This window comes from Lagenorhynchus albirostris, chromosome 1, assembly GCF_949774975.1.
Source record: "Lagenorhynchus albirostris chromosome 1, mLagAlb1.1, whole genome shotgun sequence".
Lineage (NCBI taxonomy): Eukaryota > Metazoa > Chordata > Mammalia > Artiodactyla > Delphinidae > Lagenorhynchus > Lagenorhynchus albirostris.
In genome coordinates, this window is record NC_083095.1 from 136,094,564 (window position 1) to 136,382,921 (window position 288,358).

The 288,358-nt window shown below is 40.3% G+C and overlaps 2 protein-coding genes and 1 non-coding gene across 3 annotated transcripts; 2 read left to right on the plus strand and 1 right to left on the minus strand.

The window, feature by feature from the left end:
• Window positions 1-13,169: 13,169 nt before the first annotated feature.
• On the plus strand, window positions 13,170-137,854 carry CHRNA7 (cholinergic receptor nicotinic alpha 7 subunit). Its single transcript, XM_060170318.1, has 10 exons — window positions 13,170-13,215; window positions 13,489-13,628; window positions 56,980-57,024; window positions 71,639-71,748; window positions 120,895-120,974; window positions 125,161-125,328; window positions 126,295-126,489; window positions 128,010-128,096; window positions 131,595-131,704; window positions 137,336-137,854. Exons 1-10 carry the CDS (start codon window positions 13,170-13,172, stop codon window positions 137,852-137,854), a joined length of 1,500 nt encoding a protein of 499 aa, XP_060026301.1.
• LOC132523715 (tyrosine-protein kinase Yes-like) lies at window positions 88,669-91,078 on the plus strand. Its single transcript, XM_060155216.1, has one exon. It carries the CDS (start codon window positions 88,694-88,696, stop codon window positions 90,317-90,319), a length of 1,626 nt encoding a protein of 541 aa, XP_060011199.1. The 5' UTR covers window positions 88,669-88,693; the 3' UTR covers window positions 90,320-91,078.
• Window positions 102,871-102,977, minus strand: LOC132504491 (U6 spliceosomal RNA). Its single transcript, XR_009534914.1, has one exon. It is a non-coding gene; the product is annotated as a U6 spliceosomal RNA (small nuclear RNA).
• Window positions 137,855-288,358: the final 150,504 nt, after the last annotated feature.

The window sequence follows — 288,358 nt, forward strand, 5'->3', positions numbered from 1 at the left end:
AATGGAGCTCCAATAAAGTATATTTAGAGAACAAGAGATGGAATGATTTTTAAATGATCTGATCTTAAGTGTGGTAACATCACAGAAAGGTTTCTAAAAAAGTGAAATAATCCTAGAGGATAGCCTGAGATGCAAAAAGAAATGGCATGTTTAAAAAAAAAAGTAAACGTGGGAGAAACATAAACAAACATTTATGGATTATAACTATAACAATAAAATAATATCTAAACAATAATAACGATGCCTAAATTCAGGGGTAAAATGGCAAGAAAGAAACAAAATTTCCAATGATAATAACATATAATACTCATTGGGTTCAAAACATTTAAAGTGTCAAAAGCTCCTTGTATATGTTGAAGGAAGGCACATATAATGCTTAAAGTATGAACTATATCCAGAGAAAACGATAATTCAAAAAGATACATGCACCCCAATGTTCATTGTAGCACTCTTTACAATAGCCAGGACATGGAAGCCACCAAAGTGTCCATCGACAGATGAATGGATAAAGAATATGTATACATATGTACAATGGAATATTGCTCAGACATAAAAAGAATGAAATAATGCCATTTGCAGCAACATAGATGGACCTAGAGATTATCATACTAAGTGAAGTAAGCCAGATGGAGAAAGATAAACATCATATGATATCACTTATATGTGGAATCTACAAGAAAATGATGCAAGTGAATTTATATAAAAAACAGAAATAGACCTACAGACATAGAAAACAAACTTATGGTTACCAAATGGGAAAGGAGAGGGATAAACTAGGAGTTTGGGATTAGCAGATATATAAAATAGATAAACAACGAGGACCTACTGTATATCACAGGGAACTATACTTAATATTTTATAATAACCTATAAGGGAAAAGAATCTGAAAAAAATAGATATATATGCATGTATAACTGAATCACTTTGCTGTACCACTGAAACTAACACAACATTGTAAATCAACTATACTTCAATAAAAAAGAAAAAAAAGGATAGAAAAAAAAGTACAGAATATTAAATACTTTTAAATGTTATAGGTAGGGAAGTTATCTGCTTCACACCATGAAAGAGTACCTTCCACCGTAAACAACTATAAAACTGGGTGACATATATCAGGCAACTCTTTTTAGATGTTTGACAACAGGTAGTATAGGACTGTGATCCCACAATAAAGAGGAAAAAAGGGAGCCCTGCCCTCCCCTTTGCTTTCTGCCTGAGGGAAATTTTGGGACCTTGGGTGGAGAGATGGCACCCAAGCAGAGCAAACTGGTGTTGCTGAGCTGAGGAGGCAAAGGTAGGATTTCTAGGCTGAATAAAGTGGCTGGAATTTGCGTTAGGATACCCAAGAGGAGGGTGTAATGTAAAGGGTGGTGGTTTAGAAAGTTATGAATTAACCATGAGCTTTTGGCCAAGAACTGGGCTGCACATGCATAAAAAAAGCAAAAGCAAAAGCCACACCCCCGCAACAAGGCCTAAGAGAGATTGCCTGTTATGGGGATAAAACCTGAATAGAGATGCCAAATATTGTGCTAAGTGATGTTGGTGTTTTAGACCAACCAGAGTGGAGATACCTTGCTGAGCACCATGGTTATTCATTCAAGATCCCAGAAAAGCCAAGGCCTAGGATTAAAGATCATGCCCTAGAGTGAGGGCTAGGCCCTGGACTAAGTTTATAACCAAAATAATACACCCAAAAAAGTGTAAAGCCAAGTTGGGCAGGACTAGAACAGTACCTATTAATAACTGCCTACCAGAACATGACTCAGTACTTTTTAAAGCATTCCCTACTATGTACCATCTGTGATGTTCAGCATACATTAAAAAATGACTAGACACATGACGAAGCAGAAAAAAATGAGGCCCATAGTTAAGGAAAAAAAAAAAAAAAGACAGTCAATAGAAACAGAATCCACAATGACCCAGATGTAGGAATTAACAGACATAGACATTAAAGCAACTATTTTGAGTTTTTTAAAAACATAATAAAAATATGTTCACAAGGAATGATCAAACTGGGAACATCAGGAGTGAAATTAAAACCACAAAAACTAATAAATATAAAATCTAGAAGTAAAAGTATATGAAAAATTTCACCAGATAGGCTTAATCACCAGATTGGAGTCTTCAGAGGAAAGGATTATGGAATTTAAGGACAGATGAATAGAAGTAATCCCACCTCAAGAACAGAGAGAAAACAGATTGTAAACAAAATAAGCATAGCCTCAGTGGTACGTAGAATGATGGCAAGGAAACTAACATATATAAGCACATTTGTTGCCAGCAGATCTGTTCTATAAGAAGAAGTTCTAAAAGGAAGTTCTACAGGGTGCAGGATATGAGATGGAAACTTGGATATGAAAATATAATGAGCTCCACAAATAGTAAATGTTAATTCTAAAAAATTACCCTTTTCCTAATCTTATTTTTTTAATTGAAGTATAGTTGATTTACAATATTATATTAGTTTCAGGTGTACAGCATAGTGATTCAGTACTTTTATAGATACTAATCTTATTTTTTTAAAAAATTCAACTCTCTGTTTAAATACAAAATTAATAACATTATGAGGTGGGGTTTATTACCCATGTAGTTGTAAAATATATGATAATAATTATACAAAGAATAGGAGAGGTTAAATAGAATTTTACTGTTAAAAGATTTTACATTTTACAGAGGTAGTACAATTACCACAGTAGACAGTCATAAGTTAATGAAGCATATTGTAATTCCTAGAACAAACACTTAATAAATGCAAAATAGTATAATTAATAAGGCAATAGAGAAATTAAAAGAAAAAATCAATCAATGCAGAAAAAGGGTTTCATGAAATTAGATACCCATTCATACTCAAATCAAGTGAATGTATAAAAAACCTACAACTAATATCATATTTAATGGTGAGAACTAAACTCTTTTCCTTCTTTCCAGGAAGAAGACAAGGATGTCTGCTTTCATCACTTCTATTTATTATCATCCTGGAATACAAAAAGAAGAAATAAATGGTATACAGATTGGAAAGGATAAAATAAAACTATCTTTATTCTCAGATAATATGATTGTTTATGTAGAACACACCAAAGAATCCATACACACAAAAAACACCCCCACAAAACTTGTTAACTAATTAAATGAGTATAGCAAGAGTGCAGGATGTAAAGTCTATATACCAAAGTAAACTGCTTCCCTATATATAGCAATTGGAATGTAAATTTCAAAAAGCAAAACCATTTATAACAGCACCAAAAGAAATGATGTGCTTTGGTATACATCTAACAAAATATGTTATGCAGAAAACTATAGAACATGAATGAGAGAAATCAAAGAAGGTCTAAATAAATGGAGAAATATTCCATGTTCATGAATTGGAAGGATCAATATTTTTAAGGTACCCATTCTTCCCAAATTGATCCATAGATTCAATGTAATCCCAAATAAAACCTCAGCAAGCTATAGGAGAAAACTATAAAATTATAGGAAAAAAATCTATGTGACCTTAGGTTTGGTCTCTTTTAGATACACACCACAAGCTCAATCCATGGAAAAAAAACATTAATAATCTGGATCTTATTAAAATTAAACCTTTTGCTCTGCAATGAACATTGTTAAGTGTATGAAAAGACAATCCACCAATAGGGAGAAAACATTTACAAATCACATGTCTGATAAAGGACATCTAGGCAAAATATACAAAGACTATTGATATTTAAAGCTTAACATTAAGAAAACAAAAAACTGAATTTAAAAATGGGCAAAAGATCTAAACGGACACCTCACCAAACAAGATATATAGATGGTAAACAGGCATATAAAAAGAGACTTAACATCATTTGTCATTAGAAAAAGACAAATTAAAACAACAATGAAGTACCACTCTTAGAATGGCAAATTTACAAAAAATGGTTAATACCGATTGCTGGCAAGGATATAATGCAACAGGGACTCTTCTAATTTCTGGATGAGAATGCAAAATGGTACAGCCAGTTGGGAAGATAATTTGGCAAATTCTTAAAAAACTAAAATGTTTTTTAAAACATTTAAAAAAACTAAAAAACTAAATGTCATGGGTTGAATTCCCCCAGTTGCCATCTCATGCTGAAGTCCTAAACTCCAGTACCTCAGAATATGACATTATTTGGAAATAGGGTCATTGCAGATATATAGTTATACTGGAGTTGTATACTGGAGCTATAATACTCCAGTATTAGTTATACTGGAGTATGATGGGCCCCTAATCCAATATGATTAGTGTTCTTGAGAAAAGGAAATTCAGAGACATGTACACAGAGACAGGCCACCATGCAGGCATGAAGGCAGAGATCAGGATCATGCTCCCACATGCCAGGGAATGCCAAAGATTGCCAGCAAACCACCAGAAGATAGGAGAGAAATAGAATAGATTCTCCCTCACAGCTCTCAGAAGGAACCAACTCTTGCCAACACTTTGATAATCAGGCTGTTAGTCTCCAGAATTGTGAGACAGTAAATGTTTATTGTTTAAGCAATTCTGTTTGTGGTTTTTGTTATGTCAGCCCTAGGAAACTAACACACTAAACATAGTCTGATCTTATGATAGTCAATCATCCTATGATAGTCAATCACATTTCTAGGTATTTATCCAATGATTTGAAACTTTATGTACACTCACACACACACACAAATCTGCACTTGAATGTTAATTACAGCTTTATTAATAATTACCCTAAGGGACTTCCCTGGCAGTCCAGTGCTAAAGAATCTGCCTTCCAATGCAGGGTATGTGGCTTCAATACCTGGTCGGGGAACTAAGATCCCACATGCCCGGGCAACTAAGCCTGCGCACCACAGCTACCGAGCTTGGATGCCTCAACGAGAGAGCCCATGTGCCGCAAACTACAGAGCCCATGCGCCCTGGACCCCGTGCACCATAACTACAGAGCCCACGCACCCTGGAGACCGTGCACCACTAGAGAGAGAAAACCCGCATACCACAAATAGAGAGAAGCCTGCGTGCCCCAACGAAGAGCCCACGCCCCGCAACTAAGAACCAGCACAGCCAAAACAAAAACAAAAACAGAAACAAAACCCAAAAAGTTAAAAAAAAATTACCCCAAACTGGAAGTAATCAAAATGCCCTTCAATAGATGAATGGGTAAATAAACTATGTTACATATTTGGAATGGAATAGTATTCAGCAATGAAAAGAAATAAGTTATCAAGCCATGCAAAAACATGGATGAATCTTAAAAGTATATTGCTACATGAAAGAAACCAGTCTTAAAAGGCTACATACTACATGATTCCATTTATATGACATTGTGGAAAAGACAAAACTATAATGATGATAAATGTATCCGTGGTTTCCAGGGATTTGGGAAGAGAGAGATAAATAGGTGAAGCACAGGGGAGTTTATAGGACAGAGAAACTATCCTGTATAATATTTTAATGGTAGAGATATTGAGGCAGGAGATAGATGGGCTCCAGGCTAGACAGTTACAACTGGCCTCTTGTTCACACTTCCTGGGGTGAGAAGAAGATGGGCTCCAGGCTGGACATTCATTATCAGCCCCCTGTTTACATTTCCTGAAGCAAGAGACAAACAGAGTCCGGACTACATATTTATGACCGGAATCCTGTCTGTATTTCGAGATCTGCACTTCCATTAAGAAACAACAACAGGAATAGTGTAGATAACTGGACATTTGACACTTTATGGCTGGGACAGAGAGGAGCTAAACTCTGTTAAAAGATCAAGAGGTCATACATTTCCCAACCTTGGGGCAAGAGAGACAATACACATGCACAAAAGTTTTCACGGGGTCAAAAAGGCAGGGGATGCCAGACCATAATAAGTCTTGCCATTGTCCCTCCCAGAGGCCTTTGCGATGAAATCCATCTTGACTGAGGGTTGCATGACCACCCAGGGGAGAGTCCAGAGACAAATTAGCCATAGGGTCAAAATAATACGGTTGGCCAAGAAGAAGAAAAAGACCCAGAAGGCTGCCCCCTTATAAAGGATTTAAACTTCCCAAAGGTGCGGCTCTCTCTCTGAGTTTGCCCATGCGTCTTTCCACATGTACTTTGCTTTTCCAATAAATGTTTACTTTTCTCTTTACCTTCTGCCTCCTCACCTGAATTCATTCTTGACAAGGCAGGCAAGAACTGGGGGTTTAGGCCCTAGCAGCTGGCCTCTGTGGTCTAGCAGTTAGGACTCCCGGTCCGGGAAATAAGATCTTGCTTCCAGCTGCCGCTTACTGCTGCGTGCTTCCAAAATCAATATGACATTATGCTTTTTAAAAATCCACAGAACTTTATAGCAAGAAGAATGAGCTTCACTTGATGCAAATTTTTAAAAAATCACTTTGGGATTCAGGGGAATCCCATGATGGAATGTTGACTGTGACAAAAATATCTAACAGTATCAGAAATATCTAAATTAACCTCAGTGAAAGAGTTGAGTGAAAATGTACTGACCTAAGTAACTTTGGAAATGAATGGAGACTTAAAGGCAAAAAAGACTACATAAGCACTGTACTCCATTCAGCAAAGCACATGTACATCCCCCAAGGGTACAGGTTAAGAACAGGGAGATCAGCTCCGTGCTTTGTGACCACCTAGAGGGGTGGGATAGGGAGGGTGGGAGGGAGGGAGATGCAAGAGGGAAGAGATATGGGAACATATGTATATATATAACTGATTCACTTTGTTATAAAGCAGGAACTAACACACCATTGTAAAGCAATTATACTCCAATAAAGAGGTTAAAAAAAAAAGAATTCTGAAACCTTTATAGATGCATACTGAAGTTCAACCAGTAAGTAAATAGATGTAATGGTATGAGACAGGTTTCTCACTGTAGGAGATGGGGGTTACCCACAAGCAAGGGGGAGGGGGCTAAGATGATCCACGTTGCATTATAGTTGGAGAATTCAGTGTGGACTTATATGGAGTTTAGTATGGATATAGATGGGTTTGTGCATATATACATGGGTTATATAAACATATATCTCCTTCCTCTGAAAACTCCGGAGGTCCTAGAAGCAACCTCTCCCAGTAGCAACAAGCACACCCAGGATTCAGATGTTCACTTCTAATACCATTTTCAAACAAAAGGAACTAGGGATGCTTGGAGAAATGGCTGATTCTAGGACTGGGGCCAGAAATATTACAAGTCTGGAGAATCTCGTAGCGCTAGAAAGAATGCAGGTGCTCAAAGACAACCCACAAGGGAGGGTATCAAAGAAACACAGGAGCCAACTGAAAGAGCTCCCAATGACCAAAGCTGGAAGAATATGGGCAATAAAATAAAGTCAGGGGTTTAGAACCCAAAGTAGAAAGTAAATGTCCATGAATCTACACTGACATAAATGACTGAATACATAAATAAATGTGGGAAGAGACATGAATCTCCCAAGAAGAATAATTTGAGATAATTTATGTAAATACTTTAAGGAGTATTTAAAATGTATGTAAATATTTTAGTAGATAGAGTATAACTCCCCACTCCTTAAATGTGAGCTGCACATTTTGCCATCCTTCCAAAGACCACAGGACAGTGAGGGAGGTACAAAAGAGGAACTTCAGGGTACTTCCCTGGTGGTCCAGTGGTTAAGACTCCACACTTCCACTGCAGGGGGCATGGGTTTGATCCCTGGTCAGGGAACTAAGATGCTGCATGCTGCGTGGCATGGCCCAAAATTAATATAAAATAAAATTAAAGGATACCTATACTATCTCTGACATATATCAGTTCACAATTTAAAAAAAAGAGGAACTTCACAAAGGAGAAATCTGACAAACACTACATCAACACAATTGATCAAGGTCAACATGAGCAGTGATAAGTCATGTTAACAGTATGTACCCTTGAGATGATGTGATGAGAATGGCACTTTACCTCTGTGGTCTTCCTCCCCAAAACCCACAACCTCAGTCTAATACTGAGTAAACATCTGATAAACCCAAACTGAAGGACTTTCTACAAAATACCTGACAGGTACTCCTGAAAACTATCAAGATTATCAATAAACTGGCATGGCTGAGAATCTATCACAGCCAAGAGGAGCCCAAGGAGACATAATATCTAATGTGATGTGGTGTCCTGGATGGGATCCTGGAACAGAAAGATAGTGGGCAAAAACTAAGAAAATCTGAATAAAGTGGGGTCTTTAGTTAATAATAATGTATTCATATTCTTTCTCTAGTTGGAAAAATATAACATACTGATGTTAGATGTTAACAATAGTGGGTCCTGGGTATTGAGTATATAAGAATTCTCTGTACATCTCCACAGCTTTTTTTGTAAAGCTAAAATTATTCTAAAAATAAAAATTTATTCAGAACAAAAACATGACACTTGCTGTAGGCTTTTTATAAGGCACACTTGATAAGGTTAAGATAGTTTTCTTCAAACCTAGGTTTGTTGTTTATCTTTTAGTCCTGAATGAGCATTGGATTTTACACAACACATTGAATTTTATTATGTCACTATATTTTGTTGACATGATATTTTTTATTAGCCTGTTAATGTGGTGATGAGTATTTTGCCTTCGTGGGATAAATTCTCTGTAGCATGCCATGCTGTTTAATAGCATTTTACCCACATTAGAACTTCTTTCAAAATTGGAGTCAATCCTCTCCAACCCTGCCACTGCTTTATCAACTAAGTTTATGCAACATTCTAAATCCTTTGTTGTCATTTCAACAATCTTCACAGCATCTTCACCAGGAGTAGCTTCCATCTCAAGAAACCACTTTCTTTGCTCATTCATAAGAAGCAACTCCTCATCCATTAAAGTTTTATCATGATATTGCAGCAATTCAGTCACATCTTCAGGCTCAACTTCTAAGTCTAGTTCTCTTTCTAAGTAATCTGCAGTTACTTCCCCCACTGAAGACTTGAACCCCTCAAAGTCATTCATCAGAGATGGAATCAACTTCTGCCAAATTTTTGTTAATGTTGTTATTTAGACCTATTCCCATGAATCACAAATGTTCTTAATAGCATCTAGAATGGTGAATCCTTTCTAGAAGGTTTCAATTTACTTTGTCCAGATCCATCAGAGGAATCACTATCTATGGTAGCTGCAGCCTTGCAAAATGTATTTCTTCAATAATGACATTAAAGTTGAAAGTACTCTTTGATTCATGGGCCACAGAATGAATGTTGTGTTAGCAGGCATGAAAACAACATTAATCTCACTGTCCAGCTCCATCAGAGCTCTTGGGTGATTAGGTGCCTTGTCAATGAGCAGTAACATTTTGAAAGGGATTTTTTTTTTTTTCTGATCAGTATGTCTCAACGGAGGGCTTAAAATATTCAGTAAACCATGTTGTAAACAGATGTGTTGTCATCCAGGCTTTGTTGTTTTATTGAGAGCATAGGAAGAGCAGATTTAGCATAATTCTTAGGGCCCTAGGATTTTCAGAATGGCAAATGGCATTGGCTTCAACTTCAAGTTACCAGCTGCATTAGCCCCTAACAAGACAGTCAGCCTGTCCTTTGAAGCTTGGAAGCCAGGCATTGAGTTCTCCTCTCTAGCTATGAAAGTCCTGGATGGCATCTTCTTCCAACAGAATGCTGTTTCATCTACATTGAAAATCTTCTGTATAGTGTAGCCACCTTCATTGATTGTCTTAGCAAGATCTTCTGGATAACTTGCTGCAGCTTCTACATCAGCACTTGCTGCTTCACCTTGCACCTCTGTTATGGAGATGGCTTCTTTCCTTAAACCTCATGAACCAACTTCTGCTAGCTTCAGACATTTCTTCTGCAGCTTCCTCATTTCTCTCAGCCTTCACAAAATTGAAGAGAGTTAGGGTCTTCCTCTGGGTTAGACTTTGGCTTAATGGAATGTTGTGGCTCATTTTATATTCTATACAGACCACTAAAACTTTCTCCATATCAGTAAGAAGGCTGTTTCACGTTCTTATCATCCATGTGTTGACTGGAGTAGCACTTTCAATTTCCTTCAAGAACTTTTCTTTTGAATTCACAACTTGGCTAACTGTTTGGTGCAAGAGTTCTAGTTATCGGCCTATCTTGGTTTTCAACATGTCTTCCTCACTATGCTTAATCATTTTTAGCGTTTGATTAAAATGAGATACGTACAATTCTTCCTTTCACTTGAGCACTTAGAGGCCACTGGAGGGTATTAATTGGCCTAATTTCAATACTGTTGTGTCTCGGTGAGTAGGGAGGCCCTAGGAGAGGGAGAGAGACAGGGGAACAGCCAGTCAGTGGAGCAGTCAGAACACACAACCTTTACTGATTAAGTCTGCCATCTTATATGGGTGTGGTCTGTGGTGTCCCAGAACAACTACAATAGTAACGTCAAAGATCAGCCATTGATCACCATAAAGAACATAATTTTAATGGAAAAGTTTGAAATATGAGAACTACCAAAATGTGACCCAGAGGCATGAAGTGAGCAAATTGGAAAAATGACGTCAATAAACTTGCTCACTACAGAGTTGCTGCAAACCTTCACTTTGTAAAAAAACATCATATCTGTGAAGTGCAATAAAACGAGGTCTGCTTGTATAGCCAACCTCACAGACCTACTTATCGGCACAGCACAGACTGGAATTTATTTTCCACACTTACATTGGCTCTAAATTGTCAACTGAGTGAGTGGATTATTCTTGTTGCTGCTCCAGGCACCTAGCAGAGAACAGGGCATAAACCAATACAGACGGTCCCCAATTTAAGATGGTTCAACCTATGATTTTTTGACATCATGATGCTGTGAAAACAATATGCATTCAGAAGAAACTGTACTTCAGAGTTGGCATTTTTATCTTTTCCCAAGCTAGCAATATGTGGTACCATACTCTCGTGATGCTGGGCAGCAACTGTGAGCACAGCCCCCAGTCAGCCACATGATCACGACAAGGATAAACAACTGATACCACCATTCTGTTTTTTACTTTCAGTACAGTGTCACAATAAGTTACATGAGATATTCAACACTTCATTATAAAGTGCTTTGTCTTAGATGATTTTGCCCAACTGTAGGCTGATGCACAGCTTCTGAGCACATTCAAGGTAGGCAAGGTTAAGCTTTGATGTTTGGTAGGTTAGGTTGTATTCAGTGCATTTTCGACTTAAAATATTTTCAACTTATGATGGGTTTATCAAGATGTAACCCTGTTGTAAGTCAAGGTAGATCTGTACTTACTGACCTGTTGTCCCACTGGAAAATGCTTTAATTTGAGGTTTCTGATATTATGGGGTACAAGGGAGGCAAGGAAGTAGTTATACTTTCAGAAACGTGATCCCCATGACCATATGCACATATATGAAGTCCCTTGGCCCCTCTGGGCTCATATACCTCTAGGATGGAAGGCACGGCTTGAAGGTACCTTCAGGAAATGTGTAGAAGAGTGGGTGCTGCATTCACAGGACCAGTGGAGGTGGTGTGCCAGTGGGAATCTTCCGACTGATGCTTCTTACGTCTCCTCTATTCTGTTGTTGGGTTTTATTTTCCTTGTCTGACTCTCTTTTTGCCAGTGGCCAATACTGTGTAGTTCATTCCTTCACCATATGCCAGCTCTGTGTGTATCCAGACGGCCCCAGATGGTGTGGAACTCAGGAGCCAGATGAAGTGATGAGCATGCCTGTCTGCTCACCAGGAATCCCTACTCTGGTGTTCCCGTCTCCCGGCAAACCCCTCCTTTGAGGCAAGCCCAGGTCAGCAGTCACCTCTTCTATGAACCCTTCTCCAGAAAGAATGAATCCTTCCTTCTTCTAGGATCCTGTTGCAGTTATCAAAGCCTATACTGATTATTTATTTATATGTGCATCAGTTAACAGGTGTGAATTTGCTACAGGACACTTCATTGCAAGGCTGACATAATTCTTTGTTTTTCCATATCAAATAACTGCCTTGGTTGCCCTTTACTGCTGCTGGGGTAAATTCAAGGGCAGTCACATTTTGGTAAGTCTTTCCCTAGTTTTTGGCGCCATCCAGGAATCCTGGGCCTTATGCAGTTCAGAGATGTGGGCATTGCCTCTGCTGGTCCACAGCGATCTCAGATCCTGGTGGAGCTCAGATTCTCTGGGGCCTGACGAAAGTGAGCTGCAGAACCCCCTAAGTGGGCACAGGGAACCCCTCTGCACTCAGCCTTCTGCAACATGCTTGCTGAGAGCAAAGGGGATAGTGTCTACACATCACTTTTGAAGGCCCTCGTCAGCATTCTCTCTCCCATCCTCTTCCAGAACCATGACCCCTCCTCAATATCTAGGATGTAACTAAGCCCCTGACCCCTTTGACTGGTGTCTGCTCTGAGTTTCCTCTTGGCAATTAATTCTCTCGGCCTCAGAAACAAAAAAAACAATGCCTAGATCACACCACCAAGTTTTGACTGTCCTTCTGGCAAGCCGTGGGGAGTTAACTTTTCAACATTTTCAATCGCCTTTAAAAGAGAACGAGATATAAAGAGGATATACACTGGGAATTCCATCACACACTTTTGCAGAGTCTCGTCCCTGTAGAACGCCTCCCTGGCGGACTTCGCCTCTCCTCTTGGCATCTCCAGAACTGGCTGAGAAGCAGGCTGGTGATGCCCAGCAAATGGATGCTGAAAGAACATCCACGACCGGCGGGAGGTAGGAGGGGCCTGTCTCAGGTCTGTCTCGTCTCCTTGGAGGGAGTCGCGAACCTGTGGGAGCCCGGTTCCCGGGCGCTGCACCCCGCCCCGGTGGGGGGTAGGAAGGGCCCTGGAGAACCGGACCCTTGAGGGTCCCGGCGTTCTCCCACCGACCCGGCGCAGCTTCTGAGAGCATCAGCGAGCGGAGTGGGGACAAAGGACAGAAGGGACCGGCAGAGTCCGGCCTTGGACAGCCTCTGGAGCGCGGGGACCGCTTGGTGGAGACAGAGGCGGGGCGCGGGCGCACCTCCCCGGGAGCGCTCGGGCTACTGTCCCCCACTGCGGCCGCCTAGGCGCCCGAGGGCCGGCGGGCGGGGGGGTGGACCCGAAGGGACGGGTGGGAGGGGCGCGGGGGGGCGGGGGCGGGGGCGCGGGGGGGGCGGGGGCGGGGCTCGTCACGTGGAGAGGCGCGCGGGGGTGGCCGGGGCGGGGGCGCGCGCTCGGCTCTTTAAAGGCGCGCGAGCCGAACCGCGAGAGGCGGCTCTGCGGCCGCAGGCGCAGGCCCGGGCCGACTTCCGAGACGCGCAGCTCCAGCCCCAAAATGCGCCGCTTACTGTGCCTGGTGCTGGCCGCGTCGCTCCTGCACGGTAAAGCTGCTGGTCTCCCCGCCCTCCACTCTTCGTCCGCGGAATCCCGGGCGCATCCCGGGTGGCTTGGGGCGCCCCGCGCCGGGCCCGGGTTTGGGGGTTCGCTCCCGCCGGGGACGGCGGGGGTCGCTGTCGGCGGTGACGGGGGAAGGCGAGCCTTGCGCGTCTGGGCTGCGCTGCTTGGGCGGCCGGGGGTGCGGGCAGGGTGCGTGGGGCGCATCCCCTCTGGCCTTCCTTGAGCAGCCCGCCCGGCTCTTCTCTCCTCTCCTGAAGTGTCCCTGCAAGGCGAGTTCCAGAGGAAGCTCTACAAGGACCTGGTCAAGAACTACAATCCTTTGGAGAGGCCCGTGGCCAACGACTCGCAGCCGCTCACCGTCTACTTTTCTCTGAGCCTTCTGCAGATCATGGACGTGGTGAGTCCCGGCCCGGCCCTGCCCGCCGCCGCGTGCCTCGGTTTCCCCGGTCGCCTGGGAGGAGCCTGGCGCGCGCCCCGGCCACCTGTGCGCGGGTACTTCAGACCCGCCTTGCCCTCGGTTTAGAAACTCAGGACGAAAGTATCTCCGTCCCGAGCCGGGAATCCTCAAGAACAGGTCTGAATGATCACGTATTAGTACCCCTTATGGTATAAGTATTGGCATGCAGTCCGACATTTGGAGTCAATTTAGACACTTCTAGGCTTTTCTGCTGCCCGTGGTATGCACCTTCTCTGGGTAGAGGCCTGGCCCTGGGCTTTGCAGCTGGTTCATCTGTCCAGGCAAAGGGCCAACTCTGAGCATTTAGACCCCCTCCCCAATTCCAGTAATGGGCATTCTTTGCCTTCCTGGTGAGGGTAGTGCGGGTCGTCTTGCTTTGAGGATGAGCAAAGCTCCGCCGCCGGGATACACTCGTCTGCTCCTTCAGGCAGCTGCTTTCAGCCCCACGGGCTTGCGCACTTCAATTGGCAGATCTGTGTAATATCTGGGTAAGTTTGTTCTTTCGCTCTTCTAGACTGCTTTGGATATTCGGTTGTCACATATTAAATATGGATATTGGATAGTCAGTTGGCACATCCTCATATGATATAAATATTTTACAAAAGTGTTTAGGTCATTATAAATGGATTTCAGTGTCTAGCTTGTACAAGGCATTCATTGGACTGTGCTCTGGAGAAGTGTACAGGTGTGACGCTGTTTCAGGGAGGGAAGAATGTGGTAGGAAGGGAGTGTGAGAATAGCTACAATAGGTAGAAAGTGCTAAGAGCCTCCAGAGGTGTGCAGATTAGAGGTGTAAAAAGACAGGTAAGATTTCATAGTCCTGAAAATAAAGAGTGCCCGTTCTCTTACACTGATGTATGTTGCATCACGTAACCTAGTTAAATTGCTGTGATGAATGGCTTGCTTTCCCACATGACACCTGTGTTAAATATGTACTTCCTTCTACAGAGAGACCCTATGCTTCAAAATATTGAACGTGCGTGCGATGACGTGGGCAGGTTATCACAGAGGAGAGCTGTAAAGGCAGACAAGTGCTGTCTCGTGGGTTACCAGGGCAAAAATTCCTGTTTACAGAGCTTGGGCTTCAGGAAAGGGGAAAGGATGGAGATATGGGGTTAGGGGAAGAGGGGCTGGGAAAGCTGCCCCGGTGTTAAGCGGAGCCGTGGTGGAGAAATGGAGTTACAGGGGCTTTGGAGCAGCACAGGCCTGCGGCATTTGGGGAGGCAAGTGCTTTATGGAGCAGCTTCTCTGTTACTTCAGAGAGCTCAGGATTTGTGCTTGGGACCTTTGGTAGGTTCTGGCTCTGCTCGTTTCTGGCAGGTTGTTCTGAGGAAAGTTTCTTAAACATCCTGAGTCTGTATTTTCCAGTTAATACATTGTTATCACTGTGGATCTAGCCGGGAATGCATTTGACTTCCCAGCCCAGCAATCCTGTGAGCTCATGGAGTGGCCTTGAGCAAATTACTTTACCTTTCTAAGCCCTGTTTCCTCATGTGTAAAATGAGAATAATAATACTCACTTCACAGGGTTTTGAGAGGATTAAATAAGAGAAAGTGCTTGCCACACACTGGTGATTCACCGAAGGTTTGCTTGATCTTCATTATGTAGCTACTCAACTCAAGGGTTGGGATGTCAGTGCCTAGAAAGGTCTTGCCCAAGGTTGGTCTCTTGCCCAAGGTTGCTCATTGGTTAGAGGCAGGGCTGTGTGGAACATCCACATTTGCCTTGCAAGCCCTTTGCATCTCCTGCCTCCTTTAGAATCTGTAACTTTTTTTGCAGAAAGAAGTCAGCTTAATTTATTTAAACTGCCTGAGTGTAACTGACTGAATGTAACTATCCTGAGATCCTGGGTGAAAAGGAAGTCTCTCTATTAGAAATAATGAAATATGCAAACATTTGTATTCCAGCAGGACTCGGCTCTGTCTGGTTTTGAAGCAGAGCCAGGGCTTTCCAGCCAGACTCTTGAGACCCTGGACAGAGATACAGTGACTCATAAGTGATTCATGTGGCAGAGCCCTAACTGTTGTCAGGTTCTGTTTACAAATTTTGTTCCAGGGGTCCTTTGCCCATTCTGACTGGGCTGTTCTAGAGAACATTTTTTCTCCCAAATCTTGTTATTGTTGCCCTTTCTGCCAGCAGAGATTTCCTGGTGGGAGTAATAGGGAGATAATGTGTGATTCTACATATCTTATTTTCATGGAAGATCATTTACCTGTTTATCAACTTATTCCACACACACTTATTGAAGGACTTGTGGACGTTGCTAGGTTCTGGGAACTTATACCTGGTTAAGGGATTATTTCTACTTCTAGAATTCACAGTCTATCTAGGGAGACTGACGTGTAAATCCAAGATTACATCACGTGTAATTGAACACAAATGTCTGTAAAGTGGTACAGACACACATAGTAGGAAATATTTACTTCCAGCCAGGATGGCTAGGAATTAGATTTCTGAAGGTGAGTAGAAGTTTGCCAGTTGGAGAAAATAAGAAAGGCTTTCCAGGTGAGACGAACAGGGTGAGGAAAGATGAGAGTGGGGTGAGGACAGCACACCCTCAACAAGGGTTGTTCTGTGGAACACTGGCTCCCAGTTGATCTTCGCTGCGGGTTTTGCTGAAAAACTTTTCAGAAACTTGAATGTGCTATGTGTATTGAGAATGTTTTAAAGGAGGGATATCATACTAACAAAACTACTAACTTTCTCTTAGGTACCCTTTTGTAAGAATGATGTTCTAGAAACACACCTTGCAAGGATGGGGCTATCTTTTGGTGGGAGGCCTGAGGTGAGTTCATACTGTAGACAGAAGAGGTGTTGAATGTGAGGTGTGTCAAGTGGCTCTGCAGAGTTTACATTTTGCCCTGGACTCTCGCCTGGGTATCTCCCAGGACATGAGGCGGAGGTGGTGGTGTGCTAGAGGATTTGTGAAGCTGCAAGACCAGCTTGCCATTGCATATTTTCCTAGAAATGGAAACAGTCCAAACCATTATATTTGTATTCAATCCAACAAGTATGAATTATAGACTAGAATGAAAAAAATGTGCATAAATTTCTAAAGACAAAGCCTGTGTTTTTAGAGGGATAGTTTTACCAGGCCCCCTTGGTGAGGCACGAGGTGAAGCATGGGAAGGGGTGGTGGATTTTTAATCAAGAGAAGGGATGTTACTAGATCTGTGTTTAGATTGAGGATGCTAAGGGCAGTGTATGTGTGGGACAGATTAAAGAGAAGAGAAAGTGTAGGCAAAGGATGAAGAGGTCGAAACTAGAACGGTCACTGTGGGAATGTGGAGACGTGGACAGATTCCAGAGGCATTTTGGGTATACTATCTATGATATATAACTGTGTATGTGAACTTCATGTAGGTATATAGATAAATTTATTGAGTAAAAGTACCTAAATGCATACTCTGACTTATGGTGATTATTAATTTACCTCATGGGCTTGTATCTGGGCTGGGAATGAGATAATACCTAAGAAATCATTTTGAAGTGATGCAAGTGTAAGGTTCTTAAACTACCAACAGTTTCCATAATATTTCTCCTTTGTGCATGCCATTTAGTCATTCACCTGTACACATATATCTGAAGGCCATTCCGAGTGTTGATTTGCATAAAATAAATGTGTACAGTTATGAAAGCATGGCCAGAGGCCAGGTATTTAAAATGAATAATAGGAATCAACACAATATTATACGGAAATGTATAACATATAATGATGCATGGATGATTTTTGTTCTTTTGTACATTTGGGATTGCAGAGTCAACTTTTTAGAAGCTTTAGTCACAAGACAGCAGAACAAAGTGGTTGTGCATTTGGGGTTTGCTACTGCAGAGGGCAGGCATGGGTGTGGAGCCCAGTGTCTGAGGGCTTGTGTGTTATCTGAAATCCCTTGGCCTCTGCTCTGGTTTGTCAGACTTATGATTTTATATTTACTGTTCACTATGTAAAATGCTACAACTCTAACTTAATATTACCAAATATTTGCTGTAAAAATTGCACACCTTGAAGACAGTTTATGAAGAAAACCCAAGGTGCAGTTATGTAATTATCCTAATAATGTTTTTATAAATGATATTTCTTACAGCTACAGATATGTGTTTTGTGCAAGAAATCAAATTAAACAAAAAAAGGACTGCAGGGGGGAAAATCACCCAAATCACCATCACTCAAGGCCTTCTGGTGCAGTTCAGGCTGTCTTTTCTCTCTGTTTTGGGATGTTTAGAGAAATATTTAAAAATTGAAATAGCATAACACCATTATGGTGCCTTAAACAATATTAGCAGGCATTACTTTTAAAGTGACGTAAATAGGCCAAGTAATAAACTGAGTTTTAAAACAAAATTGTGTTCTTTCCCCACTATTACATAACTCTCACTATCACTGCATATTCAATCCCTGTTCCTATTTTTATTTTAGAAATCTCTCACAAAGTATTTATTGAAATGATTCATGATGTTACTTCTAAACCTGGATGCTTTTAAATTTTATCCCAGATTTTATATGTGAAAAATCACAGAGATAATTTGAAGATCTTGACACTACCTCCCTCTAGTTTTATGTTTGCTTCTGACCAACACACAGGCTGTAGCTACCAGCAAGCACAAATCACCTTAATCCAGTTAGTGACTGAGTAGAGGAGGACCTGGGCTTCCCTTCCTGGGAGGGCTGGTTAGTTTCTGAATTTTGCATATATGTTTTAGGGTGTGCAAATAGAGAATTTAGCAGGGTCTTTCTTCTTTTCTGTGGACCCTGCACCCCTATTTGTCCTGCTAGCTGTTGAGTCTGCCAAGATCTGTTTAAACTTTTGGCATTGTAGGCGTTGCTTTAGAAATCATCACATGGCTCTGGAAAAATGGCCCCAGATCCTGTTATTTTCCTAAACTTCCCTTTTCTGGACCTTGGCCCTGCTGTTCATCATTGCCCTGCTAGTTATCTGGTGCCTTCATGCACATGATCATTGCATTTTTCTAATTATTCCCACCGGAGGGCTGGTGAGAACTACCTTGTTCATCATTGCTGGTAGCAGAACTGAAATTCTAAATTAAAACTTGTTTACCATGCACCTTTGTAATTGATCCAGATTTATTAAGGTAGAAATTGTATCCCTCTTAAACCTCTTTATGGCTCTGGAACATAAACGTACAAAATTCTTTTAGCTTTATAGGCTGGGGATTATGGGCACTTTTAATAAAGGAAGCTCTCTTGTAAATGTTGCCTTTCAAGTCTACCCCTGAAGATATTCCCCAGAGGCTCAGTTCTCTCAGAGCTCCTGATTCATCCTTGACATGCTGTTAAAGGAAGAGAAGTGGTCTTGTCATGGAGAGATGCCAGTGAAAATCTCTGCTCCCTTGTTGATTTATCAGGATTAGGTAGTGTTTTACTTCTTAGAGAAGACGAAAGTAATTTGGAACTTTCTGATTCCCATGCTCTTTATTTCAGTGATTTCCTTATTCCCACTCTACATTAGCTATAAACTGTTTTAGCAAGAAGAGCCCTCAAAGTAAAAACCAAAACCATTGTAAAAAAGTTTGCATGTGCACATTTATTTGTATATAAACACACACACACACACACACACACACACACACACCCCTATTACTCTTATCTCTCCTTTTTGAATATGTTTTTGGATATCATAAGACATCACATAATATGCTTAAGTTTCCAAGAGAAAAAGCTAGAAGTTACAGCAAAAGCCATGGAGTCATAGCTCCCAGAGAGCCAAATAATTGGCTGAAACTAACATGAAATTAAGTAAGGAATTGTTTAAAATCCTGCAGGGGAGGAGGCTGTGGGAGAGGCCTGGACACAGGGCTGACTCCATGCTCTGAGTCAGGTAGTCAGGTAGTAGAAGGAGGAGCTGACCCATCCCCCCTTGTGTGTGTGTGTCTGAGCAAGAATAAATGTGTTTGTTTTATTTTGTGGAGAGAAGGCAAGTGGTCAGGTTGAGTTCCAGGTGTTTTGAAACGTCAGAATCGTAAAATGGTTTTCTACTCTACTGCAGCCGTCTTTAGAAGCTCACACATACAGTGTGTCATATGGAGGGGCTCAGATTAAGCAAATTAATCCGAGGCTGCTCACTGATTGATTAAACTCAAATTGATAACATTTACAATTGAAATCACTGTTCTGGAAACATTCTTTTATTCACTGTTTTTTCTTAAGATGTTTTATTGACATTTGCAGTAACCTTTAATATGCTGGCTAGCTCTTAGGCAGATTTCATTTTTGAAGTCATCTTCAACTTTGAATTGCAGTGTAATATGTATCCACCGTGTAGCACAATATCAAAACCAACTTGGTGAATTATCACAGTGAACCCACGCAGGTAACCACCACCCAGGACGTCTCTTCCCCCCTTTTTTCCCACTGGAAAACCATTAACATGAAATCAAGTGCAAGGGTTTAGTTTTGCCCTTCTCCAGAACTTTATACAAGTGGAATCACACAGCACACAATATGTATTCTTTTGTTTTCTTTTACTCACTTTTATTTTTGTGAGAGTCACCCAAGTTCTTGCCTATTGCTGCAGTTTATTCATTTTTATCAAGTGGATATAACATGATTTGTTATTCTGTTGATGGAGATTTAAGTTGTTTCTAGCTTTTGTCTTATGAAGGACACTGCCATGAATATTCTAATTGCTCATGTCTTTTGATGCACATGTATTTGTATTTCTATCACGTATGTATATATATAGGAGGGCACTAGCCAGGCCATAGGATGCCATATCTTTAACTTTTCCAGATGAAGCCAAACCCTTTTCAAAATGATTATACCAATTAACATTCTCACCAGCAGCGTCTGAAAAATTCTTCTTGTTCTACATAATCACCCACACTTTGGATTTTAGTCTTTTAAATTTACCATTCTGGTGGGTGGGGAGTGATACTTCCTTGTGATTTTAATTAGCAGTTTCCTGATTACCAATAAAGTCGAGGACATTTTCATTTGTTAATTTTCCACTTGGATATCATCTTCTCTTACAAAGTGTTACAAAGTGTTTATTCATATCTCTTGCCTATTTTTATCTTTGTGTGTGTTGTGTGTGTGTGTGTGTGTGTGTGGTTTTGTTTTTTCCTTATTGGTATTTGTATGAGTTTTTCTGTATTATGGACATGAGCCCTTTGTAAAATATTTTTGCAAGTATTTTCTTTGACTCTTTGGCTGGTCTTTTCACTCTTCATGTTCTTTCCCTCTTTTGTAAACTTTTAATTGAAGTAGAATATGCTTACAAATAAATGGTATCTTTTGATGAACAGGAATTCCTAATTGCCTAATTTTGTAATTCGTTTCTTCTATGTTTAGGGCTTATGTTATCTTTAGAAAGTCCTACCCTTCCTCAAGCTCATGAAGATACTTTCCTATATATTTGCTTTTACAGGCTTTTTGTTGTTGTTTTACCTTCACGTGGAAATCTCGACTGATGATTATTTTGTTTTTCAAGGATAATTTAAGGGTTGTTAGTGTAATGACTGCACAATTGGTGAACTTCCTCACATTTAGACATTGTATTATCCACTGTGTCTGCCCCCAAACGGACATTTCAGTTATTTAGCGTGTGCATAATACGGAGAAAATGTAGGGGCTATGCCATTTTTAATATGACACAAATGAACCTATCTACAAAACAGAAAGAGACTCACAGACATAGAAAACAGACTTGTGGTTGCCAAGGAGGGGGTAAGGGAGGGATGGATTGGGAGTTTGGGGTTAGCAGATGCAAAGTAGTAAAAATGAATAAAGCAGGGATTACAAACTATAGCCCACAGATTAAAAATCTGCCCACTGCCTGTTTTTGTAAATAAAGTCTTACTGGAACACACACACACAAATAAATGTCAGCAGGGCACACACAGCATTTACAGAGCCAACAGTAAAGGATTTCTGAAAAGTCCTGGGCCCTCTCCACATTTCCCATTGCTGACCATTTCCCAAAGACCTTCAGCTGCCTCTGTTTCTGATTATGACTCCTATTTTAATACTCTGTTTATAGTCCTCTTCCTGGATTGATCAACTTTACCCATTTTCTGTGAATTCCTGTTATGACGGATATGAACTTGACTCATTCACAGCTCTCCCCACCTCCTCTCTTAACCTCTGTTCTCACTTCTTCCACTGCTCACTTTCGCATCTTCAGAAGGGCAAGATGGGTTAAGGGCATCAACAGGATGGTGACAGATGGAAATTAGCCTTCTGGTGGTGAGCATGCTGCAGTGTGTACAGAAGTTGAAATGTAATGTATAGGTCAAACTTATATGATGTTATAAACCAATATTGTGATATCAATTATATGTGAAATCTAAAATATGACACAAACATATCTAGAACGAGAAACAGACTCGCAGACATAGGTTGCTAAGGGGAAGAGGGGTTGGCAGAGGGATAGATTGGGAATTTGGGATTAGCAGATGCAAACTATTACATATAGAATGGATAAATAACAAGGTCCTACTGTATAGCACAGGGAGCTATATTCAATATCCTGTGATAAACCATATGGAAAAGAATATGAAAAAGAATGTATATGTATAACTGAATCACTTTGTTGTATAGCAGAAACTAATACAACATTGTAAATCAACTCTACTTCAATAAAATAAATTTTAAAAAGTTACCTCAATAAAAAATTACGAGTAATCTTAACTATATCTACAAACTAACTTGGTGAAAAATAAAAAAAGACAGTCTTAAAGCTTCTTGTTATTTCTGTCACCCGGAATTCAGTTTTCCTTTTCTGTAATCACTCCCGTTCTGTCCCTACTTCTCTCGAAGTCCTTCCATCTCCATGTTGGTAACATGTACATTCCATTCTTTAGCCATATTTAATTTCTTTGTAATTTAAAGTTGGCTTGATTCAACTTAAAAAGAAAAAAAAAAGCAGCCCTCACGATTCTGTGACAGTGTAAGCACTGTTCTCTGCAAAACCATTTTTCTAAGCCCCTGTTTCCTTCTGTGTGGGTTTAGTGCTGTGGCTTCCATGCCATTCAGTTGAGTGTTCCTGTTGTCAGCTGATCTGGGGTCAAGCTGAGACGCTCTCCCTTTTTATCTTCTTCACCAAACCTTATTGTACCTTCCTTTCCCGATGTCTTTGGTCACGCTGTCCGTCCTCTGTGTCTTCCTTTTGCTGTTCCCTCTGTCCTTTGTACATTTGCCCCTCTTTCTCTGAGGATACCGCTTGGAGGGTTGTCCTTTCCTTCTTTATTTTTGTAGTTCATTTGTTTTAAACCAAACAATGTTATTTCTTCTAGGGTAGGGTTACTTTTCTTCCTTTCTTTTAATTTTGCTTATTTGTCTTTCTGTTTATTTTTACTATTTGTTTGGCAAGACTTCCTAAAGTGCCTTCTGATTCTTAGTATTCTCTTCCTGTTTTTAAATTGGGAACAGAAACATTGATAGAAGTGCTATATCAGATGGGGGCTGTTACATTTTTGAGGACCCTAAATGCTCAAGGACTGAATGCTTTGCTTCAAGGCACCTCTTTTTTTTAATAGATCTTTATTGGCATATAATTGCTTCACATTACTGTGTTAGTTTCTCCTCTTTGTTAGCTTCTTTGTTCCCTAATTCAGGGCTGTCCAATAGAAATGTAATATCAGCTCCAGATGTGATCTTAGATTTTCTGGTGGTCACATTTAAAAAGGAAAATGGTGCAGGGAACATTAATTTTAATAAGTATCTTACTTAGCCTAGTATTCCTAAATTATTAAAGTTGCAATGGGTAGCAAACATAAAAAATATTAATGAGATGGTTAATGCTTTTAGGGGAGGGCAGAGCTAAGCTGTGGAAATCCTGTGTGTTAGGCTCACAGCACTGGCCACACATCCACGACTCGAGCCACGTTTTGGAGTGGCTACCATATTGTACTGTACAGCGCTCACTGATCAGATCAGTTTGTTTGAGTTTTCACTCCGTGGAGTGAGGAGAAACCTGGTTGCTCATTATTGTCAGAAGGGAGTTGACAAAGCTTTCTCTGAATTCACCTGTGACAGCTCCACTCCATACTCCCTGCCCTCCTCCAGACTCAGGGCACTTCTGAACTCTATGGGTTTCTACCTGGCAGACCTGCTACCTCCATCCTGAAGCCCCCTCCCCAGTGTTCAGCACAGGGCTTCCTTCATCTGCTTTTGCAGTTACCAAACCTCCGTCTGTGTGTGTGTTCTCTTCTTGTAGTGTATTGTAATACCTTGTCTTTTTATGGCCCCATTCCCATTCTCTTTGTTTTGGGAAGTTTATACCTGTCGACTGAAAAAAATGCACAAGCTAAAAGTTGAGAATTATGTTTTATTTGGTGGACAGGACTGAGGACTTAGGCCTGGGAGGCAGCCTCTCAGGTAGCTCTGAGCGACGTCTCGTCTCTGAAGAGGGAAGGGAGGAGCCAGGGTATATGGGAGTTTTTGCAACAAAGACCAAGTGGTCAGAACATCAGAAGATTACTGTTAATTAAAGAAAACCAGACATCTCAAGTTAAGGAATTCAGTGCTTTTCTATGTATGGGAAGATGCGAGAGTCTGGGCTCACTGAAATCATTCCTTTGATATGCACCTCAGCTCTCTGGGGCCAGTATCCTGTGCTTTCTCATCCTGAGTCTCCTCAGGGTGCATGTTTGGGGGTGGCTGCAGTGACCGACTGCTTGATGGCGGGCATCCTGTTTCCATCCCACGTTCCCTCAGGGCTCACCACCCAGGGAGGCTGTAATATGATGGCTTGATGGCTGCAACATCCTCTGTTTCCTGATCTGGCAGGCAACATGTTTTCATTGACATACTGTTTCCCTTCTTTATTTTAATTTGAGTGGTCTTGGGGGGGAAAGGGGAAATAGATCAGTATAAGCTGACATCTTAAGCTAGAAACTTAAAGGATACTCTTATCAGCAAATAAGCAAATGGGCAAAATATATGTTATTTTCTCTTTTTGATTAATTATTTGATTCACAAATCCATGTCAGTATTTCTGCAATATCATTTTGATATATTTTTTTAAATTTCTGAGATATACATTTTAAAGTAATAACTAGAATTATGACTTATAACATTATACCAAAACATATAAGATTTTTAGAGAATTCATGTGATGTCTGAAACATTTATATTAACATATTTCCATACAAATTACCCAAGGAAAGTTTAGTATTAGTTTTTTTATTTGTTTGCTTTTTTATACTGCAGGTTCTTATTAGTCATCAGTTTTATACACATCAGTGTATACATGTCAATCCCAATTGCCCAATTCAGCACACCACCATTCCCACCCCACCGCGGTTTTCCCCCCTTGGTGTCCATATGTTTGTTCTCTACATCTGCGTCTCAACTTCTGCCCTGCAAACCGGTTCATCTGTATCATTTTTCTAGGTTCCACACACATGCGTTAATATACAATATTTGTTTTTTCTCTTTCTCACTTACTTCACTTTGTATGACAGTCTCTAGATCCACCCACGTCTCAACAAATGACTCAATTTCGTTCCTTTTTATGGCTGAGTAATATTCCATTGTATATATGTACCACATCTTCTTTATCCATTCATCTGTTGATGGGCATTTAGGTTGCTTCCATGACCTCGCTATTGTAAATAGTGCTGCAGTGAAGATCCGGGTGCATGTATGTTTTTGAATTACGGTTTTCTATGGGTATATGCCCAGTAGTGGAATTGCTGGATCGTATGGTAATTCTATTTTTAGTTTTTTAAGGAACCTCCATACTGTTCTTCATAGTGGCTGTATCAATTTACATTCCCACCAACAGTGCAAGAGGGTTCCCTTTTCTCCACACCCTCTCCAGCATTTGTTGTTTGTAGATTTTCTGATGATGCGCATTCTAACTGGTGTGAGGTGATACCTCATTATAATTTTGATTTCCATTTCTCTAATAATTAGTGATGTTGAGCAGCTTTTCATGTGCTTCTTGGCCATCTGTATGTCTTCTTTGGAGAAATGTCTATTTAGGTCTTCTGCCCATTTTTGGATTGGGTTGTTTCTTTAATATTGAGCTGCATGAGCTGTTTATATATTTTGGAGATTAAACCTTTGTCCGTTGATTCGTTTGCAAATATTTTCTCCCATTCTGAGGGCTGTCTTTTCATCTTGTTTATGGTTTCCTTTGCTGAGTAAAAGCTTTGAAGTTTCATTAGGTCCCATTTGTTTATTTTTATTTCCATTATTCTAGGAGTTGGATCAAAAAAGATCTTGCTGTGATTTATATCAAAGAGTGTTCTTCCTATGTTTTCCTCTAAGAGTTTTATAGTGTCCAGTCTTACATTTAGGTCTCAAATCCATTTTGAGTTTATTTTTGTGTATGGTGTTAGGGAGTGTTCTAATTTCAATCTTCTACATGTAGCTGTCCAGTTTTCCCTGCACCACTTATTGAAGAGACTGTCTTTTCTCCATTGTATATCTTTGCTTCCTTTGTCATAGATTAGTTGACCATAGGTGTGTGGGTTTATCTCTGGGCTTTCTATCTTGTTCCATTGATCTATGTTTCTGTTTTTGTGCCAGTACCATATTGTCTTGATTACTGTAGCTTTGCAGTATAGTCTGCAGTTGGGGAGTCTGATTCCTCCAGCTCCGTTTTTTTCCCTCAAGACTGCTTTGGCTATTCCTGGTCTTTTGTGTCTCCATACAAATTTTAAGGTGATTTGTGGTAGTTCTGTAAAAAATGCCATTGGTAATTTGATAGGGATTGTATTGAATCTACAGATTGCTTTGGGTAGTATAGTCATTTTCACAATATTGATTCTTCCAATCCAAGAACATGGTATATCTCTCCATCTGTTTGCATCATCTTTAGTTGCTTTCATCAGCGTCTTATAGTTTCCTGCATACAGGTCTTTTGTCGCCCTAGGTAGGTTTATTCCTAGGTATTTTATTCTTTTTGTTGCAATGGTAAATGGGAGTGTTCCCTTAATTTCCCTTTCATTTTTCATCATTAGTGTATAGGAATGTAAGAGATTTCAGTGCATTAATTTTGTATCCTGCAACTTTACCAAATTCATTGATTAGCTCTAGTAGTTTTCTGGTGGCATTTTTAGGATTCTCTATGTATAGTATCGTGTCATCTGCAAACAGTGACAGTTTTACTTCTCCTTTTCCGATTTGTATTCCTTTTATTTCTTTATCTTCTCTGATTGCCGTGGCTAGGACTTCCAAAACTATGTTGAATAATAGTGGTGAGAGTGGACATCCTTATCTTGTTCCTCATCTTAGAGGAAATGCTTTTAGTTTTTCACCTTTGAGAATGATGTTTGCTGTGGGTTTGTCATATATGGCCTTTATTATGTTGAGGTAGGTTCCCTCTATGCCCACCTTCTGGAGAGTTTTTATCATAAATGGGTGTTGAATTTTGTCAAAAGCTTTTTCTGCATCTATTGAGATGATCATATGGTTTTTATTCTTCAATTTGTTAATATGGTGTATCACATTGATTGATTTGCGTATATTGAAGAATCCTTGCATCCCTGGGATAAATCCCACTTGATCATGGTGTATGATCCTTTTAATGTGTTGTTGGATTCTGTTTGCTAGTATTTTGTTGAGGAGTTTTGCATCTATATTCATCAGTGATATTGGTCTGTAATTTTCTTTTTTTGTAGTATCTTTGTCTGGTTTTGGTATCAGGGTGATGCTGGCCTCGTAAAATGAGTTTGGGGGTATTCCTTCCTCTGCAATTTTTTGGAGGAGTTTGAGAAGGGTGGGTGTTAGCTCTTCTCTAAATGTTTGATGGAATTCACCTGTGAAGCCATCTAGTCTTGGACTTTTGTTTGTTGGAAGATTTTTAAACCCAGTTTCAATTTCATTACTTGTGATTGTTCTGTTCATATTTCTGTTTCTTCCTGGTTCAGTCTTGGGAGGTTATACCTTTCTAAGAATTTGTCCATTTCTTCCAGGTTGTCCATTTTATTGGCATAGAGTTGCTTGTAGTAGTCTCTTAGGATGCTTTGTATTTCTGCAGTGTCTGTTGTAACTTCTCCTTTTTCATTTCTAATTTTATTGATTTGAGTCCTTTCCCTCTTTTTTCTTGAGGATAAACAATTTTGTTTATCTTCTCAAAGAACCGGCTTTTAGTTTTATTGATCTTTGCTATTGTGTTCTTTGTTTCTATCATTTATTTCTGCTCTGATCTTTATGATTTCTTTCCTTCTGCTAACTTTCGGTTTTGTTTGTTCTTCTTTCTGTAGGTCCTTTAGGTGTAAGGTTAGATTGTTTACTTGAATTTTTTCTTGTTTCTTGAGGTAGGCTTGTATAGCCGTAAACTTGCTTCTTAGAACTGCCCTTGCTGCATCCCATAGGTTTTCGATAGTCATGTTTTCATTGTTATTTGTCTCTAGGTATTTTTTGATTTCCTCTTTGATTTCTTCAGTGATCTTTTGGTTATTTAGTAACGTATTGTTTAGCCTCTATGTGTTTGTGTTTTTTACGTTTTTTTCCCTGTAATTCATTTCTAATCTCATAGCATTGTGGTCAGAAAAGATGCTTGATATGATTTCAATTTTCTTAAATTTACTGAGGCTGGATTTGTGACCCAAGATGTGATCTATCCTGGAGAATGTTCCATGCGCACTTGAGAAGAAAGAATCCTCTGCTGGTTTTGGATGGAATGTCCTATAAATATCAATTAAATCTATCTGGTCTATTGTGTCATTTAAAGCTTCTGTTTCCTTATTTATTTTCATTTTGGATGATCTGTCCATTGGTGTAAGTGAGGTGTTAAAGTCCCCCAATATTATTGTGTTACTGTTTGTTTCCTCTTTTATAGGTGTTAGCAGTTGCCTTATGTATTGAGGTGTTCCTATGTTGGGTGCATATATATTTATAATAGTTATATCTTTTTCTTGGATTGATCCCTTGATCATTATGTAGTGTCCTTCTTGTGTCTTGTAACATTCTTTATTTTTATGTCTATTTTATCTGATATGAGTATAGCTAGTCCATCTTTCTTTTGATTTCCACTTGCATGGAATTTCTTTTTCCATCCCCTGACTTTCAGTCTGTATGTGTTCCTAGGTCTGAAGTGGGTCTCTTGTAGACAGCATATATATGGGTCTTGTTTTTGTATCCATTCAGTAAGCCTGTGTCTTTTGGTTGGATCATTTAATCCATTCACGTTTAAGCTGATTATGGATATGTATGTTTCTATTACCATTTTCTTAATTGTTTTGGGTTTATTTTTGTAGGTCCTTTTCTTCTCTTGTGTTTCCCACTTAGAGAAGTTCCTTTAGCATTTGTTGTAGAGCTGGTTTGGTGGTGCTGAATTCTCTTAGCTTTTGCTTGTCTGTAAAGCTTTTGATTTCTCTATCCAATCTGATGAGATCCTTTCTGGGTAGAGTAATCTTGGTTGTAGGTTCTTCCCTTTCATCACTTTAAGTAGATCATGCCACTCCCTTCTGGCTTGTAGTTTCTGCTGAGAAATCTGTTGTTAACCTTACGGGAGTTACCTTGTATGTTATTTGTCATTTTTCCCTTGCTGCTTTCAATATTTTTTCTTTGCCTTTAATTTTTGCCAGTTTGATTACTATGTGTCTCGGCATGTTTCTCCTTTGGTTTATCCTGTATGGGACTCACTGCGCTTTCTGGACTTGGGTGGCTATTTCCTTTCCCATGTTAGGGAGGTTTTGGACTATAATCTCTTCAAATATTTCCTCTGGTCCTTTCTCTCTCTATTCTCCTTCTGGGACCCCTGTAATGCGAATGTTCTTAAGTTTAGTGTTGTCCCAGAGGTCTCTTAGGCTGTTCTCATTTCTTTTCATTCTTTTTTCTTTATTCTGTTCCGCAGCAGTGAATTCCACCATATTGTCTTCCAGGTCACTTATCCATTCTTCTGCCTCAGTTATTCTGCTATTGATTCCTTCTAGTGTATTTTTCATTTCAGTTATTGTATTTTTCCTCTCTGTTTGTTTGTTCTTTAATTCTTCTAGGTCTTTGTTAAACATTTCTTGCATCTTCTCGGTCTTCGCTTCCATTCTTTTTCCGAGGTCCTGGAATATATTCATTATCATTATTCTGAATTCTTTTTCTGGAAGGTTGCCTATCTCCACCTTTTTTAGTTGTTTTCCTGGGGTTTTATCTTGTTCCTTCATCGGGTACATAGCCTGCTGCCTTTTCATCTTGTCTGTCTTTCTGTGGATGGGGTTTTTTTTCCACAGGCTGCAGGATTGTAGTTCTTCTTGCTTCTGCTGTTTGCCCTCTGGTGGATGAGGCTATCTAAGAGGCTTGTGTAAGTTTTCTGATGGGAGGGACTGGTGGTGGGTAGAGCTGACTGTTGCTCTGGTGGGCAGAGCTCAGTAAAACTTTAATCCACTTGACTGTTGATGGGTGGGGCTGGGTTCCCTCCCTGTTGGTTTTTTGGACTGAGGCAACCCAACACTGGAGCCTACCTGGCCGCTTTTGTGGGGCTAATGACAGACTCTGGAACGGCTCACGCCAAGGAGTACTTCCCAGAACTTCTGCTGCCCCCACTTGTCCCCACGGTGAGCCATGACCCCCCTCCCGCCTCTGCAGGAGACCCTCCAACACTAGCAGGTAGGTCTGGTTCAGTCTCCCCTGGGGTCGCTGTTCCTTCCCCTGGGTCCCGACGCACAGACTACTTTGTGTGTGCTCTCCAAGAGTGGAGTCTCTGTTTCCCCCAGTCCTGTCGAAGTCCTGCAATCAATTCCCAGTAGGCCTCAAAGTCTGATTCTCTAGGAATTCCTCCTCCCGTTGCTGGTCCCCCAGATTGGGAAGCCTGACGTGTGACTCTGAACCTTCACTTCAGTGGGTGGACTTCTGTGGTATGAATGTTCTCCAGTGTGTGAGTCACCCACCCAGCAGTTATGGGATTTGATTTTGCTGTGATTGCACCCCTCCTACCATCTCATTGTGCCTGCTCCTTTGTCTTTGGATGTGGGGTATCTTTTTTGGTGAGTTCCAGTGTCTTCCTGTCGATGATTGTCCAGCAGCTAGTTGTGATTCTGGTGTTCTCGCAAGAGGGAGTGAGAGCACGTCCTTCTACTCCGCCATCTTGGTTCCTCCCCCTCTCATTTTGATATTTAATGGGTTCCTTCAAACTGATAGTTTGGAGAAGACTTGGGCAAAATTGTGCCTGTCATTTTCTTAAATCAGTGCAGTTCCTTGGAAAGGTGTATGAGCGTGTCCTTCAAATGGTTTTTAGTGAATTGAATATATGCCTACAAGGTATTATCTAAAAAAAAATACAATTAGAAGTTGTAGTGTCCTATTCCATGGCTACACCTTTGACTTAATCAAGAATGAGCATTTTACATACTTCTTACATTTATGATTTATTTAAATGTAAATAAATGTTTCCTTCAATGTAGCCCCTGTAGAAGGAGATGCAGTTATTCTAAGAAAGCTATTAAAATATCAAATAGTTTCGGACTCCTGTTAGGATTAAAGCCCGATTATTTGAAAATTTTTGGTAGAGATATTCTTCTTTTCAGAATGAGTTTATTTATTAGGACTGGCAGGTGTACCTCAAAGCAGGGTCTCATGATGGATGTTGATGGCTCACAAATGAGATGCAGTTGGATTTTCTGTTTTTATTTTTGTTTTGGATGCATATAATCTGACACTGGAGAAAAATAAAAATTCCCGTGTCCTAAGCAACTTAAAACAGTTCTGTACTGACTATTTTCAAAGACAGCCTTAATGAGGTAATGAACTTTTTGGTATGTTAGTTTGAAAAATTTATAGCTTATATATTAGTAAATGAAACATTTTATGGGTCTTAAAAATCAGTTGGTCCAAAACTTTAAAACTTGAGAAAACATTAAAAAACTATTTTACAAGGTTTTTTTTTTTAATCCAAAAACATTACTCTTAGATTTTTTTCATAAATGTTGTAGCTATTCAGCAAATTATGACTGAATCATTTAGGACAATATTTTATATTTGCCTAAAATATCTGGAGATTGAGGATCAACAGAATTCCTTGATGGCAACTAAAGAATAACAGGCATGTTGATAAAAAAACAGACAAAGCCCAGAGAATCCCGATATTTGCAGACATTCAAGTGCTTCTGGCTAGTCTTCAGGGGCACATTCTATAGACAAAATTGCATGCAGCATAGATATTTAGAAATAGGAGAATATCTCCGAATCAGGCTTATCCTCTGTATTAGTGGTCTTGTGCTTTTAAGTTCCAGAGTGAATGGAAACTGCACCAGAGGCTTTTCTCTGGAAGTCTTTATACCCGGGAGCAGTCTGTACTGACATCTGGTCTCAGGAATGAGAGGCATTGAAGGCAGCTCTCTGTCCAGGAGTTGGACTGATACCCAGCTGCAGGAAGGTCCCCCTTACCTCCTTTCTTTCCCTTGGAGGGCGTCAGGCCAGTTGGACCCCTCCTCCTGTTCCATGTATGGAACAATTAATGTGATGGCCACTGCCCAGGACGCTTCTTTGTCAATAACAATTGGGCATGCATTAGAGCAACAGTGTCCAGATGGCACCTTCATTGTTGATGACAGGAAAAATTATAGGCAGTGGATTAAATTAAAAACTGAAAGGGAATGAATACTCATGACAGGAAATGTGTTTCCTTTCCAGTGGTGGTTTGCATCTGCAGGGAGCAGCTGGTCATTGATGTGTCATCACAAACCAGCTTTCCACCGGCTCCCTCCATTTTTTTTCAGAGGTCACTTTAAAAGCAGACAGGGGCTTCCCTGGTGGCGCAGTGGTTGAGAGTCCGCGTGCCGATGCAGGGGACACGAGTTCGTGCCCGGGTCTGGGAGGATCCCACATGCGGCAGAGCGACTGGGCCCATGAGCCATGGCTGCTGGGCCTGTGCGTCCGGAGCCTGTGCTCCGCAACGGGAGAGGCCACAGCAGTGAGAGGCCCACGTACCACACACACAAAAAAAAGCACACAGAATTAGACAGAAATACTTTTAAAGAGCTTGAAACTTAATCTCAAATAGAGGAGGGGAATAGTACGATGGGATATGTGATGTGGCTTTCTCTGGATTGGAAAGATTGCACCTATTTCAGAAAGGCTGCTCTTTTGGAGGAAAATGTGACTCTTTCTGAGTTTATCTTCATCGTTGTAGGAAATCTGGAAAGGGTGATGGGTGTCGACCTCATCTCGGAGAGGCAGCATTGAGCGGTGGTGTGAAGTGAGATCTTAGTTCCCTGCCCAGGAATTGAACCTGTGTAGCCTGGATGAAAACCAGGAATCCTAGCCACCAGACCAGCAAGGGCTAGAGGTTAGAAGCTATTTTTTTCCCCTGGCTCTTGCCCCCAGTGAAAAATGCATTTCTCAGGGAGGCAAAAACTGTAAAAACAGCTACAAAGTTTATTAGTAGAGACACAGCATGATGGGAGAGCACACAGAGAAACAGTTTGTTTAGTGAAGATAGGAGCAAGGCAGAGAGAGAGAAAGGGTGTGGGTGCCCTCCTTAATGAGGAGGAGCTGAGGAGGAGCACAGTGAAGAGGTGGTTAAATCATTCATATAGGGCAGTTCTTCAGGTCCTTGTTTACCTTTGGCCAATTATCTGGTTTCTTTTTCCACACTTGACCTGCCCTAGGGCCCTCCCCAACATGCGTGGGAAACTTTTTTCCCAGATGGATTCCAGCCCAGAGGCCTGTGATGCTGCTGCCTTAGCATCACATATTATGGGGTGATGCCTCCTTCCTGTTTGACCCCAAGGAGCCTTTCTGCCCATGTATAGTGTCTCCTTTGCTCCAAGGAAGGGAAATATATGACCTATTGATCCTTTACTCAAACAAGATTTAGCCCCTGTCTGTTCCTGCCATGACTGTTATCTTAAGGTGTCTGCAGGAGATAAAGCCTGGCTAGCTACCCTGTTTCTGTTGTTACTTTCATTTCGGAGAGCAAACAGGAGGCTGGTTGTAAATATCTAACCTGGAGCCCACCTATCTGCTGTCTCAGGAAATGCAAACAGGAGGCTAATTGTAAGTATCTGGCCTGAAGCCCACTTTTTTTCTGGCCGGAAGAAATGTAAATAGGAGGCCAGTTGTAAATGCCTAGCCTGGAGCCCATCCATCTCCTGCCTCAGACCTGGGCTGGGGGGTATTCAGGGCCTGTTTCCCCTGCTAATAGGTAGATTTTTAGGTGTATATCAGTGTCTGTATTCGAAAAGCGCCCTAAAATGGCATCATTTCTATGCGTGTAAATTTAAAGTTTTCAGACACTTTCACACACCTAATTTTTGTCTCTTCTTTGATCCTATGAATGAGGTGTTATATTATTAGGACCATTCTTGTATAGGCAGAGAAGATTTTGGGACTTGAACCCAGGCATTCTTCATATTTTTTATTTGGGGATATTTTTGTTTGTTTTTTAATTTTTAAATATGTTATACAGTATTCAAGATAGCCAAATAGATGACCAATGAGATTTTATTATTATTTTGAATAATTTTGGGGGGTATTTGATGTGTCTTATTTCCTTCCAGTTATTTTTGTTTCTGATGCTCAGATTATCAAGGTGACTTCTTTGCTTTTGGTAGGGTCATTATGATCCTTGATAGCTGCTCTGCTTTCTAGAACAAAATAAAATGAGGTGTCCCAAGGCTGTCTTGTACCTCCCACTCCAGACCTGAATCTGCTTTTATCAAGAAGCCTGTCAATGGGAAACTATTTGGAAACTACGGATTGACAGCAGGCATTGGAATAAATTCTGACCTGAGCATAGTAAGTATCTCAGAAAGAGATAACTGAGCAAATGGGAAGTAAAAATATAAATAAATGATCTTTTTAAAGAAGCTTCTAGAGTTCAAGGAAGACATGAAAACTTGGATGTAAAAGACCCACTGAGCACTTCAATTTCAGCGCACCAAGGATAAGAAAAAGAAATCTTAAATTCATCCAGAACAGAGGGAAATCATTCGCCAAAGAATAATTGCCAAACTGGGTTTTGAGAAGACAGTAGGCTAGAATGTCAGAAATTGATAATTATCCCCAAATTTCTACAAAGCCAAGTAGAAAAATAAGCAAAATTTTCAAATATGCAAGGATCCATCCACATTTTACCACCCACAGATTATCTGAAAGCATTGCTAGATAATGTATTCCAGTTATGCAAAAACCAAAACAAACCCTAACCAAAGTAAGTGGGGTGTAAGAAAAACTAGTCAGAGGTCAGAAAAAAATTTCCATCAAGCTTAATTGTGTCAAACAACAACCATCCCTGAAATGTTAATAGCAATCTGTAACCCAAATAGGTGTATTTCTCTCTCTCTCTCTCTGTATATATATAAATGAAAATACATGTTTTCAAAAATTTTAAATAACCACTATATGAGCAGAAAGATGTTCTAACATTTTGAAATCTTGAGGGGAAACTGGAACAAAGAAACTTGAACATTCCAGTAATATTTAGAAATGGTTTTAAGAAGTACAACGAAATACTGTGGGAAAACAGTAGCACATGATGACAGAACAAGCCCAGTCTCATTCATAATCACTCTATTGTGAAATGGGTAGACACACTTATTTAAAACCAGCAGCCCCAGGTTCACTTTTAAAAAGTTCCAGATGTGTGCCACTTTCAAGAGAAGGACTTAAAAGTACTCAGAAAGGCAAAAATACGTAGACAGACAGACATACACACAGACAGTGAGTTTGGTAACACTGCAGTGAGCCCTGTCAAATGTACTGTTATTCACCTTATTCTGTTGATTGCACACCCACATTGGTGCAGTTTATGGGAGCTGTAATAGTGGGGCCACCAGGTGCTGAGAAATTGTAGATGGTTTACAGACTGTTGAGAGCTCACCAGACCCCCACATCAGGATCATGCGGTGGGTGGACTGCAGGAGCTCCATCCTTCCCCCACCCCAGACAGGAAGTCAGGTAGTGGCAGGAGAAGAGGGAGGAATATGGTCCAGGCACTTTCCCTGCCGGCAGGGAGCAGCCTGAGATGGCTCAAAGACTAGTTTAAAGGGTACTTTCTATAAAGAGATTTCCCAATCCCTGCCAATCAGAATTAATCTTTTTTACTCCTGTGATGTCAAAACACTTTACTTATTGACAGGTTGCTACTAGGAAGATTGAGAGAGAAACACAAGATTTGGAATCATAAGAACAGAGTTTCAAACTGGATCCAACCCTCCGTAATTGTGTGAGCTCAGGAACCCCGCCACATCTCTTGGGTTCTGCCCCTTAAATTATACTGCCTCCTGTGATAACATCACAGTGCTGTTGTGGGTAGTGATACTTTTTTAAAAAGTTGTATTTTGTTAATATGATTCTTGCACATAGGTTAAACACTGAAATAGTTATACAAGACCTATTTATACCTCTCTTTCTGTTTACATTTTCCAGAAGCATCTGATTCCAGTTCTGGGTGTTTCTTTGAGATTTGCATCTGTGTCTCTAAACAAAATGCTTATAACAACTACTGCTTTTTGGTTTAGAGTTGTGGTCAATATCTAAGGACTTCCCAATACTAAAGGTGAGGATTTAGTTGTCCTTTCACCCCCCCCCCCGCCACCACCAGATAAGTAATATACTTCCTTTTTTCATTCCTTATCCTCCCAATGAAGTTATATTATCATTTTTGGTTAAATTAATTTACAGTGTATATATTAAAATTGTTATGAAATCACTGTTCACACGAGCCAAGTAGTGGGCTATGATTGCATTTATCTTGTCGTATTACTTTTTATTTTTCTTCAGGGTTAATGCTATTGTCTTTTCCTAGTTATTGAATTTTTCATATAACAATCATTGTTTCATCCCTAAACTTTCAAGTAGAAGTGTAAGTTGCTCTCCTTGGTTCAGACACATGTGGTTCTGTATCATCCACATTTTTAGTGACCTTATCTTTAGAAGCATTTGTCTTCGTGCTTGTAACTAAATTGGCAAACGTTGAACTGGTATTTTCCTTCACTATCGGGTTCTGTCAACAAATCTCGGACACCAACTGGTGTCTTACAGTTCAGTCCAATTCTGACCGTGACTACTCTGTGTTGGCATCAAACCCCACAAAGTAAAGGGCATGATTCCCAACGAGGTGCTCTTGCTTCAGACACCAGCTGCAAGTGGGGTCTGCACGTCTGTCTGGCTGACTGCAAATTTGGGACTTCCCTAAATCCCAGGTTTTGATAATTCACTAGACTGACTCACACAACTCAGGAAAATGCTGTGCTTACAATGATCATTTTATTATGAAGGATGCAAATGAGCAGCCAGGTGAAGAGTATGTAGGGCAAGGTTGAGGAGGTCTCGGAGAACAGGAGCTGGTTTGTGCCACCCTCCTGGTATATGGTGCCACCCTTCCAGCCAGGAAGCTCTCCCAAGAGCTAATATAAACAAACAGAGTCAAAAATATAAGCAAGGAATAAAAGGGCTTTGAAGAAACAGACAGTACAGGGAGCTGATGAAAACTTCCAAAACTTAAAAAAAATAACTTCAGAAATGTAAGAGAAGCAGTTGCATCAATGTGAAAAGAACAAGGTGTATCAGGACGCAGATACTACCAAAAAGGAGCAGTCAGAGTGCAAAACAGAGTTCTTGGAAATTGGAACATTGGAAGGTAGAAGACAAAGAAACAACAAAATTCAAGGAAAGAATTCTTTAGCTTATCCCCAACCAAACTAATCATCAAGTAGAAGGGACGAAGATAAAGCCACATAAAACCTGGAAAACATATTCTTCTATGCTCCCTTTCTCAGACTGCTCCTGATGGACACCATCCACCAGAATGAGGACATACATCTTGAAAGGAAATCACATGGGTCCCTGAAAAGGATATACCTGGAGAAAAGCAACAGGAGTTCTCTGCTTGAGTTGTGGTATAATAAAATATAAAAAAAACTGTAAAATATTATATATATATATTTTTTCCTTTGTCCCAAGTTCCTGACATAACACAAAGCTTCAGAAATGCTTGGAATTTCCTGATAGGAATGTCTTCATTATGCTAATAAGGTAACTTATGATGGGTTATCCTGATAGCGTCAGGATGGATGCTTTCATCAAAAAAACCCTAGAGGAGGTTGGAGGGCTGGAACTTTCAGCTCAGCCTTCAGTGAGAGGAGGCAGTGCTGGAAATGGAGCCCAATAATGTGGCCAATAATCTAATCAACTGTGTTTACAAAAGGGAATTTCAATAAAAACTGTAGCTGGCAAAATTTCAGAAATAACTTCTGAAGTTATGTATTTTCTTTAAGTTTTGGAAGTTTTCATTTGCTCCCTGTTGTCTGTTTCTTGTTTTTTATGTTAGGGTTTCTCATAATGCTAGGTGATCCCTTGATTGGAGCTGTGTGTGTGTGTGTGTCCATGTCCATGAGGGTCTCAGAGACAGTGGTAGTGTGGGCTTCACTATAGCATGATCTGTCTGGGAAGGTATCAGTATTATTTTGGAGACCTTAGTATGATTAGATCTTTTCTTTTAGGCTGATCAGTTTGCCCAGAGAAAATTTTTCTAGTTTGCCACTGGGGCAACCTGAGCCTGGCAATTGGAGTTCTGAGAGCCAAGAGGAGACAGGGGCTGGAGGAGTTGGGTATTCTTAACCCCACCTCTATTTGTAGTGTGTTACTTCCGTTGTAGCTCTGCCTGTGTCTGGTGTACAGAATCCCCTGGTCTGTCTTCTCCAGAGAGTAAGATTCTAATATCCTGCCAGGCAGGGAGGAGCAGCTGCCACTCATGCGTATGAGTATATTGGGGTATTTGAATGATTCTTATAAAGACTTGATGTCAGCCCTCCTGTTTTAACCTCATCTGCACTTCTGCTTTCATGGTTACCTGCTCCCTCCAACTTGTGAGCTGTTCTGGGCTTCATCTCAGTCTCCTCCACGTGGACTTAGATCTGTACTTGGAAGACTCCGTCAGTCATCATTTCTTGTCCATTTACTTTTCAGATTCCAAGTTGTTTATGTTGTCTCCTTTCACGTTTGTTTTGGTAAGTTTGAAATTATTCCTTAACGCATTTCTTTGTCACGCATGTTTTTTTGAATTTTGGGAAGAAGAGGATGTATGCTTATGCCCAAATCACATTTTTAATAGGAATCCTCTGAATAGTGATTCTTAACCAGGACTCTGTACCAGAACCCCATGAAAAGCTTTGTCAAATATGACTGCTTGAGGGATGGAAGTGAAAATGGTGGGGTAAGGACCCCTGGAAATTCTCTCCTTCACAAAATCAAGGAGAAAACTTCTGTCAAAAATTTCCCAAACTTTTCCAAAACTTTGGAAATTAACCAAACGTATGCAGAAATCCAGGGGAACATTAATTCAAGAAAATTAGCTGACCTTTGGTAAGAACAGTGAGCTTTGTAACTTGCCCTCTATTCCATCCAGGGTACCAGCCACCACAGGGAAAAGAACTCATTGCCAGAGAAGAGTTTTCTTTGATCTGTATGATGCATCATTAGAAAACCCCACTTGCAAGGCTGTCTTTAACAGACCTAATCCAGTCCATAAAGCTTTTTCTAGTCCATAAAGCTTTTCCTGGGAGCATCTGTTGAATTTTTTCCCCACTCTGTCTCCCATTTCCATATTTCTTCTGTGTGACCATAATTTTTCTGTTTTCTCTTTTTTCTCTTTAACTTTTGACCCCCTTCACCCATTTCTTCCACCTCCCACCCTCCCTATCAGGTTTTTGTTTTGTTTTTTTAGATTCCACAGGTAAGAGAGATCATACACAGTATTTGTCTTTCTGTATCTGACTTATTTCACTTAGCATAATGCCGTTGAGGTTTATCCACATTGTCACAAATGGCAAGATTTCATTCTTTTTTATGACTGATATATGTATATATATAGTGAAATATACATATCACAATTTCTTTACTCATTCATCCATCAATGGATAGTTCAATTGCTTCCATATCTTGGCTGTTATAAACAATGCTACAGTGAACATGGGGATGCATATATCTTTGAGTTAGTGTTTTTGTTTTCTTTGGGTAAATACCCAGAAGTGGAATTTCAAATGGTAGTTCTATTTTTAGTTTTTTGAATAATCTCCATGCTGTTTTCCATAGTGGCTGTACCAATTTACATTCCTACCAACTGTGTACAAGAGCTCCCTTCTGTTCATCCTTGCCAGTACTTGCTATTTCTTGCTTTTTTGATGATAGCCATTCTAACAGGTATGACGTGATATCTTATTGTGGTTTTGATTTGCATTTCCCTGATGATTAGTGATGGCACCTTTTCATGTACCTGTTGGCCATCTCTATGTCTTCTTTGGAAAAATGTGCATTTAGACCTCTGCCCACTTTTTAATTGGTGATGTATATATATTTGCTATTGTGTTGTATGTTTTTCGTGTTGAAAATTTACTTTTCCATTTTGAAAAGTAATTGCTTAAGCTTGGAGCTGCCTGAGGCAATGGATGACACTTGGGGAAAAAAGATTAAAAGGAAAAGTTGGGGAATTAGATGCCCATAGCGACTTTGAAAAAGTCTCCAGAAAGCATGTGTAGGCTATGCACATGTTCAGGAAAAGACCTGAGAAGACCCTCACTTCTCACCTCTGATTGACCTTGAGGCCGCACACAAGCAGGAAGTAAATGCTAAAGCAATGTAGTCAACTGCCTGGCTGAGTGCTGAGGATGTGCCCCAGCACACACAGAAGATCCCATTGACAAAGACTGGGAGCCTTGTTGGTTCCAGGCATTTAAGGAAATTTCTGCTCATTCCATCATTATCTGAAAACTAAGCTAATCAAACAGAGACTTCAGTGGCCACACACAACAAAGAATACTCTTTACAGAATTAATTCAGAAAAATGACTACATAAATAAACAACAACAAGATCAAACCTGGGTGGAGAGAGAATATGATTTCCAGAGTTGTCATGTTATATAATTATAAATGTCCATTGTCAGCAAAAGTATATAACATGTGCAGTGAAAGAAGAGTTTGATCCATACACAGAAATAAACAATAGAAACTATCCTGAGGAAGCCCACACATAGGATTTATTAGACAAAGACTTTAAATCAGCTATTTTATATCTTTTCAATGAATTAAAGGAGATCATCTATAAAGAACCAAAGGAAAGTTCAAGAATGATGTCTCATCAAATACAGAATATCAATAATGAGATATAAATTATAAAAAAGATATATATTCTGGCATAGAAAATTCCAAAAACTGAAAGGAAAACTCACTAGAGTGTTTCAACAGCAGATTTGAGTAGGTGGAAGAATGAAACTGGGAACTTGATCAATCAATGGGATTATCCAGTCTGAAGAACTTAAAAAAAAAGAATGAAGAAAAAGAAATCTCAGAGACCTGTTAGACACCAACAAATGCAAAATGGGAGTTCTAGATGGAGCGGAAAGAAAGGTGAAGAAAGAATATTTGAAGATATAATGGTTGGAAACTACCAAATTTGATGAAAAACATTAACCTACACGTCCAAAGTGCTCAGTGAACTACAAGTAGGATAAACTCGAAGAGATCCACATACAGATGCTCATAATTAAACTGTTGGAAGACAAATACAGAGAGAATCTTGAAAATAGTAGGGGAGAACTGACTCATCCCATTCAAAGAATCCTCAATCAGATTAACAGCTGATCTGTGAACAGAAGCAATGAAGGATAGAAGGCAGTGGGATGACATATTCAAAATGCTGAAAGAAAAGACTTTCAACCAAGAATTCTATATCTAGCAAAACTACCTTTTAAAAATGAAGGATGAATTAATACACAATCAACCCTCTGTATCTGTGGGTTTCACATCTGCAGATTCAACCATCCTCAGATTGAAAATCTCAGATTGAAAACCTCAGGTTGAAAATGAGATTGAAAATCTGAAATAAAATTTCAGAGAGTTCCAAAAAGCAAAACTTGAATTTTCTACATGCTGGCAACTATTTATATAGCATTTACATTGTATTTACAACCATATGTATAGCATTTATGTTATATTAGATATTATAAGTAATCTAGCGATGAATTAAAGTATCTGGGAAGATGTATGTAGGTTATATGCAAATACTACACCATTTTTTATAAGAGACTTGAGCATCCTTGGATTTTGGTATCTGAGGGTGGTCCTAGAACCAGTTCCCCTGGATATCAAAGGACAACTGCATTCTCAAATTTTAAAACTCTGAGAGAATTCACGTCATATGTCATCAGGTAAATGCAAATTAAAGCAACAGTGAGATACCAATAACACCTATGAAAATGGCCAAAATCCAGAACACCTACAACACCAAATACTGGCAAGGATGCGCCAACAGGAACTCTTATTCATTGCTGGTGGGAATGCAGAATGCTACAACCACTCTGGAAGACAGTTTGGTGATTTCTTATGGAACTAAACATACTCTTACCATAACATCCAGCAATCCCACTCCTTGGCATTAACTCAAAAGAATTGAAAACTTAGGTTCATACAAAAACTTGCACACAGGTGTTTAAAGCAGCCTCATTTAGTATTACTGCCAAAATTTGGAAACAACCAAAATGTCCTTCAGTCAATGAATAGATAAACTGTGGTACATCCAGTCACTGGAATGTTATTCGTCACCAAACAGAAATGAGCCATTAAGCCATGAAAAGGCATAGGAACCTTACATACATATTACTAAGTGAAACGTCAATCTGAAAAGTCTTCATACTGAATGATTCCAACCATATGACTTTCTGGAAAAGGCAAAACTGTAGAGATAATAATATCAGTGGTTTCCAAGAGTCAGGGGAGGGAGTGATGAATAGGCAGAGCACAGAGACTTTTTAGGGCAGTGAAACTACTCTGAATGATACTTAAATGATAGATATGTGTCATTATACATTTGTCCAAACTCATAGAATATACAACGCCAAGAGTGAACCATAATGTAAACTATGGACTTTGGTTGGTAATGATGTGTCTATGTAGGTTCATCGGTTGTAATGATTCTAGCACTTAGGTGGGGGGGGCGGTGTTGATAATGAGGGAGTCTATGTGTGTGGGGGCAGGTAAATCGCTGTACCTTCCCTTCAGTTTTGCCGTGAATCTAAAACTGCTCTAAAAAATAAAGTAAAAAAAAGCTAAGATAACTCTTGCTAGTAAACTTACTGTACAAGAAATACTAAAGGGAATTCTTTAGGTGAAATGAAAGGTCAGTAGACAGTAACTTGTATCCGCATGAATAATAAAGAGCACCAGTAAGGCAACTACTTAGGTAAATATAAAAAACAGTATAAATCTTTGTTTTGTTTATCACTTTTTTTCTTCCTATTTGACTTGAAAGGCAACCCAGTAAAGCAATAACTATAAATACGTGTTGATGTGCATACCATATATAAAGTTTGTGTGGTATAAAGAAAGAGGGGAGAGAAAGCAGAACTATAGAGGAGCAGAGTTTTTGTGTAATATTTATTTAAGTTAATGTCAATCCAAACAGGATTGTAATAAATTGTTAATTGTAATCCCCAGGAAAAATAGCTCAAAAAATATATGGTAAATGAAATGACAAGGAGATTAAAACGGTAGTCTAGAAGGTTTTTTTTTTTTTTTTTTTTTTTTGCAGTACACGGGCCTCTCACGTTGCGGAGCACAGGCTCCGGATGCGCAGGCTCAGCGGCCATGGCTCATGGGCCCAGCTGCTCCGTGGCATGTGGGATCTTCCCGGACCAGGGCACGAACCCGTGTCCCCTGCATCGTCAGGCGGACTCTCAACCACTGCGCCACCAGGGAAGACCTGGAAGGTTTTGATTTAACACATCAGAAGGCAATAAGAGAGGGATTCAGGTAGAGGGAGCCACATAAGACATTGAAACAAATAGCAAAATGTGAACATAAATCCTCCTTTTATCAGAAATTACATTAAATAGTTAAACATTCCAATTGAAAGACAGAGATTGACAGAATGGGTTAAAAAAAAAGATCTGACTATATGTCTCTACAGGAGTTACTCTTTAGATTCCAAGATGTAAATACACTACCATTTGAATTGCTTTTGCCCTATAGATAAGGTATTGTCTTTCTCTTGCTGTTTCAAAGGTGTTTTCATTGTTTTTAGCTTCTGGAAGTTTGACTCTGATGTATCTTGGTAGGGATTTCTTTTTTTTTTTTTTTTTTTTGGTAGGGATTTCTTTAGATTTATCTTCTTTGGGGTTTGCTCACTTCTTGAATCTATAGATTGTGTCTCTTATCAAATTTGGGAAGTGTCAGCCTTCATGTACTTTTTTAGTTTCACCTTCTTTTTCATCTAAGACTCCAATTATACAATTATTAGATATTTTAGTCCCATAGGTCCCTGAAGCTATGTTCATTTTTTAGTTTTTTTCTCTGTTTTTCAAATTGGGTAATTTCTATTGTTCTATCTCCCAGTTCACTCATTCTTTGACCATTCTGCTCTTGAGTCCCTCCATTCAGTTATTTAGGTTATTTTGTTTTTCAGTTCTAAAATTTCCATTTGATTCTCCTGTATATCTTCTATTTCTCTGCTGAGACTTCCTATTTTTTCATTTATTTCTATTATGTTTGCAGTTGCTATTTGGAGCATTTTTTGATGTCTGCTTTCAAATCTCTATTGATAATTCTAATGTCTCTTGGTCGTCATCTTGTTGACATCCATTGATTGTCTTTTTTTTTTTAAATTCAGTTTTAGATCTTCCTGGCTCTTTTTCTAAGTGATTTTCAGTAGGAACCTAAACACCATACTTATTTTGTTATGAGACTCTGCGTCTTATTTAAAATCTCTGTTTAAATAGGTGGGACCTTGGAAACTCCTCCTGAGGGCAGAGGGGTAGGTGAGACTTATGGCATGAGGTTAGTCAGGGAAGGTTAGGGAAGGTAAGGTAAGGGCAGGTAAGAAGAGGTTAGAGAATGACTCATTCTGGTACTCATGAAATTTCTTGAACTAGATTATAAGATGTCAAGAGGGTACTTCCTTCCCCAGGAATCTCTCCTTATTTCATAACCTAAGCCTCTCTAATAACCTATATCTATGGAATCCAGGTTAGGGCAAATGCATTACTTCATTAAATTGAACAGAAACTGGTGGTTGTTCTAGATGATAATGAATATAAAAGTAGGTGCAGATTAATTTTGATCTACAAGTGAGACTGTGATCGTCTGTAGTCTGGGGTGAGGAGGTGGGGGGTTGTGGGATAGAAATTCAGCTGTAGCTGTTGTGTAGATATAAGCGCAGGCATCCCCTACATTGCATACTTTCTTCCTGTCTCCCAGCCCCCCCAGAGTTTATAATGAAATATTGTCCCTGACATGTTAAGTGGCTCACACTTAACCAAAGGAATGACTTGAGAACTTTATGGAAACTATTTAATCACCTGAATTATGAAAAAGTTCCCGAAGTAATTCCCTTCCTGATTTGGTGATAGGAACATTTTTCTTGGTAATTGTTGTCATGTGCTTTATGGCCTGAGTCACTTCATTGTACTTCTCAGAAGCAAAGAGGTCTGTGAATAGTCTGAATTTGGGTTATTTAGCTCCTCATTGTTCCCTGTAAAATAGGAATCCGAATATGCTCTGGATTAGATGGGAAATGGACTTTGGGGCTGGGGAAGGTAGAGGTGTTGAATTTTCCTTTCTGAGTGTTAGAACTCTATGGTGATTAATTGTTGGTGAATTGCCAAATTATCTGGGCACCAGTAATTTATTAGCTTCCTACAAGTCTCTAAAAGATAGAGTCTAAAGATCCATAGGGGACTCATTATTTATAGATTTTACAGAAAAAAAGGATTCTATAAACCCGTTTGGGAAGCACAGGCTTAGTCAGATTCTCCAGGACCTCTTAGAGCCCTTGTGATAAATGGTGTGAGCTAGGAATCTGAGAGAGGCCATGGTAGGTGCTTTCTCTTTGTTGATGTGTATTGTTTGGGCAGTACTCTTAGCCCAACAGGTTTCCAAGGTGACCCTGTCCTGATTTGACAAGGGGAGGACTTTATTTTTTTTAATTTTATTTTATTGAAGTATAGTTGATTTACAGGGTTGTGTTGTGTTAATTTCTCCTGTACAGCAAAGTGATTGTTATAAATATATGTTCTTTTTCATATTCCTTTCCATTATGGCATATTACAGGATATTGAATCAGTTCCCTGTGCTATATGGTAGGTCCTTGTTATCTATTTTATATATAGTAGTTTGTATCTGTTAACCCCAATTTCCCAATTTATCCCCCATCCCTGCTATCCCCTTTGATAACCATAAGTTTGTTTTCTGTCTGTGAGTCTGTTTCTGCTTTGTAAATAAGTTCATTTGTATCCTATTTTAGATTCCAGATATAAGTGATATCATATGGTATTTGTCTTTCTCTTTCTGACTTCACTTCGTAGATTTGGTTTTTTAAATACATATTTTATTTTAGGACAGTTTTAGATTTAGGGAAAATTTGCAAAAATTTACTCATTTACCCCACACCCAGTTTCCCTGGTTATTATCATCGTACATTTGTATGCTACCTTTTATTATAATTAATGAACATATATTGATAGATTATTTTAACTCAAGTCCATGCTTTATTAGGATTTTCTTGATTTTTTACTTATTGTCATTTTTCTGTCCTAGGATCCCATCCAGGTACCACATTCCATTTAGTCATCTCTTTAGGCTCCTCTTGGTTGTGACAGTTTCTCAGACTTTCCTTGTTTTTGATGACTTTGACAGTTTTGAAGAGCGCTGGTCAGGCATTTTGTAGAATGTCCCTCCGTTGGGATTTGTTGGATGTTTTCCTCATAGTTAGACTGAGGTAATATGTTTTGGGGAGGAGGACCACAGAGCTAAAAGTACCATCCTCATCCTGTCATATCAAGGGCATATATCATCAATATGATTTGTCATTGTTGATGTTGACCTTCATCTTATGACTTTAGGTAGGTCAGGCCTCTCCACTGTACAGTTACTTTTTCCCCCGCGCCCGTCTATACTGTAGTTTTTGCAAGGAAGTCACTCTGTGCAGCCCACATTTAAGTAGTGGGGAGGTAAGCTCCATCTCCTTAAAAAGTGGAGTATCTACATAAATTATTTGGAGTTCCTCTGCATGAGAGATTTGTCTGTTCTCTCCCTTTTATTTATTCAGTTATTTATTTATGGCAGTGTGGACTCATGGATATTTATCTTATACTCTGGTTATACTTCAATACTACTTTATGGATTTTGTTTCTCAAATTGTTCCAGCTTTGGCCACCTGGGTACTTGTTCTGTTTGTTCCTGTGACCCTTCGATGTACCCTCATCATTGTGAATTTATGTATTTATTTTTTGACCACTTTCTTACTTCCTGGCACTCAAAGATGCTCCAGGTCATCTTGTTTATTTCCTGCCCAACACCTGGAGTCAGCTGTTTCTGAAGGACACCTGATTCTTTTTACTGGAGAATGATTAGGAAACAAAATCTCGGTGCTTGGTGTGTGTGTTCATTGCTCCTGGGGCATGTTTCTAGGCCCTCTAAATTGACGGAGTAAGGGACAGGTGTATGTATACAGTATGTATACTAATGCATGTATATGCACATATCTATGGTATTTCTATATATAACACTGGAATCTATATTAAGCTAAATGTGAATTTTGCCTTAGGTCTCCAACTCGAATCCATTACCATATAGGTAATTCTAACCTCCTCCCACCCCAGTGGTGAGAAATCTGACTCCCACGATCTTCCACCCACTTACGTAATTGTTCAATTCCAGTATACATGCAGTGGTTTTAGAATTGTTAGGCCAGACCTCTGTGGAGAACAGCTTCATCATCTAGAGTGCAGTGCTAGTGTACGGTGCCTTACAGACTCCCTTATTTTGGAATTTACTTAGGTCAGCACCCTTTTCCTCCAGCTCCGTCAGGGAGGTTCATACTTTTGTGATATATTTAGATCCATTTCTCACATTTTGCATTCCATCCTGGATCCTCTGACTTCCTAAATGATCTTCTTTTAAATTTGCATACATTAAGGCTTACTCTTTGTGCTCTACAGTTATATGGGTTTTGACAAATGCTTTATGTCTTGTGCTCACTATTGCAATATCATACAAAATTGTTTCCCTGCTCTAAAAATCCCCCGTGCTCCATCTATTCATCCTTATAACCTCACACACAGCACAACTGATCCATCTGTTTACCATCCCTAGTTTTGCAGTGTCTTATAATTGAAATCATACGGTATGTTGCCTTTTCAGCCTGGCTTCTTTCACTTAGCAGTATATGTTTAAGGTTTATCTATATGTTTCGTGGTTTGATAGCTTATTTCATTTTATCCCTGAATAGTAGTAGTTCATTATAGGGAATGTAACGCAGTTTATCCATTCATCTACCGTAGGACATCTTGGTTGCTTCCAGGTTTTGCCAGTTATGAATAAACTGGCCATAAACATTAACATGAAGGCTTTTGTGTGGATAAAAATTTTCAAACCATTGCGTAAATATCTAGGAGTGCGTTTATCGGATAGTCTGGTGATACTATGTTTAGTTTTATGAGAAACTGCCAAACCGTCTTCCAGACTGGCACACCATTTTGCATTCCCTCCAGCAGTAAATGAGAGTTCTTACTGCTCCACATCCTCTCAGCAATTGGTATTGTCAGTTTTTTAGATATTAATCATTCTAATGGGTGTGTGGCAGTATCTCGCTGTTTTAATTTGTAATTCCTTAATGACATGTTGAGCATCTTTTTGTATGCTTTTTTACCATCTGTGTATCTTTGTTGTTCAGGTGTCTGTTCACATCTTTTGCCTATTTTTTAGTTAGGTTGTTTGTTTTCTTCATGTTGACTTTTCTTCCAATATTTCAGATCCAAGTCCTTTATCAGAGATGTTATTTTGAGAAACCATCTCCCAGTCTGTGGTTTGTTTTTTCATTCTGGTAACTGTCTTTCACAGAGCAGTTTTTAAGTTTAATAAAATCCAACCTAGCAATTTTCATGACTTTATTTTTTGCGTGGATCATCGTCCCTTTGGCATTGTATCCAAAAGCTCATCACCAAGCCTCAGATCACACATACGTTATCCTATGTTTTCTTCTAGTTTTACATTTAGTCTTATGATCCATTTTGATTTTATTTCTGTGATAGGTATTAGGTCCATGTCTATTTTTCTAGCTATTTATCCTGCTTGGTGTTCCCTCACTTTCCGGGATATGTGATTTGTGTCTGTCATTAATTTTGGAAAGTTCTCAGCCATTATTACTTCAATTATTCATCTGCTCTGCTCCTTTTTATTTTGGTAACACAACTATATAGAGTTATACATTTTGAAATCATCCCAGAGTTATTAGATGGTCTATTTTTTTCATTCTTTTTCCTTTTTTGCATTTCAGTTTCTATGACATATTTTCAAGCATATTTTCTGCCAGTGAAGGGGCTTCCTAGTGTGTGGAAACTTTTCCTCCTTCACAGCTACCTCTTAGAGGTGCAGGTCCTGTCCATATTCTTTTGTCTCTGTTTTTCCTTTTTTCTTTTGCCCTACCAAGGTACACAGGGAGTTTCTTGCCTTTTGGGAAGTCTGAGGTCTTCTGCCAGCATTCAGTAGGTGTTCTGTAGGAGTTGTTCCACATGTAGATGTATTTTTGATATATTTGTGGGGAAGAAGATGATCTCCACTTCTTACTCCTCCGCCATCTTGAAGGTTCCCCCTACCCATCTGTTCTTGCATGTTGTTTATTTCTCCTTTAGAGTCCTTTAACATATTGATCATATTATCTTAACTTTAGTGTTTGATAATTTCAACATCTGTGTCATATTACAGTCTTTTTCTGATGCTTGCTTTGTCTCTTCATACTTTTTTTCTTGTCTTTTAGTTGCCTTGTAGTGTTCTGTTATAAATCAGAAATATCCTATAAGGTAGTAGAAATTGAAATAAATACACCTTTAATGTGAGAATTTATGTTATTTTGGCTAGTAGTTGGGCTGTAATGTTTGCTGTAGCTTTCTGTGCCAGAGGTTTCAGATTCTTCTAGTGTCTGTTTTTGTCTCCCCTCTTGATTTTGGTCTTCGCTCAGTACCCCTCCTCAGAGAGAGTCTGCAGTTTTTTCAGTGGTTCCCACTGCCCTTATTCTGGAGTGTTAGTGTGGTGGGATGATGTGGGGGAGGGGAAGTGTTCTATAGGTTCTGTAGTGTTAGGGTTAAACCTCAGCCTTTCAGTGGGCCTGTCTGTGCTCCTGGGCTGTGGCCTTTACAAGTGTTTCCCTCCTATGATGGCTTTCGTCCCCTCCTTCGCATGGGATAGAAAGGCTCCAGGGCACTGGTGTGGGAGGAATGGTGGAGATCAAGCTCTGGAAAGGTTGGAGAGTACCCTTTGCTATGGAGAAGGCTTTGGGTGGCCTGTTTCCTAAGTGTTACTCCTTCCATTCCTGTGCCAGAGTTACAAGGGGATCTTTCTTGCATATTTACCTTGAGAACTTGGTGGGGCTCCTGGAGATGAAATCCATGAGAGTGTAGGGTGTCCCCAAGGTTGTGGCTCCCTGGAGGTTTCTTATTCTCACTCAAGTTTATCCTCGGCAAACAGAGACTCATCAAAATGACCATGTGGGTGTTACTGCAAGTTTATGGCTCTAGTAGCCTCTGCCCCAGGTAAGCAGATCTTGTCTATGACTCTGTGAATTCGCCTGTTTTCAGATTTCAGTGTGGCACTTTACACTGCAACATCAAGCTCTCATGGGTCCAACCAAAGTCACTGATTTTCAGTATGTTCAGGTTTTTTTTTTCTTGCTATAAGAGCTTAATTGTAAGCTCTTTACATATAGGAGCTGAAAAAAATGATTAAACTTTGATTTGTTTTTGAGTCATACTTCTTGAGTAACTTGTTGAGCTTCCTTAAACTGAGGGTTAGTTCAGTAATTCTGGAAATTTCAGTCATTATTTCTTTAAATTTTCTCCTTCTGAAGCTTTTTTATTTTATTTTTTTAAAGGTTATTTATTTATTTTTGGCTGTGTTGGGTCTTCTTTGCTGCCCGTGGGCTTTCTCTAGTTGCGGCGGGTGGGGGCTACTCTTCACTGTGGTGAGCGGGCTGCTTATTGCAGTGCCTTCTCTTGTTGTGGAGCATGGGCTCTAGGCACGTGGGCTTCAGTAGTTGTGGCACGTGGGCTCAGTAGTTGTAGCTTGCAGGCTCTAGAGCACAGGCTCAGTAGTTGTAGCTCATAGGCTTAGTTGCTCTGTGGCATGTGGGATCTTCCTGGACCAGGGATCGAACCCGTGTCCCCTGCACTGGCAGGCAGATTCTTATTCACTGCACCACCAGTGCCTCTGACAGTGTTCTTTTCGGTTTCTTTGTTTTTGAAGATTTTGTTATTGAAGATTTCTCTTCCATTTTTGTGAGCTTCCATTTGCATTTAAGAAGATATTTCTGTGATTTTCTCCAGCATTTCTAGGTGTTTGGTAGCAGGACAGTGTTCAGGTCATGGATTTTACTGTTTTGCTAGAACCAGAAGTGTGTCTCCTATGCATGGTCCCAGGACACTTTCTGTTTCCCACGTGCATGTTCTCCATTTCAGCTCAAGTTGTGCCCTCCTTGTGGCACTTCTGTGTCCACGTCCCTAATTGACTTAATCTCTTTGTGTTTTTCCTCTACATACTGTGGTTATCTCATGCCTTGCCTTCATGCCAGTAACTCAGTTTTCAGCTGGGTCTGTTTTGTTCCTTTCTGGCTCTAAGTTATTAGCCATGTAACCGTATTGTTTTGGTTCTCAGTTCATTTGTTTAGCTCTGCAGTCTCCCTTTTATTTCATTCGGTATTTTATAATCTCATATTTGAAATCATGTTTAATTTGATCCAAGGCTTTATTGAGTTATATAGTAGAAAGAATTCATGGGAAGCATGCTTGTCTTAATTGGGCTTTTTTCCAGATTATATTTTGTATTTTAGTTGTGTTTATCTGCTTGCCTTCCTTTCTTCCTTGCATTTTAAATTATTTATGTATTCATTCATTCATTCATTGCCAAACTATGTTTGTGAATCTGTCATTCCAATTTTTTCATCTTGCCCATGCCTTATGAGGGTGTGTCTACTCATAGTTTTTAATTTTCTGTGCTATAATTTTTTTCATATATATTCTTTCCTTTTATGTGATCTTTATTTTTGCTTAATTTATTAAACCAATTAATCTACATTGCTTGTAGAAATATTATAAATGTCAAATAACAAAAAAAGAAAACATTACTGCTTTCACTTCCAGCTCCTGCCTTCTTTCATGTATCTCATCCCTTTCCCTTCCCTTCGACCTTTTGAACCCACCTTGGCACCAGTTCCACACCGAGGGTTGTGTTGAGATCCCCTATCGCTAGCTCCTGTCTTCAGAGGACCTCGTTTTGATGGGACTTCCCACAGCCAGGTTCCCAAGAGAGTTTGTTGGAGAAGCCTGGTGCTGAAGCTCCAGCACTGGTTTCCATGACCCAGGCATTTGTAGAGTCCAGCTCTTGCGTGCAGTTGCTTACCTTGAGTCCTGCCAGAGATAACTTGTTATGTGTGCTGTGTTTGTGAAGGGGATGCTTAGACACTGATTCAGTCAGGATGATGGCTTCAGAATAAAGGGAAATTTATTGTTTCTGTCCAGAGAGAGTTCAGATGAAGCTTGAGTGTTGGTTTACCAGTGTGACTGGAGTCCACCTCTTTCCCCCTCTCTCCTACATCCATAATCCCCCAGCCCCTCCACCCTTCCTCCACTTTCCAGCGCTGCTGACTCAAGATAGAGTCTCTTCTCTGGTTCTGCTCTCATGATCCATGCCCCAGGCTTCGTTCTTCCAGATTTGGGTCCTCTTGGGGGAGACAGGGAGGCTCTTCCTCTAACAGAAGTGGAAAGAAGCCCTTTCAGTCCTAGTAAAAAGTGCACTCTCGAACCCCTTGCCCCTCCCTGGGGAGGCTGGGGCAGATTTTCACACTGTACTTCCAAAACACAGACTCTGAGCAACCCCCGAATGAGAACAGAGATGGGGCTGGGCCCCTGGGTCCAAGAACCAGGAACGCCTTGTCTTAGGAACACCAAGCCTGCACCAGTGGCTCTCAAACTTCTAAGCTTCCGGACCCCTCTACTCTCATAACAGTTATTGCAGATCCCTGTCCCCCCCCCAGTTTTTTTTACATGGGTTACATCTATCAATATTTATTACCATGTTTGAAATAAAAACTAAGAAAACATTTTCAAGTCCATGAATTCATTCGAAATAATAACCCCGTGCCTTGTTACCATAACTAATACTTTAAGAAAAACAACTATATTTTCCCAGGAAAAACACATTTAGTGAGAAAAGTAGCACTGTTTTATATATTTGCAAATCTCCTTAATGCCCAGCTTCATAGAAGACAGCTGGATTCTCTGATCCACTTCTGCGGTCAGTCTGCTGCATCGTATGTCACGTGGTCTCTGCAAAGCTCTACCAACCGTTCATGAGTAAATGAGGGTGAAATAGGCTAATAACTTCTCATGATTGTGAAAAAGGTGTGGCTTCACTGATCCTCTGGAAGCATCTCAGAAACTCAGAGGTTCCCAGCCTGTAGTTTGAGAATGTCTGTGCTGTACAGATGCCAAAGGGAATCATTTTCTGTGACCATCACCAAAGTGTTTCCTTAGGACATTGGGAGCAGAGTCACCTGGCAGCTGAAACACTGGTGTTGAGCTATGAGATGAGAATAATAATAGTACTGACTTCGCTGTGTGGTTGTCACAAGACTGTAATGAATTTGAAAAAAAAGTGTGTGTGTGTGTGTGTGTGTGTGTGTGTGTGTATCACATTCAGAAGACTGCAAACTCTATTTAAGGTTTAGCTGTGTTATTTTCAAATATCATGTACTGTTATCCTCTGTAGTGAAAATCATGGGTTGGTTCACCTTTTGCCCATTTTTCTGTTGGATTGTCTGCCTTTTTCTTATTGACTTTTAGGCATTTATTTCTTATGCTGGATATGAGTCTTCTCTCAACCCTAATATCTCGCTGACTCAGGGAAAATCACAGCCTCTCAATTTATTTTTCTGCCACCATGGGTGGCAGGGTGGCGGGGACGAGGCTGGGGAGCTGTGGCAGGGGCACTGGGTGCGTGGGATCTGGCTCTGCAGACCTTGCAGGCCCTGGTCACCTGGCTTTGCCCTCAGGGGGCCAGCCCAGGGGTGGGCCAGAAGGGTGGCCATCCTCTGTGCTTACAACTCAGGAACTGGTCGCTAGGTCCCCTCTTTTTTTAAATGGAAAATAGATTTATTAAGCATTAAATAATGTTCAGCTAACTTGTTATCCTTGTGGATACATGTTAGGTCCCTTCTAAAGCAGCTGGACAATTGGCAGGAAGCTTCCTCCTTAGGTTGAATTGCACTCTCCTGTCCGAGGCCACAGGTCTGCCCAGGTTGCCGGCTCCCTCCCGGAGCCCCTGCGCTTGTGCAGGAGGAAGGAGGAGGGCATGGGGCAGGGCAGGCACTTGGGGGTTGAGTGGGGAGCAAGATCTAGAAGGGTAGGGGTGCACACAGTGGGCGTGAGGGGTCGTGGCTTTGGTGTTGCAGGGTCATAGGAAGTAAAGGTGATGTCTTTTCCTCAGGATCCCATCCCCATCACTCTGGTAAAGTCCTTCTTCCTGTCATCCTCTGAAGGGGCTCTGTTCCTGTCCTCTGTGACTTGTCACCATTTGTAATTATAGGTGTGTCATTGTCGAATTATGTTATCCCACCCTCCACCCATATTTTATATTCCATGAGCTCAGGGACCGTGTCTGTTCAGTTCCCACTGTGCATGTCAGGCTGGCATAATGCCCCAAACAGGAAGTGCTCCAGAAATATTTGTCAAATGAGTGAATGAATGAATAAGCAAATGAACACTTGGCTGGACTGTGGGTTGTAGAAAGGGCTGTGTGCTGCCCTAAGGACTTGAGACTGGATTATTTGAACAGTACAGCTGGAGGAGGGCAGAGAGCCTGTCTGGAACTGAGCAGAGTTCAGACCCTGTGAGGGCCCTGCCTTCCATCAGCTCAGCTGCTGTAACCAAAGTACCATAGACTGAGTGGCTTAATGACACGCATTTATTTCTCACAATTCTGGAGGCTGGGGAGTATAGGATCAAGGTACCTGCAGCTTTGATGTCTGGTGAAAGCCTGCTTCCTGGTTCATAGATGGCTGTTTTCTGACTGGGTCTTCACATTGCAGAAGGGGTGAGGGAGCCCTCTGGGGTCCCTTTATTAAGGACAATAATCCTGGTCATGAGGGTGAACCCACCCTCATGACCTAAACACCTTCCAAAGGCCCCATCTCCTAATACCATCCCCATGCAGGGTAGGTTTCAACATAGGACATTTGGGCAACACAGACATTCAGTCTTTGGGGGGAAGGACATACTTCACAGGGGGGTGGGAAGGAGGTGGGACGCCTTGTCACCATGCAGACTGAGAGCTGAGACTCAGCCAGTGGGTGGCCCTGGGATGGGGGTGGTGTGAGGGGCCCACCTTGGGAACACAGACAGTAGCCTCTCTGCTCTGCTGGTCCTGCAGGGTTTTCCCGCATCTCCGTGTAGGCTCCCCCACCCGCATTGCTGCTCCTTCTGTTGGAGGCTGGCTGCTGCTTTGCGTTGATTACAGTTTGAAATGCCTGCTCAGTCCCATGCTGCCACACACCACAGAAATCTCATTTCCCTCTAATGAGGTTTCAGCTAACATGTTGGAAAGAAGAAAGCCTTTTAATTAGATTGGTCGTAATTGAGCTCCCAAACCACAGAAGCCTTTCTCTCAGAAGATAAAGACATGGATGCAATTAAAAGAAAGCCACGTGAATGGAACACTGGCTAATTTTAAGTTGATTAAAAACAACTCCTTAATAAGTTGAGGCAAGGGACATATGTCCTATAAGAGTTTATCAGTGCTTTCAAATAGTACTGGAGATTGGACTGGAACTAGAGCCCTCTTGCAATTCAGATGCATGGCTCTGTCAGCAACTGTTATCTCTGCACAGAGGATGGACAGAGGTTAGCTCCATAGCTTTTTCTACCAAAACTCCTGGCATGTGTTATTTTGAAAAAGGGGATGTATTTTTCTTGTACAGAATTGGCAGCTTCTTCTGGACACAGCCCCTGGCCTTGGACCCTTGGGACTTGGTCCCCTGTCTTTCCCTAGGCAGCCTGATCCTCTCCGTGAGATTTACACCCACCTTCCTGCCTCCAACTCTCACCTCTCAGAGGCACCCAGGGTGAGCTACTGGGACAGGGGCATTGATGCATCAGAGAATCTCTGCCAGCTTCTTACGCATTCAACACATGTGTATTGGAAGGAGAAGCAGCATCCATTTCTCACTTGTGTCCCTGCCCTGAGACCATGCCCCAGTAGATGGTGTTCTTTCTGCCACTGGGTCTGTTTTTGTGACTGCCATCAGGGAGCCAGGCCAGGTAGTTCCTGCTGGAGGGGCTTATGGCCTCAGCCTCTGGGTATCTCAGCATTAATAAGTACTTTCTCCTGGAGAGGGTGAAAATTGCTAATTTACAGAGTCTTTTAGGTGGGAATTGAACACGAAATAGTGAACAGCATTCTCAGCAGAACTGTTGCATGAAATGGGCTTGTTTGTCTCCGTGTGCACCGTGGCTTTTGCTAGGCCCTTTTGGGCTTTTCCAGCCATGCTAAAAAACCGGTTGCATCCCAGGTGGAAAGGCCCCATGTTGACTAGCATCTTCTTTGGGTGTCCAGTGCAGGGGCAAAGCCGCGGTCAATCTGCTCTCTGGAGCTTCCTGAAAAAAATGCAGACTTTGGCGCCCAGCTTGGAACCCACTCTCAGTTTGGAAATGTGGAAAGAGGGGCTGTTGACTCAGATCCAAGTGTGAATGGTTCCTTCATAAAGGAACCACCTTTCTGACCCTTAGTTTACTCACCTAGACAGGATGTACCCTGCAGGTGTGTGTCGAGGGCCTGGGTGCTGCCAGGCTGATGGAGGATGGGAGGAAAGGCAGGCAGACCCTTGGGGCTCAGGGAGAAATGGGGCCCACGCAGCACTGTTAGCACAGGTGCCGCAGCTGTCACGGGGCAGGGCGGGGACTCCCTTCCCCGGGGGAGGGAAGCCTATTTCAATTTGCTTAAAACTCTATCCATTCTGCTAATAAACTTGACTTTAAAAGATTGGAATCTGCATCCAGTCTTATTTTTTAAGTATACAAATGATAAATATAACTAATGTGTAAGGAAAAATAAGATAAACGATTAGCAGGTACCATCTCAGGATGGTGGGGTTGCAGGGTTTTAATTTTCTTTTCTATACTTTTCCATCTTTTGTAAGAGCTCTGTAATGAATGTGTATTACTTCAGCATAAATATAAAAGCTGTGTTCTGGGGAAATGCTGGAGTATATTTGGAAGTGCTCCATGAATTCTATTTTCCACACACGCCAACCGTCCCAACCATCAGATTGGTATATGAATAAGGGTATCATTTCTTCTTATGTAAATCATATAAACCATATTTTTGACTTTTTTTTTTTTCCTTTAAAGGATGAGAAGAACCAAGTGTTGACCACCAACATTTGGCTGCAAATGGTAAGTTGCGACCATGGCTTCCTGCTCTTGCTTCCACGATGCCTGTGCTGGAATCACAGTGAAGGTCCCGTAGGACAAGCCAGGACTGTCCTCCCACCTTCATGTATGCAAACAGTGAACCAGACCACCCCGCCTTTGCATGTCCTGCACTACACCCTGCAAGGCAGAAATATGCACAAATTATAAGATGCAGGTCTGCATGTGCATGTCCACAGTCTGCACCCTAACTGGTCCCTAGGGCTAGGGAGTGTGTGCCCTGCTCCCCCTGGCTCCAGCCATGCACGTCGGAATGCGACAGAGTGACACCTAAGCCAGAGGCCTTCACACTTCCTGCTCCAGTGACACCCGCAAGAATTTTGAGAAGCTGTATTTTTTCATTCATGTATTTTAACCTTGACATCTAAAGTTCTAACCTCAGATTAATTAACTACAAATTATGTTACTTCCATCCAATTGTAAAATGGACGTTTAAAAATAAAACTGTCAGTCTCTATTTTAAATTGAATCTATTTAAATGCCATATAATCTGACGCCCATATCATTAATTAAAAAAAATATACAAACAAGCCCTTCTTTAACTGGTTGATATTTTACATACTCCCATTTTCTCTCTGCACTTATATTTCTATTCCACTTTCCACACAGAATTTTATCCAAATGTGATATAACTTTATGTTTGAAACTCTTTTATTAATCATTCTGCCTTGGTTTTCTCAAACGTAAATATTTACATAAAAATTATTCCTTCAGAAAATAAGTGTTAAGAATTTTTCTCTGGATCGATTTAGGATTATAGTGATTAATGCTACATAATTCCTCAAGGTGACACTTAATTACAAATATTAATAAATAATTATTAAACATAAAAAATTGGAAATCTACCTCTCTACAAAAGATGGGGCTTTGGAAGAGATTGGTTCAAGGTGGCGGAGTAGAAGGATGTGCTCTCACTCCTTCTTGTGAGAACACCAGAAGCACAACTAACTGCTGAACAGTCATCGACAGGAAGACACTGGAACTCACAAAAAAAGATACCCCACATCCAAAGACAAAGGAGAAGCCACAATGAGATGGTAGGAGGGGCGCAATCACAATAAAATCAAATCCCATAACTGCTGGTTGGGTGACTCACAAACTGGAGAACACTTATACCACAGAAGTCCACCCACTGGAGTGAAGGTTCTGAGCCTCACTTCAGGCTTCCAAACCTGGGCGTCTGGCAAGGGAGGAGGAATTCCTAGAGAATCAGACTTTGAAGGCTAGCGGGATTTGATTGCAGGACTTCAACAGGACTGGGGGAAACAGAGACTCCACCCTTGGGGGGCACACACAAAGTAGTGTGTGCATTGGGACCCATGGAAAGGAGCAGTTACCCCGTAGGAGACTGAACCAGACCTACCTGCTGGTGTTGGAGGGTCTCCTGCAGAGGCAGGGGGGTGGCTCTGTCTCACCATTAGGACAAGGACACTGGCAGCAGAAGTTCTGGGAAGTACTCCTTGGTGTGCACCCTCCCAGAGTCTGCCATTAGCCCCACCAAAGAGCCCGGGTAGGCTCCAATGTTGGGTCACCTCAGGCCAAACAGCCAGCAAGGAGGGAACCCAGCCCCACCCATCAGAAGACAAGTAGATTAAAGTTCTACTGAGCTCTTCCCACCAGAGAAACAGCCAGCTCTACCTGCCACCAGTTCTTCCCATCAGGAAACTTGCACAGGCCTCTTAGATAGCCTCATCCACCAGAGGGCAGACAGCAGAAGCAAGAAGAACTACAGTCCTGCAATCTGTGGAATAAAAACCACATTCACAGAAAGACAGACAAGATAAAAAGGCAGAGGGCTATGTACCCGATGAAGGAACAAGATAAAACCCCAGGAAAACAACTAAATGAAGTGGAGGTAGGCAACCTTCCAGAAAAAGAATACAGAATAATGATAGTGAATATGATCCAGGACCTCGGAAAAAGAATGGAGGCAAAGATCGAGAAGATGCAAAAAATATTTAACAAAGATCTAGAAGAATTAAAGAACAAACAGACAGAGATGAACAATAAAATAACTGAAATGAAAAATACACTAGAAGGAATCAATAGCAAAATAACTGAGGCAGAAGAACGGATAGTGACCTGGAAGACAAAATGGTGGAATTCACTGCTACAGAACAGTATAAAGAAAAAAGAATGAAAAGAAATAAAGACGGCCTAAGAGACATCTGGGACAACATTAAACGCAACAACATTCACATTATAGCGGTCGCAGAAGGAGGAGAGAGAGAGAAAGGACCCAAGAAAATATTTGAAGAGATTATAGTCCAAAACTTCCCTAACATGGGAAAGGAAATAGCCACCCAAGTCCAGGAAGCTCAGCGAGTCCCATACAGGATAAACTGAAGGAGAAACACAGCGAGACACATAGTAATCAGATTGGCAAAAATAAAAGGCAAAGAAAAATTATTGAAAGCAGCAAGGGAAAAACAACAAATAACATACATGTGAACTCCCATAAGGTTAACAGCTGATTTCTCAGCAGAAACTCTACAAGCCAGAAGGGAGTGGCATGATCTACTTAAAGTGATGAAAGAGAAGAACCTACAACCAAGATTACTCTACCAGGCAAGGATCTCATTCAGATTCTATGGAGAAATCAAAAGCTTTACAGACAAGCAAAAGCTAAGAGAATTCACCACCAAACCAGCTCTACAACAAATGCTAAAGGAACTTCTCTAAGTGGGAAACACAAGAGAAGAAAAGGGCCTAAGAAGCCAAACCCAACACAATTAAGAAAATGGTAACAGGAACATACATATTGATAATTACCTTAAACGTGAATGGATTAAATGCTCCAACCAAAAGACACAGGCTTGCTAAATAGATACAAAAACAAGACCCATATATATGCTGTTTACAAGAGACCCACTTCAGACCTAGGAACACATACAGACGGAAAGTCAGGGGTTGGAAAAAGATATTCCATGCACGTGGAAATCAAAAGAAAGATGGACTAGCTATACTCTTATCATAAAATAGACTTAAAAATAAAGAATGTTACAAGAGACAAGGAAGGGCATTACATAATGATCAAGGGATCAATCCAAGAAGAAGATAGAACTTATAAATTTATATGCACCCAACATAAGAGCACCTCAATACATAAGACAACTGCTAACAGCTCTAAAAGAGGGAACCGACAGTAACACACTAATAGTGGGAGACTTTAAAACCTCACTTACACCAATGGACAGATCATCCAAACAGAAAATTAATAAGGAAACAGAAGCTTTAAATGACACAATAGACCAGATAGATTTAATTGATATTTATAGGACATTCCATCCAAAAACAGCAGACTACACTTTCTTCTCAAGTGTGCATGGAACATTCTCCAGGATAGATCACATCTTGGGTCACAAATCCAGCCTCAGTAAATTTAAGAAAATTGAAATCATGTCAAGCATCTTTTCTGACCACTATGCTATGAGATTAGAAATAAATTACAGGGAAAAAAACGTAAAAAACACAAACACATAGAGGCTAAATAATACATTACTAAATAACCAAGAGATCACTGAAGAAATCAAAGAGGAAATCAAAAAATACCTAGAGACAAATGACAATGAAAACATGACGATCCAAAACCTATGGGATGCAGCAAAAGCAGTTCAAAGAGGGAAGTTTATAACTATACAAGCCTACCTTAGGAAACAAGAAAATTTTCAAATAATCTAACTTTACATCTAAAGGAACTAGAGAAGGAAGAACAAACAAAACTCAAAGTTAGCAGAAGGAAAGAAATCATAAAGATCAGAGCAGAAATAAATGAAGTAGAAACAAAGAAAATAGCAAAGATCAATAAAAGTAAAAGCTGGTTCTTTGAGAAGATAAACAAAATTGATAAACCATTAGCCAGACTCATTAAGAAAAAGAGGGAGAGGACTCAAATCAATAAACTTAGAAATGAAAAAGGAGAAGTTACAGCAGACACTGCAGAAATACAAAGCGTCCTAAGAGACTACTACAAGCAACCCTATGCCAATAAAATGGACAACCTGGAAGAAATGGATAAATTCTTAGAGAAGTATAACCTTCCACGACTGAACGAGGAAGAAATAGAAAATATGAACAGACCAAACACAAGTAATGAAGTTGAAACTGTGGTTAAAAATCTTCCAACAAACAAAAGTCCAGGACCAGATGGCTTCACAGGTGAATTCTATGAAACATTTAGAGAAGAGCTAACACCCATCCTTCTCAAACTCTTCCAAAAAATTGCAGAAGAAGGAGCACTCCCAAACTCATTCTATGAGGCCAGCATCACCCTGATACCAAAACTAGGCAAAGATACTACAAAAAAAGAAAATTACAGACCAATATCACTGATGAATATAGATGCAAAAATCCTCAACAAAATACTAACAGACAGAATCCAACAACACATTAAAAGGATCATACACCATGGTCAAGTGGGATTTATCCCAGGGATGCAAGGATTTTTCAATATACTCAAGTCAATCAATGTGATACACCATATTAACAAATTGAAGAATAAAAACCATATGATCATCTCAATAGATGCAGAAAAAGCTTTTGACAAAATTCAACACCCGTTTATGATAAAAACTGTGCAGAATGTGGGCACAGACGGAACCTACTTCAACATAATAAAGGCCATATATGACAGACCCATAGCAAACATCATTATCAATGGTGAAAAACTGAAAGGATTTCCTCTAAGATCAAGAACAAGACAAGGGTGTCCACTCTCACCACTATTATTCAACATAGTTTCTGGAAGTCGTAGCCATGGCAATCAGAGAAGAAAAAGAAATAAAAGGAATACAAATTGGAAAAGAAGTAAAACTGTCACTGTTTTCAGATGACATGGTACTATACATAGAGAATCCTAAAGATGCCACCAGAAAACTACTAGAGCTAATCAATGAATTTGGTAAAGTAGCAGGGTACAAAATTAATGCACAGAAGTCTCTTGTATTCCTATACACTAATGATGAAAAATCTGAAAGAGAAATTAAGGGAACACTCCCATTTACCACTGCAACAAAAAAAATAAAATACCTAGGAATAAGCCTACCTAGGGTGACAAAAGACCTGTACGCAGAAAACTATAAGATGCTGATGAAAGAAATTAAAGATGATACAAACAGCTGGAGAGATATACCATGTTCTTGGATTGGAAGAATCAATATTGTGATAATGACTATACTACCCAAAGCAATCTGCAGATTCAGTACAATCCCTATCAAATTACCAATGGCATTCTTTTACTGAACTAGAACAAAAAATGTTTAAATTTGTATGGAGACACAAAAGACCCCGAATAGCCAAAGCACTCTTGAGGGAAAAAAACGGATCTGGAGGAATCAGAGTCCCTGACTTCAGACTATACCACAAAGCTACAGTAATCAAGACAATATGGTACTGGCACAGAAACAGAAATATAGATCAATGGAACAAGATAGAAAGCCCAGAGTTAAACCCAGGCACCTATGGTCAACTAATCTATGACAAAGGAGGCAAGGATATACAATGGAGAAAAGACAGTCTCTTCAATAAGTGGTGCAGGGAAAACTGGACAGCTACATGTAAAAGACTGAAATTAGAACACTCCCTAACACCATACACCAAAATAAACTCAAAATGGATTTGAGACCTAAATGTAAGACTGGACACTATAAAACTCTTAGAGGAAAACATAGGAAGAACACTCTTTGATATAAATCACAGCAAGATCTTTTTTGATCCACCTCCTAGAGTAATGGAAATAAAAACAAAAATAAACAAATGGGATCTAATGAAACTTAAAAGCTTTTGCACAGCAAAGGAAACCATAAACAAGATGAAAAGACAACCCTCAGAATGGGAGAAAATATTTGCAAACAAATCAATGGAGATAGGATTTATCTCCAAAATATATAAACAACTCATACAGCTCAATGTTAAAGAAATAAACAACCCAATCCAAAAATGGGCAGAAAACCTAAATAGACTTTTCTTCAAAGAATACAAACTGTTGGCCAAAAAGCACATGAAAAACTGCTCAGCATCACTAATTATTAGAGAAATGCAAATCAAAACTACAATGAGGTATCACCTCACAGCAGTTAGAATGGGCATCATCAGAAAATCTACAGACAAGAAATGCTGGAGAGGGTGTGGAGAAAAGGGAACCCTTTTGTACTGTTTGTGGGAATGTAAATTGATATAGCCACTATGCAGAATAGTATTGAGGTTCCTTAAAAACTAAAAATAGAATTACCGTATTACCCAGCAATCCCACTACTGGGCATATACCCAGAGAAAACCATAATTCAAAGAGACACATGCCCCCCAATGTTTATTGCAGCTCTATTTACAATAGCCAGGATGTGGAAGCAACCTCAATGCCCATCGACAGATGAATGGATAAAGGAGAAGTGGTACATATATACAATGGAGTATTGCTCAGCCATAAAAGAACGAAATTGGGTCATTTGTAGAGACGTGGATGGATCTAGAGACTGTCATACAGAGTGAAGTAAGTCAGAAAGAGAAAAACAAATATCGTATATTAATGCATATATGTGGAACCTAGAAAAATGATACAGATGAACTGGTTTGCAGGGCAGAAACTGAGACACAGATGTAGAGAACAAACGTATGGACACCAAGGGGGGAAAGTGGTGTGGTGGTGGTGGTGGTGATGTGATGAATTGGGAGATTGGGATTGACGTGTATACACTGATGCGTATAAAATGGTTGACTAATAAGAGCCTGCTGTATAAAAAAAGAAAAAAAAAGAAAAAAGATGGGGCTTTATTTTAAATTCATTAATGTATTCATAGATGACATTTTTATTGCTAAAACTGAGACATCGATACAGATTTCACTATCAATTCTATAACTTTTAAAAATAGATGTAGTAACGTATAGTTCAGAATGAAAGGTACTTTGTAACAACAGGTTTACTCAGTTCCTTGAACTTCTTACAGATTACATGCCAAAAATAATGAGTTTTCATCAACGTGTATCAGTGGACAACTTGATTAGTTTCTCCTTCAATTTTGCTGAAAACAAAGAATTTAAAGAATTAAAATGCATCTGACCTTTGAAAGTATTTGTCACCCAAATTTTTAACAAAATTGACATAGACACTGGTATTTTGAATGGAGTTTTTCTTGCTTCTTGGGTCAGTGTCCCTAGGTAAGAGTTGAGAAAAGGGAAATAGGTCTTTATTTGTGAAGTGGGAGGGGGATACTTCAACATGGAGGCAAAGGATGCTCCCAGGCAATTCTTGGGCAGGTGAGTTTTAGTTGGCTACACGTGGACATTGAGGGATAGAAAACAGAAAATGGATTTACTTCACACTGTCTGCTGTTTGTCCCAGGGGTACCCTTAGCTACGTTTCAGACCCCTTGCAGAACTTTCCTGTAGTGAATAAAGTAGGAACCTTTGAGAGCCTCCCTTGCAGGATTTAAAGCAACGTTCTTCAGTGTGTGGATCCCACCTGCACACCTGTGCCCGCCGACTCCAGCTTCCCTCCTTTTGCCAGGGGTACAGAGTCTGTGTTCCCCTGGAAGCCAGCCCTTCCTCAGTGGGCTTGGCTCTGTCTCCTGGCACCTGCTGAGAGCTGGGCTTTCACAACTGCCCCTATCACCTGGAGCATCATAATAGTGTCTGTGAGCCACTCATTAGCATACAGACATGATGCAGTCTGTCCCCATAAATCCGCCTGGTGACTTCCTGGTTCCTCTTAACCTTTATGGCAAGGCTCCCCTGAGCAGTGACCCCTGCCCTACTGTCCTCAGTCTCTCCACTTGCATTCTCACTTAAACTCACCTTCATCTGGCTGTAAGCAAAGCACTAACCCCCAGGTTACTACATATTATGAGTAATGTTTTTACCCAGTTTATTTTGATGAGAATTTTCAACTATACCAAGAAGTTGAATTTATAGCACGCACCCATATACCTGCCTCCTGGATTCTATAATTAGCATTTTACTATACTTGCTTTATCCCATATCTGGGAATCTATTCATCTAGTTTATTTTTAAATGCAGCTCAAAGTAGAATAGTGGACAGTGGTGCCCTTTCACCCACATATTTCATGGCGATCTCGAGTTCAGAGGGTTTTTTTTTCTTTCTTTCAAGGTAAAGTATTTGCATACAATGCAATGCACAGATTCTGAGAGTGTATCTGTCAATAAATTGCCAGTAATGCCTTCAGGTCTGCAGCCCCCAACCCCATCCCCTGCATTCAGGACTGTCATGTAAGGTATAGCTCTGGGAATCCTGGGGCATAATGCAAATGTTTCCTTTTTTACATAAAACTGCTTGTTTCCCAAGCCCTCTAAAGTGCAGAGCTGCTGTGGACATTTTTCTCCTGGAGAGAGAGAGACACTGAATTTGCCCCTGGCATGTCAGGTCATGTTTCCCCGAGTCTGTGTTTCTTAGCCCTCAGTAAGTGATTGATCTTCAGCAATGTATATTATTTGGTGATTTTTACAAGGGTGTTGGTTTCCAGGAAAAATATAACTGGATTATTACTTACTGCATTGAGTTCAGGTTCTCCGTAAATAAACATCCTTGCTTTGGAGGATGTCACCAGAGGCCTCTAAATTTCTTTCAAGCACAGTGTATTTCTAATTAAGACTTGCATTTGCAGAGGCACCTGCAGCTTCATTTGTTTTAAAACTCACTGTTTAATCTCATGTACCTATTCAACTAATCTTTTCAAGCACCTGCTTTGTGGAAAGCATTGAACTAGGCCATGTAAGGGGGGCCCAGAAAAGGATGAGACCCAGTTTCTACTTGCAAACCATTTCCAATCCGGCTGCGTAATTTACACTCTAAAGAAGATTCAAATATCAAGACCAAGTACCTCCCTAGAGAATTGGCAGGAGGCAGGCTAGCTGTGTAGACGGCAGGTGGGAGAAATCTCTGCTTTACAGAAACGGGAGGGAGAGGAGGAAAGGCACAAACTCTTCTGAATGTGATGATCAGGGAGCCCGAGTGTCTCTAGGTGTGACCTTGCTAATTAGTGCTTCTTTCCAGGTGGAAAACAAGTTGGGTGCCTTCGTAGCGCATGTCCTTATAAAGCTGGGTGGCACATTTATCTGGCACCTATAGCTCATGGAGCAGTTGTAACAGTAATTCCCAGCTGAATTTTAAGGAATCACAAGTATCTTGGATTTAGAGCAGACCTTAAAAGTTATCTAACCTCTGCCCTACCCAGTGTTTCCATCTGCAAAGCCATGGCATTCCTACTGTGGCCATAGCATGACCAATGGGGAACTCAGATGTCACCCCGACAAGGCTTGGGAGCTGCCCCAGAGCCATGTGTAAGACGACCACCTTGATTCCTGCTCTTTGTGTTCTCCCAACTGGTGACCAGCCTCGCCTGCCCCAGCTATGGGGACAGACAAGAAGTGAGGCTCCATGCTGAAGACGGTCAAGGCCAGAGTCCCCAGGGAGGGAGGGCAGAAATGTGGACAGGAGGGGACAGAGGACCCAGGAAATTGCTCTCAGCAACTGGTTTTTCTCTCCTCTCATTTCATGTTGCTGAATTCCTGTTCTGAAAACCTGAATCCACATAATCTTTTCTCTAGGTATTTAAACTCTGAGGTCAATATTATACAAATGATGGATTTTCTATACATTCAAAAAGAGAAGCAGAGAAAGCATTCTCTTTGACCTACAGTTTGTTGATTGTGTTTTCCTTTCTCTTACCTGCCCTTGATTTGTAGGACTTTCCAGTTACTTAGATAACCTGAAGGAAGAGAACGTGTCTGATCTTTCTGTTTACCTCTATCTTCACAGGAGGAGGAAGCAGTTAGTGTATTTTCTCGGCAGATTAGTTTTATCATTTGGGGAGGCCTGTCAGACATAATCTGATTTAATCTACGAGAAGCCATTTCAGTTTCTAAAGAGACATTTGAGCCATCCAGAGACTTGTAGTTGCTTTAAAAAAAAATCTGTTGTCTTTAATTTTGGAATTTTGACCATTCTTCTGGTTTCAGGTTTCCCATCCTTCTTATGCTTATTTTTTACCTCCTAATTCTAATGATGGATTAGATTCTAAACCATATTTATTTCTAAAATGCTTACCTTCTTCATTTCTGCATTCTTTATCACTTTTCTCTGACAAATAGAAATGCCATACGTTATGCTCATAGATGAGATGTCGGTGGCTTGCTTAGGGCCATAAGAGTAACCCACGGTTAAGGGTGGTGTTTCAATCACTGTGTCCTACTGAAAGAAGAAAGTTTTAGGGCAGAAGGAAGGAGGAGGCCCACTCTCTTCCTCTGAGATCAAAACAGTTGATGGAAAGAATGTTCAGAGCATGTGTGTGTGAGGTGTTTCCTGACACCAGGCACTTGGCGTCTGCCCATCCAATAGCTGGTTCTGTGATTCTCGGGACTCGACCTTGGTGTCCAGCAGTTCAGTTTTATTCTGAGTTAGCGTGCAGTCCCTCGAGGTAAGGGCTTAGTCCCACAAACCACCCCCACTTGAGACAGAAACTGCAGATGGGGGAGCCAGGCAACCCACACTTTTGTCCAGCTGAGTTCAAATTGGACGTTCCCACCACACCCGGCTTGGGTACAGTATTTTCCTAGAACAGCTCCTGGAACTCAAGAGAAACCTTCATCTATGTTTCCAATTTATTATAAAGGATGCAGCTCATGCACAGCTGAAGGAGGAGATGCCAGGGCAGGTATGAGGCGAGAAGTGGAACTTCTGTCTCCCCACCCCAGCCACTGTGTCCCTGCACCATGATGTGGTCACCAGCCTTGTTTTTTGTTTTTTTTTTTTTCCTGCTCCAACAGCATCATTTGTTTATTTTTTTATTATTAATTTTTATTGGAGTATAGTTGCTTTACAATGTCAGCCTTATTGTTCAGAGTTTCATAACCCAGTCTCCAGCCTCTCTTCTCTTCCCAGAGATAGGGGTGGGGTGGGGATAAGGGTTCCCACCGTCTAATGCAGGGTTGATCTTTCCGGTGACCAGAGGCATTCTGCTGGCCTGAGGCTGACTAGGGGCCCCACCCTAAGCCAACTCATTAGTATAAAAAATATGCTTAAAAGACATATGATCACTCAGGAAGTTCCCAGGGTTTTAGGAGCTCTGTGCCAGGAACCAAGGAAAAAGACCAAATATATTTCTTATTATACCATACTGTATTTTTTTTAAATGAAGTAAACTTTCCCTTTCTTCTCTTTCATTCACTTGCTCTCACTCTCTGCTTGCTTGCTTGCTTGCATTAAATATTTCCATGCAAGTGTGCACACACACATTTAAAAAAAGTTTCCTGTGGGCCCAAGGCAGGTTGTAATAGGGCCAGTTCTCAGACCCCTGAAAGAGTGGGATTCTTACTGTGCATTTTAGATCAAGGGCCCCTTCCTCCCCTGCGTTTCCCCTTAAGCATCCCATGTAATCGTATCTTGATGACTTAATGAGAAGGAATCACACAGAAATAGGGAGAGAATGCAAAGTGCAGCCTCTTCTGACGGGAAGCTCTGGGAGGGTTGGTGTTTCTAGGTTCATGCCTGTTTCCAGGTGCCCACGTGTGGAAGCCATGCCAGCTGCTGTCTGTGCACAGATTTTGCTTAGTGCCTCTGCCTTCCCGGGCCTTGCAATCTGAGTGGGTAGTCAGTACTTTGGAGGATAGAAACTCCCCCCTCCTCCGCTTGTTTATGGGCCCCTTTCCACATCCATTCTTTTTTTTTTTTTTGCGGTACGCGGACCTCTCACTGTTGTGGCCTCTCCCGTTGCGGAGCACAGGCTCCAGACACACAGGCCCAGCGGCCATGGCTCACAGGCCCAGCCGCTCCGCGGCACGTGGGATCTTCCCGGACTGGGGCACGAGCCCGTGTTCCCTGCATCGGCAGGCGGACTCTCAACCACTGCACCACCAGGGAAGCCCCTCCACATCCATTCTTAAGAAATCTTCATGCAAATCCAGGACAACGCAGCACCAAGGTTCCTGCTCCATCCACCCCCTGACACTGAGCTGGCCCTTGCTCTCTCCACCTTTGGCTGCAGCTCAGTTATTACAGTTCTCATGTCCTCTGAGATTTTGTGAAAGGGAGGGTTCCCTCTTCCTTTTAAAGCCATCATGTATCACGTGCCTCCCAGGGCCATGTGACTTACCTGCTGTGACACTATCTCATTGCATCCTTACAGCGCCTGTTGAGGTGTGACACATACGAGCAAACTGCAGCACAGAGAGGGTGGTTTACCTGCTAGAGCTCAGTTCTTCTCTGCCGGAGCCTTGGTACAAACCCGCCTGTCTGATTCCAAAGCTCCCGGTAGCCCCCCTTTCTGCCGTGAGGGTGGGAGAGACCCAGCTTGGCTTTGGACTAAGGAAGAGCCCCAGAAGGGCAGTGCCTTCAGGGATGATGAGCAGCCCACCTTGTTGGGGTGCAGAATCTGCCTGTGCAGACAGATTGGATGGGAAGAACCAACCACGGTAGAGCCCAGGAGTCACCCAGCTTGAAGTCAAATAATGCCGTTCTGAATCCTGATCCAGTGACCAACAAAAAATATATCACTTCTCTGGGCCTCAGATTTCTCTTGTAAATAGGAATAGTAATGCTGGCATCCTGGCGTCCTGGTGAGCATGGTACACATAGCAGACACTGAGTGAGCAGGATGGCCGGGATACATGCCCTGGGGCACAGGGAGCTGGGGAGACGGGAGGGGTGAGGAATTGCCAGAGAGGCTTCCTGCAGCTCAGATCAGGTACCCTTAGGAGAGGTTTGAGTTTGACCAACAGAGTGCTCCCTCTTCCCTGCTTCCCCTTGCCCTGTGGCCATCATTTCAGCAGGCAGAGGAGATGGGTGTCTGCCTGCCACACCTAGCTTCCTGGGCAGTTCTTGGGGCCCTGGGGCCCTGCACAGCATGGTGGGGAAGGTGACAGTGTAAGGCTCTGTGATAGTCAGCTGCCAGAGAAGCATCCCAGGGCTGAATATGAGGACTTGGTCAGGAAAGCACAGATGTTGGGCACATAAAGGCTTATGCCCATAGCAAGGGAGAGGAAAGAAGGGATCGCTGGGCAAATGGGGCAGAGTTGGAGCTGCTGGAGCGGACACAGCATGGCTGGTACCCAGGCCTTCCTGCAAAACCGCTCGAACAGGTCTGGCTCTTTCTGGGTGCTGTGCTGTCCTGTCACAGCAGGGTGAGGGTGGGAGAGACCCTCCCCAGCTGCACATGTCTAATTAGAAACATCGGCCTGGTGGGTCTCTATCCTAAATGCCCCAGATGATACTTCAGCACGTTAGGTAGCAATACACCCTCCTGTCCATGGTCCATGGCTGTGAAATGCTGTTACTTGCCTGCATATTCCTTCTTGCCTGACTTCAGGTAGGCCCAGAACTGGGATGCTTGCCTGCCCTTTCCAGAGGATGGTGGGATCTCTGGGACATGCCCTTTGACCCCTGCTGCAAGTTTCAGTAGCTCTAGACCCACAGCCCCTTGGCTGCAATTCTCAAATCTCAGCAACTCTGAACATGACAGGATTTTTGGTTTGTTTGTTTGTTTTTATAACTTTACATCAAACTGATATTGATATGCATTTATTTTCTCAGTAAAAATATGCATGTTTTGCTGCAGAAATAATGATTGATTATAGGGAGTTGTCCCTGGACCAGCTTGGGGTGTTGCATCACATACCTTTTTAATCTGAGAAAGTTTGAGCTCCAGAGCAGGTGGCCCCAGGGGGACTGAATACAGGATGGGGGCCTTTACTGGGTCTGCTCTGATTATGCACACCTGTAGGAGCTGATGAGTCCAAACCCAGCAGCCCTGCGGTCCTGGCTGGGTGGTGCTGGTTGTCCAGCAGTGCAGGTGGGGTCCTACCTGGGCAGTCTTTACAGAGCTAGTGGACCCCAGGTAGCTCTGGGGTGCATAGTCCTGGCGCGGAGGACCCCAGACATGGGCCTTCATCTCACAAAGATCCCTCAAGAGCCAATTTCAGGCCTAGCCCCAAAGAGATGCACCTGTGTTCACGTGTTTATAAATATTTCCTGTACCCTCATGTGCTGATTCATTGTTTTACTGCCAACACCCATGTTTGCATTTTTGAGTTGTGGTGTCAGAAGCACTATTCCTACATGAAAATAATAATTCAAATCCAAAAACAGTGCCTTAGAAATTTCTGAGAGGTACCCCCGCAGCTGCACGAAGTTGTTTCATGGAAATAAATAGTCTTCATTTTTCCAGCTTGGTTCTTGTTCTAATTGAAATAATGAATTTATTTGTCCAAAGTGTCTTTACAATGGAAAACTTTGAAGGCAAAACAGTTCTTCATTTGGCTAGGAAAAAACCCATCTGCTGTGGGAGGGGAAGGCTTGGGGGCATTCAGTGAACTGGAATTAACTTTAATGCTACCCTCTGACTGTGGTCATGGTGACAGCAGGATCTTAAATGTGATTTTTTTGCTATTCATGGTCATTTTGTAAGGGGTTATTTAATTCCCAGTTTCCATATATCTTACAGATAGCAACTCAATTATGTAAATAAGTGTCTGGAACTCTTTTTGGTTTTGAACTTATCTAATAATCTCTTATAAGATATATTAGCAGGCAAGGAAGCAAAGTGCTGCTAATGCCGCCCTCTGTGTTTGTCAGTCTTGGATGGATCACTATTTACAGTGGAATATGTCAGAGTATCCAGGCGTGAAGACGGTTCGTTTCCCAGATGGCCAGATTTGGAAGCCAGACATTCTCCTCTACAACAGGTAAGCACAGTGGACAAAGGAGAAAAATGAGTTTATTTTTGGACGTGTTTAACAATCAAACATATTTGAGTATTTTATAGCAATGCCAGTACATTATCTGTAACTTGGGACTGTGGATCCCCACGAGGCTTTGTAGGAAGCAGCTCTGTCCCATGTCCAGTGTTCTCTGTCCTGGCACGCAGGCCTGCAGCACCCAGTGCACTGCCCCCGACGGCCATGTCCACAGGGCTGTGCATTACAGGTGTGTAGGTACTTGTGTGCATGTTGGCACTGAGACATTTTTGCTTGTGGCCATACCTTTGCCCCTGAATGACAGCAGTTACAGTCACAGCATGAGAAGTTGCTGGTCAACGGGACGCATGGCTGGAGTCCACTTTCTGGGACCCAGGTCCTCATTTGACGCAGTGTCCTTTGGGCATTGGGAGAGCCCTGTGGGGCAGCTGAGCACAGGAGACTGTCATCTCTAGCCACACTCAGAAGCTTGTACCTGACAGAAGACAGACAGATAGCAGTCATGTTCTAATAAATGTAGTCCTTCTCCTGAGGTCAGGAAAGGAAGGATTCATTAGTCATCCAAAGCTGTCTGATTTGTAGAGTGGAAGCCCAGAAGGCAGATATCCAGGTAGGGTAAATTTCTAGAAGCATTAAATTATTTGCTAAACTACATAGTCACAAAAGGGAACCCAGCGCCTTTCTTTCTAATAAGGCTTAGGATGGGATAACCAGCTTAATATACAAGAAAGATACTTCCTAGTGATGGCTGCTGCCTCTGGTCCCACCTGGACAAGAAGGAAGCCGAGTACCTTCCTGACTCAGGAAACAGTGCCGCCATCGGCCACTGCCCACGGTCATCCCCCCGGGACCAGCTGATGTGTTTGTCCTGCACTGGCTCCTTCCAGAAGGCTGGGTATTCCAAGTCTTGTTTTCCCTTTTAATTGTTTTTCTCTCTTACTGACATCACATTTCATTTGAATCCTTGGGCCTGTCTCTAGAAGACTACACCTCTTCTGATTTGCTGCCACTCTTCAGTTTCTTAAATTAGTTCAGGCAGCTGAGCTTTGAAAGATGTCTCAGGTCAGAGTAAGTGATCCCAACTGAGTAGAAGCACAGGAGTCCCCATGCCTTCTCCTTGGCTCATCTGTTTCCTGGGGGTGGCTATGTTAGTTGCCCAGGGCTGCTAGAACAAAATACCGCAGACTGGGTGACTTAAACAACAGAAATTTATTTTCTCAGAGAAATTTATTTTCTCTTGGAGGCTGGAAGTCCCAGATCCAGGTGTCTGCAGGGTTGGTTTCTCCTGAGGCCTCTCTCCTTGGCTTGCAGATGGCCACCTTCTCCCTATGTCCTCACAAGGTCTTCCCTCTGTGTGTGTCTGTGTCCTCATCTCTTCTTATAAAGACATTAGTCATGTTGGATTAGGGCCTATTCTAGTGACTTCATTTTAACTTAGTTACCTCTTTAAAGACTATTTCCAAATACAGTTTCACTCAGAGATACTTGGGCATGTGGATTAGGACTTCAACCGATGACTTTTGGGGGAACACAATTCAGCCTATTACAGGGGCATTGCCGTTGACTGCTTAAGGACGAAGGGTTAGGATTGAACAAGTCTGGGTGTAAATCTTAACCGTAATGTTTACTATGTCTGTAAGTCTCAGATTCCTCCTTTGCCCGGTGGGGGAAATGCCAGCCTCGCAGAGTTTGGAAGGATGACTGCAGATGTACGTGGCATGCTTGGGTGGTACTTGGCAAAGAGTAAACATTCACTAATGGCAGTCGTGTGCTCATAGGCCTGATGATGAGGATTTCTGCTTCAAGTAAGACGGGTTTGACAATTTAAAAAAGAAATACTAATAATGTTTTCCATTATTCTCAATTCAGTTTTTTTATCTGAAATCAAGAAAAAATACTATAATATGGTAGAATCTTAAGAATGAGGCTTTAAGAGATGGGTCTTATGGCTTATCTGTAAGATCTTAAACCCCAATAAATAAAATGTTTGGAGTTCTGGGGCTTCCCTGGTGGCGCAGTGGTTGAGAGTCCACCTGCCGATGCAGGGGACACGGGTTCATGCCCCGGTCCGGGAAGACCCCACATGCCGCAGAGCGGCTGGGCCCGTGAGCCATGGCCGCTGATCCTGCGTGTCCAGAGCCTGTGCTCCGCAACGGGAGAGGCCACAGCAGTGAGAGGCCCGCGTACCAAAAAAAAAAAATGTTTGGAGTTCCTAATATTTTGGCTAATGAAGAGTTACCAAGTATTCTATACATACCTGAATTTCAAGGAGCAAAGATACAGCAGTCTCCGTCTGATGGATGACACCTGGGACCCGGCCCCCAGGAGTAATGCTTCCCCTTCTTCCTCTCCTGTATGCCCTGAAGCTCCAAATAGCCATCTTCCTCCTGCCTCTCAGTCCCGTATCCCTATTGAATGAGTCTGCCAGCCTCTGCCACGGGATCTGTAGAGGCTGCCTCCTCTTCTGCGTTAGTTTTCTTCCGAGAAATGAGATAACAGGATTTTTTACCTGAAGTAACTGCTAACTATATGGCTGCGCGTCCATGTGAGCACAGCGAGGGCTAAGCAGGTTACGGAAGATATTGAAGCCAGTCGTAGACACGGCGCCCGTTATCTTTTGCTGCTTAACAAATTAACAACTGACCCTGAGCTTAGTGGCTTAAGGAAAAAACACAGCGCAGATAATTTCTCGCCATGCTGTGGGCTGGCTGGGCCCGCGTGGCTGCTCGTCTGCTCTGTGAGATGCTGGCGGAAGGCAACGGGCCGGGGCTCAGATGAGCTGGGATGTGGGGATGCACCGCCAGGGCTGGCAGTGGTGGTGATGGTGCCGTGGGTGGGGGCTCAGCCGGGGCTGCACCTGTGCCAGCTCGGCTGTCTCCTCCCTCCCCGAAGGTCTTCCATGTGGCCTGGCAACACAGGAGAGGCAGGAAGTGGGGGCTCCGGGGCCCTTAGGGACTGAGCGTGAGAAACCAGTCAGCCCTTTACCTGGTGGTCCTGTTGGGCAGAGTAGATCTGGACGCAGCCTGGAGGAGGGAGGAGAAATCAGCTGTCCCCTTATCCAGGGCACCAGGGAGGGAGGCGGGGAGGCTACCCTGGGGAGACCAGCTGTCCAGGCTGAGAGGGGACAGTGATGACACAGGAAGGTCAGAGTAAAGACTGGGAGGAGTGGAAGGACCAAAACAGATGCGCATAATGAAGGAGCACTCAGCTCAGGGCGCCCTGTGGGGCTAGGAGGAGGGGGAGACGCAGGGTGACACCGTTATCCCTGCCTCCATGGGCTAGCCTCCCTCCGCTGCCACTCCTCCTGCCGCACTTGTGTGTGGGCCCCCCGCCACCCCCCACCCCGCAGCCTCCTCTTCCACCTGCTGTCCGTCAGCTCAGGGATGTGCCCCGACTCCCACTGTTTACACATGCCCCCTCTCGGCATGGGACAGTCACCCTTCTCTCTGCCCCCAGACCTCAACTCGACACCCCTTTGGCTCCAGACCCCTCTCTCTGTCACCTGATCTCCTAGAAGGGCGTTCCTGTGCCCAGTAGCACGCAGGTTCTGCCCCCTCTCCTGGGCACCTGGAAAGCACCTGACTAATATTTGTGCACAGATGAGATGGAAGCACGGAGGGAGGGCCCAGGTGTGAGGAGGAGCAAAGGGGATGATCTTTGTGATGCAAGTGCCGCTAAGGACAGCAAAGGGAAGAAAGGAAGGAGAGAAGTCATATTGGCAGCCTGGAAAATGTGAGACTGGGTGACTGAGTCCAGAAACTGACACAGGAAGTAGCAAAAACAGGCCTGAATTCAGTAAGATCCTAACCTTCCGATACTATTCTGTTATGGAGGATTTTGAGAGATGTTGAACTTGATGCTTTCCACCAGCCAGAGGGTCTCAGAATAGTACGTTTCCTCAGTGGGTGCATGTGATAGTTCATTATGTGTGTGTGATGGGGCTGGGCGTGCTTCCTTGAGGAGGGGACGTGCCGTCCTTCTGTGTGAGCCGTGGTTTGGAAGGGAGCATTGATTCAGGTCAGGGGGAAACATCACCAACATGTATGTTACATTTCTGCTTCTCTTCCAGCTCAATTTTGTAGTCCAAGTGCGAGCCCCACGTGGTTTTTGAGATAGAATACATTTCCTGTGCTTTGAAGAGGCTGGGTCACTGCAAAACAGCCATCTCTGCATCATTTCTGGGATGCACTGCTTTAGTTCCCTGAGGGATGGTGAACAAGTTACCACTGCTGGCCAGCTGGCTGGGTGGCTCTGAGAAGAGGACGGGCACTGATAAAACCATCCCTGCTAGATGCTGAGCCCAGTGGTTTCTTGGTTACTTTGTTCTGCTTTACTTTCAAGGATCCTTGCAGTTCAAGGATTTGTCTGAACACAGTCTTGTTCAAAGTGAGTAGCAACTGTGAATGGCTTGTTACAATTTCCTCCTCTTTTTTGGTTTTTATCTTCTGTATGATTACGCTTATTGATGTTCTAGAATAGGGGATACAAATCAATAAAATGGTTGCCTCTGGGAGGGACATTTGACTGGAAAGGGGCATGAGGGAACTTTCTGAGATAATGGGAGTGTCTGTATCTTGACTTCATGGCGATTATGGTCACATGAATGTAATCTGCATCAAAATTCAATGAACCAGGACCTCCCTGGCGGCGCAGTGGTTAAGAATCCGCCTGCCAGTGCAGGGGACATTGATTCGATCCCTGGGCCAGGAAAGTCCCACATGCCGCAGAACACCTAAGCCTGTGTGCCACAACTACTGAGCCTGCACTCTAGAGCCTGCGAGCCACAACTGCTGAAGCCTGCGTGCCTAGAGCCCATGCTCTGCAACAAGAGAAACCACCGCAATGAGAAGCCCGTGCACTGCAACGAAGAGTAGCCCCCACTCGCCATAACTAGGGAAAGCCCACGCACAGCAATGAAGACCCAACACAGCCAAAAAAAAAAAAAAAAAAAAATTCAGTGAACCACACACCAAAAATCTGTGCTTTCTTCTTGTAAATTATAGATCAATTTGAAACGTGTAATAGGTTGACTAGCAGATGGTTCACAAATAAAGAGAAGATCAGTGAACTGGAAGGCACATTTAAGTCATTTACACAGAATGTAGCAAAGGGATGCAAAAAGATGAAAAATAAGAGAAATGTCGCGACTTGGAGAATAGAGTGAGGTGTCCTTAAAGTGTTTAATTGGAGTCCAAGATAGAACTAATAGAGAAAATGAGGGAAAAGCAGTGTTTAAAGAAATAATGGCTGGGAATTTTCCAGAAATTATAAAAAATACGAACCATCAGGTAAAGGAACCCCAACCAATCCTAACTGGGACAAATGGTGTTTATTGCAGTCCCTGTCTTTGCAGAACAAATCATTCCAAAATTTAAAATAAGAATCCTTGTGACTTCCCCCCGTCACTGTGGGTCAGGGATTTGGGGAGGGGTCCAGCCCGGTGCTCTGACTCCAGGTCTCGTGAAGTTTCAGCCCAGTGCTGGCTGGGGCAGCAGTCAGCGAGGAGCCTGACTGGGGCATCCCAACAACCCAGATGGCTGGCAAATTGATTTTGGCCCTCAGTTGGGAGCCTTAATTCTTATGCACATGGGTTTCTTAATGGACTGCATGTCCTCCTGGTGTGGTGGCTGGCTTCCCTCAGAATGAGTCATGCAAGAGACTGACCAGGGAAAAGCTACAATGCCTGTGGACGGAATGAAAGGCCTGGCTGGTATCAGCATCGCTTTTCAGAGGAAAGCCTGAGCTCCAGCAACGTCTTGGCCACCCCTGCACTGTGCAACCATGGGCGGCTGCCTCAGCCTCTCCAGGCTTCTCAGTTCTTGAGCTGTTTCTTCAGAAAATCCCATGACAATAATGGAATCTTTGTTGATGAAGGTAATTTGCTGATGTTTTTGTTGGCTCTGTATTTTTAGGACAGCGAGGGGTGTCAACCATCTCTTTCTCACAGGCTGTGCAAAACCACATTTGCACGTCTGCAGGCACCTGTCTGGCTCTGAGGCTGCAGGCTTCTGGCTCCAGCCCTCTTTCTGTCACATGTTCCCTGACCCTGTGGCTGATGGCAGACCCTGGGGAGAGGGCAGTGCATGCAGTGTGATCCAGCCCAAGAGGGCTTGTAATTGTGCTGATCAGTGAGTCACCAGTGAAATAGAATTTATTCTCTTCCCAAGTGTCTTAAATTCCCTTAGAAATCAAGACAAGGATTCAAGTGCACATCGTCTGAGAGAGGACGTGAGACCAGGGAGGGAGGGAAACCAATATAGGATGCGTCAAAAAGCTACTGCTGTGGGCAACAGGGCCCATTCCCACCGGGGACGTCCGGGATGTTTATCTGCCCACTGCCTTCTGTCCTAGATTGACAGCTGCTTCCAGGGGTATCATTCTGTTTGCCTGTCCCATGCACAAACCAGAGCCTCTGTCAGGGCTGCCGATTCTTGGCATGGGCAGCTGTCAGGGCCTCAGGCACGGGCAGGACAGCTGTCAGCATCGTCAGCTCAGTGCAGGTGAGTGGCCCACTGAAGTTCTAGTCGTCTTCACCTTGGCCTGATTGGAGGTCCAATCCCAGCTCCTGGGGGAAGGGCAGCAGTGATGTGAGTGATGGGAAAGCATCTTGGGACTCAGGCAAAGTGGAGGAGGCAGGCAGGTGGCAAAGGTAACAGAGACCCGCTGGGACCTGCATCCTTGTGAGTGGTAGTTGCTCCCCTGGGCAGCATGCGTTGTCATGGTATCACAGTGGTCCACGTGTGGGATGGGATCTTAGGTAGTGAATCCCTTAGACTCAGTGCTGTCGCTGCTATTGGCTTCACAAGGAGGTTCCCAGGTTGATGCTCCCAGGCCCATCACACAGCCGTGGCTGGTCTGGGGGTGGGGGTCAGGGCAGGAGGCATCACTGAAAGGACGTCAGTGGCAGCTCTTGTTACGGCAGGAAACTCCAGTTGAGCAAAGGTAATTTTCAGCTTTGGATCTTAGAGAAGGAGGCTTTAGGGTGTGCTGTGATAGCATCTGCGTTATCAAATCTTCTGACCTAACCTGGAGGGAGGCTGTTTGTAGATAAGGTGAGGTGAGAAGAGGGCGGAGCAGTTTTTAGGAAGTGAGTGGAACCTGCCAACTTTGTCCATCCAAACCTCCCCCTTCTCACCCCTGCCACTGTTGATGTTTGGTTTTCGTTCGTCTCTTCACTCAACCAATATTTAATGAAGGCTTACATGCTGTTATCACCCAGTGTTCTAGGATCTGAGGACATCGCAGCGATCAAGATGGACAGCCCTCTAGGGGAAGGGAGAGAGGGAGGGGAGAGCATGCATCATGCTCTCATGATCAGCCCCAGGTTTTGGGGCCTTTGATAATTGGGGAGAGAGCCTCACATGTGCTGGAGCCAGAGGTGGGGTGTGAGACCAGCAGAATGGCTAGAGGGAGGCTGTGGAAGAAGTCAGAGCATCAGGGAGGCAAATGCTCTTGGCAGAAAGAACAGGTGCACAGGCCTGTCAGGAAAGGTTGTGAAAGGCTTTGAAACGCAAAACATCATCATCATAAAATAAATAAAATGGTGAAGGAGAGAAAGATGAATAGGAGTCTATGACATCTCCGTGTGAGGTCACCTGCACCCTCTAGGTTATCAGATGCTCTAGTAGACTCAGTAGGTCATGGTCTTTGAGTTACCTTTCACCTTTGTAAGTTCTAGAACCAGTAGTGGTGGAGATAATTCCAGTCCATAGAGAAGCAAATGGATTCTGTCTGGTGGACTCTTCTGTCAATAGACGGAATCAGCATTCCTGGTCACCAGTGTCCATGTCTGCTCTTTGGTTGCTCCTTAGAATTGGTCTTTGATGCCTTGCTGTTGCCCTCATTACCTAATGACTGAAAAAAAAAATCTTTGACACATGTTCATTTTATATTTGTGTAAGTATCATGATTTTATCTTTTTAAAATGTATCTTTTTTTGATCAACCTGAGGCGGGAACGTGTCATCTAGATCTGTCCTCGGAGCAGAAGGGGCCAGGGTGGCAGGAGTGGCAGGGGAGAGGCTCAGAGACACTGGAGGTGCCGCCCAAGTCTCCCAGGTCTTGGCTTTTGCTTTGAATGAGGCAGGAGAGCCTCTGAGCCTCTTGGTAGAATTGCATTTCCTTTTTTGCTCTGAATAACTGTCAAAATCCTAATTCATATTCTCCTTTTGACTTGCTAGCAGCTGATTCCCATCCCATGGCTATTTGTCTGGAAGTTATTATCTGTTCTTCTCTGCTTGCACACTCCTCCCAGCTTACGGCAGTGGACGTGTTTGACCTCTGTTATTTCCTCCAGCATCTTGGTAAAATCAGGGGACGGAGGGCACGTGGACGTGTGTCCTCATTCAGCTGCTGGGATCCCAGAGACCCGGCTGCCTCATACTGACTTGGAGCCCAGCCTTTCTGCACAGCATGGACTGTCACTAGCCGACCTTTAGTGCCCCTGCTTTGCTCCACTCTTTCTGCAAAGGGCTGGGTGGCTTCAAAGTCTGTGTTAGCATCCACGTTTCTCAGGGCAGGAAACTGGTGCCTGGAGAGGTTCAGCCACTTGCCCGAGGTTACCCAGCAGAGCATGCTTGACTCTGGAGTGTGATGTACTTGCCTCTAGCTGTGCTTTTAGAGCTCTTGTGTTTTATTTTTCTACAAGTTAGACAAAGTGGAATCACTCCTCTCGCTTCCTGAGAATTAACTCCACTTTCAGACCTTCTCTGGCCACTCTGTCTCAGTCTTTTTTTCTTGCACTCTGGAAGGCGTGAGCCTGTCTCGTCCCAGTTTCAGAGCCGCTGGGGGATTTTCATACATCGCTTCTTGCTGATCTTTCGTCAGCATCCGACAACCGAATTTTCCTGGACCAAATCCCTTGCCAGCCAGCGTGGAATGACAAAATGCAAACTGCTGGGTGAGAGTTAGAGTAGAATTTCAAACAGAGAGCCGGGCGCTGCAGCCAGCTGGGTTTTCTAGGGATAGCTTTGTATCCAGGGCTGCCCCGGCAAGACTCTCTTCCTACCTGTGGCGCCAGGCCAGCCCATGGAGTCCCCCACCCCCTGCACCCTGAGGGCTGCAAGACCCAGCCAGCCCAAGAGCCTGGCTTTGGGAGTTGAGCTTATTGATCTTCGTGATATCAGACATGGAGCCAACTCAGCTGTAAGGGTCTGTGTAGTAAATATGTGAGACAGGAATTCAATGGGGAGTTCAGTCATCCTCAGGAGCCTCCTGAGGGAAGGGAGAGGCCAAGGTCAGCCCTCACGCTGCCCCCCTCTCAGCCTGCTGTGGGGTCCCTGTGGGATCTCCACTGCCTACCCAGGCTGTGGGCCATCTGTACAGAGGAAGGAGAGCATAGGAAGTGGTGACTGACAGGGACAAGACATGGGGGCGGGGTGCTGGTCCTCCCCCGAAGCCCGGGACTTCAGCTGTGCAGGGGCTGGGTCAAGCTGAGTGTGCCTATGGCATGTGTCAAAATCTGGAGGAACTGGGCTGTGGGGCAGGGTCTCTGGGCCGGTGTGTAGCCGATGCTGTCTGTGCAGCTCAGGGGAATCTTTTGAGGACACACCTTCACTGCCCTTGAGTCGTTTGTAATCAGTTACACATTACTTCATCCTGGTGGGCTGATCTGATCTGATTCCTGATTGCAGTGAAGCCATGTGGAATTACTCGCCCTCACTCGCAATTAAGGAAACTGTTTCTGAGACACAGGACCAAGGCCTTGACTCCCAAACCTTTGACTTTTCCCAGCACTTGACAGTCTTGTCATGGGTGTAAGACAGGGGCTCAGAAGATCATCTTACAGAACAGATGATGTGAGTCAGGGGTCGGGCAAGATCTGGAGGAGAGAGACCCTCATCCAGTGGCGGGGGAAGAAGTTGTTCCTGGGAAGGGGGCCAGACTGGACCTGTCTGCCAGGGGCAGTCCTGGCGCAGCTGTTAACTGTGCCTCTTTCACTTCTAAGAGTGGCCCAGCTTAGATAATAATGTATGTGGTTCTCTCACTTAGGACAAATGGCTACAGGGAGACAACAGTTAAATGAAGACCTGGAAGCCAACAGGATAGGGCACCTCAGGGGGAAACACTAGGTGAGGCCATGGCACGGAGCTCTTAGCGGGGGACCGTGGGTGACAGTCTTGGAAGGGAACAAATGTTGCAGGACCCCCAAAACATTGCTTTTATTTAATTCAAGGGAGGGGGTAAAGAACAGGATAATAGGCCAGGATGAAGTACAGTAAGGCATTCAGACCAGTCCAGCTGGGCTTCTCCTCCAGGACTCTGCCCTTGATGTCCACTGCAGTTGTTGCCTCTGGGATGCTGTGGGCCTCAGAGGACTTGGTGTTTCTCAGCATTACATCACGTGCAAATCCAGTTTAACACTCAGGTTCCTCCCCTCTGGCCAGCGAGCTCTGTCAAAAGAACCACGTACTATTCACATCTTTGATTCCTAAAAGTAAATGTGGCAAACAGCACATGGAAGGCATCAAATTAGAGCGAGTGGATGCAGTGTTGGGGGCTGTGACCCTGGTACAGTAGGGAATCGCTGGAGGCCTTAGTGTTTGGCACTCACAGCTCTGGATTAAGAGATCCATTCCCAACAGCAATAAACAAAAAATAAGTGAACTCTGGTTGTTTGGGGCAGGGGTGAGGGGTATGGGTCATAAAATGCAAATATCTAGAGTTTATCATTCTCTTTTCTCCTTCACTTTCCCTATCAGTCTATCATGAAGGATTATCCAATTTAAACTACTCAAGTTATCTTTTAGCATGATTTATGGTGTTTTATTGAAGATAGACTATACCTTCTTAATCAGATCTTTTTGTTACTCTCATTATGTATCACTGTGGCTTTGGGTTCCATACTGGAAGATTACACATGCATTCTATTCTAGTTTTTTCTCATGCTTTTTGCTTTTCTAATGCTTTTTGCTTTTCATTTTGTGGGGTTTTTTTTTTACTTAAATTTTTTTAATGGTGCAAGGTAAGGGTCTAACTTTACTTTTCTTTAAAGGGTAGAAAATGGTTCTAACACGATGGCCTAAACATTCTGTCTTTTTCCTCCTGAATTGAAATGGGATACTTGTATTCCTCTATTCAGTATCAGTAGCCTACTTAGTGCTAAGGAGAGAAACAAAAAGAGACATATATTTTGAATATCATGCTGAAATATTAAAATATCCAAAATACAGGGAAAACCTTTAGAATCCCTCAAAGTGAAAAATTACAGTAACAAGAAACAAATTTGGGCTAAGTTAGTAAGGTCTTCCTCAAATATTAGAGGGAAATTATTATTATTTTTTAACATCTTTATTGGAGTATAATTGTTTTACCTTGTTGTGTTAGTTGCTGCTGTATAACAAAGTGAATCAACTATACGTATACATATATCCTCATATCCCCTGCCTCTTGCGTCTCCCTCCCACCCTCCCTATCCCAGCCTTCTAGGTGGAAACAAAGCACCCAGCTGATCTCCTTGTACTGTGCGGCTGCTTCCCACTAGCTGTCTGTTTTACATTTGATAGTGTATATATGTCAATGCTACTCTCTCACTTCGTCCCAGCTTCCCCTACCCCCTCCCCATGTCCTCAAGTCCATTCTCTTCCTCTGAGTCTTTATTCCTGTCCTGCCCCTAGGTTCTTCATAACCATTTTTTTTTTTAGATTCCATATATATGTGTTAGCATACGGTATTTGTCTTTCTCTTTTTGACTTCCTTCACTCGTATGACAGACTCTAGATCCATCCACCTCACTACAAAATAACTCAATTTTGTTTCTTTTTATGGCTGAATAATATTCTATTGTATATATGTGCCACACCTTCTTTATCCATTCATCTGTCAATGGACACTTAGGTTGCTTCCATGTCCCGGCTATTGTAAATAGTGCTACAATGAACATTGTGGTATATGTCTCTTTATGAGTTTTGTTTTTTTCAGGGTATATGCCCAGTAGTGGGATTTCTGGGTCATATGGTAGTTATGTATTTAGTTTTTTAAGGAAATTCCATACTGTTCTCCATAGTGGCTGTATCAATTTACATTCCCACCAACAATGCAAGAGGGTTCCCTCTTCTCCACACCCTTTCCAGCATTTATTGTTTCTAGATTTTTTGATGATGGCCATTCTGACCAGTGTGAGGTGATACCTCATTGTAGTTTTGATTTGCATTTCTCTAATGGTTAGTGATGTTGAGCATCCTTTCATGTGTTTGTTGGCAATCTGTATATCTTCTTTGAAAAAATGTCCATTTAGGTCTTCTGACCATTTTTGGATTGGGTTGTTTGTTTTTTGGATATTGAGCTGCATGAGCTGTTTGTATATTTTGGAGATTAATCCTTTGTCAGTTGCTTCCTTTGCAAATGTTTTCTCCCATCCTGAGGGTTGTCCTTTCGTCTTGTTTATGGTTTCCTTTGCTGTGCAAAAGCTTTTAAGTTTCCTTAGGTCCCATTAGTTTTATTTTTGTTTTTATTTCCATTTCTTTAGGAGGTGGGTCAAAAAGGATCTTGCTGTGATTTATATCATAGAGTGTTCTGCCTATGTTTTCCTCTAAGAGTTTTGATAGTGTCTGGCCTTACATTTAGGTCTTTAATCCATTTTGAGTTTATTTTTGTGTATGGTGTTAGGGAGTGTTCTAATTTCATTCTTTTACATGTAGCTGTCCAGCTTTCCCAGCACCACTTATTGAAGAGGCTGTCTTTTCTCCATTGTATATTCTTGTCTCCTTTATCAAAGATAAGGTGAGCATATGTGCGTGGGTTTATCTCTGGGCTTTCTATCCTGTTCCATTGATCTATATTTCTGTTCTTGTGCCAGTACCATACTGTCTTTTTTTTTTTTTTTTAAATTTATTTTTGGTTGTGTTGAGTCTTTGTTTCTGTGCGAGGGCTTTCTCTAGTTGCGGCAAGTGGGGACCACTCTTCATTGCGGTGCGCAGGCCTCTCACTATAGCGACCTCTCTTGTTGCAGAGCACAAGCTCCAGACGCGCAGACTCAGTAGTTGTGGTGCACGGACCCAGTAGCTCCGCGGCCTGTGGGATCTTCCCAGACCAGGGCTCGAACCCGTGTCCCCTGCATTGGCAGACAGATTCTCAACCACTGCGCCACCAGGGAAACCCCATACTGTCTTGATTACTTTAGCTTTGCAGTATAGTATGAAGTCTGGGAGCCAGATTCCTCCAGCTCCATTTTTCTTTCTCAAGATTGCTTTGGCTATTCAGGTCCTTTCGTGTTTCCATACAAATTGTGAAATTTTTTGATCTAGTTCTGTGAAAAATGCCATTGGTAGTTTGATAGGGATGGCATTGAATCTGTAGATTGCTTTGGTTAGTATAGTCATTTTCACGATGTTCATTCTTCCAATCCAAGAACATGGTATATCTCTCCATCTGTTTCTATCATCTTTAATTTCTTTCATCAGTGTCTTATAGTTTTCTGCATACAGGTCTTTTGTCTCCTTAGGTAGGTTTATTCCTAGGTATTTTATTCCTTTTGCTGCAGTGGTAAATGGGAGTGTTTCCTTAATTTCTCTTTCAGAGTTTTCATCATCATTAGTGTACAGAAATGCAAGAAATTTCTGTGCATTAATTTTGTATCCTGCTACTTTACCAAATTCATTGATTAGCTCTAGTAGTTTTCTGGTGGCATCTTTAGGATTCTCTATGTATAGTATCATGTCATCTGCAAACAGTGACAGCTTTACTTCTTTTCCGATTTGGATTCCTTGTATTTCTTTTTCACGTCTGATTGCCGTGGCTAAAACTTCCAAAACTATGTTGAATAATAGTGGTGAGAGTGGGCAACATTGTCTTGTTCCTGACCTTAGTGGAAATGTTTGCAGTTTTTCAGCATTGAGAACGATGTTGGCTGTGGGTTTGTCATATATGGCCTTTATTATGTTAAGTTCCCTCTATGCCTACTTTCTGGAGAGTTTTTATCATAAATGGGTGTTGAACTTTGTTAAAAGCTTTTTCTGCATCTATTGAGATTATCATATGGTTTTTCTCCTTCAGTTTGTTAATATGGTATATCACATTGATTGTTTTGCATATATTGAAGAATCCTTGCATTCCTGGGATAAACCCCAGTTGGTCATGGTGTATGATCCTTTCAATGTGCTGCTGGAATCTGTTTGCTAGTATTTTGTTGAGGATTTTTGCATCTATGTTTATCAGTGATATTGGCCTGTAGTTTTCTTTTTTGGTGACATTTCTGTCTGGTTTTGGTATCAGGGTGATGGTGGCCTCATAGAATGAGTTTGGGAATATTCCTCCCTCTGCTATATTTTGGAAGAGTTTGATAAGGATAGGTGTTAGCTCTTCTCTAAATGTTTGATAGAATTCGCCTGTGATGCCATCTGGTCCTGGGCTTTTGTTTGTTGGAAGATTTTTAATCACAGTTTCAATTTCAGTGCTTGTGATCGGTCTGTTCATATTTTCTATTTCTTCCTAGTTCAGTCTTGGCAGGTTGTGCATTTCTAAGAATTTGTCCATTTCTTCCAGATTGTCCATTTTATTGGCATAGAGTTGCTTGTATAATCTCTCATGATCCTTTGTATTTCTGCAGTGTCAGTTGTTACTTCTCCTTTTTCATTTCTAATTCTATTGATTTCAGTCTTCTCCCTTTCTTTCTTGATGAGTCTGGCTAATGGTTTATCAGTTTTGTTTATCTTCTCAAAGAACCAGCTTTTAGTTTTATTGATCTTTGCTATCGTTTCCTTCATTTCTTTTTCATTTATTTCTGATCTGATCTTTATGATTTCTTTCCTTCTGCTAACTTTGGGTTTTTTGTTCTTCTCTCTCTTAAGTGCTTTAGGTGTAAGGTTTGGTTGTTTATTTGAGATATTTCTTGTTTCTTGAGGTAGGATTGTATTGCTGTAAACTCCTCTCTTAGAACTGCTTGTGCTGCATCACATAGGTTTTGGGCCGTCGTGTTTTTATTGTCATTTGTTTCCAGGTATTATTTGATTTCCTCTTTGATTTCTTCAGTGATTGCTTGCTTATTAAGTAGCGAATTGTTTAGCCTCCATGTGTTTGTATTTTTTACAGTTTTTTTCCTGTAATTGATATCTAGTTTCATAGTGTTGTGGTTGGAAAAGATACTTGATACGATTTCAATTTTTTTTAATTTACTGAGGCTTGTTTTGTGACCCTAGGTATGATCTATTCTGGAGAATGTTCCATGAACACTTGAGAAGAAAGTGTATTCTGTTGTTTTTGGATGGAATGTCCTATAAATATCAATTAAGTTCATCTTGTTCAATGTATCATTTAAATCTTGTGTTTCCTTATTTATCTTCATTTTAGTTGATCTGTCCGTTGGGGAAAGTGGGGTGTTAAAGTCCCCTACTATGAATGTGTTACTGTCGATTTCCCCTTTTATGGCTGTTAGCATTTGCCTTATGTATTGAGGTGCTCTTATGTTGGGTGCATGTATATTTACAATTGTTATATCTTCTTCTTGGATTGATCCCTTGATCATTATGTAGTGTCCTTCTTTGTCTCTTGTAATAGTCTTTATTTTAAAGTTTATTTTGTCTGATATGAGAATTGCTACTCCAGCTTTCTTTTGATTTCCGTTTGCATGGAATATGGTTTTCCATCCCCTCACTTTCAGTCTGTATGTGTCCCTGGGTCTGAAGTGGGTCCCTTGTAGACAGCATATATACGGTTCCTGTTTTTGTATCCATTCAGACAGTCTATGTCTTTTGGTTGGAGCATTTAGTCCATTTACATTTAAGGTAATTATCGATATGTATGTTCCTATTAGCATTTTCTTAATTGTTTTGGGTTTGTTATTGTAGGTCTTCTCCTTCTCTTGTGTTTCCTGCCTAGAGAAGTTCCTTTAACATTTGTCATAAAGCTGCTTTGGTGGTGATGTATTCTCTTAAACAGTTATGCACCCAGCACAGGAGCACCTCAATACATAAGGCAAATAATAATATCTAGTGTATTCCAAAATGTAGATATCACATGGCTTCTGTTCTTTCATCACAAAGCTCTAAAAGTGGAATTTATCAACAAAGCAATAGTAATACATTAATATGTATATATGTATGTATAATGTCCACTTAATTTTTTTAAGAAAACACTCTTAAATTAATCTTGGCTATAGGAACTTTTAAGAAGTGTCTTTTAAAGAATGAATAACAATGAGTATGAACATGTCAAGACCAGAGACAGATGCCAAAGTCGTGTCTAAAGATAAAAAAACAAGGAAGTTTGAAATTTGATTAATTAATCCTGTACCTCAAAAAGTTAGCAAATGCATATCAGAAGAAACTGGAAGAAACTAGGATGAATTAGTAAAGACATACCAGAAATGATTTTTAAAAGGCATAAAACAAACACACATTTAAAAAAAAGAAAATTCAAAACTAAAATCTAGTTCTTTGAAAACGTCAAAAAAGTGAATGAATGAAAGAACATATGTATAAATTGAACATCTGGTTGAAATGGGTGCTTTTTGAGGGAAATAAAAATTACTAAATATACCTAAAAAGTAGAAAATCAGAATAGACTTAAAAATACATAAAAATGGAAAAGGTAGGCAAATATATACATTTAAAAGTTACATTTTTACATTTGAATTTTACATCTTCAAAGAATAGATAAATATACATTATATAAATTGTTCTAGAACATGATAAAAGATAGAAGATTTATAAAGCTAACAGATATTAAACATGACAAAGGGGGCCGGGAGTGAGGGCGGGCACCGCGCGGGGAGGAGGTGGAGCGTGAGGCCGCGGTGTTGGGGAGCCCGGGAATTCCCTCCTGAAGTAGCGAGTCCCCGGCTGGCTGTGCCGTCGTCGCTGCCCCTTGGCGCCCGGGACGAGGAGGTGGAGGATGGAGAGGGCCCCACGGGCCTCCCCTCCGCCCGCCGCCCCCTCCCCACCACCCTTCCCCGCTGCTGCGGCGACTCATGCAAGCGCCGCTGGAGCGCAGATTTGATAATGGGCTGCATTAAAAGTAAAGAGAACAAAAGTCCAGCCGTTAAATACAGACCAGAAAACACTCCAGAACCGGTCAGTACAAGTGTCAGCCATTATGGAGCAGAGCACACTGCAGTGGCACCAACATCCTCCACGAAGAGCACATCTGTTAATTTCAGCAACCTTTCCATGACACCATTTGGAGGATCCTCAGGGGTGACACCTTTTGGAGGAGCATCTTCGTCATTTTCAGTGGTGCCAAGTTCATATCCTGCTGGTTTAACAGGTGGTGTTACTGTATTTGTGGCCTTATATGATTATGAAGCTAGAACTACAGAAGACCTTTCATTTAAAAAGGGTGAAAGATTTCAAATAATTAACAATACGGAAGGAGACTGGTGGGAAGCAAGATCAATTGCTACAGGAAAGAATGGCTATATCCCTAGCAATTATGTAGCCCCTGCAGATTCCATTCAGGCAGAAGAATGGTATTTTGGCAAAATGGGGAGAAAAGATGCTGAAAGATTACTTCTGAATCCTGGGAATCAGCGAGGTATTTTCTTAGTAAGAGAGAGTGAAACTACTAAAGGTGCTTATTCCCTCTCTATTCGTGATTGGGATGAGGTAAGGGGTGACAATGTGAAACACTACAAAATTAGGAAACTTGACAATGGTGGATACTATATCACAACCAGAGCACAATTTGATACTCTGCAGAAATTGGTAAAACACTATACAGAACATGCTGATGGTTTATGCCATAAGTTAACAACTGTGTGTCCAACTGTGAAACCCCAGACTCAAGGTCTAGCAAAAGATGCTTGGGAAATCCCTCGAGAATCTTTGCGACTGGAGGTTAAACTAGGACAAGGATGTTTTGGTGAAGTATGGATGGGAACATGGAATGGAACCACAAAAGTTGCAATCAAAACACTAAAACCAGGTACAATGATGCCAGAAGCTTTTCTTCAAGAGGCTCAGATAATGAAAAAGTTAAGACATGATAAACTTGTTCCACTATATGCTGTTGTTTCTGAAGAGCCAATTTACATTGTCACTGAATTTATGTCAAAAGGGAGCTTATTAGATTTCCTGAAGGAGGGAGATGGAAAGTACTTGAAGCTCCCACAACTGGTTGACATGGCTGCTCAGATTGCTGATGGTATGGCATATATTGAAAGAATGAACTATATTCATCGAGATCTTCGGGCTGCTAACATTCTTGTAGGAGAAAACCTTGTGTGCAAAATAGCAGATTTTGGCTTAGCAAGGTTAATTGAAGACAATGAGTATACAGCTAGACAAAGTGCAAAATTTCCAATCAAATGGACAGCTCCTGAGGCTGCACTATATGGTCGATTTACAATAAAGTCTGATGTATGGTCATTTGGAATTCTGCAGACGGAACTGGTAACAAAGGGCAGAGTGCCATATCCAGGTATGGTAAACCGCGAGGTGCTGGAACAGGTGGAACGAGGGTACAGGATGCTGTGCCCGCAGGGCTGTCCAGAGTCCCTACATGAATTGATGAATCTTTGTTGGAAGAAGGACCCTGATGAAAGACCAACGTTTGAATATATCCAGTCCTTCTTGGAAGACTACTTCACTGCTACAGAGCCACAGTACCAGCCAGGAGAAAATTTATAATCCGAGAAGCCAATTTTATATGCACAAATCTGCCAAAATGTAAAGAACTTGTGTAGACTTCCTCACGTACAGGAATTAAAAGAAGAAAATCTTCACCCTGCATGTTTTTGATGGTAAACTGGAATTACAGATGTGGTTGCACAAAACCACTTTTTTTTTTTCCTAAGTGTTAAACTCTAAAGTACCAATGATGAATTTTTCAGCTTATTTCAGGGTCCAAAGAAAGTATAGTTAAGATATTGATGACTGTGTGAGTGATAGCATGACAATGAAGAGCAACAAGGCTACTGTTTATGAATCACTACCTTTCTTTTATTCCCCAAACTCATAATTAAGAGAAATTTATCAATCAGTATAGACAAAACTTGGGAGATTAAAAAGTTATACCATAATAAAATCTAGAATTACAGAACTTCATGGGACCAAACAATTCCATTCCAATTTTTAAAAATTTCTTGCATTTATTATTCTTAAAAGTTTTTTCTAAGTTGAACAGTTAATATGCAACCTTAATATATGCCTTTGTTTGCATGGAAGTGGGCCAGGTCTTTAGAAGCAAAAAGGAATATAAACAGCATCTAAAACTTGATTAAATGTTAGACAACAGCAGTGGAATTTGAAAGTATAATGCACTATGTTAATACTCAGTATACTCATGGAACTGGAAAGTAGAAGAAATTTTTCACTTTAATCATTTCTGAATAGCTCAGTTTAAAATAATGAAGGTAACTAGAATATGGGTTAATCTTTTATAAGGTTGCACTGATTTTTTTAAAGGCAATATATAATTGAAATCATACTATCCAACCCAAGGGGAAATCTTTTAATCTTTAGATAGCATGGAAAAAAATAAACCCAGCATTTAAATAGTTCTTTTTGAAAAACAGACTGGTACTGTGAGATTGCTAATATGTACTTATGATGATGGGTGCCACAAATATAAAATATCACTAGATCAGGGACTTGAATGCACTTTTGCTCTTATTGAATATAGACTAACAGAGAGGAAAATGTATTTAAAGAAATATGAGAAAAGAAAATGTGAAAGTTTTACAGATAGAGAGATGGAATGTAATGTTTAATGTTGACGTTACAGAGTGACAAAATGGCTTTGCTGGCACTCAAAGCTCCTCACTTATTTTCTGAGATTTTAAGAGTTATAAGGTATGACTATAAAACTAATCTTTCTTAACATAAATACTAAATGAGTGCTATAAGCCTCAAAATAGCTAAGTTAAGGCTTCCCACTAATTCCAGTGATACAGCTTTTATGCAAAACATTTTTAGAACTCCAGGTTTCAAATCCATGTTTGAATCTACATTCACTTTTTAAATATGCTTAATGATGATCATTTTTTCCCTTCTAGAATTTAGTTGATTTGAGGAGGAAAACATATTCGGAATAATAGCAGTGGTGAAAAGAGGGGGACAGATTTTGCCTATTTAAAGTACAGAAGTGAAACGTACAGAATAATACTGATTTTCATGACTAACTCAAAAAGAAAATTCCAAAATACGAATTTGAATAGTAGCATCACTGGTTTAAGTGATGCAAAGGGACTGAATCTGACAAATGAAAGTCTGGTATTTACGTTTTAAAATACTCTCTTTTCTAGTCACACTTTAAATAAAGCAACACATCAGGTCCCAGTATTTTAGGAATATTATTACTGACCACCATCACATACCTGATTTGATCGTTAAATTTAAAATTCTGTGCTGTGGTCTCTCTGTTGGGATTCAAACCATTTTAAAATGTGACAGATGAACTTCATGCAGGTTGGCAACAGTTCTGGTACTAAAAATTGTGGTGGCTTCTTATGTTTACGTAACCTGCTTAGTATTGAATCCCTCTTCCAAGAGGGTTTTCCCAAGAATTCTGCTGTCATCACTTACCTTTAACGTCTACAACCTGTGACATCAGAGTTTTAAAGGGCTTTGTGTGAACTATGATATTACAATTTTTCTAAGCATTTTAAAAAGGATAAAATTATATGTTTATGTACTAATTCTCTTCAGAAAAATAGGCCAGAAAAAGTTGATGGTATTCATTAGGTTTTAACTGAATGGAGCAGTTCTTTATAATATCGATTGTATAGTTAGGAAATAAAACACTAACTTAATGTGTATTCAGTTTAAATGGTTATGTATTTTTAAATTGTTGAGAAAAATAAACAACTTTGTACATTTGAAGATTTTTTCCAACAGCTTTTCTTCTTCAACCTCTTAATGTGTTTTCCTTACCAAAAGAGGAAGTTGGCAAAAACAGCCTTCTAGCACACTTTTTTAAATGAATAATGGTAGCCTAAAACTTAATATTTTTATAAAGTGTTATTATATTGTTTTGTGGATAATTGAAATAAAAATTTTCATTGGAAAAAAAAAACATGACAAAGACATCTGAATAGAACTATTGACAAATCTTATGTGTAAATATGAATGCAGATACCCTAAAAGAATACCGACAGATGAATTCCAGCAGTGCACTAAGTGAAAAATACCAAATAATTTTTATCCCAGGTAGGCAAGGATGGATTAACTTGGTAGAATTACTAATGCAAGTCACGTTAATTTGTATCCGTGTTAAAGAAGGAAACAAATTAACGGACAGAAAAAATATTAAATTCAGCTCTAATTCTTGATTTAACACCTTATAAACCAAGACTAGGAGAAAACTTTCATAATTGGATAAATACAATCCACAAGAAAACTGCAGTAAACATAAACTAATAGTTGAGAAGTTAGATCCACATCCAACTCAGACATAAGGCAAAGATGCCAGATATCCCTCCTGTCAGCAGTCTGCTGGAGGGTGTAGCCAGAGCACGACAAGAAAAAATTGAAAATAAGAGATCTAAATATAGCAGGAAGACACAACACTGCTGTAACTTCTAGTTGATTATTGACTTAAAAATAGAATCTCCTGACAAACTTGGAGCTAAATAGAGTTGAGCAAGGAAGACGAGATAATAGCTGAGCTACACATCAGTGACTAACAGAGAAGCAAAATGGAAAACAGGATCTCTTTTACAATAGTGAGCATAACCGTGAAATACTAAGGGACAAATCTGGGACAAATGCACCAGCCCGTGCGAGCTGAATTTAACAATTATTCTGTCTCTGTTAAGATTATGTCTTTGCTTCCTTGTCTAACATGGATATGTAGTGAATTGCATTAGTAAGTCTACCGGTTTCATCCACCTTTGCCTATCCAGGATAAAAACTCACCAAAGCATCTGAAAGAGTGTGCAACCAGAAGTACCATTGCTGTGGGGGACCAGGTTTCGGGACCAGGGTCTAGATCCGCTCTGCCCCCATGTAAGCCATGTCTGCAGTCCTTCTGCACCAGGTCAGAGTGTTCATGAGGAGACATTCAATGGGCTTTAAAAACTCCCAGGCTGCTCAGAGGTTTCTTTGGTATGGTCCTCTGAGTCCTTGCAAACCATGTGGGTACTCTCAATCTTCCGGCTCATTTTGACTTTTCTGATTTGATTTTCTGGCTTCTGCTCTGCTTAAGAAACTCCCAAGTACTTGTTAGCAATGGGGGCTTCATCTCTACCTCCCTCAGGGTGCGATACAGCAGGTTTGGAGTACAGCTGAGGAATCTGCTACAAGTGGTCTATGGACCAAACTTTGAAAGACTCTGACCTGCTGGGCACAAATACCAACTTACATATCTTTAATTAGGTGGAAACTAGGAGGAATTTGGGGGGGGGGTTGATGTCATGAATTTCAGCCCATACAATAACCTTAATTAAATTCTTGTCTCCCTCTTGCTGTCCAGAGAGAGAGACCAACTGAATGATGAAGGATGCTCACGACATTGGTGGCCTATGGCAAATGAACAAATGGGAACTTGATTCTAACCATCTGAGTGCTTCTCCCTGGTACTTACCTAGGTATTCTCATTTTCCCAGGGTGCATTAATGCTTTAGGGAATTATTACAGGATTCCTTATGCATTTTGTAATCAACAGGCAGGATATGTTATGGCTATAACATAGGTCCTTTGATGTTCTCAGTAAGCAGAACATAGGATGGGTTCCATTTTATAGACTTCCAGTGGGTGCCTCTAAAGGCTTGTGGCAGGTGGCATCTGGGTTTGAAGGTGATAGTTCTTCCTGACCTTCCAGTGGACATTGTCACATTCTTTTTATCTTGGCTTTGTTGACCGTTTTACCTCATTTATTGTGAAAGCCAACTTCAGATTGAGAGCAAAAAAAAAAAAGTCTTCATGGTTCAAAAGAGCAGTATCGTTGGCCATTACAAAGTCAAATTGCTTCATTTCTATCCTCCCTTCCCTAAACAGCTAAATGTCATTTTATATATCTGTCAGTCCATCCGTTTAATACATTTTGATGTGGTTATAATGACTGCATTTTTCAGTAATTATAAACATTTTCTATGTTTCTATGGGCACTTCCTAATTATAATTTTCATGGTAACATAAGATTCCATTGAGATGATATATTTTAATTGACCATTATTGGATATTTGGTGTCTTAATTTTTTTTAAAAAATTCTAAAATGGATGACTAATAACCTGCTGTATAAAAAAGTAAATAAAGTAAAATTCAAAAATTCAAAAAAATAAAGTGCTTATTAAGAATATTAAAAAACAAAAAAAATAATTCTACTTTTTATTTTGAACTAATTATAGATTCACAAAAAAACAGAGAAAAATGTACAGGGAGGTACATCTTCCTATCCTTCCCAGTCTTCCCCAGTGATAACATTTTAAATAAGTCCAGTAAAATGTCATAACTGAGAAATTGACATTGGTACAATCCACAGAGTTTATTCAGGTTTCACCCATTTTACATATGTGCATTTGTGTGTGTGCATAATTCTAAGCAATTTCATCACATGTGTAGATTTGTGTAACTCCTCCTACAGTTAAGCTCTGGCACATACTCATAGGATATCCATCTCTAGAATTATGGCATTTCAGTAATATTATATAAATGGATCCATACAGTATGTAACCTCTTGAGAGTGGCTGAATAACATTCCATGGTATAGATGTACAACATTTGTTTAAATATTTATCGATTGAAGGACATTTGGGGAGTTTACAGTTTTTAGGTATTATAAATCTACCATGAAGATACATGTAAAGGTTTTTAGGTGAACATACGTTTTTATTTTTCTGGTATAAATTACACAAGAGTATAATTGCTGGGTTGTATAATACATAGATGTTTAGTTTTCTAAAAACACTGTCATACCCTTTTTCAGAGCACCTGTACCATTTACATTCTCCTCAGAAATACGTGACTCAAGTTACACTGCCTCTTCACAAGGATTTGATGTTTCCATTATTTATTACTTTGGTCATTCTGTTAGGTATGTAGTAATATCGCATTGTGGTTTTGCATTTCCACAAGGGCTAATGATATTGAACATTTTCCATGTATTTATTAGTTATGCATATCCTCTTTAATCAAGTATCTGATCATTTCTTTTGCCTTTTTTCTAATTTGATTGTTGCTGGGTTTTGTTATTATTTATTTTTTACTATTAGTTTTGAGAGTTCTTTATATATTCTGTGAGTCTTTCTTCAGATATGTGTTGAAAATATTTTTTATCCTTCTATAGCTTGTCTTTCCATATTCTTTTTGTTTTTGAATTTTATTTTATTTATTTTTTATATGGCATCTTTTCATATTCTTAACTGGATTTTTCACAAAGCAAATTTTTAAAAAAATTATATACATGAAATCTACTTGATGGATTGTGTTTAGGTGTCAAGTCTAAGAAATCTTAGCCTACACCTATGTCCTGAAGATTTTCTCCTGTTTTCTTCTGAGTTTTATAGTTTTAAGAGTTACATTTAAGTCTGTGATTCATTCTGAGTTAATTTTTGTGAATTCTTGTATAATATGTGAGGCTTAGGTCAAAGTTCTTTTCCCCTATGGTTTTCCAATTGCTCCAACTCCATTCTTTGAAAAGGCTATATTTCTCCTTTGAATTGCCTCAAATCCTTGATAAAGTCAGTTGCGCAGATCTGTGTGGGTTTACTCTTGGGTTCTCTGTTCTGTTCTATTGATCTGTGTCTGTCCCACTACCAATGCAATACTGCCCTGTTTGCTTTAGCTTTAAGTAAGGCTTAACATTAGAGTTTTTCCTCTTACTTTATTCTTCTTTTACAAAATTGTTTTAGATCGTTTAGTTTCTTTGCCTGTCTCTATAAATTGAGAATGACCTTGTCCATGTCTACAAAAATCTTACTGGAATTTTGATAGGAACTTTGTTAAACCTACAGATTATTTTGGGGAGAATTGACATACTATGTTGACTCTCCCGACGTGTGATTGTGTTTATCTCTTGTTTAAATCTTCTATGATTTCTTTCATGGGTATTTTGTAATTTTGTATTTTGTAATTTTCAGTATACAGGTCCTGTTCATGTTTTGTTAGATTTATATTTAAGAGTTTCATTTTTTTAGCAATTATAAATGGTATTGAACATTCAGTTTCCATAGTTCCATTTAGTTTCTATAGTTACTAGTATATAGACATACTATATACTATATGTGTTTATTATATAAATTTTGGGTGTACATTATAATCTGACATCTGTATACACTGCAAAGTGATCACCACTGCAAGTCTAGTTACCATCCATCGCCATACAGTTGACCCACTTCACTCATTTTGCCCATTCCCCAAGCCTCCTTTCCCTCTGGTAACCGCTAATCTGATCTCTATACCTTTGAATTTGTTTTTGCTTTATTTTGTTTGTTTATTTATTTACTTTTTAGATTCCACACATGAGTGTAATCATACAGTATTTGTCTTTCTTTGTCTGACTTATTTCACTTAGCATAATACCTTCAAGGTCCATCCATGTTGTTGCAAATGGCAGGATTTCATTCTTTTTTAATGGCTGAGTAGTATTCCATTGTGTGTGTGTGTGTGTCTTCTTTATCCATTCATCCAGTGATGGACACTTAGGTTGTTAGGATATCTTGGCTATTGTAAATTATGCTGCAATGAACGTAGAAGTGCATGTATCTAATCAGATTAGTGTTCTTGTGTTATTTGACTAAATAACCAGAAGTGGAATAGCTGGACCATATGATGGTTCTAGTCTTAAGTTTTTAAAGAGTCTCCTTACTGTTTTCCATAGTGGTTGTACCAATTTACAGTCCCACCAACAGTGTACAAAGATTGCCTTTCATCCACATCCTCTCCAATGTTAGTTATTTCTTGTCTTTTCAATGATGGCCATTCTGACAGGTGTGAGATGATATGTCACTGTGGTTTTGATTTGCATTTCCCTAATAATTAGTGATGTTGAACATTTTTTCCATGTGCCTGTTGGCCATCCCTATGTTTTCCTTGGAAAAATGTCCATTCAGATCCACTGCCTATTTTTAATTGGGCTGTTTTGTCGTTGTTGATTTGTGTGAGTTCTTCATATATTTTTTGATATTAACCCCTTATCAGATATATGATTTGCAAATATCTTTTCCCATTCAGGAGGTTGCTTTTTTTATTTTGATGATGCTTTTCTTTGCTCTTCAGAAGCTTATTAGTTTGATGTAGTCCCATTTGTTTATTTTCACTTTTGTTCCTCTGGTCTTTGGAGTTAGATCCACAGAAACATCACTAAGGCCAATGTTAATGAGGTTACCACCTATGTTTTTTGTTTGTTTTTAGGAATTTTATGGTTTCAGGTCCTACATTGAAGTCCTTAATCCATTTGAGTTAATTTTTGTTATGATGTAAGATAGTGGTCTAGTTTTATTGTTTTGCATGTGGCTGCTCAGGTTTTCCACCATTTATTGAAGAGACTATCATTTCTCCATTATATGTTGTTTGCTCCTCTGTTGTAAATCAGTGGTCCATATATGTGTGAGTTTATTTTGGGGCTCTCAATTCAAGTTCCATTGACTTGTATGTCTGTTTATGTACCAGTACCATACTGTTTTGATTACTATAGCTTTGTAGTATAGTTTGAAATCACGGCTCATGATATCTCCAGCTTTCTTCTTCTTTCTCAAGATTGTTTTGGTTATTCATGATCTTTTGTGGTTCCATACACATTTTAGAATTCTTTTTTCTAGTTCTGTGAAATATATTAGAATTTTGATAAAGATTGCATTGAATCTGTACATTGCTTTAGGTAATATGGACATTTAAACAATATTAATTTCTCCAATCCATGAACATGGAATAACTTTCCATTTATTTGTGTCTTCTTCAGTTTCTTTCATCAGTGTCTTATAGTTTTCAGTGTACAGGTTTTCATCTGCTTAGTTAAATTTATTCCTAGGTATATTATTCTTTTTGATGCAGTTGTAAATGGGGTTGTTCTTAATTTCTCTTTCTGGTAGTTTGTTATTAGTGTATAGAAATATCATGGATTTCTGTATATTGATTTTGTATCCTGTGACTTTACTAAATTCATTTATTAGTTCTAACAGTATTTTGGTGGGAACTTTAGAATTCTCTCTATATAGTATCATGTCATCTTCAAACAGTGACATTCTGATTTGGATGCCATCCATTCTGATTTGGATGCCTTTTATTTCTTTTTCTTGCCTAATTGCTCTAGGCTAGGACATCTGATACTATGTTGAATAAAAGTGGCAAGAGTGGGCATTCTTGTCTTATTACTGATCTTAGGGGAAAAGCTTTCAGCTTTTCACCATTGAGTATGATGTTACCTGTGGGTTTGTCATATGTGGCCTTTATTAGGTTGAGGTACACTCTCTCTATAGGCACTTTTTTGAGAATTTTTATCATAAATGGATGTTGAATTATATCAGATGCTTTTTTCTGCATCTATTGAGGTGATCATATGATTTTTATTCTTCATTTTGTTAATATGATGTATCACATTGATTGATACATGGATTTGAACCATCCTTGCATCCCTGGAATAAATCCTGCTTTATCATGATATATGATCTTTTTAATGTATTGTTGGATTAAATTTGCTAATATTTTGTTGAGGATATTTACATCTATCTTCATCAAGTATATCGACCTGTATTTTTCTTTCTTTTTCTTTTTTAAAATTTTTTTCTCTGTCATGCCCTTATCTGGTTTTGGTATCAGGGTAATGCTGACTTTGTAAAATATATTTGGAAAGTTTCCCTTCTCTTCAGTTTTTGGAAGAGTTTGAGAAAGATGGGTATTAAATTTTCTTTAAATATTATATGCAATTCACCAGTGAAGCCATCTGGTCCTGGGATTTTGTTAGATTTTTGATTACTGTTTTAGTCTCTTTACTATTGATTGGTCTATTCAGATGTTCTATTTCTTCATGATTCAGTCTTAGAAGTTTGTATGTTTCTAGGAATTTATCCATTTCTTCTAGGTTATCCAATTTATTGTGCATAATTGTTTGTAATAATCTCTTATGAGCCTTTGTATTTCTGTGGTATTAGTGTAACTTTTCCTCTTTTATTTCTGATTTTATTTATTTGAGTCCTCTCTTTTTTTTCTGGTTAGTCTAGCTAAAGGTTTGTTAATTTTGTCTTTTCAATGAACCATCTCTTAGATTTGTTGCTCTTTTCTATAGCTTTTTGTCTCTATTTCATTTATTTCTGCCCTAAGTTTTATTATTTCCTTTCTTCTACTAATTTTGGGCTTTGTTTATTCTTCTTTTTCTAGTTCTTTTAGGTGCAAAGTTACATTTTTTGGGGGGGAATTTTCATGTTTTATGAGGTAGGCCTGTATTGATAAGAACTTTTCTCTTAAAGCCACTTTACTGTATCCCATAGATTTTGGTATGTCATATTTCTGTTTCATTTCTCTCTAGGTAATTTTTGATTTCTCCTTTGATTTCATTGATGACCCATTGGTTTTCAGTAGCATGTTATTTAATATCCACATGTTGTGGGGTTTTCCCCCCATTTTTTTCTTGTGATTAATTTCTAATGACCCCATTATTATATAATACCTGTCTTTGTTTTTTATTTCACTGTTAGATTTAAATTCTATTTTGTCTCATACGAGTATGGCTACTTCAGCTTTCATTTCATTTCCCTTTGCATGGAATATCTTTTTCCATCTCTTCACTTTTAGTCTGTGCCTGTCCTTTCTTCTGAAGTGAGTCTCTTGTAGGCAACCTACTTACGGGTCTTGGGTTTTTTGTCCATGCATCTACTCTGTGTATTCTGATTGGCAAATTTAGTCCATTTACATTTAAAGTAAGTATTGATAGGTATGTATTGCCATTTTATTAATTGTTTTCTAGCTATTTTTGTAGTTCCTCTCTCTTTTATTCCTCTTCTCTTTTTCTCTTCCCTTGTGTTTTGTGGTTTTCTTTAGTGTTATGTTTAGATTCCTTTCTTATTTTCTTCTGTGTATTTACTATAATTTTTTTTCCTTTTGGCTACTGTGAGGTTCACATATCACATCCTGTGTAAGTAGTAGCCTGTTTTAAGTTAGTAGCAATTTAGGTTTGAACACATTCCAAAACTTTATCTTTTTAATACCACCCATGTTTTATACTTTTGATGACACATTTTATCTCTTTATTTCATGCATCCCTTAAGTAATTATTATAATTTTAGTTAATTTTATTGCTTTTATCTTTTAACCTTCATGCTTGTTTTGTGTGATTAATTTACTATATTTATTATTCACCTTTCCAGTGAGATTTTTACTTTTGTATGTTTTCTTATTATTAGTTAGTGCCATTTCTTTTCAGCTTAAAGAAGTCCCTTTAACATTTCTTATTGGGTCAGTTTAGTGGTGATGAACTCCTTTAGCTTTTACTTATCTTGGAATATCTTGATCTCTTCTTCAATTCTGAATGATAACCTTGCTGGGTAGAGAATTATTGGCTGGAAATTTTTTGGTTTTTTTTTCCTTTCAGCACTTTGAATATGTCATGCCACTGCCTCTGGGCTGTACAGTTTCTGCTGAGAAATCTACTGATAGCCTTAGGGGTTTACCTTGTACATAACAAGTTGTTTTTCTCTTTCTGCTTTTAGGATTCTCTCTTTATCCTTAACTTTTATTATTTTAATTATAATATGTCTTGGTGTGTGACTCTATAGGTTCCTCTTATTTGGAACTTGCTGCACTTTCTGGACCTGGAAGTCTGTTTCCTTCCCCAGACTAGGGAAGTTTTCAGCCACTGTTTCTTCAAATAATTTTTCTGACCCTTTTTCTTTCTCCTCTTCTTCTGGAACCCCTATAATGCAAATGTAATGTTGTCCCAAAGGTCCCTTTAGGTATCTTTGCTTTTTAAGTTCTTTTTCATTTTACTGCCCTGTCTGGATGAGTTCCATTTTGTCTTCCAGCTTGTTGATTTGTTCTTCTATCTCATCCAGTCTGATGTTCAGCTTTTCTAGTGTATTTTTCAGCTTAGTTGTAACTTCTGTTTGGTACTTTCTTATATTTTCTGTCTTTGTTGAAGTTCTCACTGTGTCCATCCATTCTTCTCCTGAGCTTGGTGAGCATCTATATAACGATTACTTTTAACTCTGTGTCAGGTAGATTGCTTATCTCCATTTCATTTAGTTATTTTTCTGAGGTTTTGACTTGTTCTTCCAATTGGAGCATATTCCTCTGTCTCCTCATTTTTCTTAATTCTTTGATTCTATGTATTAGGTGAATCAGCTATCCTTCCCAGTCTTGAAGGAGTGGCCTTATTTAGGAAATGTCTTGTGGGGCTCAGAGGTGCAATTCTGCCTGGACACTAGAGCCAGGCATTCAAGGGTTGTCCCCTATTGGGGCTGCATGCACCCTCCTCTATGGTGGGGCCACAGCTGCTTCTGTAGCATGCTGGTGGGCTGGGCTTCCCTCCAGGATGGCTGAGGGGCCTAGCTACAGCTTCTGTGGTGTGCTGATGAGTGAGGCAACCCCCCAGACTGGCTTGGAGGTCTACCTGTGATGGCTGCACTGACTGGTAGGTGGGGCTGATGTGGCAGGAGTGGGTGGGGCTCTCAGTGGGGCACACTGGTGCTAACAAGTTAGAGCAAGAATTTCAAAGTGGTGCCCACCAGCACCAGTATTAGCAAGGTAGTCTGAAATGGCAAAAGATGGTTCTTGGCACTGTCTTGCGTTCCCCAGGGAGCATCTGAAATAGTTCTTGCCTCTCTGGTGATGCTTCAAGGTTAGTAAGTGGGTCCCCTTGACCTACAGTCTATATGCTTTTCAATCTGGTGTTTTTATGCTGGCTTTTGGGTTGAGTGAGTCTGCATGTGGGCCCTTTAAGAATGAATTTTCTCTTCTCTCAGTTCTGTGGTTGCCCTGGATGTATTCCCTTTTGGTTTTTCTTTTTTTTTTATTATTGAAGTATAGTTGATTTACAATGTTGTGTTAATTTCAGGTGTATAGCAAAGTGATACAGTTATATAAAATATATATATATTTTATTTTTCAGATTCTTTTCCATTATAGGTTATTACAAGATATTCAGTATAGTTCCCTGTGCTATACAGTAGGTTCTTGTTTATCTGTTTTATATATAATAGTGCGTATATGTTAATCCCAAACTCCTAATTTATCCCCTCCCTCCCCTTTTGGTAGCCATAAAACTGTTTTCTATGTCTGTGAGTATATTTCTGTTTTGTAAATAAGTGCAAAAACTATGGAATGCTTCACAAGTTTGTGCATCATCCTCATGCAGGGGCCCTGCTAATCTTCTCTGTATTGCTCCAATTTTAGTATATGTGCTGCCAAAGTGAGCACTCTCTTTTGGCTTTTAAAATCAGGTGTTTTGGGGGCTTGTCTCTCCTGTGCAGGATCTAGGGGTCAGGGTGCCTGGTGTGGAGCTTGAATCCCTCACTCCTCAGAGAAGAGATCTGGGCCTTTGTGATCCCTCCCGATTGTGGATCACCACAGCCAGGGTGTGGTTTCCTCCTTGGTGACACATCTCTCTGCCTCTCCTCACCGTCTCAGTGTTGTCCTTTTACTCTTTGTTGTAGAGATTCTGTTCCTCCAGCTTTCGGGTCCTTTATGAGGGGATTATCCCATATGTAGTTGTGGATCTGCTGTGTCTGTGGAAGGAGGTGAGTTCAGGATCATCCTATGCCACCATCTTGAACCCTCCTTCACAATTTTTCTAAAATGTTAACCTTGTATCCTCTGACCTTGCTCCACTCATGTATTAGTTTTAGGAGTTGTTGTGGGGTTTTGTTGTTGTTGTTGTTAGAGATTTCTTGGGGTTTTCTACATAGTCATGCAAATGATTTCTATCATCACGTCAACTGCAAATAAGACAGTTTTTTTTCCTTCTGATCTCTATGCCTTTATTTCTTCTGCTTTCCTGGTGAGGACTCCAGTATTATGTTGAATAAGGGTGTTGAAAGATCAGGAATAAGATCTGCCTTGTTCCTGATCTTAGAGGGAAGGCATTCAGTCTTTTTACCATTATGTATGATACTAGCTGTGGTTTCTTTGGTAGATGTTCTTTATCAGGCTGAGGAAGTTCCCCTCTATTCCAGTGTTCTGAAAGTTTTTATTCTGCATGAGTGTTGAATATTATCAGTGTCTTTTTCTGCACCAATTGGTATAAGCATCTGCTTTTTATTCTTCAGCCTCTTAATATGGTTGATTCATTGATCAGTTTTGAAATACTCCAACCAATGTTGTACTCATGGAATAAACCCCACTTGGTTATGTGTATAATTCTTTATATATGCTGCCAAATTGTATTTGCTAATTTTTTATTAAGGATTTTTGTGTCTGTGAGGGAATGTACTCTATACGTTTCTATTTTTTTTCTTATTCTTTTTTTTTTCAGTACTGTCCTTGTGGTTTTGGTTTCAGAATAATATTAGCTTCTTAAAATGAGTTGATAGATATTCTCTCATCCTCTATTTTCTGGGAGAGAGTTATAGAATTGGTATTAATTCTTCTTAATTGTTGGTAGAATTTTCTAGTGAAACCATCAGGACCTAGAGGGTTCTTTTCAGGAATTTTAAAATTAGTAATTCAATTTGTTTAATAATTCTGTGACTATTCAGCTTATTTATATCCTCTTGTTTAAGTTTTAGTAGGTTGTGCTTTCCAAGGAACCAAGGAATTGGTGTATTTCATCTAAACTGTCAAATTTATATGTGAAGAGTTGTTTGTGACATCCTTTTGTCATTCTTTTGATGTGTGCAGGGCTTGTAGTGATATATTCAAATTCATTCCTGATATTGGCTTGTCAATTTTTTTTTCCCCTCTTTTTTTTGTGGTATGTGGGCCTCTCACTGTTGTGGCCTCTCTCGTTGCGGAGCACAGGCTCTGGACGCGCAGGCTCAGCAGCCATGGCTCACGGACCCAGCCGCTCCGCGGCATGTGGGATTTTCCCAGACCGGGGCACGAACCCATGTCCCCTGCATCGGCAGGCGGACTCTCAACCACTGTGCCACCAGGGAAGCCACGGCTTGTCAATTTAATTGATCTTTTCAAAGAAGTAGATTTTTGTTTCATTGATTTTCCCTATTTTTCTTTTCTCACTTTCATTGATTTTTCTTCCTATATTTATTATTTCCCTCTCTCTACCTGTTATGAGTTTATTTTTCTCTTCATTTTTTTTTGTTACATGAGGAGTCAGCATAGAGTTACAGACTTGAGACTTTTTTCTAATATAAGCATTTACTACTATACATCTCTTTCTCAGCACTCTACCTGTACCTCACAAATTTTGATAAGCTGTATTTTTAGTTTTTTCAGTTCACTTTATCTTTTGAGTTTCCAACCATAGACTTTCTCTTTGACTCATAGATTATTTAGAAATTTAGTGTTTAGATTCCAAGTGTTTGGAAATTCTCATGTTGTCTCCTTTTTACTTGTTTTTAATTTGATTCCATTGTGGAAAATCACACTCCATATGGTTTAAATTCTTTTAATATTGTTGAGGTTTTTATGGCACAGTTTGTGGTCTGTCTTAGTATATGCTCCATGGGGACTTGAAAACAATGTGTTTTTGCTGTGTTGGGGAAAAGGTTTTATGTCAGTTAGGCCATATTGGTTGATGGTGTGTGAAGTTCTGTGACTTTCCTGATTTTCTGTCTAGTTGTCCTCTCATCAAGTGTTGAGAGAGGAGTGTTGAAGAATGTAGATTTGTATATTTCTTTCTTTCTTTTTCTTTTTTTTTTTTTACTTCCTTCTGATTTTATTCACATACTTTTCAGCTTTTCAGCTCGTTTGGGAAAGAATGTATGATTGTTGTGTCTTCTTGGTATGTGGAGTCTTTATCAGTATGTAAATTTATATCTGCCCTTTGTAATTTTCTCTCCTCTAAAGTCTAGTTTATCTGGTAATAATATAGTTGATCTTGCTTGTTTTGATAATATTTTCTTGGAATATGTAATTTGGTTGGTAGCCTACAGGCCTCACCTCTCTGCTGATGGTTCCTTTGATGTTTAGCTGAGGTAGGACTATTACTTAAAAGTTTTCTGTCTCCCTGGCTGCCCTTTCCTGGTCATTTTGCTTTTCTCAGGACATTTTTGTTGTTGTTGTTTTTCTCTGCACCTGTTGATGCTTCTCCAGTACTCAGTTTGGAATATAAGAGACAAATGGAAAACCCAGGGACTGTGTCAGTCCTTCTGCCTTCTCTTCATTTTCACAGTGGTCCTATGTTTATTTATATTTTATGTTAAGAGTTTTAGGCATAGTTAATGGAAGTAATAGTGCTGCAAAACACTAATAACAAAATACCATACTCTGGGCATTTTTTTTCACTAAAGTAAATATTTATTTGGGGAAGAATCCCCAGGCCATTACATTTTATTTCTTATTTATTTATATACTGTGTTATTCCCAAGAAACTCTTAAAGTGACTGTAATGGATACATAAAAATGGAGACGTTTATTTCTGCCAGCCAATTGGGTTCCTGGTGAACGATCCCATCCTGACCTGTAGATGCCTGCCTTCACACTGTGTCCTCTATGGAAAAGAGAGAGAGAGAATATGAATATTAATTTCTTCCTATTCTTATGAGGCTACCAGTCCTATTGGATTACGGACCCATCCTTATGGCTGCATGTAACCTTAATTACCTCCTTAAAGGTTCTGTTTCCAAATATATTCACATTGGGGGTTAGGACTTCAACATATGAATTGGAGGAGGTGCAGTTCAGTCCATGCAAATAGGTAAAAGTGTCTATTCTCTCCCTAACTGAAAGTCTGAGCTCTAATTTTTGTTTTATTGAAATTGGTAATAAACATATTTGTGACTATAATTATTTTAATCTTATTTTCCAAGACGAAACATGGAATTTTTAAGCTTCTTAAATCCTCTTATTACATTTTGTGAAATTTCTTTCCAAACACGTTATACCAGCTTGGTTCACTTGAAGCACTTCTTGCTTCAGTGTTTTGGTGGAAATACTTAATATAATTTTAGGCAGGAAATATTTAGATTAACTTCTTGAAGATAAAAACAATATTTCTGTTTTGTCATTTTTAGATTTTATTTATACTGTCATAGCAAGTACATATGCTTAGTTTACTTAGATTTCATATTTATTCAGATGAATGTTGATCAATTTCTTTACTATCTTCAATCTAAAGGGAAAAGCTCCCCTTAAGAAGATTAGTCTGGTCACTTTTCAGCCAGTTACTGGGGAACTTCAGGCATGGATTTGGTGGCCCCACTTATGTGGGAAGTTCCCATGGTGGCATACATGCCAGGTCAGAGGTCACTGAAACACAGGTGGGCAGAGTGCAAAGTCAGCACCTTTCCCTCTGTGTTTTCTACTTACCTTCACTCACGTTTGAATTTCCACACCTGATTCACAGTCCTTGTGTGAAAAGTAACCAAGGGTACCAGTGGCAGAAATTCTCCCCTCCCCAGCAGGGGTGGCTAGCTTTATTTTGTCCTCTTTGTTTCATGGCTCTGGAGAGAAAGGACATCACAGGTTACACAGCTCAGAAATGGAAAACTCACTTTTACTTCATGGACTCATTCACATCCATGAAGTGGGCTGCCTGACCTCTGTGTTGGAGGGACTGCAGGGGCTCTGAGCAGCCCGGGAGGATGGAGGCCCGTGCTTTCCCCACATGGAGCCCTGGGAGCTCAGGCAGTTATCCTGGGTCCTGGGTCACCAAACAACTCTCCTAGGGAGGCAAGGGTGACACCTGGGCCCTACCCACTTGCCCAGACCAGGTGGGCTGGAACCGACTGCTGTGGAAACACTGCCCTATCTGAGAAGGGGGCTGGAGGAGTATCTCCTTCTCAGTGCAGGAAGGTGAACAGGAAGCTTGCCTGTTTCTGGCTGTGTGGGGGAAGCTCCATGTCACAATCAGGGGGCTTGGAGGCTGAAGATTCATCCCAGTTTTGGCGTCTGGAAGCTGAGGTGTGCCCTGTCCAAGCTCCATAGTGGTGCATCAGTGTTTGAACCCTGAGTTTTCTGCCACCTGACAAACAGCACAAACTACAGTGGTTGGTGTCCAGGAGTGGGGGCTGGAAAGCTGTGAGGCGACAGCCATAGGGCTCTGCTCTTCTACCCCCCTCCCCCTTGTCATTTCGCTTCCACCAACACCGTGGCTGCATCTGTGTCCCCTGAGCTCTTGCTCTATATCACCCTTCATTAGATTTTACAGCAAACGTTGCAAAGACTGTTTGTTAAAGGCAAACAAACATATGCAAATAGGTGAGTTGAAAATTAAACTTACAAAAGATACATAAATAAATAGCACCTCCCTTGGAGCAAATATTATCAGACATAACAAACTGCAGATCTGGATCTAAACTTTATATAATAGGAACTAATAAATAATGTTTAAATAATTAAATACAATTAAGAATTGAAAATGCAAGAAAAACGCAAAGCACTCTTTAAAAAACAGCTTTGAAAAAAATGACATAAAATTAATAGAGATGAGAAATGTAGGCATCAAAATTAAAAACTCACCTTATCTACAAAACAGAAATAAATCCACAGACATAAAAAACAAACTTATGGTTACCAAAGGGGAAGGGTGAGGGAGGGATAAATTAGGAGTTTGGGATTAACATATACACACTACAGTAGATAAAATAGATAAACAACAAGGACCCACTGTATAGCACAGGGAACTATACTCAATATTTTGTGATAACCTAAAAGGGAAAAGAATCTGAAAAAGAATATATATATATATATATATATATATATGTATGTATGTATAACTGAATCAGTGTGCTGTACACCTGAAGCTAACACAACATTGTAAATCTAACAACATTGTAAAACTAACACAACATTGTAAAACTAATGCAACATTTCAATGAAATAAAAAATTAAAAACTCAGTAGAAGCATTGGGTGTCAGGTGAGACATGGTCAAAGGAGTAGAGGTAATTTCCTAGATGAATCATAGCCAGCTAAATAGGTGGAAAATATGAAAGAATGGTGAATGGATGCATTGGTGAATGGTGCTTCTATGTACCAGGTCCTGGTCCAAATGTTTTACATATATTTACAACCTTTTTGAGAAGGGTACTGTTATTATTTTGCAAATAAGTCAAAAATAGGAAGAGTCATCAAAATAATAGCACAGTGTGTCTGAGGTCATGCAGAAAACAGATGTGGATGCATGAACCCCATCCTGGATCGACCCCACATGTAACCTTGTGAGACAGGGCATATGAGTTCCTCTCTTGCGTAGGTGCTCCCACACGTGGTGGCTGGTATTGTAGAAGGAAATAATAGAAAGAACGTGGGAGAAGTGTTAGGAGATGATTTTTCAGAGGAAAGGTAAAATTGTGACCCATATACAGATATAAAAAACGAACACATGCTAAAGAATTTATTTTACTCACAAGACATGAGGGAACAAGGCAGATGTTAGATCCAATTAAAGGAAAAGTCAAACCGGGACAAATGTATATGAAGTAAAGGGATGTTGAGATGCATTGTAAGTGGACATAAAATGTGTTTATTTACAGGGCGCAGGAAGTCAAATCACCACCAGTGAAATCACTCCCAGACAACACATAATTTATGCATCTATCCTCTGCTTGCAGCTTCCAAAGAGCTTCCAAAGAGCTCAGACGTAGTCCCATGCCTTGCTCAGAGCTGTATGCTTTTAGAGGATGCAGTTTTCCGGTGAAATACGACTTTTTCCTCCAGAAGCCATGTTCCAAAAGAATGGCTGAGAATTTAATAATATTGATGAAAAACATAAATCCTCAGTTTCAAGAGATACAAGAAGTCTGAGAAAAGGTAGATGATAAGAAACGGGCACCTAGACAACTTTGCTAAAAGCAGCAGAACGCCCAAAGCTAAGGAGATACTGGAAAAAATGAAAGAAAAAAAGATAGTTTGCTACAAAGGGATGACGATTAGACTGACTGCAGGCCTTTTAGAGGCAACAGTAGAAGACAGAAAAAAATAAGAGTAACTTTAAATTTTGAGAGAAAATAATCATCAATGTAGAATTCTGTCCTGGCTAAACCCTTCTTTACACGAGGGGCAAAATCAGGACATTTTCAGGAAAACAAAGACTAAAGAGGTTACCATGAAGAGGTAAACTGCCATGATGAAATACCAGAAATACACGTATTAAAGAAACTACCAGAATATACATTTAGGAACAGGGTATGAGAAGGAACGCAATTGTTAAAAATTCAGGTAAATATAAATAGTTGTGAACGTATATAATAATAATGATGAACTTGAGGGTGAAAAACAAAGAGAGATTAAAATGATGGAAAATAGTAACATGAAAGGCAGTATTTGGATGGTACTTGTAGGTAAAGCACTTAGTTGGACTTAAGTTGCTCTGGCAGAACATAGAGCTGTCAACTCTGAGTAAAGTATACACGTTAAAAATGTAAAAATTGAAACTGTCTATGATACATTGCTAAAGTGGGGAAAAGAAGCAAATTCTAAAGAGTATTGTATGTAAGATCTAAAATTTTGTTTAAAATATCTGTATGTATGCATGTGCATTATATACAACCGATGTATCCACATGCATAGAAAAAGGTCAGAAAAAATGTTGAAGAGGTTACCTCTGAGTTACAGAATTGTGGGTAATTTTAATTTTTGTTCCTTCAGTCACCTCATAATTATTGCGTCCCTACCAAGTGTTTTCTGTATTTCCCTTTTTGTGAATATGTTTTATTTCTGTAATTAGAAAAGAACAATACATGTTTGTTTTAAAGGGATTAAAAAAATGTAAGAATAACCATCAGAAGCATAAGAATAATTTTTTAAACTTCCAGACAGGTAAGAAGTGAGTAGGGAAAGAATAAAGAAAATGTGAGAAGCCTATAGAAATGAGGGAAATGCAATCAAAGGACGGTGAAATAAAAAGCACAAAATTAAATAGTAGGAATAAAACCAAACATTGTAACAGACAAGATAAAGGATTAGGCAGCTAGTTAAAAAGACAGAGATCCCCCAACTATATATTTTTAAAAAATCCAACTGTACACCATTTGTGTGTGTATATATATATACACACACACATATATATGTGTGTGTGTGTGTATATATACACACACACACACACCATTTGGATATATATTTGAACTAAAGCATAAGTACACAAGAGACAAAAAAAAAGGAAAAAGATATACTGGGCCAACAAGAATAAGATAAAATTAGAATGGCTATGTTTATAACAGGAAAATGTACACACACACGCACTCTCATGTGCACGCACACACGCTATAAGAAAAAAGGTGCAATTAAGGTTAAAGATCAAGTCATAATGATAAAAAAGAAACAATTTCTGAGAATATTTAACAAATTTCACATGTATGCACCTAATAAAATAGCTTTGAAACAAATGAAGAAAAATTGGCAGATAAATCCATAATTGTGGTAGAAGATTTTAATGTACTGTTTTTTTTAGTAATTGATAGTTCAAGAAGGAAAAAATGTGTCAGGATATAGAACTTCATAATTAACAAGCCTCATCTAATGTAGAGAAATAGATACAGATAGACACATATAGAAAAACAGATGTGTCCTTGTTCTACTAAAAATACATATCTGGAGAACTAAGTACCCAAATGTGAATTAAAAAAAAAAACTTTAGTGTGTGTGAATGTGTGTGTGCATGTGTGTATATATGTAGGGAGAAATCCATAGCCTTAAATGCTTACATTAGGCAAGATTTTAAAACTAAAATTTGTGAATTAATTACCAATCCCAAGAAGTTAGGAAAAAAATAATATTAAGTAAAGAGAAGGAAGAATAAAGAAAAGAGTAGAAATTTATTAAATGAGAAAAATAAGATAGAAATCAAGAAAGAATAAGTTGCTTTTAAAAAGAACTAATAAAATGAACACAACTTAGGGAATAATTATCAAGAAAGTAAAGAAGAGAGAATGTTATGGACAACTTTATGCCACTGAATATGGAAACTTAGCCAGAAATTATTTTTTCTAGAAAAATATAAGCTGATTCTAGACAAAATAGAAAAATAGACAAGATAATTGGATCTCTCTACCTATCTACCTATCTATCATCTATCTATCTTTAAAATATGCTTTATTTTTTAGAGCAGTTTTAGGTCCCCAGCATAGTTGAGAAGGTTCAGAGATTTCCCACATAGCCCTGCCCCCACAATGCACTGCCTCCCCGATTATGAACACCCTCACCAGAGTGGTATGTTTGTTACAATCGATGAGCCAACATTGACAAATAACGATCGCCCAAAGTCCATAGTTTACACTAAGGGTTTGCTTTTTATGTTGTACATTCTATGGATGTGGACAAATGTATAATGACATGTATCCACCATTATAGTACATACTAGCTTCACTGCCCTAAAAATCCTCTGTGCTCCTCCCATTTATCCCTCTCTCCCCCTAACTCCTGGAAACCACTGAACTTTACTGTCTCCATAGTTTTGCCTGGTCCAGAATGTCATATAGTTGGAATCATACAGTATGTAGCCCTCGGACTGGCTTCTTTCACTTAGTAGTATGCATTTAAGCTTCCTCCAGGTCTTTCATGGCTTAATAGCTCATTTCATTTTAAGACTAAATAACATTTCATTGTCTGGATATACCACAGTTTATTTATTTATTCATTCACCTACTCAAGAACATCTTGATTGCTTCAAAGTTTTGGCAATTATGAATAAAGCTGCTTTAAGCATCCATGTGCAGATTTCTGTCTGGACATAAGTTTTCAACTCCTTTTAGTAAACACCAAGGAGTGTGATTGGTGGATTGTATGGTAAGAGGATGTTTAGTTTTGTAAGAAGCTGCCAAAGTGTCTTTCAAAGTGGCTGTTCCATTTTGCGTACCCATCAGTAATGAATGAAAGCTCCTGTTGCTCTACATCCTTGCCAGATGTGGTGTTCTCATTGTTCTGCATTTTGACCATTTACTAGGTGTGTGGTGGTATCTGGTTGTTTAAATTTGCAATTCCCTGATAACTTCTTTGTTGAGGTGTCTGTTCAAGGTTTTTTTGATTGGGTTGTTTTCTTACTGTTAAGTGTCATTTGTATATTTTGGATAGCAGTCTTTATCATGTATATCTTTTTTCAAATATTTTCTACCAGTCTGAAGCTTGCCTTTTCATTCTCTTGATTGATATGTTTTTAAAAAGAAATTCGAAAAAGTGGGTTTTGCAGGCAAGTTCCATCTAGCATACAGTATCACTTATGAGCATGTATGTATGCATCTTAACTAGAGTATTAACTCACTAAATCTAGCAATAATTTTTAAAAAATCATAACAAATTTAGTTTTCTAATGAAAAATAAGTTTTGTTTAACTTTAGAAAAATTCATTTATATAATTCATTCTATCAATATTAACAGAATGAAGGAGAAAAATCACACGATCATCTTGGTAGCTGGGGAAAAATCAGTTGATGGTATTTAATACCTATTTGTGAAATAGAAGAAAACTTGTGTAACCTGATGTAAGGTGTTTACCAAAAGTTCATTTAATGCTGAAACATTACAAGTTTCTGTATGTGGAACAAAATAAAGATACCTATTGTCATCACTTAAAACATATCTTAAGAATGATAAGAATCTTAAATAACAAGAAAAGTAAAAGAATGAAATATTAAAGATTAGAAAGGAATAAACTAAATTACCATCATTCATCAACTATATGACTTTTTTCCAGTATTTGCAGGTGTTAAAAAGTATCAATAAATAAATCTAAGACCAAAATAAATGGTGAGTTATATATTTATTTCTGGGAAAACTCAGTATCATAAAGATGTCAGAATTTCCCAAACTAGTCTGTAAATTTAATGTGATTCCAACTAAAGTCTCAGCTGGGTCTTCATGGGACTGGACAAGTAGATCCTAGAACTTAATGATGAGTAAAGGGCCAGGGGTAGGTAAGATAATTTTTAAACAAAAGAACAAAGTTGTCGGAGACTTGCCCTGCCAAATACATTTCCACTAAGTTGTAGTGATTAAGATGATGTTGTACTGGATCAGGAACAGTCCTATTGATCAAGGAACAATATTGGGAGCCCAGAAACTTGACACAGGCTTTGATAACATTATCCCATATTATTTATAACATGGTTATAATTCATCCAATGTTACATCCAATTGTTATAATCCATGTTATATGCCATTTAACATATAAATTGGTGGGTAAAGAAAGGATCTTGAATAGATTCTTCTGGAAGCCTCCTGCTGATACCTGGATGTCTGCCTCCTGGGATCTCTGAAAGGTAGAAACGACCATGAAATTTCAGTTCTGCTCAAGACTTTTTGGTCATGGTCTGTGACAAGCCACCTTGCTATCATTTTAACATGTCCTTAACACTTTAGAATAAAATACATAACAAAATCAAAATATCCAGAGAAAGGACTTACTACTCTCTTTTGAAATAAAATTAATCTATCCTCTACAGACTTTTTTCCTCTGAAATCTGGGCATCAGCGGTATCTTAACATGTAATTGGCAGCTTTTTTTTTTTTTTGCTGTTACCAATGTATTGTTTTTATTTTTATTTTTTTAACACCTTTATTGGAGTATAATTGCTTTACAATGGTGTGTTAGTTTCTGCTTTATAACAAAGTGAACCAACTATACATATACATATATCCCCATATCCCCTCCCTCTTGCGTCTCCCTCCCACACTCCCTATCCCACCCCTCTAGGTGGTCACAAAGCACCGAGCTGATCTCCCTGTGCTATGCGGCTGCTTCCCACTAACTATCTATTTTACATGTGGTAGTATATATAAGTCCATGCTTTTGTCTCCTTAGGTAGGTTTGTTCCTAGGTATTTTATTCTTTTTGTTGCAATGGTAAATTTTTGTCTGGTTTTGGTATCGGGGTGATGGTGGCCTTGTAGAATGAGTTTGGGAGTGTTCTTCCCTCTGCTATATTTTGGAAGAGTTTGAGAAGGATAGGTGTTAGCCCTTCTGTAAATGTTTGATAAAATTCGCCTATGAAGCCATCTGGTCCTGGGCTTTTGTTTGTTGGAAGATTTTTTTTTTTTTTTTTTTTCTGTACGCGGGCCTCTCACCGATGCGGCCTCTCCCGTTGCAGAGCACAGGCTCCGGACGCGCAGGCCCAGCGGCCATGGCTCACGGGTCCAGCCGCCCCGTGACATGTGAGATCCTCCCCGACCGGGGCACGAACCCACGTCCCCTGCATTGGCAGGCGGACTCTCAACCACTGCGCTACCAGGGAAGCCCTGTTGGAAGATTTTTAATCACAGTCTCAACTTCAGTGCTTTTGATTAGTCTGTTTACATTTTCTATTTCTTCCTGGTTCAGTCTTGGAAGGTTGTGCTTTTCTAAGAATTTGTCCATTTCTTCCAGGTTGTCCATTTTATTGGCATATAGTTGCTTGTAGTAATCTCTCGTGGTCCTTTTTATCTCTGCAGTGTCAGTTGTTACTTCTCCTTTTTCATTTCTAATTCTATTGATTTGAGTCTTCTCCCTTTTCTTCTTGATGAGTCTGGCTAATGGTTTATCAATTTTGTTTATCTTCACCAAGAACCAGCTTTTAGTTTTATTGATCTTATCTTTGATCCATGGCAGCTTTTATTCCTTAAAAGATTTAAGATAAATGGCACCTTAGATTGACAGTCTTTTGAGATAGATGGGTTTCCTCTTTCTTATTCATTTACTTTTTTTCTTACAATATTTTAAATTTTATTTTATTATTTTTATTGAGATACAATTGAGATATATATATACAACATTTTATGTTTACCGTGTACATTGTGTTGATTTGAAATACATATATATTGCAATATGATTACCATTGTAGCATTAGCTGACACCCCTATCCTCATCACATAATCATTATTTCTTTTTTGTGGTAGAGCAGTTAAGATCATTTTCGCCTTTTCTGCTCTTCCCTCTCTCTCTTTTGAGGACCATGTGAGCTCAGAGGGAATGGGTCTGATGGCGCCTGAGACCCTATTCATTACAGTCCTCACCTCATGAGCCCACAGTGTGCTCTCGACAGCAGTGCAGTGTACCTGGGGTTTTTTGCTCAGAGATGGGGGTCAGTGTTGCGGGGCAAGATGAGCAGGGGCTGCACCAAGCTGGGATCAGAGGGCTCTGCTTCCAGGGCCAGGAGCCCTTTGCAGGGCTGGGATCAGGCACTGTGTCAGACCCTGTGGATGGGGAGCAGGAAATAGTCTTAACCCAGACCACCAGGGTTCACCTGTGTCCCTTGGGCTCTGCCTGCCTGTGCTGCCATTGACGTCTGGAAGCACAGTTTGTAATCCTCCCCTAAGGATGGGCCCTTGGGTCCTGTAGGCATAGCCACCAGTGGTTAGCCCTCAAGCCCCTGTATTAGCCTTGCTGCTTGGGACAACATCTCATTCACTCCTGCTCCAGGCAAACCTCACCTTCATGAAGCTTCCCTCAGTCCAGCCTACCTCCAGGTGTGTGATCAGACTACGCTGTCTTCTGGGGACACGCCCACCTTTCCTGGTAGGCTTACAGAACCTGTGAGCCTTCTGCCCATCCTTAGAGCCTGTCCAGATGTCCTCTGCTCCTGACTACTTGACAGATGACGTAGGACCTGCACCTTCAATATTGGGGTTAAATATCCCTCCTCTCCATGGGCACTTCTCAGTGGGAGTGCCCAGAGCTCCCCTCACACCAAGTGCAGGCTCATCTGTCCATTACTACCTGGACGAGGACCAAGGCTGCTGGAGGGAAGAGGTTTTGAGGGGAGTGAAGGGCCACGTGCCAGGGTCATCAAAAGTTCTGAGGGTGTATCCTGTCCTCTAGTAGTCAAGAAAAAATATGTATGTTTGACTGTTTTCTAACAGTTTAATACAGAAAGTTTCAGGTGCACACCAGCACAGAGGGAAGAGTGAGCTGAGTTCTGTGAACCCACCCAGCCTCCAGGGTGACCAGAATCTGCTGGCTGCAAGGCTGTGATACCATGTGGCCTCAAGGTCACTGTCAGCTGGCACCCAATGGACATCACTGATATTGTCGCCTGGCAGGTCCTTGCAGTGGTTTTGGTCACTCATGTTTCACAGGGACTTCATCCCCTCCGTGTTTTCAGACTCAGATTTTAGCAACAGAACCCTTTTTCAAACAAACCTTATCTCCAGCCCTAATGGTCAAAACAGATGAAGTGGTATTAGCACATAATTATGACCAGAGTTTACTTTTATATCATTTACGTATAAAATCAATTTGCCCCTGGGGAAGAACCCTAAAACTTCCACAGTGAGTATTAAGATTTTGATAATGATGACAGTGGTACATTTATCTCAATATTCTATTTTGGTTGAACGGTATTCAGAAATCACTGAGTCACACAGCCATTAGCAACAGATTTTTATCTTGTTTTTACCCATTTGCCTTGTGATCTCAAGAGTCTTTTCAATTAAACTGCTCCAAATCCATGGAGAAAGAGCTGTATGAATTTTATTTTCTTTCAGAATTGAATCATTAACAGATGCCCACAGCCTTTATTATAAATATAAAAATCAGCCAGGATGACACCCAAGCTTAAAATAAGCAAAGCTATGGAAGCATCACACAGTGCTTTCTGCTGTTGCTGCTGCGGAGTGGGGGGTGGGGGAAGGGGTGCCAAGGCAGATGCAGGTTCTGTGCTGGAATTGTAGATTCAAATGTGAATTTTTTTTTAAAGAGCAATCATGCAAAACTGAAATCTTACTGGGTGACTCATTTTCAAGAGTTTCAAATACATGCAGTATTCATGGCAATAGGAGTTTTAGTTTCACGTCCACCAGAAAAGAAGTTAAACGGGCCACATGAATTAATACATTGGTAGTGTCTGAAGAGTTAAAATTTTGCAAACAATTATTTGAGTGTTTTTGGACTTTTATTAGCAGTTTTTTACATCTTTATTGGAGTATAATTGCTTTACAATGGTGTGTTAGTTTCTGCTTTATAACAAAGTGAATCAGTTATACATATACATATGTCGCCATATCTCTTCCCTCTTGCGTCTCCCTTCCTCCCACCCTCCCTATCCCACCACTCCAGGCGGTCACAAAGCACCAAGCTGATCTCCCTGTGCTATGCAGCTGCTTCCCACTAGCTAGCTACCTTACGTTTGGTAGTGTATACATGTCCATGCCTCTCTCTCGCTTTGTCACAGCTTACCCTTCCCCCTCCCCATATCCTCAAGTCCATTCTCTAGTAGGTCTGTGTCTTTATTCCTGTCTTACCCCTAGGTTCTTCATGATATTTTTTTCTTAAATTCCATATATATGTGTTAGCCTATGGTATTTGTCTTTCTCTTTCTGACTTACTTCACTCTGTATGACAGACTCTAGGTCTATCCACCTCACTACAAATAGTTCAATTTTGTTTCTTTTTATGGCTGAGTAATATTCCATTGTATATGTGTGCCACATCTTCTTTATCCATTCATCTGATGATGCATTTTGAAACACAAGGAAAAGAAAATACTGGAATCAAACATTTGCAGAAATCTGAAGCACCTCCACAGAATCTTGGGGTTCCAGAGAACCTAATTTAAAAAGCAGGGTAAAATCCAGGGTGAGTTTGTGAAGGTCCACATCCTCAGATATTTGGTTCCCAGTCACTGTTTGTGTGTCATTAAGACAGTCAGGTACAGACTGCAGTGAAGCAAAGAATATTTACATCTTGAGCCTTCCTCCTTCTCTCTCTCCCTGAGTGTGTTTGGAAGTCAGGGGGTGGATGTGTCCTTTTTCATCTCAGAGGATTATCTTTTTATTGTAGCTTAGTCTTCCTCCCTTCCTTCTTTCTTTAAGCTTCATCACATTTTTGTTTCATATTCAAACCTTGGCTTTCTTGTACAGTTTTTTCCTGAAGTTTCTGGTGGCTTTTTTTAATTAAAGATTTTTGAAAACAATGTGCCCTTAGTCAAATCCACGGTGTTTTCCACCTTGTAGTTTCTTCTCTTCATTACTCTGAATCCACTTTACTCTCTTCAGAGACCCCTTATATCTTGCTGTAATTTGGACCCCGCCCCTTTTTCTAGACCCACTACACAGCTCATCATGAAAATTCCTTTTCCAGATCTTTAGGTTTGGTCTGAAAGTTTATTTCTTCTTCCTTAGTATTCACCCTCATTTTTCTGGAGCTGATGCTCAAGTCCATGACCAAGAAAATATACATAAGAAACAAGCTCTCTGGCACCTTAATGTTCTTAAAAACACCTTTCTTCGCCTTCATGTTGGAGGGGTTTCTTTCAGCTCTACAATTTCTCTGTGTGATTTCTCTCCCTCCCACTACCCACCCCCGCCCCCATGTCTCTTCCGCTTCCTTGGCCTTTACTCTGAGGCCCTCATCCTTTCGGTCTTACATTTCATCTCAGTGATTCTTATCAGCCAAACCTCCCACCTATTTATAAAGGTGTATTTCATAGATCATGTTTTAACTTCCATATTGCCATTTGTTTTTCTAAATGCAATATCCTCTTGAATTTTTGTGAGAATATTACTTTTATAAGAGGTAATTTTTCATTCCTTTCATTGACTGTTTCTTCTTGGATCTTTCTTGTTTCTGTCCTTGTCTCTCACAGTGAAGGCTGTCCTCAGATATCTCATGACGGTGAGTTTCCCCTTTAGAGGATTTTGGGAACAGAAAAGGCTACAGAGGCTCTGTAGACGTGGGCAGCCCTTAGCAGAGGTTCTCCAGTTGCTAAAATGAGGGAAACTTAACTCGAGGTGCTGGCATCTTGACTGGCTGCCTACGTTTTCTTGAGGCTATTTACTTTTTTATTCACCTGTAGGGCGACATTTTTTTTTTAACATCTTTATTGGAGTATAATTGCTTTACAATGGTGTGTTAGTTTCTGTTTTATAACAAAGTGAGTCAGTTATACATATGTTCCCATATCTCTTCCCTCTTGCGTCTCCCTCCCTCCCACCCTCCTTATCCCACCCCTCTAGGTGGTCACAAAGCACCGAGCTGATCTCCCTGTGCTATGTGGCCGCTTCCCACTAGCTAGCTATTTTACATTTGGTAGAGTATATATGTCCATGCCACCTTCTCATGTCATCCCAGCTTACCCTTCCCACTCCCCGTGTCCTCAAGTCCATTCACTACATCTGACATTTTAAGGATATGTTTTAATCAGGCATGGTAAAATGCAGACACAGAAATGACTGTCAGGAAGGAAGGAAGTTTATCTTACAGTTCCCTGGAAACAGGAGGCATGCTCGCCATACAGGGCCACACAGGGAAGCACTAGGGACAGTCAGGAGGCAGAGGGCGTGAGGGGAAAATGTGGTCAAAAGCCTTTATTGTGGTTTCCATGGAATGGAACTGGTGAGGCAGGGTAAGCAGGGCTAGGACCCGGAATGCCTTCAGCAGCCTTGGGTACATATGGCCTGTCCCTGTTTGTCTGGTACCTGGTCCTGGGGTGATTAGGGCAGGTGGATGGTGGCCAGGAGGGTGAGAGCTCCATAAAAGAGATGGTGGGGGTGTGGGCTCTGGATTGGTTCCTTTCCATTTGAGCGAGTTGTTTGCTATCTCTAGGAATTGGCTGACCTGGGACGAGGGTGGGGGTGGAGTAGTCCCTCCAGGATCAGCAAGGCCCCAGATGTCAAAGTGTCAGAACACAGAAAATGAAAGACCTGGATAATAAGGGCTGTTGGTCTTAATTGTTTTTCCTTTCCGTTTTGTGTGCCCCCTTTAACCAGGTTGGTAACTCCTGGCTGTAGGAGGTTCTGACCATGGGCAGGGGGTGGGGCTGGAGTGCATTCTTCTACACTTGAACCTAATTCTTCTGTCTCCACCTGTGCTCCTTCCTGTCATCACTAATCCTGGAGCCCCGTACTCCTTGGGGCTGCCCAGCTCCCCCATGCACCTGCAGCCTCAGTCACTCAAGATGGATTTCTCAAGCACCAACCGAGCTTTGGATCCATTCAAGGGGCTGGAACTAGGGCCTTGAACACAGTGGGTCCAAATCCCACCCTTAAGGGCTGATAGAGGGGCGCTGTGCTTCCCCCCACTCTTTATCTCCTGCAGATGGATTGAAATGTCTAATCTGCCAATGTCCTCCTAAGTTGTCTTCAGGTTTCATTTTTGCTAAGAGCTTTGTTTTATATGCATATGGAAAAAATAGGCATCCCTATGAAATGGAGGTGGGCACTGGTCTCTTCCCCCTGTGCTCTGGGAAGACCTTCCAGGTCAGCCACAGGTGGGGCTCTCAGACCGCTCGGACTGCAGGAACAACTGCCCTAAGGGCATGGGGAACCCACTGCCCCGCCGGGCTGGCTCACGGATCCTTCTCCTGTTTCCAGTGCTGATGAGCGGTTTGACGCCACGTTCCACACCAACGTGTTAGTGAATTCTTCTGGGCACTGCCAGTACCTCCCTCCAGGTAAGTGCTGCTCCCTTTGTCCCCTGCAGTTAGACAGCATGAAGGAGGTTGGGGTGCCCGACGGTGCCCGCAGGGGCAGCGGCTGGCTCTGAGCTCTGAGCATCCTTAGCCTCCACGCACGCCCAGCCCTCCTGACTTCTCCTCTGTGCTTGCATGTATTCCCTGAGCGTGGCAATGCTGTCTTCCTCTTGGGATCGTGGCTTAAGCTGTCTTTGCCAACACATGTCCTCTGTCCTTATTGTCTGTCCTGTGTTCTTTAAAGTTCATCCACAACTAAAACAAGTCTCCGTTGTCAGGTCATTTCTGTTCTCCTTATAGCCTGCAACCAACATCCAGGTCATTTCCTCCTCACAGCCTGCGTTTTCCTTCCCACTGCACTGGGTACCTGGGTATGTGCTGCCCTCCAGTGTCGGGGTGAGATGGTGACCTTGCTGGGCTGGCTTCTTGAGTGCGTGCATTAAAGCCCACCTGCTTGTTAGAGGTGAGAACAGGTGGTTTCCAAGGGACTCATCAGTGATTTCTTCCTGAAAGAGCGTCTCTCCTTCTCAGGCAGCTGATGGGTAACTGCTGGGGTTGAATCTCCTCCCATCATTCCTGTCAGTTCACAGGGCCTTGGGCTGCTTGTGAGTGATCCATGCCATGGGAAACCCAGGCTTCGTGCCCTCAAGATATTAACAGATTTCTTTAAATCTAGATGATTTTTCACATGTTATTTTCCAGGGTTATTTCCCCCACTGCAACTGTTTGTTTAACTTTCTGTTCCCAGGCAGCCTGCAGCCACCTCCCCCCTCACCACCAACACCTACACCACACACACACACACACACACACACACACACACACACACACACGTGCACACGTCACCCACTAACGCCATACATACACACCACACGTATAGACACATCACACAAAAAACATACCACACACTATGCTCACACACACCACACACCCTCACAGACACACACACACACACACACACCTCCAGCAGTCAGCCCCATCTTGTGCCCTTGGATCCATCTCACAGCTCACAGCAAAGCTGGCTTTGCCTCCTGAGTTGTTGTTTACATTCTCTTTCTCATTAGCAGAGGATAAGAGTCCCAAGGGCAGGATCTGTGTTTATTCCCGTTAGAACCACCCTCATCAACCAGCGGCCTAGCCCACATGTAGGTAAACGAACGCATCAGGGATTGAACCTGTCACAGGCAGATACCATCCATTATTGTCTGAGGAGATGGAAGGACTCCAGACTTTCAGGTTTTGTGTCTTAAACCTTGTGCTTCCTTGCTTCTTCCTCAGCCCCTCCTCTCCTCCCCCAGGCCACGCAAGCCTTCCTCCTAACAAAGACCTTGGGGATGGGTCTTCTATCACTGGTACACTCTTTTACACCAGGCCTAGAAGTTGCAGCTTCTAGCATGAGAACTATTTTGGAAAATGACCTCCAGCAGTCATCAGCATAGAAGAATACTGGGCTGCGGGTTGTTCTGAAGGCTGAGGCTATTTTCAGCCACGGGAGCAGTCCTCCTGACCCCCAAGCCCTCTGTGCAGCAGCCCCTTTGGGGCCAGTTCCTACATCCCAGCCTGCATGGCCCCCGGAGTCTGTCAGGAGGGCACATGGAGCTTTGATTGTGGGAGTGTCCCCTACTCTGGTCTAGAGAGTGTGGGGTTGTCTGGTTCAGGCAGCAAGACTGTGCCTGGGGTCGTGTAGACCTGAACTGGGAAGCTGCTCTGCTCCAGCAACTAAACAGGCAAAAAGTGCTTCAGATGCAAGCTTTGAAATAGACTTGGTTATTAGGAAATGACTTCTTTCCCATGTCATATTTTTATTTTTTAACAGCATTATTGAAGTGTAAGTTACGTATTATACAATTGACCCATCTTAAGTGCACAATTCAATGATTTTTAGTAAATTCACAGAGTGTACGACCACGACTGCAATCTAGTTCTAGAACATTTTCCATCACCCCCCCAAAGATCCCTTTTGCCTGTTTGCAGTTAGTCCCCACCCTCACTGCCGGCCCGAGGCAACCACTGACCTCCTTTCTGCCTCTAGAGAGTCTCTTTTTCTGGTCATTTGATAGAAATGGAATACTACAGTTACAGTTTTATTTTCTACCAGCAGTGAGAGTTTTGGGGGATTCAGCCCATTAATGGGAGGGCAGTGTCTGTAATGATTTCCAGATTCCTGTGGACATTGGATGTAATGCTGCAAATCCTGTTTAAAGGGACTTGAGGAGACAGGAAGTTTATTATCCTTTCCCAGTTTGACTGTGGGTGGGTGGGGGGTCCCTGTTAGCAAGTTGAGTCCCTCCATTCATTTTTTTTTAATTTGGAAGCAGAAATTTACAGAGCATCTGCCTTGTCCCTGTGAGCACTGGGACCCTTAGCTATTTGTGCCATCACTGCCTTCTGGTCTTTCTCTGGGCAGCAAGGAGCACATGGGCATAAATGGCCGGTGTGGAATTATCTCAGTGACCTGTTGGCAAATTTACTCCCAACTTGTCCTGTCCCTCTTTTCAGTGGAAACTCTAGCTTTTGTCCAAACACTACCTCTTCAGCTAAAACCTATTAGGTTTTGTTCTGTTTATAATCTAGAATTCAGGCTAGTTAAAATTATCTTCCATATATATTTCTAGATAACCAAGTATGTTCTCAATTTTTAATCTAAAGAAAATGTTTTTCCTGCTCCTCACCGAACACAGTCACACAGACGCACACAGACCTTTCAGATTCTGTTTCTAAGCTCTTCATCATTTTTATCAGCTTCTATAGGATTTTTTTTTACATTCTTTACATCTCTCTTACTGTTTAGAATTTGGAGATGCACATGCATGGCAAGAGCAAGTTTACAGAATGTTGAATTCTTTGCTCAGAACAGAAAATGTCGGTGTAGCCTTTGAAATGTAAAAGACAGTAAAGCTTCAACTGAACTCTTTTCTAGAAATTTTTCCAGAAAGACTCAGCTTGTCCTGGACAGGTCTAGTTTGGATGGGCAGGATGGGCTGAAGCCTCTCTGGTCACACCCAGGTGAGAGGCCCTGGTACTCACACTGCTTCCTCCTGAAGGGATCTCAAATGGTCCAGGGGATGTGTGCACAGCATTGATCATGAGACATGCAGAGCATCAGAAATGATGCATCGTTTAACCGGCTGATGCTTGATCAGGATAGCAAGCTTTTTACTCCATGAAGAGTAGGCTTTGTGTGTTACGAATAGTGTATGGGATGGAGACCAAGGGATTGCTGTGCATTTATTTTTATTTTTAATATTTTTTCCAGCATTATTGAGGTGTAGTTGACAAATGAAATTGTAATATATATATACACATACACATATATATGTATACTATATGTATGTATATACGTGATATATATGCATATGCATGTGTATACACACACACACACACACACACATGCATATGCATATATATTGTGAAATCATTTATTTCCACAATCAGGTTAATTAACACACCCATCACCTCACATAGTAAATTTCAAATATAAAATATTATTAACTGTAGTCACGATGCTGTACGTTAGATCCTCAAAATGAATCCACCTTATAACTGAAAGTTTGTTCCCTTTTTGATCAACCTCTCTCCCATTTCCCCCACCCTCCAGCCCTTGGCAACCGCCATTCTACTCTGTTTCTATGAGTTAAACTTTTTTTTTAAAAATTCTTCATGTAAGTGATATTATACAGGATCTGTCTTTCTGTGTGTGGCTTATTTCACTTAGCATAAAGCCCTCCAGTTTCATCCATGTTGTTGCAAATGGCAGGATTTTCATCTTTTTAAAGGCTGAATAATATTCCATATAATCCACATAAATTTGATTTTATGTATACACACACACACACACACACACACACACACACATATATATATAATATTTTATCTGTTTATCCATCAACAGAAACTTAGGTTGTTTCCATGTCTTGGCTATTGTGAGTAATGCTGCAGTGGGGTACAAATATCTTTGTGAGATACTGATTTTGTTTCCTTTCCATGTATACCCAGGAGTGGGATCGCTGGATCATTTTTAGTTCTTTTTGTAATTTTTTGAGGAGCCCCCGTACTGTTCCCATAGTGGCTGCACCAATTTACATTCCTACCAACTGTGTGAGACTGCTGTGTGTTTAAAGCAGGTCTCAGCCAGCTTTCATCTTGGTTTGTCTCATTGCCCATGTAGGCATCTTCAAGAGCTCCTGCTACATTGATGTGCGATGGTTCCCCTTTGATGTGCAGCAGTGCAAACTGAAGTTTGGGTCCTGGTCTTATGGAGGGTGGTCCTTGGATCTGCAAATGCAGGAGGCAGACATCAGCGGCTATATCCCAAATGGAGAATGGGACCTTGTGGGTAAGCCCAGCAAAGACGTGATACTGGCAACATAGAAGGAAGCTGCTTTATTACTGTGCTGGCTTAAAAAGTTTGGGATTTTCCACTCTGCTTTTCAGCATGAGCAGTTATTGAACCCTGCAGCATTCTCCATGATTTACTGAGAGCTCTAGGATGAGAAACAAAAAACAATGAGAAAATTCAGTGCTTTCCATAAGGAACTTGCAGTTATGGTAAGGTCAGTGCTAGTATGGGCATCTCTACATTATTCAAATCTGCTTTATCCCTAAAATCAGGTGGAACAGCAAATTGCAGTTGATGGGAACCTATATTTGATGATTTTAAATAGAAAACAATAATTACATTTATAATGGTGTCGAGTTTACAGTGTATTATTTATAATCATGGTGTCTTAGTCCGTTCAGGCTGCTATAACAGAATGCCATAGACTGGGTAGCTTATAAACAACAGACAGTTATTTCTCATAGTTTGGAGGCTGGGAGTCCAAGATCAAGGTGCTGGCAGACTCAGCGTCTGGTGAGGACCTGCTTCCTGGTTCACAGACAGCTGTCTTCAGGCCGTGTCCTCACATGGCAGCAGGAATAGGGGAGCTCTCTGGGGTCCCTTTTATAAGGGCACTAATTCCATTCCCAAGGGCTCCCCCTCATGACCTAATCACCTCCCAAAGGCCTCACCTCCAAATAACCATCACTGTGGAGGTTAGGATTTCAACATATGAACCTTGCAGGGGACACATTCAGCCTAGAGCACATGTAATTTGAATACATAAAAAACCTGTCAATTTGTTCAAATATCACTAAGATACCCTTAAATAAATCTATAATAAACCTAAAGCATTTTTTCAGACAACAATTAGCCAGTGTTTTGCACTTAACAAATTCCATGGCTCTGTGTGTGTTATAACCCCTTAAAATAAACTGCATCCTTTTATTCAACGGTGGTTCCTTTCTTCCCCTGGAACCGAAGGGATCCCTGGCAAGCGGAGTGAGAAGTTCTATGAGTGCTGCAAAGAGCCGTACCCGGATGTGACCTTCACTGTCACCATCCGCCGCAGGACCCTCTACTATGGCCTCAACCTTCTCATTCCCTGTGTGCTCATCTCTGCCCTGGCCCTCCTCGTGTTCTTGCTCCCTGCAGACTCTGGGGAGAAAATCTCCCTGGGTGAGTACCGGGTCTGAGCTGGGATGGGAGGGCCCTGCCTTGAGGATGGCAGTCTGGGCTCTAGGTGCAGAGATGTCCAGGGCCCACTCCATGCATCCCAGCCCAGGGTGGCTCCCTGATACCACAGCCCGCTGTGCAGGATGGCCAGGCCCTCTTGAGATTCCACAGGCTCCTCTGATCCTGAAGAGAGGATGGGGATGCCCAGGGAAGAACCAATTCTTCCCTGAGGGGCCTGTACCTTCTCCGCTTCTGCCACCCCACCCCACCCCTTGGTGGCAACCAGCTGGAATTCATTGTGGACAGGACACAGTTTAGTTTAATATAGTATCAGCTTGCATCTATATATGGCCACACACAGTGTAATTCCTGATTATCCTCCAATAGGAAGATAAGAAAACTATGATTTAGATTGGTGAAATGAGCTCCTCAGCATCTCAGAGAGTTACTAAAGATCCTATTTGGTACACATAGAAATCATTCTCAAACCTAGAACTTCTGACTGTGAGTGTCAACTGAAAAAAAATGTTCAACCGAAAAGTTAAGAATTATGTTTTATTTGGTGGACTTTCTGAGGACTTCAAGCCTGAGACATAGCATCTCAGATAGTTCTAGGGACGGCTCTGAAGAGGGAAGGGAGGAGCCAGGGTATATGGGAGTTTCTGCCACAAAGACCAGGTGGTCAAAACATCAAAAGATTACTGTTGATTAAAGAAAACCAAAGGGCTTCCCTGGTGGCGCAGTGATTGAGAGTCCGCCTGCCGATGCAGGGGACGTGGGTTCGTGCCCTGGTCTGGGAGGATCCCACGTGCCATGGAGCGGCTGGGCCAGTGGGCCACGGCTGCTGAGCCTGCACGTCTGGAGCCTGTGCTCCGGGATGGTGCTTTTCTGTGTATGGGAAGATGCAAGAGTCTGGGCTCACTGAAATCACTCCTTTGATATGCACCTCAGCTCTCTGGGGCCAGTATCCTGTGTTTTCTCATCCTGAGTCCCCTCAGGGTGCCCCACTGGGGAGGCTGTAATGTGATGGCTTGATGGCTGCAACATCCTTTGTTTACTGATATGGCAGGTGATATTTTTCATTCATACAAGAGCCTCAGGCACATTAAATGACCTATCCAAGGTCACACAGCTAGTAAGTAGAAAAGTCAAGAACAAAAGCCAGGTCTTCAAACTGTATGTTTTCTTTTTCCTGCTACATGAAACTACCTCTCGATACTAATGTAATAAAGAAAATGAGAGATACATGTGCTGAGGTCAATGATTTATTTTGAGTTGTTTTTCTAAAGTTCTGGCTCCTAAGTTTGTTTTCCCAGGGACTCCTCTGGGACTCCAGTAAATGGCACAGACTGTCCCCAGAAAGATGCCCATTCCCATCAATATAGAAAACCGTGCATTTGGTTTCAGGAATGTCATGGCCACCACCATCCCTCCCTCCACACCTCCTTTGACTCTTGGGCTGGATGGAGTTCAGGCCTTACCATCTGTTCTGTCTCAGGGACCACTGTATGTCTCTGTTCCAGGGATCACAGTTTTACTCTCTCTTACCGTCTTCATGCTGCTGGTGGCTGAGATCATGCCTGCGACCTCTGACTCAGTGCCCTTGATAGGTAAGCAAGCATCCAGCTCCTCTAAAGACATGGGCTTAGAGAGTGCCTGGGATTTTGCAGCACAGGCAGGGAGCAGAAACGTGTCCCGCAGGAGACTGGAGAGCTGCATGGCCCCCCTTTTCTGCTGTGAGGAGATGACTTGCTGTAACTGACCCATGGCCTCTGCTTACGTGGCACATAGAAGGGGAGGGGGAGTCTGGCTTGGTGGTTTGGCCTTGAGATGCAGAAATGCCCCCTTTTCTCCCACAATGCCCCCCTCACACTTGTTATGGAGCCAGAGATTTTTACCATTAAAGATGCATTATTTTAGCTTGAGTCACTGTTTTTCCACAAATTATTTGTTACACGTTAACTCTCAGCCATTGTTTCTTGAGATAACGCGATGTCTCTGTAGAAAGTTAATGATTGTGAGGGAAGGTGAACAGGACAAATATGTTTTGGCCACATGTTGGGCTGCAACTCGCAGGCCTGCAAGCCCTATACTTGCCCAGACTCAAGACTGAAGAAAGAGTCCAGAGACAGGACATCAGTTGTTTGGTAGATGGGAGATCTTACGCATCTGAAGCAAAAGGGTCCTGGAGTGACACCCCACCAGTTATCTAGGGGAATTGAAGTCAGATTGGCCCATCGGTTACCAGGGAAACCAGCAGAGGGGCACAGCCCTCTTAGCCCCTTGGGCTAAGTACCTTCAAGGGGCGGAGGTCTTCCCTTTGTTAAACTATCAAAGGGGAGCCATTCTGAACTAAAGATTAAACAATCACTAGCTTCGGGGCAGCGGGACAAGGATGTAGGTATTTACTCTTTAGGCTCTGCAATTAGCAGGGAAAGTCAGTCATGTGAGTAGGGTGTAGGTGAAGCAGGGACTGGTCCAGCAGGGGACGCACAAACCACACACAAAGGCAGGTGTAAGGATGACCTTTTGCCCAAGGAAGGATGACAGAGACAGGAGGCAGCATCACCTGTTGCTGTGAACCTCCCTGGACTGGACTGGAATTAGCAGGAGTGTGCCGAGGGGTGCTCAGTGGCCCAGAGGTTAGGACCCAGTACCCTGGCCACTGCAGCCAGGGTTCTATTCCTGGTCAGGGAACCAGACCTCCAAGCCAGTTGTGAGGACAGGAAGCAAACATTCTGCCAATAGATATTAGTTTTAATGAGAGTCCCCACTCCCATTTGGCGGTGGAGGTCAGAAACAGGAAAGCAGTATACGGGTGGCAATCCTGTGTGGTTAACCAGGGGTAAGTAGGAGTGGGGTGCCTTACACGATATCGCCAGGCTTCACGAATTAAGAAGCCAAGGCCCTTCTTATTGGAGGTTTCTGGATGTGTAATATTTTGACCAGACAGACTGTTGGTATAAAAAGCCTCTGAGGGTGTCGTATTTCTCTCCGTACCATCCTGGAAGCAAGGAACCTTCTTTCAACCTGACATTCTGACCCCATCCTTTCTACCTTCTAGCACAATGCTTTCAATAGAGACCTGCAGCAGAAACCACCCTTAAAGGGGCAGTCGGCAGACCCTGTTGTGTCTGATGAACCCACAGACTTGGTTGGTGCATAGCCCACATCTAGAAGGATGGGATGCTGTTGGCCTTTGACCTCTGTTGTCGAGATTTCAGCTGTGGGATCCAGTCAGCCTGGATCCCTCCATAGGTCATTGTATTAGTCTGCTAAGGCTACCACAATAAAATTCCACAGACTGGGTGCCTTACACAGGAAAAATTTATGTGCTCACAGTTTTGGAGGCTGGAACCTCCAACCGGCAGGGTTGGTTTCTCCTGAGGTCTCTTTCTTTTTCTTGCAGATGGGCACCCTCTGCTGTGTCCCCACATGGTCTTTCCTTTGTATCTTCACATCCCTGTGCCTCCTTGTGTGTCCAAATTTCCCCTTCTTATAATAAGGACACCAGTCAGATTGGACCAGGTGCCACACTAACAATCTCATTTTAACTTAATTCCCTCTTTAAATGCCCTCTCTTCAAACACAGTCACATTCTAAGGTACTTGGGGTTTACAGCTTCAACATATAAATTTTAGGGGGACAGAGTATGCAGCCCATAACAGTCACAGTTTGGTTCCCCCTCCCTTCCCTCCCCAGAGGTCCCTGATGCTGATGATAAGTCTGGTAGCTCCTTGTAGGTTCCTCTTGGTCTCCCTGGGAGAGCAATGAGTTCCTGCCTGCCTGGAGGGCAGGAGGTGTTTTTAACCAAGTGTGTGGCTGGACACTTAGCCTCGTACCAGGATGCTTTCTTTAAGGGCCCAGCCCCTTGGTGGTTGGCCACACTGAGGCTTTGTTTGTTTGTTTGCATTTATGTTAGGATAATTTATTCTGTTGCTTAGAGAGGCATTGTGTGTATATATATTTTGTTTTGTTATTTTTTAATACTCTTTTTATACTTGAATCCATCTTTGCTTCTAATCCCTTTTTATTTTATTTATTTATTTTATTGATTTACAATGTTGTGTTGGTTTCAGGTGTACAGCCTGATTCTTTTCCCTTATAGGTTTTTACAAATAACCTACAATTATTACAAAATATTGAGTATTGTTCCCTGTATAATACAGTAGGTCCTTGTTAGTTATCTATTTTATATATAGTCGTGTGTATGTTAATCCCAACCTCCTAATTTATGCCTCCCCCACACTGAAGGTTTATTAATCAGAGTTGGAAATTAAGGAATGCCCACCCATGCCAGCTTTCTCCTATACCCTTGGCCCATAAAATTGCTAATCCTTGTGCAAACCCTGCAGAGAAGGCATTTCCATCCCTGTTATACTGGTGAAGAAGCTGAGGCCCAGAGAGGTTGAGTGGTCTGTCCAGGCTCACAGACGGCCGCCAGTGGACCGGGGGGGAAACTCCATGCTGCTTCTCACCTGGTCCAAGGTGGAGAAATGCATCCTTGCCCATCAGAGCTGAAGCTGATGTTCTCAGCCTGAAAAGACACTGCAGCTGACCTCTTCTTCCGGCTGCACAGCTGGCACTCCCCACCCGTGTGGCTCTCAGTAAGTAGATGGGGGCAGACTCTATCATTAGTAGAGTCATTTTCCAGGTCTGATAAGTCAGCCAGTGGCACCCAGGTCTGCCCTTGCTAGATCCCCGAAGCCTGTCCGTGGCCTGCCGTCATCACAGTGGTGATCACACCCTCTGTGCCAGGTGGTTTCAGTTCTGACAATGGTGCTTTCTCATCGGACAACCTTATCACCATCCTGTGAGGTGCAGTTAGCTTTCACTGAAGGGTGAGGCAGGCAGGGTTCCCAGCAGTGCAGTCAGCTGGTGAGGCCGCTCAGCAGGGTGGGAGGAGGAGGTCTGTGCGCTCTGGATTGGCATCTGCCCACCAGGAATGTGCGTGGTGGGCTACAGGCCTGGAGGAGGTCCTGCTCTGCTCTTGGGCATTGCTCCCCAGCCCCTGGTGGTCAAGACACAGTCTGGGTCCCCTGCACTGTGCCATGGTGACACGCTATGACCTAGGCCCCAGGTCTCCCCTGCATCTGCTCTCTCTGCAGCCCAGTACTTCGCTAGTACCATGATCATCGTGGGCCTCTCCGTGGTCGTCACAGTGATCGTGCTACAGTACCACCACCACGACCCCGACGGTGGCAAGATGCCCAAGTGGGTGAGTTCCTCCCCAGCTCCTCCACCAGAGGGGGGGTCAGGGCCCCTCCCCAGAGGAGGCTCTGAGGATGACTTATCTTTTTAAAAATCCCACAAACAGCTAGCATTCCTAAACAAAAAGCTGCAATTTCTTACCTGTCTGCATATCTCTGCTTCCAGGGCAGTATGGTGAATGCTCTTAGGGTCCCATGGGGCTGTCCTTACAATCTGATATCCCAGAGCAGGGCTCAGGTCGAACACTCTGCACCTTTCACTGGACAGTGTTTCTAAACCTCCTTTTTGCACGTACACTGTTAGAAGCAACACACAAGCTGAGCACACAGCTGCTGGTTGGATCTTCAAAACAGAATGGGGAGGGAAAAGAGTAAGAAATAGAGTGAACAGTGTACAAATATATACAATCAGTTGTCAATGAAAATAATCAATAAACTATCAATAAGAAGAATAGAAAAGAGTTTTATTTGAGTCAAACTGAGGACTAGCCTAGAAGCCGGCTTCCCAGATTAATCTGAGAAGCTGCTCTGGAGAAGCAGGGTTTTCAGCACAGTTTTATATCCTGTCAGAACAAAGAACATGAAATGAGTCGGGGTTACATTTCTTCAAGGTAAACAAAACAAAACAAAACAAAAACACAGATTAGCACGTACATGGCAAGTCGGCATGGCCTTGGCGCCTGAGAAGGGAGTCTTATCATTGGAGGACCAGCATTGGTGTTCCAGGAAGAGAGGCATTTAATCTTTATTTTTATTATGGACATTCTTTACTTCTGGTCAATGTGCCCTTTTCTCTAATAATTAAAGCAGATGTCTGTTTGATAGGCCACAAACAGGCTCTTTTAGTTAGCATCAAATTCAAGTTAACTCATGTATAAGCCAGAATGACTTCCCTATATCTCAGTATGTGAAACTTTCTTTTATCACAATACACATAGGAAAGTGATTTAGCCAAAAGCCTATAAAATAAAGGTATAAGTAGTTAACAGTGGGGAAGGAGGATGCGATAAAAGGAAATGGATGGATGGGACTTCCCTGGTGGTCCAATGGATAAGACTCTGTGCTCCCAGTGCAGGGGCCCGGGTTTGATCCCTGGTCAGGGAACTAGATCCCACATGCCGCAACTAAGAGTTCGCATGCCACAACTCAAGATCCTGCACACGGCAAAGAATATCCTGAGTTCTGCAACTATGACCTGGCGCAGCTAAATAAATAAATAAATATTAAAAAATAAAAAGGAAATGGATGGTAAATAAATGTTTGTCATCTGAGCCCAGGTCAGGCCACATGGTCCCAGTGCCTCCCAGCACTGATGTGTTGTGACGTGTGCTGATGCTTCCCCAGCCATGGGCCGTGCTCCATTGGAGTCCAATGTCCAAAGCTCTACACCACCCTCGCCGGGCTCTTGGGAAACCTTGCCTGGGGGACAAGCAGGGCCTGGACTTTCCCCGCCTCACTTGGTGTGACCAAACCCCCGGCAGGGCAGAGCTGCCCCCCCACCCCTCACCCCACTTCTTACTTGGGCCCCACAAACCCTCCAGTCTTCCCATTGAGAGAGCATGGCTTAGGGACAGTTGGGAGCTAAAGAAGCCCTCTCATGCCAAAACAAGCCTGTCTTTGCAGACTCATAAATCTTGCCTCCAAGTTCCGAGTCAATTTAGGACTCACCAGTGCACTAAATGTAACTGCAAGATGTAAGATGCATTCCCTTAATATCCAGGAGCAGGGAGTTCCTGGCCCTTCTAAAAATATCCATTGTGCAATAATTTACAGTTACCCAAAAATTAACTTAGGCAAGACCACTTTTTTTTTTAAGAAATTGGCTTTACAGAGTGACTGCCCTTGAATTCTTTTCCACAGCAAATCCTTACACTTAATAATTCTCTTGTGTTAGCATACAGTATTGGTCTTTCTCTTTCTGATTTACTTCACTCTGTATATATGGAATTTAAGAAAAAAAAATGTCATGAAGAACCTAGGGGTAAGACAGGAATAAAGACACAGACCTACTAGAGAATGGACTTGAGGATATGGGGAGGGGGAAGGGTAAGCTGTGACAAAGCGAGAGAGAGGCATGGACTTATATACACTACCAAGCGTAAAGTGGATAGGTAGTTGGGAAGCAGCCGCGTAGCACAGGGAGATCAGCTAGGTGGTTTGTGACCACCTAGAGGGGTGGGATGGGGAGGGTGGGAGGGAGACGCAAGAGGGAAGAGATATGGGAACATATGTATATGTATAACTGATTCACTTTGTTATAAAGCAGAAACTAACACACCATTGTAAAGCAATTTTACTCTAATAAAGATATAAAAAAATAATAGTAATAATAATTCTCTCGTGGCATCAGCAGTGGGCTCCCCAAAATGGTGCCACCTCCCACATGGGTCACATCACCACAGTCTGTGGGCTTGTTTTGAGAAGTCCCTCCCCCCTCAAAAAAAGAAGCTGAGACACATTTGCACACATTCACCTACATTCTCATCTGACTTCTTTATAACTCTGATACACTTTCTTGTCTATCCACCCATTTGTTTGAAATAACATTTACATGTTTCAGAAGTCAAAATCAAAGAATTATACATGGGCTTCCCTGGTGGTGCAGTGGTTGAGAGTCCGCCTGCCGATGCAGGGGACACGGGTTCGTGCCCCGGTCCGGGAGGATCCCACATGCTCCGGAGCGGCTAGGCCCGTGAGCCATGGCCGCTGAGCCTGCGTGTCCGGAGCCTGTGCTCCGCAACAGGAGAGGCCCGCGTACTGCAAAAAAAAAAAAAAAGAATTATACATAAGGAACTCCTGCTCCCATTCCTGCCCCTCCCCCTACTTCCACCACCAATTGATAACCATTTCAATTAATTTCTTTTTCCTTCCAGTGTTTATGCAGATGCCAAAATATAAACACATATTCTTATTTCTTCTGTTTTGACTGATGTAAAGACAAGGGGATTAAGGCAGTAAGATACAAAACCATTTTTAATGACCTGGTAGCACTTTACTGTTCCAGAAAAATCTGAATTAAGAGCATATGCTGATTATTCACCTTTCAGTGCAAGAGCATGTTAAAGCCAATGGTGCAAAGCAGATATGAAACTTGTATTTCTCTTTCAGTTTATATAACACACTGCATTTCTTTTTCTTTCCAAGTGTATATGAAACATAAGCAGCCTCCGAGGGGCTTTCATTGTGATCTGTTGCCATGAAGAAGACCCTGCCGGTGCGGTGGCATTATGCGACATTCACACAGCCAGAAACCAAACCATAACCTAACAGCAGAGGTCACAAGCACAGTCTGAGACATGCCAAGAGGATAATCTCATCTTCTGAGATGCTTTAGCCTTGAAAGCTAATGATTTAGGCCAAGAAATTCAAAATAGATTTAGCTTGAGCTATGCCCCAGGGAATGTGCAGACCCCCACTTGGCAGGCACAGCCCTAGATCTGAGGCTCAGCTCTCCCTTCCAGGCTGCCTCTGGGTTTGGACACACTCACTGCCCCATGTGCTCCCTTGAGCTCTGGCCCCAACTTTCTGGTGCCTTCTGAGTGGGGGTTTGGCTAAAGTCACAGGGGGCTTGCAGAGAACCTAGCAGACCCTTTTATAGATGAGGCTATGGAAGTCTGAACACATTTGGTGACTCAAACTCACTGTGTGACCTTGACCCAATTTATTTGCCTCTTTGAGCCTCAGATTCTTTTTTTTTTTATTTATTTTATTCAAGTATAGTTGATTTACAATGTTGTGTTAGTTTCTAGTGTACAGCAAAGTGATTCAGTTATACATATATATATATATTCTTTTTCAGATTCTTTTCCATTATGGTTTATTATAGGATATTCAATACAGTTCCTTGTGCTATACAGTAGGACCTTGTTGTTTAACCATTCTATGTATAATGGTTTGCATCTGCTCACCCCAAACTCCCCACCGCCTCCCCCTGAGCCTCAGCTTCTTTATCTGTAAAATGGGGGAATTATACTCACTTCACTGAACCCTGAGATGCCCAGGTGAGATGGCTTGTCTTGAGACTCGTGTCCACGTGGGGCTGTGTTTCTGCTCCTTACTAATCCCGGAAAACAGGGTCTGCAGGCTGGCTCTTCCAGGCTCTGGAAGTATGTCCATAGGGTGTGGGCAGGATAAAAATTGCCGCCTATGATGGACAGAGGGTAATCTTTACAGCTGCTGCAAAACTGCTCTTACGCCTTCTTGTTCTTTTCATTGCTGTCTCCAGACCAGATAACTACAGTTATCTTTGATAAGTGTCATAAAAATGGTTACCAAAAGAAGGGTGGCAGACACGAATTTCACAACTTGCTGCCTGCACTTACAGATGGGAAGCATACCTGCTACACTGCTGATGGAATTTGCCTACAATCATAAACCAAAATTCAAATCAGTATCTGGATCATTTCAGGGAAAGGGCTCACTTTTCTTGCACTTGTCTAAATAGGCTTGCAAGAATTTTTTAAAAGCTGGATTGAGGTTTCACAAGGCTCCCTTCTTTCTATTAGAAGGGAGAAACAAATCTCTCCAGCATCTTCTATGCATGCAGGTAATGTATGTTTATAAAACACTTTAGGCCAGAGGTCGGCAAACTATGGCCCTGGTGGCCAAATCCAACCTGCCAACTGCTTTTGCAAATAAAATTTTATTAGGAAAAAAGCCTCTTTGCTCTTTTGCATGTATGGCTGATTTTGCACTATATCAGCAAAGCTAAAATATTTACTGTCTGGCCCTTTAAAGAAAGTCTGCCAACCCCAGCTTCAGACTTTTCACAGCATTTTGTCTCATATCATCTCCTTCAGTCTTCACTGCAGCCTAATGAGTTAGGTTAGAGGTTCCTAAACTCCCATGGTTCACAGCACCTTTCATGTCTCAGGGTTTTGGTTTTTTTTTTTCCCCACAGAGCACCTAGGACAAGAGGAATACCTAACGGTTCTATTATTTAAACAGGTCAAAACAACTTACTAAGTACTTATACCCCGACAGCTTAGCACCTATTGGCACAGCAAACTTCTGTCACCTTGGGAGCTGCTACCCTCCTTGTCTGTTCCACGATGACTTTCTTGGCACTTGTCTTTTATCAGGACAAGTTCCAAAATCTACTTTGCAAGGATAGGACATCATGCAAGGAATGCAGTGATCTAATGTGACAGTCTGAACTGCTTCAGGCTAGGGGTGTCTGACACATGCCACAGGGTTGCCCTTGAAACTTTAACATCTCCAGGGGTGCCCTTGTGAGTTTGTCACTGCACACTGGCGTACCTCACAGGGAGTTAGAGTTGGTGGTCCCTAGTTCCAGATGAGGAAGGACCGGAGAGGGTGACTTGCTCTGTTCCCCAGCTCAGGGCTCTCTTTAGAAGACAGCCCTCTCCTCCCACACAGGCTGTCCTCCTTGAGATGGCAGTGTGCGCATAGTTCCTTCCCAGGGTGATTTTCTGTATTGCTTTGTCATTGCCTCACATTCGATTCAACCATTGTACCGCGTTGGCACTGCTTGCCTGTGTAAACTCGCCTGGGAAGGCCTGGGGACCTGTCACCCCTAGGGTCCACCCCCACGAAGTCTAGCTGGTATCACAGCATCCCCTTGGATGGATCAGCCGTGCGCCCTTCCCGGCCACCCTAACGGTGTGCTGTCTCTGCAGACGAGAGTCATCCTCCTGAACTGGTGTGCCTGGTTCCTGCGCATGAAGAGACCGGGGGAGGACAAGGTGCGGCCGGCCTGCCAGCACAAGCAGCGCCGCTGCAGCCTGGCCAGCGTGGAGATGAGCACCGTGGCGGGGCCGCCGGCTACCAACGGCAACCTGCTGTACATCGGCTTCCGTGGCCTGGACAGCGTGCACTGCGCGCCCACCCCTGACTCGGGGGTCGTGTGCGGCCGCGTGGCCTGCTCGCCCACGCACGACGAGCACCTGCTGCACTGCGGCCAGCCCTCGGAGGGGGACCCGGACCTGGCCAAGATTCTGGAGGAGGTACGCTACATCGCCCACCGCTTCCGCTGCCAGGACGAGAGCGAGGCCGTGTGCAGCGAGTGGAAGTTCGCGGCCTGTGTGGTGGACCGCCTGTGCCTCATGGCCTTCTCGGTCTTCACCATCCTCTGCACCATCGGCATCCTGATGTCGGCGCCCAACTTCGTCGAGGCTGTGTCCAAAGACTTCGCTTGACTCCGTCCTGGCTCCCAGCACGTAGGAAACGCAGAGATGGGCGATGACGTTGGCTTAGGGAGAACTTTGGGGTGCTGATTCCACAGCACCGTTAAACCCGAGGACGCAGATGTACCCTATCGCTGTCATGTCGGTTTCAGTTTACTTGTTACTTTCAGTAATAGGATCTCAGCACGTTTCTGTTTAACCCTAGTTGATGGGCTGCTCGATATCCTCCAAGCATCCTTATAGTCAGCAGGACCCTGGAGAGGTCGTTTTGCCCATTCTCCACTGCCTGGTGTGCCCTTCAAAGAGGTTCGGGTGGCTCAGGGCTGACTGCCAGGTGAGGCCTGGGTAGCTGGTCTGCATGCCTGCATGTCACTTGCTGTGAGGGCTTACATGAAAATTCATATCTGCTTTGCCTGTGTACAAATCTAGATTGAAGCTAATCATCATAATAAACCACACTCAGTAAATCCATCAGATAATTGATGAAACAAAACTAAACTAAAACTTAAAACCCAACTGCTTGGTTTTTCTTCAATTCAGACTTTAATTTTCTCTACCAAAGACAGTAGGTAGAGAGAAACAGTTTTATGCTGTGTCTACATTTAAAAAAAGAGACAGTAATAGTTCGTCTTGTAAATTACACTTTTTGCCAGCCTACCCTGTGAGGGGAACCAGGAGGGACACAGGTGTGTGTTGATTCTGAACCAGGACCAGACCCAGTCAAGTTAAGGGGATTTCTGTAGATCCCAGGCACTCCCAAGCTTTCTGTGCTGCCCCCAGACACTGGCAGGTTGAGTCGGTCTGTTCTAGTTGACAAAGCCCAAAGGACAAGTAGAATTCTATTAGAATGACCACCCAGTGTAATAATAGCTGAAGCTGATTTAAACCATCTATGTGTTTGTTTGTTTTTTTTTAATGTAAGTAATAGCTGAAGCTAAATTAAACCATATGTGTTTTTTTTTTTAAATAATGCATCAGACACTTCACATGTATTGGAGTTGATTAGCCTTACAAATTTGTGGATCCATACAGATGCACAACATGAAGTCACCAAAGTGTTCTATGCCTTTTCTCCATGTGTCAGGGCCAAGGGGCAGGGGTTTGGGCCTCTTCTGGCTCCCTCTGTGGCGGGAACTGGGGAGGGGGTGGCATGGCTGATGGCTTTCCTGAATGGCAGGCCAGTGGTGGTTAGCAGGAGGGGCTTACAGACTAACAGTGGCTGCACACCCAGTAATTCCAGTTTCTGGTTTGGGGGGATCTGCTTTCCCACAGTTCATACACACAGCTTCAGCCCAGAGAGCTGGCTGAATGGGTGGATTCACTGGAGATGTGTGCTTTGAAAGCTTGGGAAAGTTTTAGTTTAAATCCAGGTGGTGATGCAGTTCTCCACTTAGATTGTCTAGCTGACAATCATCCCTTTGCTTCTCCCATCCTTACTGTTTAATGTGATCAGAGGAAGACATAAGACAATCTCTCCTGTTCTGTTGTTTCATCTAGTAACTCTCAAAGCTCAAAACTGCAGAAGGTGTCTGAGCTCCTGGGGATCTTTAATTTGCTTCTAACCCCTGAAATGGATACATCATGAGGGAAGATTTGATTTTCAGAGCAAAAGAAATGGCATGCACTTCTTCAGCCATTTATTTCACTCATTTCTGGGTGGATCTGTGTGCACTGAAGAAGATGGAGGCTTGTGTATGGTGTGTGTGTATGTGTGAGAACACGTGTGTGTGAGCACCTTCAGAAAAGGCCCCTGGTTTACAGCAAGAAGGCTGATAAATAAGGGCATTCCAGCAACATACCATCTGGAGCAGGGTCGTCCTCAGAGTACACTCATTCTATGTGGAGTGGACAAAAAATGCACAATCTTTTTTTTTTTTTTTGGTCTATTAAAGTGTCTTTAGAAACAACTAGAAGTGTTTTGGTATATAAAGAGAGTGCTTCATTTCTTATTGCTATTCGAAGTTGATCCCTACTACATTTTCCTTTAATAAAAATCCTTTTTGGTTTTGTATTTTATACAGAAAAACGTAAAAGGGCAAACAAAAGGGGTTTGTATTTTGACTGCCCAAATAACTACTCTGCGATTTAAAAAGTAGTAATAAGGAAAAGATGCACACATAGGAAGACAAGTGTGAAAGGCTGAAAATAAGCCCCCACCCACCCCAGCCCCTGCCGTCTCTCCTCACAGGGGACCTTCAGTGAGCTTCTGGGGAGGGATGGGCATTTCCAGAAAAAAAGGAAGGGAGAGAGGCTGAGCAGGGACGAAGAGGATATGGAGAGACACCTTCCTTTTTTGTCTGTTTCTAGCGTCCTGCACTTTGCTTTTTTCACTTGGTGTTAAGAGATCTTTCCATAACAACATATAAAGATCTACCTCATTCTTAATAGCTGCTTAGTGTTCCATTGTCCCCATGCACTATAATTTCTTTGATTAGTCTTTTATTAGTGAACCTATAGAGTATTTCCTGCCTTTATTTTTATACACAGATCTAAAATTAGCATCCTTGTACTTATATCATGGCATACTTTTGTGACTGTATCTTGATATCAATTCCAACTTGAAAATGGAGTCGCTGGATTTAAGGTTAAGTGCATTTAACACTTTTGTCAATATTGCCGGATTATTCTTCAAAAATTGACCCGTGGCTACACTTAAGAGTATAATGAAAAGGTCGATTTCTCAGTTTTCTGGAACAACTTTTTTTTTCCAGTCTGGTGAAAAATGATATTACAGTATCATTCTGATTTAGTTCACTTTATTAGGAGTGAAGTTGAACATCTTTTCAAATGTTTCCTGGTAATTTTTTGGTAAATTTATGTCCTTTACACAATTTTGGCTTTTTCTTAATTAATTTGGCTGTGTATTTTGAAACCTTTCTGTCTTATGTCTTGAAATATTTTTGTCTTTTGACGTTCTCTATTGATTTGCTTATTAATGGTCATATATATATGTATATATATATATATATATAAAGTTTAAAGTTTTATGTTGTCAACTTACCCATATTTTCCTTGTTAGATGCCAGAATTTGTTTCCAGTTCTAAAAGACCTTTCTCATTCTGAGATTATAAATAAATTTACTCATATTTTCTTCTAAATTCTTATGGTTTCATCTGTTTATCTTTACATCTTCTAACTCCCAGGAATTCATTTATTGCAGGAAATGGAGGTAAAGATGTGTTTTTATTCCCTCGAAATGGTTGGTCAGTTGTGCCAGCAAAATACATGACCGTGCATTCTGGTATGTAATTGTTTTTTCCCCATTTGTTCAAAATGACACCTTATCTGTAAACTAAATTCCTCCAGGTGTTTGGATCTACTTCTGTTTTATTGATTTGTCTCCCTATGAATTCCTTGAATTTCTGAGGCTTCATTCCAATTAATATAAAATATTCATTATTTCATAATTCATAAAATTACATATTAATGTAAACGTTTCAATCAAGGCTCTTCTCTACACTCTCTCCCTCTCTTCCTCTCTCTCTTTTTTTCTGTAACTCTTTCTTTCTCATAAACACACACACAACGTTTTAAAGAATTGGGATCACAATGAATTTCTAGATTGTCCTCCTATCGAAGAATACTGCAATCCAGGCTTGTATTCAAATCTAATTTTATATCACTTGTAGAGTTTTATGGTTTCAGATAGGTCCTACGAATTTGTTATTGTCTATTTCTAGATGTCATTTGGCTACCATTTTTAATGCAATGAGTTTTTACATTTTGTATTCTCACTGAATATATAGGAAAGTAGTCGATTTTGCATATCAGTGTTATAATCAAACACCCTAACTATGATTTCTTACTGTTTCTAAGATTTTCTTTTGCCTCCCCCTTTCCACTAATTTCCCTTATTTCTTTCTCTTAGCCAACTGCATTTGAGAACAGTGTTAAATAATAGTGACTCAGGTGGCATACCTGTCTTGTTCCTGACATCAATGGGATGGTTTAATGTCTCACTGTTTAACTTGTATGAAGACATGTATTTTCCTTGTCATAATAAAAAGTATCTGTGTATTCTCAAACTCTTAAGGCTTTCTGGGGAAATGTAGATGTTAGTTTTTTGTCACAGCCTTCTCAGTATCCATGGAGATAATCAGAAGGGTTTCCGCTTTGCTCTAGTAGTATGTTGTATATTAATAGATTGCTTCAGACCAAACTACTATTATGTTCCTGAGATGATCTCTACTTACGATTTTTGCTATCAATTTCATATATGAGATGAATCATTCTGCAGCTTGCTTTGTGTGCAAAACCAAAAGAAACCAAAGAACGCTCTATATTCTGCAGCCATTTACTTGGTTTTAGAATCATCTTCTACTTAAGTATCAAATGTCTCACCAGGGCTGGGGGCTGTCTGGGAATACACTGGGGTGCTTCTGAATTTCTCCCACTGGGCACGGTAGGTCCTAGGGCACTTCTGGAGTCAATTTTAGTTACATATTTTTTAAGAAAATTAATTTTAATCCAATTTTCAGTATATTTATGTAGTTTTGCAATATGGGAACTTAGGATTTTAAAATTTCCTCTATATTCATAATTATGTCTCCGTTTTTCATTTCTAATTGTGTGCATTTCTCCATTTGTCTCTATTGATTTGACTCACCAAGGATTTTATTTTTCTATATTTTCAGACACTGAAACCTTAGACTTATTCATCAGTTCGGGGACATGGCTGCAGACCCTGTTGCCCCTGGGCTGATGCAACCCTTCCTGGGATAGCAGGCAAGCAGTACAGGGGGAGCCACAGCAGGGCTCCGGCACCAGGACTGCAGCTTCCCTTGGCAATGAGAGCCAGAGGGTCAAACCAGGCCAGGCAGTGGGGATGTGTCCGACGAGGCTGGTCATGTCACCCCTGTGATCACAGTTAGTTGGAGAACAGACCCACCGAAGCTTTAACCAGAAGCTGTCTTGAGGCTCTGGACTCCCGGAAGCAATCCTTTCTCACATAATAATTTCTGTTCCCTGGTTACTTTGTTCTTTCTGGCCCAAACCTTCCTTTCCAGCCCAATCCTTCTTAGACCTGACCTTACTGCTCCCGGCTCCTTTTCAAATTATCACTTACTTCATTTGCATGTGGGTTTGTCTTTTTAATATCAGAGCTTATCATGCGATGGGGACTGTCTGCAGTTTCAGGCTTTCTGAACTCTTGTGGTCAAATCTTGCTGAGTCCGCAGTACACCCCACTTGGGGAATCACAGGAATGCAAAACATTCTAGCATTCTGCCCTGTTCTTTGCCCTTTCTAGTCTGTCTCTCCAATGTCTCATTTAAAAATTTACATTCTTTCCTAATTTTTTTCTTGCTAGAGCCTTATTGCCAGTCTCTCCTCTGCTGTGTTAGACTTCTGTAATTCTACCTTCTGACAAATACTGCCCATCAACAAATTCTGCTGTTGTATTTTGTAATTCTTAAATTTCTGCCTTGATTTTTAATATTTCAGTCGTCCTCTATTCTTATTTTTGTATTTTTTATTTTTAAGGCTTTATTTTTTAGAGCAGTTATAGATCCACAGCAAAATTGAGGAAGGTATGGAGATTTCCCAGGTGCTCCCTGCCCCCCGCATGCCTAACCTCCCTCATGATGGACATTTGTTACAAGTGATGAACCTACACATAGTTATCAACCAAAATCCATAGTTTACACAAGGGTTCACTCTCGATGTTGTGCATTCCGTGAGTTTGGACAAATGTATAAAGATGTGTACCCAGCGTTATAGTATCATACAGAGTAGTTTCACTGCCCTAAAAATCATCTGTGCTCCCATCTATTCATTCCCCACTCCCAGCCCCTGGCAATGATTGATCTTGTCACTGTCTCCATAGTTTTGCCTTGTCTGGAAAGTCATATAGTTGGAATCACAAAGTATATGGCCTTTTCAGATTGACTTCTTTCACTTAATAATATGCATTTAAGGTTCCCCAGTGTCTTTTCATGGCTTGATAGCTCATTTTTTTTTTTTTTTAGCACTGAGTAACAGTTCATTATCTGTATCATTTACTTCATGATACGGATCCTTGCTCCTTTTCTAATTATTATTTACTATATTTACATGTGGGTTTGACTTTTTAATATCAGAGCTTATCATAAACATCTGCTATAAACATCTGCATGCAGATTTTTGTCTGGATATAAGTTTTCAACCCCTTTTAGTAAATACCAAGGGGTGTGATTACTAGATTATATGGTAAAACTATGTTTAGTTTTTAAAGTAACTGTCTTCCAAAGTGGCTGTACCATTTTGCATTCCCACTGGTAATAAAAGACAGTTCCTGTTTCTTCCCTTCCTTGCCAGTATTTGGGGTTGTCCATCTTCCAGATTTTGGCCATCTAATAGGTATGTACTAGTATCTCGTTGTTTTAATTTTAATTTCCCTGATGGCATATGATGTAGAGCATCTTTTCATATGCTTATTTGCCATCTATATATCTTCTTTGACAGGGTGTTTGTTAAGGTCTTTGGCCCATCTTTTAAATCAGGTTGTTTGTTTTCTTATTGTTGGGTTTTAAGAGTTCTTTGTATATATTGGATAACAATCCTTTATCAGATGTGTCTTTTTCAAATATTTTCTCCTAATCTGTGACTTGTCTTTTCATTTTCTTGGTATTGTCTTTCAAAGAGCAGAAGTTTTGCATTTAAATAAAGTCTAGTCTATTATTTCTTTCTTTCATGGACATGCCTTTGCTGTTGTATCTAAAAAGTCATCTCCATACCCAAGGTCGTCTAGACTTTCTCTTGTTATCTCCCAGGAGTTACATAATTCTGTGTTTTAGAGTTAGGTCTGTGATCCACTTTGAGTTAGTTTTTTGGACAGTATATACTCTGTGTCTAGATTTATTTATTTATTTTTGCATGTGGATGTTTAGTTGCTCCAGCATTATTTGTTAAATAAATTATCCTTTCTCCATTGAACTGACTTTGCTTCTTTTCAAGAATCAGTTGACTATATTTATGTGAGTCTATTTCCGGGCTCTTTATTGTCTCCCATTGGGTACCATCTGGGTTCTCTATTCTGCTCTATTTGTCTATTCTTTTGTTAATACTACATTGTCATGATTACTATAGATCTATAGTAAGTCTTGAAGTCAAACCCCTATTTAAAAAAAATGTTATATATGTTTTTGAATTCTGGTAAAATATACAGAACATAAAATTTACCATCTTTAAGTGTACAGTTTGGTGGCATTAATTGCATTCACATCTTTGTACAACCATCACCACATCCATCACCAGAACTCTTTTCATCTTGCAAAATTGAACTCTGTATGCATTAAACACTAATTCCCCATTTCCCATCCCCCAGACCCTGGCAACCACAATTCTACTCTGTCTCTTTGAATTTGATTACTCTAGGTACCTCACATCAGTGGAATCATGCAGGATTTGTCATTCTGTGATTGGCTTATTTCACTTTGCATAAGGCCCTCAAGCTTCATCCAAGTGGGTGCTCCTCTTCTGCTTTTACTGTTTACTTTATTGTTGTTGTGGTTCTAACTTATGCAGTTGATACCTAGTTCATTTATCTCCATTTATTCTGATTTAATCATATAAGTACTTTTGACTCTGAATTTTCTTCTCATTAGAGCTTTAACAGCAACCTATATGTTTTGATATGTAGCGTTTTTATCTTTACTTTCTAAATATTCTATAAATTCAGTTTTGAAATATTCTTTGAACTGATATTTTTTGAATATTTGAAAATTTCCAAAATTTTTAAAAGTTAAAAATTAATTTCCTATTGTATTACGTTGTGCTTTGAGCACCATGTATTCTGTACTACTTCTAATATTTATAATTTATTGATGTATATTTTGAGGTTTTTAATATAATCATTTTGTGCAAATGAGCACTTCCCAGAGTATGGCCTGGAGTTCTGGCCTTTGAGACTGACCAGTGGGAGCCAGGCAGGAGGGACTACACTCCTTACTAGCAGTATTTCTCCTTTAGTTTTCCTTCCTTTTACTATATGACATTTAACAATTGATATCATTTGTTGATTCTATATTTTCCTTGAATTCACACTTTAAAATCAGGGCCCCAGATTTTTTTTCTGAGCTTATGCCTAGTATATCCTTAACCATAATTTTATTTTTAACCTTTTTTGAGTCACTTTGTTATAAGTTTGTCTTGAATATGCATTTACATTTTAATATAACTGCTATGTTTGGTTCTAATATCATTTTTCCTTAAATAATTTCTGTGTATGAAGTTCATATTTCTTTTGCATCTTATGTTTTCGGTTTTCTTTCTTTTTCCTCCTTTGGTGTATATGTATTCCTTTTGTTAAAATGGAAGACATTATAGGTATGTGTTTCAAGTGGTCACCTATATACTTTTACGTAATATAATCAAACCTTTATTTCATGATTAATCAACGTGAACTTGTTCTCAGTGTTTCCACATGTTCTGAAATGGTGAGTTTTTGGTCCACTGTTTGTTTCCAAAGCTCTGCAACTTACCACTTATTTTATTTGTCCATCCTGTCTTTTAGCACTTATTTTATATAAATCCAGTTCTCGTTCTCATACAACATTTTGGAGAATTTTCTTCTGTTTGTTTGGTTCTTCCTTTGCAGAAAAGGAACTTCCCATCTCTGCCACATGCCAGGGTCCACACTTTCTCTTCTGTTCTCCCGTGGTGTGTTTGAGTGAATGCCTTCCCATTTATGTTCATCTTACTTCTGCTTATTGGGCAGCTCTGTGCGGACCTTCTTTTTCCTCTAAGAGAAGGTCTCTGAACCTCTTCCCAAATTCTCTATCCTCCCATTCAAGCTGGAGATGAAGGCTCAGACCTCCCTCTTCTTTCTGCTCTTTTGCCCTGAGGTTCTGGAAGGAAGGTTGGAGGATTTGGGTTTGTATGTTTTTACTCTTTTGCTGCAGTTGTTGGTCTGTTAAGTGCCCCTAACACTCAGGTAGAGGAGACCTGCATTGGCATTTATTTCTCTAATTTAGCATGCAACCCTGGGGCCTCCCATCAGCTGGTTATTTTAGCTTCATCTCCCCAGCAGCATTGCCAACCCCTATCCTTAACCCACCTCCAGTCAGGACAGAAAGAAGGTAACCATGGATTGGGCACTGTGCTGGCAGTTCGTAGGATGGGGGAGCGTTATCTTTTGCTCTGATTGTGCCTTGGAAGTGGTTACAGTCATATCCCCATTTCTTTCTGCCCATCTGGGAAAGAAAGCACGAAGACCTTGGGTGGGTTTCCTGCTTCTGTGGAGACCCTTCAGGGCTCCGTAGGGGATTCTGCACTCGTGAGATTTTTATAAACTTTCCCCTCCAGATTACAGCTTCCCTTCCCAGTCACCTCACTCCACATTGGCGGGGATGGGGTGGGGACAACGCAACCAGGTCCTTCAGTAGAATGTGTATGTAGGGGTGCCTCCCTGAGGCAGGGTTTTCCCCACCACGATTGACTCTCTTTTCTTGGCTGCAGCATTTTGAAGAGTGTGGCATGTGGCTCTGTCAAGTCACTTATTTCGCTGCTGCTGGTTAGTAGTTTTGTTGTTCGGGGCTGGAGCATCTCTGGCCCTGATTTCCTCCACCCATGATTTTTAAGGCCCTTGACCTATGTTAAAAAGGATGGGTATCAGTGGACAGTGATATACTCAAGCACCAAGGCTAGTGGTAAATTATATTATCAATAATTTGAGAGTATCATGGCAGATGTTTTCAACTTTATGTTGAAGCTGTTGATCTTTATGTTGAAGGAGCCTCTGTAGTTGTGAGCTTAGGATTTCTCCACCTATATTTGTCCATTTTTGTCTCTATGGTAGGTGAAAGTAACCAAGCATCAGCCATTTCTTTGTAGTACATATTTTTATGAATACTATCTGCATAGCTGTTTTCTAAAGCATGTTGCTTTGAACTATCACTTAAGATAAGGATAGTCTGGCAGAAATAAATACTTTAGAGTTAAAATGAGTGTTATGTTTCTGCCTGTGCATTTTGGTAGTTACTATACATTAGGAACTGCTGTTACATTTTTCAAACATGATAAGGCTCAGAAAATCGCCACCCACTTGAAATGACAATCTGAGCTAGTCCCATCCATACTGCAGTGTGCTCCCTATATACTGTCATCCTCAGGCTCTGGCTCCTATGTAACAGTATTATATTCCCTTTAGCACCCTTATTTACAGAGCCCTGCATACTGAGACAGGCTGGGACCTGGGACCCTTTGCTGCAGTGCTTGCACCTGGACAAAGGTCTCCTCGAGCAACAGAATACAAAGAAACTATAATGGACTAAAAATTACTGCACACATGCGCAATTAGGGAAAATTATGAACAAGGTACAAAAAGACCAAAAATCCAACTGTCACTTCTGAAGAGCCAGGAACAAAAACAGGGGGTCGGGAGCAACAGCAGGGTGCTGCGCATGCCCCCTGCACACACCACCACCAAGGGGGTGGGCAGATCACCTAAGCCACCCCTCTGGCCCGACCCCTGGACACACCCCCACCCTCACCCCATATAAGGAATCAGCTCACCCCTCCCCTCAGGGAGCAAACAGGGGAATCTCTTACTTGTTTTAGCTCCCCCCTGCTGCAGCAGTAGTCCCAATAAAGCCTTGCCTGAATTTCTTGTCTGGTCTCTTATCAATTTCTATTGATTAAGGAGACCAAGGATCCTGGTCAGTAACAATGCTGTTTACAGAGGGAGGCCTGGTGACTCATTTGAGGAGGCAGTGCCTCAAACCCTTCATGGATAGGGGCAAGTTCACTATATTCAATTAGATTCATAATTTCCAAAATAGACAAAAGCTTAGAGCTCATCTCTGCCATCCATTTCCAAACTTAAAAAAAAGAAGAGGGAAAGGGCTATTTCTTCAAACTGAAGAGAACAGACTCTCAGTTCCAGAGTGGGAGTCTGGGGGGCCTGGTTTGCCCCTAAAGAGAAGCTGTGAAGGAAACATTTTGAAAAGGGTCTTAGTAAACATTGGGGCATCAGCCAAAGCAATGTGGGCTCAGGAGGCGGTGGACCAGTGAGGGGTCACGGGGTCACTTCCAACTGCATCTGTGTTTGGGGGAGGTGGGGACCCCACTCTCAGGATGGAGCAGTGGTGGTAGCCAACATTTGGTGCTTTGCTTCAAGGAGGCTTCCTGAACTCTCCTGAGGGTCCTCCAGACTCCTAGAAATAAACGGGCAGAGGAGAGCCAAAGCCACTGGCTGAGACTAACCTACCACTTAAATTCAGATTTCGTGACCCCACGGGAACCGTAGGCTGAGATTTAATACATTCACTTAAAGTACGTTGGGCCGTGTTACAGGCTGAATTGTGTCCCTCCACCCCACCAAATCCATATGTCGACGTCCTAACCACCCCAGTACCTCAGAACGTGACTGTATTTGAAGATGAGGCCTTTAAAGAAGTGATTAAGTTAAATGAGGTCATATGGGTGGGGCCTAATCCAATATGACTGGTGTCCTTACAAGAAGAGATTAGGACACAGATGTGCACAGAAGGAAGACCTCGTGAGGACACAGGGAGAAGATGGCTATTTGCAAACCAAGGAAAGCGGCCCCGGTCAAAAACTAACCCTGCTGACATCTTGATCTCAGATTTCCAGCCTCCAGAACTGTGAGCAAATAAACGTGTGTTTTTTAAATCACCCAGCCTGTGGGACTTTATCGGCTGCCCTCGCAGACTAATGCACCGCCTACAACAGGGCATCCCCTCCACCAGGCACTGGGTGGGGTGCAGATACAGTCCCGTGAAAAAGAATGACTCCTCAGCTGCAATGAACTCTTTCTCAGTAAGAGGCTTAGATATGTAAATAGACAAGGGCCACCCAGTGAGGAATCCCAGCCTTGAGAAATCCTGGCCAGCCTCCCAGAGATGGTGGTGCTTCAGCTAGAACCAGACAGCAGGATTGAGGCCCACACCAGCAGCTTGCTCCGTCTCTCACACATGGCTGTTTTTGAATGAGGATGAGAAAATGTCCCGACAGTGCTCTCATTTACTTCCAACATGTCTGCCCTCCAAACCCCTGTGGCAGTGGCAGGGAACTGCACGTGGAATCCTTAAATGATCAGGAATGAAAGGGAAACTGGAGAGGCTGCCTTGTTCACCCCAGCTTTGCTTTCATGCAAAATATTGTTTTTGTCACTGGTATGTGCTGTCTTCATTAGCTGTGAATGAAATTTTTGGCCAAAACAATTTTTCTTTGAAAGTTAATATTTCAATCCCATGATGGTGGAAGACACTTATGGTCCCTAAAACTGCCTTTAGCTGGGGCCTGGGGGGGGTGGGGGTGGGGGGGGCAGGTGAGAATGAATGTCCTGAGGACCAGGCAGTGAGAACTTCCTGAGCGTTTCAGGGCCCTGTGAACACATCACAAAGGAATAAGCTTGGAAAGGATGTATATATATGTATAACTGAGTCACTTTGCTGTACAGCAGAAATTAACATTATAAATTAACATTATAAATTATATAACATAATTTATAAATGTTATAAATTAACATTATAAATGTTAATTTCTGTACAGCAGAAATTAACATTATAAATCAATGACACTTCAATAAAATAAATTTAAAAAGAAAAGAATAAGCTTGGGTGGGCAGTGATTAAGAAAACCTCTCCAAGATTTTCTTTAAGGTTGGCAAGTCTGTTCCCTCCACACACCTTCCCTCCTTTCTCTAGGGCAGAGATGAAAACTGGCCGCCCCAGGTTGGCTGCCACACCTGCAAACCCATTTCTGCCCCTACTGACCTCCAGCATGCTCCTCACCTTATCCAAACCTCAGTTTCCCCATCTTTTAAGAGCAAACAACTAATACTAGTACCCACTGAGGAAGGAGCCTGGAACAGCCCGGAACACGGGAAACACTCAGAAAATGTCGTTAAGTTAATTTCCATCAGGATCAAACCTCAGCCTTCCCACACAGGGAACACACTATTCTTGTCTTAAAAGGCTTTATGACAAACAGGCTGCCTGGTCCTGTCACAAGTGTCCCTTTCAAGTTTAGCAAACTCTTCCTACCACTGTTGGCAATGACATCAAGCAGCAAGTTCTCTGGTGAGAAAAAGGAAAGCTTAGAGAGACACTGTCAACTGTATCTTTCTAGGGATATTTTCTGGGACCCCAAACTGAAAAGCACAAGTCAAAAATGAAGAAAGGGGCTTTGGCAGTGAGTCCTGGGAGAATCTGGTGGAGTCCTTAGGGAGGGGCCATTACACTTGGAAACCAGCAGAGACCCTTCACAGAATGGCTGTCTATTGAATGCCTTCTACATGCCTGGCATGTTCCCAAGATAAATGGGGAGAGACGCTTATCCACATGGAGCTGGAGTCTGGTAGAGAGGGTGGTAAATTAATAAACAGACATGGACACGAATGTGACAGCATGAGTGATGGGGTGAAGACCTGGGAGCAGGGGAATGGGTTCAGGCCAGCTTCCCCTGCAGGCAATGTGTGCAGCAGACAGTGAGAACTGATTAGAAGTTACCCAGCAGGAAGATTTGGAAGGGCAAGGGCAGCAGCCAGTTTCCCTGCCACTGTTCCTTCCTCCCTAGGGTCTCAAGCCAGCCCTCTGTCCTCCAGCCAGCTTTCAGAGTCCTCTGATTGCTGCTGGTGTTATTCGAGGTGTCCAGCTGTGTTTAGAGCAGCAGGCAGGGGTTCCCCTATCTTGCTGGGATGGACCAATGGTGAGATGGAGGCAGCTTTCATCTTTGTCATAGACTGTCCTTGAGGTGGGAGGATGCACTGCCAGGGGCAGCTGAGAAACACTCCAGAGTAAAGGAGGGTTACGTGGTGCACAGATATGTGTGGGGCTGTGGACAGAGAGACAGCAGAAGTGAGGGGGCTGCCTGCTGTGAGGAAAATGAGGGAGGTGCCTGGTCCGATGCGGACAGACTCGGCCTCCGTTGTCTCCTGGGGTTTGGTTTAGTGGCTGCCACAAGACCATTGCATCTTTGTATATGGCAATTCGGCTGTCTTTAGCCCAAGGCCTTTCTGTTACTTTTCCTTTCTGCATCCCATGATTTGAAATAGCATATCTACCCCATTAATGACTCTATTCCAGTGTTTCTAAAGAAAGGAATATGACGAAACATTATTCCATTATAACCCTGCAGTAAACAACGACAAAGCGAGAGCTAAACTTGGTCTTATTTTGCAGTGGTTATTATTGCTTCATAATGAGAAAGGGGAGAGCTGCCCCGACCGACCGGCCGAGCTGGCCTGGCGCTCACAGCTTGGTGTCTCCTGATGAACCTAAACAACTTCACAGAACATCATCAGGCAAGGCCACCCAGTGAAGGTGAGAGGTCAGAATGAGAGCAAGGTCACAATGTCATCACGTCTGAACACAGACGAAGCAGGAAGCCACACAAAGGGCCGAACATCCACCTTGCCGCAGGTAAAGGGAGAGGGGCTGCTTCTATACAGTGAAGACTGCCGCCTCGCTTTCATCTGCACGTCTTCTAGACATGATTTATTAAGATGTCCAAGCATAGGATTCCTCTCTTCCTGACAGCATCACAGCATCCAATCCAGAGCAAAGCCCAGCTTCCTGGACCCCTCTCCCCAAATCACCCAACACAAGCCTATAATGAGTCCCTTCTGGCTCCCTTTTACTGGGATGCCCCTGGCTCCCCCTCGGGTGACTTGTGTGTAGTCTCTCTTGCTCTGGCAAATAATAAGCCCAACTCGCTCAACTGCAGGGCTGTTCCTAGGGGTCTTCAGTTGGAGAACATTTCACATAGAATGGCATTCACGGGCTAATTTCCATGAGAGCTTTTGAAACACATAAAACATCTTACATATTCCACCCGCAACTGGCCACCAACTCCATGATAGTATAATTTTTACTAAACCCTAGGATTCTGGAACACAGGATATTAAGTCTGAACTGAGCACATCCTTGCATTTTTTTGTGGTGTCTAAATGACACCAGGAGTAACTTCATGAAAGTGGAGATCATATTTTCTACATTCATTCATCTAATGAGTCTACTAGTGAATAATGGGAACCACCCAGGCCTTTAAACTCTTCTTCCCAGCTCCCCTGCTGTCTGTTCCTTAGGCGCACACTCTATTTGTTTTCAATGACTGTGTATCTGCTTTCAAAGAACATCTTTCAGAAAACCAAAAGAGACATTATAATGGATGTTTAGCACCAGTGTAGTTCATTGAATGGCATGAAAATTAACTTCTCACACAGTAACGTAAAGACATAAAAAATAAATAACTACAATCTACTTAAAGATTCTGGTTACAGACTTTTAGCAAAATGGCACTCAAAGTATATTCAAAGTCAGGGAGGCTTTGCATATAATATGGACCCTTTGACCATACATCTGAGCGGCTTACGCGTCTCTTTGTCTGGAGTTGACGATGGAGTTTGGGAAGCTTCAAGGAGACATCTTGCTGAGATCTGCATAGCAATTCTTTTCACCCCTTTCAGGAGTATAAGACATGGCAGAGACGTATGATCTGAACCCATGCAATTCACACCATTGGATGACCCTGCCTTCATGGAATTCATGGTGTGGCCTGGCCCCCTAAATAGTTGCCACATTATTCCACTTTCCACGTCAATTTCAACAAATGAAAATCTTTTAATCAGGTTTTACTTATACTATACAATCTTGATAGGATTTTGGACAGTAGCTCCTTGGGTTCTGGGGAAAGGGAGTGGGGGAAGGTAGGGCTAGTATATTTATGAAATAAAAATAGAGAATGAAATAAATATTACATGAGACCTACTTCTGCTCCCCAAAAGTTGTTTATCTGAAATTCAAATTTAACTGGGCATCCTGTGTTTTATCTCACCACCCCAGGGGGAAGGAGAGTGGGAAGGACATCACAAAAATTAAAGACTGGGTAGGTTGAAGCGGAGTTCTAAATTAAGAGAGGCTTGGTCTGGGATGGGATTCAAGGCATGCTCTGCCAATGACCTAGGGGCTTTGGGCATCTGTCTTAGGGACTGGGAACTTAGTGGATGGCCAAAAGAGGACTTGGGGACTGTGTGGGTAGCAGAGGATTGATGCTGTTGGGTTGTGGAGAAGTGCTGACTACAGAAGGTCTAGTTACAGACCAGAGCCTAGACCAGCCCCAGGAGGCTGGGCTACATGCTGGTCTCAACTGAGTCAAGTTCCCTGCCTGGGAAAGGAGCTGGCTCTTGTCCAAGTGATGTTCTAGGAGGAAGGGAATGAGGAAACCCATGTCCTGTTTCTCTACCCATCACTTCCCCAAGAGGGCTCTCTGCTCAGCCCTCAGGGCTTCTGGAAGGCTCTCCTGGAAACCCAAGACAGCCACAGGCTTGCATACTCCATGTGAACAAGAGAAGATGCGGGCCCCTACCTGCCCTTACTCTCCCTGCCTGACTGTGGTCCCACTCTGGGTGACAGTGCCACTGTCTGGTTGGAACTTGCCTGTTCCAACAGATACCCAGTCTCAAGTCAGCAATGCTGCTTTGAATGCAGGAGTGTCCTGCTGTGGCTGATAAATTATATGATCATCCTATTCTTAGCCCAGGGGCCTCTGTGCATTGAACTGGCTTCATCTGCTTTGTTTTAACCACAGAACCCAGCTTTACAATCGGTTGGCAATAGGATTTTGGCAGACAGAGTGAGGATGAGGAAAAATGGAACAAAAAGGACACAGATTGAGAGAGCTAGCAGAGAAAATGATAGGGGTGGGGAGGAAAAAACCCTACCCTTCCTGCTGGGCCTTCTGACCTGGGCAGACCCCCTAAGGAACAGGAATGGACCCGAGAAAAGGATTACAGGAAGCTGTATCTGAAGACACTGCGACCCACCTCTGGGGGAGACTGAGCCTGCCTGGCTCTATCCTAGATCTGCATTTGGGATTCTTCCCAGAGATGCTTCGGGGTGAGGGGTGAAGGAAATGGGGACACACACGACCTTAGATTGTGTCAGACTGATATTGAGCTGCTCTGTGCCAGGCCCTTAGCGTGTGCCCTGTCAGTGCTGGTGGAGTAATGGATACGAGTCCAAACCACCTTATTAGAGTTTCAGATACTTCTCTATAAATTACTAAAGGATTTCCCTTACTTTCTTAGAAATATTTTTATTTAAAAACCCACCTGTATTAGTTTTCTATGGCTGATATAACAAAATACCATCAACGTGGGGACTTAAAACAATATGCATTATTCCCTTATAGTTCTAGTGGTCAGAAGTCTGCAATGAGTCTCATGGAGACAACACCAAGGTGTAGGTAGGACCCCAATGTTCATAGCAGCACTATTCACAATAGCCAAGACATGGAAGCAACCTAAATGTCCATCGACAGGTGAATGGATAAAGAAGCTGTGGTATATATATATAACTGAATATTATTCAGCCATAAAAAGAATGATATAATGTCATTTACAACAACAAGGGTGGACCTAGAGGTGATCATACTAAGTGGAGTAAGTCAGAAGAGAAAGACAAATGCCATATGATATCACTTATATGTGGAATCTAAAATATGACACAAATGGACTTATTTATGAAACAGAAATAGACTCACAGACATAGAACACAAACTTATGGTTACCAAAGGGAAAAGGGTAGCGATGAATTAGGAGTTTGGGATTAGCAGCTACAAACTACTATACATAAAATAGATAAACAACAAGGTCCTACTGTATAGCACAGGGATATATACTCAATATTTTGTAATAATCTATAAAGGAAAAGAATCTGAAAAAAATATATATATATCACTTGGCCATACACCTGAAACTAACAAAACATTGTAAATCAACTATACTTTAAAAAAAATAAAAAGGTATAAGCAGGATTTGTTCCTTCTGGAGGCTCTAAGAGAGGAGCTGTTTCCTTGCCTTTTCTGGCTTCTGGAAGCTGCCTACATTGTTTGGATCTGATCCCTTCCTTGCACACATGGCTTTTTCGTCCCCTACTTCCTTGTCATATTGCCTCTGTCCTTTCATAGTCAAATCTCCTCTGCATCTCTCTTACAAGGACATTTATGATTACATTTAGGGCCCACCTGGATAATCCAAGATAACCTCCCCATCTCAAAATTTTTAATCCCATCTGCAAAGTCCCTTTTGCTGTGTGAGGTAACATACTTACAGGTTCCAGGGATTAGGACATGGACATCCTAGGGGCCCATTATTTGTCCAGTCGCACAACTCTTCTCTCAGACTGAACTGGTGGCCTTGTCTGTTCCTCTTTCAAGGCAGGGAAAGGAATTCAGGGCCCCCGCTCTTCACAATGCTATCTGTAGAGAGTATCTTTAACGTGCATCTAACGTGATCTTCAAAACAACCCACAAGCCAGGGAGTGCTGTCATCATCTTGCAGGTAGGAAATTGGGAAGGGAGCTAACATGTACTGACTTAAATCCAATATCAATGGAGCATCACCGTATACAAGATCCTGTACTTTCATCACTTCATTTAATCCTCTTGCAATCTGGGAAGCAATTTTTTTTTTCTGTGTTTACTCTCATTTTACAGGTAGAGAACTTGAAATTAGAGTGGTTAAGTGGTTAAGTGGTTAAGTAACTAAGACTGCAAAATCAGAAATGGAGGCACTGAACTTGAACCCAGATCCGTGATTTCCAGCCCTCACATCTTCCCCAGCCCTATTGCACCCTGTGTGTTCTCCTGACCACAGTCCTGTGATGGTCTGAGGATGGGGTGGCTGATGGCTGCAGGGGACCCTATGGGTGCTCCTTTGTGGTGTACACTGACATCTTTAGATGTTTCCAAAGCCACAGAACATTAGGGCAGAGATGAGTCTCAGTGCAAACCTACCCCAAATGATTCTCAAAGTATAATACAGTGTGTACAGAACTATCTGGAATTTTATTAAAACGTAAAATTTCCTGATCCTCATTCTGGGAGATTTTAATTAGCAGGTCCGGGGTGAAGACCAGGAATCCAGCTTTTAATGTACACAGAAGCTGATTCTGATGCAATTGGGCAGAAAAGAAAGATACCTGGATGAGCAGGGTAATACATTTTCTCTGGATTGTAGGATTAGCCTTTCTTTCGGTGGGGCAGGGGGGTGGGGGTAGGTTTGTGCGTTAGGAAGCCAATCACGGTGGCCACACCATTAGAAAATGCCAAAGGATTCTTAACAGATTTCTGGTTCTTTCAGTAGATTTGGTCAGGTGAAGAATTTTGGTTCACTCTGGGCTCTGATTTGAGTGAGAGAAACAGTGAAAGGTGGATTCCATGCTGTGAAATGTAACATTTGGAGATGCCTACAGTCTCAGCTTGTGCATTTGCCAGAAAGAAATCCAGAGTGGTCCCTGTTATGTCTGTGTTACAATCTGTCTAACTGGATTTTCCAGAATATGGGATCTACTAACTACTAAGAAATATTCCAAATCCGGAAGTAGATGGGCAGCATGCATTCACCAGAGACGTTAACGCAGACTTAACTGAGGTTTGTTATTGCTTAGAATATTGAGAAATGGAGCATCAGAACGTATCATCAGCTGGGGGAGAGCATATTCAGACCAGGTGCCTGGACATCTGGTGGTCTCGGGCACATTTACCCCATAGGCCCCTGCTTTCTTCAGATTTATAAACTTAGCAAGTTGCCTGTTACGCTGTGTTACATTTCCCAAGCCAAATTACCAGGGACAGACGCACGGTGAATTTGCTTGTCTGGCATATTTGTCACATTACAAACAAAATGCTGCCTGAGTGATGATTCACAGCTTATCACAGATAATATAAGTGTTATCACACTGGGGTCTGGACTTTGCAGTTCACTTGGGCTTATTACCAGCTGATTTCCTAAAAGAGCTCAGATTCCTGGCTCAGCATGCCTTTGCTAGAAGAGTGTGCTCTGAATGGAAGAGAAGCAATAATTACACATTTCTCTCAGTGGGTCACTTCTATAAAGTGAAGTCAGAGTTTTAACCAGGGTTCAGTGTCTCCCTTTAAAATCCCCCACTCTCCATTTTTCAGTGTGAAAGGATCCAGGCCCTGTTTTCTGCAGACAGTATTTTTTGATGGCATGGTCAGCAAATTGTGCTAAGTGTGTGTCCTGTGATCTCCATAAAAGGGAATCATTGAATTTTCTGTCCACTTAGTGGTATCTTTTGTTAATCATAGGCAGGGGACTTGCATTATTTATGGGGCATTCGGACAACTCAGCAGTTTATGGAGTATAGTATATGAAGAAAGGGAGCTCTTTACCATCTAATAAAATGCTGCATTAGAACCTCAGTATTGAACTTCTCTAAATTAATTAATTAATTAATTAATTATTATTAATATCTTTATTGGAGTATAATTGCTTTACAATGTGTGTTAGTTTCTGCTTTATAACAAAGTGAATCAGTTATACATATACATATGTTCCCATATCTCTTCCCTCTTGCGTCTCCCTCCCTCCCACCCTCCCTATCCCACCCCTCTAGGTGGTCACAAAGCACCGAGCTGATCTCCCTGTGCTATGCGGCTGCTTCCCACTAGCTGTCTATTTTACGTTTGGTAGTGTATACATGTCCATGCCTCTCTCTCACTTTGTCACAGGAATCCTGGATTATTGTGTGCACAAGTTACAAAGGACATACTTTGGTCTCACATTCAAGCTAACCTACAACCTTTGTGACTCTCTGTGTCTGCTGGCACAAGTGAGGTATTACTTCACAGATAAGGAGATTTATTATAGATTCTTCCCAAAGCAAAGAGCCATCTTATTAAAATGTTGTAAGTTCATCCATGCGGGATTTGGGTGAAGGCAATTTTGAACAAGCCACTGTGTACCAGTAACGAAAACAGAAATGAATTCAACCTTCTAATGGGAAAGTGAAAAATAAATAAATTAGTCTCCAGGTTTTCCAACTTTAGAAAATTATCTAAGGTAAAATATGACCAAAAATTGAAATAGCAAGTTAAAATTGTTTCCAGGTTTCTGATGGATAATTTGTAATTTAAAATGATTGGGGCAGGGGTGCCCAGGGCAAATCTGAATATCAAGATTTGCCCCCAGCCTCTCTGATTGCTGCTTCTTACACTTTTACTGAACCTCTTCCTTTTCTACTTCCTCTTAAGTGTGGGAAGAATTCACATGTATCTTTTACCAGCATAAAGTAACATACTGTGCTTGCTGTCTGACACTGGCCAGAGAATACCTTTGTTTTGTCTTTTACACCTCTGCTTAACCACAGGAAAAATAGATATTGTGTGTTTAGTCCAGGAAATGTGACTAGCATTAAGTTATATCTTAAGGAAAGGGATGGGGAACAGCCAGTCCTGGGCACAGTTAAGAACTCTCTTTTGCCTTTAGAATGGAGTTTCCTTGAAGAACTAAAAAAAATGGAGCTACCATATGATCCTGCAGTCCTACTCCTGGGCATATGGTTTCTGGAGAAAACTATAATTTGAAAAGATACATGCACCCCAATGTTCATAATAGCACTATTTACAGTAGCCAAGACATGGAAGTAACATAAATGTCCATTGACAGATGAATAGATAAAGAAGATGTGGTACATATATACAATAGAATATTCCTCAGCCAGAAAAAAATGAAATAATGCCATTTGCAGCAACACAGATGGACCTGGAGATTATCATACTAAGTGAAGTAAGTCAGACAGAGAAAGACAAATATTATATGATATCACTTATATGTGGAATCTAAAAAATAATACAAATGAATCTATTTACATAGTAGAAACAGACTCATAGGCATTGAAAACAAACTTATGGTTACTGAAAGGGAAGCAAGGGGAAGGATAAATTAGGAGTATGGGGTTAATAGAAACACATACTCTATATAAAATAGCTAAACAACAAGGATGTACTGTATAACACAGGGAACAATATTCAATATCTTGTAATAACCTATAATGGAAAATAATCTGAAATATATATATGTGTATATATGTAATATAACTGAATCATTTTGCTGTACACCTGAAACTAATACAATATTGTAAAGCAACTATACTTCAATAAAAAAAAAGAACTCTCTTTTGCCTTGGTGCTCTCATACCTTTCTCTCTCCCATTATGTGTTGTTCTCCTGCCCTAAGATTCTGAGACACTCATGGTATCTTCTAGCTCTAAAAAGTCCTTCCCCAAGTCTCTCTTTCCTCAATGTGCAGCATGCCCCAGAATTGGAGCTTGACCCTCCTGCCCCGTACTTAGTCCTACTTCCTCATATAAGGCAGGCTTGTCAGAATGCCAGCCTCTCTGCACACCCTGGAGTGCTGGCTTCTACAAGTAGCATTATTGCTCTGGCCTTCATGACAACATGAAGACAAGCACATAGAAAGGAGGCGGATGTGGGGCTCCTGTAGGTCCCCAGCTCTTGCTCCAGAGCTGTGGCCCAATAAGCCATGTGAGGTCCTAGTTCTTAACTCAGGGGCTCAGCCCAGAATTTGTGTCTGGAGCTGGGCAGCTGAGACAAGGGTGAGCCAGGACTGAGCTTCATTTTAAGATCCTTAAATCTCCTTCTTCCTGGCAATCTACAGCTTCAATGCAATCCTTATTAAAATACCAGTGGCATTTATTGAAGAGGCTTTCTTTTTCCCATTGTATATTCTCGCCTCCTTTATCGTAGATTAATTGACCATACAACTGTGGGTTCATTTCTGGGCTGTCTATCCTGTTCCATGAGCTATGTGTCTGTTTTTGTGCCAGTACCATACTGTTTGCAGTACCATAGCTTGGTGATGTAGTTTGAAATAAGGGAGCTTGATAACTCCAACTTTGTCCTTTGTTTTCAAGATTGTTTTGGCTATTCAGGGTGTTTTGTGTTCCCATAAAAATTTTAGAATTATTTGTTGTAGTTCTGTGAAAAAATGTCAAATGCTATATATGTATATGTCTATCATCTATCTATCTATCTAGAGATGGGGGAGGGGAAGAGAGAAGATATTTAAAATATAAGAAGATAGTGTATAAAATTATACCAACACATTTAAATGTCTAGGGAAAATAGACATTTTTTGAAGATGCGATCTATGAATTATCAGTTCTAAGTCACAAAGAGACAAAATCCAAACAAACAAAGTATCAAAACCAAAACTGAAAGGGTAATAAAAAGAAAGAAAAATCTATCCATAAGAATGACACCAGGTTCAGATAGTTTCTTGAGTGAATTTTACTAAACCTTATTTGATAGATGATCATTGTATTATGGACACACTTGCATAGCATAGAGTGTGCGAGAAGCCTAATGCATATCAAATGGCATCTGTGTTACATTGCGCAGTTTTGATTGTACACAACCATATTTATACCAAACCATTTGATTACCCTCAGAAACCAACAATGCAGCTTCTGAGTCCTGCAGGAGTGATAAGATAGTTACCTCTACAGAAGGTTGTGGCTTACTGTCACCAGGTTCTGAACGTGACTGAACATGGCCAACCAACCCAGGGGAACTGCTGGCCAGCATCCCTGTGCCAGGGTTTTGGGATGACATACAACCCATTGCCCTCACCCCCAGCAGCACCCCTGGGCCCAGCACCCTGGGCACTACAGGTGGACATGGCCCATGGTCCTTAGGCTCAGCCCCTCCTCAAGAGGCACCACTGACAATGTCACAGATGTTGTAGCTGCCCTTCCAACCAAATGTGTGTTTACTGTGGGCTATATAACTTCTGGTTCCTTTAGTCAAGATGCTTAATCCAACTTTTGTTTCTTCAATTAATCCAATGTATAAATCCAACATTGCATGGCTCGTGCATAACTATTCTAAAGAATCTTATTTTATGTACTATATGTATCAGAATAGTGTTCATTGCCATGTAATGTGAAAAGAAAAGTCTACATAAATAATGTGGCCAACTATCCAAGTGTCCTATCAGATAAAATACCAACTAAACCTTGAACAGTGAAAAAACAAAACCAAACAAGAAAACCCCATTGTTTAACCACTTTGGACTGCCCTCCAGGGGCCACGCACAGGCAATGAAACCACCGGGGCCCAGGTCCCCCAGAGTGCTACACGCACATGCTGTTGGTCATAGAGGAGAAGGGCAAAGACATCCGGCCCCCTTGTGCCGACAGTAAGGGTGCCAGGGAGCCCCTGAAGGGAGGCATCATCACCACTCAGACTCTGGTTGGAGTGGAGAGTGCCTGGCAGACACGGTGCAGACGCCCTCCCCACCCCTGCAACAGGATGCACCTAGGCCTCAGCCACTGCAGAGCCCTTGCTTCCCCTGGCCACCACCCCAAGTTACACTTCCCATCCTGGGCTTCCTGGCCTGTGTCCCTCCAGGAACCAGGGGGCGACTCTCACTCCAGTCTGCAGCACTAACTGACACCCCCACCCCCCGAAGCAATAATTAGCAGTGAGATGACTGTGAGTCCCACCCATGACCTGACATCAGTGTGGATCCATCTGGCCCTTTCTCCTCTCTGTGCGCCCCCCCCCACTCTGCTCTTACTTGGTACTGCTTCTCACTTTGTGCCAGCCCTCTCCTCCCCTAGCAGGGCCTCCAAACACTTGTCACCTCCCTGCCTTGTCTCCTGGACCATAGTGACTCTTATTTCAGTGTGCCTTTTGCTAAATATGCCCTTTTTTCTATAAATAAAAGAGAATTCCATGAGGCTAATATAATACTAACTCCCACACTATACAAGTCTGACGACAGAAATCTAAAAACTATCAACCAATCACACTAATACACAGATATGGACAAATTAAATACAAACTATCTCAGCAGATTTTACTCAGTAATGAATTTTGTGATTCACATATCAGGTCAAAACAATACTTAGAGTGCAAATGTGATTCAGCAGTTTCAAAATCTATTACTTCTCTGTATCTACAAATTAAAGTAGGAAAAGAAGATAATCTCAATAAATATTAAGAAAACATTTCCAAAATTCAACATCTATTTGTAATAAAAATATAAATAAAATAACACAGTAAAGTTAGAAATAAAGGTTTAACTTGATATAAAAAGTATCTCCTAGAAAACTGAAGCAAACATAATAGCTAATGGTGAAATATCAGAAGTACTCATATTAAAATCATAAACAAGAAAAAGACACCGACTATTGTCATTTTTACTTACATTATTACATTATTCAATGTTTTGAATAGAAAATTTTAGTAATAAAAGAAAAAAGAAGTATAAGAAACGAAACTGAGTTATTTGTAGTGAGGTGGATGGACCTACAGTCTGTCATAAGAGTGAAGTAAGTCAGAAAGAGAAAAACAAATACGGCATGCTAACACACATATATGGAATTAAAAAAAAAAAAAGTTCTGAAGAGCCTAGGGGCAAGACGGGAATAAAGACACAGACCTACTAGAGAATGGACTTGAGGATACGGGGAGGGAGAAGGGTAACCTGGGATGAAGTGAGAGAGTGGCATAGACATATATACACTACCAAACATAAAATAGCTAGTGGGAAGCAGCTGCATAGCACAGGAAGATCAGCTCGGTGCTTTGTGACCACCTAGAGGGGTGGGATAGGGAGGGTGGGAGGCAGGGAGACGCAAGAGGGAAGAGATATGGGGACATATGTATATGTATAACTGATTCACTTTGTTATAAAGCAGAAACTAACACACCATTGTAAAGCAATTATACTCCAATAAAGATGTTAAAAAAATAAAATAATGGAATAAAAGAGACAAACCTGCCATTTAAAAAACTTTTATCTGATAATCTACCCCCAAACTCCAGATAATTAATTGATAAAAAATATTAACTAAAAAGATGGTCTTAAAATGAAGCAGGACCCTATGGTCCTTCCCCACCATGTCCTCTGCCTGCCTTTTGTCTGTGGAAAAACTTTAGCCAAAGAATAAGTTTAATCAGAGAAGTGAGAAAATGCAGAAACAAAAAAAAAAAAACAAAAAACAAAAAGCAGTCAAATAGGACAAAATAATAATAGGTTAGTCAGTAAGCAAAGTCAAGGACTTTTAGTTCCTCCTCAGGGGCTATAGATAATATTCTGAGCCATGTCCTGTGAGCTGTCTTATAGATACTGAAACCCCCACCAGGTAGAAGAAGTTAACTACATGATGACCAGACTGTAGCCGCGACATAAGCTGCCACAATTCCAACAACTGGCCTCAAGAAAATGGGAACAAACTGACTCTGGAACTGAAGACTAACTGTACCTAAAACAATCAAGATGATGCTGGTCAGACCACTGCATGACCGATTTCAAGATGACTGTCAGAGCTGACTGTGTTGTTTCTGCATGTAGCTCCCTCCCTCTGCCTATAAAAACTCTTGCCCCCTGATTGTTAGAGAGGAGTCAGCCTTTGGACAGGCATCTGCCCTCTCCGCTGGTTGCTGGCAGCCAAAATAAAGCAAACTTTCCATTCCACCAACCTGGCCTCTTTATTGGCTTTTGAGCGGCGAGCAGCCAGATCCCACTTTCGGTTAGAGTCTGATGTACAGTAAACATTTAAAACATACTTACCAATAATAACCAATCAGAAAATGCAATGGAAAAAAATGGATTCCATTATCAGTTGTTGAAGTTAACACAAAACACCATGAAATAAACTACATTTTCTGGGCGGGCCACAGGGCAGCCTTAACTAGGCCCAGATACCTGAAGTCTCACTTGAAAACGTGAGGTGGTTCCAGGGAAGTGCGGAGGTTCTGCTGCACCAGACATCCTGGTGCACAGGTAACTCTGACTCTGCTGTCTTCCACACCTGGCTTCCAAGCTGGCCGGAAGAGGAGAGGAGCACAGAAGAGTGTGCACTGAAGTGCTTTATGAGCTGGACTGAAAGTGGCATTCACTCTCCAGCAGCCAGTGCTCAACCACACAGCCACGTGTGAGTGCAAGGCAGCCTGGGTAAGGAAGAGGAGGCACAGATTTTTAGGAACCTCTGCATTAATCTTGTCGTGAAAATCTGTCTGCACCTTTCTTCCCACATACAGAACTCATTCAAGCCCTTCCCCAGGGGACCAACCCCAAGTTTCATCCAGCTCAGTCTGGGATCTGGGTGAAGTCTTCTCTTCTCCATCCATCTGGATGTGGCTCGCCATCATCCAGCTGCCTGTAAACTAAATGCTGTGGTGGAGCAGGCAGAGGGTAACCCCAATGCAACTGCCCTTAAAAGGGAGATGTACAGGGGGAAATACCAGGAGACGTACAGCAATCACCATCCCCAGCAAGAGTGGACTCCTACCGGGCCAGCATCTTGGAAGAAGGGCCTTGATTAGACGTTGGATTTGGGCTCCAGGAGAATCTCCTTTGCCCCTGGCTCTACCCTTTGGCAAGGTTTATTTTTTCCTTCCATTTTCTTTCATGACTATATTTGAAGTAGGCATTGGAAAATATGCCACCCTTGGGGTAGGGGTGTGTGTACAGTTTTTGTAGCAGTTTTCTTGCTGGTGCTGATTTGGGGGCCCAAATTTATTTTACATTTCCAAGTTTGATTTTTTTTTTAAGCTCATGGTTTCTTTGGTAATATAACTTCCTCAGAAATTTTGTAGACTTCTAATCTTCTGTCAGTCAATTTCACATGCCAGTAACCACACCCATACTTCCATGAAGTCTTATTCATTGTTTACCTGAAATTTAAATCTAACAGGGTGTCCTGTATTTTTATTTGGTAAATCTGGCAAACCTAAAGTTAGCAGAAAGAGTTGGACCAAATGCCCACCACTGCTGGCTGGGGCCTCTCTCTTTCCGGATCTTCCTGTGCCCAACACCCAAGCACTAAGTTAGGCCATGAATTTCAATCCTTGTCTATGGCACTGACCCTCTTCAAGGTGGAGATTTCTATACTGATTATACAAGATTTAGCTGTGGTAACAGACTTAAACATCTAACAGTTCTACCCAAGAGAAGTTCATTTCTCACACATTTAACAGCCCCAGGCAGCAACACACATGCTCCATTCCATCACTCCGGGCCCCAGGGATCCCCTGACAGGGTTTTGCCATCCTCATCAATTTCTTCTAAGGACCCTCTGGGGATTACTATTCCAGGCAGGCAGGAGAGGGAAAGAGCTTAGGGGAAAGTGGGGGTGTGCTTTAGGGGTCTGGCTTGGAAGCAACACCCATTACTTCTGTTCACCTTCCAGTGGCTAAGACCTGAGTTATATGACCCAACCTAACTGCAAAGATTGCTGTAAGTTTAGCTGCTTGCCCAAGAAGAAAAGTCAACTAGATTTTGAAGAACTGCTAGCAAATTCTGCCCCAGACCTAACAAAGAATGTACAAGCCTTATGTGAATAAAACTTCAAACTTTGTTAAAGGACATTAAAAAAAAAAACTAAATAAAAGGAGAGACATATTATGTCCTGATATGGGAAGATATAGGCATGTAAAAATGTTAATTCTCCCCCACATTAATCTAAAAATTGCATAAAATCTTAGTCAAAATCGGAATGTTTCATGGAAGCTGATAAAATGATTTTAAATTTCAAGTGGTAGAGAATATCTAATTTTTTAAAGAGAACAGTATAGTGTGATTATCACTGCAGATCAATTATAATTAAAACATGGTGGTATTGGTACAAAAGTAGATCAATAGAAGAGATAAACAAACTAGAGAATTCAGGAAATATTCTTCATAGTATTCAACCTTAAGAAAAAAAGGAAATCCTGTCACATGCTACAGCATGGATGAATCTTGAGGACATTAAATGAAATTAGCTAGTCACACACACAAATACCATATGACACTGTTTGTATGAGGTACCTAGAGGAGTCAAATTTATAGAGACAGAAAGTAGATGGTGGTTGCCAGGGGCTTTGGGAGGAGGATGGGGAGTTGTTTAAGGAGGTACAGAGTTTCAGTTTTTTAAGATGAAGAAGTTTTGGAAATCTTTCCCACAACAATGTGAATATACTTAACACTACTGGACTCTACACTTAAAATGGTTTATGTTATTTTTTAACCACAATTGAAAATTTATTAAGTTAAAAAATATTTATATTATTGTATTAATAGGATAGTAGCTTATTAAAATTAAAAAATATCAAGTTTCAAGTGTTTCAAGTCAGTGGTAAAGGATAGCGCATTCAAGAAATAATTTCCTTCTGGAAAAAAATAAGTTTCCTTACATTATAAAAACAACAAAATTTTGATAAAAAGCAGGACTGTGAACTTAGAAAAAATGTTAGATTGTTTTCCTAATATTGAGGTGTTGCAAAGGCCAAATAAAAATCAAAATTGTACACTTAGAAAATATAGAGTTGCCTCATTATATTGGAATGGTGTAAAAGTATTTCTAAGCAAAGTGTAAAACTCAGAATCCATAAATAAATCTAATGAAATGTTTGCCTTCATATAATCTGAAATCACCTTTAGAAAAAGAAAGTCACCATAAAGTTAAAAGGCAAGTAAGTGACTAGTAGAAGATATTGCAACATATTTAATCAATGAAGAGTTAATAACTAGAATATGTAAAGAGATCTAAAAATTAATAAGAAAGGAAAACATTTTAATAGAAAAATTTAAACTATGAACATGACCCTCACAGAAGAATGGAACATAGCCAATAAACATATGAAACAAGGTTAATTCTTACTCAAAATCAAGAAGTAGCAAAATAAAACCATACTGAAATTATTTTTCCTCATTTATTAGTTTGGGATTAATTTAAACGCTGCAGAATAGTGGATGTTCTCATTCATCACTCTTGGGAATTGCATGTTCTTTCTAGTTTTTCAGAAAAACTGGATGCATTTGTCAAAATTGTAAATGTGTATGTATTTTTACTCATGAACTCTCCACTAGGAATCTATCTTAAATATTCCCATATGTGAAAAGGGATGTATATATAAAAATATTCACTGCAGCATTGTTGATTTGAGGAAAGAGTGGAAGTTAAATATTCATCAACAGGGTTTGGCTAAATAAATTGTATTACATCCATACCATGGAATACTATGTAGCCCTTACAAAGAATACTGTTGGCTTATAGGTACTGACACTGGAGGAACCCTAAGACATATCATTAAAAAACAAAAACAAAAACAATGCATCCCACGTAATCAATTCTGTAGGTGCCTGATAAAATCATGGGAAAGATGCATACTGCCTTGGTTAGATATTGCCACAATTCTGTTGTGTCACAAACTCAGTGAACCTGAACAACCATCTCTTATTGTGATGACTCTCTGGGTCATGGAGCAGCTCTGCCTCAACATGTAAGCCGTGTTCTAGTCTCTTCTGCATGCTTCTCACCCTCCTTGGATCAGCAGGCTGGCCAGGACATGCAGTTCTCATGCTGGGGGCAGACCCTCAAGAGCCTAAACAGAAACATGTAAGACTTCTTAATGCCTGTCTTGGGACTGGAACACAATTGCTTCTGCTCTCTGCCCTTGGCCAAGGCAGGTCCCACAGCCCAGCCCAAAGTCAAGACACTCCGGCCAAAAGTCTGTGCACAAAGGAGTGGACGGCTGAATAGTTATTCCTCAGGAGAAGATTTTGCATGATCATTTTATGCATTTGTTTGTTAAATATTGACTAACCTTTACTAATTACGAAGCTCTGTTCTTGGCACTGGACCATGAGCAGTAAACAAAAGACACCACCCCAACAAACACCATTCCTGCATGGACCTTACATTCTAGTAGAGGAGACACCTTAAAGGAGGTAAATAAGGAAAACATGTAGTGTGTTAGATAGTGAAAAATGCTAAAGAGGAAAATAAAACAGAGAAAGGAGACATACATTTGGTCTGTAGGGAGAGGGAATATAAATATTCAGATCACGTGTCAGGGAAATCCACCAACTGAGAAGATGACTTTTAAGTGAAACTCTGAAGGAAGTGAGGAAATGAGCCATCTGGTTATCGGGGAAGGGCCTTCCAAGGGATGGAGAAACAGCAAGTGCAAAGCCCTGAGACAGGAGCATGACCAGCAAGTTCAAAACAGAAGGGACCATAGTGGTTGGGGCAGAATGAACAAGGGAAGGAGGAGAAGGTTTTCTCCAGAGAGGCCACAGAACCCAGTCATGTCCCTGACAGGTGCCTCCCTAGGGACTGCAGACACCAGCCCAAGACCCACACCAAGTGAGTACTTGCCTGCTTTCCTGCTTTGGATTTTCAGAAACTCACTTCCTGTTCCTATGCTCTGGCACTTTTTCATGCCTGCTGAGCTGGAACTTCTTCCAATGACAGGAGACCCCTCAGAACCATCTCCTGGGTTCTGTGGGTCTCTTGTCCCAGTTCCTGGCCCCATCCAACAGCCTCTTCTCCCGTTAACCAAAGTATGACAGACAGATCAAGAGCTCTGTGGAATATGCAATGACTGGCAAGGGGATGGGTCAAGGATCAGGAAAATTATGATCAAGATGATGCCTGAAAGGCCCAGTTAATTATAAAATGGATAGACAGTTTAAGTACCCCGGCCATGGCTCCCAATTCTAGACCTTGGAAGCCCCTTTCAGAGGACACAGAGGGATTGAACCCAAATAAGAAGAGCCATTAAATCTATTGGGCACAGAATGGTACCTGTTATTTTCGATATCACAGAAATAGCCAGAAAACCAAAACCACTGGTGAAGTACATATCATGGAAAAAAATGAAGCTCTCTTGCTATAGAATTCAAACAAATTAAATTATATAGAAAATTACACACACACACACACACACACACACACACACACACACACACACACACACACACATACACACACCCCACATGGTCCAATGTAAAACATTTTTTCTCACTCTCTTAAGTATCAAAGAATTGAGAGTCAGTGGGGACAAGTTCCCTAAAAGACAAAATGTTTTCCCATTGCATTAATGATAGTGCATTTCAGCTAATTCCTGTAGTTACTATTGATGCAATAAATGGAGAAATCTATTAAGTCCTTGAATTTTAATAACCTTGATGTTACAAGTCACAGTAACAAATTAAGATTGCTTCTCTGAGCTAACACATTAATCAGGTTTGCCATTTTGGACCTCACACAGACCACAGGCTGCATCCAGCCAATATCATTAGGTAAGGACCCTGAAGATTAGACGTAGACAGGTTCCCAATACACAGCCACGAGCCCACAGGTGATGTGGTTGTGGTGTAGCCAGCCCTCTGGGTTACTTCCAGGATGTATGCTTCAAAGACGAGATGGGGATGAAGTCAAAAGAGCACTAATAAGTATTAATGATGAGTTTGTATGGCTGTGTACTTAGTAGTTATTGTCAGGAAATCTACAATGACCAAAACATACCCCTACCTGTATCCAGGAAGTAGTATTTAAATACCTATTTTTTGAAGTTTAAAAATAAGCATGGACCCCATTAGCAATGGGGCTCCTCCCCCAGAGATGTCCCCCAGCCACCTGACTTTTTTAGGAGTGAAAAATATGTATAAAATACAGCCTGTTACTAATGTCTGATGTGGGATTTCAGGACTGATTTGATGATGTCCTTCGCCTTGAATGCAATGCTGAGTAGAAAATGGGATTCCAATAATCCACAGCGTGCAGTGGCATTAGGATTCAATTACCACCTGGGGCTGCTAAGGAAGCAATGCCTATTGATGCGAGTGCCTTGGGTGCTGTACTTGACATTCACAGTGGTGACAACAATGACAAGGCCGGCAGGGAGGCATGGGAAAGCCACATGTGACTGCACAGGAGGGCAGTCACAAGCCAGCATGACTGACTGACATGCTTTCAGTACTTTAACCCCTTGGCTCCTGTCAGATAATCAGACAGCTTCTGCAGTGACACTCAAGACAAAATAGGATAAAACATTTTCTTTTCTTAAAGCAACAGGGCAGATATGGCTGTAACAGACTCAGAATGTAACTGAGTAGGTGGTATCACTACAATGTAACTTGCCAATGCCCTTGTATACAAGTGAGGCTGGATTGTGGTGCAGGGGCACCCTGAGATTTGGAATTGGGACATGTGTGGATTCTGGAAAAGCTGGGAATTTTGAATTCTCCAAAATGAGAGAATTCTCCAAAATGAGAGAATTCAACCCTTGCTGGAAGAAGTGGCCCATGCACCCTGTGTGAAGAAACTTCCCTTATCTGAAGATCCGTTAATAACTTTTATGGGAGAGTCCCCTCACAAGGTGATGTTTATGATCCTCCAACCCACCCCTCAACTGATACTGCCTTGAGACTCATAATTAGGGTCGCAACTATCAAGTAGGGTTCACAGGGACAAATGCAAAATCTGATCCATGAAGAGATTTTTACACTTAGTGAGGGTGAGGGAGAGACGAATAGGGAGTAGGGTGGGAGAGAGAGAGAGAGAGAGAGAGAGAGGGAGGGAGGGAGGGAGGGAGGGAGGGAGGGAGGGAGAGAGAGAGAGAGAGAGAAAGGGGAAGGGAAAAGATAAAAAGGGAAAGATTTGCTAATTCAAACCATCAGACACAGGTAAAATGGGCATGGATTTTAAGAAGGTTAAACCATGAAGTGCAGAATTCTGTACTAGATAAGGCTGAATTTACCCAGGCGAGGGCCCTTCCAGAGTGATAAAAGAAATGTTCACAATTGAGATATAGGGAAGTCATTCTGGCTTATACGTGAGTTAACTTGAATTTGATGCTAGCTAAAATAGACTCTTTGTAGCCTATCAAACATACATTGTACACCTGCTTTAATTATTAAAGAAAAGGGCACATTGGCCAGAAGTGAAGAATATCCATGTTAAAAATAAAAAGATTAAATGTCTCTCTTCCTGGGATATCAATGTTGGTCCTCCTTTGATGATAAGACTCCCTTCCCAGGTGCCAAGGCCATGCTGACTCACTGTTTACATGCTCGGCTGTTCTTTTTTTTTTTTTGAAACCTTGAAGAAATGTAATCCTGACTTGTTTAATGTTCTTTGTTCTGACAAGATATAAAACTGTGCTGAAAACCCTGCTTCTCAGGAGCAGTTTCTCAGAGTCATCTGGGAAGTGGGTTTCTGGGCTAGTCCTCAGTTTGACTCAAATAAAACTCTTTTCTGTTTTTCTTATTGATTGTTTAGTGATTATTTTCATTGACAAGAGATTCAGGCCGAGTGGCTTAATGGAGCTCCTTAGGGGAGCTCTCAGCTTGCTTGGTTGCTGGGGTGAAATCCAAACTGGACGTTGGCCCATATCTGATAAGGCTGTCTCTGCTCTCTGTGATGGGCTGTTTGCAGAAATCTTTGCATTCTACAGAAGACCATGCTCATCCACTACACCCATGATATCAAGATGATTGAACCTGGTGAGCAGGAACAGCAAGAGCTTTAAATGTCGTATTGAGACACGTGTGTGGCAGAGGGTGAGCAAGAAACCCCATGAAACTACAGGGCCCAGACCGTGGGGAGGTTTCCAAGGCCATGTGGTCTGAAGCATGTTGGAACATTCCTTCCAAAGTGAAAGAAAAGTTGCTATTTCTTCGATTGCCTACTGCTCAAAAATAGACAGTTTGGGGTGGGTCTCTTTGGAGGCAATGTATGCCATATTTGAAAGGGCTGCCCCAATCCATTTACTGAAAATCTTCAAAGCTCCAGATTTTGAGTGGGGCCTGGATGAGGTGTCTTGGGCCTTGTGCATCACGGTAATTGAAATGTCTGTTTCCCACAGGGATACTGTATATAACAATGAAAATATCTAGGTTTGGGGTGCAAAGTTATTATTATTATTTATTATTATTATTTTTTTGCGGTACGTGGGCCTCTCACTGCTGTGGCCTCTCCCGTTGCGGAGCACAGACTCCGGACACGCAGGTTCAGCGGCCATGGCTCACGGGTCCAGCCACTCTGCTGCATGTGGGATCTTCCTGGACCGGAGCACGAACCCATGTCCCCTGCATTGGCAGGCTGACTCTCAACCACTGCGCCACCAGGGAAGCCCCAAAGTTATTATTTTAAGAATCAGCTCTTGCTATGCAACTGAACTTTGTAGCAGAATGGGGATTCAGTGACCCTGTGACTGAAGCTGATCACCATGAATTGGCTATGCTCTGACACACGGAGCCACAGTGCAGAAGTTGTTTGTAAGAGAACAGGTTTGCAAGTCTGGGAAGCACAAGTATATTTCATGAGCAGGTGGCTCAGCCTCCTATCACATCTTCTGCTTCTCCATCTTCTTTCCCCACGATTTACATGTATGACCTCATGGGGAATTCCTTATGACAGGCTGGTTCACAGATGGTTCTGCCTGAGATGCTGGCACCAACTAACTCTAAGTGGACTGCTGGACCACAACAGCCTCACTCAAGGGAGTCCCTAAAGAACAGGGCAAGGGATATCCTCCAAGTGGGTAAAACCTTGAGCAGGACATTTAGTTTTCCACTTTGTCTGGAATGCCACATTTGCCATGGTGTTATTTCATACAATACTGCTTCTGATCAAGGCATTCACTTCACAATCAAAGGAACAGGGTAATAAGCTCATGAAATTAACACATCCTACTCTATTCTCTGTTACCCAGAAGCGGTGGTCATTATATGTTTGTAGGATGGCCTGAGAAGACTCCATTATGGTACCCATTGGGAAGCAGCACCCTATATGTGGTATATGCTTTGAACCAGCAAGCAATCATCAGAATACATGAGTCTAGAAATCAAAGAAGCATAATTGGAAATGTTTTTTCTCACTAGTATGCCTAATATCTCTTCTGCAGAATTGTTGCTTCCCATCCCTAGAACTGTGTGCTTTGCTGGTTTGGAGGTCCTAGTTCTAAGGGGAGGGATACTTCTGCCAGAGAACTCAACGATGTGTCCATTGGATTGGAAGCCAAGGCTGTATCCTGTCACATGGGACTCTTTATTACACTGTAAAGAGGAGAGTTACTGTACTGGCTGGGGTAAATGATTCTGATTACTACAGAGAAACTGGGTTTCTGCTACACAAAGGAGGTAGGGAGGACATACCTGGAAGAGGCACTGGAGTGCCTCTCACATGCCTCTCCTATGTCCAATAGGAAATGTTAGTGGACAATCTTGTGGGTTAAATTGTGTCCCCCCAAAAGATCTGTTTAAGTCCTAAACTCTGGTACTTGTGAATGTGATCTTATTTGGAAATAGGGTCCTTGCAGTTGTAATCAAGTTAAGATTAGGTCACATTGGATTAGGGTGGGGGATCAATATGACCTCCAATATGACAGGTGCCCTTATAAGAAGTAGAGAAGAGACACAAACACACAGAGGAAGAATGCCACCTGACGACAGAGGCAGAGATTGGAGTTATGTAGGAACAAAGCAAGTAATGACAAGGTTTACAGCCACCACCAGAAGATAGTGTTACCGAATTAATACCTATGGATCCTAGCTTGGCTGAGGTCCTCTACCTTGGTGGGGGAGGGCTCTTTTCCCATTTGGGTTTGAATAGGTGAATAACAAAACTGAAGCTAATTTTAAACAGTAGAGACAAACGGAGGAGGAGTGAGGCTAATGATGGAAAAGCATATGCATTAGTCTACTGGGAAAGGAACATTTGAGGGAGTGGGAGGGTCACTCCCTTTTCATCCTCTTTTTGTCCTAAATGTTCAGTCATAGCCATTGGTTGGTGTGTCATTTAATATACTCATATGGTAAAATCAATGTATAATGAGACTCAGGGTCTGTTGGAGGTCCAATCCGTTGCCATCTTAGACCAGGATGGTGCCATCTGGGTTTTTGTTTGTTTGTTTGTAGCTTCCTTTTTTATCTCTGGATGCTCTTTTTAGTTTTCTCAGAAATGGGATTTATTTTAGATAGAGAAGTTCTATTGTCTTTTTATTTTTTAACATTTTTATTGGAGTATAATTGCTTTACAATGGTGCATTACTTTCGGCTTTATAACAAAATGAATCAGTTATACATGCACGTATATCCCCATATCTCTTGCCTCTTGCACCTCCCTCCCTCCCAGCTTCCCTATCACACCCTTCTAGCTGGTCACATGGCACTGGGCTGATCTCTCTGTGCTATACGACTGCTTCTCACTAGCTATTTTACATTTGGTACTGTATATATGTCCACTACCACTCTCTCACTTTGTCCCAGCTTACCCTTCCCCCTCCCAATATCCTCAAGTCCATTCTCTAGTAGGTCTGCATCTTTTTTCCCATCTTGCCCCTAGGTTCTTCATGACCTTTTTTTTTTTAGATTCCATATATATGTGTTAACATATGGTATTTGTTTTTCTCTTTCTGACTTACTTCACTCTGTGTGACAGACTTAGGTCCATCCATCTTACCACAAATAACTCAATTTTGTTTCTTTTTATGGCTGAGTAATATTCCATTGTATATATGTGCCACATCTTCTTTATCCATTCATCTGTTGATGGACACTTAGGTTGCTTCCATGTCCTGGCTATTGGAAATAGAGCTGCAATGAACATTGTGGTACATGACTCTTTTTGAATTATGGTTTTCTCAGGGTATATGCCCAGTAGTGGGATTGCTGGGTCGTATGGTAGTTCTATTTTACATTTTTTAAGGAAGCTCCATACTGTTCTCCATGGCGGATGTATCAATTTACATTCCCACCAACAGTGTATGAGGGTTCCCTTTTCTCCACACCCTCTCCAGCATTTATTGTTTGTAGATTTTTTGATGATGGCCGTTCTGACCGGTGTGAGCTGATATCCCATTGTAGTTTTGATTTGCATTTCTCTAATGATTAATGATGTTGAACATTCTTTCATGTGTTTGTTGGCAATCTGTATATCTTCTTTGGAGAAATGTCTATTTAGGTCTTCTGCCCATTTTTGGATTGGGTTGTTTGTTTTTTGGATATTGAGCTGCATGAGCTGCTGGTAAATTTTGGAGATTAATCCTTTGTCAGTTGCTTCATTTGCAAATTTTCTCTCCCATTCTGAGGGTTGTCTTTTCGTCGTGTTTATGGTTTCCTTTTTTGTGCAAAAGCTTTTAAGTTTCATTACGTTCCATTAGTTTATTTTTGTTTCCATTTCCATTTCTCTAGGAGTTGGGTCAAAAAGAATCTTACTGTGATTTATGTCATAGAGTGTTCTGGCTATGCTTTCCTTTAAGAGTTTAATAGTGCCTGGCCTTACATTTAGATCTTTAATCCATTATGAGTTTATTTTTGTGTATGGTGTTAGGGAGTATTCTAATTTCATTCTTTTACATGTAGCTGTCCAATTTTCCCAGCAGCATTTATTGAAGAGGCTGTCTTTTCTCCATTGTATATTCTTGCATTCTTTGTTAAAGATAAGGTGACCATAAGTGCATGGGTTTATCTCTGGGCTTTCTATCCAGTTCCATTGATCTATATTTCTGTTCTTGTGCCAGTGCCATACTGTCTTGATTACTGTAGCTTTGTAGTATAGTGTGAAGTCCAGGAACCTGATTCCTCCAGTTCCCATTTTCTTTCTCAAGATTGCTTTGGCTATTCAGGGTCTTTTGTGTTTCCATACAAATTGTGAATTTTTTTGTTCTAGTTCTGTGAAAAATGCCAGTGGTAGTTTGATAGGGATGGCATTCAATCTGTAGATTGCTTTGGGTAGTAGAGTCATTTTCACAATGTTGATTCTTCCAATCCAAGAACATGGTATATCTCTCCATCTATTTGTATCATCTTTAATTTCTTTCATCAGTGTCTTATAATTTTCTGCATACAGGTCTTTTGTCTCCTTAGGTAGGTTTATACCTGGATATTTTATTCTTTTTTTGCAATGGTAAATGGAAGTGTTTTCTTAATTTCTCTTTCAGATTTTTCATCATTAGTGTATAAGAATTCAAGAGATTTCTGTGCATTAATTTTGTATCCTGCTACATTTCCAAATTCATTGATTAACTCTAGTAGTTTTCTGGTAGCATTTTAGGATTCTCTATGTATAGTATCATGTCATCTGCAAACAATGACAGCTTTGCTTCTTCTCTTCTGATTTGGATTCCTTTTATTTCTTTTTCTTCTCTGATTGCTGTGGCTAAAACTTCCTAAACTATGTTGAATAAGAGTTGTGAGAGTGGGCAACCTTGTCTTGTTCCTGATCTTAGTGGAAATGCTTTCAGTTTTTCACCATTGAGGACAATGTTGGCTGAGGGTTTGTCATATATGGCTTTTATTATGTTGAGGAAAGTTCCCACTATGCCTACTTTCTGCAGGCTTTTTATCATAAATAGGTGTTGAATTTTGTCAAAAGCTTTCTCTGCATCTATTGAGATGATCATATGGTTATTCTCCTTCAATTTGTTAATATGGTGTATCACATTGATTTGCATATATTGAAGAATCCTTGCATTCCTGGAATAAACCCCACTTGATCATGGTGTATGATCCTTTTAATGTGCTGTTGGATTCTTTTTGCTAGTATTTTGTTGAGGATTTTTGCATCTATGTTTATCAGTGATATTGGCCTGTAGTTTTCTTTTTCTGTGACATCTTTGTCTGGTTTTGGTATCAGGGTAATGGTGGCCTCGTAGAATGAATTTGGGAGTGTTCCTCCCTCTGCTATATTTTGGAAGAGTGAGAAGGATAGGTGTTAGCTCTTCTCTAAATGTTTTATAGAATTTGCCTGGGAAACCATCTGGTCCTGGGCTTTTGTTTTCTGGAAGATTTTTAATCACAGTTTCAATTTCAGTGCTTGTGATTGGTCTGTTCATATTTTCTATTTCTTCCTGGTTCAGTCTCAGAAGGTTGTGTTTTTCTAAGAATTTGTCCGTTTCTTCCAGGTTGTCCATTTTATTGGCATATAGTTGCTTGTATAATCTCTCATGATCTTTTGTATTTCTGCAGTGTCAGTTGTTACTTCTCCTTTTTCATTTCTAATTCTATTGATTTCAGTCTTCTTCCTTTTTTTCTTGTTGAGTCTGGCTAATGGTTTATCAATTTTGTTTATCTTCTCAAAGAACCAGCTTTTCGTTTTATTGATCTTTGCTATCGTTTCCTTCATTTCTCTTTCATCTATTTCTGATCTGATCTTTATGATTTCTTTCCTTCTGCTAACTTTGGGGTTTTTTTTTTCTTTCTCTAGTTGCTTTAGGTGTAAGGTTAGCTTGTTTATTTAAGATGTTTCTTGTTTCTTAAGGTAGGATTGTATTGCTATAAACTTCCATCTTAGAACTGTTTTGCTGCACTCCATAGGTTTTGGGTCATAGCGTTTTCATCATCATATTTTTCTAAGTATTATTTGATGTCCTTTTTGATTTCTTCACTGATCTCTTGGTTATTAAGTAGTGTATTGTTTAGGCTCCATGTGTTTATATTTTTTACAGACTTTTTTCCTGTAATTGATATCTAGTCTCATAGCGTTGTGTTCAGAAAAGATGCTTGATATGATTTCAATTTTCTTAAATTTACGAAGGCTTGATTTGTGACCCAAGCTATGATCTCTCCTGGAGAATGTTCCATGAGCACTTGAGAAGAAAGTGTATTCTGTTGTTTTTGGATGGAATGTCCTATAAATATCAATTAACTTCATCTTGCTTAATGTATCATTTAATGCTCGTGTTTCCTTATTTATTTTTCATTTTGGATGATCTGTCCTTTGGTTAATGTGGGGTGTTAAAGTCCACTACTATGATTGTGTTACTGTTGATTTTCCCTTTTATGGCTGTTAGTATTTGCCTTATGTATTGAGGTGCTCCTATGTTGGGTGCATAAATATTTATAATTCTTATATCTTCTTCTTGGAATGATCCCTTGATCATTATGTAGTGTCCTTCTTTATCTCTTTTAAAAGTCTTTGTTTTCAAGTCTATTTTGTCTGATTTGAGAATTGCTACTCCAGCTTTCCTTTGTGTTCCATTTGCATGGAATATCTTTTTCTATCACCTCACTTTCAGTGTGTATGTGTCCCTAGGTCTGAAGTGGGTCTCTTGTAGACAGCATATATATGGGTCTTGTTTTTGTATCCATTCAGCCACTCTGTGTCTTTTGGTGGGAGCATTTAATCCATTTACATTTAAGATAATTATCGATATGTATGTTCCTTTTGCCATTTTCTTAATTGTTTTGGGCTTATTATTGTAGGTCTTTTCCTTCTCTGTGTTTCCTGCCTAGAGAAGTTCCTTTAGCATTTGTTGTAAAGCTGGTTTGGTGGTGCTGAATTCTCTTAGATTTTGCTTGTCTGTAAAGCTTTTAATTTCTCTGTCAAATCTGAATGAAATCCTTGCTGGGTACAGTAATCTTGGTTGTAGGTTTTTCTCCTTCATCACTTTAAATATGTCATGCCATTCCCTTCTGGCTTGCAGAGTTTCTGCTGATAGATCAGCTGTTAACCTCATGGGGATTCCCTTGTGTGTTATTTGTTGTTTTTCCCTTGCTGCTTTTAATATTTGTTCTTTGTATTTAATTTTTGACAGTTTGATTAATATGTGTCTTGGCATGTTTCTCCCTCGATTTATCCTGTATGGGACTCTCTGTTCTTCCTGGACTTGATTACCTATTTCCTTTCCCATATTAGGGAAGTGTTCAAGTATAATCTCTTCAAATATTTTCTCAGTCTTTTTCTTTTTCTTGTCTTCTTCTGGGACCCATATAATTTGAATGTTGGTGCTTTTAATGTTGTCCCAGAGGTCTCTGAGACTATTCTAAATTCTTTTCATTCTTTTTTCTTTATTCTGCTGTGCAATAGTTATTTCCACTATTTTATCTTGCAGGTCACTTATCCGTTCTTCTGCCTCAGTTATTTTGCTACTGATCCCTTCTAGAAAATTTTAAATTTCATTTATTGTGTTATTTGTCACTGTTTCTTTGCTCTTTATTTCTTCTAGGTCCTTGTGAAACATTTCTTGTATTTTCTCCATTCTATTTCCACGATTTTGGATCATCTTTACTATCATTATTCTCAATTCTTTTTCAGGTAGACTGCCTATTTCCTCCTCATTTGTTAGGTGTGGTGAGTTTTTACCTTGCTCCTTCATCTGCTGTGTGTTTCTCTGTCTTCTCATTTTGCTTAACTTACTGTGTTACGGGTCTCCTTTTCACAGCCTGCATGTTCGTAGTTTCTGTTGTTTTTGGTGTCTGCCCCCAGTGGCTAAAGTTGGTTCAGTGGGTTGTGTAGGCTTCCTGGTGGAGGGGACTAGTGCCTGTGTTCTGGTGGATGAAGCTGGATCTTGTCTTTCTGGTGGGCAGGTCCACATCTGGTGGTGTGTTTTGGGGTTTCTGTGGCCTTATTATGATTTTAGGCAGCCTTTCTGCTAATAGATGGGTTATGTTCCTGTCTTGCTAGTTGTTTAGCATAGGGTGTCCAGCAGTTTAGCTTGCTGGTCGTTGAGTGGAGCTGGGTGTTGGCGCTGAGATGGAGATCTCTGGGAGATTTTCACCATTTGATATGTGGAGCTGGGAGGTCTCTGGTGGACCAGTGTTATGAACTTGGCTCTCCCATCTCAGAGGCACAGCCCTGATGCCTGGCTGGAGCACCAAGACCCTGTCATCCACATGGCTCTGAATAAAAGGGAGAAAAAAAGAAAGAAAGGAAAACAAGATAAAATAAAATAAAATTAAATTAAAGTTATTAAAATAAAACCCAAAAAATAATTGTTAAAATTTTTTTAATATTTTTAAAAAAATGAAATAAAGAAGATAGAGAGCAACCAAACCAAAAAAACAAATCCACCAATGATAACAAGAGCTGAAAACTATACTAAAAAAAAAAAAAAAAAAAAAAACCAGAGAAAACGGACAGACAGAACCCTAGGACAAATGGTAAAAGCAAAGCTATACAGACAAAATCACACACAGAAGCATATGCATACACACTCACAAAAAAGAGAAAAAGGGGGAAATATATATATATATATCTATATATATATATCTATATATATATATATCATTGCTCCCAAAGTCCACCTCCTCAATTTGGGATGATTTGTTGTGCATTCAGGCATTCCACAGATGCATGTACATCAAGTTGATTGTGGAGATTTAATCCGCTGCTCCTGACTGAGGCTGCTGGGAGAGATTTCCCGTTCTCATCTTTGTTCGCACAGCTCCTGGGATTCAGCTTTGGATTTGGCCCTGCCTCTGCATGTAGGTCACCTGAGGGCATCTGTTCTTCCCTCAGACAGGACAGGATTAAAGGAGCAGCTGTTTCGGGAGCTCTGGCTCACTCAGGCCCGGGGGAGGAACGGGTACGGATGCGGGGCGAGCCTGCGGTGGCAGAGGCTGGCGGGACGTTGCATCAGCCTTAGGCGCGCCGTGCTTCTCCTGGGGAAGTTGTTCCTGCATCACGGGACCCTGGCAGTGGCAGGCTGCACAGGCTCCCAGGAGGGGAGGTGTGGAGAGGGACCTGTGCTTTCACACAGACTTCTTGGTCGCTGCAGCAGCAGCCTTAGCGTCTCATGCCCGTCTCTGGGGTTCACGCTGATAGCCGCAGCTCGTGCCCATCTCTGGAGCTCCTTTAAGCAGCGCTCTTAATCCCCTCTCCTCACGCACTGTGAAACAGAGGCAAGAAAATGTCTCTTGCCTCTTTGGCAGTTCCAGACCTTTTCCCGGACTCCCTCCTGGCTAGCTGTGGTGCACAGCCCTTCAGGCTGTGTTCATGCAGCTAACCCCAGTCCTCTCCCTGGGATCTGACTTCCGAAGCCCGAAGCCCGAGCCTCAGCTCCCAACCCACCCGCCCCGGCAGGTGAGCAGACACGCCCTAGCGGGTGAGCAGACAAGCCTCTCGGGCAGGTGAGTGCTGGTCAGCACCGATCCTCTGTGCGGGAATCTGTCCACTTTGCCCTCTGTTGCTGCGCTCTCCTCCGTGGCTCCGAAGCTGCCCCCCTCCGCCACCCGCAGTCTACGCCTGCGAAGGGGCTTCCTAGTGTGTGGAAACCTTTTCTCCTTCACAGCTCCCTCCCAGAGGTGCAGGTCCCGTCCCTATTCTTTTGTCTCTCTTTTTTCTTTTTTCTTTTGCCCTACCCAGGTATGTGGGGAGTTTCTTGCCTTTTGGGAGGTCTGAAGTCTTCTGCCAACTTTCAGTAGGTGTTCTGTAGGAGTTTTTCCATGTGTAGATGTATTTCTGATGTACTTGTGGGGAGAAAGGTGATCTCCATGTCTTACTCTTTGGCTATCTTGAAGCTCCTCTATCTCTGAACCCTTTAACCTAAAGATTATGTTAACTCTTACGGAATTCCTTGGTGTCCAGTGGTTAGAGCTCTGCGCTTCCACTGCAAGGGGCATGGGTTTGATGCCTGGCCAGAGAACTAAGCTCATGTGGCTTATATCATAAAAACAGACAACCCAATCAAAAGATGGGCAGAAGGCCTAAATAGACATTTCTCCAAAGAAGACATACAGATGGCCAAGATGCACATGAAAAGATCCTCAACATCACTAATTATTAGAGAAATGTAAATCAAAACTGCAATGAGATATCATTTCACACCAGTCAGAATGGTTATCATCAAAAAATCCACAAACAATAAATACTGGAGAGGGTGTGGATAGAAGGGAGCTATCCTACACTGTTGGTGGGAATGCAAATTGGTACAGCCACTGTGGAGAAACAATATGGAGGTTCCTTAAAAAACTAAAAATAGAGCTACCATATGATCCTGCAATCCCTCTCCTGGACATATACCTGGAGAAAAACATGGTCTGAAAGGATACATGCACCACAACGTTCATAGCAGTACTATTGACAATAGCCAAGACAAGGAAGCAACATAAATGTCTATCTACAGATGATTGGATAAAGAATATGTGATACGTATATATAATGGAATATTACTCAGCCATAAAAAACCAAAATAATGCCATTTGCAGCAACATGAATGGACCTAGAGATTATCATACTAAGTGAAGTAAGTCAGACAGAGAAAAACAAATATCTTATGATATCATATTGCTTATATGTGGAATCTAAAAAATGATACAAATGACCTTATTTACAAAACAGAAACAGACTCACAGACTTAGAGAACGAACTTATGGTTACTGGGGAGGGAGGGATAGTTAGGGAGTTTGGGATTGACATGTACACACTGCTCTATTTAAAATGGATAACCAGCAAGGACCTATTGTATAGCACAGGGAACTCTGCTCAATATTATGTAACAACCTAAATGGGAAAAGAATTTGAAAAAGGATAGATACATGTATATGTATAATTGAATCACTTTGCTGTACACTTGAAACTAATACAACATTGTTAATCAACTATAGTCCAATATAAAATTAAAAACTTAAAAAAATATTATGTTAACTCTTGCTAAAGGTAGGTGTTGGAGGGTGTTGAGCAAAGACCTGGAGCAGCCCTGGCAACACCAGGAAAGCGGCATGAGATGGATTCTCCCTCAGAACTTCCAGAAGAAACCGACCCTGCTGATGCATTGATTTCAGACTTCTGGCCTCCAGAACTGTGACAAAATAATTTTTTGTTGTTTTTAAGCCACCTGGTTTGTGGTAATTTGTTCCAGCAGCCCTTGGAAATGAAAAGAAATGACAATAACAATTCCATAAAGGCAAGACAGCTAAGGACTCAGACCCTTCAGGAATTAAAGTTTGGGTCACCTCTTCCTTAGGGGCATGTGTGTTTGTGTGTCCATTTAAACTTTTGGATGGAAGTGTGTTAGTGTTTAGTATGAGAATGTGGCATATGTTCAGTGTGAAGGTGACATGAATTACCATCAATTTTACCAGAAGGTGCCCACCCAACAGGGACCTAAAGAGAGAATCTCTGCCATTTCCATTGAGTCACTTGCTTGCCCTCTCATAGCAGATGCCGGGTGAGACCACTGCCCCCACTCACTCAGTCCCAAATTCAGTGGCAGAGTTCTCAACTCACTCAAAATGGGGTCCACATTCTTTCAGAAGGACAGAACCAGTCCCACCTCTTCACAGCCCTCCATACATTCCCCATAAAGAAGCTCCCGTGAGCTCCTTTCATCTTCTCACTGATCTCAATTACAAGCTGTCTTCCTCCCATTGCATGAACTCCTCCAGTCCCATGAATTCTGTGATCATCACAGCTTTGATCCTAGCCACATCTTTCCTCCCCCAATACTACCTTCCACTTACCTAGAAACCCACCAATTTCCAAAATGCTCTATTCATGTACCATACCTCCTGTGACATCCTCACATGGCTCTAACTCACTAGTATTGTGTAATGTGTGTTTAATTCCTCTCCATTCAGTTTATGAGCTTTTGTTTTGTCAATGAAAAGATATTGCCTGCCCTATCAGTAAACAAAGAATGTTGCAGCCATCAAGCCATCACATTACAGCCACTCAGATGAATGGTGAGCCCTGAGGGAACTCAGGATGGAAGAGGACGCCCACCACCAAACCATCAGACACTGCAGCCACCCCCAATGGTGCACCCTGAGGAGACTCAGGATGAGAAAGCACAGGATACTGGCCCCAGAAAGCTGAGGTGCATATCAAAGGAATGATTTCAGTGAGCCCAGACTCTTGCATCTCCCCATACATAGAAAAGCACTAAATTCATTAACTTGAGATGTCTGCTTTTCTTTAATTAACAGTAATCTTTTGATGTTCTGACCACCTGGTCTTTGCTGCAAAAACTCCTATATGTCCTGGCTCCTCCCTTACCTCTTTGGAGCAGTCCCTCAGAGTTACCTGAGAGGCTGTGTCCCAGGCTTAAGTCTTCAGTTTTGTCTGGAAAATAAAACATATTTCTCAACTTTTAGGTTGCGCATTTGTTTTTAGTCGACAGTTTCATTACCTCATGCTCCCATATTCCTTAAGATTTCTTCCACCTGGCTTGAAATTCTTCCTATTGTCTCCTTTGCCTGCTAAAGTTGATAGGTCACTAAGTTATATTTACTCTTTTTTTATTGTTGTCTGCTCTACTCTTACTGGTGTTGTCAGCACTAGTTCTACAATTACAAGAGCAATAATTGTAAAGATGATGACATACAGTAAGTGTTCACTGTCCTCCAGCACTGTGTGGAGTACTCTCCCTGGATCATCTCATAATCCTCACCCTAACCTCATGAAATAGGTGTTATCATTATTTTCAGTTTACTTATAAGGAAACTGAGGCTTTTGGAGGTTAAGCAATTTGCCCAAAGTCACAAAGCACAGAAAACTCTAATTCATTTGTGACAGAAAGAGCTTTAAACAGAGACAATCCACACCGAAGATATTTTGGGAGGTCCAAGGGTCCTAACTAAGGGTGTAGGATGTCCAAGCTCCAGAATCACTGAACTCATTGAATTCACTCACTGGTTCTTAAAGGAAGTTTGCTTTTTGACAAATTTAATCCCACCAAATTGAAGTAGTGTCCCATTTCCTTCAAGAGAATTTGGCCTCAGGCAGCACTGATTCATGTAAACGTCCACATTTTCAGATTTGCCAGCAAGCTGGTTGGTGGGAACAGGTCTTTGACTTTGTTTTTTTAAGATTTATTTATTTATTTATTTATGGCTGTGTTGGGTCTTGGTTGCAGCACGTGGGATCTTTTGTTGTGGCGCACAGGGCTCTTTATTGCGGCGTGTGGGCTCTGTAGTTGTGGCACGCAGGTTCCAGGGCACGTGTGCTCTTTAGTTGTGGCGAGCATGTTCCAGAGCGCATGGGCTCTGTAGTTTGTGGCACATGGGCTCTAGTGGAGACATTAGAGCTCAGTAGTTGTGGCGTGAGGGCTTAGTTCCCTCTCTGCGAGTGGGATCTTAGTTCCATGACCAGGGATCTAACCCACATCCTCTTCACTGTAAGGCAGATTCTTTACCACTGGACCACCAGAGAAGTCCCCAGGCCTTTGACTTGGAATCATAAAACCTAGTGGCTTTAAAGCAGAGCTGGGTGGTGCCCAAGAGTTTTGTGATGGTGCCCAGGTGTCACCATGAAGGCCAGACTGGGAGGCAGGGGGGTAGAGACTGAGCTTCAACAACCACAGCTGCACTTTTGTATATGTATATGCATGTGTCTGTGTATATGTACATGTGTGTATGTGATATGATATGCACATGTGCATACACATAGGATATGTATATCCTATGTATATGGCTATGTATATGTATATGACATAGTGTATATGGCTACATGTACTTACATATGAAATGTACATGATATGCACGTGTATGTGTGCATTTATATGAATATACATGTGTATACGTAAATGTGTGTGTATATACTGGGTTAATTTTCACCTGGAAACAGCATTCAGATGCCTTAGAGACATAGTTTGAGATCCACAGCTTAGGACTACCTACTCATTGTAACAGAAGACGACAATAAAAAAACAAAGAACTGAGGGTCAGAGAGATTAAATCTATAGCAAAAGAAACATGAATATTTAATGACAACTACTAAAATGTTTCCCCATTGTGATCAGATGATTGTTCCCTAGGGTCTTCTCTCTCAAAGGCCAAGAGTAGGAACTCCTTGAGGATAAGGATGAGTCATTGACACCCTTCAGGCCTGGGGCTGGCTGTGGCTCTTAGTCTGGGGCTCAAGAACTCAGAACTCATCAGCCAGGAGTGACCACAAGGCATGGAAAAGGTCAGAGCAGTGCTTCCTGATGCAGTGACTTTTCATACCCCCTCACTGGGGCAGGTGGGGGCTTGTACTATTTTTGTTGCTGATCTCCAGCTAGCCTGGAGATCACAGTGTCTAGGGACTTGATTGTATGATGTACCTTTTATCCTCTGGATAATTTTTATGATCCTGCTTGTTACTTTATAGGGTGAGTTCAGTGGCCCCTGTGAACCCAGCCATGATCTGCAACTTTACTCTTAAATGATGATCTTATTAAGGGACAGGTACCACAGAACTAGCATAAGGATAACAGAAGCCATTATTTCAAATTAGTAAATGTTTAGTTTTTTTCCACTCACCAAAATTTACCTCTCACAGACCCCAAGAGAAGAGAAAAAAAGAAATATGAAAAGATGCACCCAGCAATGAAAATTATTCTCTTACTTCAAATTATGCCTAGGATAATTTGACCTTTAGCTAGAAATGGCCAGTTCCATCTTCATTTAGGCTCAGAGAACCAAAAGGCAGGGGATTCATGTGGGGAGGGAGGTGGGTGAACCTTGCCAAGGCTTGCCATCCCATCCAGGACTATGGGAGGTTCTGCCCTATGCTACAAATTAGCACACTGAGCTCCTGGATTCACTTGATTCTTCCTAGATTGAAGCATGCCAAGTGGTGTCCATAAAATGACACTCAGGCAATATGGCTTCCTTCACACTGTGGACAAAGAATGTCAGTAAACAAATAGCACTATGGCCATGGAGTTATCAGCTACTGCAGCTGCCCCCTAAGGTGCACCCTGAGAATTCAGGATGGAGAAAAACAGGATACTGGCCCTAGATAGTTAAGATGCATATCAAAGGAATAATTCCAATGAGCCCAGAAACTTGCATCTTGTCATACGTAGAAAAGCACTAAAATCATTAACTTGAGATGTCTGAGGTTTTTTTGTGATTAACAGTAATCTTTTGATATTAGACTACATGATTTTTTTTTTTCAGCAAAAACATTTTTTGTTTTTTTTTGTGGTTCGCGGGCCTATCACTGTTGGGGCCTCTCCCGTTGTGGAGCACAGGCTCCGGACGCGCAGGCTCAGCGGCCATGGCTCATGGGCCCAGCCGCTCCATGGCATGTGGGATCTTCCCAGACCGGGGCACAAACCTGTGTCCCCTGAATCGGCAGGCAGACTCTCAACCACTGCGCCACCAGGGAAGCCCTCAGCAAAAACTTCTTTATGGCTCCTCCCTGACCTCTCTGTAACAGTTCCTCAGAGCTATCTGAGAGGCTGCCTTCCTGGGCTGTTGTCCTCAGTACTGTCCTCGAATAAAACATGATTCTCAACTTTCCGGTTGTACAGGTTTTTCAGTCAACAAGACTCAAAAGAGCAAACACAAATTAAAAGGCTAGTGCAGCTTTCTTTTTAGCCGATTACTAACAGAGACTTATGTTCTTTGCAAACATTTATTTTTAAAAAAAATCTTGTTCTAGTCCTGATCTGGAACAGAACTTTTTGTGTGACATAATGCATAAATCTTATCCTAGGAAGAAACTAGCATTTTTACAAAGGATTTTAATGGACTAAGAATTCTTCCAAAATATGACATAAATGAACCTATCTATAAAAACAGAAACAGACTCACAGATATAGAGAACAGACTTGTGGTTTCCAAGGGGGAGGGAGAGTGGGGGAGGGATGGAGTGGGAGATTGGAATTAGTGGATGCAAACTGGTGTATATAGAATGGATGAACAACAAGGTCCTACTGTATAGCACAGGGAACTGTATTCGATATCCTGTGATAAACCATAATGGAAAAGAGTATGAAAAATAACATATATGTATAACTGAATCACTAGGCTGTACAGCAGAAATTAACACTACATTGTAAATCAACTATGCTTCAATAAAATTTAAAAAAAAAGAATTCTTCTAGACATTAGCTGCACACCTGCTCTGCTGACCATCAGCTTTGAGAGGGATTGACAACTCTGACTGGGTTCCTAGGACTGGACGAAGACTCCACTCTGCCTTCAGCAGGTGTGCTGTTCCTTGCATCCACACCTTCAACCATTTAGCCATTATTTTCTATAAAATTTCTTACCAAAAGTCAGCCTTTGAATTGGCTTGCAGGAAGTCTTATCCCTTGTAGCATGCCTAACTAAAGTTATAAGAAATGTATGACATACTGAAAGGTGAGTGGAAGGCATAGTAGATGTAGATTACTTTTTCCCTGATGTTTTCAATTATTTGCATATACCCATTCTCTCCTTTGACAGCATCCATGTATGGTAGGCATCACTGGCCCCATTTTAGGGGTGAGGAAGTATAGAGTTAAGAAGGTGAAGGTGAAGGGATCTGCCATAAAGCTCATGACAAAGAAAGGTTCAGGTTTTACTTAGACCCCCATTTGGCTTTTAACTGTGATGTTCTTGGGTCTTTCCTTGACACCAGAAGTGCATTCAGAAGGATGCTTATAAATCACCATTGACTGCTGGAGTGGAAAGAAGGGAGTGCAAAGACCAACATACAGATTTATGGGGAATCAAACTTGCCTGGAATATACAAACCTGCCCTGGAACTCTCTTTTTGCTCATGAGCCAAGGACAGATGCCAAGGCATCTCTGTGCCTATGGACACACAGCACCTGAAAGACACGTGATGTTGTGGGAATTTGAAAGGGAAAAGTCAAAGTGATTTTCCCAAAGCTTCCTTTGTTTTCCATCAGCAATAGCCATGAGGGTGCAATCGGGTTTGTCTTCTCTCCTCTCCCAGCAATCCCTCCATCTGCGGCCGCCCGCCTACCTCCTTATGGAAAAGAACTTGCAAAGGGTTGTAACCGAGCAGGACCCTATGAGGCCTTCCCAGAATAGACCCCCACCTCTTCCTGCCTTTTGTCTGTAGAAAAACTTTAGTCAAAGAATAAATTTAATCAGAGAAGTGAGAAAATGCAGAAAGAAAGGAATACAGTCAAGCAAAACAAAATAATAATACTTTAGCCATTAAACAAAGTCAAGGACCTTTAATTCCTCCTCAAGGACTACAGATAATATTCTGAGCCATGTCCTTTGAGCTGTTTTGCAGATACTGAAGCCCCCACCAGGTGGAAGAAGTAAACCGTATGCTGCTGACAAGCATGTAGACCTCAAACTGGAGCCAGAAGGTTGATGATACTGACTCTGGATTACCTCACCACCAACCAATCAGAAGAATGTCCACAAGCTGACCACGCCCAGCTCCTTGAACACTATAAGGTGCCTCACTACCCCCTCCAGGGTGGGTCACACAGTCTTGAGGACATTAGCCCACTGTAGCCCCCTTTGCCTGGCAAAGCAATAAAGCTATTCTTTTCTACTTCACTCAGAACTCTGTCTCTGTGTTTCTATTTGGCACTGTTGAACAGCGGCTGAATTTCAGCAACAGAGTTGCAGACTTTTTACTCTTTTTGTTAGTAGATGTATTAATAGCACATAATTTCTGAAGAATTGGCTCTGGAAATTCCAGAATAAGAGCACAGATACAATTAAGAAACTAAGTCTTCCAAACAAAATACTCTAAGAGATTTTTAACAGAGGAGAAAGACGTTGAGTCACCCTTTTCAAGGCTTTTCAATTTGTGCTTTGAACTTTATGCTGGTGGTGGAAAGGAGCACAATCTGCTAGAGAGGCAGAGTGAGCATATCTGATTCCCTTCCACAGACTTGGAAACTGAGAAGAAATGAACCAGACTTTGGAGACGCGATGTAATTGCAGTTTTCTGAGAACCATTTTTATATCCCCATCGTTTGTGTGCAGCCAAAGGGTGACAGCAGCAGGAAGGGCCTTTAAGGACCTTGATATTCAGGCTGGCCAATTTCATAGTAAGAATGCTGAATGAGGCAAAACTTCCTTGGAAAAGTGTTGAATCAGTGAATTTCAATGAAATGGCCTTCAGAAGCATAATATTTAATGATTTCAGCCTGCATTATTTATTGACTTGTGGGGAGTTTGTGGGTTTAACATTTTATTAATATGGCACCAGGTCATCTGAGAAAGTTGTAACCACTGGGAAATCTCCCCAGAAACACACTTTCATATTATCCACAGTGCACTTTGAGAACAGAACAGAAGCTCTTGTATGTCTCTGGGGACAGATATAAAGTGTCAGGTCTTCTGACACTTTAAGCCTTCTATAAGGCTTAAAGTGTAAGCCTTATAAGCCTTCTCTTCTCCAAGGAAATCAAATGGGAGTGAGGAAAATCCACACCTACTTTTTCTCTCTTGATGACCTTGTGATTCTTTATTTTGTGTCTTCGAACCCATTAGGGCTGGGGAAGCTGCAATCTCTATCACCTAAGGTACCTTTGGCATCTAAGTGAGTCCTTTCTGTTATCATTCATTTAATGACCCCAGGGTATCAGGCATTATATAAAGCTTTCAGCATTGAGAATATAGCATCAAGAACAAACACAATCCATGTACAAGGGAATCTGAGAAGGGAGTCAATCTATAGCATGAGATTTAAATGAGGAACAATTCATTAATTTTCAGAACAAAAGGAAGACTCAATATTCAGAACTGTTCCCTCCGATATTACATTACATACTACTTTAAGAAAGTGACAAATACAGAACAAACCACTATCAGATATTCTCCCTAAAGAGACTTTTAGAGATTTGCTTTAGATATTTCATTGAATCTCCTCAACTGTTAACATTTCTATAAATTTATATTGATTAATAATACAACATTCTAAAATGCCATTTAAGGGATCAAGTGAGAAGTAAAGTTGTTAAGAGTGGTGAGAGTGGTTTTCTGTTTAATTAGTTGAACATTTTTATACATATACATATTTAAACATATATATGTATGTATGTATATATATGGCTGCCAGAGCTAGCACTGTGCCTGAAACACAGTAAGTGTTAAATGTGTATTTGTTATTATTTTCCTGTGTTCATATGTTTATTAATTCTTTTTTGGACCTCAAGTGCAAAAATATCATATAGCTCACATCAGTGCCCTTAGAGAACAGCATCTCTTTTGTTTTATACCCTTTATCCCCATCCCCTACTCCATTCCATCTGCCTACTGCAGGCCCCATTTTAATTACTCCCTTGTATGTGCTATTGTAAAACATGTAAACCTATTTTGTGTGCATATATTTTAAATCACATAAATGGGATGTTGCTATATATCCCATTCAGCTTCTCACTTTTTCCCTCCGATATGTGTCCTTACAGTATCCTTGTTGATATGTGCACATCTTGTCTGTAGCGTGCATCTAACATATTTTTAACATATCTATTACTGCAGTTGTTGTTGATTGAATTGTGTCTCCCCCAGAAGATACGCTGTACCATGACTAGACCTTATTTAGAAGTAGGGTCTTTGCTGATGTAAACAAGCTAAGATTAGGTCAAACTGGATTAGGGTAGACCCTACTTCCAATGACTAGCATCCTTATAAGGAGAGAGATTTGAAGACACACACATACACAGGAAAAAATTATATGTGAAGACAGAGGCAGAGAATGGAGTCCTAGTGTCACAAAACAAAGAATGCCAAGGATTGCTGGCAACTACCAGAAGCTACAAGGGGCAAGAAAGTATTCTTTTCTAGAGGCTTTAGAGGAAGCATTGCCCTGCTGACACCTTGATTTCAGACTTCTGGGTGCCACAACTGTGAAAAATTAAATGTATGTTGTTTTAGCCACCCAGTTTGTGGTAATTTGTTACAGCAGCCATAGAAAACTAGTACAATTGTCTATTTCTTCCTTTAATTCTGTAAATGTTTGTTTCATACATTTTGGGACGCTGTTGTTTGACACATATTATGCTTATAATTGTCATATCATCTTGATGAATTGAAAATTCATACTTAAAAGTCTGTTCCTCTAGAACTGCTATCAGTACCAAAATCCATATTAGAGTTATCCAGAGAAACACAACCAATAAACGTGTGTATAGATTGAAAAAGTTTTATTATAAGGAATTGGCTTTCATTATTGTGGTGATTGGAATCCAAATCTGCAGTGTGGGCTGGTAGGCTCAAGACCCAGCAGAGCTGATGTTGCTGTTCTGGTCCTGAGGCTGGCAGACTGGAGATCCAGGATAACTGATGGCTCAACTGAAGTCTTAAGGCAATATACTGTAGAATTCTCTCTTACTCTGGGGCAGATTGGTCTTTTTATGTTAAGGCCTTCAACTGACTGGATGTGGTCTACCCACATTACAGAGGGCAGTCTGCTGCACTCTACTGTACCCTATTTTACTGATTAAAATGTTAATCTCATCCAAATACACTTTGCAGAAACACCTAGTACAATGTTTGACCAAACATCTGGGCATCCTATGGCCCGGTGTGTTTCATACATAAAATTAACCATCACATCACTCTTGCCGAGTCAACATGTCAGGATGCTGCCACTTCAGCTGCCAGCTCTAGGAGCACATGATGTAATAATGATGCTTCAGGGACTTCTAGTTTTAGCCTCAACATGTAAAGAGATTGGAAGTCAATCAAATTTACAATAAGGAAAAAGCTGAACAAACTTAAATTCAAAGACTTTTTTTGAACCCAAGAGAGAATTGAAGTCATGGGGAAAATTGTTCCCTGAAATCTAGAAATACAGGTGAATACAGAGAAAAAGAGTGCAGATAAATTTGTGAGGAACAAAAGTTTCTGGAAGCATAAACTGGTAGAATCTCATAAATAGTAATTTTGATTAATTTCTAGAGAATGAGTATACAGTAGCTTGAGAGCAAGAAGCTTCTGGGGGCCACAGTCTTAGAGGGTTTCCACACTTTTGTGAATTTTACCTCCAGGTACCTCATCAGGTTCTTATCATAAGGAGCCAAGAAAAATCACCTCATTGCCTAGGCAGGGAGAGGGGAAAAGTAACCATTTTGAAATATGCCCAGAATATTCTCTATAACAAAGATCTACTCTCCACAGAAAAAGACTTTATCTCACTTAGGTGGAAGGGCGATTATCCAATTCCAGCCCCCTCTAACCTTCCTGTCTCACTTAAAATAAATTACATTAAAGTTACTGCCAAGAGACTGAGGACCACTAAAAAAAAAAAAAAAAACAAAAAACACTTGAGATTGAATCATAAGCTTATAGAACACTTCCCTGCCTGTCTTACCACTATGTCAACAGGGCTCCAATAAGTTAACAGTGGATTACAGCTAAAAGAGCTGCAAGGCTCAGACTCTACTTAAGAAGTTCTTAGAGAAACTCAGACAACAGCAGAGACAAAAACAAGAAAACTAGAGGAATTTGAAGCCCCTGGCACCTACACCTACAATAAGCATTAAACACTTCTAGCCAGATTAATATAATACCTCAGAGTAAAGACAAATTTATATCAGTTTTTATTAACATATCATGTTCAGATATCAAGAAAAATAACATTCTAAGGCATGTTAAAAGGCAGGATAAAACAGAATGTGAAGCAAACCAAATATCGGAACAAAACTCACATATGTCACATATTTTGGACTTATTAGAGAGGAAATTTAAGATAATTTTGATTAATTTGTTAGGAAATCTAATGAAAAGAAGTAAAATATGAAAGAAGAGATGGATAGTTAAGAGGTGAAATCTCTAAGAAAATGATAGAAATAAACATACACACAAACTGTTAACAAAATGAAAAATGCCTTTGATCGATTGATGAATAGACTGGATGAAAACAACCAAGGAAAGAATCAGTAAGCTTGAAACTATGTCAGCAGAAACTTCCCAAATTGAAATGCAAAAAAAAAAAAAAAAAACGGGAAAAAAGAACAGTATATCCAAGAAAGAACTTTGAGAACTTTGGGACAATTTCAAAAGGTGTAACACATGTATGCAAAATGGAATACCAGTGAGAGAAAAAAGAAAGAATGGAGCAGAATAAATATTTGAAGTAATAATCACTAAAAGCCTTCCAGAGTTGATGATGGCCACCAAACCACAGATCTAAGAAGCTCAGAGAACACAAAGCAGGATAAATAACAAAGAATCTGCACCCAGGCATACCATAATATTCAAACTATTGAACGAAAACCTCCCCCACAAATATAAAATTCTATATCCAAAAAAATGAACCTATTTGTAGGGCACGAATGATATTGAGAACAGACATGTGGACACGGTGGGGAAGGGGAGGGTGGGGCTAATTGGGAGATTAGGTTTGACATAAATACACTACCATGTGTAAAAAGATAGCTAGTGGGAACCTACTGTATAGCACAGGGAGCTCAGCTCTGTGCTCTGTGATGACCTAGATTGGGGGGAAGGGGGAAGGGAGGTCCAAGATGGAGGGGATATAGGTATACATATAGCTGATTCACTTCATTGTACAGCAGAAACTAACACAACATTGTAAAGCAATTTTACTCCAATAAAAAAAAGGAAAAAAAACCCCACAAATATAAAATTCTATATCCAAAAAAAATTTTTCAAAAGAGAATATAAAGAATTTTTCAGATGAACAAAAACTGAATGAATTCATCCCCCCACAAGAAATGTTAAAAGAAGTTCTTCAAGGGAAGGAAAATGATAGAACAGAAATTTGGGTCTATATTTTTAAAATAAAAGGGAAACATTGGAGATGGAATAAATGAAGGTAAAATAAAATCTTTTAAAAAGTTCTTATTGATTCAATAGATACAAATTTGTTCAAAGCCATAATAGTAACAATGCATTATGTAATTATATAAAATAGACAAATAAAACACAGCAATTTTATAAGAGGAGGCAGGGAGAGATTGGGAATATTCTGTTACAAGCTACCTGTACTACCAATGAAGTGGTATCATGTTATTTGAAAGTAGACTTAGATTAGTTGTAAATGTATATAGAAAACTCTAAAGCAACCACTAAACATTTTTAAAGCATAATTGATATGCTAAGAAAGAAGAAAAATATAATTATATTTTGTGCTACAGTAGAACCAGAGAAGATAGAAAAAGAGGGGAAAAAAGAAGGAAGTGTATGAATAGAAAAACTGTTACAAATGTGGTAAATATTAGTCCAACTATATCAATAATCGCATTAAATGTAAAACTTTTAAATATACCAATTAAAGGGCATATATTGTCAGAATGGATGAAAGAAACAAGATCTAACTGTATGTTGTCTACAACTTACTCACTTTGAATACAAAGACACAGACACATTAACAGTAAATGGGTGGAGGAAGATGACAGAGAAGGAAGCATCAGGAAACTGTCTTCCCAACCAGACAACAATTGGACTGGCAGAATCTGTCCAATATAACTATTTTGGACCCCGGGAGTCTATTAAATGTTTGCAACTACCAGGAGAAGAGTTGAACAGTAAATTGCAGTTAACTTCAGATGATTTCAGCTTTCATCAGAGTAGCAGCTACCCATCTCCTAACCCTTGTCCCATGCAGGCAGCTGTATACATGTTTCACCAGATATCTACACATAATTTACAGGAACAAGAGTGGAAGAAAATAACACTGTTCTTCAAGTATAAGGAATCTGTGTTCTGATTGTTGCTTCTGATCACAGAAGTGCAGACAAAGAGGCAGGTGGCCACTGTTGTTGCACCTGCCCCATGTGTTGCAATCCCCTCCCCTTCTGGCTGAAATAACTTTCAGGGGATTTAAAGAGCTGACGCCCTTTCCCCTTCCTATTAATTTTTTTTTCTCCTTTTGGGACCCAAGTATTAAAGACTAGAACATTAAAAAACAAACAAACAACAAAGCAACAACAACAAAACAACAACAACAACAGCAAAAACTTCATAAATACAGAAAATTAAAAGGTAGATGCACCTGCCCAGGGAAAGATGCAGGCTTAGAAAAGATCTGACAAGACCTTAAGTCTACACCTCAGGCTGATCTTTAACACAGAGACAGACTTCAACAATTAAAAAAATAAACAACAGCAATAATAAAACCCAGTGAACCCTGGGAAAGGGGGAGAATCTCATTTTCAGTGTTACCACATTATTAGATTCAAACGTTCATTTCTCAACCACAACAAATCATGAGGTATGCAAAGTTACAGGAATTTATAGCCCATCCAAAGGGAAAAAAATAAATCAATGAAAACTATCCTTGAAAAACACCTGATGGCAAATCTACTAGACAAAGAATGTAAAACAACTGTATGCAAGATGCTCAGAGTACTAAAGAAAGATGTGAAGAAAGTCAAGAAAATGATGTATGAACAAAATGGAAATATCAATAAAGAGACAGAAAACCTAAAAAGAAACAAAATTTCTGGAGCCGCAAAGTACAATAAATGAAATGAAAAATACACTAGAGGAATTAAAAGGCAGATGTGAGCAAGCAGAAGAAAGAAACAGTACCTTAGAAGACCGGACTATGGGAATTGTCCAATCTAACAGACAGAAAGAAAAAAAAATAATTGAAGAAAAGTGAACAGAGCCTAAGGGACCTGTGGGACATCATGAAGCAGATCAACATATGCATTATGGGAGTCCCAGAAGGAGAAGAGGGAGCTAAAGGGGCTGAGAGATTATTTGAAGAAATAATGACTGAAAACTTCCTAAATTTTATGAAAGACATGAATATAAACATCTAAGAAACAACAAACTTCATGTAATATGCAAAAGCAGTACTAAGAGGGAAGTTTATAGCAATACACAGGCCTATCTTGAGGAACAAGAAAAATACCAAATAAACGGTCTAACCTTACATCTAAAGGAACTAGAAAAAGAATAACAAATGAAGTCCAAATCAGTAGAAGGAAGGAAATTATAAAGATCAGAGATGAAATAAATAAAATAGAGACTAAAAAGACAATAGAAAAGGTCAATAAAACTAACAGCTGGTTGTTTGAAAAGATAAACAAAATTGACAAACCTTTAGCTAGACTAAGAAAAAAAGAGACAAGGCTCAGATAAATAAAATCATAAGTGAAAGAGGAGAAATAATAATGGACACCACAGAAATGCAAAGGATTATAAGAGAATAAATATTGATACTATGAAAACTATATACCAACAAATTGGACAACCTAGAAGAAGCAAATAAATTCTTAGAATCAAGGCAAACTTCTAAGACTTAATCCTTGAAAGAAGAATTGATAAGTTGGACTTTATTAAAATTAAACACTCTGCTCTTCAAAATACATTGTTCAGAGAATGAGAAGACAAACCACAGACTGGGAGAAAACATTTGCAAAACACATATCTGATAAAGGACTTATATTCAAAATATACAATTAACTTTATAATGCAACAGTAAGAAATCAATCAACCAAATAAAACAAAATTGGATAAAAGATCTGAACATAAATTTCATCAAAGAAAATATACTGATGGCAATATGAAATAATGTAAAAATGATTTTGTCAATTGGAAATTGCAAATTAAAACAACAATGAGATACTACTATACCTATATTAGAATAGCTGAGATTTATAAAAGTGACACTACCAGTTGCTGGAGAAGATGTGGAATCAGGAACTCACATCGTTGCTGGTGAGAGTAAAAAATGGTACAGCTACTTTGGAAGGCAGTTTGACATTTTCTTATGAAGCTAAAAATAGTCTCACCATAAACCCAGCAATCACATCCCTCAGTAATAGCTGATTTGAAAATTTATGCTCACACAAAAGCCTACATGCAAGTGTTTTTAGCAGTTTTATTTATTAACACAAAAACCTGGAAGCAACTTAGATGTCCTTCAATAGGTGAATGGATAAAGAAACTGTAGAACATCCAGACAATGGAATATTATTTTGGCAATAAAAGAAATGAACCATCAAGCCAAGAGAGGCCACGGATGAATTTCAAATGCATATTGCTATGTGAAAGAAATCAATTTGAAAAGGTTAAATATTGTATGATTCTAATTGCATGGCATTCTCAAAAATGCACAATCAGAGTGGATAAAAAGATCAGTGGTTGCCAGGGGCTGAGGATTGTGGGAAGGTTGACTAGGTGAAGCACAGGGGGATTTTAGAGTGGTGAAATTTTGGGTGTGCTTAAATCCCCAGTACTTAAGTGTGAGCTGAACATAGTGACTACATTACTAAAACTAAAGTATGGAAAGCAGGGGAAAAAAAGAGTAACTTGATAGTGAAGAACCCTGACAAACACTACCCCAGCCAGGTGGTCAAAGTCAACATTGACAGTGATTAGTGATGTTGGTAGAAATTACCCTTGATATGATGAGGTGAAAATGGCACTTTACCTCTGTGGTCCTTGTCCCCAAAACCTATAACCCCACTCCAATCATGAGAAAAATTTCAGACAAATTCCATTTGGGATGTATCCTACAAAATACTTGACCTCCACCCTTAGATATGTCGAGATTGTCAAAAACAAAGAATCTGTCACAGCCAAGAGGAGCCTAGGAGACACGACAAATAAATATAATGGGACCCTGGATGAGATCCTGGAGCAGAAAAAGACATTCTGTAAAAACTAAGAAGATCTGAGTAAACTAAGGATTTTAGTTAACAATAATGATAGTAAAAAATCCTCTTGGTTTATTCATTTTAACAAATGTTAAATGTTAAGATGGTAAAAATAGGGAAAGCTGAGTATGTAAGTATTATGGGAGCTCTCTGTATTAGCTTCTCAATTTTTCTGTAAATATATTTCTGTAATGTAAAATTTTTAGAACAGAATTCTGTTCTAAAAGTTAAAATATTTTACTTAAAAAATGATGTTTTATGCTGCCTCTATCTCCTTTAACAGACATCCAAAGCCAAATCATACATGAGAGCTTCTAATTGGTGAACCTAAGTCATGTTTGTAACCAAAGGAGCCTAGAAAAATAAAGTTTCCAGATCTCCAGCCCCTGAAGTACAGGGAAACATACAAGAGGAACGTTGAAAATGATACTGACTGAGCCAGTCCACAGGAATGACCTACAGGTGGTTGTATTAACATTCATTAACCATCCTTTTATTGGTGGACCTCTGAGCCTTATCCAGTTTTTCTCTTTCATCAATAGTGCATCTAAGTAAAGGTTTCTAGAAGGTAAATAGAAGGCAATTAGAGGTCACAGGCTATGCATAGTTATCATCCAAAAAAACATCGATTTATATTTTCATCCGAACTATTGCCAACACTGGTTATTATTAGTTATTCATAATTTTGTGAGTCTGTTGGGTAAAAATATTCCATATTATTGTTGTTTCACTTACTGTTTCTCTGATAGCCAATGAAGTGACGGTTCTGATCACCTCTTATGTTGGTGAGGGAGAGATCTCTTGCCCTAAATACAATGAGACACGTGACACCTGACACTGGGATGGCAAGATGTGCAGAAGTTTATTACTCACCTATGCTCACAATCTCGGGGAGGAGGACATGGCACACACACAGGTCCACACCGGAATTGCACTTGGGAACAGAGTGAACAAACAGGGTCTGTGGGAGGCAGGCTTTGCAGTATCAAGGAGTTGGGGTGCCTCCCATCCCCACTGGAGGATGTGATTGGCTTGCTTGAATAACTTCATGGGCTGGCAGGGAAATCAAGCCATTTAGGGTGAGAACCAGGTGGAATGCAGCTGGTCCTGCTGATAGGGGACTAGTAGGCAGTGGGGAGACTTTCCCACTAGGTGGGGGCATATCTGGAAGGCAGGAGAACTCATGCTTAGACCTAGGAGCCTGTGAGGCTCGAAGATGTCAAGATGGCACATTCAATTTTAGGCTTACAGTATGTTGACCATCTTTTCAATGTTTATCAGTCAATTATATCTCCTTTTCCTCTAAATTGCCTATTTATGTTTTCTAACCAATTTTATTTGTATTGTTTTCAGGATTTTAAAAAAATTTCTGCTTACCAGTTCTGTTTTTTGTGATACTCATATTACCAGTATTTTTGCACCATCTGCTGTTGTTTTCATTAAGAATGCCCTTAAAATTTTTTCTGCCCTCCCTTTTCCTTTCTTTTTTTAAAAAAAAATTTTACTGAAATACAGTTAATTTACAATGTTGTGTTAGTTTCAGGTGAAAAACACAGTGATTCAGTTATATATATATATATATAAAATATATATGTATGTATGTATATATATATAAATAATATATATGTATGTATATATATATATATATATATTCTGTTTTACATTCCTTTCCATTATAGGTTATTACAAGATATTGAGTATAGTTCCCTGTGCTATATAGTAGGCTCTTGTTGGTTATCTATTTTATATACATTAATTTGTATCTGTTAATCCCAAACTCCTAATTTATCCCTCACCCCTTTAGTAACCATAAGTTTGTTTTCTATGTCTGTGAGTCTACCTCTTTTTGTAAATAAGTTTATAGCATTTTTCTAGATTCCATGTATGAGTGAAATCATATGGTATTTATCTTTCTCTGTCTGACTTCACTTCGTATGATAATCTCTAGGTCCATCTATGTTGCTGCAAATGGAATTATTTCATTCTTTTTATGGCTGAGTAATATTCTGTTGTATATATGTACCACATCTTCTTTATCCATTCATCTGTCAGTGGATATTTAGGTTGTTTCTATGTCTTGGGAATTGTAAATAACGCCCTTTAAAATTTTTAAATCTGACATTGTCACTGTGCTGGTTAGAACACTTCAATGACTTTTTAAGCAAATTCCAGAATTTGTGCTGTAGTAGTGTATCCTGCGTGAGCTCCCTTATTATCTGTTGCTCATGCTCTTTCTGTCTTTACTTCTTCCCATGCTCCAACCAGCTTCCTCTGCTCTTCACAGATTGGATTCTTCCACCTTGGGGCCCCTTGCTGGAGATTCTCTTCTCTTCCTGCATTGACATGAAAGACTCATGGACACACAGTGAAGAAGAAAGAGTAGCAGTTGCAGTAGAGCTAAGATGGTCGTAAACCCAAGTGTTGTGGGACTTTATCATGTTTCTTTTCTTCTCCACTTAATTCTGAAATAGCCATTTAATTTATTAATTTTAAACTGGAAACACACATGCATGGTACAAAATTCAAAAGAATAGAGAATCTGTAGTGAAAAGAAAGTCATCCTTCCTCCCTGTGTTCCAGGCATTTCTTTTTCCAGGGGGCAACCTCTGTGATTGGTTTCTTGGTTCTTCAGGCCTACATCGTGCTTACACCAGATACATTGTCTTCCACCTCATCACTTTGCGGTTTTCACTTGTTTCATTCTTTTGTGGTGTATGTAGAGCTTCTCCTTCTTTTCTTTTGTTGTATAATATTAAATTTCATGGATCCTTTGCAATTCAAGTCAACATATCTCTAATGATGGATATTTATGCATTTCCAACATATTGCTATTACAAACAATGTTGCTATAAGTAATTTTGTTCACACCTCATATAGACTGGTGTGAGTTTGTGAAAAGTAGATGTGTAATTTTATGTGAGATTATGTGAACTTTTAATTTCTGGTAAGACAGGACCTTACTGTTTCTTATTGTGGTTGCACAAAAGATCACTTCCACCAGCAATGTATGAACTATATCTTCTCCAATCACTTATCAAATCTGATAAGTAAAAACTATACTATTGGTTTTAGTCTGCATCTTTAAATGAAGAAAGGGGCATGACAGTTGTTCTTGTGTGCTTTTCTTATGCACTGAAATGTTTTCTTATCTTTTGCAGGTTTTTATTGGGGGTTTGGTCATTTTTCTCATTGATTTATAGATACTCTTTACATAGTATGGGAATATATAATCACTTTTTTACAATCACATAAGTTGCAAATATTTCATTTCTGTTTTTCATTTCTCTTTTGACTTTATTTTTTCAAGCAGAATTTATCATATTCATATAGTTAATTTCTCAATACTTTCATGACTTTGGGTTTTGTGTAATAGTTTAAAATGAAGACTTCCCCATTCCACTTGCTAATAAAAATGTCATTGCTTTTCTAATATTTTTATGGTTTTCTCTTAGAATTTGAGACTTCGATTGTTTAGGATTTATTTTGTGTGCCATTTCAGCTAGCATTCCAACAATCATTTCAGATGGACACAAATTGTCAACATCATATTTTGAATAACCTAAAATGTTACCACAATAACTAACTGTCAAAAGTTCAGAAATAATGGAAGTAAAACCAATGAATCACTGAAGCAGTAAAAGTTTATTGTGTTCACACCAAAAAAAGGCAGTTCACAAACAAGTAGTCCTCAAACCAAAACATGGAATGAAGCTCAGGGGAATATTGTTATAAGGCAGCTTATATAGTGAGAAAGCAGTGACTGTTTATTCATCACAGTAGTTGGTTACAATATTAGAATTTTCTTAAATGATAGGGAATTGGTTAGTGGTTATGTCATATCAATTTTGGGAAACAGGTTAAATTTTATGTTTTCCAGAAGCATAAATGAGAAATGACCCAGGTCAAGTTAGTTTTACAAAATAAGCTAAATTAAGCAGATAAATCTGGTTTCATTTGCTCAGGGAATTTTTACAGTTGGTCTCCATTTGTTTTTGTTTTTAACATACCTGTTATTTTTATTTTTAACAATGTCTTTATATATATATAGTGTGTATATATAAAAAGTATATATATATATATATATAATATAGAATATATAGTATTCTATTTATGGACTTTTCATTCTGTTTTGTTGATTTCTTGATTTTGTACCAGTACCACAATCTTGTATTCAGTGTACATTTATAGTATAGTTTAATATCTGAATGGGCTTCCCACCCTCATTATTCTTCACATGCAGAATTTTCCTAACTACTTTCCTTTTGTGCTTTTCTCTTTAGAATCTAAAATCAACTTATCTGGTTCCAAAGGGGGAAGAAAAAAAAAAAGATAAATCCTATTGGCACTTTTATTGGATCTCAAATACAGGTTAATGTAATTGACATCTAATTACTCTCATTCAATCCAAGAGTATTGTATGGTTTTCCATTTGTTTAAGACTTTTTTTAATAAAAGTCTCTCAATAATATTTTATAGTTTTCCTAAAGGTCTTACAGATGTCTTACTTAAATCCAGGGTAATTCTTTTTTTTCATTCCTGTTGCTATCACTTCTGATTGTTGCGTGCAAGTTGATGGCTTTTATATATTATTATTCTTTACACAGTCCCTTTACTGAATTCTTTCACTTGTCTTATATCAGTTGATTCTCCTGGTTTATCCAGGTATACAATCATATTAACTACAATCAAATATAACTTTACCTCTTCACTTCCAGTTTCCATATGTCTTACTTCTTCCTAAAATTTTCAGCTAGTACCACTATAGCAATGCTCAGTGGTAATAATGATACTAGTCTGGTCCCTGCCTTTAATGGCAATGCTTCTGGTTTTCTTCCATCAAGCATAAGAATGGATTTGGGGTCAAGATATATATATTCTGTCAGTCACAGATTTAATAAGTCTATTATTCAAACCAAGAATGGATATTGAAGGTTATTAAAATATCTTTTCTGTATTTGTAAAAGTGATTCTATTTTTTCCATTTTTTACTTAATATAATGTGTCATGTGAATATATAATGAACTAGATAAATAGGTTTTGCAATATTAAACCACCCTGGTATTACTGAGAAAATGCTACACTGCTGCCTTCTGTGTCTAAGGTGAACTTGTTTTCTCTTAGACCAGAGCCACGGCAGCCAGGGCGTTGATCAGTGTGGATGTGAAGCATGTCATGAAAGTGTCAGAGTGAAAACGCTGAGATCCCCTGGGGAATGCCATCCCGCGTGCTGTGTGGTCAGTGAGAGCAAGCGCGAGGTCAAAGGGGACTTGCCGATAACCACTGAACTGTGGGATTTAAAGGGGAAGGAAATTTAGAGATGAGTTGTTGTCACTGCAGCTGCTGAAGGCATGAGAATCAGAATTCATGAGGGAGGTTTCACAGAGAGAACTACACAAGAAAATATTTGGATAAAGCAAAGGATATTATATATCTGGCAGGGAGAGCAGGGAGGATGATTGCAGTCAAACAGCTTAACCCAAGGAAAGGTACAAAGTGATGGCGATGGGCCAGCATTTTCTTGCCCTGCCAAGGCCAGCGGTGTGAACGGTTAGGCTGGGGGTAGGGGTTAAAAGCAGCGGGGTGAGAGTTGTGTTACCCTTGCACGCCTGCCTCTCTGCCACCTTTTTTATAAACATATATTTTTAAATTCTCTAGTTCTTCTTAATACTTAAAAGATTTCCCCCATATCTGTCAATACCTAATTGTAGCATCTGCCTTTTTCCCCCTTCATATAGATTTTTCATTTCTGCAGTGTGCTTCCTCTTTTCCATTTTCTCCTGGACCCTGGCAGCTCTGCTCACATCCTTCCCCTTTGTCATATAGCCTCTTCTTTGAAAATCCTAACTCTCACGTGAGCTCTTGTTGCAGGGGTGGAATGCTGTCTGCTATATATATCTTTTGGCAGCAGTGAAGAATGATTGGTCACAATTCCCGTTCCCTTGAATAGTGCCTCTTGTGAAATATGCCCTTGTCTTCTTGTCTTTCCTGCCTCCACTTGACTGCTTGATGGCAGTGGTTTTTGTTTTTTTTGAATTTTATTGGAGTATAGTCGATTTACAACCTTGTGTTAGTTTCAGGTGTACAGCAAAGTGTTTCAGTTATACACATACATGTATTCATTCTTTTTCAGATTCTTTTCTTATATATAGGTTATCACAGAATATTGAATAGAGTTCCCTATGGTATACAGTAGGTCCATGTTGGTTATATATCTTATATATTGCTATATTTCTATAGTGTGTGTGTATGTTAATCCCATAACCCTGATTTATCCCTCCCCCAACCACATTTCCCTGTGGTTACCATAAGTTTGTAAGTCTGTTTTTGTTTTGTAAATAATTTGTATCTTTTTGCAGTGTTTACACTTAGGGCCAGGCTCTTTATTCCTGCATGACTCATTTTTGAAGGGGCCAGTGAGTAGCCCCATTCTGTTAGTGGGAGGATGGGGTGGAAGTGGGAAAGTGGCAGGAAGTGGGTAAGGGATCCTGTCTCCCACTTCCACATGCATTTTTCCTTCGAGGTCCTCCAATAAAATCTGCTTTTTTTTTGCCCTGAGGATCTTCCTCCCTGCAGGCATATCCTTTCAAGCCCTTTACAGGATGTCCTTTACTTGATGCTGGCAATAGCTGTCACCGCCTTTGTGTCCTGTACACTTCTGACACTCTTCCAGTAGTGAAAACAGCTGGGGCAGGAACAGGCAGATGGACCATAGACGATGGACCCTCCCTTTTAGGAGCACCTCTGAGCTGGCCTCAGGTTCAGGTGGCAGAGGTTAACTTTTTATGTGATCTGTAACTCCTGTCAAGATGTCACAACTTTTCTTTTGAGATTGTGGCCATAATCTTATTTTATATGACGGATAGATCGTTTTCCCTATTCAAGATGGATATATCTTTTTCTCTATTTTTCTTTTATTGTTGTTGTTGTTTATATATTTTTGGGTGGACTTTGAGGGAGACTGAGAGCAAGGAAAGTCATCTTTAAACAGAAGTCAATTTATGCTTTTTAATGAGTAAATTCTTTTTTTAAAAAAATCTTTATTGGAGTATAATTGCTTTACAATGGTATGTTAGTTTCTGCTTTATAAAAAGGTGAATCAATTATACATATACATATGTTCCCACACCTCCTCCCTCTTGTGTCTCCCTCCCTCCCAACCTCCCTATCCCACGTCTAGGTGGTCACAAAGCACCGAGCTGATCTCCCTGTGCTATGCGGCTGCTTCCCACTAGCTATCTATTTTACGTTTGGTAGTGTATGTATGTCCATGCCACTCTCTCACTTTCTCACAGCTTATTCTTCCCCCTCCCCATATGATCAAGTCCATTCTCTAGTAGGTCTGTGTCTTTATTCCCGTCTTGCCCCTATGTTATTCATGACAATTTTTTTCTATTAAATTCCATATATATGTGTTGGCATATGGCATTTGTTTTTCTCTTTCTGACTAACTTCACTCTGTATGACAGACTCTAGGTCCATCCACCTCACTACAAATAACTCAATTTCCTTTTTATGGCTGAGTAATATTCCATTGTATATATGTGCCACATCTTCTTTATCCATTCATCTGTTCATGGACACTTAGGTTGCTTCCATGTCCTGGCTATTGTAAATAGAGCTGCAATGAACATTTTGGTACATGACACTTTTTGAATTATGGTTTTCTCAGGGTATATGCCCAGTAGTGGGATTGCTGGGTCATATGGTAGTTCTATTCGTAGTTTCTTAAGGAACCTCCATACTGTTCTCCGCAGTGCCTGTACCAATTCACATTCCCACCAGCAGTGCAACAGTGTTCCCTTTTTTCCACACCCTCTCCAGCATTTATTGTTTCTAGATTTTTTGATGATGGCCATACTGACTGGTGTGAGATGATATCTCATTGTGGTTTTGATTTGCATTTCTCTAATGATTAATGATGTTGAGCATTCTTTCATGTGTTTGTTGGCAATCTGTATATCTTCTCTGGAGAAATATCTATTTAGGTCTTCTGCCCATTTTTGAATTGGGTTGTTTGTTTTTTTGTTATTGAGCTGCAAGGGCCGCTTGTAAATTTTGGAGATTAATCCTTTGTCAGTTGCTTCATTTGAAAATATTTTCTCCCATTCTGAGGGTTGCCTTTTGGTCTTTTTTATGGATTCCTTTGCTGTGCAAAAGCTTTGAAGTTTCATTAGGTCCCATTTGTTTATTTTTGTTTTTATTTCCATTTGTCTAGGAGGTGGGTCAAAAAGGATCTTGCTGTGATTTATGTCATAGAGTGTTCTGCCTATGTTTTCCTCTAAGAGTTTGATAGTTTTCTACCTTACATTTAGTTCTTTAATCCATTTTGAAATTATTTTTGTGTATGGTGTTAGGGAGTGTTCTAATCTCATACTTTTACATGTACCTGTCCAGTTTTCCCAGCACCACTTATTGAAGAAGCTGTCCTTTCTCCATTGTACATTCCTGCTTCCTTTATCAAAGATAAGGTGACCATATGTGCATGGGTTTATCTCTGGGCTTTCTATCCTGTTCCATTGACCTGTATTTCTGTTTTTGTGCCAGTACAATAATTTCTTGATTACTGTAGCTTTGTACTATAGTCTGAAGTCAGGGAGCCTGATTCCTCCAGCTCCATTTTTCTTTCTCAAGATTGCTTTGGCTATTCGGGGTCTTTTGTGTTTCCATACAAATTGTGAAAGTTTTTGTTCGAGTTCTGTGAATAATGCCATTGGTAGTTTGATAGGGATGGCATTGAATCTGTAGATTGCTTTGGGTAGTAGAGTCATTTTCACAATGTTGATTCTTCCAATCCAAGAACATGGTATATCTCTCCATCTATTTGCATCATCTTTAATTTCTTTCATGAGTGTCTTATAATTTTATGCATACAGGTCTTTTGTCTCCTTAGGTAGGTTTATTCCTAGATATTTTATTCTTTTTGTTGCAATGGTAAATGGGAGTGTTTTCTTGATTTCACTTTTAGATTTTTCATCATTAGTGTATAGGAATGCCAGAGATTTCTGTGCATTAATTTTGTATCCTGCTACTTTACCAAATTCATTGATTAACTCTAGTAGTTTTCTGGTAGCATCTTTAGGATTCTCTATGTATAGTATCATGTCATCTGCAAACAGTGACAGCTTTACTTCTTCTTTTCCGATTTGGATTCCTTCTATTTCCTTTTCTTCTCTGACTGCTCTGGCTAAAACTTCCAAAACTATGTTGAATAAGAGTGGTGAGAGTGGGCAACCTTGTCTTTTTCTGGATCTTAGTGGAAATGCTTTCAGTGTTTCACCATTGAGGACGATGTTGGCTGTGGGTTTGTCATATATGGCCTTTATTATGTTGAGGAAAGTTCCCTCTATGCCTACATTCTGCAGGGTTTTTTTCATAAATGGGTGTTGAATTTTGTCTAAAGCTTTCTCTGCATCTATTAAGATGATCATATGGTTTTTCTCCTTCAACTTTTAATATGGTGTATCATGTTGATTGATTTGCATATATTGAAGAATCCTTGCATTCCTGGAATAAACCCCACTTGATAATGGTGTATGATCCTTTTAATGTGCTGTTGGATTCTGTTTGCTAGTATTTTGTTGAGGATTTATGCATCAATGTTTCAGTGATATTGGCCTGTATTTTTCTTTCTTTGTGACATCCTTGTCTGGTTTTGGTATCAGGGTGATGGTGGCCTCATAGAATGAGTTTGGGAGTGTTCCTCTCTCTGCTATATTTTGGAAGAGTTTGAGAAGGATAGGTGTTAACTCTTCTCTAAATGTTTGATAGAATTCGCCTGTGTAGCCATCTGGTCCTGGGCTTTTGTTTGTTGGAAAATTTTTAATCACAGTTTCAATTTCAGTGCTTGTGATTCATCTGTTCATATTTTCCATTTCTTCCTGATTCAGTCTTGGCAGGTTGTGCATTTCTAAGAATTTGTCCATTTCTTCCAGGTTGTCCATTTTATTGTCCTAGAGTTGCTTGTAGTAATCTCTCATGATCTTTTTTATTTCTGCAGTGTCATTTGTTACTTCTCCTTTTTCATTTCTAGATGTATTGATTTGAGTCTTCTCCCTTTTCTTCTTGATGAGTCTGGCTAATGGCTTATTAATTTTGTTTATCTTCTCAAAGAACCAGCTTTTAGTTTTATTGATCTTTGCTATTGTTTCCTTCATTTCTTTTTCATTTATTTCTGATATGATCTTTATGATTTGTTTCCTACTGCTAACTTTGGGACACTACATAATGATCAAGGGATCGATCCAAGAAGAAGATATAACAATTGTAAATAGTTATGCACCCAACATAGGAGCACCTCAATACATAAGGCAAATACTAACAGCCATAAAAGGGGAAATCGAAAGTAACACATTCATAGTATGGGACTTTAACACCCTACTTTCACCTATGGACAGATCATCGAAAATGAAAATAAATATGGAAACACAAGCTTTAAATTATACATTAAACAGGATGGACTTAATTGATATTTATAGGACATTCCATCCAAAAACAACAGAATACACATTTTTCTCAAATGCTCATGGAACATTCTCCAGGATAGATCATATCTTGGTTCACAAATCAAGTCATGGTAAATTTAAGAAAATTGAAATTGTATCAAGTATCTTTTCTGACCACAACGCTAGGAGACTAGATATCAATTACAGGAAAAGATCTGTATAAAATACAAATGCATGGAGGCTATACAATACACTACTTAATAACGAAGTGATCACTGAAGAAATCAAAGAGGAAATAAAAAAATACCTAGAAACAAATGACAATGGAGACACGATGAACCAAAACCTATGGGATGCAGCAAAAGCAGTTCTAAGAGGGAAGTTTATAGCAATACAATCCTACCTTAAGAAACCGGAAACATCTCGAATAAACAACCTAACCTTCCATCTAAAGCAACTAGAGAAATAAGAGCAAAAAAACCCCAACGTTTAGTGGGTAAATTCTTATCCTCATCCTTGAATTTTCCTTCCATGAAATGGAGCGGGGATAAGATTGAAAGAAATCAGAGACACTTAAGTATCTTTACCCACTTTTAAAGGAGAATTTAAAGTTTATTTTTTAGGACATTACCTGTTTTGGGAAGAACTTAGGACCTGTCAAGGACCTTTAGCTCAACATTCATGATCTATTAGAAATCTGAGTGACTTTTCAGATAGGTTTTACCCTCTGGGGCTACCTCATTGGGCAGGGAGATGATAAGGATAGAAGGAAATTGCCAGATTGGGAGAGAAACAGGGGTCAGAGTTCAGGAAAGGAGCTTAGGTATAAGTAGAGATAATAAGATGATCAAATTCATGGTTTTCCACTGGCAAAGTTATGAATTGCATTTATGACCTGCAACCTTCCTTTACTTTTTCTACTTAAACACAACAAGGGCTTCCTTGGTGGCACAGTGGTTGGGAATCTGCCTGCTAATGTAGGGGACACAGGTTTGAGCCCTGGTCTCGGAGGATCCCACATGCCGTGGAGCAACTAGGCCCGTGAGCCACAACTACTGAGCCTGCGCATCTGCAGCCTGTGCTCTGCAACAAGAGAGGCCGCGATAGTGAGAGACCCATGCACTGCGATGAAGGGTGGCCCCCGCTTGCCACAACTAGAGAAAGCCCTCACATAGAAACGAAGACCCAACACAGCATAAATAAATTAATTAATTAATAAACTCCTACCCCCCCAACATCTTCTTTAAAAACAAAAAAACAAAAAATCCCACAACAATGGGGATGGAATATTTTGTCATGACGATGATTATCAGAATAATGACTCCATAGTCATTAGGTAGTCAATATCAAGCTCTGGCTCCCTAGTTCAATTACAAGATATGATCCACCAGCTCCAGCACCTCATGGATGATAAAGCCCACGGATGATTTGTTGTTGTTCATTTGTTTCCTATAATGAGAACAAACTCTCTGCCACATTTAAATAAAAGTCCAATTATATTTCCATAGCTACAAATGCTATTATCTCTTTGTCTGTCTATAAAAGTTAACAAGTTTCCTATTGCTTTGCTTTGTAAAGTTTAGAAATAAAATGCTTCAGATGCATAACATGAGATTCACTCTACTTTGCTCTTTTGTTTTTGGAGGTGGGGAGAGAAGCAAAGCCTCAATTACTTTACCCTTTACTGCTTTCTATTTTAGAATATGGCCTGCTTTGCATTATTTTTCCTACTTTTTGAACATAAGTATAAAAAAGACATAACCAAATGGCACTGAAGGAAATTGCATCAAATCAGCTGAAGAGAACTGGAGTATGTTTTTATGATCTACATGTTTTTGGAGGAGATACACAAGGCTGACAGCCTAAAAAAGTTTTTAATAGTGTGTGCTCACCCACTTCTGTGGGCTCTCAAGGTCTTCTGCAACAAGGATGGGCCTGGGAACTTGAAGACCAGACTCTCAACTATTAATCACCAACTAACCTCTGTGTGTTATCAGTCTCACTGACATGAACCTGAGTTTGGTTTTATTTCTCCGTGCAGAGCTAGATTTTTAAGAATTCAGTTATTCTAGGGGTGGAGAGCCAAAATAATTGTCTACAAACCTTGAGAATTTTTTTTTCATATTTTGAGACTCATTCTAAAAGTGAGATAGAGTTTATGTTTTTTCCTCACTGCATTTGGTGAAGTCAGTTCACTTTACAGAATAGGAAGCTGAAGCCTAGAACCAATGCCAGTTGCCTAGGTGCAGGTCTGGGCACTGCACCATAGTGGCACCTCCCATGGGCATCTGGAAGAATGGACTTGAACCTCACTGTGGAAAATGAGTCCACTTTCAGTGGACGTGTGCATCCAAAAACAAACAGGGCTTTGTCCGGGTTAAATGAGGGGCAAAAACACAATGCTTTTCACATGCAATGTTTCCTGACTCTCATGAAGGAACAGGCACAATTGCAGGGGTGGGAAGTTCAGAAACAAAGACTTTGACCCACTGTCCAGGGCCTCCCCTTCCAGAGATGGGCAGTAGAAGTCAAAAGCAACAAGTGAACTTCTAAGACCAAGATAAGGAGTGGAACTTCCAGGAATCCCTCCTGGGGGCTTATGGCTGAGGAGAGATTTGAGGCTGAGTTGACATTGGTGGGTGGGTGAGAGGGCAGGAGCCAGGAACAGGCTCACCGAGCTCCGTGCACTGAGGCTGGAGGGCCAGCTGCTGACTAGATGTCCTATGTGAGTCTGTTTCAGGGTGACAGCTGGTAAGGCCCAAGGCCAGACAAGTGGGCAATGCACATTCATCAGCCTACATTTCTGGGTTTTGATGGTGTCTCATAGGGAATGGAGAGATGGGGAGGAATTTTAGTGGTGGGATCATGTAATTTGATTTACATTTTATCATCATCACCCTGACTGCAATTAGCAGAAAGATTGAAATATTTTAAGATGGAAAGCAAAAGACGTGGGAGGAATAAGCCAGACAAAAGTCTATGAGGTCATAGCAGAGAGGCTGGGAGAGAGAGAGATCGTTGTTAGGGAGCCCTTCTCTAGGTGTGCTGAGGTCATTGCTCTGCCCCCATCCTTGGTCAGGAACAATGAGCCTCTAAGGACCAGCCATCTCCTTGACCTAGGTGCCCTCTCATTCTGCAATCAGGGCTGAGACCAGGAATGCTCCTTTGCCATTTCCATCAGCTTCCCCATCACCTCCTGCCTTGCTTAGGCTCACCTGTGCAGAGACTGGTGAAAAGATAAACTTACCCTTAGTGAGAAGTCCCAGAGTCCACACCTAAAGCCTCTCCTCAGTGGTATGCACCCTGGCGCCAACCTCACACCTACCTCTGGGTCCTGGAGACCTTCCTTTAGGTGAAATGGGAATTTATCGTGCAAATATTTACTGAAAACACACTCATGCACGTAAATCCTACTTCTGTCTCAAGACTGTTTTTCTCTATAAAAATTCAGTTTCCTCTAGACCTTTCTGAGTGATTGATCAAAAGATCATTTTATAATTTTGTGGGGAAATCTGAGTTCAAGATTATTTTAAGTGTATGGGTTGGCATCAATGTCCTTTCTTTTTTAAAATTAGTTTTAATTGTGGTAGAATACACATAACATAAAATTTACCATCATAACCATCTGTAAGTGTCCTGCAAAGTTCTGCAGCATTAAGTACATTCACATTGTTGATCCCATTCCTACCATCCATCTCTAAAACCCTGTGATCCTAGCACATTGAAACTCTGTCCTCATTAAACAGTAATCCCCCCACCCCTTACCCCAGGGGACCACCATTCTACTTTCTGTCACAATGAATTGAGATACTCAAGAACTCATATAAGTGGAGTCATACAGTATTTGTCCTTTGGTGAATGGCTTATTTCACTTAGCATGATGTCCTCAAGGTTTATCAATGTTGTAGTTTGTGTCAGAATGTCCTCCCTTTTAAAGACTGATTAATATTGTATGGACAGACCACACTTCCACACTTGGCTTATCCATTCATTCATGGATGGACACGTGGGTTGCTTCCTTCTTTTGGCTGTTGTAAACAGTGCTGGTGTGAAGGAGGACTACCCTTCCTTTTCAAACGCGGGTGTTGGTCCTCATCCTGCAGACTCATGAAATCCATCTTCCTTATGTTTTTCTAGCACCTGTCCCTTTCTCTGTCCTTACCAGGAGTGGTATTTTGTCTCTGCTAAATAAGAAAGAATATTGGATATATTTCATTTAATGAAATGATAAACACAAACCTTGAGCAAAACACTTAATTTATTTACAGTATAGTCTTCTCATCTATAAAACAGAAATGCCATCACGTACTTCCTAGGTTTATGGGAGGATAAAAGGAGACAATATCTGTGGAGAGCTTACCACACAGCCTGTTACATAGTGAGTGCCCAGCACACGGAGGCTGGTACTTCCTTCCTTGCAGTTAGAGGCAGAAGGCAAGGCAGAACTCATATATGTGGGGCAGGGGGAAAGGCCAGGGAGACATGACCACAGTCGGAGATACTGTAAGGGCTGGTGCATACTTATAGATCCTCATGCAGAAAGACTAGCCTTTATCACTGGGTGCTGGGGGTCCCTGATGAATTGCAAAATTTATAGGGGGTATGTATAGCAAGAGAGAAATCCCAAGCTTGGCAAAAAAGTCCATGATTCCTCAGCTTCCTTAGCCCTGATACCCTTCCTGGGATGGTTATGGGTAGCTCAGCCCCCAGAAGGGAATCCACTCTGTTATAGGTTGAATTTATACATACCCCCACTCCAACTTCTTGTGTTAAAGTCTTAACTCCCTGTACCTCAGAATGTGACCTTATTTGGAGATGGGAGTGGAAAATGAGAACATTAGGAAGGACCTAATACAAATGGCTGTTGTCCTTAGAAAAAGGGACAATTTGGACACAGAAATACACACAAAGAGAGAAAGCAATGTGCAGAGATGCAGAGAGAAGATGGGCATCTACCATCTACCAGGCAAGAGAATCACAGTCCTCAGAAAGAAACCAAACCTGCTGCACCTTGATCTCAGACTTCCAGCCTCCATAACTGTGAGACAATAAATTTTTGTTGGTTAAGCCACCCAGTCTGTGGTACAACAGTCCTAGGAAACCAATACATACCCCAAAATCCTTTCAGGAACAACAAAGGAAAACTCTGCTGAAAGAAACATCGAAGTCAGCAGAACTAAGGAGGCAAATTGACTGATATTAAGGACAGCTTAACGCTTGTTTGACATACAAGTAAATACGAAATTTTGGGGGAGGGGGAAAAAGCATTTTATTAAACTAAGTATGTGATTTGCAAATGGTTTTATAAGAAATTTTAAAAGCAGAGTTATAAAAAGTTCTCAATAAAACTGTACAGACCTGACAGCAAAATTACTTTGTCTTTATTGTACAAATAAAAACATTTTGTTTCTCATATGCTGGTTGAAAGTTTTGTAATATATTCTCCACAAGATACCTGCAATATTGCATTTTAATGAGTAGCCTCACAGTTAATTCAATCATTATTAAAAACAGGTTCACCATTTGAACCAGAAGAATCACTCAGTATAAAAAGAAAGATAAAAAAATTTGTCATATATAACGTGAAGTCATAAAGGGCTCTTCTGCATGCAGATGCATTCTGGCCCTGTTTCTTTACTAAATTCTTCATGCTTCTAAGTCAAGGATGTTTCTTTACTTTAGCAGGACTTTCCAGCAGCCTGGTCTAATTTCAGAGAGCCTGAAGCTGTGGTTGTAGATGTTTAACAGCGGCTGGCTTCCTGCCATCAACTATGCCCTGGCTGTTTTCCTTGATCCATAATCACAGAGAGGCAAGACATACGAACATTCTCTTAAATTCTTCAGTGTGTGCTGTAATTCTGTCATCCAGTGTTCTCTAGCTTTGTCGCCATGCAGCCCATGGAGGTCTGGAACATTCTGTGTCAGCTGGGAGGAACGTCTTCTGAAAAATCTCTGCATTGGCAATGCAGCTGGCTTCATTCGTCTGCTCATGGACACTTCCCTGTGGGGCAAAAAACATGGCAGCACTCCCATCCCCCATTGGATGGGCTTCTTTGCCTTGTTGAAACCTTGCATCCTCCTCTGCTTGCAGCCATCCTACTCAGGGGAATGGACCACTTTGTTTATCTCCAGTCTTTCCTTTGTTTCTCTTTAGACTTCTACGCAGTAGAAGTGATGCTCACTTTTTAGTGAAGAACTCTTGTGCAACAACAGTTTTTTGGGGGTCTCCTTTAAGAACACAGTTTAAATGTGTGTCCCAAGAGATGGCTGTGGTCCTTGAAAATCTCCACGAGAGAATTTTGGGAATATCTTGGAGAGCTGAAGCTTCTTTAATTCAGTGACACAATCTTTTACAAACATTATGTGGCTCCCTTTTCAAATCATGTTCTTCCTGTGAGGCAATTTCTTCCGACATTATTTCTCTGAGTGATACTTTTTAAGTTTGAGTATTCCCTACAGATGACCAACAGGCACATGAAAAATGCTCAACATCACTAATTATTAGAGAAATTCAAATCCAAACTACAATAAAATATCACCTCACTCTGGTCAGAATGACCATCATCAAAAAGTCTACAGATAATAAATGCTGGAGAGGGTGTGGTGAAAAGGGAACCTTCCTACACTGTTGGTGGGAATGTAAATTGGTGCAGCCGCTATGGAAAACAGTATGGAGGTTCCTTAAAATACTAGAGTTACCATATGATCCAGCAATCCCACTCCTGGGCATATATCCAGACAAAACTCTAATTCAAAAAGATACATGCATCCCTATGTTTATAGCAGAAATATTTACAATGGCCAAGACATGGAAACAACCTAAGAGTCCATTGATGGATGAATGGATAAAGAAGGTGTGGTACATATATATATACAATGGAATATTACTCAGCCATAAAAAAGAATGAAATAATGCCGATTTCAGCAACATGGATGGACTTAGTGATTATCATACTATGTGAAGTAAGCCAGACAGAGAAAGACAAATGTCATATGATATCACCTATATGTGAAATCTAAAAAAAAAGATACAAATGAACTTATTTATAAAACAAAAATAGAGCACAGATATAGAAAACAAACACATGGTTAGCAAAGGGGAAATGGGGGGGAAGGATATATTAGGAGTTTGGGATTAACATATATACACTACTATATATAAAATAGATAACCAACAAGGACCTACTACTGTACAGCACAGGGAACTCTACTCAGTATTTTGTAGTAGCCTATAAGGGAAAAGAATCTGAAAAAGAATATATATATATATATATATATATATATATTTAGCACAGTGATTCAGTTTTATATATATGTGTGGTATATATGTGTATATATATATATATATATAACTGAATCACTGTACTGTACACTGGAAACTAACACAAAATTGTAAATCAACCATACTTCAAAAAAAAGTTTGAGTATTCCAAAGATCCAATAAGTGTAGCACATCAGGGGCTGCTAAATTCTTCAATAATTTTTGGTTTTCTGTTCTCTGAGATGATGTTTGTTCAGGATTATCAGCATCAATATCCCCAACAAGGGGAGGGTCTCAAATTAGCATTTTACAGGACACTTCCTGTCCTTGATGCTTTTAAACACAAATCATGGGCAAGAAATTGGCAAAGCAGGGATGCATTGGTAAATGCATTTATATTACTTTTGTCCAGAAATGATTTTGCCTTGTATAATTGTAGTCAAATTATTTGTAGTTAATCTAAATAAATAAATAAAGCTATATAAAAAAATTATAAAGTATGGCTGCATCCATATAATTTCTCCACTTACAGAGCTCTTCTGCTGCATCTTTTAAAAACTGATTCTAAAACTTAACTGGTGAAGATGGTGGAAGAGTAAGACGTGGAGATCACCTTCCTCACCACAAGTACATCAGAAATACATCTACATGTGGAACAACTCCTACAGAACACCTACTGAACACAGGCAGAAGACCTCAGACCCCCCAAAAGGCAATAAACTCCCCACGTACCTGGGTAGGGCAAAAAAAGGAAAAAAGAAAAAAACAGAGACAAAAGAATAGGGACGGGACCTGCACCAGTGGGAGGGAGCTGTGAAGGAGGAAAGGTTTCCACACACTAGGAAGCCCCTTCACGGGTGGAGGCTGTGGGTGGCAGAGGGGGGAAGCTTTGGAGCCACAGAGGAGAGTGCAGCAACAGGGGTGCAGAGGGCAATGTGGAGAGATTCCCGCAGAGAAGATCAGTGCCGACCAGCACTCACCAGCCCAAGAGACTTGTCTGCTCACCCTCTGCGGTGGGCGGGGGCTGGGAGATGAGGCTGGGGCTTCAGAGGTCAGACCCCAGGGAGAGGACTGGGGTTGGCTGTATGAACACAGCCTGACGGGGGCTAGTGCACCACTCCTTTCCCGGGAAGGAGTCCGGGAAAGAGTCTGGAGCTACTGAAGAGGCAAGAGACTTTTTCTTACCCCTTTGTTTCCTGGTGTGCAAGGAGAGGGGATTAAGAGTGATGCTTATAGGATCTCCAGAGATGGGCACGAGCTGTGGCTATCAGCATGGACCCCAGAGATGGGCATGGGATGCTAAGGCTTCTGCTGCCGCCACCAAGAAGCCTGTGTGCAAGCATAGGTCACCATCCACACCTTCCCACCTGGGAGCCTGTGCAGCCCACCACAGCTAGAGTCCCGCGATCCAGGGACAACTTCCCTGGGAGAACACACTGTGCGCCTCAGGCTGGTGCAACGTCACGCTGGCCTCTGCTGCCACAGGCTCACCCCACACTCCATGCCCCTCGCTCGCCCCCACCCAAGTGAGCCAGAGCCCCCAAATCAGCCGCAGACACCCTCAGGCAAGTTACACACAGAGGCAGGGCCAAATCCAAAGCTGAATCCCAGGAGCTATGCGAACAAAAAAGAGAAAGGAAAATTTCTCCCAGCAACCTCAGGAGCAGCGGATTAAATCTCCACAATCAACTTGATGTTGACATGCATCTGTGGAATACCTGAATAGACAACTAATCATCCCAAATTGAGGAGGTAGACTTAGGGACCACCGATATATATTTTCTTCCCACTTTTACACTTTTGTGAGAGTGTATGTGTATGCTTCTGTGTGTGATTTAGTCTGTATAGCTTTGCTTTTACCATTTGTCCAAGGATTCTGTCTGTCCGGTTTTTTTTTTTAGTATACTTTTTAGAACTTCTTATATTGGTGGATATGTTTTCTGGTTTGGTTGCTCTCTTCTTTCCTTCCTTCCTTCTTTTTATATATTATTTAAAAAATGTTTTTAATACTTTTTATTTTCATAACTTTTAATTTTATTTTATTTCATCATCTTCTTTCTTTCTTTCTTTCTTTCATTTTCTGCCTTTTATTCAGAGCCGTGTGGATGACAGGCTCTTGCTGCTCCAGGCAGGCATCAAGGCTGTGCCTCAGAGGTGGGAGAGCCAAGTCCAGGACATTGGTCCACAAGAGACCTCCCAGCTCCACATAATATCAAACAGCAAAAATCTCCCAGAGATCTCCATCTCAACACCAAACCCAGCTCCACTCAACGACCAGCAAGCTACAGTGCTGGACACCCTATGCCAAACAACTAGCAACACAGGAACACAACCCCAACCATTAGCAGAGAGGCTGCTCAAAATCATAATAAGTCCACAGACACCCCAAAACACACCACCAGACGTGGACCTGCCCACCAGAAAGACAAGATCCACCCTCATCCACCAGAACACAGGCACCACTCCCCTCCACCTGAAAGCCTACACAATCCACTGAACCAACTTTAGCCACTGGGGACAGACACCAACAACAATGGGAACTACGAACCTGCAGCCTGCAAAAAGGAGACCCCAAACACAGTAAGATAAGCAAAATGAGAAGACAGAAAAACACACAGCAGATGAAGGAGCAAGATAAAAACCCACCAGACCTAAAAATTGAAGAGGAAATAGGCAGTCTACCTGAAGAAGAATTCAGAATAATGATAGTAAAGATGATCCAAAACCTTGGAAATAGAGTAGAGGAAATGCAAGAAACATTTAACAAGGACCTAGAAGAAATAAACATGAAACAAGCAACAATGAACAACACAATAAATGAAATTAAAAATACTCTAGAAGGGATCAATAGCAGAATAACTGAGGCAGAGGAACAGATAAGTGACCTGGAAGATAAAATAGTAGAAATAACTACTGCAGAGCAGATTAATGAAAAAAGAATGAAAAGAACTGAGGACAGGATCAGAGAACTCTGGGACAATATTAAATGCACCAACATTCGAATTATAGGGGTTCCAGAAGAAGAAGAGAAAAAGAAAGGGACTGAGAAAATATTGGAAGTGATTATAGTTAAAAACTTCCCTAATATGGGAAGGGAAATAGTTAATTAAGTCCAGAAAGCACAGAGAGTCCCATAAAGGATATATCCAAGGAGAAACATGCCAAGCAACAAGGGTAAAATAACACACAAGGGAATCCCCATAAGGTTAACAGCTGATCTTTCAGCAGAAACTCTGCAAGCCAGAAGGGACTGGCAGGATATATATAAAGTGATGAAGGAGAAAAACCTACAACCAAGATTATTCTACCCAGTAGGGATCTCATTCAGATTTGATGGAGAAATTAAAACCCATACAGACAAACAAAAGCTGAGAGAGTTCAGCACCACCAAACCAGCTTTACAACAAATGCTAAAGGATCTTCTCTAGGCAAGAAACACAAAAGAAGGAAAAGACCTATAATAACAAACCCAAAACAATTAAGACAATGGGAATAGGGACATACATATCGATAATTACCTTAAATGTAAATGGACTAAATGCTCCCACCAAAAGAAACAGAGTGGCTGAATGGATACAAAAACAAGACCCATATATATGCTGTCTACAAGAGACACACTTCAGACCTAGAGACACATACAGACTGAAAGTGATGGGATGGAAAATGATATTCCGTGCAAATAGAAACCAAAAGAAAGCTGGAGTAGAATTCTCATATCAGACAAAATAGACTTGAAAATAAAGACTCTTAGAAGAGACAAGAAGGACACTACATAATGATCAAGGGATTGATCCAAGAAGAAGATATAACAATTGTAAATGTTTATGCACCTAACATAGGAGCACCTCAGTACATAAGGCAAATACTAACAGCCATAAAAGGGGAAATCGACAGTAACACAATCAGAGTAGGGGACTTTAACACCCCACTTTCACCAATGGACAGATCATCCAAAATGAAAATAAATAAGGAAACACAAGCTTTAAATGATACATTAAACAAGATGGACTTAATTGATATTTATAAGACATTCCATCCAAAAACACCAGAATACACATTTTTCTCAAGTGCTCATGGAACATTCTCCAAGATAAATCATATCTTGGGTCACAAATCAAGCATTGGAAAATTTAAGAAAATTGAAATCATATCAAGTATCTTTTCTGACCACAATGCTATGAGACTAGATATCAATTACAGAAAAATATCTGTAAAAAATACAAACACATGGAGTCTAAACAATACACTATTTAATAATGAAGTGATCCCTGAAGAAATCAAAGAGGAAATAAAAAAATACCTAGAAATAAATGACAATGGAGACACGACGACCCAAAACCTATGGGATGCAGCAAAAGCAGTCCTTAGAGGGAAGTTTACAGCAATACAATCCTACCTTAAGAAACAGGAAACATCTCAAATAAACAACCTAACCTTGCACTTAAAGCAATTAGAGAAAAAAGAACAAAAATACCCCAAAGTTAGCAGGAGGAAAGATATCTTAAAGATCAGATCAGAAATAAATGAAAAAGAAATTAAAGAAATAATAGCAAAGATCAATAAAACTAAAAGCTGGTTCTTTGAGAAGATAAACAAAATTGATAAACCATTAGCCAGACTCATCAAGAAAAAAAGGGAGAAGACTCAAATCAATAGAATTAGAAATGAAAAAGGAGAAGTAACAACTGACACTGCAGAAATACAAAAGATCATGAGAGATTACTACAAGCAACTGTATGCCAATAAAATGGACAACCTGGAGGAAATGGAGAAATTCTTAGAAATGCACAACCTGCCAAGACTGAATCAGGAAGAAATAGAAAATATGAACAGACCAATCACAAGCACTGAAATTGAAACGATGATTAAGAATTACCAACAAACAAAAGTCCAGGACAAGATTGCTTCACAGGCAAACTCTATCAAACATTTAGAAAAGAGCTAACAGCTATCCTTCTCAAACTCTTCCAGACTATAGCAGAGAGAGGAACACTCCCAAACTCATTCTATGAGGCCACCATCACCCTGATACCAAAACCAGACAAGGATGTCACAAGGAAAGAAAACTGCAGGCCAATATCACTGATGAACATAGATACAAAAATCCTCAACAAAATACTAGAAAACAGAGTCCAACAGCGCATTAAAAGGATCATACACCATGATCATGTGGGGTTTATTCCATGGATGCAAGGATTCCTCAATATATGCAAATCAATCAATGTGATACACCTTATTAACAATTAAAGGAGAAAAACCATATGGTCTTCTCAATAGGTGCAGAGAAAGTTTTTGACAAAATTCAACACCCATTTATATAAACACACGGCAGAAAATAAGCATAGAGGGAAATTTCCTCAACATAATAAAGGCCATATATGACAAACCCACAGCCAACATCGTCCTTAATGGTGAAAAACTGAAAGCATTTCCACTAAGATCGGGAAGAAGACAAGGTTGCCCACTCACACCACTCTTATTCAACAGAGTTTTGGAAGTTTTAGCCACTGCAATCAGAGAAGAAAGGAAATAAAAGGAATCCAAATCGGAAAAGAAGAAGTAAAACTGTCACTGTTTGCAGATGACATGATACTATAAATAGAGAATCCTAAAGATGCTACCAGAAAAGTACTAGAGCTAATCAATGAATTTGGTAAAGTAGCAGGATATAAAATTAATGCACAGAAATCTCTGGCATTCCTATACACTAATGATGAAAAATCTGAAAGTGAAATCAAGAAAACACTCCCATTTACCATTGCAAAAAAAGAATAAAATATCCAGGAATAAACCTACCTAAGGAGAAAAAAGACCTGTATGTAGAAAATTATAAGACACTGATGAAAGAAATTAAGTATGATACAAATAGATGGAGAGATATACCATGTTCTTGGATTGGAAGAATCAACAATTTGAAAATGACTCTACTACCTAAAGCAATCTACAGATTCAATGCAATCCCTATCAAACTACCACTGGCATTTTTCACAGAACTAGAACAAAAAATGTCACAGTTTGTACGGAAACACAATAGACACCGAATAACCAAAGCAATCTTGAGAACGAAATATTCTCCTTCAGGGAGCTGGAGGAATCATGCTCCCTGACTTCAGACTATACTACAAAGGTACAGTAATCAAGACAGTATGGTACTGGCACAAAAACAGAAATATAGATGAATGGAACAGGATAGAAAGCCCAGAGATAAACCCACGCACATATGGTCACCTTATCTTTGATAAAGGAGGCAGGAATGTACAGTGGAGAAAGGACAGACTCTTCAATAAGTGGTGCTGGGAAAACTGGACAGGTACATGTAAAAGTATGATATTAGATCACTCCCTAACACCATACAGAGAAATATGCTCAAAATGGATTAAAGAACTATATGTAAGGCCAGAAACTATCAAACTCTTAGAGGAAAATATAAGCAGAACTCTATGACATAAATCACAGCAAGATCCTTTTTGACCCACCTCATAGAGAAATGGAAATAAAAACAAACAAACAAAAAAACAAGTGGAGGAGGAATTTCAAGATGGCAGTAGAGTAAGACGCAGAGATCACCTTCCTCCCCACCAATCCATGAGAAATACATCTACACGTGGAACAACTCCTACAGAACACCTACTGAATGCTGACAGAAGACCTCAGCCCTCCAAAAGGCAAGAAACTCCCCACATACCTGTGTAGGGCAAAAGAAAAAAGAAAAAGCAGAGACAAAAGAATAGGGACGGGACCTGCACCAGTGGGAGGGAGCTGTGAAGGAGGAAAGGTTTCCACACACTAGGAATCTCCTTCTAGGGCGGAGACTGCGGGTGGCGGAGGGGGAAACTTCGGAGCCACGGAAGAAAGCGCAGCAACAGGGTTGCGGAGGGCAAAGCCAAGAGATTCCTGCACAGAGGACTGGTGCCAACCAGCACTCACCAACCCGAGAGGCTTGTCTGCTCAACCACTGGGGCGTGTGGGGGCTGGGGAGCTGAGACTCAGGCTTCGGAGGTCGGGTGCCAGGGAGAGGCCAGGGGTTGGCTACATGAACACAGCCTAAAGGGGGCTAGTGCACCACAGCTAGATGGGAGGGAGTCCGGGAAAAGGTCTAGAGCTGCTGAAGAGACAAGAGACTTTTTCTTGCCTCTTTGTTTCCTTGTGCACGAGGAGAGGGGATTAAGAGTGCCACTTAAAGAGCTCCAGAGATGGATGCGAGCCGCAGCTATCAGCGCATACTCCTGAGACAGACATGAGACGCTAAGGCTGCTGCTGCCGCCACCGCATAGCCTGTGTGCAAGAACAGGTCTCTATCCACACCGTCCCTCCTTGGAGCCTGTGCAGCACACCTCTGCCAGGGTCCCGTGATCAAAGGACAACTTCCCCGGGAGAACGCACCTTGCGCATCAGGCTGGTGCAATGTAAATTTGGTGCTGCGGCCGCAGGCTCACCCCGGATTCCATACCCCTCCCTCCACCCGGCCTGAGTGAGCCAGAGCCCCCAATCAGCTGCTACTTTAACCCCATGCTGTCTGAGCGAGGAACAGACGCCCTCAGGCAACCTACACGCAGAGCCGGGGCCAAATCCAAACGTGAACCGCAGGAGCTGTGAGAACAAAGAAGAGGAAGGGAAAATTCTCCCAGCGGCCTCAGGAGCAGCGGATTAATCTCCACAATCAACTTGCTGTAAACTGCATGTATGGAATATCTGAATAGACAACGAACCATCCCAAATTGAAGAGGTGAACTTTGGGAGAAACTATATATATATTTCCCTTATTTTCTTTCTGTGAGTGTGTATGTGTATGCTTCTGTGTGTGATTTTGTCAGTATAGCTTTGCTTTTACAATTTGTCTTAGAGCTCTCTCTGTCCGTTTTTTTTTTTTTACTACTTAACAAAAATTTTTTCTTAATTATTTTTTATTTTAATAACTTCATTTTATTTTATCTTCTTCTTTCTTTCTTTCTTTTATCCCTTTTATTCTAAGCTCTGTGGAAGACAGGCTCTTGGTGCTCCAGCCAGGAATCAGGACTGTGCCACTGAGGTGGGAGAGCCAAGTTCAGCACACTGGTCCACAGGAGACCTTCCAGCTCCACGTAATTTCAAATGGCAAAAATCTCCCAGAGATCTCTATCTCAATCCCAAGACCCAGCTCCACTCAATGACCAGCAAGCTGGACACCCTAGGCCAAACATCTAGCAAGACAGGAACACAACCACATCTAATAGCACAGAGGCTGCCTAAATTCATAATAAGGCCACAGAAACCCTAAAACACACCACAAGATGTGCACCTGCACACCAGAAAAGAATATCCAGCCTCATCCACCAGAACACAGGCACTAGTCCCCTCCACCAGGAAGCCAACACAACCCACTGAACAAACCTTAGCCACTGGGGAAAAATACCAAAAACAACGGGAACTATGAACCTGCAGCCTGCAAAAAGGAGACCCCAAACACAGTAAGATAAGTAAAATGAGAAGACAGAAAAACACACAGAAGATGAAGGAGCAAGGCAAAACCCACCAGACCAAACAAATGAAGAGGAAATAGGCAGTCTACCTGAAGAAGAATTCAGAATAATGATAGTAAAGATGATCCAAAATCTTGGAAATAGAATGGAGAAAATACAAGAAACGTTTAACAAGGACCTAGAAGAACTAAGGAGCAAAGAAACTGTGATGAACAACACAGTAAATGAAATTTAAAATTCTCTAGAAGGAATCAATAGCAGAATAACTGAGGCAGAAGAACGGATAAGTGACCTGGAAGATAAAATAGTGGAAATAATTACTGCAGAGCAGAATAAAGAAAAAAGAAAGAAAAGAACTAAGGACAGTCTCAGAGACCTCTGGGACAACATTAAACACACCAACATTCGAATTATAGGGGTCCCAAAAGAAGAAGAGAAAAAGAAAGGGACTGATAAAATATTTGAAGAGATTATAGTTGAAAACTTCCCTAATATGGGAAAGAAAATAGTTAATCAAGCCCAGGAAGCACAGGAGACCCATACAGGATAAATCTAAGGAGAATCAGGCCAAGACACATATTAATCAAACTATCAAAAATCAAATACAAAGAACAAATATTAAAAGCAGCAAGGGAAAAACAACAAATAACACTAAGGGAATCCCCATAAGGATAAGAGCTGATCCTTCAGAAGAAACTCTGCAAGATACAAGAGAGTGGCAGGACATTTTTAAAGTGATGAAGGAGAAAAGCCTACAACCAAGATTACTCTACCCAGCAAGTATCTCATTCAGATTTGACAGAGAAATTAAAAGCTTTACAGACAAGCAAAAGCTAAGAGAATTCAGCACCACCAAACCAGCTTTACAACAAATACTAAGGGAACTTCTCTAGACAGGAAACACAGAGAAGGAAAAGACCTACAATAATAAACCCCAAACAATTAAGTAAATAGTAATAGGATCATACATATCGATAATTACCTTAAATGTAAACAGATTAAATGCTCCAACCAAAAGACATAGATTGGCTGTATAGATACAAAAACAAGACTCGAATACATGCTGTCTACAAGAGACCAACTTCAGACCTAGGGACACATACAGACTGAAAGTGAGGGGATGGAAAAAGATATTGCATGCAAATGGAACACAAAGGAAAGCTGGAGTAGCAATTCTCATATCAGACAAAGTAGATGTTAAAACAAAGACTATTACAAGAGACAAAGAAGGACACTACATAATGATCAAGGGATTGATCCAAGAAGAAGATATAACAATTGTAAATATTTATGCATCCAACATAGGAACAACTCAATACATAAGGCAAATACTAACAGCCATAAAAGGGGAAATCGACAATAACACAATCATAGTAGGGGACTTTAACACCACACTTTCACCAAAAAAACTTTTTTTTTTTTTAGCCTCAAAAAATATCAACAATCACATTTGGTTCTATCACCAATTATATTATTCGGCCAATCTGGAAATAATCTAAAAAGTTTTAACAGGGGCTATTATAGTTTATACATAAATTATATTTTAAAAACAAACAAATAAACAAACAAACTCAAAGAAAAAGACATGGGGTTTGTGCTTACCAGAGGTGGGGTTGGAAGAGGGGGAAATGGATGAAGCCAGTTGAAAAGTAACTTTTAGTTATAAGATAAATAAATACTTGGGATATAAGGTACAACATAATAAATGTGATTAACACTGCTCTATGTTATTTACAAAAGTAGTTAAGAGAGTAAATCCGAATTCTCATCCCAAGGACAAAATATTTTTTATTTCTTTAATGTGTCTATATGAGATGATGGATGTTCACCAAACTTATTGTGATAATCATTTCATGACGTATGTAAGTCAAATCAGTATGCTGTACACCTTACACTTATACAGTGCTGTATGCCAATTATATCTCAGTGTAACTGGAAGAAAAATAAGTTAAAAACAGCTGAAAAGAGGAGGAAAAATCAGCAACCTGTTAACCGGTAAAAGTTAATTCTCTCTCAAAATCAAATTCAATGGAATTATAGTATATAATGTGGTAGATTTTGTTCAAGAAGGAAGGTGACGAAACAGACACAAAAGGAGTTCTTCATAAAAAGAAGCCTGCTAACCATCACATATTCTTTTAATTTTTTTATGAATCACTTTTTCCAAACTCAGATCGATATGAAGCACATTCTCCTCAACTGTTAAAGACCCTGAATCAATGCCAACAGAGCCAAATACTTCATTATGCTGAAAAGCCATTTCAGCGGGTAATGGCAATTCCAGACAGTCTCTGATGAGAGACTGGCCATACCTGTCATGACAGTCAACATCACACTTCATCTTTTTTGCTTACTCCAGATGACAAAGCACTCCAGGCCATTAGAATAGTCTCCATTTATTGTTCATCTTCATTCATAAATTATTCTGTGTTTATCTGAAATCTCACATAATCCTTTGGAAGATTTTTCTTTATTTCAAAAGGGTCAGTAAAATTAATTTTCTCATTTAGTTCAAGATATGTAGGAATTGATACAGGGTTTTCAAACATCAGACAAATTCGAAAATTATATACCAACTCCAGTGTCTATTGTTACTAGATTTTTTTCTCTATTTCATACTTGTCTTTAGCTGTTGTTGTAGCTTTCAGATAACTAGGAAAGATTGCTTGATGCTATGTAGAACTGAAAGTTCTGCCTAACTTTTAGGAAGTGGTTTGTTCGTATTCTTTACCTACACCTGTATTCTAGATCTACAGCAGTATCAGGGAATACATGTGCTATTAATTCAGGTTTTTCAGGAGTTACAGCTCTTGTTTCTGCCTGCTGAGTTTTCCCTGTCTGCATCATAGGTAGGCTGTGCACATATTAGTATTATTCAGTCAAAACTGAATGTAACTTAAGAAATTTAAATTTAATGAAGAGGCAGAACTTTCTAAATTTTCATTGTTCTAATCCATATTTTTTTGTAGAAAGAATGGGAGTCATAATACATGCTTGCTTGAGTCACTTAAATTATTAATATTCATAAAGGCAAAAATGAATTTATGTGGTCATTGGAAAAGTTCGATTGCTTAAAGACATTCTGTATTAAGGACTCCAATTTTTCAGTTAGCTACATGTCCAAAAATGAAACCATTTTTGAATCTTCACGCTCTTCTTAAGAAAGATACTTTCCATTATTTCACTTCCCGATGCAATTTCTTGGTTCTCAAAATCACCTAAACTCTTGGAGAAGACTCTTCTTTCCAACAATCCCAATAGAAACTCCATTACATTTTCAACTCAGAGGATTGTTGTGAGTATTAAATGAGATAATCCATGGAAAAATGCTGTGCACAAGGCCTGGCATTTAGTAAGCACCCAGCTCTGTTCCCCATGAAATCATATTCAGAAAGCATCGGGTGCTCTATATCCAGGTCCAGGTCAGAAAATGTCTGTGAGACTGGTGAAGAGCTCCAGCTGACTGATTTCGTCTTGTCCATCCTAGGTTTTAGAAAGACTAGAGGTGGTTGCCTCCTCGTCACCAGCAAAACCTGCTTGATGACTTCCTTGGAGTTTGCAGTCTTCTAATAAGACTTTCTCCAAGATTCTTCCTTCTCTTTGGCATTCTGACTTCCAAAACCTAAAATGCTTCTCCCTTACTTATTTTTTCTTTTAACTGAAGTATAGTTGATTTACAATGTTGTGTTAATTTCTGCTGTACAGCAAAGTGATTCAGTAATACATATATATTCTTTTTTTTAATATTATTTTCCATAGCGGTTTATCACAGGATCACTGTGTCCTTTCTTTCTTATGATGTTTCATACTGAAGACATACCTGAAGGAAAATAGATTTATATTACTTTACAACCCAATGGTATTAGGACTTTTTAATTAAATGTGCTGCATCATATCTCTTTCCACCTTCTGAAACAGCAGTGTCTAATATGGTAACCATTAGCCAGATGTGCCTTTATGGGAAAACATTCAGAAAATAATAAAATTCTACCTTCTGTCTGACATTGATGCCCTCAACATGCTAAATGAGACCACAGTGGTATCTGTAAATGTTACGATCCTTCCTGTTACACAACATAATATTTTTCTGTACCTGGAACACTCAGGTCTATATACAAGGAATCTTTTTTCCCATAAATAAAGTACCATGTGTCAGACACAGACATGATCTCATTTAATCTTCCCTTAAGCAAAACTGTTTTGTAGCAACAGGATACCATATCCTGGAATCATAGACTCCTAGAGACAGACAGGACCTTAGCAGCATCCTCAGTTTTCACAGTCAGTGGAGGAATTCCATCATGACCTCTCTGGCAGATTTCCACCCAGAAGTGGAATTCCCACCTCAGTGACAGACAGCTCCACCTCTTGAAGTATTTCTTTCCCCTCTGCATGGTTCTTCTACTCTCCAACTTTCACATTATGTAATTTTCAAACATGGAGAAAAGTTGGAAGAATAGTACATTGACAAACTCTATATTAGTTAATCATTAGAATCAACAATTGTGTTTTTCTTATGTTTTCTTGTATTTTTATCTTGCTGAGCTATTCAACGATCTCAATCACATAATCTCATAACCAAACAAAATTCAAAGTAATTCACTAATATCATCTAATACACAATCCATACTCAAATTTTTCAGTTGCTTTAAAAATGACTTTTACAAATTTTATTAAAAGTGTCCATCAACAGATGAATGGATAAAGAAGATGTGGCACATATATACAATGGAATATTACTCAGCCATAAAAAGAAACGAAATTGAGTTATTTGTAGTGAGGTGGATGGACCTAGAGTCTGTCATGCAGAGTGAAGTAAGTCAGAAAGAGAAAAACAAATACCGTATACTAACACATATATATGGAATCTAAGGGAAAAAAAGGTCATGAAGTACCTAGGGGTAAGATGGGAATAAAGACACAGACCTACTAGAGCATGGACTTGAGGATATGGGGAGGGGGAAGGGTAAGCTGTGACAAAGTGAGAGAATGGCATGGACATATATACACTACCAAATATAAAATAGATAGCTAGTGGGAAGCAGCCGCATAGCACAGGGAGATCAGCTAGGTGGTTTGTGACCACCTTAGAGGGGTGGGATAGGGAGGGTGGGAGGGAGGGAGATGCAAGAGGGAAGAGATATGGGAACATATGCATATGTATAACTGATTTACTTTGTTATAAAGCAGAAACTAACACACCATTGTAAAGCAATTATACTCCAATAAAGATGTTAAAAAAACCCAGAAAACAATATATGTTCATGTATTACATTTTGTTATTACATCTCTTTAATATAGAGTGTGCTTCCTTTTCTCTTTTTCAGTTTTCCTTTTAATTTTTTCTAGCTTTATTGAGGTATAAATGACAAATAAAATTGTATATATTTAAAGGGTACACTGTCATTATTTGGTATATGAATACATAGTGAAATGATTATCACAATCAAATTAACACATCAATCACCTCACATAGTTACTTTCTTTCACCCCCCACCCCGTGGTGAGAATGCTTAAGATCTACTCTTAGCAAATTTTGACTACACAATACAGCATTATTAATTGTAGTCACCATGCTGTATATTTGATCCTCAGAACTAATTCTGAAAGTCTGTGCTCCTTGACCAATATCCCACTATTTCTCCCGCCATCCAATCCATGACAACCAACATTCAACACTCTGTTTCTATGAGTTTGAAGGGTTTTTTGTTTTTTAGATTCCACATGTAACTGATAACATGCAGTATTTGTCTTTGACATATTTTGCTTAGCATAATGAACTCAGTGTTCATCCATGTTTTCACAAATGGCAGATTTTCTTCTTTTGTATTGCTGAATAATATTCCATTCTTATATGAATCACACACATATATATATAATGATATATAAAATATATATAACATTTTCTTTATCCATTCATCTGTCCACAAACACTTAGGTTATTTCTATATCTTGGCTATTGTAAATAATACTGCAATAAATATGGGAGTGAAGATATCTCTTTGAGATACTGATTTCATTTCCTTCAGTTATACACCCAGAAGTGGGTTTGCTAGATCATATGATAGTTATATATTTAATTTTCTAATAAACCTCCATTTTCATAGTGGCATTACCATTTTTCATAGTGGCATTACCAATTTTATTTTTATGCAATTGTTAATGGGATATTTTCTTAATTTCTCTTTCTTTGTTATTAGTGTATAGAAATGCAGAAAGAATAGTCATTAATAATAGTGATGAGTTGATTGGAGATTCATGCAAAAAAATTGATGCTTATTTCATGCCTTATATAGAAACACACACATGCAGACACTAATAATGCCCCATATGGAATTTAAATCTATGTGTGAAAGGTAAACAGTAAACATTTTAGAATACATTCTAATGGAGTATATAATGACATAGGTGTAGAAAAAGACTTCTTAAATACTATACAAAAAGCTTTGAACATAAAAAAGATTGAAGAATCAGATTACACTAAAGCTGTGAACATATCTTCAATGAAATATAGCACTAAAATCATGAAAATGTGAGTCACAATATGGGAGAAAGTATGTTAGGCACACACAACAGAGAAAGGCCCCCCCCTCTAGATTATATAATGTGCTTCTACAAATCAATAAGAAAAAGACTCATTTAAAAAATTGGGAAGATGGGCTTCCCTGGTGGCACAGTGGTTGAGAGTCCACCTGCCGATGCAGGGGACACGGGTTCGTGCCCTGGTCCGGGAGGATCCCACATGCCACGGAGCGGCTGGGCCCGTGGGCCATGGCCGCTGAGCCTGCACGTCCGGAGCCAGTGCTCTGCAATGGGAGAGGCCACAACAATGAGAGGCCTGCATACCAAAAAAAAAAAAAAATTGGGAAGACATTTGTGCAAGCACTTCTCAAAATGGAGGTTTTCGAATGATTGATGTTTATATAAAAAGTTGCTCAACATCATTGGTCATCAGGAAATGTACATTTAAACAACCAAGAGACAACACTACATACCCATCATGATGGCTAAAATTTCAAGGCTGTCAGGAACTGTATTCTATTGCTGGTGCAAGTATAATTGGCACCACCATTTTGGAAAACTATTTTGCAGTATGCCGAGTTTAAACAAAAGTACATCCCTACGACCTGGCAATTTCAGCTCCAGGTCATGGGTACCAAAAGCCATATACAAGTTTTATTTCATTCACACCTGAAGATGTGGATTAAAAGTCAAACCTGCTACACAAAATTAGTAGTCAGAACGTTTCTTGGTGAGTCAAGAAGCAAAGCAGTGTGTCATCTTTCATTCCTCAGCAGTCTTGGATCAGTTGCCTCTGGAGGATGAGGCCGGTCAGCCAGTAGCTGAGAGGGGGCAGCTAAGAGGGCACAAGAGCAGTGGTCCAGCTGTCACTGCTGGAGGAATTCCAGTCTACTGAGCAGAACATCCTTTATCCAGAGAGAAATCAATACGTGGTAGCCTAACACTGTGATGGAGTGCTGAGTTAGGGAGAGGATCTGATACCCCTTTATAGGGTTTCTCCAAAAGCAGTTGGAGCCTGGGATAAGCAATTAGGATGCTGAAAGGCTCAGCACTCCAGGCAAGAAGTCTGCATGGGGATGTCAGCCAGAAGAGAGGCTATGGAGGAGCGGTTGGAGTCTCTGAGCTTAGGGTCAGAGGTTCAGAACTCTTGACAGGAACTTGGCAAGAGAACAGCAACATTTACCAGAGAGGAATTAGGATTCCAAGAGAGAAACTCTGCCACATCTTTCAAATTGGGACCACTGGGTGAGGATTCGTTCAGTGAGAAAGTGGCCTCAAGCTGTGGTGGACTTTGTCATCATTCTCAGCTCTCCTCCCCATTCCCAGTTCAGGTCAGCATCCCCACAAGTGGGAACAGTTGCCTGCCCCATAACGCCTACCTGCTGATAAAATGAGAAGAGCAGGGGCAGAGTGCCAGGTATACATAAAGCTTTCCCTCTCCCAGCAGCATGGCATTTCCCAGGAGGAGGCATCTCCTCCAGCCTGGATCCTGGAGCCCAGGAGACACGTGAGTCAGACCTGTAGCCAACATGTAGGCATCATATAACATGAGCAGGAATTACTGTTTGTTGGTGGAAGCCACTGAGATTTTAGGGTTGTCAGTTCCCACAGCAAAACTGACTACACAACGCTGAATTCTTGCATGAGTGGGTGGACTGCCCCAACAGAACTGCCCTGAAAGTGCAGGGAAGCCTGGAGCACACGGTAGAGGGTGGAGGGCAGGTGACTGGGTGGGGGGGGCCCTGGACACAGTGAGGTCCCGGGGAATTGTCTGCTTTCAGCACGTTCCGAGAGGGTGATAACAATCTGGAAAATTATCCCAGATCCATGTGGGTACAGAGAACAAGACTACTGGCAAATCTTACTACCCAATTTCTATTTAATAAGTGTCAAATGCAACAATATCACAGTTGATTTTTATATCGGTAATGTTTTCCTGAGGTGGCTCTTTTCATATACTTGAGAGACCTCTAGTTTCATATCTTCTTTGTATTTGTGTAGATCACCTAACGATGCTGATGGTTTATTCCATTTTTATATTCCAAATCCTTCCTATCCTTTAAGGACCAGATCCAATGTCATTATCTTTGATAAAACCTCCTTCAGTATCCCTGGTTGGATGGAGAAAGTCTCTCTCCTTGAGTTCTAGTGATACTAATTTCCTCCTTGCTTGAGGGTCTTGTGTTATAGGGATTTATGCCATCAACTTTTTAGGGGTATATACATTTTATTATGCCCCTTCTTAGCTGGTATTATGTTTAGCTGTCTGTAGTAATCATTTAAGAATTATTTGTTTGTATTTTATAGGTCCTATAAAATATTTTTTGAGGGAAAATTCTCTCAACCTTGTTTACAAGTTCTGTTTGACTGCCAGGACTCTATTGCTCTCTGAGCCTGTAACATGAAACTGACTCTAAATAAAGTATGTTTCTTGAGATACTGCCAGGGTTTTTATTAAAATTATTTTTGCCCAAACAAAAATGAGTAGCAAAAACTGAGTAGTTCAAACCTTAAAAAAACAAGTAAAGGAGTTGTGGTAACTCAACTTCCCTCAAATTGATAGGAAATATATTTTGTTATAGGAAGAAAAAACACACTAATTACTGGATACACTGTTCTTTTTTCATTTACCAACCACAAAATTCATCTATTGCTACCAAAATTGAGAATTATCTATACAAACTAAGGAAAACAGAATCTAAAACATTGTTAGAAGCCTCAGGCCATTTACACATTCCACAAGTTGCACTGATAGCAAGGAACACAGAAGCTGTCCAAATATTCCAATAGTTAGCTGAATTAAGTTTGTAAATAAAAAAAAATTGGAATTGAGGTAGAGAGTCTTTCTCATGGGAAAGCACTCCCAGACAATAATATTTACCAGTGTCATACCCTTTAGTGTGATTGACCCCTTTATCATTATGTAATGCCCCTCTTTGTCTCTTATTACAGTCTTAGTTTTAGAGTTTATTTGTCTGATGTAAGTGTAGCTACCCCGGCTTTCTTTTGGTTTCCGTCTGCATGGAATATGTTTTTCCATCTCTTTACTGTCAGTGTGTGACCTTACATCTGGAGTGAGTCTTTTATAGGTAACATGTAGATGTTCTTGTTTTTTATCCATTCAGTCACTCTGTCTTTTGATTTGAGAATTTAGTCCATTAACATTCAAAGTAATTATTGATAGGCATGTACTTATTGCCATTTTGTTAACTGTTTTCTGGCTGTTTTGTAATTCCTCTGGTCCTTTCTTCTCCTGCTCTAAACTTTTTTCAAGTTTTGAAGACTTTCTCTTTATGCTTAGAAATATGAATACTTTCTCTTTATGCTTAGATACCTTTCTTATTATCATTTGTGCATCTACTTTAGGTTTTCATTTTGTGGTTACCATGAGGCTCACATATAACAGCCTATATATATAAAAGTCTATTTTATGTCGATAACAACTTGAGTTTTAACACTTTCTAAAGGTCTACATTTTTACCCTCCCCCACCATACATTTTATGTTTTTCATGTCAATTTTTACTTTTTTATCTTGTGTATCTCTTGATTAACTACTGTAGTTATATTTATTTTATTACTTTTGTCTTAACCTTCATGCTAGCTTTTTAAGTGATTAATCCTCTACCTGTAAAATATGTATTTACCTTTACCAGTGAGATTTATTTTTTTGTACCTTTTCTTGCTACTAATTACTGCCCTTTCCTTTCCACTTAAAGAAGTCTCTTTAACATTTCCTGTAAAGCCAGTTTAGTGGTGATTAACTCTTTTAATTTTAGCTCATCTGGAAAACTCTACCTCTCCTTCAATTCTTCAACCTTGCTGGCTAGAGTATCCTTGGCTGGATTTCTTTTTCTTTCAACACTTTGAATATATCATGCCACCCCCTTCTGGCCTGCAAATTTTCTGCTGAAAAATCTGTTGATATTCTTATGGGGGTTCCCTTGTAAGTAACAAGTTGTTTTTCTTTTGCTGCTATTAAGATTCTCTCCTTGTTTTTAACTTTCAGCATTTTAATTATTATGTGTCCTGATGTGTGTCTCTTTGAGTTCATCTTATTTGAAACTCTCTGGATCTACATGTTTGTTTCCTTCTCCAGGTTATGGATGTTTTCAGCCATTATTTCTTCAAATAATTTTCTGCCTCTTTATCTCTTCTCCTTTTGGAAACCCTACAATGCAAATGTTAATCAGCTTGATGTTGTCCCATAAGTACCTTAATTTATCTCTCTTTCCTTCTTCCTTCCTTCCTTCCTCCCTCCCTCCCTCTCCCTCCCTTTCTCTCTTTCTCTCTCTCTCTCTCTTTCTTCCTTTCTTTCTCTGGTATGATTGGTGAGTTCCTCTACTTTGTCCTTGAGTTCACCAATCCTTTCTTCTCTTCATCTAGTCTGTTGAATGCCTGTAGTGTATTTTTCAGTTAAGTAATTGTAATGTTCACCCCTGTGACTTCTATTTGGTACTTTCTTGTATTTTCTCTGTTTCTTGAAGTTCTCACTGTGTTCACTCATTCTTTCAAGGTTGGTGAGCATCTTTATAACCATGACTTTGAACACTTTATCAGGTGAATTACTTCTCTCTGTTTCAAGGCTTTTCCCCAAGGTTTATCTTGTTCTTTCATTTGGTATTTATTAATCTGTTTCTTCACTTTGCTTGACTCTGAATTTGATTCTATGTATTAGATGAAATGCCACCTCTCCTAGTCTTGCAGGAGTTGCCTCATGTTGGAGATGATCCTTATAATTCAACCCTGTCCTAGCTTTTGGTTGTCTCTCAGACCTTTGTGCTTGTCCAAGCAGCCTATTTTATTTTTAATGGCTCCCAATAGCTGAGGGTGTGCCGAGACCTGTCAGTGTCCCAAAGGGGCAGATCTCAGTCAGCACCTAGATTCAGATTCATTGGAAGCCAAACCCTCAAAGTGCAGCTTTTAAAGTATGCAAATATGTACAGTCCTGTGGGACTGCAAATGTAAGCCATGCTGGGCACCAGACGAGGCAATCTGGAGCTGTCCCCTAGGTGGCGATCACAAATATTGAGGCTCCAGATGAGTGTGTAATCTCCTTTCTGGGTGAACTGTAGTGAGGCAGAGGGAGAGAGCAAAGATGGCATCCCCTGGCCCATGTTCCATGAGAGCATCTCTATAGGCCTCTAGGTATGTGCAGACCTGAATCCTACCCCTCAGGCTGAAGCTGCAGGACAAGCACACAGGCCTCTTCTACAGAGAGTCTTGGGGTGTGTCTGTGCAGTACCCTCGGTGTGGTAGCCTGCTGAGAACTGTCTCTCTGATTGTTAGAGTCCTGTGGGAATCAGGAACACAAGCCCCGCCTGCCACCAGAGCCAGGCATTCAAGGGTCATCCCCTGGGTGACAGCTGCCAAAACCCGGACAGGAGGCATAAAAACCAGGGCACCAGACATGTGCAAAAGGTACCCCCTGAGATTTGGTGCTCTGGACCACTACAGAAGGAGAGCATGAATATAGCACCCATCTTCTGAGGTGTCTGATAGAATTTACAGTAAGCCCTTAAATGTGTATTTAACTAGAACCCTGCCCCTCAGGCTGCAGCTACAATGATGAGCTAATAGCCCTCTTTCCCAGAAAGACTGACTTCCTGGGTCAACAGATCCTCTTGCTCTGCCCTGGGGGTGGTAGCTGTTTGAGAACTCTTCTCTGTTGGTTACAGTTTTGTGGGACCTACAGGTGTAAGCCCAACTGGGCACTAGAACCGGACAACGTACCAGTGTCTCCTGATAGTAGCTGCAAAAAAAAAGCACACAAGGGTATAAGCTCCATTCTGGTAAATACCAGTGAGCTGGAGTGAGTCAGAGAGAGAGCTCAAAGATTGTGTCCACTGACCTCTGTTCCCTGAGAATCCCTCAGTGGGGATTTTTTCTTTCTTCCTGATATGATTTTTTCATGATAGTGATTTATTTTCTTTTTTTATGATATTGATCTATTGAAGAAACTGAGCTTATGGAATATTCCATATTCTGGATTTGTATGGTTGATTCTTTATTTTCCATATTTCATGCAATTTGGAAATTAGATTTAGACTAAAGATTTTTAGCAAGAATACAGCTTCTGTATTTTATATCATATCATATCAGGAGGCATATAATGTTAGGAAGTCTCTGTTAGTGATGCTAATTTGATCACATAGTTAAGTGTAACGACCTGCATGTTCCAACACAAAGGTATGCTTTTCTCTTTCTAATTAGCAAGCACTCTATGGGGTGATGTTTTGGACCTGCAGGACTGTGTCTTTCCTCATGTTTCTTCTAGTGCTTTTCAGCCTCCCTCAATGATCCTTGTCTGAATCACTTAGTTTACTAAAGTTTACAAAATGGTGATTTTTCTAATATGTTCTTTCCTTCTTTCTTTCTTTCTTTCTTTCTTGCTTGCTTGCTTGCTTTTTCTTTCTTTTCTTACTTTTTCTTTCATCTCTCTTTTTTCCCTCCTTATGACAGCTACTGAAATGCAGCTATTAAAATGTCAACTATCAAAATCTTTTAAACCTGAACTTTTTCACCCCAGGTTTGCTTTCCTGCACCCTAACAGTGAGTTTATGGGATAATCCATGTCCATGAGCATGGCTCTGTACACAGAAGCCTGGCTATGCTTCTAAACCTTGGTTCCAGAGACAACTTCTAAGTCACCACCCAATTTTAGTGGCAGACTTGGACACAGAATATGATGAATTTATGTATTTTTTAACTTATTACTTTGAGATACTTATAGATTCATGTGCAGGCCTAAGAAATAATAAGGATTCTGTATATCCTTCACCCAATTCCTCAGTGATAACTTCTTGTTAACTTATGATGTCACAAGCAGGAGATTGGCATTTATGCAATCCAGAAAACTTGTTCAGATTTTATCTATTTTACATGCACTTACTTGTCTATGTGTGGATATTTAGTTCTACATAATTTTACCTTATTTATTTATAGATTTGTGTGACCATGGCCAAGATACAAAACAGGTCTATCTTGTTCAAAGTTTGTTAGCCTTTGTAGCCACAGCCCTCTCCCTCTCTTCCTAGCCAATGGCAACCACTAATCTGTTATCTGTGATTTTGTCATTTCAAGGATGCTATATTAGTGGAATCATATAGTATATAGCCTTTTGAGATTGCTTCTTTTCTTTTCTTTTTTCATTCAGCACAATCTCCTTGAGATTCAACTAAGGTTTTTAGTATAAGAATAGTTTGTTCTTCTTTATTGCTAAAAGTATTCCATGGTATGGGTGGACTATAGTTTAACCTTTCACCTCCCAAGGGATATGTGAGTGATTTCTAGTGCTAGTAATTATTAATACAACTACTGTGAATGTTTATATACAGGTTTTTCTGCTAACATATGTTTTTATTTCTCTGGGATAAGTGTCCAAGAGTATAATGGCTGGGTTGTATAATAAGTATATTGTAAATGTTTTGTAAGAAGCTTCCATACTCTTTTCCAGAGTGACTGTGCCATTGTAAATTTTTACATTTCCACCAGCAATGTATGAGTGATCCAATTACTCTGCATTCTTGCCAGAATTTGGTGTTATCACTGCTTTAGTTTGCTTATTTGTTTGTTTTTGTTTTCACAACATTCTGATAAGTATGTAGTTATACTACATTGTGATTTGTATTTACATTTCCTTAATGGTTAATGATAATAATATCTTTGCAGGCACTTACTTGTCTCCTGAATATCCTCTTTAGTAAAATGTCTTTTGCCCTTTTTCTCATTGGATTGTTATTGTTGCTCTTGAGTTTCGAGGATTCTTTATATATTATAAACACAAGTCATTTGATGGATATGTGGATTATGTATATGTTCTACCAGCTTTTCATCCTCTTCTTATGGGCTTTCACAAAGCAATAGTTTTGATGATGTCCAACTTACCAATTTTTATTTTTATAAATCATGCTTTTGATACCAAATCTTAGAAATCTTTGCCTAAACATATATCCTGATTTTCTCTTATGTACTATATATATATACACACTCACACATACAAATGTATATATATTGCAGATATATCGCATTTATGGCTGTGATCCATTTTGAATTAGTTTTTGTATAAGCTGTGAGGTTTAAGTCAAATTCTTTTTTGGGGGGGCTATGGATGTACAATTGCTCCGACACCGTTTGTTGAAAAGACTGTCTTTCCTCCATTGAATTGATCCAGCACCTTTTTCAAAACTCAGTTGGGCTTATTTGTATGAGTCTATTTTGGGACCTCTATTCTGTTCCATTGATGTATGTGTCTATTCCTCTGTCAATACCATCATGTTGCTATATAATATTTCCTAACATATTGTGTGGTATAACAAAAGCATATATATTTGATATTTGTCCCCACTTCCTGGCAAAGGACGCCTAAAATCCTTGCAATTTCCTGAATGATAGAGTGTCTTTTGTTTTTCACAATGAACTTCTTTCAACCATACGTGAGACCTGAGTTTACACTAATGAGGTGATTCTTGGTCAGGGTGGGGGGTGATGGTAGTTTTGGGATGGGGGTTGGTTGACAGAGGAACCAAACACTTGATTTAGGGTTTAGAACTATTAGCTGCATCTCTTGACTTCATGGAGAGGAGAGGAACTCAGCTTGAGTTCAATTCCCAATGGCCAATTATTTCATCAATTATTCCTGCATAACAAAACTTCAATAACAATTCTTGAACAGCAAGATTTGGGTAGCTTCTGGGTTGGTGAATACATCAATGTGTTGGGAAGGTGGTGCACCCAGAGCAGGCATGACTGTTAGCTTTATGCCAACCTTCCCCCTTGCATAACTTGTCTTACACATCTCTTCCATTTAGCTGTTCCTGAGTTGAATACATATATATATATATATTTATATATGAATATGTATATTCAAATACAGATTTATGGAAAGTTTGAACAACTAATCATTTTAGAGAAGATTGGTTTTTCTTAAATACTTTTTTGAAAAAAATACTATTTCATCAGGAAATAGCAAGTCCATTGTTCCACTCTCTCTTAGTTATTTCTCTTTAAAACTACCTTAAAGCCTATAACTACAAGAAATTAAAAGCTCACTTGAAAATATTATTCAGCTGAGATACTTGCCTGAGGAAATCATTTTGTAAGACAAAGAACAATCTCATTGTTTTATATCATCTTTAAATATGCCCAATCATTTCTTTTCCCAGGAAACTTCCAACAACAAAATATATGGTCAACTCAATTTTACTTGCTAAAAATAATCAAGGAACAGACACAATTAGAAACCACAACAACTTCCCAAGTCCCCAAGACATTAATTCCCCGCCCCCAAACTTTTTGCTGCTTATTGCAGGCCAAGTCCAGGTGAAAGGATGCTACCAGAGGGAAATGTGGGTGCCCATCCCAGACTGGCACTGTCCACAGAAGCCCTGAGTTGTGCCAAGCATTTCAGGGGCTGCTGCCTCTCTTGCCACATCAAAACTTGACTTTCTCCAAAATCAGTCTCATAACTGAAGAAAACCCACAAAAACACACAGACAGGAAATCAATATACAAAAGAAAATAATTATTCATTTTATAATAAAAACACACTAACTACCACAGAACTGCATGTTTATTCATTTTTATTGCAGCATAGTAAATTTACAATGTCGTGTTAGTTTCAGGTGTACATCAAAGTGTTAGTTTCATGTGTACATCAAAGTGTATATGTATATACACACACATATATATATATATGTGTATATATATATACACATATACGCACACATATATTCTTTTCCAGATTCTTTTTCACTATAGGTTATTACAGGATATTGAATATAGTTCCCTGTGCTATACAGAAGGTCTCTGTTTATCTATTTTATAGTTAGTAGTGTGTATCTGTTAATCCCAAACTCCTAATTTATCCCTCCCCCTTTTCCCCTTTGGTAACCATAAGTTTGTTTTCTATGTCTGTCTGTGAGTCAATTTCTGTCTTGCAGATAAGTTCATTTGTATAATTTTTTTAAGATTCCACATGTAAGTGATATCATATGATATTGTCTTTCTCTGTCTGACTTACTTCATTTAGTATGATAATCTCTAGGTCCATCCATGTTGCTACAAATGGCATTATTGCATTCTTTTTTATGGCTAAGGAATATTCCATTGTATATGTGTACACATCTTTATCCATTCCTCTGTCAATGGACACTTAGGTTGCTTCCACATCTTGGCTATTGTAAACATAGACAGAACTGCACATTCAGATTGACTGAAGGAAAGTCAAATGATATCTAAAAGTTTTATGGTGAAAATGGAAAATCCATGCTGGACTCTCTCCTGAGTGACACATTATTCCTTCAGTGGATTGATACTATTGACTGGAATGCAGTGGTGTCTTGTTCTTGCCTGGAACTGGTCTTTTCCTTTAGTGTAACTTTGCATACTCATTCCTTAAGAGTGTAATTAATTAAACTTGCAAAACTCTGGGCTGCCTTTCTTTTATGCTTACTTATACTTGCTTCAGGTATGCTAAAAAATCACATAATAATACATTTTCTCTCTGTGTTCATTTTTGCTTTTATAATCTGGAAGAACTAATGGCACAAAATGAAAAGCAGGAAGTAGAAGAGTAGAAGTGCTAATGACTTGGCCAAGTGGTGGTAATTTCCTCATCATGGCTATGATGTCCAAATTCTTTGATGGGAATGGAGGTATGTTTAATAACAATAGATTTAAAATATCTAAAATGATCAGGCTGTCCTCATGTCACTGGTATCATGTGCTCCAAGCCCTGTCAGAATAACTTTCTGATCAGCTTAAGTGTCTCACCTCTTCCCACTTGGATTCATATCTTGAGATTGACTGCAGCTGCAGAATGAGTCTTGAAGAACTCCTGTGGCTATAACTCTCAGATTATTCCCTGTCTGATGGAGGCTGAGTCCTTGCCCTGTCTTTCAGTTCTAGTGGAATGTCCAGTTCCTGCCCAGTCCTTGCATTGGTGGTCCAGCTATGTCCCTTTAGCCAGTTGTGTTAAGGTTAGATTTAAACTGAGTATCATAGATTCTAATCATGTCTTTTTATTGTACCTGCTTTATTTAGCTCCTAGATAGTATTTTTAATCTGATCTGCTCTGCTCCTCCTGTGTATTAGTCGGCTCGGGCTGCCATAATAAAATACCACAGACTGGGTGGCTTAAAGAACAGAAATTTATTTTCTCATGGTTCTGGAGGCTAGAAGTCCAAGGCTAGGTGTTGGCAAGGTTGATTTCTAAAGCCATCTCATGCATCTTTTGTGAAAAAATTACTCCTGATGATGTACTACAGTGAGACTAATATAAACCCAGGATAGAAGAAGGCATAGAACTTGAGAGAGGGGAGCCCCATCCTGGAGACAAAGAAGGATGGTCTTAGATGACAGCTGAACAGCAGGCTTGGAGAGCAACTGGTCTACCAAAGAGCAAGGCTGGGAGTGCTGGGGAGAAATATTTTAAGAAGAAAGCAGATTCATGAAATAAAAAGCATGATGATATTGATGGAAAATCTCGGTGATAAGTTGTAGTCAGGTTCCAAATGCAAAATGAGAAAGACCTTCAGTAACTCCAAGAAAATCCCAAATATATACAAGAGGGTGATGCTCTAGTGCAAAGCAGCAACCATGTGGCTTGGACCAACATCATCAAGGAATGCCACCTGGGAACTTTTTAGAAATCCAGATCCTCAGACCCACCCCAGAACTGCTGAATCAGAAACTATGGGGGTGGCAAACCTCCCAGGGGATTCTGAAGCTCATTAAAATTAGAGGAACACTGCCTTAAACCAGGGATTGGCTGTGGCTAGTTTTAGATGACATTTTTTGTTTTCAGTATTTTGGACACAGCCACGCACATTTTATCGTGTAGTTTCTATGACACCTTCTGTGCTGCAACAGCAGAGGGTAGCAGCTCTGACAGAGACCACATAGCTTGCAAAGACTAGATAGTTTTTGTTTGGCTCTTTACAGAAAAACATTTGCTAAACTTTGCTTTAGAGCATTGAATAAGCTACACATTTTTTTGAGACTTCATTTGACCTTGCTTTTTGGTATGTACTTCCCAGATTTATAAATTCAGGAATCCTAGTTCCTTTTCTCTGCATCTAGCTGCACTGCTCATGTTTGCACTGACAGCCATTAAGGTCCCTCTGATATTGTGAAAGCTGCTTCTGAGTCTTTTGTCAACATCTAGAGCAAACACAGATTCAGGACTAAGAAACAGAAGTATAAGTGTGAAAGTGTTGTAAACGTGAAAGCCATGTACAGCAGCAGAAGTTAGAGGTGGGAGGGAAGTGCAGGGATAAATATTTCTTCATCTCAGATGAAAGGGAGACCAACTGATGTGAGCAGAAAAATAGGCTCACATAACTTACAAAGTTATAAAGGTAACCAGCAGGAGAACTAAAAACCGTACCATTACTATGAAGAATAGGGAGAAAGTGGAAGGAGAGAATAGGTGAGGAGTCATAGGAAGTGCTTAAATCAAGAAATGTGGGATAATCAGATCCTTCAGAGGAATAAAATAAGGAGTAAATAATAGCTGCCTTTGGGCAGGTGTCCCGGAAGTTGGATAGATGTGGGGCAGACTTTTACTTTCACTTCATTCCTTTCTGCTGTATTTAATTTTTGGTGTAAATGTACATTTTACTTCAGAAATTATATATATATATATATATATATATATATTTCAAAAGTTGAGGAAAAAGCATTTGGGAGAATGTGGCCCACAGAATTAGGGGAACCTTGATCCTCACCATCCTGCCCGCCTTCCTCACAAGGCCCCTTTGGGTGAGCTTCCTCCTGTGGGCCTTTCCCCTTATTGTCTGCCCAGGTGTAGTTTTTTCCTGACCCCAGGGCTCAGCTGGCACTGTGATTCTGTGTGTGGACACTCTGCTGCCCTGCATCTCATCCACACCATGCCCGGCACGATCCACACATTCCGAGGCTGTCTTCGTAGCTATGGCTCCCACGAAGCCCACACTGTCCCCAAAGGTTCCCTCTTAATTTTCCCATCACCTACTCTTCTCAATTTCACTGTAGTAAGAAAACAAAATAAAACCATGTGTGCCTACTCCAAAGCCTTACCCACGGCTGCACAGCTACCTGCCCACTCCACAGGGCCTCTGCTCCTGCCACCCAGCTTTCCATTTTCCAGTTACAAGTTTGTCCCACAGCAGGGACCAGTGCCCAGGGCTGTGCTCTCTGGCTGGCTCAGGTCCATCTCTCCCAGTACCATCTAAAATCTCACTTCCCTTAGATACCCTTTCTGGATACCCCACCTCCACCCCAGTCCAGGAAAATGTCCTGGAATCTATTTTATTATAACACACACTTCTCTTTCCTGGTACTTATCACAAGTGTAGCTATTAATGACTTATGCAGTTATGTACTGAGTGGTCTCTAATGTAGCGAGACTGAAGACTGGGACCTGGGTCTGGCTCTGAGCCCCTGTACCTGCCATGCTTGTCCAATGCCTGTCGTCAAGTGAATGATCAATCAAAACTTGTTACAGGAATGAGTGAAACCTGATGGAGGTATCCACAAAGCCCCTGCCCTTCTCCTCTGCTGCAGGCTCAGTACCTGCACGGAAGCTCAGGGAGAGAGGTGGTCAGAGTGTTTGGGGGAAGATGATCTTTGAATGTCAGGATTAGCTTGTCAGGATTGCTAATAACTATGGCTGAGGAAAGGGGGGCTGCCGGCTGGCCTAACAAGGCTGGGTCTGTCTGCCTTCCTAGTAACATCTGCAGATGTCTCCTGTCACACCCTCCACATGGGCTGGGGAAACTGCAGTTTCCAGGGACATACCAGAGGTGCTGTTTTGTAATTTAGTGAAAATTGTCTCTGAGCTCCAATGCTGAGTTGAGAAATAATTTGACAAATATCAGTGAGGACCAATGTGTCAGTGCTTCAATGACAAGTTAGATGGATCCCTGGGGCCTTAAAATAAGAAGCAGCTGGGATGGGCCACACCAGCCCCCTGCTGTGCAGTGTGAATGCTGGGTGGTCCTAGTAAACAACACCTTAGCCTCATTTTAGAGATCTACTTGGGTAAAATTATGAAGGGAATGAGCTGGGAAGCTGCATAGACTTTCACTATGCAAACTGCATATGCAAACAGACCTTCCAACTCTATGCAGCATTGGTTACTGTTCTCATGCAGAACTTTCTGCACACAGAGAGTTCAAACAAGGTTGCTGAAATGGCTTAGGAAAGATCAGTATCAAGCAGAAAATTTGATTTGAGGGTCACATGCAGAGGGAGGTGAGATTTAAGCCAGGAGAAAAGAAAAACTCTCAGAGAGAAAGGGGAGACAGAACCTTGAAAACTCCACCTGTGATCCTGGAGAACAGCAGCTCACCACATGTCCCAGACTGCTGAACACAAACCCCGGAACAAGGAAATGACAGTTTTTCTCAAATCACAGTGACTGCGAGGTTGAGGGTCCACATTTCCTTAGACAGAAGAGCACACTCCACCTTCCCGCTTCTGAAATGTAATGATTGATGATCCCAGGTAGGACTTAGCTCATCCTTTGGGCCTCACAATTTGACTGAAAGAGGTCGTAAAGCTAAAAAAAAACCCAAAATTTCTTCAGCCTTTACAAACCTCCAAATCTTGCACTCAATCCAGCAAAGATAGGAACAAAAAAGTGAGAATTTGTGAGCGACTTTCTAAATCTGCTCAGTCAACCTCATGGCAAATTAACTGAATTCAAAATGGAAAAATGAGAAAGAGGTTCTCCCACATGAGTCATAGATGCAGATTTTAAATGTGACTTTTAAAAAATTCGTAGAGAACTTCAAATGTTCTTTCTCACTTCTGTCAGCCACAGGTCTTTCAACACCAACTAACCTAATGCCACTTGATTTTTACAAGTCTGATCTCACATTTTTGGCAAATCCTGTGCCTTTGATGGATTTCTGATAAGTTTACTGTCCCTATGGTGACAAGAAAACTAAGATTCTTATGGGATTTTAAAGGAATGCCATTTGGAGGATGTTTTGATTACCAAATATATTGTCATTGTAGAATGCCCTGATTGAAAAATAGCAAGCATGATCCCATGGTGACTAGAGCTAAGCTCCTTAGCCACCAAAGGGAGGATGTTGGAGAAGGAAGCACCTCTGTCCAAGTTAGCCCTTAAGCATAAACAATCCTTTAAAGCAATTGAAGTAAACAAAATTAAATATTTTAGGTTGTTTTCTCCAACAGATGGTACTGTTTGGCTAAAATAAACAGACAAACCAATACAGTGAAACCACAGCAACCTCACCCTCACTGTGAAATCTATTCCCTTTCTGATGTTTTGCCCTTTCAGCAGTTCTGAGAGCCTCCTCTGGACCAGACAGGAACAGAGGTTTTAGGAATAAAGAGCTTGGTTGGGGTTAAGATTTGCAGACAGGAGTGGCAGTGGGGAGTGCTCTCTGGTAGCAGCCACTGATGGTTCTGAGGTTGAGTGAACAGGGGAAATTGATCAAAGAAGCCTAGAAACTTCTTCCTTCCACCTCATATTTTCAAGACAAAAGTAAAAGACGCATCACAATAGCACTGATAATCGGATCTGACACTTAGTAAGCACTACCACCGCCTACTTATTAAAAGACTGAGATTCCCTGGGACCCTCTGGTCTACCTGGCTTGCTTCAAGACCCCTCCTTACTAGACCCCACCCCAGTGGTCCAGAAGGGGTCCCTGGGACCTGGTTGGTGCCCTTTTTGATGTTGAGATTGGTGCATGTTCCATATGGTTAAGGACTTGGGGAGCTAGTCTGTTGGGGAGCTGGTGTTCAGATAAACTGAAGAGGAGGAGGTAAGGAAGGGAGGACAGAAGCATTAACAAGTAGAAAGGGATGGAATAGAAAAGTAAATGGGTTGAGAGCTCTGCAGGTTGAGTCGTTTGAGACCTGGACTCAGTCTTTGGTGCCAGCTTGTGCTTGCAGCCAAGGATGGTGAGGTCAGCAGAGGAGAAACTTGTTTTGTTGTTCTCCAGAAAACATCCATCTATCCCACTTGTCTATGGTATAGCCCACATTGGGGTGGGGTATATCTATTTCTTTTTAAATTGAAGTATAGTTGATTTACAATATTCTGTTAGTTTCTGGTGTACAGCAAGTTGATTCAGATATATAGATATATTCTTTTTCTTGTTCTTTTCCATGATTTTTTAAAAATAAATTTATTTATTTTATTTATTTATTTTTGGCCATGTTGGGTCTTTGTTGCCATGTGCGGGCTTTCTCTAATTGTAGCGAGTGGGGGCTACTCTTCATTGTGGTGCGCGGGCTTCAGTAGTTGTGGCTCTAGGGCTCTGTAGCTGTGGTGCATGGGCTTAGTTGCTCCGTGGCATGTGGGATCTTCTCAGACCAGGGATTGAACCCGTGTCTCCTGCATTGGCAGGCAGATTCTTAACCACTGTGCTACCAGAAAAGCCCTCCATTATGTTTTATTACAGGATATTGAATATAGTTCCCTGTGCTATACAGTAGAACCTTATTGTTTATCTATTTTACATATAGTAGTCCAAACCCCCTAATTTATTCCTCCCCCACCCTCTTTCTCCTCTGGTAACCATAAGTTTGTGTTCTATGTCTGTGAGTCTATTTCTGTTTCAGAAATAAGTTCATTTGTGTCATATTTCAGATTCCACATATAAGTGATATTATACGATTTTTATCTTTGACTTACTTCACTTAGTATGATAATCTCTAGCTCCATTCATGTTGCTGAAAATGGCATTATTTCATTCTTTTTTATAGCTGAGTAATATTCCGTTGTATATATGTACCATATCTTCTTTATCCATTCCTCTGTCAATGGATATTTAAGTTCCTTCTGTGTCTTGGCTATTGTAAAATGCTGCTATGAACATAGGGGTGCATGTATCTTTTCAAATTATGGTTTTGTATGGGTATATGCCCAGGAAATGGATGGTTGGATCATATGGCAACTCTATTTTTAGCTTTTTAAGGAACTTCTATACTGTTTTCCATAGTGGCTGCACCAATTTACATTTGAGGCTGGATATATATATCTAAATGTCTCCAAGTTACTGTATGCACAGCAGGTTCTCATGATACCATCTGTAGGAAGGAATATGAGCCTCCTTCAAGATAGCTCCCCAGGAAGATAGGGAGACCCTGCCTGAACAGCACAAGACAGTGCAAGTGTGGAAATAACCTGAAAACACGTAGGTGCACAGGAAAGGTTCTCTCTACTGGGTTGTGTTGGGTAAACCTGTCAATGTCTGTGTCCATAGGCCTCTGTCTCCCACAATGAGGAGAAAGCTGCTAGGAGGGGAAGAGGAATGAGGAGAAAAGGCAATGACAGAAAAAGAAAACAGATTCTAGACAGAGGGACCTGGGGCATGGCCTTCTGGAATAGGGATGAGAACAAGTGCTAAGGAGGCTAAGGAAGGAAGGGGCATGATGTAGAAATGCAGGTGGGGTGGGGAGGTGGGAGAGAGAAACCTTAAAACTAGAATGGTGATTTTAACCACATGTTAAACTGTCCATCAGGTAGACAGCCCTAAATCTGTCTGTATCTGGGACACAGGAAAGACAGCCAGCATTTTGACAGAAGAAATTAAGTGAGGGAGCAGAAGCAAGTGCTGGGAAAAAGCACTGGATAGGGAGGTGAGGTTTGAGGGGAGCTCATGTTCACCTCTGCCTCTGACTAGAATCTTGCCTTGCTCCTGTCACATGGCTGTGGGCAGAATCACAGGAGACGTAGAAAAACAGTTCTTGCAAACAAATTGCTTATTATTATTTCCAATGTAGATTTTCCCAAATATATAAAAATCTCTGGATTTCTGGAATGTCATTTCTGTGATTCTACTACCCTTCCCCAAATATAACTCTCTCCTCCCTGTCAGGTTGGAGACCAGCATGTGACAGCTGCTAGCAGAGCCCACAGTTGCCCCTGGAGTACTAGCCACTTCTCCCAGGATGCTGTCTGAAAATGTTAGAAGAGCCATCATGGGGAAGGCAACTGTTTATTCTGGCAACTCCAGAGGCTGGGGCTAGGAGCCACGGGTCAAAATCACAGGGAGGAAATCTTTAGCTCCACACAGGCACAGCTTTGATTCTTGGAATTTTCCAATCCTGGACAAGGAGGTCTCTGTAACTGATAAGCCCCATCTCAGGAGGGGTGTCACTTAGAGGACGCACAAGTCTATGGCCTGAGTTTCGTGTTCACACCATCAACAACAAAAGCTGATGGTAAGGTTTAGTGTTGGGGTGGTGGAAAAGAAATTTTCTGCACTTTCACCAATATTGTAAATGGTATTTTTTTTTTCAACAGAAGAAGGCTGACACGAATACTTCAAGACTGGGAAATAGAGTCTGGTTAATAATAGGGCCAAGGCAGTAGTGGGTGTGCAGGAACCAAGAGCTGCATTTGACTGCCTATTGTTCACCATCTGGGAGGCAATTGCAGGACATTTTGCTACATTCACTCTGGGTTTCTCATAACATGGGGTTCAAACAGCTTAATTTACAACGTTATTATAAGCTCAATTAAGATTATGCTTGCAAAAGCCCTAAGTAAATAATATAAAAGCTAAGTGTTCTTCATTTACCACCCAGTGCTCCTAGGATATGGAATATGCATACTGCATACTCACTTACAAAGGTCTCCTGATTAATGATTTTTATCAACTTGAGGTGATTCTCCTCTACTCTTAACCTACTGAAACTTTTTATCATGAATGGGTGTTACATCTTGTCAAAAGCTTTTTCTGCATCAATGGAAACAATCATACGATTTTTCTTTTTTAGCTTGGTGATATGGTGGATTATATTAATTTGATTTTCAAATGTTGGAACAGTCTTGCACACCTGGAACTAATCCTACATGATGATAGTATATAATCCATTTTACTCATTGTTGGATTCAGATTGCTAATATTTTGTTAAGAACTTTTATCTCTAATTTCATGAGAGATATTGGTGTTGGAGTTTTCTGTTTTTGTCCTGTCTTTGTTTGGTTGTAGTATCAGGGTAATACAGGTCACATAAAGGGTTTCAGGAAGTAGTCCCGCCTTTCCTATTTCCTGAAAGAAGTTGTAGAAAATTGGTGTTAATTCTTTTTCAATTGTTTGGTAGAATTCATCAGTGAAAATATCCGGGCTTAGACATTTCCTACTTATGAGCTTTTAAGTTATGAAATCATTTCTGTATGATCATTAGGGTTATTAAGATTTTTGATCTCATTTTGGCTCTTTAGGAATTAGTCCATTTCTTTGAAGTTGTTGAATTTAAGAGAGTAAAATCATTAGTAGAATTTCCTTAGTATTCATTTATTATCCTTTTGATGGCTTCAGGATCTATGGTAACATTCCTATTGCATTTCTGATATCAGTGCTGTGACTTTCCTTTTTTACTTTTGTCAGTCTTTCTAGGGTTTTATCATTTAAAAATTTTTTGAAGGACCAACTTTTTGCTTTATTTATTTTTCTATTGTTTTCTCATTTTAAATTTTATTTATTTATCTATTATTTTTCCTTATGATTTCTTCTGATGTATTTTGTTTTTCTTTTTAAAAATTTATTGAGGAAGAAAGACAGATTAATGATTTGAGACCTTCACTCTTTTCTAGTATAAGCATTTAGTGCTATAAATGTCCCTTCAGCAATTCTTTAACTGAATCCCACATAATTTGATATGTTGTATTTTCATTTTCATTCATTTATATGTAATTTTTAATTTCCTTTTATACTTCCTCTTTAACTCATGGATTCTATGGAAGCATATTATTTAATTTCCACATGTTTAGATAGGCTACTGTCTTTCTGTTATTGACTTTATTCGATTTCATTATGGTCAAAGGACACTCTATAATGGTATGTAGAGAATTATATTCTATCTGATTTCAATTCATTTACATTTTTTCAGGTGTGTTTTATGGCCCAGGATATGGTTTACCTTGTGAATGTTCCATGATCACTTGGGAAAAAAATGTATTCTTCTCTTATTTGGTGAAGTGTTTTATATATTTCAGTTAGATCTTACTGATTGTTTTTGTTTGTTTATTTGTTTGTTTGTTTTGCGGTACACGGGTCTCTCACTGTTGTGGCTTCTCCCATTGTGGAGCACAGGCTCCGGATGCGCAGGCTCAGCGGCCATGGCTCACAGGCCCAGCCACTCCATGGCATATGGGATCTTCCCAGATCGGGGCACGAACCCATGTCCCCTGCATTGGCAGGTGGACTCTCAACCACTGTGCCACCAGGGAAACCCTGATTGTGTTGTTTTGATTTTCAGTGTCCTTGTTGATTTTATGTCTAGTAGTTCTGAGCTTCTGAGACAGAGTTGTTAATGTCTCCAATAATAATAATGAAATTATCTATTCATATATTTTAATCTATACCAATTCTTCTTTCTTTGTTTTGAGGTTCTGTTGCTTTTTGCACACATATTTAAGCTCACTATGTCTTCCTGGTGGATTGATTCTTTTATCATTATATAATATCCCTCTTTTGACTCAAGTTTATTTGTTCTGAAGTCATATATTAATATTTCTACTCATACTTTTATTGATTAAAATTTTCCTGGCACATATTTTGCCAAGCTTTACTTTTAATTGTCTATGTTGTTGACTTTGGAGTTTCTTGTAAGAAGTACATGGTTGGATTGTGTGTGTGTGTTTTAGTTCTCTCTGCCAACCTCTGACTTTAAAAATTGAGATATAATTCATATATCATAAAATTCACCCTATTAAAATGTACTTTAAAAAAATAAATCCAGGAGGTTTTGCATCCATCACCACTGTATAATTCTGGAACACCCTATTTTGGGGTTTCTAATCCCCAAAAGAAGCATCACATCCCTTAAGCAGTCAACAGCCCCTCTCCCAGACCCGGACAATTACTAATCTATTTTCTGTCTCTATGGATTTGACTATTATGGACTTGTCATGTACATAGCTTATGGACATATAAAAGGAATCAGACAATGTGTGGCCTTTGTTCATTGTAAGATGTCCTTCTATGTCTCTATTCACAATTTTTGTATTAGAGTCTATTTTCTTTTCTTATATTAGTTACCTGCTCCAACTCTTTTTCAGGTACTGTTTACCTAATATACATATATGTAGATATATATAGATATATAGATAGATAGATATAGATATAGATAGATAGATATATAGCTGCTCCAACTCTTTTTCAGGTACTGTTTACCTAATATAGATATAGATAGATAGATAGATATAGATATAGATAGATAGATATAGATATCCTTTTATTTTCAACTTATTTGTTTTTTGATATGAAAGTGTGTTTCTTCTACACAAAATTTCATTGGCTCCTGTTTTTATAAAATCTATTTTACCAATTTCTGCTTTTTAACTAGAATTCTTAATCCTTAATGTAATTACTGTTAAGATAGGTTTGACATCTGTCATTCTGTTGATTTCTCTACATGTTTCTCTTATGTCTTAAGTGGTTTTTGTTCCTCTATTCCCCCATTACTGTTGTTCATTTTACTACACTTTTTGAGCTATAGTCATAGTGGTTATCCTGAGGATTGCAATTAACATCTTAACTTAAAAACATCTAGTTTGGTTTTTTTTCTTAAATTCCATATATATGTGTTAGCATACAGTAACTGTCTTTCTCTTTCTGACTTACTTCACTCTGTATGACAGACTCTAGATCTATCCACCTCATTACAAATAGCTCAATTTCGTCTCTTTTTATGGCTGAGTAATATTCCATTGTATATATGTGCCACATCTTCTTTATCCATTCATCTGGTGATGGACACTTAGGTTGTTTCCATCTCCAGGCTATTGTAAATAGAGCTGAAATGAATATTTTGGTACATGACTCTTTTTGAATTATGGTTTTTTCAGGGTATGTGCCCAGTAGTGGGATTGCTGGGTCATATGGTAGTTCTATTTGTAGTTTCTTAAGGAACCTCCATACTGTTCTCCATAGTGGCTGTACCAATTTACATTCCCACCAGCAGTGCAAGAGTGTTCCCTTTTCTCCACACCTTCTCCAGCATTTATTGTTTCTAGATTTTTAGATGATGGCCATTCTGACTTGTGTGAGATGATATCTCATTGTAGTTTTGATTTGCATTTCTCTAATGATTAATGATGTTGAGCATTCTTTCATGTGTTTGTTGGCAGTCTGTATATCTTCTTTGGAGAAATGTCTATTTAGGTCTTCTGCTCAAAATGTCATGAAGAACCTAGGGGTAAGACAGGAATAAAGACACAGACCTACTAGAGAATGGACTTGAGGATACGGGGAGGGGGAAGGGTAAGCTGTGACAAAGCAAGAGAGAGGCATGGACATATATACACTACCAAACGTAAGGTAGATAGCTAGTGGGAAGCAGCTGCATAGCACAGGGAGATTAGCACAGGGAGATTAGCTCAGTGCTTTGTGACCACCTGGTGGGATAGGAAGGGTGGGAAGGAGGGAGATGCAAGAGGGAAGAGATATGGGAACATATGTATATGTATAACTGATTCACTTTTTTATAAAGCAGAAACTAACACACAATTGTAAAGCAATTATACTCCAATAAAGATGTAAAAATTAAATAAAATAAATACAGCTCAAAAAAAAATCTAGTTTGAACAGTACCAACTTAATTTCAATAGTAATCTAAAACATTCTTTCTATATAATCCCATTCCTTCTCCCCTATTTTTTTTTGCTGTTACTGTCATAAAAATTACATTTTTGTACATCGTGTATCCATCAACATAGATATTATTCATTGTTTTGTGCAACTGTCTTTTAAATTATATATGAGAATAAATGGGTTACAAACAAAACTTAATTTACATTACTAATATTTTATCATGCACTTACCTTTACCAGTGTTCTTTAATTTTCATGTTAATTAAACTTACTGCCTAGTGTCCTTTCATTTCAAACTTCTAGTATTGCTTGTAGGATAGGTCTGCTTGTGATACATTCTCTTAGTTTTTCTTCATTTGGAGATATATTTCCCCCTCATTTATTGAAATGTAATTCTGTTGGATATCAAATTCTTGGTTAATAATTATTTTCTGTGAGATATTTGAATATGTCATCTGGCCTCCATTGTTTGGGAGAGAAATCAGCTGTAAACCTTATTGATATTCTCTTGTGTGTGACAGCCACTTCTCTCTTGTTGCTTTTTACAATTTGATTTTAATGTGTTCATGTGAGGATCTCTTTGGGTTTATACTCCTAGGAGTTTGTTGAGTTTCTTGGATGTATAGATTATTTCTTCACTGAGTAGTTCTTCAAATATTCTTTCTCCCTCTTTCTCTCTTTCCTCTTCTAGGGCTCTCAATATGTATATATTGGTACGCTTGCTTGGTAATGTTCTACAAGTCTTTGATCTCAGTTATGTTTTCTTCCTTTTTTTTCTTCTCAGTTCATCAACTGGATAGTATCAATTGACCTATCTTTACATTTACTGATTCTTTTTTGTGACTGTTCAAATCTTCTGTCAAGCCACCCCAGAGAATTTTTTAGTTCCATTTTTGTACTTTCAAACTCTAAAATTTCTGTTTGGTATTTTTAAGATGTTGGGGGTAGGAGTTTTTATTAATTAATTAATTAATTTTTGCTGTGTTGGGTCTTCGTTTCTGTGCAAGGGCTTTCTCTAGTTGTGGCAAGCGGGGGCCACTCTTCATCGCAGTGCGCAGGCCTTGCACTATCATGGCCTCTCTTGTTGCAGAGCACAGGCTCCAGACACGCAGGCTCAGTAGTTGTGGCTCACGGACCTAGTTGCTCCATGGCATGTGGGATCCTCCCAGACCAGGGCTCGAACCCATGTCCCCTGCATTATCAGGCAGATTCTCAACCACTGCATCACCAGGGAAGCCCTCTGTTTGGTTTTTTTTAAAAAAAAAAATCTGGCTCTTTATTGATATTGTGTATTTGGTGAGATGTCATTCTCATACTTCCCTTAGGTCTTAAGACATGGTTTCCTTTCATTCTTTTAACATGTTTTAAAATAGCTGATTTAAATTATTTGTCTAATAAGTCTAACTTCTGGGCTTCCTCCGGGCAGTTTCCATTAATCACATTTTTTTCCTGTGTATGGGCAAGGCTTCTTTTTTTGTATGTCTCATTTTTTTTGTTGTTGTTGAAAATTCGGCGTTTAAAATAATATAATGTGGCAATCCTGAAAATCATATTCTTCACCCTCCCCAAGGTTTGTTGTTTTTGCTGTTTGTTATTTTTGTTTGTTGGATTTATTTTTATGACCTCATTCTGTAATATTTGTTCACTGAAGTTGCTGCTCAGTTAGCTTAGTGGTCTGCTAATAATTGAATGGAGATTTCCTTAGATGCCTGGAACCAATACATCTCTTAGTCTTTACAAAGAGACTCTGTAAAGATTGGGACATATCTTAAACACTTAGCCAGGCAGTTGACAACTCTGCTTTAGCTTTCACTTCCTACTTGCAGACATCCTCAAGGCCAGCCAGAGATGAAAGTTTAGAACATTTACAGGACTTTCCTGAGCATGTACATAACCCTGGGCATGCACAGAGTTCTATACATGCATATGGTCATCTAGATTCCTAGGTATATGTCAGAGATTCAAAGTCAGTAGAGAAATCTCACTACTTAGTTTTTCCTTTTAGGTATTTTAGTTAGACTATTGTTTTCCCCAAATGTTATCCTCTGCCTCAGGCATTCAAGAAGTTAAACTATTTTCTCTAATTATTTTCAACAATAACCCCTGGGAGAATGTTTTCCCCATTGTGAACTCCAGGTTAAGTCAAATAGAAACATCCTTGTGAATACAGTCTTCTGGGGAACCACTGGACAGGTCACATAAGGACAAATTCTCTGAGAACAGGGCTTTGAAGGCACTCGATCCACCTTTTATTCTTTTTTTTTTTTTTTTTGGTCCATGCCTCTTTATCGCTTTGTCACTGTTTACCCTTCCCCCTCCCCATAGCCTCAAGTCCATTCTCTAGTAAGTCTTTATTCCTGTTTCACCCCTAGGTTTTTCATGACATTTTTTTTTCTTAAATTCCATATATATGTGTTAGCATACAGTATTTGTCTCTCTCTTTCTGACTTACTTCACTCTATATGACAGACTCTAGGTCTATCCACCTCATTACAAATAGCTCAATTTCGTCTCTTTTTATGGCTGAGTAATATTCCATTGTATATATGTGCCACATCTTCTTTACCCATTCATCCGATGATGGACACTTAGGTTGTTTCTATCGCTGGGCTATTGTAAATAGAGCTGCAATGAACATTTTGGTACATGACTCTTTTTGAATTTCGGTTTTCTCAGGGTATATGCCCAGTAGTGGGATTGCTGGGTCATATGGTAGTTCTATTTGTAGCTTTTTAAGGAACCTCCATACTGTTCTCCATAGTGGCTGAACCAATTCACATTCCCACCAGCAGTGCAAGAGTGTTCCCTTTTCTCCACACCCTCTCCAGCATTTATTGTTTGTAAATTTTTTGATGATCACCATTCTGACTGGTGTGAAGTGATACTTCATTGGAGTTTTGATTGGCATTTCTCTAATGATTAGTGATATTGAGCATTCTTTCATGTGTTTGTAGACACTCTGCATATCTTCTTTGGAGAAATGTCTATTTAGGTCTTCTGCCCATTTTTGGATTGGGTTGTTTGTTTTTTTGTAATTAAGCTGCATGAGCTGCTTAAAAACTTTGGAGATTAATCCTTTGTCAGTTGCTTCATTTGCAAATATTTTCTCCCATTCTGAGGGTTGTCTTTTGGTCTTCTTTATGGTTTCCTTTGCGGCACAAAAGCTTTTAAGTTTCATTAGGTCCCATTTGTTTACTTTTGTTTTTATTTCCATTTCTCTAGGAGGTGGGTCAAAAAGGACCTTTCTGTGATTTATGTCATAGAGTGTTCTGCCTATGTTTTCCTCTAAGAGTTTGATAGATTCGGGCCTTACATTTAGGTCTTTAATCCATTTTGAGCTTATTTTTGTGTATGGTGTTAGGGAGTGATCTAATCTCATACTTTTACATGTACCTGTCCAGTTTTCCCAGCACCAGTTATTGAATGGCTGTCCTTCTCCACTGTACATTTCTGCCTCCTTTGTCAAAGATAAGGTGACCATATGTGCGTGGGTTTATCTCTGGGCTTTCTATCCTGTTCCATTGATCCATATTTCTGTTTTTGTGCCAGTACCATACTGTCTTGATTACTGTAGCTTTGTAGTATAGTCTGAAGTCAGGAAGCCTGATTCCTCCAGCTTCATTTTTCGTTCTCAAGATTGCTTTGGCTATTCGGGGTCTTATGTGTTTCCATACAAATTGTTAAATTTTTTGTTCTAGTTCTGTGAAAAATGCCAGTGGTAGTTTCATAGGGATTGCATTGAACCTGTAGATTGCTTTGGGTAGTAGAGTCATTTTCACAATGTTGATTCTTCCAATCCAAGAACATGGTATATCTCTCCATCTATTTGTATCATCTTTAATTTCTTTCATCAGTGTCTTATAATTTTCTGCATACAGGTCTTTTGTCTCCTTAGGTAGGTTTATTCCTAGGTATTTTATTCTTTTTGTTGCAATGGTAAATGGGAGTGTTTTCTTAATTTCACTTTCAGATTTTTCATCCTTAGTGTATAGGAATGCCAGAGATTTCTGTGCATTAATTTTGTATCCTGCTACTTTACCAAATTCATTGATTAGCTCTAGTAGTTTTCTGGTAGCATCTTTAGGATTCTCTATGTATAGTATCATGTCATCTGCAAACAGTGACAGCTTTACTTCTTCTTTTCCGATTTGGATTCCTTTTATTTCCTTTTCTTCTCTGATTGCTGGGGCTAAAACTTCCAAAACTATGTTGAATAAGAGTGTTGCAGAGTGGGCAACCTTGTCTTGTTCCTGATCTTAGTGGAAATGCTTTCAGTTTTTCACCATTGAGGACGATGTTGGCTGTGGGTTTGTCACATATGGCCTTTATTATGTTGAGGAAAGTTCCCTCTATGCCTACTTTTTGCAGGGTTTTTATCATAAATGGGTGTTGAATTTTGTCAAAAGCTTTCTCTGCATCTATTGAGATGATCATATGGTTTTTCTCCTTCAATTTGTTAATATGGTGTATCACGTTGATTGATTTGCGTATATTGAAGAATTCTTGCATTCCTGGAATAAACCCCACTTGATCATGGTGTATGATCCGTTTAATGTGCTGTTGGATTCTGTTTGCTAGTATTTTGTTGAGTATCTTTGCATCTATGTTCATCAGTGATATTGGCCTGTAATTTTCTTTCTTTGTGACATCCTTGTCTGGTTTTGTGACAACCTTGTCTGGTATCAGGGTGATGGTGGCCTCGTAGAATGAGTTGGGGAGTGTTCCTCCCTTGCTATATTATGGAAGAGTCTGAGAAGGATATGTGACAGCTCTTCTCTAAATGTTTGATAGAATTTGCCTGTGAAGCCATCTGGTCCTGGGCTTTTGCTTGTTGGAAGATTTTTAATCACAGTTTCAAGTTCAGTGCTTGTGATTGGTCTGTTCATATTTTCTATTTCTTCCTGATTCAGTCTTGGCAGGTTGTGCCTTTCTAAGAATTTGTCCATTTCTTCCAGGTTGTCCATTTTATTGGCATAGAGTTGCTTGTAGTAATCTCTCATGATCTTTTGTATTTCTGCAGTGTCAGTTGTTACTTCTCCTTTTTCATTTCTAATTCTATTGATTTGAGTCTTCTCCCTTTTTTTCTTGATGAGTCTGGCTAATGGTTTATCAATTTTGTTTATCCTTTCAAAGAACCAGCTTTTAGTTTTATTGATCTTTGCTATTGTTTCCTTCATTTCTTTTTCATTTATTTCTGATCTGATTTTTATGATTTCTTTCCTCCTGCTAACTTTGGGGTTTTTTTGTTCTTCTTTCTCTAATTGCTTGAGGTGCAAGGTTAGGTTGTTTATTCGAGATGTTTCCTGTTTCTTAAGGTAAGATGTATTGCTATAAACTTCCCTCTTAGAACTGCTTTTGCTGCATCCCGTAGATTTTGAGTCATCGTGTCTCCATTGTCATTTGTTTCTAGGTATTTTTTGATTTCCTCTTTGATTTCTTCAGTGATCACTTCGTTATTAAGTAGTGTATTGTTTAGCCTCCATGTGTTTGTATTTTTTACAGATCTTCTCCTGTAATTGATATCGAGTCTCATAGCGTTGTGGTCAGAAAAGATACTTGATACAATTTCAATTTTCTTAAATTTACCAAGGCTTGATTTGTGACCCAAGATATGATCTATCCTGGAGAATGTTCCATGAGCACTTGAGAAAAATGTGTATTCTGTTGTTTTTGGATGGAATGTCCTATAAATATCAATTAACTCCATCTCGTTTAATGTATCATTTAAAGCTTGTGTTTCCTTATTTATTTTCATTTTGGATGATCTGTCCATTGGTGAAAGTGGGCTGTTAACGTCCCCTACTATGAATGTGTTACTGTTGATTTCCCCTTTTATGGTTGTCAGTATTTGCCTTATGTATTGAGGTGCACCTATGTTGGGTGCATAAATATTTACAATTGTTATATCTTCCTCTTGGATCGATCCCTTGATCATTATGTAGTGTCCTTCTTTGTCTCTTCTAATAGTCTTTGTTTTAAAGTCTATTTTGTCTGATATGAGAATTGCTACTCCCAAGTTTCTTTTGGTTTCCATTTGCATGAAATACCTTTTTCCATCCCCTTACTTTCAGTCTGTATGTGTCTCTAGGTCTGAAGTTGGTCTCTTGTAGACAGCAAATATATGGGTCTTGTTTTTGTATCCATTCAGCCACTCTGTGTCTTTTGGTGGGAGCATTTAGTCCATTTACATTTAAGGTAATTATTGGTATGTGTGTTCCCATTCCCATTTCCTTAATTGTTTTGGGTTTGTTATTGTAGGTCTTTTCCTTCTTTTGTGTTTCTTGCCTAGAGAAGTTCCTTTAGCAGTTGTCGTAGAGCTGGTTTGGTGGTGCTGAACTCTCTCAGCTTTTGCTTGTCTGTAAAGGTTTTAATTTCTCCATCAAATCTGAATGAGATCCTTGCTGGGTAGAGTAATCTTGGTTGCAGGTTCTTCTCCTTCAACACTCTCAATATGTCCTGCCACTCCCTTCTGGCTTGCAGAGTTTCTGCTGAAAGATCAGCTGTTAACCTTATGGGGATTCCCTTGTGTGTTATTTGTTGTTTTTCCCTTGCTGCTTTTAATATGTTTTCTTTGTGTTTAATTTTTGACAGTTTGATTAATATGTGTCTTGGCATGTTTCTCCTTGGATTTATCCTGTATGGGACTCTCTGTGCTTCCTGGACTTGATTAACTATTTCCTTTCCCATATTAGGGAAGTTTTCAACTATAATCTCTTCAAATATTTTCTCAGTCCCTTTCTTTTTCTCTTCTTCTTCTGGAACGCCTATAATTCGAATGTTGGTGTGTTTAATGTTGTCCCAGAGGTCTCTGAGACTGTCCTCAGTTCTTTTCATTCTTTTTTCTTCATTCTGCTCTGCAGTAGTTATTTCCACTATTTTATCTTCCAGGTCACTTATCCGTTCTTCTGCCTCAGTTATTCTGCTATTGATCCCATCTAGAGTACTTTTAATTTCATTTATTGTGTTGTTCATCATTGCTTGTTTCATCTTTAGTTCTTCTAGGTCCTTGTTAACTGATTCTTGCATTTTGTCCATTCTATTGTCCATGCTATCTCCAAGATTTCGGATCAACCTTACTATCATTATTCTGAATTCTTTTTCAGGTAGACTGCCTATTTCCTCTTCATTTGTTAGGTCTGGTGCATTTTTATCTTGCTCCTTTATCTGCTGTATGTTTTTCTGTCTTTTCATTTTGCTTATCTTACTGTGTTTGGGGTCTCCTTTTTTGCAGGCTGAAGGTTCGTAGTTCCTGTTGTTTTTTGTGTCTGTCCCCAGTGGCTAAGGTTGGTTCAGTGGGTTGTGTAGGCTTCCTGGTGGAGGGTACTGGTGCCTGTGTTCTGGTGGATGAGGGTGGATCTTGTCTTTCTGGTGGGCAGGTCCACATCTGGTGGTGTGTTTTGGGGTGTCTGTAGACTTATTATGATTTTGGGCAGCCTCTCTGCTAATGGGTGGGGTTGTGTTCCTGTCTTGCTAGTTGTTTGGCATAGGATGTCCAGCACTGTAGCTTGCTGGTCGTTGAGTGAAGCTGGGTGCTGGCGTTGAGATGGAGATCTCTGAGAGATTTTTGCTGTTTGATATTATGTGCAGCTGGGAGGCCTCTTGTGGACCAGTGTCCTGAAGTTGGCTCTCCCACCTCAGAGGCACAGCACTGACTCCTGGCTGCAGCACCAAGAGCCTTTCATCCACAGGGCTCCTTAATTTGGGATGATTCGTTGTCTATTCAGGTATTCCACAGATGCAGCGTATATCAAGTTGATTGTAGAGCTTTAATCCGCTGCTTCTGAGGCTGCTGGGAGAGATTTCCCTTTCTCTTCTTTGTTCTCACAGTTCCCAGGGGCTCAGCTTTGGATTTGGCCCCGCCTGTGCGTGTAGGTCGCCGGAGGGCGTCTGTTCTTTGCTCAGACAGGACGGGGTTAAAGGAGCCGCTGATTCGGAGGCTCTGGCTCACTCAGGCCGGGGGGTAGGGAGGGTCACGGAGTGTGGGGCGGTCCTGCGGCGGTAGAGGCCGGCGTGAAGTTGCAGCCTGAGGCGTGCCGTGCGTTCTCCCGGGGGAGTTGTCCCCGGATCCCGGGACCCTGGCAGTGGCGGGCTGCACAGGCTCTCCGGAAGGGCGTGTGGCTAGTGACCTGTGTTCGCACACAGGCCTCCTGGTGGCGGCAGCAGCGGCCTTAGCGTCTCATGTCTGTCTCTGGGCTCCGCACTTTTAGCCGCGGCTCGCGCCCGTCCCTGGAGCTCTCTCAAGCAGCGTTCTTAATCCCCTCTCCTCGTGCACCAGGAAACAAAGAGGGACGTAAAAGTCTCTTGCCTCTTCGGCAGGTCCAGACTTTTCCCCGGACTCTCTCCCGGCTAACCGCGGTGCACTAACGCCCTGCAGGCTGTGTTCACGCCGCCAACCTCGGTCCTCTCCCAGCGCTCCGACAAAAGCCGGAGCCTCAGCTCCCAGTCCCGCCCGCCCCGGCGGGCGAGCAGACAAGCCTCTCGGCTGGTGAGTTCCGGTCGGCCCGATCCTCTGCGCTGGAATCTGTCCGCTTTGCCCTCTGCACCCCTGTTGCTGTGCTCTCCTCCGCGGCTCCCAAGCTCCCCCAATCCGCCTCCCGAAGTCTCCACCCGCGAAGGTGCTTCCTAGTGTGTGGACACTTTTCCTCCTTCACAGCTCTCTCCCGCTGGTGCAGGACCCGTCCCTATCCTTTTGTCTCTGTTTAGTTTTTTCTTTTGCCCTAACCAGGTACGTGGGGGGTTCCTTGCCTTTTGGGAGGTCTGAGGTCTTCTGCCAGCGTTCAGTAGGTGCTCCGTAGGAGTTGTTCCACGCGTAGATGTATTTCTGGTGTATCTGTGGGGAGGAAGGTGATCTCCGCGTCTTACTCTTCCGCCATCTTCCTGGAAGTCTCCCACCTTTTATTCTTACAGCAGTGCTGCGAAGCTGCTGCTTTTCATTGTGATTGTGGGCCATTTATTGTCAAGGCTACCACAAAGCTAGATAAGGTCAGAATGGGAATAGTACAAGTTAAAATACCACAAAACTCACTTTTCTTACTAATATTCATCTAATTTTCTTGAATAAACACTCCCCTAATTGGTTCAAGCATTTGACTAATTTCCAGAGTCCTGAAAAAGATGACTCTGACAAGTTTAATCTGTTTTCTCTTATTTTTATAAAGGAGAGAATTTTCAGAAGTCCTATTCCATTATTTTTATTACTGTCACTCTAACTTCTACCCTTTGGTTGGTCAATTAAACACTTAATATTTAAGGTAAATATTGATATATTAAGTCTTAAGTTTTCCATTTTACTCTTTGTTTTCTGTTTTTTTCTCTTCTTATTATTCCCTGTTTCTCTCTTCTTCCTGTGAGTTATTTGAAATCTCATTAGGATTTTTATCTTGATGTATTTATAGTATGTTTGAATGTATCTCTTTGTATACAGTTGATATTTTTTAAAATTATTGATCTGAGCATTACAGTATAGAAATGTGACTTTTTACAGCCTATGGTATTAACTCTGACCATTTCCAGGGAAGTATAGAAATCCACTTCCATTTAAGGCTCTTTACCTCCCACTTTTAAATGTTATTGTCTTGAGTATCAGATGATTTTATAATTTACTCTTCAATCATCAAACATAATTTTAAAACTCATGAGGAAATAGTCTTTTGTATATACTCATATTTCTTCCTTATTGTGTTCTTTTTTCCTCCCTTCTTGATGCTCTGAGGTTTCTTCCTTCATCAGTTCCTGTTTGACAAGCATCCTTAGCCAAACTTTAAGGTAAGTTTGCAAGTAACAACCTCCTTTAGGTTCCTTTACTGAGGGTATCTTTATTTCTCCTTTATTTCTGAAGAATAATTTTGCCATATATAGAATATATGTTTGATAGTTTTTCTTTGAGCACTTGAAAAATATTGTGCTACTTCCTTCATGGTTTCATATGATAAACCTGCTGTTATATAAATTTGTGTTTTACTATAGGTAAACTGGTGGCTTTCACAATTTTTAATTTTCTTTATTTTTCAAAAGTTTAACTATAATGTGTCTTGGTGTGGATTTCTTTGGGTTTATTCTATTTGAATTTCATTAAGTTTCTTGGACTTAATGACTTGTATATTTTGATATACTTGTATCTTTTGCCAAATTTAAAAAGCTCTCAGCCATGATTTTAACTCTATTCTTTCTACCTTACTCTCTCCTCTCACTTTGGGGATCTAATTATATGAATTTTGAATCTTTTGCACTTACTGCAAGTTCATGAAGCTCTGTTAGATATTTTTCAGTGTTCTTAGAAAGAAAATTTTTTCTCTCTGTTGTTTACTTTCAGTGAATGTTATTGATCCATCCTCAAGTTCACTCCGTCATCTCCATTCAACTATTGGGCCCATTTGACAAGTTTTCTTTCTTTTTATATTTCAGTTTTATAATATCCACTTTTAAAATAACTTCTATTTCTTTTATTTGTTTTCAGGGAATCTGTAATTATTGTTGAAGCTTAACTTATGAGATGCCTTGAAAATCCTTACTGGTGTCAGTTAATACATTTTTTTTTTCATTTTGTATATTTCTTGGTTTTGGCTGATGGGTAAATTTTATCATGTCCTTTATATTTTGTCTGTTATGCTAGGAGTTTCTGGGTCCTGTGTATATCTTTCATTTTAGCAGGTAGTCATCCTGTGTCGGTTCAGAATGCAGGACTGTCTACTTATGTGGGATATGGTTCTAGTGGAAGTCTAATTTTCTTAAAAATGCCTGTATACATCGAATATTTATTGAGCACTAAAATTATAAGAGAGTAAATTTCCTGTCACAATAGGGATTCAACTGAAACAAAACAACCACTTGTCAGGGATACTATTAAAATTCTTCACACTTCAGCCAGGAATTAGCTCTAGGGGACTTTTAAATCCTCAGTCATACTGAGATTCTATGTTTGAAACATATTTTCTTTATCAAAGATGGAACCAATGAAAAAGCAATCACTTTTTGAAGAATCTCAGAACACCCCATCAGCTCTCTTTTAGTAGAGTCCTAAAAGGTGGTGTGAGCCTGTTTGGTCTGAGAGCTCTGACTGTCTTGTGCATGAAGAGGAATAAGATATTAGTGGGTGTAAAGGACATCATATTTCCTGGACAAAAGCAGCAACAATGACTGGGACCCAAAGATGATCCCCAACAGACCTACCTACAAGTTTGCTAACTGCCATGTTTTCAAAAGAGCCCCACTGGAAAGGCACACCAATGGTTGGATAGTATTTCCTGATCTTTAGCATCCAGTGGAATGAAACCCAACTCATTTTGAATTGGAGGACAGAGCTAGACAGGAAGGGATGGGGCAGGGAGAAAAAGGAGGGTGGTTTGTTTCATGTACAATTTATTTATAATGCATCTGTGTGTATGGGAGTCCCTATGCTTTTCCAATAAAAGTTGGAGGAATACAAAAGTATAATTTCAGGCTGCTTGGAATGACTAGGCTAGTATTACAAAATTAATTGGATGTAATTATACTGTCTTCACAGCAACAATCACATGCATAGGATTTGGCAACGTGCAAAGCACTTCCATGTGTATTCTTTCATTTTACCTTCACTACCACCTTAGGGAGTAAGCTTAATTATGATTAGTTGTTATTATCTTCATATTAATGTCCAGGAAAGTGAGACATCAAGAGGTTAGCAGATTGGGTCATCTCGAAAGTGGAGGAGCATAGACTGCAGCTCCAAAAACAAAAAGCATGTATATTCTATTTCACAATTAACCATGTGAATCTTAACAATAAAAAATTTAAAATTTATTACTATACAGTAAGACCAACACCCTGAGATGTGGTCCTTGCCTCTAATTCTTCTCCATATACTTCCCAGCACAAACTGCAAGGAGGTACCCTGACACCAATATCCTCAATATAAATTTTGGTCTAGTGTCAATTGTTTTTCTTGTAATTCCTTTGTACTCCTCCCATTGGTGCCATTTTTCTCATGTTGGCCATTTTCCTAGTACATATTTAATCCCTTTCTAAAACTTTTGGAGAATCACCTAATCTCTTCTCTCTCCATATTCTCAGAGAATTTATTTTTTAACCACTTTATTGGAGTATAATTGCTTTACAATTGTATGTTAATTTCTGCTGTATAACAGAGTGAATCAGCTATACATAAACATATGTCCCCATATCACCTCCCTCTTGCGTCTCCCTCCCACCCTCCCTATCCCACCCCTCGAGGTGGACACAAAGCACTAAGCTGATCTCCCTCTGCTATGTGGCTGCTTCCCACTAGCTATCCATTTTACATTTGGTAGTGTATATATGTCCATGCCACTCTCTCACTTCATCCCAGCTTACACTCCCCCCCCCATATCCTCAAGTCCATTCTCTACATCTGTGTTTTTATTCCTGTCCTGCCCCTAGGTCCTAGAGAATCATTTTTTTTCTTTTTTTAGATTCCAAGTATATGTGTTAGCCTACGGTATTTATTTTTCTCTTTCTGACTTACTTCACTCTGTATGACAGACTTTAGGTCCAACCACCTCACTACAAATAACTCAGTTTCCTTTGTTTTTATGGAAGAGTAATATTCCATTGTACATATGTGCCACACCTTCTTTATCCATTCATCTGTTGATGGACACATAGGTTGCTTCTATGTCATGGTTATTGTAACTAGAGCTGCAATGAACATTGTGGTACATGACACTTTTTGAAATATGGTTTGCTCAGTGTATATGCCCAGTAGTGGGATGGCTGGGTAATATGGTAGTTCTATTTTTAGTTCTTTAAGGAACCTCCATACTGTTCTCCATAGTGGCCATATCAATTTACATTCCCACCAGAAGTGCAAAGGGCTCCCTTTTCTCCACACCCTCTCCAGCATTTATTGTTTGTAAATTTTTTGATGATCACCATTCTGACTGGTGTGAAGTGATACTTCATTGGAGTTTTGATTGGCATTTCTCTAATGACTTGTGATGCTGAGCATCCTTTCATGTGTTTGTTGGCAATCTGTATATCTTCTTTGGAGAAATGTCTATTTAGGTCTTCTGCCCATTTTTGGATTGGGTTGTTTGCTTTTTGATATTGAGCTGCAAGAGCTGCTTGTACATATTGGGAGATTAATCCTTTGTCAGTAGCTTCATTTGCAAATATTTTCTCCCATTCTGAGGGTTGTCTTTTCATCTTGTTTATGGGTTCCTTTACCGTGCAAAAGCTTTTAAGTTTCATTAGGTCCCATTAATTTATTTTTGTTTTTATTTCCATTTCTCTAGGAGGTGGGTCAAAAGGCATCTCTAGGAGGTGCTGTGATGTATGTCATAGAGTGTTCTGCCTATGTTTTCCTCTAAGAGTTTGATAGATTCGGGCCTTACATTTAGGTCTTTAATCCATTTTGAGCTTATTTTTGTGTATGGTGTTAGGGAGTGATCTAATCTCATACTTTTACATGTACCTGTCCAGTTTTCCCAGCACCACTTATTGAAGAGGCTGTCCTTTCTCCACTGTACATTCCTGCCTCCTTTATCAAAGATAAGGTGAGCATATGTGCGTGGGTTTATCTCTGGGCTTTCTATCCTGTTCCATTGATCTATATTTCTGTTTTTGTGCCAGTACCATACTGTCTTGATTACTGTAACTTTGTAGTATAGTCTGAAGTCAGGGAGCCTGATTCCTCCAGCTTCATTTTTCGTTCTCAAGATTGCTTTGGCTATTCGGGGTCTTTTGTGTTTCCATACAAATTGTGAAATATTTTGTTCTAGTTCTGTGAAAAATGCCAGTGGTAGTTTGATAGGGATTGCACTGAATCTGTAGATTGCTTTGGGTAGTAGAGTCATTTTCACAATGTTGATTCTTCATATCCAAGAACATGGTATATCTCTCCACCTATTTGTATCATCCTTAATTTCTTTCATCAGTGCCTTATAATTTTCTGCACACAGGTCTTTTGTCTCCTTAGGTAGTTTTATTCCTAGATATTTTATTCTTTTTGTTGCAATGGTAAATGGGAGTGTTTTCTTGATTTCACTTTCAGATTTTTCATCATTAGTGTATAGGAATGCCAGAGATTTCTGTGCATTAATTTTGTATCCTGCTACTTTACCAAATTCATTGATTAGCTCTAGTAGTTTTCTGGTAGCATCTTTAGAATTCTGTATATATAGTATCATGTCATCTGCAAACAGTGACAGCTTTACTTCTTCTTTTCTGATTTGGATTCCTTTTATTTCCTTTTCTTCTCTGATTGCTGGGGCTAAAACTTCCAAAACTATGTTGAATAAGAGTTGTGAGAGTGGGCAACCTTGTCTTGTTCCTGATCTTAGTGGAAATGCTTTCAGTTTTTCACCATTGAGGATGATGTTGGCTGTGGGTTTGTCATATATGGCCTTTATTATACTGAGGAAAGTTCCCTCTAGGCCTACTTTCTGCAGAGTTTTTATCATAAATGGGTGTTGAATTTTTTCAAAAGTTCTCTGCATCTATTGAGATGACCATAAGGTTTTCCTCCTTCAATTTCTTAATATGGTGTATCACATTGATTGATTTGCGTATATTGAAGAATCCATGCATTCCTGGAATAAACCCCACTTGATCATGGTATATGATCCTTTTCATGTGCTCTTGGATTCTGTTTGCTAGTATTTTGTTGAGGATTTTTGCATCTATGTTCATCAGTGTTATTGGCCCGTAGTTTTCTTTCTTTGTAAAATCCTTGTCTGGTTTTGGTATCAGGGTGATGGTGGCCTTGTAGAATGAGTTTGGGAGTGTTCCTCCCTCTGCTATATTTTGGAAGAGTTTGAGAAGGATAGGTGTTAGCTCTCCTCTAAAAGTTTGATGGAATTCGCCTGTGAAGCCATCTGGTCCTGGGCTTTTGCTTGTTGGAAGATTTTTAATCACAGTTTCAAGTTCAGTGCTTGTGATTGGTCTGTTCATATTTTCTATTTCTTCCTGATTCAGTCTTGGCAGTTGTACATTTCTAAGAATTTCTCCATTTCTTCCAGGTTGTCCATTTTATTGGCATAGAGTTGCTTGTAGTAATCTCTCATGATCTTTTGTATTTCTGCAGTGTCAGTTGTTACTTCTTTTTCATTTCTAATTCTAGTGATTTGAGTCTTCTCCTTTTTTTTCTTGATGAGTCTGGCTAATAGTTTATCAATTTTGTTTATCTTCTCAAAGAACCAGCTTTTAGTGTTATTGACCTTTGCTATCATTTCCTTCATTTCTTTTTCATTTATTTCTGATCTGATCTTTATGATTTCTTTCCTTCTGCTAACTTTGGGTTTTTTTTTTGTTCTTCTTTCTCTAATTGCTTTAGGTGCAAGCTTGTTTATTCGAGATGTTTCCTATTTCTTAAGGTAGGATAGTATTGCTATAAACTTCCCTCTTAGAGCTGCTTTTGCTGCATCCAATAGGTTTTGGGTCGTTGTGTCTCCATTGTCATTTGTTTCTAGGTATTTTTTTATATCCCCTTTGATTTCTTCAGTGATCACTTCGTTATTAAGTAGTGTATTGTTTAGCCTCCATGTGTTTGTATTTTTTACAGATCTTTTCCTGTAATTGATATCTAGTCTCCTAGCATTGTGGTCAGAAAAGATACTTGATACAATTTTAATTTTCTTAAATTTACTAAGGCTTGATTTGTGACCCAAGATATGATCTATCCTGGAGAATGTTCCATGAGCACTTGAGAAAAATTTGTATTCTGTTATTTTTGGATGGAATGTCCTATAAACATCAATTAATCCATCTTGTTTAATGTATCATTTAAAGCCTGTGTTTCCTTATTTATTATCATTTTGGATGATATGTCCATTGGTGAAAGTGGGGTGTTAAAGTCCCCTATACTATGAATGTGTTACTGTCAATTTCCCCTTTTATGGCTGTGAGTATTTGACTTATGTATTGAGGTGCTCCTATGTAGGTGCATAAATATTTACAATAGTTATATCTTCTTCTTGGATTGATCCCTTGATCATTATGTAGTGTCCTTCTTTGTCTCTTCTAATAGTCTTTATTTTAAAGTCTCTTTTGTCTGTTACGAGAATTGTTACTCCAGCTTTCTTTTGGTTTCCATTTGCATGAAATATCTTTTTCCATCCCCTTACTTTCAGTCTGTAGGTGTCTCTAGGTGTGAAGTGGGTCTCTTGTAGACAGCATATATATGGATCTTGTTTTGGTATCCATTCAGCCATTCTGTGTCTTTTGGTGGAAGCATTTAATCCATTTACATTAAGGTAATTATTGTATTGTATTATTGTATGTTCCTATTCCCATTTTCTTAATTGTTCTGGTTGATATTATACGTATTTTCCTTCTCTTGTGTTTCTTGCCTAGAGAAGATCCTTTTGCATTTGTTGTAAAGCTGTTTTGGTGCTGCTGAACTCTCTCAGATTTTGCTTGTCTGTAAAGGTTTTAATTTCTCCATCAAATCTGAATGAGATCCTTGCTGTATAGAGTAATTTTGGTTGTAGGTTTTTCTCCTTCTTCACTTTAAATATGTCCTGCCAGTCCCTTCTGGCTTGCAGAGTTTCTGCTGAAAGATCAGCTGTTAACCTTATGGGGATTCCCTTGTGTGTTATTTGTTGTTTTTCCCTTGCTGCTTTTAATATGTTTTCTTTGTATTTAATTTTTGACAGGTTGATTAATCTGTGTCTTGGCGTGTTTCTCCTTGGATTTATCCTGTATGTGACTCTCTGTGCTTCCTGGACTTGACTAACTATTTCCTTTCCCATATTAGGGAAGTTTTCAACTATAATCTCTTCAAATATTTTCTCAGTCCCTTTCCTTTTCTCTTTTTCTTCTGGAATCCCTGTAATTCGAATGTTGGTGCATTTAATGTTGTCCCAGAGTTCTCTGAGACTATCCTCAATTCTTTTCATTCTTTTTTTTCTTTATTCTGCTCTGCAATAGTTATTTCCACTACTTTATCTTCCAGGTCACTTATCCGTTCTTCTGCCTCAGTTATTCTGCTATTGATCCCTTCTAGAGTATTTTTAATTTTATTTATTGTGTTGTTGATCATTGCTTGTTTCATGTTTAGTTCTTCTAGATCCTTGTTAAATGTTTCTTGCATTTTGTCTATTCTATTTCCAAGATTTTGGATCATCTTTCCTATCATTATTATGAATTATTTTTCAGGTAGGCTGCCTATTTCCTCTTCACTTGTTAGGTCTGGTGGGTTTTTGTCTTGCTCCTTCAGCTGCTGTGTGTTTTTCTGTCTTCTCATTTTGCTTATCTTACTGTGTTTGGGGTCTCCTTTTTGCAGGCTGCAGGTTCGTAGTGCCTGTTGTTTTTGGTGTCTGTCCCCAGTGGTAAAATTGGTTCAGTGGGTTTTGTAGGCTTTCTGGTGGAGGGGACTGGTGCCTGTGTTCTGGTGAATGAGGCTGGATCTTGTCTTTCTGGTGGGCAGGTCCACGTCTTGTGCTGTGTTTTGGGGTGTGTGGACTTATTATAATTTTAGGCAGCCTCTCTGCTAATGGTTGGGGTTGTGTTCCTGTGTTGCTAGTTGTTTGGCATAGGGTGTCCAGCACTGTAGCTTGCTGGTCATTGAGTGAAGCTGGGTGTTGATGTTGAGATGGAGATCTCTGGGAGATTTTTGCCATTTGATATTATGTGGAGCTGGGAGGTCTCTTGTGGACCCATGTCCTGAAGTTGGCTCTCCCAACTCAGAGGCACAGCACTGACTGCTGGCTGCAGCATCAAGAGTGTTTCATCCACATGGCTCAGAATAAAAGGGAGAAAAAGTAGAAGGAAAGAAAGAGGGTAAAAGAAAATAAATAAAGTAAGGTAAAATAAAGTTATTAAAATAAAAAATAATTATTAAGAAAAAAAATTTTTTAAAGTAAAAAAAAAAGGACAGATATTTCCCTAGGACAAATGGTGAAAGCAAAGCTATACAGACAAAATCTCTCACAGCAGCATACACATACACACTCACAAAAAGAGGAAAAGGGGAAAAAATAATAAATCTTGCTCTCAAAGTCCACCTCCTCATTTTGGGATGATTCGTTGTCTATTCATGTATTCCACAGATGCAGGGTACATCAAGTTGATTGTGGATATTTAATCCACTGCTCCTGAGGCTGCTGGGAGAGATTTCCCTTTCTATTCTTTGTTTGCACAGCTCCTGGGGTTCATCTTTGGATTTGGCCCCGGCTCTGTGTGTAGGTCGCTGGAGGGTGTTTGTTCTTCGCTCAGACAGGACGGGGTTAAAGGAGTCGCTTATTCAGGGCCTCCGGCTCACTCAGGCCGGGGAGAGGGAGGGTTATGGAGTGCGGGGTGAGCCTGCAGCAGCAGAGGCCGGCGGGACGTTGCACCAGCCTGAGGCGTGCCGTGCGTTCTCCCGGGAAGTTGTCCCTGGATCCCGGGACCCTGGCAGTGGTGGGCTGCACAGGCTCCCCGGAAGGGAGGTGTGGAGAGAGTGACCTGTGCTCGCACACAGGCTTCTTGGTGGTGGCAGCAGCAGCCTTAGCGTCTCATGCCTGTCTCTGGGGTCCGTGCTGTTAGCCGTCTCTGCAGCTCCTTTAAGCAATGCTCTTAATCCCCTCTCCTCACGCATCAGGAAACAAAGAGGGACGAAAAAGTCTCTTGCCTCTTCGGCAGGTCCAGACTTTTCCCCAGACTGCCTCCTGGCTAGCCGTGTTGCACTAACCCCTTCAGGCTGTGTTCACGCCGCCAGTCCTCTCTCTGCGCTCCAACCGAAGCCGAGCCTTAGCTCCTAGCCCCGCCCGCCCCGGTGGGTGAGCAGACAAGCCTCTCGGGCTGGTGAGTGCTGGTCGGCACCTATCCTCTGTGTGAATCTCTCCGCTTTGCCCTCCACACTCCTGTGCCTGCACTCTCCTCCGTGGCTCTGAAGCTCCCCCTGTCCACCTCCCGGAGTCCCCACCCACGAAGAGGCTTCTAGTGTGTGGAAACCTTTCCTCCTTCACGGCTCCCTCCCACTGTTGCAGGTCCCATCCCTATTCTTTTGCCTCTGTTTATTCTTCTTTCTTTTGCCCTACCCAGGTACGTGGGGAGTTTCTTGCCTTTTGGGAGGTCTGAGGTCTTCTGCCAGCGTTCAGTAGGTGTTCTGTAGGAGTTGTTCCACGTGTAGATGTATTTCTGATGTATCTGTGGGGAGGAAGGTGATCTCTGCCTCTTCCATCTCTTCCGCCATCTTCCCCCTCTCCCATGACTCTTTTTGAATTATGATTTTCTCAGGGTATATGCCCCGTAGTGGGATTGCTGGGTCATATGATAGTTCTAGTTTTAGTTTTTTAAGGAACCTCCATACTGTTCTCCACAGTGGCTGTATCAATTTACATTTCCAACAGTGCAGTAGGGTTCTATTTTCTCCACACCCTCTCCAGCATTTATTTTTTGTTAATTTTTTGATGGTGACCATTCTGACTGATGTGAGGTGATACCTCATTGTAGTTTTGATTTGCATTTCTCTAATGATTACTGATGTCTAGCATCCTTTCATGTGTTTGTTGGCAATCTGTATATCTTCTTTGGATAAATGTCTATTTAGGTCTTCTGCCCATTTTAGGATTGGGTTGTTTGTTTTTTTGATATTGAGCTGCATGAGCTGCTTGTAAATTTTGGAGATCAATCCTTTGTCAGTTTCTTCAATTGCAACTATTTTCTCCCATTCTGAGGGTTGTCTTTTTGTCTTCTTTATGTTTTCCTTTGCTGTGCAAAAGCTTTTAAATTTCATTAGGTCCCATTTGTTTATTTTTGATATTATTTCTATTTCTCTAGGAGTTGGGTCAAACAGGATCTTGCTGTGATTTATGTCATACAGTGTTCTGCTTATCATTCCCTCTAAGAGTTTTATAGTGTCTGGTCTTACACTTAGGTCTTTAATCCATTTTGAGTTTATTTTCATGTATGGTGTTAGGGAGTATTCTAATTTCATTCTTCTACATATAGCTGTCCTGTTTTTCAGGCAGCACTTATTGAAGAGGATGTCTTTTCTCCATTGTATATTGTTGTCTCCTTTATCAAAGATAGGGTGACCATATGTGCATGGGTTTATCTCTGGGCTTTCTATCCTGTTCCATTGATCTATATTTCTGTTCTGTGTCAGAACCACAGTGCCTTGATTAAGGTAGCTTTGTAGTTTAATCTGAAGTCCGGGAGCCTGATTCCTCTAGCTCTGTTTTTTGTTTTTTTTTAAATTAAGGCTACTTTAATTAATTAATTTACTTTTGGCTGTGTTGCATCTTCGTTTCTCTGCAAGGGCTTTCTCTAGTTGTGGCAAGTGCGGGCCACTCTTCATCGTGGTGTGTGGGCCTCTTGCTGTCATGCTCTCTCTTGCTGTGGAGCACAGGATCCAGACGCACAGGCTTAGTAGTTGTGGCTCACGGGCCTAGTTGCTCCATGGTATGTGAGATCTTCCCAGACCAGGGCTCGAACTCATGTCCCCTGCATTAACAGGCAGATTCTCAATCACTGAGCCACCAGGGAAGCCTCTCCAGCTCCCTTTATAATTCTCAAGATTGCTTTGGCTATTGGGGGTCTTTTGTGTTTCCATACAAATTGTGAATTTTTTTGTTCTACTTCTGTGAAAAATGCCAGTGGTAGTTTGATATGGATTGCATTGAATCTGTAGATTGCTTTGTGTAGTATAGTCATTTGCACAATGTTGATTCTTTCATCCAAGAACATGGTATATCTCTCCATCTGTTTGTACCATCTTTATTTCATCACTGTCTTATAGTTTTCATACAGGTCTTTTGCCTCCTTAGGTAAGTTTATTCCTAGGTATTTTATTCTTTTTGTTGCAATGGTAAATGGGAGTGTTTCCTAATTTCACTTTCAGATTTTTCACCATTAGTGTATAGGAATGCAAGAGATTTCTGTGCATTAATTTTGTATCCTGCTACTTTACCAAATTCATTGCTTAGCTCTAATAGTTTTCTGGTAGCATCTTTAGAATTCTCTATGTATAGTATCATGTCATATGCAAAGAGTGAGAGCTTTTATTCTTCTTTTCTGATTTGGAGTCCTTTTATTTCTTTTTCTTCTCTGATTGCTGTGGCTAAAACTTCCAAAACTCTGTTAAATAATAGTGGTGAGAGTGGGCAACCTTGTCTTTTTCCTGATCTTAGAGTAAATGGTTTCAGTTTTTCACCATTGAGGACGATGTTGTCTGTGGGTTTGTCATATATGGCCTTTATTATGTAGAGGTAAGTTCCCTCTATGTCTACTTACTAGAGGGTTTTCATCATTCATGGCTGTTGATTTTGTCGAAAGCTTTTTCTGTCTGTACTGATATGATCATATGGTATTTCTCCTTCAATTTGTTAATATGGTTTATCACATTGATTGATTTGTGTATATTGAAGAATCCTCACATTCCTGGGATAAACCCCACATGATCATGGTGTATGATCCTTTTAATGTGCTGTTAGATTCTGCTCACTAGTATTTTGTTGGGGATTTTTACATCTATGTTCATCAGCGATATTGGTCTGTAGTTTTCTTTCTTTGTGACATCTTTGTCTGGTTTTGATATCAGGGTTATGGTGGCCTCATAAAATGAGTTGGGGAGAGTTCCTCCCACTGTTATATTTTGGAAGCGTTTGAGAAGGAAAGCTGTTAGCTCTTCTCTAAATGTTTGGTAGAATTTGCCTGTGCATCTATCTGCTTCTGGGCTTTTGTTTGTTGGAGGATTTTTAATCACAGTCTCAACTTCAGTGCTTGTGATTCATTTGTTTATATTTTCTATTTCTTCCTGGTTCAGTCTTGGAAGGTTGTGCTTTTCTAAGAATTTGTCCATTTCTTCCAGGTTGTGCATTTCATTGGCATATAGTTACTTGCAGTAATCTCCCATGATCCTTTGTATTTCTGTAGTGTCAGTTGTTACTTCTCCTTTCTTATTTCTAATTCTATTGATTTGAGTCTTCTCCCTTTTTTTTTTAACACACACACACTGTATTTTATTTTTATAAGAGATAAATAAACTGACACCAAACATTGTAAATGGATGACCACAACAAAAGCAACAATGATTGCAATTATGAAACATGAAACACACTCATACTATGTCATAATATTGACATTCAGTCCAGTAATCCTCCACTGTAACAGATCCTTTACTTTGCAGTGAAAATTGATTTGTATATTTTTTGCCTCTTAGTCCTTGAGGGACTTTTTTTTTATTCAAACAGAAAGTCACACAAATTATAATCATCCTCATCCGTTCACTCAGTCCCATGTCATTAATATTTTTTTCATCTTGATCTTTTGTTAGCACTTTTATGAATTCATCAGTTTTCCATTAGAGTTCTGAAAATGCTTATTCATTCAGTTCAGCAGTATAGTCAGTTACCAGAAACCTGTGCTTGTTAGAGTCTGTTCCATGAATTCCTTGAAGATGAAACCCTTTTATAGGGACATTTTTGCAAAAGCATCAGAGTACACCCAGAACTGTCTGTAAATGACAAAAGACTTAAAAATGACCACGGTTAAATATTTGATGAAAGTTCATAATAATACAATAGACAAGGAAATTTAGTTATTTCTGAGATATACATTATTTTTCTTTTTGCCGAACATGGGCCTCTAACTGTTGTGGCCTCTTCCGTTGTGGAGCACAGGCTCTGAACGTGCAGGCTCAGTGGCCATGGCTCACAGGCCCAGCCACTCTGCGTCATGTGGGATCTTCCGGGACTGGGACACGAACCCGTGTCCCCTGTATCAGCAGGCGGACTCCCAACCACTGCGCCACCAGGGAAGCCCTCTGAGATATATATTTTAAAGTAATAACTAGAATTATGACTTATAACATTATACCAGAACATATAAGGTTTTTAGAAATTTCTTGTAATGCCTGAAACATTTATATTAACATATTTCCATACAAATAACCCAAAGAAAGTTTAGTATTACTTGTTTGTTTGTTTGTTTATACTGCAGGTTCTTATTAGTCATCAATTTTATACACATCAGTGTATACATGTACATTCCAATCGCCCAATTCAGCACACCACCATCCCCACCCCACCGTGGTTTTCCCACCTTGGTGTCCATAAATTTGATCTCTACATCTGTGTCTCAACTTCTGCCCGGCAAACTGGTTCATCTGTACCATTTTTCAAGGTTCCACATACATGCATTAATATACGATATTTGTTTTTCTCTTTCTGACTTACTTCACTCTCTATGACAGTCTCTAGATCCATCCAGGTCTCAACAAATGACACAATTTCATTTTTCTTTATGGCTGAGTAATATTCCATTGCTATATATGTACCACAACTTCTTTATCCATTCGTCTGTCGATGGGCATTTAGCTTGCTTTCCTGACCTGGCTATTGTAAAGAGTGCTGCCATGAACATTGGGGTGCATGTGCCTTTTTGAATTATGGTATTCTTTGTGTCGATGCACAGTAGTGGGATTGCTGGGTCATATGGTAATTCTATTTTTAGTTTTTTAAGGAATCTTCATACTGTTCTCCATAGTGGGGGTATCAATTTACATTCCCACCAACAGTGCAAGAGGGTTCCCTTTTCTCCACACCCTCTCCAGCATTTGTTGTTTGTAGATTTTCTAATGCCCATTCTAACTGGTGTGAGGTGATACCTCACTGTAGTTTTGATTTGCATTTCTCTAATAATTAGTGATGTTGAGCAGCTTTTCGTGTGCTTCTTGGCCATATTTTTGTCTTCTTTAGAGACATGTGTATTTAGGTCTTCTGTCCATTTTTGGATTGGGTTGTTTGTTTCTTTACTTTATTTTTTTAACATATTTATTGGAGTATAATTGCTTTATAATGGTGTCTTAGTTTCTGCTTTATAACAAAGTGAATCAATTATACATATATGTATGTTCCCATATCTCTTCCCGCTTGCATCTCCCTCCCTCCAACCCTCCCTATCCCACCCCTCTAGGTGGTCACAAAGCACTGAGCTTATCTCCCTGTGCTATGGGGCTGCTTCCCACTAGCTATCTATTTTACGTTTGGTAGTGTATATATGTCCATGCCACTCTCTCACTTTGTCACAGCTTACCATTCCCCCTCCCCATATCCTCAAGTCCATTGTCTAGTAGGTCTGTGTCTTTATTCCCATCTTACCCCTATGTTCTTCATGACTTTTTTCTTCTTAAATTCCATATATATGTGTTAGCATACGGTATTTGTTTTTCTCTTTCTGACTTACTTCACTCTGTATGACAGACTCTACGTCCATCCATCTCACTACAAATAACTCAATTTCTTTTCTTTTTATGGCTGAGTAATATTCCATTGTATATATGTGCCACATCTTCTTTATCCATTCATCTGGTGATGGACACTTAGGTTGCTTCCATCTCCTGGCTATTGTAAATAGAGCTGCAATGAACATTTTGGTACATGACTCTTTTGGAATTATGGTTTTCTCAGGCTGTATGCCCAGTAGTTGGATTGCTGGGTCATATGGTAGTTCTATTTGTAGTTTTTTAAGGAACCTCCATACTGTTGTCCATAGTAGCTGTATCAATTTTCATTCCAACCAGCAGTGCAAGAGTGTTCCCTTTTCTCCACACCCTCTCCAGCATTTATTGTTTCTAGATATTTTGATGATGTTTCTTTAATATTGAGCTGCCTGAGCTGTGTATAGTTTTGGAGACTAATCCTTGGTCCGTTGATTCATTTGCAAATATATAATCCCATTCTGAGGGTTGTCTTTTCATCTTGTTTTTGGTTTCCTTTGCTGTGGAAAAGCTTTTCAGTTTCATTATGTCCCATTTGTTTATTTTTATTTCCATTACTCTAGGAGGTGGATCAAAAAAGATCTTGCTGTGATTTACATCAAAGGGTCTTCTTCCTATGTTTTCCTCTAAGAGTTTTGTCGTATCTGGTCTTAAATTTAGGTCTCGAATCCATTTTGAGTTTATTTTTGTGTATGGTGTTAGGGAGTGTTTTAATTTCATTCTTTTGCATGTAGCTCTCCAGTTTTCCCAGCACCACTTATTAAAGAGACTGTCTTTTCTCCATTGTATATCTTTGCCTCCTTTGTCATCATTTAGTTGACCATACATGTGTGTGTTTCTGGGCTTTCAACCTTGTTCCATTGATCTATATTTCTGTGTTTGTGCCAGTACCATATTGTCTTGGTTACTGGAGCTTTGTAGTATAGTCTGAAGTCAGGGAGTCTGATTGCTCCAGCTCCCTTTTTCTCCCTCAAGACTGCTTTAGGTATTCAGGGTCTTTTGTATCTACATACAGATTTTAAGATGGTTTGTTCTAGTTCTGTAAAAAATGCCATTGGTAACTTGACAGGGATTGCATTGAATGTGTAGATTGCTTTGGGTAGTATAGTCATTTTCACAATATTGATTCTTCCAATCCAAGAACATGGTATATCTCTCTATCAGTTGTTATCATCTTTAATTTCTTTCATCAGCGTCATATAGTTTTCTGCATACATATAGTTTTCTGCATATAGTTTTCTGCATATAGTTTTTTGTCTCCTTAGGTAGGTTTATTCCTAGGTATTTTTTTTTCTTTTTGTTGCAATGGTAAAAGGGAGTGTTTCCATAGTTTCTCTTTCCAATTTTTCATCATTAGTGTATAGAAATGCAAGAGATTTCTGTGTATTAATTTTGTATCCTGCAACTTTACCAAGTTCATTGATTAGCTCTAGTAGATTTCTGGAGGCATTTTTAGGATTCTCTATTTATAGTATCATGTCATCTGCAAACAGTGACAGTTTTACTTCTTCTTTTCCAGTTTGTATTCCTTTTATTTCTTTTTCTTCTCTGATTCCCATGGCTAGGACTTCCAAAATTCTGTTGAATAATAGTGGTGAGAGTGAACATCCTTGTCTCCTTCCTGATCTTAGAGGAAATGCTTTCAGTTTTTCACCATTGAGAATGATGTTTGCTGTGGGTTTGTCATATATGGCCTTTATTATGTTGAGGTAGGTTCCCTCTATGCCCACTTTCTGGAGAGTTTTTATCATAAATGGTGTTGAATTTTGTCAAAAGCTTTTTCTGCATCTATTGAGATGATCATATGGTTTTTATTCTTCAATTTGTTAATAAGGTGTATCACATTCATTGTTTTGTTTATAGTGAAGAATCCTTGCATTCTTGGGATAAATCCCAATTTATCATGATATGCGATCCTTTTAATATGTTGTTGGATTCTGTTTGCTAGTATTTTATTGAGGATTTTTGCATCTATATTCATCAATGATATTGGTCTATAATTTTCTTGTTTTGTAGTATCTTTTTCTGGTTTTGGTATCAGGTTAATGATGGCCTCATGGAATGAGTTTGAGAGTGATCCTTCCTCTGCAGTTTTTTGGAAGAGTTTGAGAAGGATGGGTGTTAGCTCTTCTCTAAATGTTTGATAGAATTCACCTGTGAAGCCATCTGGTCCCGGACTTTTGTTTGTTGGAAGATTTTTAATCCCAGTTTCAATTTCATTACTTGTGATTGGTCTGTTCATATTTTCTGTTTCTTCCTGGTTCAGTCTTGGAAGGTTATACCTTTCTAAGAATTTGTCCATTTCTTTTAGGTTGTCCATTTTATTGGCATAGAGTTGCTTGTAGTAGTCTCTTAGGATGCTTTGTATTTCTGCGGTGTCTGTTGTAACTTCTTCTTTTTCATTTCTAATTTTATTGATTTGAGTCCTGTCCCTCTTTTTCTTGATGAGTCTGGCAAATGGTTTATCAATTTTGTTTATCTTCTCAAAGAACCAGCTTTAAATTTTATTGATCTTTGCTATTATTTTCTTTGTTTCTATTTCATTTATTTCTGCTCTGATCATTATGATTTCTTTTCTTCTGCTAACATTGGGTTTTGTTTGTTCTTCTTTCTCTAATTCCTTTAGGTGTAAGTTTAAATTGTTTACTTGAGATTTTTCTTGTTTCTTGAGGTAGGCTTGTATAGCTATAAACTTCTCTCTTAGAACTGCTTTTTCTGCATCCCATAGGTTTTGCATCATCGTGTTTTCATTTTCATTTGTCACTAGGTATTTTTTGATTTCCTCTTTGATTTCTTCAGTGATCTCTTGGATATTTAGTAACATATTTTTTAGCCTCCATGTGATTGTGTTTTTTAAGTATTTTTCCCTGTAATTCATTTCTAATCTCATAGCATTGTGGTCAGCAGAGATGCTTGATATGATTTCAATTTTCTTAAATTTACTGAGGCTGGATTTGTGACCCAAGATGTGATCTATCATGGAGAATTTTCTGGGTGCACTTGGGAAGAAAGTGTAATCTGCTGTTTTTGATGGAATATCCTATAAATATCAATTAAATCTGTCTGGTCTTTTGTGTCATTTAAAGCTTCTGTTTCCTTATTTATTTCCTTTTGGATGATCTGTCCATTGGTGTAAGTGAGGTGTTAAAGTCCCCCACTATTATTGTGTTACTGTCGATTTCCTCTTTTAGAGCTGTTAGCAGTTGTCTTATGTATTGAGGTGCTCCTATGTTGGGTGCATATATAATTATAATTGTTATATCTTCTTCTTGGATTGATTCCTTGATCATTATGTAGTGTCCTTCCTTGTCTCTTGTAACATTCTTTATTTTAAAGGTTATTTTATCTGATATGAGTATAGCTACTCCAGCTTTCTTTTGATTTCAATTTGCATAGTATATCTTTTTCCATCCCCTCACTTGCAGTCTGTATGTGTCCCTACATCTGAAGTGGGTCTCTTGTAGACAGCATATGTATGGGTCTTGTTTTTGTATCCATTCAGCAAGCCTGTGTCTTTTGGTTGGAGCATTTAATCCATTCACGTTTAAAGTAATTATTGATATGTATGTTTCTATGACCATTTTCTTAATTGTTCTGGGTTTGATTTTGTAGATCCTTTTCTTCTCTTTTGTTTCCCACTTAGAGAAGTTCCTTAGTGTTTGTTGTAGAGCTGGTTTGGTGGTGCTGAATTAGTTTTTCTTCTCTGTAAAGCTTTTGATTTCTCCATCAAATCTGAGTAAGATCTTTGCCAGGATCTTGTAGAGTAATCTTAGTTGTAGTTTCTTCCCTTTCATCACTTTAAGTAGATCATGCCACTCCCTTCTGGCTTGAAGAGTTTCTGCTGAGAAATCAGCTGTTAACCTTGTGGGAGTTCCCTTGTATATTATTTGTCATTTTTCCCTTGCTGTTTTCACTAATTTTTCTTTGTCTTTAATGTTTGCCAATTTGATTACTATGTGTCTTGGCATGTTTCTCCTTGGGTTTATCCTGTATATGACTTGCTGCACTTCCTGGACTTGGATGGCTATTTCCTTTTCCATGTTAGGGAAGTTTTTGACTGTAATCTCTTCAAATATTTTCTTGGGTCCTTTCTCTCTCTCTCTTCTCCTTCTGGGACCCTTATAATGCGAATATTGTTGTGTTTAATGTTGTCCCAGAGGTCTCTTAGGCTGTCTTCATTTCTTTTCATTCTTTTTTCTTTTTTGTGTTCCACAGCAGTGAATTCCACCATTCTGTCTTCCAGGTCACTTATATGTTCTTCTTCCTCAGTTATTCTGCTATTAATTCCTTCTACTGTAATTTTCATTTCAGTTATTGTATTGTTCATCTCTGTTTGTTTGTTCTTTAAGTCTTCTAGGTCTTTGTTAAATATTTCTTGCATCTTCTCGATCTTTGCCTCCATTCTTTTTCTGAGATCCTGGATCATCTTCACTACCATTATTCTGAATTCTTTTTCTGGAAGGTTGCTTATCTCCATTCCATTTAGTTGTTTTTCTGGCATTTTATCTTGTTCCTTCATCTGATACATAGCCCTCTGCCTTTTCATCTTGTCTATCTCTCTGTGAATGTGATTTTTGTTCCACAGGCTGCAGGATTGTAGTTCTTCTTGCTTCTGCTGTCTGCCCTCTGGTGGATGACACTATCTAAGAGGGTTGTGTAAGTTTCCTGATGGAGGGTCTGTTTGTGAGTAGAGCTGATTGTTTCTCTGGTGGGCAGAGTTCAGTAAAACTTTAATCCACTTGACTGTTGGTGGGTGGGGCTGGGTTCCCTCCCTGTTGGTTGTTTGGCCTGAGGCAACCCAACACTGGTGCCTACCTGGGCTCTTTTGTGGGGCTAATGACAGACTCTGGGACGGCTCACCCCAAGGAGTACTTCCCAGAACTTCTGATGCTAGTGTCCTTGTCCCCATGGTGAGCCAAACTCCCACCCCCACCCCTGCAGGAGACCCCCCAACAAAGCAGTTAAGTCTAGTTCAGTCTCCCCTGGGGTCACTGCTCCTTCCCCTGGGTCCCAATGAGCACCCTACTTTGTGTGTGCCCTCCAAGAGTGGAGTGTCTGTTTCCCCCAGTCCTGTCAATGTCCTGCAATCAATTCCCACTAGGCTTCAAGGTCTGATTCTCTAGGAATTCCTCCTCCTGTTTTCGGACCCCCAGGTTGGTAAACCTGATGTAGGACTTAGAACCTTCACTCCAGTGGGTGGACTTCTGTGGTATAAGTGTTCTCCAGACTGTGAGTCACCCACCCAGCAGTTATGGCATTTGATTTTATTGTGATTGTGCCCCTCCTACTGTCTCATGTGGTTTCTCCTTTGTCTTTGGATGTGGAGTATCTTTTCTGGTGAGTTCTAGTGTCTTCTGTGGACGATTGTCCAGTAGCTAGTTGTGATTCTGGTGTTCTCACAAGAGGGAGTGAGAGCATGTCCTTCTACTCTGCCATCATGGTTCCTCCCCTCTTCTCCCTTTTTTTCTTCCTGTGTCTGGCTAATGGTTTATCAATTTGATATGCCTTCTCCAAGAACCAGGTTTTAGTTTTATTGATCTTTGTTATTGTTTCCTTCATCTCTTTTTCATTTATTACTGATCTGATCTTTATGATTTCTTCCCTTGTGCTAACTTTAAGGTTTTTTTGTTCTTCTTTCTCTAATTGGTTTAGGTGTAAGGTTAGCTTGTTTATTTGAGATGTTTCTTGTTTCTTAAGGTAGGACTGTATTGCTATAAACTTCCCTCTTAGACATGCTTTTGCTGCATCCCATAATGTTTGGGTCATTGTGGTTTCATTGTCATTTGTTTCCCGGTATTTTTTTATTTCCTCTTTGATTTCTTCAGTGATCTCTTGTTTATTTAGTAGTGAATTGTTTAGCTTTCATGTGTTTGTATTTTTTACAGTTTTTTCCCTGTAATTGATAATTAGTCTCATAGCATTGTGGTTGGAAAAGATACTTGATAAGATTTCAATTTTCTTCAATTTACCAAGGCTTGATTTGTGACCCAAGATATGATCTATCCTAGAGAATGTTCCATGAGCACTTGAGAAGAAAGTGTATTCTGTTGTTTTTGGATGGAATGTCCTGTAAATATCAATTAAGTCCATCTTGTTTAATGCATCATTTAAAGGTTGTTTTTCCTTATTTTCATTTTGGATGATCTTTCCATTAGGGAAAGTGGGGTGTTAAAGTCCCCTACTATGATTGTGTTACAGTTGATTTCCCATTTTATGACTGTTATCCTTTGCCTTATGTATTGAGGTGCTCCTATGTTGGGTGCATTAATATTGACAATTGTTATATCTTCTTCTTGGATTGATCCCTTGATCATTATGTAGTGTCCTTCTTTGTCTTTTGTAATAGTATTTATTTTAAAGTCTATTTTGTCTGATATGAGGATTGCTACTCCAGCTTTCTTTTGATTTCCATGGAATATCTTTTTCCATCCCCTCACTTTCAGTCTATATGTGTCCCCAGGTGTGAAGTGGGTCTGTTGTAGACAGCATATATACAAGGCTTGTTTTTGTACCCATTCAGCCAGTCTATGTCTTTTCATTGGAGCATTTAGTCCATTTACATTTAAGGTAATTATCGATATGTATGTTCCTATGACCATTTTCTTAATTGTTTTGCTTTTGTTATTGTAGGTGTTTTCCTTCTCTTGTGTTTCCTGCCTAGAGAAGTTCCTTTCACATTTGTTGTAAAGCTGGTTTTGTGGTGCTGAATTTTCTTGGCTTTTGCTTGTCTGTAAAGTTTTAATTTCTCAGTCAAATCTGAATGATATCCTTGCTGGGTAGAATAATCTTGGTTGTAGGTTTTTCTCTTTCATCACTTTAAATGTATCCTGTCACTCCCTTCTGACTTGCAGAATTGCTGCTGAAAGCTCAGCTGTTAACCTTATGGGGATTCCCTTGTTTGTTATTTGTTGCTTTTCCCTTGTTGTTTAAATATTTTTTTATATTTAATTTTTGATAGTTTGATTAATATGTGTCTTGGCATGTTTCTCCTTGGATTTATCCTGGACTTGACTGACTATTTCCTTCCCATTATAGGGAAGTTTTCAACTATAATCTCTTCAAATATTTTCTCTGTCCCTTTCTTTTTCTCTTCATTTTCTGGGACCCCTATAATTCGAATGTTGGTGCATTTAATGTTGTCCCAGATGTCTCTGAGAAAGTCCCCAATTCTTTTCATTCTTTTTTCTTTATTCTGCTCTGCAGTAGTTATTTCCACTATTTTATCTTCCCAGTCACTTATCCATTCTTCTGACTCAGTTACTCTCCTCTTGATTCCCTCTGGAGAATTTTAAATTTCATTTATTGTGTTGTTCATCATTGTTTCTTTGCTCTTTAGTTCTTCTAGGTACTTGGTAAACATTTATTTATTTTTTCTCCATTCCACTTTCAACATTTTATATCATCTTTACTATCATTACTCTGAATTCTTTTTCAGGTAGACTGCCTATTTCCTCTTTATTTGTTTGGTCTGGTGAGATTTTAACTTGCTCCTTCAACTGCTGTGTGTTTCTCTGTCTTCTCATTTTGCTTAACTTACTGTGTTTGGGGTCGCCTTTTCACAGGGTGTGCACTCGTAATTCCCGTTGTTTTTGGTGTCTGCTCCCAATGGCTAAGGTTGGTTCAGTGGTTTTGTAGGCTTCCAGGTGGAGGGGACTGGTACCTGTGTTCTGATTAATGAGGCTGGATATTGTTTTACTGGTGGGCAGGACTGCATCCATTGGTGTGTTTTGGGGTGTCTGTGAACTTATTATGATTTTAGGCAGCCTCTCTGCTAATGGATTCAGTTGTGTACCTGTCGTGCTAGTTGTTTGGAATAGGGTGTCCAGTACTGTAGTTTGCTGGTCACCTAGTGGAGCTGGGTCTTAGTGTTGAGATGGAGATCTCTAGGAGAGCTTTAGCCATTTGATATTATGTGGAGCCAGGAGGTCTCTGCGTGGACCAATGGTCTGAACTTGGCTTTCACTCCTCAGAGGCACAGGCCTGACATGCGGCCGGAGGACCAAGACCCTATCAGCCACACAGCTCTGATGGAAAGGGAGAAAAGAAGAAAGAAAGAAAGACAATAAAATAAAATAAAGTTATTAAAATAACAAATATTAAAAATAAACACATTTTAAAGTAAGAAAAAAAAAGGAGAGAAGAGATCAACCAAACCAAAAAACAAATCCACCAATGATACCAATCACTAAAAATTATACAAAAAAAAACCCCCAAAACAACAACAACAGACAGAGAGAACCCTAGGACAAATGGTAAAAGCAAAGCTATACAGACAAAGTCATACAAAGAAGCACACACAAACACAAAAAGGATATATATATATATATATATATATATATATATATATATATATATGAAAAAAGGAAGCGAGCAACCAAATCAGTAAACAAATCTACCAATGATAATAAACTCTAAATACTAAACTAAGATAAACATAAAACCAGAAAAAAATTAGATGCAGAAAGCAAACCCCCAAGTCTATAGTTGTTCCCAAAGTCCACTGCCTCAATTTGAGATGATTTTTTGTCTATTCAGGTATTCCTCAGATGCAGGGTACATCATGTTGACTGTGGAGATTTAATTCGCTGCTCCTGAGGCTGCATGGAGAAATTTCCTTTTCTTTTCTTTGTTAGCACAGCTCTTGGGTTTCAGCTTTGGATTTGGCCATGCCTCTGCATATAGGTCGCCTGAGGTCATCTGTTCTTTGCTCAGACAGGACAGGGTTAAGTTAGCAGCTGATTAGGGTGCTCTGGTTCACTCAGGCCAGGAGAAGGGAGGGGTACAGAATGCGGGGTGAGCCTGTGCAGCACAGGCCAGCATGACGTTGCAACAGCCTGAGGCACGCCATGTGTTCTCCCAGGGAAGTTGTCCCTGGGTCACAGGACCCTGTCAGTGTCAGGCTGCAAGGGCTCCTGGGTGGGGCGGTGTGGATAGTGACCTGTGCTGCACACAGGCTTCTTGGTGGCTGCAGTAGCAGCCTTAGCATTTCATGCCTGTCTCTGTGGTCCACACTGATAGCCGCGGCTCGTGCCCATCTCTGGAGCTCATTTAAGCTGTGCTCTGAATCCCCTCTCCTTGCGCACCCTGAAACAATGGTCTCTTGCTTCTTAGCCAGTTCCAGACTTTTTCCAGGACTCCCTCCAGGCTAGCTGTGGTGCACTAGCCCCCTTCAGGCTGTGTTCATGCAGCCAGCCCCAGTCCTCTCTCTGGGATCTGACCTGCAAAGCCAGAGCCTCAGCTCCCAGACCCCACCTGGCCTTGCAGGTGAGCAGAGAAGCCTCTCAGGCTGGTGAGTGCTGGTGAGCACTGATCCTCTGTGCAGGAATCTCTCTGCATTGCCCTCTGCACTCCTATTTCTGAGCTCTCATCTGTGGCTCTGAAGCTTCCCCCCACCATCCCCCATCTCCGCCAGTGAAGGGGCTTCCTAGTGTGTGGAAACTTATCCTCCTTCACAGCTCCCTCCCAGAGGTGCAGGTCCTGTCCCTATTCTTTTGCCTCTGTTTTTTCTTTTGCCCTACTCAAGTACATGGGGAGTTTCTTGCCTTTTCTGATGTCTTCTGCCAGAATTCAGTAGGTGTTTTGTAGGAGTTTTTCCACATGTAGATGTATTTCTAATGTATTTGTGGGGAGGAAGGTGATCTCCTCGTCTTACTCCTCCTCCATCTTGAAGGTCTCCTCAATATTGCCTACTTCTGATGAGTTGTATACTTGCCCCTCATGTAGTGAATTTATTTGTTCCTAATAATGCTTTTTACCTTATGATTTATTTTGCTGAATGTTAACATCAATGCAGGGACTTTCTTTTGGTTTGAAAATATCTGCTGTATATTTCCCACTTTTGTGACCTTAATATTTTTGTTTCTTTATATTATATGCACGTTTACTCTTGACAAGATTTTGTTCTGCCATAAAATATTCGAGTCTAAATAGCTCTGTCTTTTTATTATCTCTGTTTCATGCACTTTCTCTTCCTTCATCAGTGAGGGAGAGATTCCTGCCCTTGTTATGGAAATGGCCAAACTCCTGATGGCTGCACTCCAGAACAGAGTGGAAGTATGTTTGCTGCAGTAACCAGCACTTCTAAATATTTTACACTAGTGAGATACTAAATAATATGAACTTTTGTTTAGATATTGTTGTCTTCTGAGTTTAGTTTGCAAGAATCATCCTTTCAGAGGTCTAGCTTTTTATGAACTTTTGCAATGAGGGTCCATACCTGAAAAGCATGGAACCTCAGGCCCTGTAGCCATGGAAACTTCTCCAAATACAGAGACACCATTGTTGATAGTGCCTGAGCAGCTAATATGCACATCATAAAAATATCTGTTTAACTGAACACATTATCTACTAAAGAACTCAAGTCCTTGGGTCCATTTGATTAAGGAAGTCCTTGTAGACTGTACATTTACATCTTTTTTTTACCCCCTTTAATTCTAGAACCTGGCTCAAGGCCTGGAGCCCCTGAGGGCTCAACATATATATATACATATATATAATATGTATATATATGTATATATATACATATATATTTTATATATTTAAAAAAATTCATTTTTATTGGAGTATAGTTGA

Coding starts and splice junctions, on each gene's coding strand:
- CHRNA7 (XM_060170318.1), top strand. CDS start 13,170: ATGCGCCGCTTACTGTGCCTGGTGCTGGCCGCGTCGCTCCTGCACG. Junction 13,629..56,979: donor TTCTGCAGATCATGGACGTG/GTGAGTCCCGGC, acceptor TTTCCTTTAAAG/GATGAGAAGAACCAAGTGTT. Junction 57,025..71,638: donor CCAACATTTGGCTGCAAATG/GTAAGTTGCGAC, acceptor TGTGTTTGTCAG/TCTTGGATGGATCACTATTT.
- LOC132523715 (XM_060155216.1), top strand. CDS start 88,694: ATGGGCTGCATTAAAAGTAAAGAGAACAAAAGTCCAGCCGTTAAATAC.